The sequence below is a fragment of the Cetorhinus maximus genome, chromosome 10, assembly GCF_964194155.1.
Source record: "Cetorhinus maximus chromosome 10, sCetMax3.hap1.1, whole genome shotgun sequence".
NCBI lineage: Eukaryota > Metazoa > Chordata > Chondrichthyes > Lamniformes > Cetorhinidae > Cetorhinus > Cetorhinus maximus.
Genome location: NC_135888.1, coordinates 31,470,973 through 31,759,330, shown reverse-complemented (window position 1 = coordinate 31,759,330; position 288,358 = coordinate 31,470,973). Strand labels below are relative to the sequence as shown.

Here is a 288,358-nt window from a genome sequence, read left to right as displayed (position 1 = left end):
TGTCTCCCACAGTATGTTCCACTCTTAGGTGCCTCAATACAATTTTAATACCCTTGATATTTATAATGTACATTCTCTGAAGGCAAAAGCATTTCAAATTGAAAAGTTCCAGAAAGTTCAATAGAATTCAACTTTCCTTCATACAACATATTCCTCTCTTGAGGGGCCTCAATACATAAAATATCTGATAGCACTATTTCAGAGAACAGGGAAGTTAACCCCAGTGTCCTGCCTAATATTTATCCCTTAATCGCAAAAAACAGATTATCTGGTCATTGTCACGTTACTGTTTGTGGGAGCTTGCTGTGTGCAGATTTGCTGTCACGTTTCCCACATTACAACAGTGTGGCAATACAGAAGGTTAACTGTGAGGTGCTTTGGGACATGCAAGATTTTCTTTCTTTTCTCAGGGTAATCCACATCGTTAACCTGACAAAGATTTTCAATTTCCAGATACAAATATTCTTTATTTTAAGAGGAGTCTTCTCATATTTCTGTCTGGTTCCTGTTGAAAGGAAAAGCGTTGGTATGAAAATATCTAGGCTGATATTTTTGAATGATGACAATCTGCAACATTAGTTCTATTATTTCCAAAATAACGCATTTCAGGTCAAATGTATACCTCAAGTATAACGACTTGTTTTGGTGAGACACGGCTGAACAGGCGGTGGTAGTGAGAAGGTTCCCTGATTATTACTACACAAAGGGCTGTAATGTAATTGAAACACATTCATTTGAAAAGCAATTTGACACTGCTGTTTACACAGAGGTTGGTAACTTAAAGTAGTTTAAAATCACAGCCACTCCTACTGGGTAGCAATCCCATCCAGCTGAAAAAACAGGAACTCCAGTGGTTAACATAACAAATGCTGCGACTAACACACCATTAACAATTTCTGCTACTATTCAACACCTCTCATAACAAAATTCAAAAATCCCAATGCCTGCTTCAGTCTGAAAAATGTTCATGGGTTATTTTTCATGTGTGTTGATGATGAAAAGCAACATAATTGGATATGCTTAAGAAAAATCATTTTGTAAGAGAAACTTAAGTAAAGGCTGAGTTCCATATGACGGACTATATAGGTCTATTTGAAGTGTGGGATCCCTGTACTTCCTTCTCAATTGCTCCATCTTTTCCCCTTTTAAAATGCCTGAAGAATTTTTTAATCACTTTAATTACATTTTTACCCTCATTCAGTGAGACCAATGAAAAGTAATATTTACCCTAGAGTGCAGGGCAGAAATTAAACACTGCTATTATAAGCTGTATGGGGATTTTAAAGTGAGAACAGTGATAAATTAAATCTGGACTGAAAGGGCCACTGCTTCCATCTAAATTTATGAATTGTATGACAAATGATTGGCAGAAGGTATTCCTTTTAGTGTAGACATTCTAACAGTTTTAAAGTACAAATGATTGTATGTATATAACCTATTGTTTCAGATTCTAATCATGCTATCTAGCTAAAAAAGACAATTTTTTTTCAATGCTTTTCACTGTAAAAAGTAACCCTGCTCTAAGGACATGACTCAATCCTCCACTCAACACACCTCTGCTGCTCCCCTACACATCATACAAAAATGCAATTCAGTGCTTTCATTGCCAGCAGAAACTTGTCTTGGTGAACTTCTGCCAACAAGATCACCTGGTGCTGGAAAAGCCAAGCTGCTGTATCTCCTTGCTGAGAATATGATTTGGTCAGGTCAGGTCATGTCCCATTTTGGAGCAAGGTCAGACCTGATTCTAAAAGCAAAATATGGCGGATGCTGGAAATCTGAAATAAAAAACAGTAAGTCATGGAAAACCCAGCAGGTCCAGCAGCATCTGTGGAGAGAGAAAGAGAGTTAACGTTTTGAGCCTGTATGACTCCTCTTCAGTGCTGAAGAGAGGTAGAAATGTGATGGATTTTATACTGTTGAGGTTGGGGGTGGGGGTGGGCAGTGCATGTGGAGCAGGTGGAGCAACATAGAAGGTCAGGGATAGGTGGGAGCTCAGGAGAGATTTGACAAAGATGTCATGGACACAAGACAAAGGAGGTGTTAATGGTAATGTTAACGACTAAAAAAAGATGCTAATAGTGACATAAAGGTAAGATAGCAGAATGTGTTAATAGCAGAACAGGGGTCAACACTCTGTGAAAGTAAAATATAAAAACAAGTTGCAAATGGTCCTGTTGGGGGAGGGGGTTGGGAAAAAAATTAGACAAAGCTCAAAATAGATTTCATGGACTGAAGTTGTTGAACTCAATGTTAAGTCCAGAAGGCTGTAAAGTGCCTGATTGGAAGATGAGGTGCTGTTCTTCCATTTTGTGTTGGGCTTCACTGGAACATTGCAGCAGGCCAAGGACAGACATGTGGGCATGAGAGCAGGATAGTGTGTTGAAATGGCAAGCGACAGGAAGGTCTGGGTCATGCTTGCAGACTGAGCAAAGGTGTTCCGCAAAGCGGTCACCCAGTCTGTGTTTAGTCTCCCCAATATAGAGGGCACCACATTGTGAGCACAAATACAGTAGACTAAATTGAATGAGGTGCAAGTGAATCTCCGCTTCACCTGAAAGGAGTGTCTGGGGCCTTGGATGAAGAGGAGGGAGGAGGTAAAGGGACAGGTGTTACACCTTCTGCAATTGCATGGGAAGGTGCCTTGGGAAGGGGATGAGGTGTTGGGGGTGATGGAGGAGTGGACAAGAGTGTCCCAGAGGGAACGGTCCCTATGGAATGCTGACAGGGAAGGCAAAGGGAAGATGAGTTTGGTGGTGGCATCAGGCTGGAGTTGGCGGAAATGGCGGAGGATGATCGTTTGAATGCAGATGCTGGTGGGGTGAAATATGAGGACAAGGGAAACCCTGTCATGATTCTGGGAAGGGGGGAAGGGGTGAGGGCAGAGGTGAGGGAGATGGGTTGGACCCAGTTGAGAGCCTTGTCCACCACAGTGAGGAAGGGAAAACCTCGCCTCAGGAAAAAGAAGACACATCAGAAGCTTTTTAGCCCCTAGGTTACTGTATATTTCCAGTATGGAACTTTTGTCTTCTACCGTGAAGACAGACACAAAATATTTGTTCAATGCCTTCACCATTTCCTCATTCCCATGATAATTTTTACTGTCTCTTTTTCTAAGGGACTACTGTTTACTTTAGCTACTCTCTTTCTTTTTATATACTTATAAAAGCTGTTATAATCTATTGTATATTTCTGGCTAGTTTCTTCCCATTCTATTTTTTTTCCCTTTTTTATCGCTTTTTGATGGACTTGTGCTGGTTCCTAAAACACTGTCAATCCTCAGACTTGTTACAATGTTTTGCAACATTCTGAGCCTCTTCTTTTAATCTAATACTATCCTTAACTTCCTGAGTGAGCCACAGATGGGTCCCTTCTTGCTGAGCTTTTGTTCTTCAATTAAATATATTTTTGTTGAAAATTTGAATTGTTTCTTTAAATGTTTCCCACTGTTCATTTACCTCCATACCTTTTAGTCTATTTACCCAAATAACCTTAGCCAGTTCACCCCTCATACCTATGTAATTGGTTTTGTTTGAGTTTAAGATTTTTGTTTGAAATTGGCTTATGTCATTTTGAAACTTAACATGGGCCTGAATCTTCCGTTTGACGCGCGAGGGCGGGCCCCACACGCCAATGCGTAAAATGACGCGAGGTGACGTCGGGCGTGCCTCCTGACATCACCGCACATCATTCTAATATTCAGTTCGGCAGGTGCACACCAAAGTTGGCTGCGCAGCTGCCGAACTGTCAAAGGCCTATTAAAACCATTATTAAACTAATTGAGGTACTTGTCTGGGCTGCCTATCCAACCTTAAGGTTGGCGGGCAGGCAAAGAGCCCAGGCGGCCTTCGCATTTTTCATGGAACCTCTTCCATGGGTGGGATGAGGTTTCATAAAGTGTTTATTAATTTAATAAAATGTTTCATGAAAATTCATAAGCATGTCCCAGCTCATGTGACAATGCCACATGAGGGGACATGTCTGAATAATTTTTTTTTCACATTTTTATTACTTTTCTTAATGTTCCTGAGGCAGCTCCATGCTTTCGAAAGAGCGCAGGCCCTGACTCTCCCTCCTCCTCCCGTCCGCACAGGTAGCACTGAGCACTTCCAGGTGCGCATCACACTGGGCGGGCCTTAATTGGCCCACCCACACAAAATGGCGGCACGCAGCCGATCACGGGCGGTGATTGACCGAACGCCTGCCCACTCCCGCTCCCACCCAGCCCATGCGACAGGGAGAAATTCTCCCCATGGAATAGAATGGTATTATGATCGATATTTCCCAGTAGATCTTTTACTGTGGCACTACTAATTTACCCTGTTTCATTACACAATACTAGATCTAAGATAGCTTTATCCCTAATCAGTTCCACTAAGTACTACTCCAAGAAACTGTCACAAAAACATTCTACAAACTCATCTTCTAGATCATTCTTGCTAATTTGAGTGTTTGATTCTATATGAAGATTAAGTCCCCCACAATAATTACATTTGCTTTGTTACAGGCTCCGATTTCGTGTTTAATGCTCTGCCCAATGTTATAATTACTGTTACTCCCACCAATGTTTTCTGACTCTTGCTATTCCTAATTTCCATCCATACTGATTCTACTTCATGATCTTCGGAGGCCAGATCCTTTATGATTAATGTCCTTATGTCATTCTTTACTATCAGGGCTATCCCTGCTTCTTTGCCATTCTGCCTGTCTTTCTGAAATATTGTGTACCCTGGAATATTTATTTACCAATCTTGGTCACCTTGTAATCCTGTCTCCGTAATGGCAATTAGATCTAAATTATTAACCTCTATTTGTGTCATTAGTTCATCTATCTTCTTGCAGATGTTTCATGTATTCAGATAAAGAACCTTTAATTTCATTTTTTTTACTTCTATTCTCTGCAATGACTTTATTTGCTGATGGAGTACTGCACTGTCGGAGGTGCTGTCTTTCAGCCAAGATATTAAAATAAGGCCCCATCTGCCCTTTCAGGTGGATACAAACAATCCCATAACACTATATCAATGCAGCGCAGGGGAGTTATCCCTCAGTGTCCTGGCTAATATTGACACCTCAATCAGCCTCATAAAAACAGGTTATCTGGTTGTTATCATATTGCTGTTTGTGGGAGCTGGCTGTGTGTAAATTGGCTGCCATGTTTTCTACTTTACAACAAGGATGACACTTCAAAAGTACACCATTAGCTGTAAAGGACTTTGAAACATTATGTGGTTGTGAAAGGGGCTATATAAATGCTAGTCTTTCTTCTTAAATGCATCTATGTAATTCACATCAGCTAATCCTTGTGGTAGCGAGTTCCGCATTCTAATCACTGTCTGGGTAAATATGGTTTTCCTGAACACCCTGTAATATTTACAGAACCATAATATTGCTAACCATTGAGAACTGAATGAATCAAAAGCTTTTAAAGTAGTCTCCGGATGTTGGCACTAGGAACATAACATCATAGCTAATGACTTAGAAACCTGGGGGGTGGCTCGCTCAGAGCAGCATAGAAAAAGCAACTGTGTTGAGTTGCTGAGCGGTACACACTAGAAAGTCCTGGGATGGATCCCTGAGGGGGAAAATTTTCCAAATTAGTTTGCTGGCAGCACTTTTGAGAAGTCGCAGGTGCACATGCAGTTTTTCATCCATTGAATGAATTTACTTCAAAGCGCAATGATTATTGCAATATAGGCAACCATAGCAGCTATTTTGTGGGCTGCGAGATTTCAGTGCTGTTTGCTATCTGGTATCCTACGCTTGAATGTATGTTGGATCTTGGGAGAGAATGGGATTGATTTCGTTGTTAAATTGTCTCTGCCGAAGCAGCACCATGAGGCTTGGGAAAGGCGCAGGGAAGTAGTCATTGAGTTTGAACCATCCCCAGCATGAGTTGGAATATTTTCAGAACAGGAAGGAGGAAAATATCTTAGGATTTGCTAATAAAAGTGGAACATTTTTGAACCCAGTACAGAGCTGGTCTCTGAGCAGCAGCAATGCGTTGCCATTAGTTCTACAATATTTCCGAGGTGTATTGGTTGAGCACCAGTTATTTCTAAGATAACTCCCCTAGCAAATGGCCCAAAAGTAAAAGATTTTAAGAAAACCCATCACAAACAAACAATTCTCTCCACATTTTGTTTCATTTCCGTTTCACAAGAACCTATAATTTTCCAAAATGCACCAACAAAATAAGTCAAAAAAACATACATATAAAATCAATTAAACAGTGATTCTAGTGCCTTTGCATAGAACACGAATGATCAGCCTTTAAATTAAACATTTAACACTCAGCTGCACCCTTACAAGTTCTGCCAAATATAAGATACAACCCTGCGCTACAAGGTCACCAGACCAATCTTCCTTATCTTTGCCCTGAGTAAACGTCCATTCTCTCAGCACAAATGCCAGCACTATAATTGGGTAGAATTTTGTTGCTGCAGCAACGATCCTGCAGCCTAGGCCTCCTGCAGTACCAGCAGTGGCCACCGCTCCCAGTAACACTGCCAACACTGGAGAGCTGCTGGCCTCTGAGTGGCCAGCAGCTCTTGGAGGTGGGATATCAGCCCTGAAGACTGAGGGCCCCAACTCCAACCAGGTACATGCCTGCTTGGCACTAAATCAATTGTTGGAGACGCAGGATAGCTATGGCAATGTTGCCACTAGCTCTCTAGCTGGTGGATGGATCTACTGCTGCGAGCATTAAATTCCACCCATTGTGCCTGGGCTCTGACTCCTTTATATTGCCGTTGAACTTCTCTGCAGGATGCAATAGGTGTTGGACCAGTCTCGCTAGGATCTCAAAATCTGTGGAAAATACGAAACTTGAAGCATTGTGAATCATGAGAAGGATGGTGTAGAACATCAAAAGGACATGGTGGAATGGGCAGACAAGTAACAAATGAAATTCTGTGCAGGGAAATGTGAAGTGATTCATTTTGGTAGGAAAAATGCAGAGAGATGATATGAAGCAAAGGGTACAGGTTGGGGAGATGGTGGCGCAGTGGTATTGTCACTGGGCTAGTATTGCAGACACCCAACACTCTGGGGACCTTGGTTCGAATCCTACCTTGGCAGATGGTGGAATTTGAATTCAATTTAAAAAATCTGAAATGAAAAGCCTAACGATGTCCATGAAACCATTGTCGATTGTTACTTAAAAATAAACCCATCTGGTTCACTAAAGTCCCTCTAGGGAAGGAAATCTTCCACCTTACCTGGTCTGGCCTACATGAGACTCCAGACCTCCAGCAATGTGATTGACTCTTAAATACCCCTCTGAAATAGCCTAGCAAGCCACTCAGTCATTTCAAACTGCTAAAAAGCCTAAAAGGAATGGAATGGGACAGACCACCCGACACTGACCTAGGCACCGGAAATGACAACGGCATACTCAGCCCTGTTGACCCTGCAGAGTCATCCTTACTGACATCTGGCACTTGTGCAAAAATTGGGAGCGCTGCCTCACAGACTAGTCAAGCAAAAGCCTGACATGATCACCCTCACACGGACTGCAGCGGTTCAAGGAGGCAGCTCACTGCCACCTTCTCAAAGGCAATCAGGCAATAAATGTTGGCCTAGCCAGTGATGCCCACATCCCATGATTAAATATATTAAAAAGTTCTAAAGGGGGTACAAGAGCAAAGGGACTTGTTTAAAACATTGGTTCGGACTCACCTGGAAAATTGTGTCCCGTTCTCAGCTCTACTCTTTAGGAAGGATGTGAAGGCAGAAAGATTCATGAGAAAGGTTTTAGGATGAGGAAGTTCAATTACATAGAAAGATTGGAGAAGTTGGGTCTATTCACCTTGGAGAGGAGAAGGTTAAGAGGAGATTTGATAAAAGTATACAAAATCATAACGAGTCTGGACAGTATAAATAGTGAGAAACTATTCTCATTGGTGGAAGGATCAAGGACCAGAGGGCCCAGATTTAATGTAATTGAAAAAAGAAGAAACGGCAACATGAGGAAAAACTTTTTCATGCAGTGAGTGGTTAGGATCTGGAATGCATTGCCTGGGAATTTGGCGGAGGCAGAGTCAACTGAGGCATTCAAAAGGGAACTGGATCATTATCTGAAAATGAAAAATTTGCAGGGCTACGGGTAGAAGGCAAGGGAGTGGCACTAGGTGAATTGCTCCTTCAGAGGGCCAGCACAGGCACAATGAGCTGAATGGCCTCCTTCTGAGCTATGGCTATTCTGTGGCCAGGATTTCCTGCCCCGCCACAGCAATTTTCCCTGTGGTGGATGTGGCGAACTATTCAAATCTCCGTTGAATTCGGAGGAACCAGAAGATCCCACTGGTGGCACGGGCCAGAACATCCCACCCAATGGCTCTATCTCAGTCTCCCACCTCTATCTCCGACAGTAACATCTTGAGGTTGTCCAAAAACTTGGCGATGGGCATGTGACAAGACTCAACTCAAATCTGAAAATCCACCTCTTTCAGGTAGTTTTTCCTAATCCTAGCAAGCTGCAAATAAATTGACTCTGTTAAACTTGACCTGAGATAGCTTAACTCCAACACAAAACAAGGAAAAATATTTAATTCTCAGGAATTAACATTCATTATTTGAATCACTATAAAATGAACTCCAATTGACATATTCTTTTCTTAAAAAAAGCACAAGTTCCTGTTAGAATTTGATGAATGGTCTTTCACAGGATAAGTTTGGATGAAAAGGCCCTTGAGTCCATTAAGGCTCATCTTCTCTGCACACCAACTCTACCATATTCCCATGAAAGTAGCTAGCTGTTTCATAAATGAATCCAATACCCTGACCTCAACCTACAGAAACCTACTCCAGCTGTAGATGCTTCTCTCTGTGGGTCAGTCAGCAACAGAAAAACTGTCTAAGCAGCTTTGTCTAAAATTTGTTTGCTACAGTCTCTGAATAGGCAGCCTTACAAAAAGACTCAAACTTGACTTCATGGGAATCGTAAGTCCCTTTGCAAGCATAATCTAATCAGACAGAATGTATTTATCATTGGTCTCCGTCAAAACCAGACTTAATCTGGTTATAAATTTGAGCCTCCAAGTGTAAGAGTAGGTTGGGGTTAAGAATTATCATCCCTAAAGCCTTAGTGGTAAGTGGACTCAGGTCAGGCAAAGGAGGGCCGACGTTTAATTTTTGGTTTGGGTAGAGTTAACTAATCTCACTCGGGCCAAAATCAGAATTATCCCTAAACTAGGAGAACAAAACAATTGGCTACAATTCTGCAAGAACGATGTTGCATATTTACGGCCCTGGATTTCTTTGATTCTCCGCCACTGCAGCGGCTCCAGAATCACGAGGTAGAGTTTAATGCTCTCCCTCATGTTGAGCCTGGTAGTAGGCAGGCATTTAATCAGGCTAGGTGGGGTTGGAGGGTGGGACCCTGCCAACTTCCAGTCTCCACCCAGTTTAAGTTTGTGGTGGGAAGGCCCGTTTACAGGCTTCCCATCCCACTGTCAATTGAGGCCCTTAAGCGGGCAATTAATGCCACTTAAGAGCTTCATCCCATGGATTAGCAGGTGGGAGACTCGCCTTGCAGGGAGCACAACAAGCAAGTTTGTGCAGAGTTGCTTGCGGGCTCCCAGGGGCACTCAGAGGCATCAAGTACCTGATCAGAGGACCCAGCATTGGGAAGTGGGGAGGGGACACTGAGAGTCACATCCCTGCCCTTCCTGCAAATCCCATTCTCCCCTTGCCCGTGACCCCCCTCCTGCCATCACTCACCTATGGCCTGGGATCCAGTGATGATCCTAGACCTCGGGTGGATGTCATACCAGCAGCAGCCATTGCCTCCCCGGTAACGCTGCCATTCATTAGAGCTGCTGGCCTCTGATTGGCAGGCAGTTCTCAGCCGGCGGGACTTCTGCTACGAGTGTCCTTGGTCCCAGCAGAAGGGTTGTCACTGTCCATTTTAAGTGCCAGAGCGGTACTTTATTTGGCAGTCCTTCTCTAAAAGAGACGACATGGGGCTCTTGCCCGCTCTGCAGCAGAGGGGCGAGACCTCCATCACCTCCGTTAAACACTGGCCATTATTCCATTGCTATGATAACAACTTACATTTATATAATGTCTTTAAGCTAACTAAACTTCCTAAGGTGCTTCACAGGAGTGTCCGGAAACAAAATTTGACTCTTAAGTCACATAAGGATATATTAGGATAGATGATCGAAAACCTGATTAAAGAGGCAGGTTTTAAGGATTGTTCTAAAGGAGTAGAGAGAGGCAGAGAGGGTTAGGGTTGGAACTCCAGAGGATAGGGCCCATCCACATTGGGAAGCATAGCTGACAATGGTGGAGAGCTTAAATAAGAGGATGCACAAAAGGCCAGTGTTGGAGGAGCCAAAGAAACCTCAGAGGATTGCAGGTCTGGAGGAGGTCACAAAGATAAGAAGGAGTCAGGGCACAGAAGGTTTTATGTTTTAGGTTATCTGGCTCACTTTGTCCAGCGAACGCGAGCTGCACCCTTGATATTCACACATTAGTTGGTGTTTGAAACAATGTAGGCAGAGACACCGATTAACTGAACAAACATTTTGTGGTTTATTGGAACTAAGAACAAAATGCTAACACAAAGTGTGCTTCTTTAATCACCTCCAGCTCTAGACTTAAAGTTACCCAAGTAGCCCCTGCTATATAGTGATTGGTCAATATAGTCATGGTCAGTTAACTACATTCTCTTAAAGGTACATAGCACTCCACTTTACCACATGCCTCCCCCTTTACTTGAAAGTACAGTTGACAAGCTTCACAACATCCCAATTATTTAATGAATGACTATTTGCAAGTCAAGTCTCTCAGGAGGCTTCCTCGGATGTGTTGAGCATCGTAACTCAACAACCTTGGCTGTTTTTTTCCAAGACACCCTCCTCAGGGGTCAACTGTCCACCAGGCTCTTCAGTGGAAGTGGGCAAGTTTGTGTCTTCGACCCTCTCCGGTCCAACAGGCCCCACCGGTACTTCCAAATCGTGTGACATTTCTTCCACATGTGGTGCAGACTCAAACACAAGTGATGACTGCATTCCTTCTTGTCTCCAGAGATGATCCACATGTTATCGAATTATTCAGCCGTTTACCAACACATTATAGGAGAGAGGTCCTGTCATGGCACTCACTTCGCCTAATAACCAATTGGGCCCACTCCAAAGCTCTTTGCGAGAACTGTGTCTCCCACCATGAAATTTCTTTCATGATTATGGCCATCATGTCTGATCTTCTGGACCTCTTGGCTTCTCTCCACCCTCCCCGCTAAAGAGTTAGACAGGTACAGGGACGTCTCTTCATTAGTAATTCAGCGGGAGCAATACCGGTGGTCGTGTGTGGCGTCATCCGGTATGCGAACAGGAGCCGTGACAATCTGGTGCTGATGGAATCCCAGTCCAGCTTTTTCATCCTGGGCTTAAAGGTTTTGGCTGCCCACTCAGCCAAACCGTTAGAGGCGGAGTGGTAAGGCAAGGTTTTGATATGAGTTATTCTGTTGAGGGTTGTAAATCTCTGGACCTCCCCGCTGGCAAATACAGTCCCGTTATCTGACAAAAGCACCACCGGTAACCCGTGCACTGCAAAACTCTGTCACAAGCGGTCTATGGTGGCAGCAGACATGGGTGACCAGACTTCGTAGACGTCCATCCACTTGGAGTGGGTGTGTATTAGTAAAAGGAACATCGTGCGATCGGGCCCCACGTAGTCGACATGGAGGCGCACCCATAGCTACCCTGGCCTTTTCCAGGGGTGCAATGGAGCTAAGGGGGGGGGTAGCTTTTGTATCTGCTGGTATTGAAGACAACTCTTAACTAGGTTTTCAATGTCCGTGTCCATCCCTGACCACCACAAGTAGCTGCGTAAGAGCATCTTCATCCTTCTAATGCCAGGGTGAGCGCTATGTAATTCGGCAGGCAATGGCCTTCGCCCTCTCAAGGGCAACATAACTCTTGCTCCCCAGAGCAATATGCTGTACTGGCAGGAGGGCTTGTATCTGTGATTGAAATAAGGCTTCATGTTACAGGCTTTGGCTCTCCTTATCATCCATTCAAGACCTGTTCCCAGAGGTGAGATAAAAGTGGATCTTGGCTTGTCCACTCATGGATTTGTTTGGCCTGGACAGGGGAGGAATCCAAAAAATTTAGTACTAAGACAAGTTCCTGAGGAATTAGAACCTTCATGTTGTTATCTGGCAGGGAGAGGTAGCTCAGGCGTCAACATGAGCGATCTGCCTTCCCGATCAGTGAATAAAAGTGTACCCGTAAGCAGCCAATATCAGTGCCCACCTCTGGATGCGAGCAGATGCGATGGGGGGTATCGCTTTATCCTCCCCAAATAATCCCAGGAGAGGCTTGTGGTCGGATATAATGTGAAAATGGCGACCGTGGAGGTATTGATGGAATTTCTGAATACCAAACACAACAGACAAGCCCTCCCTGTCAATTTGAGAATATCATCACTTTGCAGCACTGAGCATGCGAGATGTATAACCAATGAGTCATTTGGAACCATCTACCATCCAGTGTCAAAGTACAGCCCCAACTCCATAAGGGAATGCGTCACAAGTTAAAATCAATTCTTTCTTTGGGTCAAAGTGGACCAGTAGGGCCAATGATCTTAACAAATGTTTTACCTTCAGAAACGCCTCCTGGTCCGGAGCTTGCCAAATCCATTTATGGTTTTCTTAAGCAATGCATATAACGGAGCCAGTACAGTTGATAGATTTGGGAGAAATCGCCCATAGTAGTTTACCATGCTTAAGAAAGCCTTTAGTTCTGTAGTGTTCTTTGGTGTAAGTGCCTCGCGAATAGCCTTAACCTTTGCTTCCACAAGATGCAAGCCCTGCGCATCGACATTATGGCATAAGTAAACTACCTCCTTGGCTTGGAAAATACATTTCTCTCGTTTCAAGCGCACCCCCTCTTGTGAGAAGCATTTCAGCACTTCCTCCAAATTATTTAAGTGTTCTTCGTCAGTTAGTCCAATGACTAAGACATCACCAGATAAACAATGACATGGGGCAGTCTCTGACGTAGGTTTTCCATGATACACTGGAAAATAGCACCCGCTGATGAGACTCCAAAGGGTAGTCGAGTATATCGATACAATCTGTATTGATGGTCACGAATTCCTTAGAGCCTTCTTCTAACTCTACCTGCTGGTAGGCGTGGCTCAAGTCGAGTTTTGAATATGTGCTTCCCCCTGCCAATTTCGAATATAATTCGTCATTCTTTGGTATTAGGTGTCTGTCAAATTTGGTCACTCTGTTTAGAGTTAACTTATAGTCACAGCATAAGCGAACACTTTGGTCTGGCTTCAGTATGGGTACTATGGGTGCCACCCACTCAGAAAATTGCACTGGTTGTAAGATACCCAACTTTTCCAGCCTGTTTAGCTTGGTCTCACCTTTGTCCCATAGAGCATAAGGGACTGGTCTAGCTCTGATAAATCTGGGGGTTGCGTTAGGGTCTACATGGATTTTGGCTTGTAGCCCACAAATCCTTCCTAGCTCATCTCTGAAAATGGAAGCGGACTTTTGTAAAAATTCCTGTAAGTTTCTCATTCTGTTTTGGAAAATCTCGGCCTATTGCAATTTAATCTTTTTGATCCAATTAAACTGGGGCCCACCTCAGTTACTACTATAAAGGGTAAATTTGCAGACTGATCACCACACTGAACCAGGACTTGACATATCCCTTTCACTCTTATTTCATCGCCCGTATATGTTTTTAATGCCCAATTCTTCCAAACTTAAAAGATGGGCTCCTTTATTCAAGTATCTGAACATATGTTCTCCTATGACAGACTTTGATGCCCTAGTACCGACCTCCATCTTGATGGGTTGTTCTTTGACTCTAATGACTACTTGGATTGGCTCAGTTCTACCCACTTTCAGGCTGTATAATGAATAGATGTCAGATTCTGCTTCCTCTGGTTCTTCAATGAGACAGATTTCGTGATTTCTACCTCTGTTTTTAAGATGCTGTCTCAGCTGATCTTTACAACACCGCGTTATGTGACCATTGTGGTGGCAGAAAAAGCATTCAATGTTTCTGAACTGTTGATCGCCTGCAGGCTGCCTCGATGCTCATTAATGTCAAGGGTTTTCACTGTAGTTCTGTTGTCCTTCAATGGCCTGTACATAGTGGGCGTTCCCCGTCTTTCTTTGGAGTCCGACGTTTTTGCACCTTTTGCTACCAGCCCTTCCCTCCCTACAAGATGGACAGCGCCATTTTGTTTATCTTTTATTGCCTCTGATTCTCTAACAACGCTTTCCATGGCTGTTGCCAATTCTTATGCCTTACTGAAGTCCAGATTAGTTTCAGATAGCAATCACTTCTGAATAGCATCGTCCCCGATTCTGCATATCAATCAGTCTCTCAACAGGTCATTAATTGAAGTTCCGAACTCTCAATATTCCAGTAATCCCTTTAAAGCAGCTACATAGCCAGCGATTGTGTCTCCTGGAAGCCGATTCCTCGACTTGAATTTAAAATGCTGCATAGCGACTGAGGGCTTTGGCTTCATGTGGTTTTTGACAATATTTACTAACTTGTCGAGAGTCTTTGTATCAGGGGTGTTTGGTGACTTGAGTCTGCGGATCAGCCCATACGTTTTGCTCCCACATGTGGCAAAAGAATCGCCCTCTTCTTGTCCTCCCCTGTGATGTCATTAGTGGTAAAGAAGAACGCTAGCCTTTCGACGTAATGAGACCAGTCATCAGAAATGGGGTTGAATGGTTCAAGATGCCCAAACTGCAGCATACACGATGACTAAGGAGACTGCGCTTTCAAACAGCTTTCAAGGCAGTGGCGAAGTAACATAGCTGACTTACCGCGGCTTTCTTGATTGCTGTCAATTGATCCAGTTTATCCTCGTCGCCAGTTTTATGTTTTTGGTTATCCAGTTCACTTTGTACGGCAAACACTAGCTGCACCCTTGATATTCACACATTAGTTGGTGCTTGAAACAATACAGGCAGAGAGACCGGTTAACTGAACAAACACTGGTAGTTCATTGGAACTAAGAATAGGACACTAACACATTGTGTGCTTCTTCAATCACCTTCAGCTCTAAACTTACAGTTACCCAAGTAGCCCCTGCCGTATAAGCGATTGGTCGATACAGTCATGTGGTCAGTTAACTACATTCTCTTAAAGGTACATAGCACTCCACTTTACTACAGAGCGATTTGAAAACAAGAATGAAAATTTTTAAAAATTAGATGTGTGGTGCAGGTTACACTGGTGCAGAGGCAATAAGTCAGAAGAAGTTCAGGGCCTATTTGTACTCCCATGAAACTGGACCAGACTATAATGCACCCTCTGCTCAGCCCCTTTAATAGTCTGTCAATGATGAGGTCCGAAGGAGAATTGAGATAGCCAAGGCCAAATTTGTCAGAATGAAGGGCATTTAACTTCCAAGAAACTGACCTGAACCTTAGATGACAAAATGTAGCACCTCAGCATTCTTTTCCTTTGTTATATGCCTTGGAGATATGGATAACAAACAAAGAGACTGTTGATAAGCGGAAGGCATTTGAGATGTGGACAGATAGGAAGATTTTCCACATATCTGACACAGACAGAAAGGCTAATGAGGAAGTGCCAGAAATAGTTGGAGGAAAGAGGAAATTAGTGCATAACATCAAAGAGAGAAAAATACAATTCTTCGGTCAGATCATCACAGTGGACATTAGAGACAGTAATTGGAGAGGAAGTTTGATGGAAAACATAGGAGAGGGAAGCAGGGGAGTAAATGGATGATGGATATGATGGACTGGATGCAGTTTACTTATACAGAATATTTAAGGGCAGCACAGCACAGAGACAGGTGGAGATCCATGGCAGTCAACCTTTTGGGAAGTAGTTGCATCACCAACAAATGAACAAAGACACCAACAAACAAACAATTGATTGTCAGTGTCAAAGATTACACATGAAGAACCACTACTCAAACAAAGTACCAGAAGACTGCTGTCACCTATGGAATTGAATCCCAACGCAAGGCAGAGTCTTCAGCAGAGAATGAAAGAAAAAGCAATGTTCAGGTGTATCTATGCTTCAACCCATTCATTTTCCAAAGATTAAAAGGAAAGCTTGGTCAAAACAATTTCAGTATCTTATATTATAATGTATTCCAGACCCTGGAAAATATTAATTAAAGCTATAATTATGCTTTGCTGATTTCACTTCACATGGATCCCAAGTTACAAAGATATTTTAAATCTTTAAAGTTTAATGTTGCTAGAACCTGAAGCTAACATCTGCTCCTTAAAACCTGCAATTAGTGGCGTTCAATCATGTTATATGATTATTCAACTCAACCTTTCAATAATACATTATACTTAAACATTGGACCTAAATAAATTTTTATTGCGTTTTTAGAATAGTTATTCAAATGTAAAATAGATATACATATTGGGGGAAGATTACCTCTGTGTACTCAGTATGGTGAGATTATAAACATTTAGATAAATTTAAGATTTCACTAGGGTAATCATGTCTCTCTGTGCCTTGAGGCATAAGCTTCAAACGCTATGGCCAGGATTTTATGACCCCGCTGCAGTGTGTCTCCCACCAGCAGATGCGGCGAGCCATTTAAATCTCCATTCAGTTCGGCAGGACCATAATATCCTGCGGGTGGGAGGGGCTGTAAAATCCTGGCCTATTATTTCACTGACTCTAACTGAGGAAATCTTTACCGTTGTTCGGAGTCTGAGGTATCACTGAACGTGAGATGGGGTTGCTAATGATGATTTCAACAACCAAAAGCAAAATACATTCCTCTGTCCAATATTTAAAAAGAATAAAATGCATTCCTTTGCTAATATAGCAGACAAAGGAATGTCACACAAGGGCATTATCCAGTAACATCGCCATCAGTAATTCTGAGACTAAGCCCAGGATTTTCCACCCCCGTTCGGGGCAGGTATGTTCAGTGGTGAGAAGGCCCTAGTCACTTTTCTTGACGATGTAAATTCAGGAAGTGACTGTTCCCCGCCCCTGTCAATGGCAGACCGCGTTTCCCACCGTGGAATGTCAGGAACTTAATTGTAATAAGTTTGCATTTAATTATTGTGGCCACATACCTGAATCACGCCCTCTCCCCCCTGCTCCCACGTCAAATTTAAATCCCACGTCAGCGTGATTTCACCAGGGTGTGTTTTACAGCTGCCTTTAAAAGGCGGAAACCTGGCGACCTCAACTTCGAGAGGGACTCGGAGGCGAGTGCACACAACTTTGCACTGCATTCACGATGATCCCAACGGCTCTGCAGATTCGGGGTGGGGGGTGGGGTGCACAGGCAAGTCTCCACAGCAGCTTCTTCATGGCTGGCTTGTGGTGCCAGGGCAAGGGCGACAGTGCAAAGGGGAAAGGGGGAGAAGGCAACTTCAGGGCATGAGCGGCAGTGCCAGGGAGTCATGACAGCACCACCTGGAGTTTGAGCACAAACACATGCGGGGGGGGGGTGGGGGTTGTGGTGGGGGTATAAAACGTCCAGGATCTCACAAGCCTCCACCCACAAATGTGTCCAGGAGGTCACGGACGCCCTTTTTGCCAAGGCACACTTTTTTGTCAGTTTTGACAGGAATCAGGCAAGCCAGGAAGCAAGACCGCTGGGATTTGCTCAGATTTCCAGATTCCCACATAGGGTGCCATTGACTACACGCATGTGGCTCTTAAATCTCCCTGGCAACAAGCAGTCCAGTATGTGAACCGCAAAGGCTTCCGCTCTCTCAATGTTCAGCTGGTCTGCGACCATAATAAACAGATCACGCAGGTGTGTGCAAGATACCCAGAAAGTGTCTATGATTTGTACGTCCTCAACAGGCCTCAGAACCCTGACATCTTCCAAGGACCACACAGGATGCAGGGTTGTCTCCTCAGGGACAAGGGCTACCCACAAAGGACGTGGCCGGTGATGCCCATGTAGCTGCCTTAGACTCCTGGTGAGTGAAGGTACAACGAAGCTCTTGCCGCAACCCAAGTTTGGTTGAGCACACCATTGGTATCCTGAAAATGAGGTTCCGGTGCCTGGACAGATCTGGCAGAGTACTGAAATACAGTACCCAGAGGGTGTCGCACATTATAGTGGCTTGCTGCGCACTACACAACCTGGCGATACAAAGTGGGGAGGACCTGGATGATGAGGAGGTGCAAGAGCTGCATGTTTGCTTTGATGAGGAGGACATAGAAGGGATGAGGGTGATGAGATCCTGGAAGGCAAAGGACAGGCGATGAGGCCACTGCACTGGCCAGATGAGGCAGGCATAGTCATGAGGCCCTCATTGCCACAAGATTCCAGCAGAATGCTGACGAGATGCAGTGAGGACACTCCTGAGATCTTCACATCACATCTGGGCATGTCTGACCTGTCTGGCTGAGGACAGCACACATACGCTCTGTGAAGAGGCTCATATCATCAAAACAGTGCTGAGAAACAGTGGCCACATGGACTTGAAGACAACTTGATCCTTTGGCAGGCTTTATCACCTGTTACCTTTAGCGCCACACCTTCACCTGTCAGGAATGGTGTCGAGATGGAGGGGCAGCCCCACCTCAAAGGTGCTGACAGCACACAGAAAACATCACGGAGACCATTGACGCTTGGGTACAAGATTTCTGCAGCAAACACAAGCCACATTGAGGTGCATGCATCACTCATCTGGAGAGTGGCTTTGAAGCTGGAGAATCACTGTGCTCAAGAGGTTACACTCTGCACAGGGGAGAGGCCCTGGACCACGACACTAGCCTTCATTTAGTGCAGGAGACAAGGTTTCACATTTGATTGACACAAACACTGCTCAATATAACAAAGAGCCATAGACAAGGAGACATTCTTGGAGTTGCATTTACAATGGTCAACATTAAGTACAAGTGATTAACACCCGTGCCGACATGTGTGCAACTAAATTTTCTTGACCTTTCTAACCCTGCCGCTACACCTTGGCGCTCCCCCAGCATCCACAGCAGAGGTGGAGGTGGCCTGCTGACTGCTGCACCCTGTTTGTGATGACCTTAACAGGCATCCTCTGGAGGGCCAAGACCTGGAGGGCCCAGCCTGCTTTCGGGGTCCTGCTGTGTGGCAGCCTGCGGAGCTGGAGCTGATGGGCCGGACACTCCCAGAGTCACCTGGGTGGATGGCACCAGGGTATGCACCTGTTGTCCTCCTTCCTATGGGTGCCTGAGGGCCCTTGGCTCACTCCTTGAGAGGAAGGAGCAACTGGAGTAAGCTCAAGATGTCCCACCCACCACCCCCCCACCCCTCCCCAACCCTCTTCACATTGACACTGATGGATACCTGCAAGTGCCTCAAGCGATGGAGTGCAGCTCCTGCAGCAGTGCAGGAACCATGTCCTGGACCAAGCTCTCCACGGCAGCCGCCATCCTACCAGTGTTGACCTCGGTGAGTTGACATGCCAACACTATCGTCTCAGACTGAAGGCGGACGGACTCCTCCATCGTGCCTTGCAATCTGAAGAATGCAGCAGACATCCCTTCCTGATGTTCCCGAGCTTGCCTTTGCAGCTCCAGCAAATGAGGCATGACGGAATCCAGAAGCTCGTCATCTAAATCAGATTCAGCAGATTTCTGGCCTCCAACAGTCCTCCGAGTGCCATAAACCTGGGAAGTCCCTGCCTCCGCCTGCTGTTGATCAGACAGTGCAATATGCTCACCAGATTGTGACCCCGAGGCTACTCTAAGAGAACTAGGTCCCACCGAGGTGTGGAACTCCGCGCTGGTGGAGGATGTGGGGGAGTGCTGTGATGGGCCTCCAATTAGGGTGACATTGGATTCCTCTTCCGAGGTGTATTCGGGGCTAGAGTTGAGGACCTGGGTCGTGGACTCCCTCGGCTGCTTCCTAGATGTGCCTGGGGAAGCAAGGGGAGATAATTAGTGCATGGCAATGGCCTGTGAAACAGGACACATCACTCACAGTAGGTTGTCTGATGGATGTTGCACTGCTGGATCCTCACTTAGTTGAGCACTGTCAAACTCACCGTCAGCACAGGAACAGTCCAGATTGTTACCGGCCAGCTGGATGACTCTATTTTCCAAGTCTGTGAGGATCTTGGTGTCGGGCATTCCTCCACCAGTCTGCAACCTCTCCCTCTTGCTGTGGGCCAGCTTGCCCTGCATGAATACTTATGGGATGGTGTAAGCAGAATGCCTGCCTGGCCGGATGAGAAGGATGCTTGGCATGTGGGGGTGCTGAGTAGTGCCATGGATGGGATAAGGATACAATCCGCAGGGCAGATGATGGTGTATGAGAGAGAGTGAATGGTAATGTTCCTTAAATTGGCAGTGAGTGAGATCCCTGTGGATGTGTGATGGGTTTGGGAGTGTGTGAGCTGAGATTGATGAGAAGAGTGACTTACCCTGGGGGAAAGGAGATCATTCACCTAGCTCTTTCGGCACTGGATGACTGTCCTCTTTTGCAAGGCATTGGCACTGACCACCACTGCCACCGCCTCCCATTCTGGATTGGTGACCTTGCTTGCTGGCCTTCACCCAGAGTGGGAGTCGAGGACTTCACGGCGGGCCTCCACTGCATCCAGTTGGCTTTTGATGCCTTAGAGAGAGCTAGCTCTGAGCAGGGGCACCCGTTAAATATGGCACTCAGATTACTGAAGGCCTGAGCTGATGGTGGGGCAGGCAAATTAGAGGCTGCTTTGCCAGCAATCTGACATGAAACCCATGTCTTGGCATTTTTTAAACAAAGTGCCACACGATACAGTGGGAAAAGCCGCCATTGCCGCCAGCAGGACGATTCCACCCTAAGGCCTTGACCATTTTTTGCGGGCAGGACAGATAAGACAAAAATACTTAACACCAGTAACTAGGCTTATGTAAAGGCTGGTTAAAAAGCTCTCTTCCAAGTCACTGTTGATAAAAAGGGAAAAATGCAACACAAAAATAATCAGCACAATCATCACGTTTTCCTTCATTGATCCCTTCCACAGAAAAGACTAACATTCCAAGCATTGTGCTACATAAATGAAATGTTGATACCAACTTCTAATTCATGATTCAAACCAGCTATTACCTAAATAACAGGTTGCATGATGGAACTGTTGAGAGACACCCAACATCATGAACAATTGTTACCTTTCCTTATGCGGGAGTAAGGCGTTGGATTGTTTGACTCCAACATCTATTTCTCTCACAAAAGCCCCTGCGTTGAACAGAAAACATTCACTTCGCAGCTTTATATACCTAACAAACTAATCCTGATGATTCCTGCAGTAAAAACTAGCCATAAAATTAATCATTCTGCTTCGATGGATGCATGTTCCTATCACATAAAAGCACAGTCAACCATAACTTATTAGTAAGCACACCTTATTTTTCCTAGTTTCTGTACACTTATTTTAATATGTTACAAGAATATATATTTTTTAAATTCACTCATGGGATGTGGGCTTTGCTGGCTGGGCCAGCATTTATTGCCCATCCCTAGTTGCCCTTGAATTTCACAATTGGAATGTCATAATGCATATGCAGTAATCAATTATCAATTAGATTCCAATAATGCCTCAGACAATAGATTCCAGACATATATCCTCCACTTAAGTAAGATACACCAATATCTATCCCTCACTTAACATCACTTCAAGCAGATTATCTGCTCATTATCACATGGCTGTTTGTGGGAGCTTTGCTGTGTGTAAATTGGAACAGTGAAGACACTTCAAGAAAAACTAAATTGGCTAAAATGAGCTTTGTGACATCCTGAGGTTGTGAAATTTGCAACATAAATGAAAGTCTTTCTTACACAATAAAATGTGGATTGGAATAACAGATGTAAGAATATTGGGTAGCTAGGATGGATCTCAATGATCAAGGCCTGATTGATTAAATCAAATTATAGCCCTTTTTCAACTCTGCAACATCTATGCCACAAAATTCAGTTCCATAATGCCACTGGACCTAGTGCTACGGGAACCCAAAGTTCTCAAAATGGTGCTTCTGGTGTGACCTGCAAGGTACCCAAGTTGGGAAGAGCATCAGCACAGGTGTGCTGCACATCCGCCAGAAGCTCTCGCAGTGAGCAGATCGCGATGTCAAAGAACCTCTCGGGCTGGTTTGATGCATTTAGACTGCGCAGGTTCAGTGAACACCCTGTGCTGGCCACTCACAGCTGAACATGTGCTCAGCTACATGAGGGCTCAACCACTAACACTGGTTAAGCCGATAGTCATTTAACTTGCAGGCTTTTGACTTACAGTTATTCTAAAGAAGTTTGTGGGAGTACTGTGGTGTGTTTATGGAAGACTTTTTGGACTTGCTGGATTTGGAAGTGAGTGTTGTTGCCTCCTGACAGCTGGAGGGCAGTGGAGTTTTGTGACCAGTCCAAAAATGGCTGATAAGGTTATGGGGCCTGTTGTTACTGTCCATTTGGGTCTGCAACAGAAAAAGGAAATGGAATGGAGGCTGAAGAGAAGGAAAGCTTTACACAGAGGGAGGAAGAGGAGGGCTATCCACAGGAAGCCCTACCTCAGCCAGCAGAGTGTGAAGTGCCTGAGATCCACCAAGGAGGTGGCCATTGAACTATGCCATCTCCTTCAACAGGAGCTGCAGCTTTACAGCAGGGTGTGGAAAGTGATACCAGCGGCCATCAAGGTCACCAAATTTCTACCTAACTCGATCACTCTGAGTAAGAGCAGGCAACATTGTAAACATACTTCAGTTCAACATACAATGCTACATCAGGGTGGTGACCGAGTTCTTGTATGCGAGGAGAGGAAGGACATCATTTTCTATATGTCCAGAGAGAAGCAGGGTGAGAGGGCATGTGGCTTTGCCAGGGGAGTTGCTTCCCAGGGCATAGGGAGCCATCGACTATAGGCTTGAGGCTCTGCGAGCATCGCATATCGATGGAAAGAGGTACAGGAAGCGCAAAGGGGTCCACTCCTTGACTGTGCCGTTGGTGTGCGACCATGTGTAAACCATCATGTCAGTGAATACCCATCATCCTGGGAGCAGCCACAATGCCATCATCCTGAGCCAATTTGCCATTCCCGAGATCTTTGGCCCACCATGAAGAGCCAACACCTGGCAGCTTGGAGACAAGGGATACCCCTATACCTGTAGCTGATGTCTCCCCTCTACCACCCAAACTTTCAAGGACAACAGGTTGACAAAGTCCTGTGGCACTGCTGCCGGGTCCTCAGGAAGAGACTCCAACAATTGACCTCCATCCTCCCATTAGCTTCAGAGTGTGTTCTTTGCCTCCATGACTCCTGCATAGTCTATCTCATCTTGTTAACCTCCTAAATTAAGGCCTCCAGCAGCACTTCCGATAACCTGGGTGCCCTTTCTCTTCCATTGCTGCTCCATTTGGGCTGCTTCTCCTCCTTACAACCAATTCCTGCAGAGGCAGAATCAGAAGCAGCTCCCTTAGAATCATTGCAGCTCCCCTTTAAAAGCAAGGGTTGCCTTTAAAAGATGCAGGCTAGCTGGGTCATGTGTGAAACATATGGGGCTGGGCTCCCTGTTAAGCACTCAGCAAGCCAGCAACTGGCTTAATGCCACAATCATGGAAATGATGAGATAGCATGAATTTTGTGGATTGCCTGCCACAACAGTACCAGCCATGGGCTAATTGTGAATTGTGATCCTTGAACCCAAAGACAGGAAAAAACAAAATTTTAACCCTTGGCCTTCTGGTTTTCTTTTGGTGTTACATTGTTTTCCCATTGAGTTTAGGTTCTGAAATTCTGAAATCTTCCATCATCTCACCATCATCAGTCACAAGGCATCCCGTCACTGGGCTGGCAGTCCAGAGACCCAGGGTAATGCTCTGGGGACCCAGGTTCGAATCCCACCACAGCAGATGGTGGAATTTGAATTCAATAAATATCTGGAATTAAAAGACTAATGATGACCATAAAATCATTGTCGATTGTCGTAAAAACCCATCTGATTCACTAATGTCCTTCAGAGAAGGAAATCTGCTGTCCTCACCTGCTCTGGCCTCCATGTGACTCCAGACACACAGAAATGTGCTTGACTCTTAAAAATGCCCTCTGAACAAGGGCAATTAGGGCTGGACAATAAATGCTGGCCTAGCCAGTGATGCCCACATCCCATGAATGAATTTAAAAAAATGCCTTTCCCTTAATTATCACACCTGTCATTATGGCTGCCAATTTTTAACAAAATTTTGCATTGTGTTTAAAACCTGCGATTTGTTGTGAGAGGTGATTTATTGCCGAATAGGATTTTTACTGCTTTCAGGAATTTCTATGCAAAATATTAGAATTGGGCACAGGTAAATATAGCAATATGTGAGATTAATTGTGGTGTGTCATGCATTGCGATACCACTTTCCACATCATGTGGCAAGAAGATTATACAGCATAGAAATTGACTGCTGTTAATAGTAGGGTATGAATACCTAACACACTTCTATGACATTCCTCTGTGGTTTCAAGTGACAATCATAAATCTAGTAAACTAAATGGATTAATACCTTCATTAAAATAGCAAATGGGGAAATTTTACATTGGCACATGTTCCTCCATTAATATTGGCAACAATGCTTCTAAGCTTTATTTTAGAGCAAAAAGGCGATATAATGAAACATCAAGGTTCCAACCACATCAGATGACAGGAAACATTCTACCAAAAAATAACAGCCGATATACATGCTTTGACAACCATGAACGAAGTTAAGTCAAATCAGCATGGTGAAATTTCATTTTTAGGTCTTTAATGTCTATTATTTTAAACAATAGCCTTAAATATGCAATAACTGGAAAGGGTGGAATGTGGATCAGCCTTAATGTGGGAGTGACCTTTCCTGCAGAACTGAAACATCAACAGATTTAGTCGACCTGGAGGTTTGGGCACCACAGCTACTTTCCTCAGTGGGCTTGTTTAGTGTTGGGTCACCCTAACTGAAATGGGATGTTTGGGAGATACACTGGAGAGATACACATCTGACAGAATAATATTTTACGAAAATATGTGGGTTCGTACCACTGACAATGACCAGCTGTTTCACAAACCTTATTTTTTTTCTATGTTAGAAGTTTGCGAAAATATTCCTTTTGAACTAAGGAAGCATTCACAAGCATTCCGTCTCCATCTGTTTGCCATTATATTTTAAAATATATATGTTCCTTTAGATTGCCTCAAAACCAGCAGCTTTAAAAATCATTCACTGGCTTCTTTGTTCTGCATGTTAAGGGTGGTTTGTGTTGGATGTGGTTGATGGAAAGTGAGGCAAGACCACCGCTAAATCCATTCTGTCCAGGAAGTGCACTCTGTCTATAACTGCAGACCATTCTGTTCAAGGGTATATTCTGGTGAATCATTCCTCACAGCTTTTGTTATTAAACTTGATTTACTATATGTTAATAACCGCTCCACATATTGTTGAAAAGAACACGAGGCTTGATTCAGTTTAACTTAATTAAACCGCAAAAATTTTGTGAGGCTTTTGTTATTTGAATAACCATTTCCAACACATTCTGTGTTTTGACAGGCACAGTGCTGTAGTGCTTTCTTAACAGTATTTTGCTTATTAATCAAGAATTAAGCTAGCATGGGAGTTATTTTTGTCTCGGCCATGGCTCACTTGGTAGCACTTTCACCTCTGAATCATAAGGTTCCAGGTTCAAGGCCCACCCAGGGCTTGAGCATAAATATCGAGGCTGACACTCCAGTGCAGCAATGAAGAAGTGTCACATTATCAGATGAGACATTAAACCAAGGCCTTGTCTGCCCTCTCAGGTGGCCATAGTGGATTCCATGATAATAATTTGATAAAAGGAGTGGTGCTATCCCTGGTTTTCTGGCCAATATTTATTACACAATCAATATCGCAAAAGCAGATTATCTGGTTATTATCACATTGCTAATGGTGCAAGTTTTCTGTGCACAAATTGTCTGCTGCGTTTCCTACATTACAACAAAAACTACACTTTAAAAGTACTCCATTGGCTAACACATTGAGATGTCCAGTGGCCGTGAAAAGTGCTACGTAAATGTAAGCCTTTTTTATTTGGAAGTATGTTACCAGAGGAAGATCAGACGGAAGTAGCCATCTTAAGTTAAAGCCTTAATTTAACCTGAACCACAGCCTTAAATTGCATTGACTTTCAATAATGAGGTTAAAAAATGACTAAGGGATCATCACCATTCATTACTAATGGGAGAGTGCAGAACTGGAACTCATGTGAAACCTCCTCAGGCTGTATATCAGGAAATGTTTAATGTAATAGAATATAATTGATCTGTGTTGCTATATGTAAATTGTGACATTTGAATTGTACAGTAAAATGTTTTTGCAAAATTTATGAACAGAGTCTATTTCTTGGAAAATAAATAGCTGGAGGGTACAGGGACAGAGAGTAGAAACAGATAACAATTGCAAACAAGAATTAGGAGATTGAAGTTATGCAGTGGTCATGGTGAGATTATGGCTGGAAGTTATGCTCCAAAGCCATGAAAGAACTAAACTACGGGTAATGAATTATGAATAAAAGGTAGCTGGGTCTCAGAATTGTCCAGTAAAGAAGGTTGTTGTTGGCAATACTTCGTATTTTCATTCGTGTTTTCACAGGTCACTATATGGGAGGTTCACGTCCATTAACTGAGCTTGTTTTCAGACCCATTCAGTAACTGAATATTAGCTGATTTATTCAACCTATACATTGTGCTTTTTCATAGAAATCAACCTAGCAGGATTCATGACCTCCTACTCTGCCTTAAACAAAAACACTCTACTGAATTCATCTCCTTTCAAGAAAAAATTTGAATCTGGACTTCTACAGCCTTAAGCATCAAAATACAAAGGCTCCCAGATTCAATTGCTGGTCTTTATTGAGTTAAGTCACCACAGCTGGGACAGCAGTTGGGCTATAACTGCCCTCAGTGTCATTGTTATGTATTAAATCCCACTGGAAAGTTGGAAAGTCACGTAAATGTGCATTGGCAGGAGGCCCTGCCCAGTTCAATAGGTTTTTTTTTTTTTTGTAAAAATATACTTTATTCATAAAAATCTTCAATCACATTCAAAACCATTTCAAAAACAACATTACAAGGGTACAATCCAGGTTAAACTTTTACAAAATGTATCACCAGGTGCATCAGTACAAACAATATTACACTCATTTACAGCCTTTCATTTTGATCTGTACAGCCCGAGGGGCTCTAAACAGTTCCCAGTCTCTCGGTGCGCTGTGGTAGAAAGGTCTTAGACAGCGACCCTTCCCCATTGCGCCTTTGCGGCAGCTGCCCCAAGCTTTAGTGCGTCCCTCAGCACGTAGTCCTGGACTTTGGATTGTGCCAGTCCGCAACAATCGGTCGGGGACAACTCTTTGTGCTGGAAGACCAACAAGTTTCGGGCAGACCAAAGCGCGTCTTTCACCGAGTTGATGATCCTCCAGCTGCAGTTGATGTTTGTCTCGGTGTGTGTCCCTGGGAACAGCCCGTAGAGCACAGAGTCCTGTGTCACAGAACTGCTCGGGATGAACCTCGACAGCAACCACTGCATCTCTCTCCAGACTTTCTTTGCAAAGGCACAATCCACAAGGAGGTGAACAACGGTCTCTTCCCCACCACAGCCACCTCGAGGGCATCGTGCAGAGGGGGTGAGACTCCTGGCGTGTAGGAAGGATCTGACGGGGAGGGCCTTTCTCACCACCAGCCAAGCTACGTCTTGGTGCTTGTTGGAAAGTTCTGGCGATGAGGCATTCTGCCAAATGACTTTGACAGTCTGCTCGGGGAACCATCCCACAGGGTCCACCCTCTCCTTATCCCTCAGGGCCTCTAGGACGTTACGTGCTGACCACTGCCTGATGGACTTGTGGTCAAAGGTGTTTTTCTGCATAAATTTTTCCACCAGGGACAGGTGGTACGGCACGGTCCAACTACTTGGAGCGTTCCGCGGCAGCGTGGCCAGACCCATCCTTCGCAACACCGGGGACAGGTAGAACCTCAGCACGTAGTGACACTTGGTGTTTGCGTACTGAGGGTCTACGCACCGCTTGATGCAGCCGCACACAAAGGTGGCCATCAGTATGAGGGCGATGTTGGGCACGTTTTTTCCCCCTTTATCTAGAGGCTTGTACATCGCGTCCCTGCAGACACGATCCATTTTCGACCTCCAGATAAAGCGGAAGATGGCTCGAGTGATCGCCATCGCGCAGGAGTGTGGAATGGGCCAGACCTGCGCCACGTACAGCAACAGCGAGAGTACCTCACACCTGATGACCAGGTTCTTACCCGCAATGGAGAGGGAGCGTCGCTCCCACATGCCCAGTTTCCTTTTCACCATAGCCACTCGCTCCTTCCAGTTTCTAACGCATGCCCCGGTCCCTCCGAACCATATCCCCAGCACCTTCAGGCCGTCAGCCCTGACAGTGAAGGGGACAAAGGATCGGTCAGCCCACTTCCCAAAGAACATGGCCTCGCTCTTCCCACGATTTACCTTGGCTCCCGAGGCCAGTTCGAACTGGTCGCAGACGTGCATCAGTCTGCGCACCGACAGCGGATCCGAGCAGAAGACGGCGACGTCGTCCATGTACAGGGAGGCTTTTACCTGAGTGCCTCCACTGCCTGGGATCGTCACTCCTCTTATGCCCGGATCCTTCCTGATGGACTCGGCAAAGGGTTCTATGCAGCACACAAAAAGGACAGGCGAGAGAGGGCAGCCCTGCCTGACTCCAGATTTAATCGGAAAGCTATCTGTTTCCCACCCATTGATTGAGACTGCGCTACTGATGTTAGTGTAGAGCAGTTGGATCCAATTTCGAATTCCCTCCCCAAAGCCCATTTTGGAGAGCACATCCCCCATGTAGGTGTGCGATATTCTGTCAAAGGCCTTCTCCTGATCCAAGCTGATGAGGCAGGTATCCACACCCCTGTCCTGTACATAGGCAATCGTATCCCTGAGCAGCGCCAGGCTGTCAGAGATCTTCCTGCCTGGCACAGAGCAGGTCTGGTCAGGGTGAATCACCAATTCCAGAGTGGATTTGACCCGGTTGGCGATGACCTTGGACAGAATCTTATAGTCCATATTCAACAGTGAAATGGGTCGGCAATTTCTAATTTCCTCCCTTTCCCCCTTGTGCTTGTAGATGAGGGTGATGATGCCTTTCCTCATGGATTCTGACATGCTGCCGGCCAGGAGCATACTCTCGTACACTTCTAGCAGGTCTGGGCCGATCAAGTCCCACAGAGCCGAATACAACTCCGCCGGCAGGCCGTCGCTTCCGGGGGTTTTACTCTTCTCGAAGGACTCGAGGGCCTTAGTCAGTTCGTCAGGAGTTAGCGGTTTGTCTAGGCTCTCCCGCGTACTGTGGTCTAGGACCTCCGTGATAGAGGACAGGAAGGACTGGGAGGCCGTGCTGTCCGTGGGCTTCACGTCATACAGTCCGGCATAAAAGGATTTGCTGATCCTCAGAATGTCGGACCGTGATGACTTTACTGAGCCGTCTTCTTCCTTCAGGCTGCTGATCACAGAGCGCTCTCTGTGTACCTTTTGGAAGAAGAAACGTGAGCACGTCTCATCCTGCTCCACGGAGCGGACTCTGGAACGGAAGATGATCTTGGAGGCCTCCGAGGCAAAGTGCGAGGCTTGCTGGCCCTTCACCTCTTGGAGCTCCTCCTTGACATCGACCCCCATCGACCGCAGCCGGAGCAGATTCTGCATCTTTTCCTGGAGTCGGGACATTTCCCTCTGTTCCTTTCTAGCTTTCTGGGTGCCTTTGAGGATGAAAAACCTCTTGATGCTTCCCTTGATCACTTCCCACCAGTGTGTCAGGGACTCAAAGAGGGGTTTCACGGTTCTCCAACCTTTGTAATCCCTCTTGAGCTCCTCAATGTTCTCTGGGGTCAGCAGTTGCACATTTAGCTTCCATGCCCCCCTGCCCACCCTCAGGTCTTCCTCCAAGTGGCAGTCCGCCAGTAGGAGGCAGTGGTCAGAGAAGAACACCGGCTTGACCTCGGTGGATCTGACTGTGAATGCACGGGGCACAAACAGGAAGTCTATCCTGGAACGAATGGACCCGTCTGGCCGCGACCAGGTGTATCTACGCTGCGCTCCGTCTGCAGGGTTGCTGAAGACGTCGTGCAGCTTGGCATCCTTAACTGTTTCCATCAGGGATCTGGACGTAGCGTCCAATCTGCTTCCGGCCCTGCCGGATCGTCCAGCCGCATCGATGATGCAGTTGAAGTCCCCGCCCAGAATGACAGTTCAATAGGTGGCGTTGTCTTGACTCACATAAGGGAAACTGAGCAGTTGGGAAAAGTACAGTGAGTTATTCACACCTAAGAAGCCTTATCCCAGCATGGTTCAAGTGAGAAGAATTGACAAAAGAGAAGTTTGCACCTTTATTGCCCACTGTGACTGGAAAATGAATACCAATCATTATTTCGTAAAGAAAAAAGGAGCTACCTACAGTTATAAAGCATTTTTCATGACCTCAGGGCATCCCAAAAGTGCTTTACAACCAATGAAGTACTTCTGAAGTGTGGTCACTGTTGTATTGGAAAAGAGACAGCCAATTTGCACACAGCAAGGTTTCAGAAACAGCAATTGATAATGACCAGGTAATCTATTTTAATCTTGTTGATTGAGGGGTAAACATTGGACTGGACTCCACGGAGCACTACTCTTCTTCAAAGTAATGCCTTGGGATCTTTTGTGTTCACCTGAGAGAGCAGAAAAGTCTTGGCTTAACATTTCTTCTGGGAGATGACACCTCTGACAGTGTAGCATTCCCTCAACACTGCTCTGGAGTGTCAGCCTAGATTATGTGTTCATGTTTCTGGAGTGGAACTTGAATTCACTCAGAGGTGAGAGTACCACCAACTGAGCCACGGTTGAGCAGCAAGTGTGGTACAAATAAAGAGAGGAACTAGACCTGGAAATGGGATCTGCGGTTCTTTTTTCTGTAGACACTGCCACTGAAGAAATTGGCACTTATGTCAGGTGATAGATAGGTAGTACCAGTGATAGGAAGCAATTGGGGCATGTTTCAAGAAATTTACAGTTGCTGAACATAGTTTTGGTCCAGAGAAGGCAGAGAGAAGGAAAAGAATTGTGTGTTTCAACAATTTAGACTGAAAACCAGAGCATTATGTCCTGATGCTTATTCTACATTGTTATGAATCTGTAACCACTTCCCAATAACCGCAAAACATGCAATAAATCTGCCAATTGAATGAAGAAAAAGAAAACATTGAATTATATATGTTTTAACCCCCAGTGAGTTTCAAGAGGGTGGGAAATGGGTCAAGTACAAATCACACTTGCAGATATGAAGGCCTCAGGCATTTTAATTCTCAAAGCCTCTGATATACATGCAACGGGCCAGTTGTCCTCACGAGAAACAGCAGCTGGCTGTTGAGTTGAAACAAAACTTCAAGAGGCTAGAGGCCAACGACAGAAGAAGGCTCATCCTCAAGTAGATAAGCCCTGAGGAGGGAGTTTGGGAAAGGCCGCATGGGGTTGGAAGTCCAGGGCAAAGGAGAACAGGACTTTCCTTGTGGGGTTCAGAGGAGCATGCCTGCTCCTCCTAATCTCACAATGGAAAGCTTTTAACTTACCTTTGAGGGTATTCTTCATCCTCCCAATAGCTGCTGTCAGTGGTGGTTGTTGGTCACAAGCTTCAGGGTTCAAATCCCACTCCAGGGCTGAAGCACAAAACTCAAGGCGGACACTCCAATGTCATACTAAGGGAGGTTGCACGGTTGGAGGTGCCATCTTTTGGATGGGACATTAAATCGAGGTCACATCTCCCTGCTCAGGTGAGTGTAAAAGGTCCCATGGCACTATTTCAAGGAAAATCAGGGGAGTTATAGTGTCCTGGCCAATGTTTATCCCTCAATCAACATCACAAAAAACAGACTATCTGGCCATTATAACATTGCTGTTTCTGGGAGTTTGCTGAGGGTAAATTAGTTACCGTGCTTCCTATATTATAACAGTGACTACACTTCAACAATGACCTTGTTGGCTATAAAGCACTTTGAAATGACTGTTGGTCATGAAAGTGCTATATAAATGCAAATGCAAGTCATTTTGTTGACCTGGTGTTACCTGGTAGATAAGCAATACTCGGGCCCAGGTTAAGATGCATTGAAATTGTGGGACCCCAATTTGGATGAATTCATAAGGCACCAGCCTAACTCTGTGCCAAACCAGCCACTTAAACACCCACAATCAGCATTAAATGGAGCCATTCCTTATTAACTGCTCACCCACTTCATTCCCATCAAGCAGAGAGAGTTAACGACGCCCTATAATCCCAATGAGGATAGGAAAAAAATAAACAGGGATGAGGAGCTGAAGATAAAAGATGATGGAAGGGGGAGCAGACTTTTGAAAATATGTGAAAGAGTACCCATAAAGCATTTCACAGAAGCAACAATAAAAATAAAAGGACAGAGAAAACTTTAACCAAAAAAGAAGGGAATGGTGAATGACTGAGACTGCAACGAGTTCAAAAAGATCCAGTCGAAACTGATTTTTTTCAAAAGTCAAACAATAGCGATAACGAGATCCCAATCAATAAAATAAGTAAAATATGGAAATGAGCACATGGAACATAGGGTTATTTGATTTAGGACTTGTGGGCTGGGCAAAATGATTTAAACTTTCAAACTCCTTTAACCTAAAGACATAACTGCTTTCAATCCTCATGGGATCCCTCACCAGCAAAGTGATAAATTCCATGTCACACTACTCGGAGTTGTATCTGTTCTTTTCATTAAGCCTTCATAACAAAGGTGCAAACTCAGTCTGCTCATTCCTGGAACTCCTGCAAGGCAGGCCGATTTGTGAAATTGTGCCAGTGTTTAGTTGGTATTAACAATAGCTTCTAACAAGTAGCTGGAGTGACTTTCCTTATCATTATATAATTTTTTTTTTAGCCTAAGAGTTTTCTTGCTGCTATTACCCAGAACAAAGTGAGAACGCTGCTCAGGGCGTGGTGGTGATCATGGAGGAATAAAATTACATTTTGGGTTTGGTAACAGGAGTGCGAGAGTCTAAAGGGAAGGGCAGAGATCTACGGAGATACAATTTATAATTTAGAAATGTTTCACTGCAACATGTCTTAGAAGATTTGCTGCTAATCCAAAAAGCTGCAGTCTTCCTCAAATCCACTACTGATGGAAATTAAAGGCAAAATACTGCGGATGCTGGAAATCTGAAACAAAAGCAAAAGTAGCTGGAAAAACTCAGCAGGCCTGACAGCATCTGTGGAGAGAAAGACAGAGTTAACGTTTCGAGAAGGTATGAGTCCATTTCTCTCCACAGGTGCTGTCAGGTCTGTTGAGTTTTTCCAGCATTGATGGATATTATCTGACCTCGACAGAAGGAAGATTACCAGGAGTTGTATCCCATTATTCTTTAATAATGGTAAACGTATCACTGGTAAATTTTACTTTGACAATCTAGCATCTATCATAAGTCTTACACCATCCTCCGGTGTAAACTGCTTCTTCTTTAGTATAAATTTTGGGAAAACATATTGGTCCCAAGTCAAGGGTGGAGAATGGACCAATCATCCAGCAGTGGAAATAATTTGGGGAGGAACCCAGTTCCACCCTGGTTTTGCCCCGTTGCTTTCAGCCTACTACTTTACATCAGCGCTGCACGGGTGAATCCCAAGGGGGAATTGTCCAGTGAATTTCCAGTGTAGCCCTGAAGAATCCTACCCATTCTTCAATCAGACCCTTTTTTAACAGAAATCTCACCAACAATGCATCCTCTATATTTTTTTTTGTACAGTGCATAGGCACTTTGTTTAAGTGCAACAGGCCATTTAATTTTTTTTGCACGGTTGCACATGGTTGGTGATTTAAGAGGGCTGACTTGTACAACGTCTGAATGGGTATTTTCAGGTTGCTGCACGATCGTGCGAATTAGGAGGAACATTGCTCACCAACTGGAACTGGCCTGAGTCTTGTTCAGGCCATTTGATAGGTGCCAAAACTTGTCCAGACAGAATTAATGGGCCCCACTCCTGCTCCACTGAGTATTAATTCCCACCTGCCTAGAGGCTCCTTTCACTGCCAAAAACCTAGGTGGAGTTAAAGCCACTGTTTATACATTGAGGAAAGGATGAATCTCAAGCCAGTCTTTTCCTTAATCCTGGTTTATTCCCAAAACTACAGACTCAAGGCACAAATTTCTCTTGTTTCTCCCTGCACCCAGGCCAGAATTTTCCCATTGGTGTGCGGGGGTAGGCCCCATATGCCGATGCGTAAAATGATGCGCAGTGACGTCGGGCATTAGTCATTCCGATTTTCAGTTCGGCTGGCATGCACCACAGTTGGCTGCGCACCCACCGAAATGTCAAAGGCCTATTAAGGGCATTTAAATATCAATTGAAATACTTAATGGAGCGTCCCGTCCAACCTTAAGGTTGGCGGGCAGGCGAAGAGCCCAGGCAGCCTTCGCATTTATCATGAAACCTCATCCACAGGTGGGATGAGGTTTCATGAAGTGTTTATAAATTGAATGAAAGTTTTTATTAAAGTTCATTGACATGTCCCAGCTTATGTGACAGTGTCACTTGAGGGAACATGTCTTAACATTTTTTTTTCTTTATTAAAATTTTAAAAGATCAAACTCAGCAGCCCTGTGCCTCAGGGAGATTTCTGCGCTCTTCCGCACGAATGCGCAAAAGAACGCAGGCCCCGACTCAGCCTACTCCCCCCCGCCCGCAAAGGGAGCGCTCAGCACTTCTGCGTGCGCGTCACGCTGGGTGGGCCTTAATTGGCCTGCCCACGTAAAATGGCGGCACACAGCTGATCGCAGACGGTGATTGGCTGCGCGCCCGCCTGTGCCCGCTCCCGCCCAACCCCCCTCCCTCCCGACAGGGAGAATATTCTCCTCCCAATGTGAATTGATTTTTATACACTTGCAATAATTCCCTAATCTTTCCCCAGTTGGTGGCAGCTGCTCTCAATTACAAACTTAAAGCATGCACTCCATTGCAGCTTGATTTTTTTTATTCGTTCATGGGGTTGGGCATTGCCCTTGAGAACTGAGTGGCTTACTAGGCCATTTCAGAGGGCATTTAAGAGTCAACCACATTGCTATGGAGTCACATGTAAGCCAGACCAGGTAAGGATGGCAAGTTTCCTTCCCTAAAGGACATTAGTGAACCAGGTGGGTTTTTATGACAATCGACAATGGCTTCATGGTCATCATTAGACTTTTAATTCCAGATTTTTTAAAATTAAATTCAAATTTCACCATCTGCCATGGTGAGACAGCTGTTGAGACAGGGTCAACAGTGGTGCTGGAATATTGCCCAGCAAAATGCCTTCAAAAGGATTAAACAACTTTCAATCACTTCTGAAATTATGGCACATTAGAACCCAGAATTATCGACCATAGTAGCAGCAGATGCATAATCTACAGATCTGAGGGTCGCTTTATTTGACGTGCAGAGAGGTGGCAAACATAACCCAGTCACTAAGAGAAAAAGAAAACAACAATACACCATGATAGAAAAAGAAGCTTTGGCAGCAATGTGGGCATGCAAAAAAATTCATACTATGTTATGGGATAGTGTTTCATAATCAAAGCAGACTATAAGCCACTATTCACCCTTTTTTACATGAAAGAAATTGTGAAGATGCCACCCAGAATCCAACCGTTCAGATTAAGATTGGTGAGATATGACTCCATCACAGAGTATGTGCAAGAGAAGTACCAAACAACGGCAGACACACTACCATGAATACCATCAGAAGGAACCAAACAAGAGGATTTACACTTCATCAAGGGAGTTGAAGCATGTACATCCTTCATCACTCAGCACTTACCAGCTACTGCATAAAAGTTACTAGAAATAAAATAAGCCCAGTAAAAAGATGAAGAACATCTCTAAATCTGGGAATATTGTCTGGAAGGATGGCTAGACCTTATCCACAATAATCCAATACTATAACAGTACTTTTAACAGCACAAGCACCTCACTGAAGTCAGCTATATGGATATGCTGGTAAGTTGCTCATTCAGATGGGCTGAATGACCTCCTTCTGAGCTGTAACAATTCTGTGATTCTATGGTGTTAGAGAAAATGGAGTTGTTCTCCTTGAAGAACAGACAATTGAGAAGGAATTTAAGAGAATTGTTCAAAATCATGAGGGGTCTAGATAGGTTAGATAAAGAGAAACTATTACAATTGGTGGAAGCTTCAAGAATTAGAGGATGCCAATTTAAGGTAATTGGCAAAAGAAACAAAAATTACAGGAGGAAAAGCTTTTTTAAGCAGCAAATTGTTAGGATCTGGGATGCACAGCCTGAAAGTGTGGTAGAGGCAGATTCAATCATAGCTTTCAAAGGGGAATTGGACAAGCACCTGAAGGAAACAATTTGCGTGGCAACAAGGGAAGGGGAGTGGAACTAGTTAAATTGCTTTTGCAGAGGGCCAGCATGGGCTGAATGGCCTATTGCTGCACTGTAGCCATCCTATGATACTCAAAAGTACTTAATTAGCTATAAAGTACTTTGAGTATTTCTGAGTTCATGAAAGGTGCTTTCTAAATGCACTTCTTTTGTACATTCCAATTGCCACTAGTGTTCCCATTCCTGATTATTATCCAGTGATTCCTATAGAAAAGCCCAAAAGTTCATACAATCAGGTCAAATTTTAGCTCTGCTGTGATGGCCCGTGTGTTTAAGTAGCCTGTCAACACTCAACTATTCAGAATGGTGCACAAAATGTGACTACTTTGACAAGCAATTGGAGGGTTCTTATTGTCCGTGTGTGTGGAACTGTACCCCATTCATGAGTCAGTGCTTTGAAGAGAGGAGGGGAGACAGCAGGAAAGATTTAGAAAAAAAGAATCAGAGTCTGTTTATCATTGCTGAATGCATTAGGACACATTTTGATGCCTTCAGCTATTCTTGGTATCAAGGCATAAACAACTTTAGATGTTAGATCTATTTCTTTTTTACAGCCATCTGTTTTAAATAACTGCGTTATGTCTTCAGTCATCTAGTTCAAACTTTACCCTCTTTTGTCTACTACCAAAAAAAACATAAAAATTTACAGGAGGTACATGGGAAAAACTGTAAAGTGGGAATGCTGCAACTGGTGGTGCCCATACGCACACACACAGTTGGAATAAGCATAGATGTTTTATCGTCTGCATTTTTATGTCTGTTACAATTATGATAGAATGCAAGCACAGGGTCGTGATGTGATTACTATACAACTGGAAAATAGAAAAACTTTCTCCTTTACGCTGTATTTTTTTCTTTGTTCTTTCAAGGCATGTGGGCATCACTGGTAAGGCTGTCCCTAATTACCCTTGAACTGAGTGGCAATTGCTAGGCCATTTCAGAGGGCAGATAAGAGACATCCATATTGCTGTGAGTCTGGAGTCATATGTAGGCCAGATTGGGTATGCTTGGCATATTTCCCTAGAGGACATTAGTGAACCAGATGGGTCCATGATCCCCATTACAGAGACTAACTTTCAATTCCAGATTTTTTAATTGAATTTAAATTCCATCAGCTGCTGTGGTTGGGGATGGGGGACTGTTGGGGTGTGGGGGGGGTGGGAGCATCCTCCTGGAAAGGAGGCCGCTGAAGGGGGCACCCTCCGACCCCTGAAATCCCCCATTCAACTACGGTGTGAGCAGGATGGCTTTCTGGGCTCCCTCTGCTCCTGATCTCCTCCTGACAGGTTGAAAATTGATACTAGACAGGAAACGGCCCTTACATGGCCATTAATTGTATTCATTGCCAGAATCCTGTGTCCTCCCTGATGGCAGGTTTGGTGACCGGGGTGGGGGTTGGTGGGGAGGGGGCATTTAATCAGGAGGGCGGAGGAGGACCCGATTAAGTCCATGACCTTCCCACCCATTGCCAATTGAAGCCCTTAAGGGGCCATTAATGCCCAACTGAAGGTCACATCATCCTACTGCCCAGGTAGTATTAACCCAGCAGCAGACGGGCCTGTCTACATCACCCCCACTCCCAGCCCCACCCCATGAAACTCCTCTTGCCATCACTCATCTCTGGGCTGGGATCCAGCATCGATCTTAGGCCTCGGTAGCTGTCATTGCCTCAGCCAGCCACACCACCTCCTCAGTGGTGCTGCTGTCAAGAACGCTCTTGGCTGGCAATTCTCAGCAGGTGTGACATCCCCCCCACCTCAACCCCCCAGCTCTCCAACTAGTGGCTGAGATCCCAATCATATCCAGAAGATTTCCCCAGTGACTCCTTCTTTGGATCAGTGTCAATTTTTGCCTGATAGCACTCCTGGGATATTTTACTACATAAAAGGCACTTTATAAATGCATGTTATTGCTCACAATGCAATATGTGTACTTTAATTAAAAAACAAAAATTAACATTGACGTGAGTTGTTAACTTTGTTAACTTTGAAGTGCATTGATATATATCAATGTGATTAATTTATAAATGTAGATGCAACTTAGAATGCCGGGGAATGTGGAAAGTTCACTTTAAAATGTCTGAATGCACTTCGAAGGTTGATTTGATTTTGAAGTGCAATATCTGTTTGTTTATGTTTGCAAATGTTGCACTAATTTTGTGCCAGCAAATTTTTATAAACCGCATGGGATGACTGTCCTTTTGATCTGCAATTTGGTGGTATTGGCTGAGAGAGAAATATTAGTCACAACAATGGGAGAATTCTGCCCTTTAAACAGTGCCATCAGGTCAATAATGTTGACCAGGACAGCTGGGCAACGCCTTGCTTTAATGTCTCACTCAAAGGATAGAACTGCCAATAATTCATTTGAGTGTTGACCTAAATTATGAATTTGAACCCTAGTGAAGGCCCCGAGCTTACTTTCTGGATCAGGACTCAGTGAATTTGTCCCATTAGGGAACATTGTTGAGGAAATGTTGGCTGTAATATGGAGAGAGGACACAGGGCAGAAAGGAGTTTGTCATTAGGTCCAAAGAGATGGGAATGTAGAGAAAAAGGGCAACAAAAAAAAGAACAAAAATGTTGAGGAAGGACAAGGAAAAGCAAAATCAATTATCAAGCTGGTAATTTGTTTCAAGGAGGTAGAGACCTGTTAAATCACAAAAGCAAAGGAAAGCAAGAGACCGATAGATACAAAAGCATAAATAGGAAAATACTGTGAAAGAGGAGAAAGAAAAATAATGTACAAACATGAATGAATGGACTCTCCAGTACTGGCATGCATTAAAGCACACAGCATAAACCTGTTTCAAACCACACCACGTCAAGTACAAATATATAAAACAATACAAACAGTTTCAAATAAATAAAGATTGCTGCAAGGCTTTTGGGAAAATAAGCATTTAGTTTTTTGTTCTGGTAGCTTCTTTTATTCTGCCTTCTCTGTTTCTGTGATGGAAAGCACACAAATATCATACAGATCACAATGGAAAAGTTATTAAATAATTTTGCAAAAACTGTCATGTTGCCTCATCTTAACTGGCTTAAGCCTTACTCATTTATAATGTCACTTTTTGTTTTAACTCACCTCGAGTTTATATTTAACTTGGCCATCTGTTGTCTGTGCTTGAAAGCTGTGACTTGTTTTCTACTTTCTGGTCTGCTTTCATAACTGAATTTCAATATTTCAAATAAACCATTGACTAATGGGTCTTCCGGACAAGATTTAAATACATGGCTATCTTGCTGACAAACCAGGAATGTAAAGAGCAGGAGAAGCAATGAAGGGAAATCTCAACTGTGAAGTGGGTTCGAAAAATGTTAGCTTCGTGAATGAGAAGGACCAAGGAGCGTTTGAAAGCATTAGCAAAAGACAGATTCACAGAAGGAAGCTAACTTGGCAGGATATTCCCAGACCCAACTTGAGACAGTTCAGAAGAAAGTAGAATGAAATTTTCTTTACGAATAAGTAATAATGATGCGTGGCTGTATCTTTGATCAAGTCGGAGGATGTGCCTCAACGAATAGACTGGAAAAGCTACCACCAAGCTATAGAGTAAAAGTGGATTTGAATTCAGTGTTATCTGGAAAGTGTCCAAAGGTCATACATTCCTATTCTGCTATGCCAATGTCCTAGGGCATATTGGCAAAGCTGGAAAAGCTATTCTTAAGAAAAAAGGAAAATTATGATGGAATCCCAAATTCGATGGATTGGCTCTCCAAATCCCAATTATAAACATTATTTGAAACAGTGTTGGTAACGTTATTGATTTTAGCAAGTTTAAGAATGGCCTGGAAAATACACCAGAGATGTAAAAAGTCTTGAAGGCTGTTTAGAGATAATCTACTGCAATACATTCTAAAGGCAACAGATCAGATGATCTTCATAAAACAAGAAAAGGGAGTCTTAATCCCAAGATTGAAAGATTATGATGTAAATGACATGAAGTTAATAGTATTTAGTAACTTTGGTTGACATGTTGGATAAAGAATGTAGCATGTGTTATCATTCAAAGGCAATGTTTCCATGTTTTGCTTGTGATTGTAAGTACGGTTTGTGTTATAAGAGTGAAAACCAGAAGTCTAGCAATGAAATCATTTTTCTTTCTGATTTCCTGATCTTTCACTGAGATTGTCCAAAGATTGTGTAGCATAGCTGTACTTAAAATCAGTTCTAGTAGATGATGGTAATGACGTATAGGTTCTTGTGTGTAGGTTGATGTTGTAATGGGAATGAAATTTTCTAATTACATCAGTTCAGCTGTATTATCTTACAATAAATTAGCATCAGTAATGGTGGAAAAAACCTATTGCAAGACCTCATCTGATTAAAATGGCTGCAGATAGTCAAGATACATTTGCCTACATTGCAGCAGTGACCATACTTCAAGAAGTACTTCACTGGCTGTAAGGTGCTTTGAGATAACTGATGGTCATAAAAGGTGCTATATAAATGCAAATCTTTTTTTTTATTAGACTAGCATATGAATCATGTATGCTTCACATGATTTAATCAATACACAAATGTCACTTTCACTCTCGGTTTTGCAGGCAATTCTGATATCTTTTAGGATGCCATCATACTGCTGGTGATGCATGTCTGTCAAACCAGAGTTATGTTGTTGGTTTTGTATTGCACGGTGCCCTGGGATGTGTGTCCTCAAAGCTGGTTAATGATTAGTATTAGCGGAGGCAAGATTGTTGGCTCTTTCTTAACATTAAAATGGCAGTATGCAAATGGTTGTCTGGATTCACACCTAGGCCACAGGTATTTTTCACCAAGTGTAAAGCCCAAGCATTGTGTGACTGCTGGAGGCACACTCAACGATCCTGGGTTTAGTGCAATCTGTAATCACAGCATCAAGCAGCGTTACTATGTTTGCATCAATGCTTGTCCAAAACAGCTTCACATTATTGCAAAAGCAAATTGTACATAGAATGTACAGCCAAGAAACCAGTCCACACCAGTGATAATGCTCTGTAAAAAACATCCTCACACTCTATTAACTTCATCTCACCCTGGCAACATATCCTTTAATTCACTTTTCCTTCGTGCTTATTTATCTAGCTTCCTCTTAAATGCATGTATGTTATTCACCTCAACCACTCCAGGTGAGAGTGAATTCCACATTCTTGCCACCCTGAGTAATGTTTTTGCTTTGTTCGTGGCTATGCTGTATCATTTTCTGCCTTTTAAATTATCCTTTCCTGCATGAAACCTTTTCTGGGATATGTTTCTAGTAGTTGAAGGCTAATTGAAATAGCTGTTTCCATTTTTAATTATTAATGAAGTTAGCCCTGCATTTAAAACATTCATGAGAAGTGACGATAGTTAGAGGCAGGTCACTGAAATCATGATCAAGGTACAGTATGCATCTATTTGTTTCAACTCTACTGCACACTGTGCTTTGTTCCTGAAGTGTAAATGATCTTTTCTGCTGAGGTGTGTGTACCAAGGCAGGCGGCTGTGCATTTGAATCCCAGCCTCAGTGGATATTTGAACTCCTGAACAGATCTTGAATGACCTGCAGAATGGAACACTGCTATCCAACAGATCAAAGATTGAAATGACTTACTGTTCAATCTGCTGCATTCAGGAAATGGAGGGTGTGGGGGGATTTTCCCCAGACCATTGAGGGCAGGATCGGAGGTGGGGGACTGGGAAAATTTGAAAAAAAAAGGCCGGCAGACAGGTACCCCGACTTGTTTCTGCTTCTTAAACAAAAACAAAAATTGCTGGAAAAACTCAGCAGGTCTGACAGCATCTGTGGCGAGAAAGGCAGAGTTTATGTTTCGAGTCCAGATGACTCTTCTTCAGATGACTCTTTCTGCTTCTTCTCACTTTTCCCAAGGGCAGGATGCTAGCACAGAAGACAGTCCATCCATCAGTGGCGGGAAGCCAAGTAAGGCAACCATTGAGGCAATTAGCAGGCATTTTTGGCAGGCGATGGATTTTTGTAGGTGGCGCATAGGACCTCCCTGTGTGTCTGCAGTTGTCAACTCACCATTGGCGAGAGCAAAGTTGGAGGTCAGGTGACATGAGATTCAGATGCAGTAGACACTTTACAGGACAGAATTGGCAATCCTCAGGGTATCTGCAAATGTTTGTAGATGGCTTCTCTGGATAGCATTGGCATGAAGAATTGGCTGCTGTTCCCATGAGCAGTATGGCCCCGTCCATATTGTGCCACCTTCTCCTTCTTCATTCAACTCAGCAGCACAATTTGGGCGCCCCGATTGACCCTCCCAGGTCCTCAGGCTGTCCACCGTCCCAAACTGGGGGGCATCATCTTAATTGATCTCTTCCAGGAAGATTGCATCCTATGCCCCGCTACGAGCATGTCCGTATTCAGGACCCAGGAATCAGTGTGACACTGATTTCCACTCACTACTCGAGGGGAAAATTTAGTCCAAAATGGTTCACTGAATCCACTACACAAACGTGTTCTTGATGACATAGTTAAAGTGACAAATAGCTTGGGAGACATTTTTGAATTGTTTCCATGTGTTTTATTGTTGGGCTAATTTAACTGGTTGCCCCACAATGATGCGGCGTGTTTTGGAAACCAGGGGGCAAGACTTTCCAATGACCTTCTGTACCCTTCTGCCAAGCTGAAATAGACCTCAGAGTTTGTGGGGAACATTCACTCAATTTCCCTATGGACTTTCCCTGGGGCGGTCAATTAATGGCCATAGGGTTGGCTTACCATTGAGTTAAAGATGGTGGACTTTCGAAGCTGGAGGGGCAATCAGAGGCTTTCCAGAATGAAAGGAACAGCAGCCTGCAATGGAGGGTAAGTAAGGGAGAGGGTGCTCCAAAACTGAGGTGCCCTCTCTCCAATGTTCTTAAACATAAACTAAAGAATTGGGTTTTGCAGCACCAGGCCACCACTGTGAGTGGGCAGGTGGTTGGAGGGGCAGCTAGGAAGCCCCTCTACAGATCAGTATGGGCTTGCTCTTGCACCAAGACATGTAGGGAAGGCCTCTAGGCCAGCGGGCAGGCTAGTGGCACCATTTTTAGTGCCCCACTACCTTCAGTCCCAGCCTATGCAGTATCTAAAAATCAATCCCCATAGTTTAGACTAAACATTAGTAATTACTCCAATGTGTGCAGTGCCATGAGCCAGTTTTATAATTAAGATCCCTCTACACAATAAACTGGTGCTTCTTTAAACAAGAATTACATATATCATCACTGTGCTGTAATGAATTGCACTTGATCACATTATATGCACCTCAGTGGGGTCAATAACACAGATCTGGGGAAAAAAAAATCTCCAAATTTCTTTGACAGAAAAGTACTTGCCTGGATTTCCAGGCAGCTCAATGTATGACTGCACCACTTGGTACAGCACTGAGCAAAGGTCAGGAGTTTCCCAGGCTCTATGGCTGTTCTACCTGGGGGACTGGAGGCAACACATGCACAAAAACTACAACTTACCCACGTTAAAGTTTCTTATGATACCTATTAAAGTGGCATAACTAAGCCAATACTCTATGTCAACTATTGATCTAAGGCATGAGCCAGGACATGGCAAGAATGACAAATACTGCAACACAAATTAGGTAGATCTATGGAATAATTGATTTTATTGTATACTGTTTTTAAACCAACGAACAAGATTTCTGCTAAAATGCAAGTTAGCTCCAGGATTCATGCCAAAAGCTCCCAAGAATTTGCAATGCAAATGTCCTTTTATAGTATCCTGCAGGATAGCTGTAAACAGCTACAACCCAAGCATCAGAAGTCCAGATACGATTATGAGGAAAACGGTGTACAGTGCGAATCACAGGGCTGTTCTTGCTCAGGTTAGCATCCAAGTTCAATTCCCACCATCGCTTAACATTTACTTAGATCTTGGCTGCATTGTTTGTTGGAGTTTTTGATCCTAATTGAGTTCTGTAAGTGAAGGTTTGCATGAGCCGACTCATTTGAAAAATATATCCCCTGTCAGCACAACCCTAAACCAGGAATGGAAGCAGCATTGTAAATTCAATTTGTCTTATCTCTCCATTATACCTATCCACCCACTTGCACATACGCCTCAACCATTCCCCTCTCCCACAACCGAGAGGCCAACAGGAAAAGGAAATGTCTTGAGATGATCAGAAAGTAAAAGGGATGCTGCCTTGTATCAAAGATTACAAAACACGCATGGGCTTCACATCAAATGGTACAAATTTTAATTGGGACAGATAAACTCTCAAGCTGTGACTTCTCATAAAGAAATATAAGATTAAACAGGTTACCTTAGTGAGTTTGAACATACCACACATTTGATTTTTCATGAAAAGCAGGGTAAATTTAGAAAATACTGTAATTGGGGTAACAATTTAATTTTAAACTGCTTTAACTCCAGTCTAGAGTTGTGAGAGATCTAATTAATCACTATTGGTGTGAATAGATGGAACTTGTGCTATACAGTAAAAGTTAGGGAGGAGCAGGAGACGGTCATTCAGCTCTTCAAGCCTGCAACGCCATTCGATAAGATCATGACTGATCTGATTGTGATCACATTCACTTTCCTGTCTGCCCCCACCATTATCCATGGCTCCCTTGTCTAGAATGTGGGAAAATGTGAACTTGCCCACTTTGGCAGGAAGAATAGAAAAGCAGTATCCTATTTAAATAAAGATTGCAGAACTCAGTGATGCAGAGGGATCTGGGTACCGTGGTAAATTAATCACAAAAAGATCGTACTGTATGCAGGTACAGCAAGTGATTAGGAAGGCAAATGGAATATTGGTGTTTATTGCAAGTGGGGTGGGGGTGGAATACAAAAGTTGGGAAGTTTTACTGCAGTTGTACAGGGCCTTGGTGAGACCACATCTGGAATACTGTGTACAGTAGAGTGTACACAATCAGATCAGTCATGATCTTATCTCCACTGCTTTCTGGGGAAGATAATACCACATACTAACAAGCCTCTGAGAGAAAATAAAACTCTCCTCATCTCCATCTTAAAAGGGGGACGTATTATTTTTAAACTGTATCACCTAGTTCTAATCTCCACACGAAAAGAAACATTCTCCTGGTATCCACCCTGTCAATTCCCTTCAGGGGCCAGAATTATTCCATTGGTGAGCTGGGGGCGGGGCCCACTCGCCGACGCAAAAATGACGTGGGATGACATCGAGAGGAACGCCCAACGTCATCCCGCCCCATTTAAATATTCAGGAAGGCGGGCGGACAGCCATTGACAGGATAATTAAGAAAATTAAAGGCCCTGCCCGCCCAACCTTAAGGTTGGCGGGCAGGCCAGGAGCCCCAGCGGGCTTCTGAAAAAAACATGAAACGTCATCCACCGGCGGGATGAGGTTTCATGTCTGTTTTAGTCATATTTATGAACATGTCCCATCTCGTGAGACATTGTCACATGAGGGGGACATGTTAATAATTTTTTTATTTTTCTATTTTTTATGTTTATCAAATTGTCAGCGCTCTCCCTGAGGCAACACTTAGTCTCAGGGAGCAGTGCACTCTTTTGCGTGCATGCGCGAAAGAGCGCACTTTGACAGTTGGGGAATCCCTCCCCCCCAGCACAGGAAGCATATAGCGCTTCCCATCTTGTGGCCCGCCCACTCAAAATGGCGGCAGGGCCTGTTTCGGCAGCAGAGTTCGGCTGCCCGCCTGCCGCCAAGCCGGTGGGGCCCGCATGCCCATCGAAGGCTAAATTCTGCCCAGGATCTCTGATGCTTCAATAACCTTCTTCTGTGCTTCACTTCTCATTCTTCTAAACTCCAATGGGTATAGGCCTAACCTGTTCAACCTTTCTTCATAGGATACATCCTTCATCCCAGGAATGAGCTGAATAAACTTTCTCTGAACTGTTTCTAATGCAATTATATCCTTTTTTCAAATAAGGGGGCCAAACCTGTACACAGCATTCCAGATGTGGTCTCACCAAGGCCCTGTACAGCTGTAGTAAAACTTCCCAACTTTTATATTCCATTCCCCTTGCAATAAACACCAATATTCCATTTGCCTTCCTAATCTCTTGCTGTACTTGCATACAGTACTATCTTTTTGAGATTAATTTACCGCAATACCCAGATCCCTCTATATCACTGAGTTCTGCAATCTCTATTTAAATAGGATACTGCTTTTCTATTCTTCCTGCCAAAGTGGACAAGTTCACATTTTCCCACATTCTACTCCATCTGCCAAATTTTTGCCCATTCACTTAATCTATCTAAATCCCTAAGTGGACCGTTTACCAACTCTTGAGTTGATGGAAGCAGTTTGGTTTTTCAAAGAGGTTTTGTACCCTTCTAATTGGTCAATATTGTGGAAATTCAACATTCCGCAATTGTACAGCAATATTGATGGACTGAATCCAGCCTTAAATGCTTCCGACTTGGTGGGAAGCATTTAGAAGTTAATTTTCTACAGTCTGTGAAAATAGTACAATAACATATCTGTGTTGCAATCAATGCAAGCTTTATTTCAAAGTTTGGGTTCACGGCTGCGGAGGAGGCCCTGGCATTGGTAGAGATCCTGAACTCTATTGCGTTGACGTGCATTTAGATGAGTCCTTGCTGAGATGCTGAAACAGCCATTAGAGGAGAAATCCCCTTGGAATTTTCTTCCTCTGTCGAGCTCGGTCTATCTTGGAGTCCACAGCCAGTCCTCTGCTTGTAAATACAGCGACATTTCCTCAATCCACTACACATCCTACCACATGACAACCCCTAACTGTGCCAGTGAAAAAGCCAGCACCAAGCGAGTGCACCCTGTAAATCAATAAACTCTTCGAATAATTAAGCTGCAGTGCATTCTATGGCCCAGACTTTCACCCACAGGTCGGGTGCGCAGAATCAGGTGAAATACTGGCTCGGCAAACCTGACCTTTAAAAATATCCTGAAACAGGAGTTGGGTGGGCAACCCCGGAATAGAAGCGGAAGCTGCCAGGTGTGGAGGCGGGATGGGTGTTTAAATAAATTTTTAAAACTGATTAACAAAAAACAGCCCTCCAATCCTCACCCTGCACACACTCCCTATGCCCCCTATGCCAACCTATGCCCCTCTACCCACCCCCATGGCCCCTCATACCCCCTATGCAAGCCCATGCCCTTCAACCCACCCTGCATAGCCCCTCAACCCCCCATGCCAACCAATGCCCTTCTATCCACACCCAATAGCCCCTCATACCCCATTGCCAACTTAGTTTCAACTCATGCCAACCCATGCACCGCACACACCACCATTTTCCCTACCTCCTCCATGCCAACTCACCTAGTATCCTTGGACACTTCCTGGACAACTTTGACAGTTCCTTGACAGCTTGCCAGTTCCCTAACAGATTGACAGTTCCTTGACAACTGCACAGTTCCACTGAATTTGTGCATAAAAAGTGCCCAAAGTTTCCCAAAGGGTGCCTTACCTCTCCCAAAGCGTGCCTTACCTCTTCCAAAGGATGCCTTACCTTTTCCATAGAGTGCCCTACCTCTTCCAAAGGGTACTTTACCCTTCTCATTGGTGTCTCGGGGCCCTATCCAAAGGAATACCCTGCCTCTCCAAAGGCTATCTGAGGGATCCACCAAGATCAGATTTCCTCTTACCTGGCCTTCTCTGCAGACTCCAGCTTTCACGCAGCTAGGGTTCAAAAATCAGATGTCAGTTGAGGTAACGTGACTTAAATGGTCAGCTGCTTCCAGGATTTAAGCATGTGTGAATCCCAGCCCAACTCCAGTCCCAACCACAGAAGATGGGAAATCTGGCCATTTCCTGGATTTTACCACGATGGAGAGCCTCTCTATCGTGTTCAAAGTCTGGGCCTATTTCAAATTGTCGAGTACAAGAAAATATTTGCTCTACACTTTTCTGATGACGAACTTCCTTGAGTGTCCACATGCCTTTCCACCAACTATTCTAGCATTCCTTTTAATTGCTATCTGAAGATCCAGATTTCAGAAGTTGATTGGCCCTCATGCAGTGCAGATTGGTCATAGAATTGAATTGGCCCTCACCCCATGGTAGTTGGCGCCTGGCTGCATATCTGGAGGGTGCTCCTGTGCAGCCTTTTCTTGCTCCCACCACTTACCATGGGCTAGGTGCCCTGAGGAGGAAGTCCAGAGACCTGACCCATGTTGCTGTCCTGAGTGATAGCAGTTCTAGGCAGGTTGATTCTAGCTTTTGCTATTCCACTGAACTCTGAAATGGCCCCAGTGGTCAGCAGCATGGCTGGTCCAATGGCAGCCACCTGATCCCTAAGACCACAGTCATGAAGCAGCAATTCATCACCCACCATATAAATGCCGGCAAGGCCAGCATTTTTTGCCCATCCCTAACTGACCTTGAGAAAATGGTGCTGAACTGCCACCTAGAACCGCAGTTCTTGTGGTGTAGGTGCACCCACAGTGCTGTTAGGTAGGGAGTTCCAAGATTTTGACCCAGCGTCGATGAAACAACACCAATTATTTCTAAGGATGTTGTGTTGCCTAAAGAGGAACTTGCAGCTAGTGGTATTCCCAGACAATGGCTGTTCTCTTAGGCAGTAGAGATTGTGTGTTTATAAGATGCTGTCAAAGAAGCCTTGGTGAGTTGAAGTGCATTTTGTAGATGGTACACACTGTAGCTACAGTATGCCAATGGTGGAGGCAGTGAATGCTTAAGATGGATGCAGATCAAGCAAGCTGATTTTTCTTGCACGGTGTTGAACCACTTATGTTTTGGTGGAGCTGCGCTTTTCCAGGTAAATACAGACAATTCCATCACACTTCTGAGTTGTGCCTTGTAGATGATGGACAAGCTTTGGACAGTCAGGAGGTGAGTTACTCACTGCAGAATACCCAGCTTCTGACCTGCTCTTGGAGCCACAGGTCTTATCTAGCTGGTCCCATTAAGTATCTGGTCAATGATGACTTTCACGAAGTGTATTTTTGGGGACTCAATGACAGGAATGCCATTGAATATCAAGGAGAGATGTTGAAAGTCTCTCTTGTTGGACAGGGTCTTTGTCTGGCATGACGGAAAAGTTACTTGTCATTTATCAGCCCAAGCCTGAATGTTGTCTAGGTCTCATTGCATGTAAACATGGACTATTTCAGTATCTGAGGAATGGAACTAAACACTATGCAATCTTCAGTGAACACCTCCATTTCCCTGGAGACAAGGTCATTGATGAAAAAGGTTAAGATGATTGGGCCTAGGACACTACCCCAAGAAACTCCTGCAGTGATGTCCTAGGGCTGAGATGATTGGCTTCCAGCAACGTGAACCATTTTCTTTTTGAAAGAAAGCTTCAACGGCAAGCCATATTTGTCAGTACACACACACACACACACACACACACACAATTATTGTCAGAGCTGGGACTTGAGCCTTCCTCATACAAATATCCTTCTTTTCTGGCAAGTAAATGTTCTGGGCTCTATAACTCTAAAGACAATGGGCGACCTTCGCCTCAGACTCTGATGGGAAAGCGTGATATCCTCATCCACTCCCATTCTGCTGTTTTTCCTCTGCTCTGCTGCGGAAGAGTCCTGGCTGAAACCCCTCTTTAAAGGCTGCACAAAGGTTTCCGTGCAGGTTGACAGCTTTACAGCCATTGCACACTGATGGCTGCACCAACAGGAATGCAAATGAGCAGACCTAGCAAATGCTTGTGTAAGCACCCCCACCCTCCACAGGCCACCAACAGGTGCAGATCTTTATTAATGGGCAACAGCAGGGCAATTTTAGGTTATACTCTACTTTTTTATTTTCATTTAAGGCTGCTATGAGAATGAAAGAGCAACTGAAGCCCCATAAAATCAAACTAGCTGGCTCAGAAGACCTCATGGACCCCATGGCCAATTGGAAAAATGATGGCGATGACATTTTCCTTGTATTCTTTGGCAAGGCCAAGAGGTTTCCATTTTGCTTAAAAGAAGGAGGTATTTGAGAGGGTGTGGATATGCGTTTTGCTAATGAACTGAAAACAGCATATGCTGTGAACCCTGCCAGCAAATGTTCCCACTTTATCCCAAAGCAGCAGAAACAGATCCAGAACAGATGGATTAAGGATGTAATCTGTATATTGTATGATTTTTTTCTAAAGAATTGTGGTCTTGGTATTATTCCCCCAAATCATCCTTCTCTAATTATAATTGTGCATAAGGATACACTAAAAGGTAAAATGGTATGATTAAGTGAAACATCCATGATGCATGCTACCACCTGCAGAACCATGACACTTAAACAAAAGTTTCCATGCAGTAATTATATTCCTGCAGGAGTTAGAATTATAGCATGCTTCAGAGTTGAAAGGGAGACTTATGGAAAATTGCCAGGAGGATTTCTTTGTTACTGTGGAGACCTGACAGCTATTTTATTATATTTTCTGAAGCTACACTTCCTTTTACTTTTTTATTTTTTAAAAAATCCTTTGTTCTGTTTGCCCAATTTTCTTTTCAGCACAAGCCAACAAATTTAGTTGCAGTGCCTTTGAGAATTTCCAGCGCAATGGGCATAAGATTATTAAACGATATGAGTTCAGAACTCCACTGTCCCCTCTCTCTCCCTACTGCAGAGGACTGCTTTGTGGTCGAGGAACTAGAATCATAATGAGGGTTTTTGTTTTTGGTCATAATCCAGTTTAAATTGAATCCTTGAATCTTTTCCAAATGATGACCCCCACATGTATCTCCATTTAAGTCATGCTTTAGGCTTCTGTGTTATGTCAGTTCTAAGTCTCATCCACTCTTAAGTCAGATGTTGGGAATTGCAGTGTTAACAAATGTTTGTTTTTACCATTAGCGACCTTTATTTCTCAGTGACAAGCATTATGTTCTGTTAACTAACATTCTTTATGTCCTGGAAGCATACATGTTGATATCCTTGAACGTGGATTGCTTCCTGCTGTCCATGAAAATGGGACGATTGACAGCTCTAGCACAACATGTAATTTGGTCAAAACAGATTTTAAGTAACTACCTCTTCCATTTATTTTTATCTAACCTAAGCAAACCAGAGCTGCATAAAATATGTTCTTCCAGTATCTCTAGTGATTTGTTAATGACATAGATTGGATAGATTTGAATGTATTTTTCTGTGACTGCAGCTGCTCCTTTTCACGATTCTTCCATTCCTTTGTTATATTCATGCTTTTTCGCACAAAGGATAATGGAAATCTGGAACTTTCTCTCTCCCCCAAAAGGCTGTGGATGCTGTGCTAATTGAAATTTTCAAGACAGAGATTGATTAAGTCTGTTAGGTAAAGGTGGCGAGTAAAATGAATCAAAGGCAGGTAATTGGAGCTGGGATAGAGAAAAACCATGATCTAATTGAACAGAGGAATAGCTCATGGGGGCTAATCCTATTCCTAAGTATGCTTTACTGTGATGTTTCCTTTCTTCAATTACATTCTCAACTTGATTTTTTTTTTAGTCTTCATGTTTTTTCCTTTTCCTTTGCTCCGTTTCCCACGTTACAACAGTGACAATGCTTTAAAAGTATTTCACTGGCTATAAAGTGCATTGGGACATCCTGAGGTCATGAAAGGTGTGCCTTTACTTCTCTCTTTCTTATTTTAGTCTATTATCTGTATACTTTTTCCCCATTCATATCCATCCAAGTCCTCACTTTTTGACAGCTTTCCATTATTCGAAGTCTCCAATTCTTTCTGCCCACAGCTTTCTGTTACCTCCCACTCTTCTTCCTTTCACACAGAGACCCTGGAGCTTTCCAGGCTGAGATCATTATTCCAAACTTTAGTGTTGCATGGACTCATTTTGGGGTTCATAATTCTGTTTTCTATGTTGTATGAGGAGAATGGGGTAAAACATTGAATAAGGAAATATTTATTCCATGAAGTGCTATCTGTCTGGTCACTGCTGGAGTCACAGTAGTGGCACAGACATGTCTAATATATTTGCAGAGAGAGAAGGAGAGTCATTGGCCAGAAGTCTAATTGTGTTGTGTGCAGCAGATAGTGATAATTTCAATATTTTTTCAGAGCTATGCTGCAGCATCCCACCAGTCTGATCCAGACAGTGGAAATTTTGTTTCATCAACCTTATTGAATAGCTGACATAACTCTTTGTAGAGGGAGGTTACCTGGTTAAACACTCTGTAAAGGGAGGTTATCCGTTATCTTTTTCTTTCTGTTGCACTCTTGGATTCTACAATGTGGCAATGTAAAAGGTGTCCACAGAGTATTACCAGTTGATCAGTAGCGAGAGGTTCAAGGCAGAATGTACCAGTCATGGACAATAATTGGAGATGTTTGACTTTTTAAAAGTTCATTCAGGGGAATGTTCATTGCTAATTGGGCCAACATATAGTGCCTATCCCTAGTTCTCCTTGAGAAGCTGGTGGGCAGGCATGCCCTTGAACTACTGCAGTCCATGTTGTGAAGGTGTGAACAGTGCTGTGAGGTAGAGAGCTCCAGGACTTTGATGAAGCAGTGATAAAGTAATGGCATTATATGCCCAAGTTGAGATGGGATACAAATTGGAGGCCATGGTGTTCCCATTCACCTTCTTCCTTTGTCCTTCTAGATGGTAGAGGGCACAGGTTATGGGAATCTACAGTTCAGGTAGAATGAAGGTGTGAATGGCAATGACACAGCTCCTCCAACATGTCCAAGTATCTGTTGGTAAGCTATTCATGTGGTTTTTTGGGTAAACACCATGTCCTCTGAGAACACCTCTCGTGCAGTTATGCCCAACTCTATGCAAGGCTGTAAAACTCCTCACCCTCCAGCTCCCTCAGGACAAGAGGAATTCCCAAAGGAATAACCATGAAACCCAGAGGAAGCTGTTGGCAAACTCAGTAAAACTCATCAAGTGGTAAAAAAATAAGGAAAAGGAAACAAAAAGTTGGTGGCCACTTCAGCTGGTTTCATTGAGAATTGCAAGGAATCCAAAATCTTAGATCTCCTCATCATTCAATTAGATAGTTTACAGCCTTCCAGGCTCAACAATTTCAGACCATAATCTCTGCTCCCATTTTGTTTCTTCTTTCTTTGGAGGTTTAGGTCTTACTGTCATGTTTTTCTCTTTCTTTGCTTTTTGGTGGCAATTGTTCATCATTCTGTCATTCACACCTTCTCTAGGCACATCAGTTGTTTCTTTACTTGTTCCATTACCACTCCCTTTAGCCTTGCACCATGAACCCTTTTGTCGTTTAATCTCTCCTGTCTTCCACCCTGTCACTTTTGTTCTTTTTTCAACTCTGCCCCACCTTTTGCTGAAACTCTATAACTTTTCTAACTTTTTCCAGTTTCCCTGAAAGGTTATTGACCTGAAGTGTTAATCCTGCTTCTCTCTCCACCTATGCTACCTGACCTGCTGAGCATTTCCAGCATTTTGTTTTTATTCCAGATTTCTCTCACACACACACACAAATGCACGTGCACGTAAGTGCATTCACACACAAAATTTTTACCTTGATCTATCTTTCCTTTGCTGGACTAGCTAAATGAAAGTTTATTTCAGAATGTATATATTTCCAATTTTCAAATTGGTAAGCAGTCATTTTGTTCCATGTATCAAATGCATTACACAGTGATTCTTTTCTTTTTTTTTATGTTTCACATTGAATGATTCAACGGCATTTATACACCAATTTAAAAGGTTGTTATTTTTAATATTTATTCAGGAATGTTTTGTTGGAATCCCAAATGCCTTCTGCTTTCTATCTTAAAGATTTATAGACCCCACGGCATCGGCCAAGCTGAGGTAAAAATACATGTGACCACACAAGCTCAAAGGTTCTCTGAGGATTTTTAATATTAGATTTTTAAAAGCTTTGATGCAGCTTAGCAGCTTAATTATCTCAAGTTTTACTTGACAAGTTGCGAAGCCTGCAAATAAAATTTGTGAACGTTGTGCTGTCTGCATTGGAGGGAGAAGCTTTTCATGATGTTTTATATATGCAATAGGCAAGACCTTGGTAGCACTGTCATTAAGATAGTAATAGTTTGACACTTTCACTCTTTTCTGCAGCAGCTTTCCCACAGTCTCTCAGTCACTGTGATCTGCTTTGACATTTGGAGGACTTCTTCCAGGCGAAGAGTGCTTGTTGGTCACCCATTCGTGCAGCGAGAAGGCCCCCATAGTTTTGAGGCTCTGGCCTCATGTACACTCACCAGGCAAGCTGCAGGGCACTGAAGAGGCACTTCCCCATATCTCAGGTGCTTTTATAGAGAAAAATGAGATGGAACTGCAGGATGCCCAGATCATTTCTATAGCCCTGGAGGTACACTCTAACCTCCTTTGAGGCCTACGTAAATTTGACTTACCTTTACTCAGCCCCTTTTTGTTGTATCAGCATCACAGGGTTGAAAGTGGCACTGCACAGGCTCACACCAATTCCAACTTAAAATGGCAAGCGGGTCCAATTTCTGCCATAAGGCCCCAATTTCCAAATTCACATGAGCCTACCACCTTAAAAAGGTTGGTGCTTTAAACACCCAGAGGTAGGCACCTTTTAAAATGGTAACAGTCACATTGCCGGTGTGAATCAGGTGTTAAGACCGCAGACCCTATTTTAAGGCAAAGGGGATAAAAATTCACCATTCTGTTTTTCTTCCCCTCCAATAGCCATTCCTACACGCCCATGCTATTCTCCCTGAAAAATGTCATGCTGTATATTCCGATGGACTGGGTCCTCCTTAAGTTATGTTCAATTCTCCATCTTGTGCCACTCCTCCTCTATGAGAATAACATACAGGTCATGCCCAGACCTGCTACTGAGAAACCTGATTACAGATGGAAGTGATGCCAAAAATATGCCAGCGGGGCTAAGTGTCAGAATCAAGTGCAGATATCTGGCAGCAGAAATCCATCAAAAACAAAAAATTGCTTTCCATGTTTCCCAGCAGTGGAAATTGGTGCTTAAATTTTCCAGACTTTTCCATCTCAAAAACTCCTCTTTTTCTTCATGATCAGCTTTTCTTGGTTCCTCATCTCGCTCAGTCAATTTCTTCCTAGGAAAAAGCCTGCAGCTGCTATGCGTCCACCCTGACACTTGTATGTGAAATTTGGGTCAGTGAGGACTGGGATGGACAGATTGTGGGAAGGCGCAAAAGGCATCAGGAAATTCAGCAAGTGTTTTAATGGTGCAAACTGAATGGAAAGACTTCCATACCCCATGCCCCTCCATGTATCCAGCATTGTTAATGGGGCTTAAACAGAGACCCACTGTCATTATATGCTGATTGCTAAAAATTGTTCATTTAAAAAACAAAAATGAGGTACAACTTGGCAGATGCTAACTTAATCAAAGAGAACAGGAAGGCACCAGCAACGGATTTGCGCAGTCTGAGGTAGTCATGTCTACTGGTGTTGAAATTTTATATATAATTCTACAAAGTGTTATATTTTCTTTCATTTGTTCCCTCTTCTCATTAATAGCATCTGTGGTAATAATACCCTCTTATGATAGCTCATTGTACTTCTGTGTATAAGATTACAAAGAAAAGGTATTTATTTTTCTTTCCTTATCCTAGCCTCTTTATAGTCTGCAGAAATACTGACTAGTGATCTTCCCAGCTGTTGTGTGTGGAAGTATTAGACTACAAAGGTGTATTTTTTTTTTCCTTCCTGTCATCTTTAAAGTCCATAGAATCATAGACTAGTTGAAGCACAGGAGGTCATCAGGCCCATCGTGTCCATGTCAGCTCTCCGAAAGAATATCTCAGCTGGTCCCACTCCCCCACCCTTTCCCTGTATCACTCAGATTTTTTTCTCTTCTGATAATTATTCAATTCCCTTTTGAAAGCTATAATTAAATCTGCCTATACCAACCTTACAGGCAAAGCAATACAGATCCTAACCTTTCACTATTTAAAAAAGTTTCTCCTAGTGTTGCCTTTGGTTCTTTTGCCATTTACCTTGAATAGGTTTCCTCTGATTCTTGGCCCTTCTGCCAGTGGGAACAGTTCCTCCCTATCTACTCTGTCCAGGTCCCTCATGAATTTGAACACCACTATCAAATCTCCTCTTGCCCTTCTCTTCTCCAAGGAGAAATTTAGAGCTTGTTTGAGGAAGTAGCTAGTAGGGTACATAAAGTGTAACCTGAAGATGTAGCATACTTGGATTTTCAAAAGGCATTTGATAAGGTGCCGCACAAAATGTTAATACACTAGATAAGGGCTCATGGATAGAGGATTGGTTGACAGACAGGAAACAGAGAATAGGGTAAATGGGGAATTGTCAAATTGGCAGGCTGTGACTAGTGGAGTGCCACAAGGATTGGTGCTCGCAGGGCCTCAGCTATTCAGAATCTATATTAATGACTTAGATGAAGAGACAGAGAGAAATGTATCTAAGTTTGCTGATGATACAAGGCTAGGTCGCTTTCAAGCTGTGAGCAGGACATGAGACTGCAAAGAGAAATAGACAGGATAAATGAGGTTTTTTTTTTACAAAGTGCTAGAGGGAGTATAACGTGGGGAAGTGTGAAGTTATTCACTTTAGTCATATGAATAGAAAAGCAGAATATTTTTTAAAAGGTGTGAAACTTGTGGATGTTGATGTTCAGAGACCTGGCTGTACTCGTAGAAGGAACACGCAATGTTAGCTTGCTGGTAAAGCAAGCAATTAGGAAAGCAAAATGCATGTTGGCCTATATCACAAGGGGATTGGAGTACAAGAATAAAGAAGTCTTGTTACAATTGGACGAGGTGTTGGTGAGACCACATCCGGAATACTGTGTAGAATTTTGGTCTCCATATTTAAGGAAGGATATACTTGTATTGGACGCAGTACAGCAAAGGTTCACTAGATTGGTCCCTGGGATGAGGCGTTGCCCTATGATGAGAGGCTGAGTAAATTGGGTCTATATAGTCTGGGGCAGAATTTTTACCTCGGCGGGCGGGCACACGCCAGACCCGGTCAAGCATAAAATGACACGTGTTGACGACGGGTGAGCATCCTGAAGTCAACGCGCAGTCACGTGATATTTCAGTTGGTGGGTGCGCGCCGGAGTCGGCAGCTCATCCGCCGACAATTAAAAGGCTATTAAGGCCATTAACAAGGTCATTGAAACAAATTTTTCACTGTCCATCCAACCTTACAGTTGGCAGGCAGGCGAAAAGGCCAAGCGGCCTTTGCATTTTTTTGGAAACCTCATCCACGGGCAGGATGAGGTTTCCAACATCAAATAAAAATAAAATTAAAATTTTAAAATTTCATTTATAACATGTCCTTGCTCACGTGAGCTGGAAGCTACTGCCTTCTGACTGCTATCGTTGGGCCAAAGCTGACAGTTTTGCCTCAAAAACAATGGCCTGAATTTTCAGGATGACGGGGACTCAGAACACATCCTTGCCAACTCCAGCAGTCCCAATTACACTCTAACGACTGTTACTTGGCATAAAGCTGGACTTCCGCCCCTCACTCGGGAGGAAGTCCCACCTTGGAGAGCAGCTGGCCAATCAGATAGGCCAGCAACTCTCCAGTCCCTGCAGGCACAGCACTGCAGTGGCTGTAAAAAGCACTGCAGGGTGTTGCCTGGCACTAAGTCCTGGGAACCAGAGGACAGGTAAGTGCCAGTGGTCTCAGGACAGGGAGGGTAGGGAAGGCCTGGGGGATCATGAGGGGGGGCAATCGGGGTCTTGAGGGATAAGTCAGGGGGGAAGGAGGGGAAGGGAGGAGACGGACATCCGGAGTGACTGGGCCTTCAGGGGAGGGCGCCCCCAGTCAGAAGGCTTCTGATGGACGTCCAACCACCACACCCCCGCCATCTTCCTGTCATAGATCGAACTTACTATTTTTTTTCCCCCCAATTATCTGTCAACCACCCACCAGCCTAAAAATTGAGGCTGGATGTGGGGGAGGGGAAAGACCCTTAAGTCACCATTTAAGGGCCTTAATTTGGACAAGCGCAGGCTTCCGATCCAAAGCCCTGCCCACCCCAATGTAAAATCACTACCAGATTGGGGCGGGCAGGAACTTGGAGGGAATCCCATCCATTCTATTTCACGCACCCCCACCCCACCTCAGAACCCATCGGGGGTGGGGGGGAGCTTAAAATTCTGGCCAATGATTTACATTTGTATATTGCCTTGAACATCGTAAAATGTTCCAAGGAGATTAACAGTAGCGTTATCAAATAGAATTTGGTGCCAAGCCACTTTAGGAGATATAATGACAGGTGACCAAAATCTTGGTCAAACAGATGGGTTTTATGGAGCATCTTAAAGGAGGAGAGAAAGGGAAAGAGTCAGAGAGGTTTAGGGTGGAAATTTCAGAGTTCTGGTTCACTAATGGCCTTTAGGGAAGGAAATCTGCTGTCCTTACTTGCTCTGGCCTGCATGTGACTCCAGACCCACAGCAATGTGGTTGACTCATTGGTGCCCTCTGAACAAGGGCAATTAGGGATGGGCAATAAATGCTGGCCTAGCCAGTGATGCCCACATCCCATGAACGAACGAAAAAAGGTAACTGAAGGCACTGTTACCATTGCTGGAGTGATTAAGATCGTAGATGTGCAAGAGGCTAAAATTGAAGGAATTCAGAGATCTCAAAGAACTGTAGGACTGGAGAATGTTACAGAGATAGGGAGGGGTGAGACCATGCACTAATTTGAAAACAATGCTGAGAATTCTAAATTTGAAGTATTGCTCATCTGGGGACCAAAGTTGGCCAGAAAGCAGAGGGTAAGAAGGACTTGGCACAAGTTAGAATGCAAGCAGCAGAATTTTAATGAGCCCAAAGTTATGATGGGTGGAAGATGGGAGGCAAGCCAGGAGAGCAGTGGAATAGATGAGTCTAGATATAACACTGGCATTCATGGGGGTTTCAGCAGCAGAGAAGCTGAGGCAATTCTGCTATACATTCGTGAGCACTCTTGCCTGTGAGTTGAGAGGTTGTGGATTGAAAGCCTCATTCCAGGATAAGGGCAGAGAATCTAAGCTAACATTCCAGTGCAGCGCTATCAGGAGTGCTTTCCTCTGAATGAGACATTAAGCAGTAACCCCTTCTTTCCTTCACCCCCACCTAATCCAGTATTTCAGGTGAATGTTAAAATTGCCATGGCACCATTTGTAAACGAGCAAGAATTTCACCCATTTTCCAAGCCAACATCACTCCGTGCTGGGTGAGAAATGGTTGCTGTGTTTGTTTACAAAATAGTAGTGTCTGAACTTCAAAGTAATGAATTGCTCCTGGACAGTCTGGGGAACTGTGACAAGTTATATAAATGCAGCCTCTTCACTGTCCAGCCCTTGTATCCTCTATATTTATTTTGAAATAATTATTCTCAAAACTGTTTCACATCCCTTGATGATGTAGTTCGGATTGAATTGTCATTTATCATTTGATATAAAGTTAACTAGTGAAATATAATATCATTCCTTTCCAAACTTGCGTTACTGGTGAGGAACCCCATCCACTTAAAGCACATATCCATGTTGGAATGGGGCAGGGGAATTTCCTGAAATCTTCTGTCCATTAATTTTAATGGACGGGACATCATAAGGAGTAGGTGCTTCCGTTTTTAGTCCAAGACTCTCATTGATCTCTCCCCACTCCTCCCAGAGAGAAAAAAAAAACAACCAGAGCTTCTTTGCAGCGAGTACTGTTGAAAAACACTGAGGATTGGATTGTGAATTTGTTACCCTAGCCTCAATCTCTACCGCTGTTTTCCTAAGAGCTTGTTAATATAATGCAACTGCTTAGATCTCGAAAGCAAACCACAATATCTATCTTCCCAGAATTTGAAATTATATTATTTGCAGATGGTATAATGACTCTGATAGGTGACTTCCCGCAACTGGTTTCAAAAGCATTAAGCTTCTTATTTTGCATTTTAAAAGCAAAATTAAGAAGTACACAGTATTGTTCATATCAAAAAATATACAAGTTACTTAAAGGAATTTCATTGTCGAGTTTTTTTTAACAAATCTAAATCATTCAGATCCAAATGATTAAGGGTTCTGGAAGCTTTGCTGACAAAAGGTTTTGTTCAAGGTGCTAACAGTATATAGAGGCACTTAGTATCAGATCTGTATGACAAACAATACAAGCAGCAGGCGGTCTTGGCTTGTTTCTGTACATATGTCACTTCAAGCAGATTCGAGATGACGTGGGTAAGCTCCAAATGCTGCAATGTAGTTCCATGTTGCAAACAACTAAGAAATATGGTTCACATCACATCAAAACTGCTTTCCACTCGCTGCCCATTAAACTGGTTCCAAGGAAGAATTGCTGATACAAATAAGCCTTTCATGATCACCGGGTTCTAGATGCCCAAAATGCATCCATCTTTTCTGAATATCTTATTCCATTTTTTAAAAAAAAAACGTCTTTCCGTTCCAGGAAAATACATTTATCTGTAACTTTTTAAAATTAGTTCATCTATCTACTGTTGCATTACTCACACATGGTGGATAATTTTGACTTTGGACAATATTGTAACATGAGATTTTTTTAAACCATCCAGGAGACGTGGACTTCGTTGGCTGGGCCAGCATTTATTGCCCATCCCTAGTTGCCCTTGAGAAGGTGGTGGTGAGCTGCCTTCTTGAACTGCTACACCCTATGTGGTGTAGGTACACCCACAGTGCTGTTAGGGAGGAAGTTATTGGATTTTGATCCAGCGACACTGAAGGAATGGCGATATATTTCCAAGTCAGGATGTTGAGTGACTTGCAGAGGAAGTTCCAGGTGGTGGTGTCCCATCTATCTGCTGCCCTTGTCCTTCTAGATGGTAGTGGTCATGGGTTTGGAAGGTGCTGTCTAAGGAGTCTTGGTGAATTCCTGCAGTGCATCTTGTAAATGGTACACACTGCTGCTACTGTGTGTCAGTGGTGGAGGGAGTGAATGTTTGTGGATGTGGTGCCAATCAAGCAGGCTGCTTTGTCCTGGATGGTGTCAAGCTCCTTGAGTGTTGTGGGAGCTGCACTCATCCAGGCAAGTGGGGAGAATTCCATTACACTCCTGATTTGTGCTTTGTAGATGGTGGACAGGCTTCGGGGAGTTAGGAGCCGAGTTACTCGCTGCAGGATTCCTAGCCTCCGACCTGCTCTTGTAGCCACAATATTTATATGGCTAGTCCAGTTCAGTTTCTGGTCAATGGTAACCTCCAGGATGCTGATGGTGGGGGATTCAGCGAAGGTAATGCCATTGAATGTCAAGGAGCAATGGTTAGATTGCCTCTTATTGTAGATGGCCATTGCCTGGCACTTGTGTGGCGTGAATGTTATTTGCTACTTTTCAGCCCAAGCCTGGGTATTGTCCAGGTCTTGCTGCATTTGGACACGGACTGTTTCAGTATCTGAGGAGTCATGAATAGTGCTGAACATTGTGCAATCATCAGCTAACATCCCCACTTCTGACTTTATGATGGAAGGAAGGTCATTGATGAAGCAGCTGAAGATGGTTGGGCCCAGGACACTACCCTGAGGAACTCCTGCAGTGATGTCCTGGAGCTGAGATAATTGACCCCCAACAACCACAACCATCTTCCTTTGTGCTAGGTATGGCTCCAACCAGTGGCGTGTTTTTCTCCTGATTCCCATTGACTCCAGTTTTGCTAGGACCCTTGATGTTACACTCAGTCAAATGTGGCCTTGATGTCAAGGGCAGTCACTCACACCTCACCTCAGGAGTTCAGCTCTTTTGTCCATGTTTGAATCAAGCCTGTAATGAGGTCAGGAGCTTAGTGACCCTGGCGGAACCCATACTGGCATCAGTGAAGCAAGTGCCACTTGATACCACTGTTCCAATACTTTACTGATGATCGAAAGTCGACTGATGGGCAGTAATTGGCTGGGTTGGATTTGTCCTGCTTTCTGTGTACAGGGCATACCTGGGCAATTTTCCACATTGCCAGGTAGATGCCAGTGTTGTAGCTGTACTGGAACATCTTGGCTAGGGGCGCGGCAAGTTCTGGACCACAAGTCTTCAGTACTATTGCTGGAATATTGTCAGGCCCATAGGTTTTGCACTATCCAGTGCCCTCAGCCATTTTTTTTATATCATGTGGAGTGAATCGAATTGGCTGAAGGCTGGCATCTGTGATGCTGGCGACCTCCACACAAGGCCGAGATGGATCATCCACTTGGCACTTCTAGCTGAAGATTATGCAAATGCTTCAGCCTTATCTTTTGCACTGATGTGCTGGGCTCCCCCATCATTGAGGATGGGGATACTTGTGGAGCCTCCTCCTCCAGTGAATTGTTTAATTGTCCACCATCATTCACAGCTGAATATGGCAGGACTGCAGAGCTTAGACCTGATACATTGGTTGTGGGATTGCTTAGATCTGTCTATCACTTGCTGCTTATGCTGCTTTGCATGCAAGTAGTCCTGTGTGTTAGCTTCACCAGGTTGACACCTTATTTTTTGGTATGCCTGGTGCTGCTCCTGGCATGCCCTCCTGCACTCTTCATTGAACCAGGGTTGATCCCCTGGCTTGATGGTAATGGTAGAGTGGGGGACATGCCAGGCATGAGGTTACAGATTGTATTTGAGTACAATTCTGCAGTGGCTTATGGCCCACAGTTGCCAGGAATGGAGAATTTAAGTTATGAGGAAAGATTGGATAGACTCGGGTTGTTTTCTTTGGAACAACAGAGCTGAGATTTAATTCAGGTGTATAAAATTTAGTAGGGTTTAGATCACGTGGATTGGAAGGACCTATTTCCATTGGCAGAGAGGTCAATAACCAGGGAGCATAGATTTAAAATAACTGGTAGAAATATTAGAGAGGAGTTGATGAGAAAAATTTTCGCCCAGAAGATATTAGAGGTCTGGAACTCACTGCCTGAAAGGGTGATAGAAGCAGAAACTCTCATTGCATTTAACTGGATGTGCACTCGAAGTGCTCTGGACATAAGGCTATGGACCAAGAGCTGGAAGATATAAGGCTGGACAACTCTTTACAGCTGGCACAAATGCAACAGGCTGAATGGCCTCTGTCTATGCCATAAATTTTCTTGTTTCCAAGTTTAACTTTTTAACTGAAACGATTAAAAGCAGAATTTAACCTCTGTTACTCATGTTCTGTCACCCTAATTCCTTTCCAGCAGAAATGGAGCTTTCAAAGAGAAGAATTTTGGAAAGACAATAGTTTAGATATTCACTTTGGACAGTAGCATCATTTCCAGACCCAGCGCGTCCGTCCACGGTGGGCCATTCAAACTTCCCTTCACTTCGGGGGCACTGGAGTGGGTGGGGGTGATTATAGCTGGGTGGCTGATTCAATACTGTCCATTTTGCATCAACTCTCAAGATGTATTTCAGCCTCCAAGTACATCTGGGTTTTCTTAATTAACCCCCTTCCTTCCTTTCTGAGGGTTATAGTCTTTGCCTCACAAATCATTGTTTTATACATTTGCAGTTTTTCACTTTTGTAAGCCTCAGTTTAGATGGAGTTTTATTGTCCAACTTACTGAAAGTAGACCCTGATTGAATTTTATTACCAAATTGAGATGTAGTGCTGGAGAGTGTGGAGAAAATGAGAGCAGTTTATCAGTTAGTACAGATAGCTTAGCTTGCTGGAATCAACCACAGCATCTATCCCACTCTTTTGGAAGAGGACATTCAGTAATCAGAGTTAAATCATTTGAAAGGTATGATGTGGGTTATAGTCTGACGACAGAATTATTCTTGCATGACTAATTCTTCTTTAGCAGCACAAATTTGACATTTAGTGCCTTTGATTTATTGCCAGATAAGCACATATTTACCTTGTAAATGGATTTTTTTATCACTGTCAAATAAGGCTGGAACTGATGTTCAAAAAAAGAAACTTCCTGGAAAACATGTTAAATTTTGAGCTCATATATTTTTTCTGAATAATAATATACCTTCTCACTTCTGGTTGAATCACCAACTCATTTCTGAGTCTGGCTGAAGTCCCTGGTCTCCTGGGCAATAGAAAAGCATAGCATCAATTGTTAAAATATTAGTATTTTAGTGCTCAGTCTCTCCAAAGAACAGCCAAATAAGTACATCACCCTCAGGCTAATATCCTATGATCTCTATGTAAAAATGCTCCTTCTCACACATCTGATCCTGAAAAGCTTTATTGTGGCAACGCAGCAGTTAATGTAACTGAGACACAAACTTGATGATGTAGACTTCCGTCTTTACCATCTGCGCATGAAGCATCGCCTGGGCACAGCGAGAACAGGAAAATAGGGCAGAGAGGATCACATGTCCATGATGGAGCTTTGCCTGATTTCCATTTTATTTAAGTTAGTGGGAGAAAAATTGAATGGGTTGTGTTTTACGGGTGTGCGATTCACCCTCTCTGGCCTCCCTACGTAATGCTTTAAAATGGGGTAGCAAAAATGAAGGTCGACCCTTATTACTCAATGGAGGCATTCGTCTGCCATTAAGACACAGTTCTTCCCTTTTCCTGCAGTTGGATGAAGGGGATGTTTTTTTCTTGAGAGTGCAAACATGAAACGAGCTAGATTTTGAATTGCATATTTGATTTTTTTTTAATTGATGTTGCTCATCCAGCTTCTCTCTTAAAATGGTTCATTCAGGATATATTCACACTGCAAGCTTAGCATCAGTGCAAAGGCAAATTTAGTTTTCAGCTGATGCCAGCCTGAATGACTGACTCCACTGTAAAGCAGAGTGAGATTCCCGGGAGGGACAGTGTATCCAGTGCTGCAATAGAGTTAGTTGACACTACCCTTAGTAGGTCCGGTACTTTATAACTACATTGAATGAGAGTGAAGATTCGCACACCTGTGTACAAACAGTAAGGAAAATATTGCAGCTCTAATTGGAATGCTACCTGCTGGAACATGAACTGTAGCCCAGTAGCTACAGTCTAATCGCAGTTACCATAAACTTCTAATCAGGCAATCTCCCATTTGTGGTTAGGTAGACAGCTCACCGCCACCTTCTCAAGGGCAATTAGGGATGGGCAATCAATGTTGTCCTAGCCAGCGATGCCCACATCCTGTGAAAAGAATAAAAAGAAAATCATTGATGATGCCTATTAAAAATGGTCACTAAAGTTACAGTTAAAATATTTTGTTCTAATTGCACAGTTAAAATGTCTGACAAAACGTAGCTTAGCTGAAGTAATTTTAGCCATTTTGTTTTAACATTCTTTTGGAGAAAGCTCCACTCGGAAGTGGAGTGCCTTCCAAATTTCAGAAGTGGATTTTTTGCTGATCAGCAGAAATACAAAAGAGCTTCAGCAATTCATTAAATCTCACATTTGTCTGTTGATGCAACAATAGATCTGATAGTGACTTTTATGCAACTATTTGGGAACCTTTGATGTGTTATTTGATACACCAATTTGATACAGACATGCCACACTTGTTCTTGAATGCCCCACATTTCCTGAAATCTAGGTATTAAATTGGACAGTTGCTAGGTGACTTTCACTTTAGTTAAATTGATAATAACCAGCTTCACCAAAGCATCCTGTCTAAACAAAGTATTCCTCTGGGCACTGGCATTTCAAAACACTTTTTTCTGATTTAGTTTGAGACTAAACGGACGGTAATTACAAGGATAACCACTCTGTGGGTTCTTTGGTAAATCATGTAATTTTCTCAATTTAAGGAACTATGCTGTTGCGGCTTTGGCCAACAAGCATAACCCTGTGAATGAATGCAAAGTTTGTACTTAAGCTGAGAATACATTGACATAATCTGTCTCAGTTCTGCTTGTGATCCTGATTTTCTCCCTCTCTGTGTCTCTTGATTCTATGGTGAGAAAAGAAAGTCTGTCCCTCGAATTCTGAATTATTTCCTATTCACAGCATCTCTTGACATCCTGTATGTAATCTGCAGCTGAACTCAGCAGTCCATTTGTGTCTTCTTCTACACCATATTAGTTCATGTTTGCACTTTGTGATATGACAGTGGTCTGTGGAACGTCATCCCAGACTTTGCAGGCAACTGAAATGGAAAAAGCAAAGCAAATGGCATCTGCAAAATCTGCAAAAATCCAACAGCATTTTGAGGGCAAAATATTATTTGTAGTAGTGTGTAGAACACATTCAACACTGGGTTACTCGTTTAACCACTTAATTACCACTCTCTCAACCTTCGGTTTTTACAAAGTGCTCAAAATGTATTAAGCCTAAAGTTCTGAATGTGTAACACTTTGTTCCTTTTTTAAACAAACTCATCTGTTTAAATTTAGCAAATTTATCTACAAAATATTTAGCAATTTTAGAGAACAAATTTAGGAATTTGAAATCATTAGCACCAGGTGGACAACAGGAACCCAAGTGTGTTAATTTAAATCAGGTATTCAAAGACAGATGCAGCAATAGCTTCTAGAGCAGATTTTTCCAGTTAGTAATGCATGATCACTTGGTGGCATAAAATTAGCAAATGTGGAAATTTTCATCTGTTTCTCACCATGTTCAATTTAATTTGCTTCTGAGTCATCACATTCCAGGTCCAAGTCCCACTCCTGAACCTGAGCACAAAAGTCAAGGCTGACACTCCAGTACAGCACTGAGGGGGTACTGCACTGTCGGAAGCACCATCTTTTGAATGAGACCTTAAACTCAAGCCCCACCTGCCTGCTCAGGTGGATGTAAGAGATTCCATGACTCAAAGAGCAGGAGAGTATTCCCCAATATCTTGGCCAATCTTAATCCCTCAATAGACATCACACAAAAAAAAATCTGATCATTATTACATTGTTGTTTGTGGGAGTTTGCTATGGGCAACTTGGCTGCTGCCTTTCCTACATTACAATAGTGACTACACTAAAAAATACTTCATTGGCTGTAAAGTGCTTTGGGAAGATCAATGGTCATGATTAATACTATATAAATGCAAGTCCTTTTTATTACCACGTCATACAGTGCATTTAACCTCTAGATCTATAGAAAGAAAGACTTGCATTTATGTAGCACCATTCATGACCACAAGACTCAAAGCACTTTACAGCCAATGAAGTACTTTGGAAGTATCATCATGATGGCAGCCAAAATGCGCACAGCAAATTCCCACAAACATCAATGTGACAATGACCAAATAAACTATTTTCTATGATGTTGATTGAGGGATCAATATTGGCCTGGACACCGGGGATAACTCCCCTGTTCTTCTTCAAAATAGTGCCATGAAATCTTTTACACACAACTGAGCAGGGAGATAGGGCCTCTGTTTAATAATTTATCCAAAAGACAGCATCTACGACAGTGCAAATGCTCCCTCAGAACTGCACTGGAATGTCAGCCTTGATTTTTGTCCTGAAGCGTTGGAGTGGCACTTGAATCCAGAACCTGGTGATCCAGAGGTGAGAGTGCTATCTATGAGCAGAGTCCTGATTAAAATCAATGGTAAATCCAATGCCTGTGAGGTATTCAATGATGTAAGATGCATGTGAACATTTGCTGTGAATTGTTTTAAGCTACATTGTGAACATGCAATTTGCGTTTTCCTTGACTTGATATATAGGCTACAGATAGAATGATCTTCAGCATGTTGTTAAACTCACAGTTTGATCACTTGGGGTATATCAGAACTTAGTTTTGTGGCTAACTCTGAGATTTGTTTTCTAGGAGAGTTTAAAACTTGGTACAAAACCCCTTCAGTAAAATGATAAGCATCTAGTATATTAATTATTTTCAGTAATTGGCTTTTCAGGAGGTTTAGCTGTTGGATTAGTAATTGGACATAATAGGGTATTATTTTTCTCTAATTGTGCTTGAGTGCAAAGGATCACCATGACACAATGCATCAAGGAAGAGGAGGCAGAGTGAACCACATGCCTATAATAGAGTTGGCTCCGCTCTTTTATCCATAAATGTAACTTAGGGAAGAATTTTCCCCCCGTCGGGGGGGAAGTGCAGGAGTGGGTGCAGGCAGGCATGCCTCCGATTGGCATCCCCGACCATGGGTGCGCCGCCATTTTACGTGGGCGGGTCAATTAAGGACACCCAGCATGATGTCCGCCAGGAAGCGTTATGCGCTCCCTGTGCAGGCGGGGGGGAGGGGGTGGTTTCCCTCAGCAGGGAGTGCGCTGTTCCACGCATGCGCGTGAAAGAGCGCACTCATCTCCCTGAGGCTAAGTGCTGCCTCAGGGAGATCGGCACCAAATTTAAAAATGGTAAAGATGCAAAAACAAAATTTCCCTGACATGTCCCCTCATGTGACACTGTCACATGAGTTGGGAGATGTCCACCACTTTAAATCATACAGTTATTACATTTTTTAAAACCATCATGAAACCTCATCCTGCCCGCCAGGGCTCCTGGCCTGCCCGCCAACCCTAAGGTTGGACGGACAGGTCCATTAATGAGATTAATTACTTTGTCAGTGGCCTCAATTGGCCATTGACAGGTCGGCGGGCGCACAGCTGATTCGGCTGCACCCCCGCCAACCTGAAAATTGAAATGACACGGGGTGGCGTTGGAAGTTCCGCCCGATGTCATCCCATGTCATTTTACGTGCTCGCTGACCTAAAGATCCTGCCCTTGGGATAACCGCCCACTCCGCACCCCCATGTTGACTACCAGTCCAACTTTCCTCTACGCAGATGGCCCTTTAGTCCAATAAAAGAAAACCTGCACTCACTTGTTTCTGTTTCAAAGGTATTATATAAAATTATTTGACAATTATTTCTCCTTTGAGAAGTTAATGTGTTTTAAAACAATTTATTTTCACTAAGTTCATTGAAAGTAAATGCAACATCCATTGTTGTTCCATCGCTCTCCTGTCAGATATTAAGGGCTGGATACGCATCTCAGTCAGTGCTGCAAAATGTGCGGTGTCCAATTGGTTGACTACTCAACATGACATCTGATATTAAATTGCATTGACTACAATAGAACTGAAGGTCAGGCACCGTGTATAACAGGCAGCTGATCTGATACCGCCTATGTTTTGCCACCACACAAGATGAATTTCTAGCCCTAAATATTTCTTTAACATTTCCCCAATTATGATCCTTAATCGCAACCTCTGTATGACACATTGTACTGCAGCAAAAACTTCCATTTCCCACATCATCCATCATTGTTCCTTCTGAATGAAAATGACAATTTAATTTAGTGCCAAATTATGGGTCATTTTATTGCTGCAGAACCAGATTTAAAGAACAGCTTTCAGACTATTCAAACTTCTTTCACTTTCTACAGATCTAGGAGGACCGATCATTCATTGCCCGCTGCTGGAATCAATCTAAAGCCCTGCATGTGACAGGATAGATTTCTGACCTATAGCACCATCAAGTTTCATGTGAGTACAGTTTAATTTGTCTCCTCTCAGTTTATTAACTGAGAAATTTGTGGCTATCTTGGTTTGACACCTGTTATGTATTATAGAGACCCTCTGTGCCTTTGGCCTTAATGTTAACCCCACACAATGGGTGGAAGAGCAGCGGGAGAGAGTGCAGGTGAGGCGTTAAAAAGTAAAATATGAGGGAATTTTTTTTTAAATGTATTTGTCCATGGGATGTGGGCATCACTGGCTAGGCCAGCATTAATTGCCCATCCCTAAGTGCCCTTGAGATGACGGTGAGTCGCCTTCTTGAGCTGCTGCAGTCCATGTGTTGTTGACATGCCCACAGTGCTGTTAGGAAGGGATTGCCAGGATTTTGACCCAGTGACAGTGAAGGAACAGCGATGTGGTTCAAAGTCAGGATGGTGTGTGAATGCAACCCTCAAGATGCCTTGCACATGGCCGGTTTACTATTTTTTACAGGAGCAGATGGCTGGACATTCTGGTGTCCCATGGAATGGCAGGGCCTTTATTTAACATTTAAACCAGGCTCCTGAAGTGTATTTGGGAGTATGTTTGTTTGTCAGCTTTATGTAATTTTGAGAGTTCCTTTGTTCTGGTCAAACTTCAAAGGCTCAAAGGAGTTGCGTCACAGGAGAATAACCCAAGTGCATCATTTCTTCTGGAAGTTGGATCTGATGAAAGCCCATGATTATTTATGTTACAGGGTTGAATATCAGTTGAGTTAGTGAATTTTTGAAGAATTTATTATTTTGTACCTGAGGATGGAGTAAAACAATGCAAATCACTCCATTCATCTATTACTATGCTCATGTTATCTTTAATAAGATATATTGTGTAATTCATATCTTAAGCCGCAATATGATAAACATGTTTATTTTCCTGCTTTCAGAAGTCTAGCCAGCCCTGGGGGTATGCTTTGACAGAACTTCTGAATTAAATATAACAATGAGGGTTTCTGTTTGATCTTGGCTCATTTCATTACCAGATTTTGGATGTATAAGGTTATGTAAGGTAGAGTTTCTGCTATCGGGAACATTGGTGATTCTGGTGCGAATTGCACCCAAAATTGCATCAACTTTAAAAAGTGCTTTTTTTTCAGGTTTCCGCTCAAATTCATTGGCATACCAACAAACACAATACATGCCATGAACCAGCATAACTGGGCAGCATTTTTAAATGTAATTTGTCTTTTTTGTAAAAATGCTTTAAAAATATCTCTCGATTTATCTAAGAGCGATAACTTGGTCCAGTTTAATTAATAAAGCTGAAAATGGTTTTGTCACGTAAAGACAAGCATTTTAATCACAGTGTCCTTCCACAACTGACGAGTAACCCCATTTTAAATAATTGAAAATGAATTTTTATAAATACACAGAACTAGTTATATTAGGCTGTAGTAGTCAGTGTCTTCAGCCGTGATTTTCTGCCCTCGTTCACATCCTGGAGGGTGGGAGCGGTAAATATGGCAAGAGGGCCAAAAACTGGTTTTATGTCATCGTGAAATTAGTTTGCAATCATCTGTTCCACCCGTCAACGGCAGCACAGGCCACACTTCAGGAATGTCATTTTATTGCATTTGCATCTCATTATAAGCCCTGCTCGCTGGATCATCAGGCCACGTTTGGTGTGCAATTAGAACGACGTGTTTCACAACAGGATATAAGCAACGTGCTACTGGCGACCTGCACTTCACTCGTCACTTCGAGGTTAGTTTGCCCACCTCGCATCACGCAGCGCTCACAGGAATCAGCTCCAGGCTTCGCAAGCAGCACCACATCACTTTCAGGGGGGTGTCACAGGCAAGTCTCGACCCACCAGACCAACGGTAAGGCCGGGGCAGCCTTAAATAAGCTGCAGGGTTAGGGCTGCACTGGGAAAAGGGGGAACTAGCCTGAGGCATGGGAAGGGACTACAAGGCTAGGTCTGTACTGGGGAAGGGGGGGGAACTGGCCTCAGACAGGAGAAGGGGCTGCAGGGCTGGGCCTGTACAGGGGGTTATGAGTGGGGAAGGTTGCACACAGACACGTGAGTGGGGGGGGCGCGGTGGGGGTTGCTATATGTTGAACAGTGTAAGTGGCCTCAAGATGGGGATGGGTGAGGTTCACATGGGCTGTAGGCAATATTCACTTCAAAATGGCTAACAAATGGACGTGCAGCAGAAGCGCGACAGGATTGAAGAATCCAGCGGGTGGATGGAGAGGTCTGTGAGGAAGGGAAACCTGAACATGGCTCTCCTCCAGGATGATGGGAGGGGATTCCATACTCTCACAGGGAGAGCCCAAGCTGGTCTGGCAGTGAGAGTTCTGCACCACCATCTTCCAACCTGCAGATGGCACAGCGCAAAGTGACAATGAGGAGCAGCTCTGCTGCTGAGGGTGCTGTGGGTGGATTGGAGGGCAGGGGCATGCACTGGGGCGGGGCTGATTATATTCAAGTGCAACTGAATTGTGCATTCCTAAATAAAGAAAGAGGCACAACTGAGACATGTTAGGAACCTTTCAATGACAGTGCAGGGAATCAGGAAATTGAAGCAATGATGTGCATTCATGTGAGATTAATCCCACAAAGTGACACTAGTTGATCTCCTTGTTTTAACCCCTTGTTTACAATGTGGAAATTTCTCAGAGTAATATTGAGATCCAGAGCAATTGGGCAAATGGACAAGCTCCAGAAGCCTGTTAGAACCTTGACACTGGACAGTTCACAGAGGAGTAGCCTCAGGCCCTCCCTCAAACAATCTTATTTCCTGAATGAACATTAACTCTCATGTTATTTCCCAAGAATACAGTAATGGGATGCAGTGAATGAGGCTCCCAGCATCTGGGCTGAAAGCAGCACATCAAAGTGCCTGGCCAAAGCAATCCCATAGCAGTTGGTCACATGGTGGGGGAGGAGGATACCTTGATACGCACACCGCACTGGCCATCATTTCAGGGGCAAGTACACTCGACATGCGAACAAAGCCCTTGAACCCACATTCACTGACAAGTCATTGACAGGAAGAAGGACCTTTGGTGATTAATGTCGACGCTTGTCTCTTTCTCACTGAGACTGCAGAGAGGAGACCATCAGAAAGTTGGAGCCTAGATTTATTGCTGCCTACATTGTTCACTTACAGGCAGGAGAGAAGAAAGAGAAGATTGCGATGGAAGCGCCTGGATCGTCAAAGGGAGGAGAAAAACCCTCAAGAGAAAAAGCCAGCAGGGCCTCCTCCAGACACAGGGGTTGAACCTCACAGAGATGTCATGTGTCGGCAACTCGTAAAACCCAGATGTACAAAAACTCTCATGTTTTATCTACGGATGAGCGAGAACCAGTGTCGCTGACAGCTCCGCATGTCCAGGCATCTGGTGACTTACATCTGCCACATTCTCCAGGATCTGGTGCCACGGGGGCAGTGAGGGCATCCATTGCCACTGGCTGTGAAAGTAACAGCTACTCTGAACTTCTACACCAGTGGCTTCTTCCAGGGCTTCCAGGGGCCTCTGCAGGATCTCTCAAGCATCCACCACAAATGCATTCATGAGGTCACAGATGCCCATTTTCCAAGGCCCACAATTACATCAACTTCAACAGAGATCAAACAAGCCAGGACACCAGAGCACTGAGCTTTGCTGAGATTTTCGGATTCCCAGAGGTGCAGGGTGCCATCGACTGTGCTCACGTGGCTGTAAAAGCTCCCTGGCAACAGGTACTACAATACATAAACAGGAAAGGCTACCAATCACTCAAAGTATAGGTGGTCTGCGACCACAAGAAATGTACCATACAGGTTTGCACCAGATATCCAGGAAGCGTTCACGACTCATAAATCTTGCACAGATTGCAGATCCAGGACATCTTCAAGGGACCAAACAGGATCAGGGCTGGCCCCTCGGTGACAAAGGGTATCTGCAAAGGACATGGATGATGACACCCATGTGGCAGCTTCAGACTCCTGCAGAGAGAAGGTACAAGGCACTAGTGAGACCACATTTGGAGTACTGTGTACAGAATTGGTCACCTTATTTAAGGAGGAATGTAAATGCGTTGAAAGCAGTTCAGAGAAGGTTTACCAGACTAAAGCCTGGGATGGGTGGGTTGTCTTATAAGGAAAGATTGGACAGGCTAGGCTAGTAGCCATTGGAGTTTAGAAGAGTAAGAGGTGACTTGATTGAAACATATAAGATCCTGAAGGGTCTTGACAGGGTGGATGTGGAGAGGATGTTCCCTCTTGTGGGAGAATCTAGAACTAGGGGTCATTGTTTAAAAATAAGGGGTCGCCCATTTAAAACAGAGATGAGGCGAATTTTTTTCACTCAGAGGGTCATGAGTCTTTGGAACTCTCTTCCTGAAAAGGGGTGGAAGCAGTGTCTTTGAATATTTTTAAGGCAGAGGTGGATAGATTCTTGGTAAGTAAGGGGGTGATAGGTTATCGGGGGTAGGTGGGATACAGATTTCAGGTTACTATCAGATCAGCCATGATCTTATTAAATGGCGGAGCAGGCTCGAGGGGCTGAATGGCCTACTCCTGCCCCTTGTTCATATGCTTGTATGTAGGTACAACAAAGCTCATGGCGCTAGCCGAGCATTGAGTACACCATAGGGATCTTAAAGATGCGATTCTGATGCCTGGACAGATCTGGCAGAGCCCTCCAGTACACTCCCCAGAGGGTCTCGCAGATCACTGCAACTAGCTGCATGCTGCACAACCTGGTGCTTCAAAGGAGGGGTACTTGCCAGATGACGAGATGGAGGAGCTGCATGTTTCCTCCGATAAGGAGGACTTCAAAGGGGATAAGGGTGATGAAATTGATGAAGATGAGGCTGCAGGGAAAAAAGCCATCGCACAGGCCAGGCGAGGCAGGTGTGCATGTGGGGCCCTGAAAGCCACCAGATTCCACCAGGAGGATGACGAGTTGAGTGGATACCCTCCATCATGGGCCAGAATTGCAATTCCTCTCATTTTGCCCATGCACTTCAATATGAGAGTGCATAGTTACCATCAAGCTCACATTATCCTGATCCTTTGAAGGATAATGAACCCTTGGCTGAGATGAGTTGCTAACTGGAGGAGGGTGTCCCAGCATTGGACATCAGAAGGTTCTGCCTCTTCAAGTGTCTCTCCAGCATCCAGTCACAATGGCACTCGACAAAAGCCAGGAGCTGTCAGTCAATCCTCAGTGATCTCATACCCGTAGGCCTTCAACATGACAAGGCTCCTCAAGGAGATCCATCTGAATCAATGGAACTACGTTGTTCCATTGTGTAACATTGATTGTGACTCAGATAATTCGCACTTGGGCAAGGCAGCCGATGACATTCTGCTGCTGTGAATCCATTTAAAGGCTATTCAGACATCTGTGGTGCATTCTTCCAAATCACACTGGCATCCAGCACTCTCAGTTAGGAATCCTGGGCTGCATTTATCCTCAGCTTGATATGGATGATGTGGACCACCTGAGCATGATGACATTATTGCCTGCCAGACATTAAAATGTCTCCTCTTTAAGACAGACATTGTGCCCACATGGCCAACCCTGGTCCTTGCCAAGTCCAAAATGCACATACACCATGAAATCCTCAAGGGCACGTGTCACTGCAAATAAAGAGCATACTTCAACTTCAGTACATCCTCGCTCCTATCCCATTGCTCCCCTACACATTGTCTAAAGCAAACACGTGTGCTTCCAGATCCTGCTCAAAGCCTCTATTGCCTGTCAGAGATGACGATTTAGAATTATATGGGGGAGGCAGTGGTGTATGGTATTGTCACTGGATGAGTAATGCAGACACCCAGGGTGGTGAGAGTCAAAGCCAGGTTTGGGGACTGAGGTTCGAATCTCACCACGGCAGGTGGTGAAATCTGAATTCAATAAAAATCTGGAATTAAAAGTCTAATGATGACCATGAAACCACTGCCGTAAAAACCTGTCTGATTCCCTAATGTCTCTTAGAGAAGGAAATCTGCTGTCCTTATCTGGTCTGGTCTACATGACCCATAGAAATGTGGTTCACACTTATCACACTGAAATGGCCTAGCAAGCGTCTCAGTTGTATCAAACCATTAAAAAGTCTCAAAGGAATAAAACTGGTTGGACCACGTGACATTGACATAGGCACTGGAAATGTCATCGGCAAACTCAGCCCTGTCAACCCTGCGAAGTCTTCCTTACTGGGGGACTTGTGCCAACATTGGGGGAGCTGTCTCACAGACTAGTCAAGCAACAGCCTGACATTGTCATACTCACGGAACCATACCTTATGGACAATGTCCCAGGCACTACCATCACCATCCCTGGGTATGCCCTGCCCCACTGGCAGTACAGACCCAGCAGAGGTGGCGGTACAGTGGTATACAGCCGGGAGTGAGTTGACTTAGGAGTCCTCAACATTGACTCTGGCCCCCATGAAGTCTCATGGCATCAGGACAAACATGGGCAAGGAAACTTCCTGCTGATCACCACATACCCACCCCACAGCTGATGAATCAGTGCTCCTCCAAGTTGAACACTACTTGCATGAAGCACTGAGGGTGGAAAGGATGCAGAACGTACTCTGGGTGGAGACTTCAATGACCACCACCAAGAGTAGCTCAGTAGCACCACTACTGACCAAGCTGGCTGAGAACTAAAGGACATAGCTGCTAGACTGGGTCTGCAGCAGGTGGTGAGGGAACCAACAAGAGGGAAAAACATACTCGACCTCATCCTCATCAACCATCCGTCCATGACAGTACCGGTAGGAGTGACCACCGGTGGAAACGAAGTCCCGCCTTCACATTGAGGATACCCTCAATCGCGTTGTGTAACATCACCATCATGCTAAATGGGATAGATTTCAAACAGATCTAGCAACTCAAGACTGGGGATCCATGAGGCACTGCTGGTCATCAGCAACAGCGGAACTGTACTCAACCACAATCTGTAATCTCATGGCCCAGCATATCCCACACTCTACAATTACCATCAAGCCAGGGGATCAAGCCAGGAGCAGCACCAGGCATTCCTAAAATTGAGGTGTCAACCTGGTGATGCTACGACAATACAGGACTACTTGCATGCCAAGCAACATAAGCAGCAAGTGATAAACAGAGCTAAACAACCCCACAACCAACAGATTATATTTAAGATCTGCAGTCCTCCCACATCCAGCCGTGAATGACAGTGGACAGTTAAACAACTCACTGGAGGAAGAGACTCCACAAATATCCCCATGCTCAATGATGGGGGAGCCCAGCACATCAATGCAAAAGATAAGGCTGAAGCATTTGCTACAATCTTTAGCCATAAAAGCCGAGTGGCTGATCCATCTCGGCCTCCTCCAGAGGTCCCTGGCCTCATGGATGCCAGTTTTCAGCCAATTCGATTCACTCCAACTGATATGAAGAAACAGCTGAAGGCACTGGGTACTGCAAAGGTTATGGGCCCTGACAATATTCCGACAAAAGGACTGAAGACCTGTGCTCCAGAACCTGCCGCGCCCTTAGCCAAGCTGTTCCAGTACAGCTACAACACTGGCATCCACCCGGCTATGTGGAAAATTGGCCAGGTATGCCTTGTACACAAAAAGCAGGACAAATCCAACGTAGCCAATTACCACCCCATCAGTCCACTCTCGATAATCAGTAAAGTGATGGACGGGGTCATCAACAGTGCTATCAAGCGGCACTTGCTTAGAATAACCTGCTCACTGATGCTCAGTTTGGGTTTCGCCAGGGCCACTCAGCTCCTGACCTCATTACAGCCTGGGTTCAAGCATGGACAAAAGAGCTGAACTCCAGAGGTGAGAGTGACTGCCCTTGACATAAAGGCAGTATTTGACTGAATGTGGCATCGAGGTGCCCTAGCAAAACTGGAGTCAAAGGAATAAGGGGAAAAACACACCATTGGTTGGAGTCATACCTCGCTGAAAGGTCAGTTATTTCAGCTCCAAGACATCACAGCAGAAGTTCCTCAGGCCAACCATCTTCAGCTGCTTTACCAATAGCCTTCTTTCCATCATAAGGTCAGAAGTGGGGATGTTCGCTGATGACTGCACAATGTTCATCACCATTCGCACTCCTCACATACTGAAGCAGTCCCTGTCCAAATGCAGCAAGACCAGGACAATATCCAGGCTTGGGCTGACAAGTGGCAAGTAACATTTGTGCCACACAAGTAACCATCTCCAATAAGGGAGAATCTAACCATCGCCCCTTGACATTCAATAGCATTACCATCGCTGAATCCCCCAGCATCAACTTCCTGGGGTTACCATTGATCAGAAATGGAACTGGACTAGCCATATAGGTACTGTGGCTACAAGAGCAGGTCAGAGGCTAGAAATCCTGAGAAATCTAGGAGGGAAACTCACCTCCTGACTCCCCAAAGCCTGTCCACCATCTACAAGGCACAAGTCAGGAGTGTGATGGAATACTCCCCACTTGCCTGGGTGAGCGCAGCTCCAACAACACTCAAGAAGCTTGACACCACCCAGGACAAAGCAGCTCGCTTGATTGGCACCCCTACCACAAATATTCACTCCCTCCACCACTGACGCACAGTGGCAGCAGTGTGTACCATCTACAAGATGTACTGCAGGAACTCACCAAGGCTCTTCAGACAGCACCTTCCAAACCCACAACTGTTACCATCTAGAAGTATAAGGGCAGCAGATAGATGGGAGCACCATCTCCTGGAAGTTCCCCTCCAAGCCACTCACCATCCTGAGTTGGAAATATATCAGAGTTCCCTCAGTGTCACTTGGTCAAAAACAAAATAACTCCCTCCCTGACAGCACTCTGGGTGTACCTACAGCACATGAACTGCAGCAGTTCAAGAAGGCAGCTCACCACCACCTTCTCAAGGGCAATTAGGGATGGGAAATAAATGCTGGCCTAGCCAGTGAAGCCCACATCCCTTGAATGAATAAAAAGCAAAAAAAACTTAGCATCAATGGCCCCGATGAGTGGTCAGGTGAGGGGATGCACATCTCTGTATCCCTAGTTTGTGACGAGACACTGCGAGGCACACAGCTACAGGGTGAGAGAGGCACAAGGTTGCACGTTTGAGTGTCAGGACAATAATGTAGCTGAGAGGGGCCACGTTTCATCACCTTGACGTGGCAAGGTGCCCCACTCATTGGTGAGCTTAGCAGATGTACACTCTGAAAGGCAAAAATATAGGTTGGCTGACAGCAGCGCACATAAGCTCTGAGTGTGGTCTCATAGCATGAAAACCCTGCCAAGAGACAGAAAGCACATGGAGTTGCACGATATATGACCCTTCTCCATGCCTGAACTCCCCGTACACTGTAGCTTCACCTTAACGTAGACGAGATAGGAGGACACCTCTGTCTGAATCTTACACAGCCAAGACTAAACATGACATGACCCTGCAAAGCATGTGAACGAGTTTCATTCCACATTTAGGTTGAGACATCACTAATGTCAAGAATGATGTGCAAAAGGGGCATACACTGGTTATATGGAAGCACACTACTTTGATGAGAAGCCTATGATAGCGACAATGGGGATGAGGGACAATGGTGTGTCACCTGAGTGATTGCAACACAGCTCATCATAACAAGGAGGCATAGAGTTGTGAACATTATATACATGTTATGAACACCCATACCACCTTTGTGCTCCTATTATTTTCTTGATTCTCTAGTCCTACTGCTACCTCTGGGTGCATCCCCAACATCCACAGTGGAGATAGAGGCAGCCTGCTGACTGCCATGCCTGTCATTCGTGATCACATCCTCTGGAGGGCAAAGACCTGGAGGGCCCCGACCTGCTTTGGGTCTCCTGCTACGGGGCAGGTACACCCTCCTCGGCCTGTGGAATTGGAGGTGATGGAGTCACAGGAAGAGGGGATTGGGATTGGCCAGACTCTCCTGCAGTCACCTGAGAGGCTGGCCCTGGGGTGTCCAGCTGCTGGTCCTCCTTCCTATGGCTGCCCAAGGGCTCCTGGCTGACTCCTCAAGGGGAAGGGGCAGCTGGAGTGAGATCTAGGTGCCCTGCACCTCTTTCGCATTTACACTGATGGATGGCACCAATGAAGTGTGTCTCCTGCAGCAGTGCAGGACCAATGTCCATGGTGGCCACCATCCTACCAGTGTTGACCTCGGTGCATTGACATGACGGCGCGATCACCTCAGACTGAAAGCAGACAGACTCCTCCATCATCCGTTGCAAACTGAGGAATACAGCTGACACCCCTTCCAGATATTCCTGAGCTTGCCTTTGCAGTTTCAGCAATTAATTTAGGGCCAAGTCCAAAAGCTAGTCAGCTGACTCAGACTCAGCTGAATCATGGCCTCCAAAAGTCCTCCGAGTGCCGTTGACCTTAGATGTCCCTGTCTGTGCCTGCTGTGGACCAGATTGTGCGCTGTGCTCACGAGATCATGACCCTGAGCCTGCTGTAGATCTAGGACCCAATGAGGTGTGAGTCTGCGTGCTGGTAGACGGTGAGGGTGAACACTGTGATGGGTCTTCTAGGCTGCTGTGTTCTGATTCCTCATCCAAGGTGTCCTCAGGGCTGGAGTTGAGGGCCTGGCTGGCTGAGGGCATCGGAGGTGCTTGCAGAGCTGCCTATGAAAGAAAGTAGAGATAATTAGTGCACGGCAGCCAATTATAAAACAGAAGATTGCACTCACAGTAGCGTTGATTGATGAATGATCTGGAGCAGGATCCTCACGTGGGTGTTTGCCGCCAACGTCCCATCACCACAGTCCCATCACCATGTTCTCTCCAACCAGCTTGATATCTCTGTTCTTGAACTCCATTAGGACCTTGAGATCCAACACTCCACCCCCGGTCTGGGACCGCTCCCTGCAATTGCGCACAATCTTGTCCTGCACAAAGACAGATGGAGAGTGTGGAGCAAGACACCTGCCAGGGCAGATGAGAAGGATGCCTGGCATGTGTGGGTGGTGAGTGGTGCCATGGACGGGATGAAGACACGATCTGCAGAGGAGATGAAGATGTGTGTGAGAGAGTGAGTGGTGATGTCCATTGAGATGACAGTGGGTGAGATCCCTGCGAATATCTGATGGGCTTGTGTGTGAGAGCTGAGAGTGATGAGATGGTTGATTTACCCTGGTAGCACAGATGAGGTCATTCATCCTATTTCTACACAGGGTGGCTGACCTCTTCTGCCCTGCATTGGCACTGACCACCGCTGCCACCACCTCCCAAGACTTTGTGGTGAGGTTGATGGACCTCCTGTGTCCACAGCTGGGGTAGAGGACATCACAGCTGGCCTCCACGGCATCCAGAAGGCATTCCAGTGAGGTGTCACTCAACTTTAGTGCTGCCATCTTCTTGGCTTTTGGGGCCATGTCTTGAGTAATGCAGTCCTGGGCTGCAGCCATTGAGAACTGTGCGCGCAGCTGCAGTTTAAATATGATGCCCAGAGTGAGGAAGAAGAGAGGTCATGGCGTGGCAGGCGAATCAGACCTGTCTGCCAGCGATACAGCGTGTTTCCCTTGCCTGCATAATTAATGAGGCAGAAAGCAGACAATACAGCGTGAAAACCTGCCATTGCGGCCAGTGGGGTAAACACTGATTTTTTATGCCCACTACCGTACATAGTGCAATTCAGGGAAAATCCCACTCTTAGTAAATTATGAAAAAATTCTATCCAAAAGCTTTGAAAATGTTCCTGTTCGTGCCTACGCATGCAAAAAATATTAGCTTAATTTTTAAGGCTTCATCAAAGGCCTGCAAACAACTAATTAATGCACCCTGGTGGCATGACCAATATTGTAGATGGAGCCTGATTCTAGTGTGATATGTTTTACATTAGTGCAAAAAAGTGTTGAAATCGAACACAGTTTGCACTTAAAATTCCTAGATCTTTTGTGCCAACTTTGGGTGAATTCAATTGCGAAAATCAGTGCAAATAGAAACTCCAAGTTTTTGTGTGAATTTTAGGGAATGAGCTCACTGAGAGGAACTGTCTTTCAGGTTTATTAGGAGAAAAATATCTCACTAAAAACCATAACATAAAAGTGAATGCACTTTCATTATCTTTATTTATTAGATAAAAATATTTGGTACATCCATTCAATAAAGCTATAAAAGAATTGCTTACATTAATATTAATCAGCATATTGTCACTAGCATATTGTCTTCTCTTTGACAATAAGTCTAAAAGGATTATGTATCTTTTGCTTATTCCTCATACAAATGCCTGATTGTGGTGTGCAGAAATGTTCAAAATCAAATAGAAAATGTAGACACTTAAATGTCTGACTGGTTCACTGCAGTTGCATGCAAATACATATTTTTTTGCTCCATGAGAGAGAAAATGCAGATGTCATTATGGTTAAATGGTTCTTCATTTCGGGTGTAGAAGGAGACTATGTGCATTCTGATGTTATTAAATCTCACAGATGTGTTTCACAAAATTACCCTTTCTGGCGCTTCCTGACGTGTATGTCTGGGGACTGTGGTGAGATATTTGGTTGCATTTAAAAGGACTGTACCAGAATATAAATTATATCCCCAGCAACAGACTCCATGTGAATGTACCATCTGCCTGATAACTGGGCAGCTCTTCAAGACCACAACCTTCAAGTGTGATTTCAATTGTTCAGTTCTTTCATTCAAAGCAGTCTGTTGGAGATAAATAATAGCTCCTTAACTAATATTTAGTTCTTATTTTTAGTAGCGTTGTAACATGATTGAATGAAATGCTTTAAATTTATTGTCTTGAACCTTTTGTTAGACACAGGAAATGTACACGTAGCCAAGCCAGGGGATATTCTATTCTTCTTACTGAAGTAATACATCAAATTCAAGCCAATAGCATAATAGAGAACACCCAACAAGTGTATAAATATGCTCTGATAACATATATCAAAAGTAAAATATGGCTTAGGCAAGAGAACTTATGCAGAAAACTGAGACATATAATATTAAACTAGCCATCAATAGAAATCAGATTAGCATAACAGAACAAGGATCCAGCAAAAACCTTTGCCTGTTCATTTAATTAAGCATTGTAAGCTTATTTTTCATTTGATTATTCTTAGACCAGATGAAGGCCCAAGATAGCAATATGAAACATCATGAACTAATTACACTTAATAATGTTGAAGTCAAGAAAACTCATAGAAAGAGGGGTGATCGAGAGAGTAAAATATTGAGAAAATGTTGAAGAGTAAGCTGACCTAGTAGCTTGATTGTTGCTCAGTTAACCAAGAAAGTAAATTTCATTTTTAACTCTTAATGCATAGTAACAAATGATTGTCATATGTTCTAAAAATATTTGATCCCTGGCAGTGGTGCCACAATGGTTGGACTGTCTAGGACCTTAGTTTGAAATGGCAGTCAATAGTCATGACAGGTTGTGCGAATTATGTTACATTTGAAACATTTGATAATACAACATGTTGATTAACTAAACACTGTATATTCAAATTCTAATAGACCAGTCAGAGCCAAATGAGGACACTTTCAGAAAATGCATGACATGGAACAGCAAGCCATCCATGTGATCATCATAATATCTTATTTACTGTTGCTCATTTAAGAACACATTCATCAGCTTACTCCAGATAGCATGCCTTTAGTGTTCCCAATCTTCATTCCTCACACTGTGACCTTAAACCACTAAATCTTGATGTCCCCTGTGCATTTCAAAAGTCTAGTTGCAAATGTTATTTCAATTCTCCAAAGCCATAATTTCTTCAAATACCTCAATTCCAAGCAGCAAATTTAACCTCTTATCTCTGATGTTTCCAATGTTAATGGACTTTTTACATCAGAGGCTAGGTCCTGGAGAGCATTTAAAGTGCCCCACTCTCCTGAATTTACTCTTAAATGGTTCTGCTGGATCTCTAGTGTGGTATTTTCCCGTCCCTCCTCTGGCGGGCAGGGCAGGGACAATGCAGCGGGAGCTCAAAAATTGTTTCCTGCCGGCATAAAATGATAGCGGGATCATCCACTTCCACTTCCAGCCCCAGGGCAGGTTGAAATTCCTGCCAGAGACTGGCGTGAAACCAATTTGCATCCCGCTAATAGAATGCAAATGAAGGCCTGACTGGAATTATCTCCCCCATCCCCACGCCCGATTGTCCATGTCGCCAGTGGGAAATCGCGTTGGTCCAGAACAAGTTTGGACCAATGTGGCGTTTAAATGTCGACACTTACCTTAAGAAGGCCTGGGCAGCTCACGGAGATGAGAGAAAGATAGGTCTCCAGCGACCGGACCCTGGAACACCATGTGCAACACTGGGTGGGTGGAGCATCAACCACGTGGATCTTCTCTGTGCAGCAGCCACTGGAGGTGGTTGTTCTCGACACAGCAGCTTCTCCCGTGGTTCGGATCTTCATGCAGCAGTGGATGGCTGCAGGAGGTGCTGCTGGGCAGCGATGGTCTATGCTGGGGCAAGGAGGAAAAACAGGGTGGAGAGGAATGAAGAGTGTGTGCAGACCTAGAGGGGGGCAGAGGAGTTTGGGGATGGAAGGGGAAAGGCAGAGAATCAGCAGGGGTCTTGCAATGGGTGAACTGGTACCGAGCGGGAGGGTGGAAGGTCTGTGTCGGGCTGCGGGCGGAGGGGTGCTTGTGCAGGTGTGAAGGGGCATGGGGGCTTGTGCAAAACTGTGGATGGGCATGGGGGTGCTACCGAGGGGAAAGGGGTTCAGAGGGAGGAGTCAATGGAGCCACTGGAGGATTCGGGGCATACTGAGGGCACCGGTGGTAGGAGGGGTCGGTGATGGTTAAAGGGGGCAGTGGGGGCCGGTAGGCTGGGGGGATGAGGGTGCAACGATGTTGTGTGAAGGGGTGCTGAGGGTTGTTTGTGGGAAAACAGAAAGTGACTCGGATTTGCGGGGTTGGAAGGATGAGGGTGGTCATGACAATTGTTACAGGGGTAGGATTTTCGGGAAGGAAGGGGGCTTCTACATTTACCTCGATGGGACAGAAGGTGATGGGGGAGGCTTGAAGGGTGACCATGAGAAGGTGGCAAGTCATTCCTGGGGGGTCAATGGTTATGGAGGGGAGGGTGTAGGTGACAGGGTGAGAGGAAAATATGTACCTCAAGCGCTACTAGCACCATGTCCGGTCCAACTATGCGGAGCTTCGTGGTGGAGATCTCGAGATGCTACATGAGAGTTAGGTCATCTGAGGTCAGGGAGATGCAAGATGCAGGTCATCTCAATTGGACAACTGAAGGGCAACCTCAGCATGTTGTATTTACGATGCTCGGGTCCTGGGGCAGATGAGAGTGTGAAGGGCAAAGGCTCAGCGTGCGCAGGAGACTTCATGCATATGGCTCTCAGGGGCCCTGGTAAACAGCTTTGCCTTCCTGCAGATGCCTGATTTCAGGGGACATGGGGTGTCCATCAGAAGATGAGGGGTGGGGGTGGAGGGGTGTGGGCACACAAAGGACTATTGCAAATAAACCTCATCAAACATGATTAAAGTGCAAGTGAACTATATTTACCAAAAGTTTGATATGTGTAACAATCATAGTGCACCCATGCAACCACTTGTGAATTCAGAACTTCTTAACTTTTCTTTCCCCATAACTTCTAAGCGCTCTCCCGACATCCGCAGCAGGGGTGGAGGCAGCCTGCGACCAGTTTGTCCTGTTGCCTTGGATGACCCGGGCACCCGTCGCCTGGAAACCAGAGGCCTGTAGGGCCCTGGCTTACTTTGGCTGTCCAGCTGTGGGACAGCTGCTCCCTCTGCGGTGATAGAGGTCGAGGCTGAAGGGGTCACAGGCAAAGGGGATTTGAAAGGACCTGACACTTCAGAGGGTCCTGAGGGGAGGTCCCGCTGTTCCTCCTCCCTTTGGATGCCGAAGGCCCTTGTCTGAAGCCTTGAGGGGAAGGGGCACCTGAAGGGAGGGAGTGGTGCCCGTCCCGCTCTCACGTAGCCACTGCAGAAGCTCACCCATGGCTACCGCGATAGAGTGCAGGTCTGCGTGCAACTCCGGCAGAATCTGCTGGGCCAGGTTCTCCATGGAGTCTGCCACCCTCCCCATGGGGACCGCTATGCGTGCCCAGGTTGGCACCACTTCATCCGCTAGCAGGCAGATGAACTGCTCCGCCTCACGCGCCACCCTGTTGAGGACCTCCGGCATCTCTGTCTGATATTCCCCCGTTCGTGCTGGACAGAACTTCCTCACCTTTGGGCCTTGTATTTTTCCTGGTGACACCTGTAAGTGAGAAAGGAGAGAGCGAGTGACTGCATGAGCTGCCTTCAACATGGAGACACCCTTGATCCTGAGGTTTATATGACATGCATGGATCCTTACTGGATGGAGGCTGTAAGCAGATCTCTTCATCTCCAATGGCCCTGTCCCACTCCACCCCTGCCAGCTGGGCTGCCCGCTCCTTGAAGTCAGTTAGTGCCTATAAATGTGGACAATCCCCTCCTGCCTTTTCCCTCACTCTTCTATTTGGCTGAACTTTTCCTGCACAAAGGGGGAAGATGGGGTTGAAAGCAATTGGGTTTCACGTATCTTTCTCATGCTCCCAGTCTTACAAATAACCCACTGGATTGTGCGCCATCTGATTGATGCACTGCAGGTTGGCCAGAAGGGTTCTGGGGCAGCTCCTTCCAGAGCGGTGAGCCCATGCAGATATAAGGATAGTGCTCAAAGAGGCATGTCATTTGTGGTGCTTGCTGGTGCCCGCAACACCTGAGCCCCTTTGCTCCCCAACTTCCCACCCCATAGACAACATGTAAGCTCTCTGTGTGGAAAGGTCAGGGACCCACAGTGGCCTCTCCACCCGAAGAGTAGATGAACTGCAGCGGAGCTATGAGGCATGACCTTATCACATTGCCACTGAGGTCCATGTCCCCTGTACCGTTCATTGAGGTGTGTGTGAGCAGTTGAAGGGTTACTTGCCCTGGTGGCATGGATGAGGTTATTCATCCTTATTTAGCATTGCAGGGCAGTCCTCTGCTAGAGGCCCTGGGCATTGACTGCGCTGGAGACTTTCTCCCATGCAGGATTCATCTCCCTGCTCAGCCTCCTCCTCCCATCCGACGCAAAGGGGATGTGCCTCCTGGCCTCCACTTGGTCTAGGAGGATGCCCTGGGAGGCTTGGTGAACTTGGGAGCCGGAGCTGAATGTCCTCTTCTGCCATCTCCCTCAATCAGTGTGGTGGGGAAGTGGCAGTCTGGGCACCTTTTAAATATGGCACCTGGATATGACGGCAGGGCATGTGCCATCCAGCCTGCCCCGCTGTGAGAAACGCCGGGAAACCCCCATTGCATAATTAATGAGGCTGGGGTCGCGCAATATGGCGCCAATTCCCAGTGGCCTCCGCAATGGGAAACACTCCCTGTCTCGGCCCCCGCCACGGGACTTAGTCCCAGAAGGGAAAATTCTGCCTCTATTAACTGGATGCAAAGCTGAAGCATATACACAAGCCATTTTAGTCAGTACAAACATGTAGTGTTTCGTCATAATATCATTACGAAGGTGATGAATACATTAATGTGTGATAGCATCAAGGGCAACTATGTGTTATTTTATCCACTAATTTAATCATTTCAGTGTATAATTATGTTTCATTGTAAATGCAACTTGTAGTTTTAACTTGAACAGTGTGAGCTGTCATTGTGGTATTTTGTCACCTATTGAAAAAGCCGGAGTGACCATAAGGCCATAAGTGCACAATGGGTAATCCTTCATTCTTTACAGTATTTATCCCAATGGTTTAAGGGTAAGCTGTTGATGCTGAAATATGTTATTCCAAATTACTTCATACATAAGAATGAGTCTGATTCCTCTGGGAATTACTTTTATTGGTGAGCACAAAAATAGTGTTGGAAGAGAGCCTGAAGTGGATTAAACAGATTGCCAATTCTCTCTCCTGCAGACCCCAATTTCTCTTTTCAACTAGCCGTCCATCAATCATACTACTGTCATTGCTGCTTTGAACATTTGCCTCTTGTTACTTTTAATCTCCAAATACACAATTTTACATGCAGAGTTAGTTTAAGATATTAGGTAAAATATTGAAAAACAGAACAGCAAGAGAAGTTATCCATAGACTTTTTTCTGTGCACAGGAGCAGGCTGAGGAACAGACAATAACAGGTCAAAATGTGACTGCAGCACCATTGGATTGCACTCTGAAACAAGGGAAGGCTATTTCAAAAGGATAGCTTTTATCTGAATCAAAATGGCACTAATATCTTTCTAGAGAGGGTAAATGAAACAGTGGGGGAGAATTTTAAACTGATGTGGCCTAAGGTAGACAAAGTCTAGGCTTAGGGATAGCGAAGAAAAGCAAGATTAATAAAGCTGGTGAAATGGAACCAGAAGGATTAGCTGAAATAAATGTAGGTGATGGACTTTGAAGTCCCCCACCCAAATTACATTCTGCCCCCTTGCCACCCTCAGTGCTTCCTCCAAGTGGTGCTCAACTTGGAGGAGCACTGATTCATCAGCTGAGGGGGGTGGGGGATTGATGTTCGCCTATGTTTGACCTGATGCCATGAGACATCATGGGTCCATAGTCCATGTTATGGGCTCCCAGGGCAACTGCTCACTGACTTTATACCACTGTGCCACCACCTCTGCTGGGTCTGTCCTGCCAGTGGGAGAGGACATACCCAGGTATGGTGATGGTGGTTTCTGGGACATCATCTGTAAGGCATGATTCTCTGAGTATGACTATGTCAGGCTGTTGCTTGACTAGTCTGTGAGACATACTCCCAATTTTGGCGCAAGCCCTGAGATGTTAGTAAGGAGGACTTTGCAAGGTCGACAGGGCTGGTTTTACCATTGTCATTTCCAGTGCCTAGGTCAATGCCAGGTGATCCGTCCAGTTTCATTCCTTATTGACTTTCTAGCGGTTTGAAACAACTAGGTGGCTTGCTAGGGTCAACCATGTTGCTGTGGATCTGGAGCTACATGTAGGCAAGACCAGGTAGGGATGGCAGATTTCCTTTCCTAAAGGACACCAATGAACCAGATGGGTTTTACAACAATTGACAATGGTTTCATGGTCATCATTAGACTTTAATTCCAGATTTTTATTAATTAACTTCAAAATCCACCATCTGCCATGGTAGGATTTGAACCCAGGTCCCCAGAACATTACCTTGGGTCTCTGGATTACTAGTCCAGTGACAATACCACTATGTCACCACCTCCTCAATTCAAAGGTGAGTAACTCACCTCCTGACTCCCCAAGCCTATCCACCACCTACAAGGCACAAGTCAGGAGTGTGATGGAACAGTCTCCACTTGCTTGAATCAGTGTAGCTCCAACAATACTTAAGAAGCTCAACACAATCAGTACAAAGCAGCCCGCTTGATTAGCACCCCATCCACCACCTTAAACATTTATTTCCTCCACCATCAATGCACTGTGGTAGCAGTGTGCACAATATGCAAGGTGCACTGGAGTAACTCACCAAGGCTCTTTCAACAGCATCTGCCAAACCTGCGACCTCTACCAGCTGGAAGGACACGGGCAGAAGACACATGGGAACACCACCACCTGCAAGTTCCCCTCCAAGCCACACACCATCCTGACTTGGAACGATACTGCCGTTCCTTCAATGTTGCAGGGTCAAAATCCTGGAACTCCCTCCCCAGCAACACTGTTGGTTTACCTACAACAGATGGATTGTGACAGTTCAAGAAGACAGCTCACCACCACCGTCTAATAACAATTAAAGATGGGTCTTACCAATGATGCCCACTTCCTTTGAAAGAATAAAAAAGCACCCTGGCAGATGAACTTTGTTAATAATTGTACAACCGGCTGGCTGTTTCAATATGTGCCACTCCCTTTCATTCACTGTTATACCTGTATAACAACTTTCTTGCTGACACCTGTTTCTGTTGTCCTTTATTCCTTATGTCACATTAATCCTCTCTCATTATTATCACATTCATACTCAAGTCAGGACATGTTGCCACAGTAGCTTTATCAGAGTGAGTCCCAAAACCAAAGGCTATTTCATAGAAACGGGAAGAAGATGAAATGTACCTTCCTAAACATAGGCCATTTGCTTGTTTATATTACTGTTTTAATCTTTTTTACTCAGTTACAGAATATAACAACATCAACAACTCTTATTAATATAGTACCTTTAACATAGTAAACCGCTTCAAGGCACTTCCTCTGTTATCATTTCTATGGATCTTAGATGAGGTTGTCTTTGGTCAGGATTAATAGAGAATGCTGGAGGCAAGGCTGTTGGTTAACTTTACCTTCTATTGAACATTCTACTAGCTATGTACTGCACAAGGATTAACACAAGGCTTCAAATAGAACTATCTCTCAGTATACTCTGCTGTTATGAGACTTTACATCACTGATGATGTAGACTGCCTACTTATATATTTAAAATTAACCCTTTATACTATATCTCCCCCTAAGTATTTGACTTTATCAAATACATCATTAACATTACCCTACATCTACCCCCAAAGTCCCTGCTTTCATCCTTGGTTCACAGAAGTAAGCATTGTGGTGGTTTCATCCATCATCCAGGGCTTATTTTCAGCTCTCTCAGAGGTTGTATAGGATCCAAGTTCTCCATGTTGCTCTCGAACTCAGTAGAGCAGTATGTGAATCTTTAGAGACTATTGGTTCCTTGTTCAGGTTGTCTCTTTGTTCATCTGGACAGTTGGGCCATTCCATTGAAGGGCTTCTTGTAGATATGAGTGCGCTTCTGTTTCTTCTCACTATTCCATTTTCAGTTTCTACAAGGTAAGATCGCGGATGCAGTATTTTTTTCCAAAATTTGGGCTTTGCAATTCTAGTCATGAATCCATACTGATTCACCTGGTTGGACTTCTGTTAAATCCTGCACTCTATGGTGTTAATTGCAGTTTCTGGTTTGATTTGCACGATTCTCATCCTCCTTCTCCCTTGCTCTCTCTATATCTGCTGTTTTGACACATGGCATAAGCACATGCAGAAGAGCAGGGAATTGAGTCTGTAGTCATCTTCCCATTAGAAGTTCAGATGGAGCCAAAATGTTCTGGGGTGGTGTGGAACGGTAGCTCAACAGTACCAAGTTGATATTGTCATTTTTCTTCACCAAAGTCTTTACCGTGCTTATTCCTCTTTCAGCTTGTCCATTAGCTTGTGGATGAGCTAGTCATATGGACAAATCTAAAACATTTGTTTGCAAACTGTGGGCCATCATCTGAAAAGACTAAATCTGGAATGACATGTGAGGCAAAAAATTCATTTAGTAATTTAATGACTGCTTCTGAGGTTGTACCATGAAGACATTTAATCTCAATCCATCTGGAGTAACAGTCAACAACTATGAGGAATGTCTTCCCCTTTAATTTAAAAATATCCATTCTGAGACATTCCCACAGTCTGGATGGAAATGAGGATACCATCAGTGGTTCCCTTTGCTCCTGGCAATGGATTGTACAGGTGATGCAATTCAAAATCATTTCCTCTAATGATTTTGAGTTCCCTGGCCAGCAAACAGAATTTTGCACTCTAGCAGGACACTTTGTAATGCCCAGGTGTTGCTGGTATGTTTTCTGAAGGATCACAAGTCTAAGCATTTTAGGTATGACCAATCTCTGGTCATAAACCAGCAGATCATCCATGACACTGAAATGTCTTCATTGATCAAAGTACTGCTTTAGGTTTAGATTATTTGGAACATATCTTTTTAATCAGTATTCCCTAATTTTAGCACATTCTTCATCTGCTTTTTGTGCCTTTCAAATTTCATTCGGCCTGCGTTGTTGCTAGTGGAAATTTTTTGGTCAATTTTGGTCAGTTTTTTGGTATAGGGCTCTACATCTTCGAAGAGGAAATTTATGTCCTCTTGTTCAGGCTTTTCAACAGGAATGCTTGACAATGCACCTGCTGTTGCTTGCTGCTTTCCTTGGATATGCTAGGTTGTGGCATCAAATCTCATGAGTTTCAACCGGAATCTCTGGACTCTTGGTGACATATTTACTAACTCGTTAGAATTTAAGAAAGTGGCCAATGGCTTGTCATTTGTCTCAATGTTAAGGATGTAGTCAGTAAACTCCTCACAGACCCATGTAGTTGCCAATGCCTCTTTTGCAATTACAGAGTATCTTTGTTCAGTTCCAGCCAAGGATTGAGATGCATAGCATACTGGTCTGCATTTACCATCTCCCTGAATTTGGAACAGTACTGCTCCTAGCCCAGTTGCCGATGCATCTCCAGCACTATCGTGGGCAGCCCTGGACCATAGTGAGCTAATATGTCTGGTGAAATGAGTATCTCTTTTATCTTTTGGAATGAAATTTATTGATTTTCTTCCCAACAGCACGCTCAGTCTTGCCTGAGCAATTGTCACAGTGGTTCATTTACTTCTGCATGATTAGGCAACTACATGGGTCTGTGAGGAGTTTACTGACTACTTGCTATTTGATTGACCATCCCCATGAAGCGCTGAATCTCTGTAATGTTGCAAGGTGGTGGAAAATCTTTAATTGCCTTGATCTTTTGGGGATCAGCTCTAATGCCTGATGCATGAACAATGTGTCCCAGAAATTTAATGGTTGGTTCTGAGAACTCACATTTATTATTGAGAGTCAGGCCTGATCCTTGCAAGCGTTGCAATACTACTCTCACTCCGGCATAATGCTGCAATGCAGTGGACCCATGGATCAGGATGTCATCCATGTGGCAGATGACCCCTTCTAATACTTCTAAAATGCCCAACACCATCTTCTGAAAAATCTCTCGTGCTGATGTAATACCAAAGGGTAGTCGGCTCAAGCAATATCTCCCAAACAGTGTGATGAATGTAATCAGTAGTTTGGATTCCTCATCTAAAGGTAATTGCCGTAAACCACTGTTTGCATCCAGTTTTATAAAAATTGTGCTTTTTAACTAGCTTTGCCAGACTCTCATTCATGAACGCCAAAGGGTAGATCTCCCTTTCCACTGCTTTGTTTAATTGTGTATGGTCAACATAGATTTGTATTGAGCCATTTGGTTTTGGTATTGGAACCATAGCTGAACACCGCCTTGGTGAGATGGCTCCCTGTCACAACACTGACTCAACTTCTTGCTTCACTTTGTGTAAAAGTGGGTGTGGGACTTTCCTTGGGATGAACAAACACACTGGTTTGGCATTTGGTCTCAGTGTGATGTGATAGGCTGTTTTCAGCTTCCCAAGATCTCTAAATAAATTCGGAAATTCTGTCCTGAATTTTTTCGGTTTTTCTTGGCTTCCCAATTCATCTACTTTATAGATGAGTTGTAGATCTGTGCAAGCTTTTTGGCTTAACAGTGAAAACTCTTGGTTTTGGATCATATAAAAAGCTTCTGTGATTTTTCTTCCTTCGTACTGAAGATTAGCCATCAACTGTCCTTTGACCTTCAGTTGAATGCCTCCTGGAATGTGGAGTTGTATGGTCAATGGCTGGAGGAAGTCTTACTTTAGCCACTGGTCTGTGTTTGAAAGAACTGAAACTCCTGCTTCAGTGTCTAACTTAATGTTCGTTTTAAGTCCATTGACCATAATATCTGCATTCGAATAGTTCCCATTTGATCCTGTAATTTCTCCCAAGAATAGCATTTCATTGGCCAGGATTTTGCCCTCATCAGGCGGGCTCAGCAGGGGCGAGTGGGAGCAGTCAGGAAGCTGACCGCCACCCGCGATCTGGGCCTGGCCGCGATTTCATACTGGCAGGCCAGTTAAGGCCCACCCAGTGTGAAACGCGTGCTGCAGCACTCAGCACTGCCTGTGTGGGGGAGGGTGAGGTGGGTAAGCAGGCAAATTCGCGCATGCGCGCAGGTGCGCATTGGAAAAGCACCCTGAGGTACAGAGCTGCCTCAGGAAGATGAAGATATAAAAAATAAAACAGAAAGAATTTTAAAATATTAAAAACATGTCCCCTCATGTGACTCTGTCACATGAGCAGGGACATATTGGAAATTAGTTGGAAAGATGATTAATTTTTTTTAATGACGGATCGAAAACTCATCCCGCCCGTGGATGAGGTTTCGCAAAAAATCCAAAGGCTGCTTGGCCTTTTCGCCTGCACGCCAACCATAAGGTTGGTCAGACAGCGAAAAGTTTCATTCAATTAGATTTTTAATGGCCTTAATAGGCCTGTTAATTGTCGGCAGGCACGCTGCTGACTCTCGCGCACGCCCGCTGAGCGAAATATAGCACGAGTGCGCAATGACGTTGGAACATCCACCCAGCGGCATCACGTGTCATTTTACACTCATTCGGGTCAGGCACACGCCTGCCCGACGAGAAGGAAATTCTGCCCATTGCCTTTTCTCATCTCAATTTCTTGAATGCTACATGTTTTAATTGGGTTCTCCTTAAATTTCTGTTAGGAACTTGTTGCTGCAGCATACATGTTTAAAATATCTTCTCCTCTTACAGGAATGGCACTCCGCGTTTTTGGTGGGACATTCTTCACGCTGGTGTAGCCTTTACCTGCCACAGCGAGAACACTGAATAATGGCGGCTATCACGCTGACTTCGCTCTTTTCTGGTTTTTGAGTAGATGTGCTGCTACTTCTGTGTCCTACAAACTGCGTTGTCAGTCATTTTTCTCCACAAGATCTCCCTGTCACCTTGAATAAATACATGATTTTGTTGTCTCACTTGTGCCTGCCTTGTTAGTGGCACAGCCTTTAATAGTGTCAAATCTTCCCTCGACTGCAGAAAATCTGATGAAGTTTCCTCTAAGACTCCTACAACAATGCAATCCCAAATTAATTTATCTTTCAGGGCTCCATATTCGTAATTTTCAGCTAGTCAATATAAATCATTAACGAAGGAATCGATGCTCTCTCCCAGTTTTTGGGTACATCTATTGAACTTCACCCTTTCTATAATGGGGATCCTTCTAAGGCTGAAATATGTGTCAAAGGCTTTTATAACCTCTTTATATGTCATTGTCTCTTTGTTTATGTCCTGTCTGACCATTACGTTGTCTGCTCTACTGCCTATGGTGTAGAGAAGTGTACTGATCTGTTACTTGCTAGGTTTCTCCGCTAGTCCAAAAGTGATTATATACCTGATGAACCTACGATGCCAGTTCTGCCAATTCTTGGCTTGATCAGGTCTGAGCATGTGGTCAAAGCACTCTGATAGAGGTAAGGTTTTCTCCATGGCTCTTATTCACTCTAGCCTTTCTTCAAGTTCTGTTGGCATTTTCCTGCACTGTCCTTGGCCCACAGTCATTTCTCTTGCTGCTTCATCCAGTCACTGAGTGCTCTGATTGGTGCTTTTTCTATTGCGTATTCCACCGTCACCCTCTGTTATCATCATTGTGGGTCTTAGATGAGGTTGTCCTTGGTCAGGATTGATAGAGAATGCTGGAGGCTAGGCTGTTGGTTAACTTTACCTACTATTGAACATTCTACTAACTATGTACTGTATAAGGCTTCGCACGAGGCTTCACATGGAACTATCTCTCAGCATACGTTGTTGGCAAGAGACGTTACATCACTGATGATGTAGACTTTCTATTTACATATTTAACATTAACCCTTTACACAACATTCCCCCAGGACTGCAAACTAACAAAAATTAACACCGATCCATAGCTGGATACATTGCAAATGGTGACCAAACACTTCATCAGAAAGGTTTAAAAAAGCATCTGTAAGGAGGAGAGAGAAAGACAAATAGGCAGAGGCTTTTCAGGAGGGAATTATGGAATTTCAGACCTAGGCAGCTGAAGGCACTGCTCATAATGGTGGAGCAATGAATTGGAGGGGCGCAGAGATCTGAGTGTTGTAAGGCTACTAGAAGTTACACACATAGTGAGGGGTGAAGCCATGGAGAGATTTGAAAGCAAGAATAAGAATTTAAAATTCAGTAACTCAGTTTTCTAACAATTTTCATCATTGTTTCTTGGACAAACTTCCATTGGAATTTGGTCACCTTCTCCAGAAGACAAAATTCCATCAAATTGGCATCAGTTGCCATAAAGATAACAATGACTATTCTTTTTTCCAATTGCATCATCATTCTTTGCTCATTGTTCACAGTTTACCAGCTTTTATTTTATATTTTTCCTCAAGCTGGCTGCTTATTGTTCAGTCTGACCAGCATGATTTTGCACCTGGTGTTGCACAGTACAATTAAAGAGAGTTTTGCCGATACGGAAGGTCTAATCTCCAGCACACTGCTGCAAGCGATCTGGGAGAAAAATCGTAGGAGCATTAGAAGAAAACTGTGTGTAATTCTCATTGCTGTTCATTGGGTATAAAACTGTTGGAGAAGTATTAAAAGCGACTGTTTAATTGGGCTGGGTGATTGGAAGCAGGGGATCATGCAATAAAACATCCACTAACACATCCAGCCAAAGTTGGTATCTCTACACACAGGTACAAGGTAGCAAGGGACTCCAGCAAATGTTAGAATGTGTAACTTGCTACCACATTGAGTGGTTGAGATGATGCACAGGTTCCTTTAAGCAGATGCTAGACAAATACATGAGGAACAGAAAGACAATCAGATAGGGTTACATGAAGTCGGGTGGGAGGAGGCTTGTGTGGAGCACAAACACTAGCACAGACCAGTTGGTTGAGTGACTGTAAATTTTATGTAAAGATTTTAAACATTACAGTTCTCCTTAAATCAGCAGATTTAAAACAGATGGACTAATGATGTATAAAAACTAGAGAGTTGCCAAACTGCCTTGTTTAAAAGTGATAAATATTTTAGATGTTAGATCACCTTCTGACCCATTTTAATGTAATTTGGGTTTTTTTGATGACATGTACCTAAGGAATAAGTTCAATTCCTGGAGGCCTAATCTCCAACCATGGTAAGGAGGTGGTGGGAGGAGGTGGGAGGGAGGAGAATGTGCCAATTTATTATTGCAATTTTCCAAACAATTGCTTCCATACAGAAAAAGCTGGGTAAGATTGTAATTCACTTAGAACCACCATTCCTAATCATCTGTATGATGGGAGAAGTTGTGAAATGGAGCCAAGTGATTTTTCTGCATTCAGTTGATCAGAATAAGGGTAATATTTTAATTCTCTTTTACAGTTTCAAAGATATAATTTTTTCCCCCTAATTTTCTAACTTTTCTGCCCTGCCTCTTTTCTCCTGGAACCCAATCTTGAGTCTCAGTCAGGAACTCAATCTTGCAGAGGTCTGGTTACAATCGCCAACCCTCCAGCATCATCCTGGAGTCTCAGAGAATTAAAGCTTAATTCGCTGGACATGTCTGCAAGCGACCAAGGTGAAAAACCGTAACAACATTAAAATAAACATGCCTCTTCTTCCAGTTTTGTTGAACACTTTTGTTTATGAGATATAAAGATACTGGAAACTGAGAAAAATGTCTGTTGGAGTTGGGAGGCCATGTGAGTGATGAAACTTCCAGGAGTAGGTCCAAACAGAGCTGGCAACTCTAAGTGCAGTCCCACATGTGTCAATGGCCATTCAGTACACTATATAGTCCAGTAATGCTTTATAAGCCCAGAGAATGAGCAGGTTAGACACCCATGGACAGCATCACAACAGAGGCTCTTCCTTTCATCACATAATGTAGAATTTTCAGCAGCGGCTACTGGATAAGGATCCACAGTAAGAACCTTGGCTGACATTGCGTCCCTTGACAAGTCCAGGGCACCATGGCTAATTAGAATGCTTTAAACGCAAAGAGATGAGGAGTAAATGGGGAGATGGTGGCATAGTAATAATGTCACTGGACTAGTAATCCAGAGACCTCGCTAATTCTCTGGGGACATGGGTTCAAATCCCACCACAGGAGCTGGTGAAATTTAAATTCAGTGAATAGATCTGGAATAAAGCTAGTCTCAGTAATGGTGACCATGACAACTATCACCAATTGTTGTAGAAACCCATCAAGATTACTAATGTCCTTTAGGGAAAGAAATCTGCCATCCTTACCTGGTCTGGCCTACAGGCAATTCCAGACCCACAGCAATGTGGCTGACGCTTAACCCCTTAGTCCAAGCGCAATCAGGGATGGGCAACAACTGCTGGCTTTGCCAGCGATGCCTATATCTCATGAAAGAATAAATAAACATTCAAACAAACAAACAAACAAACCTGGGAATTCTCACGTATGCATGGCTCACCTAGTGCCCTTGCCAACTGAATGAGGTCCCCACTCCTGATCAATAGCTGGTTGGTCCACCATTGGCAGCCTTGCCTTCAGCTGCCTGGGCCCTAAACTCTGGAATTTCTTTCATAAGCCTTGCTTTCTTTAAGACGCTCCTTAAAACCTATCTCTTTGTGTGGCTTAGTGTTAAATTTTGTTTGCCCTTGGATCATTTTACCACGTTAATGATGCTTTATAAATGCAAGAACCAATAACTCTTAAAGATTCTTGAAGTGTGGAGAGTTGATTTTAGCTATCAATCAACACAAGCTTAGAAAGATGACACTGGTTCACACCTATTGGAATAGGCAAGTCTATAATTATAGATATGCAAGCGGGCTTTTTTTTTAGATAGATCTTTAGGGATGGGCAATAAATGTGGGCTTAGCCAGTGATGCCCACATCCCGTAAATGAGTGAAAAAAAAGATAGCACACCAGTGGAAAATGTACATCGAAGCAAATCTGAACTTTTGCACAAAACAGCCATAATCTGTTTGCCTTTCCCAGGGCATTCAATGTGAGCCCAGAACCATTTTCAAGTTTAGAGAATACAGTTGGTGAGCCAAATCAAAAACAAAAAATGCTGGAAGAACTCAGCAGGCCTAAAAGCATCTGTGGAGAGAAAGACAGAGTTAACATTTCGGGTCCGTATGACTCTTCTTCAGAGCTCTTCGGAGTCATACTGAGCTGCCTGGTGCTTGATGGATGCGAACAGGCAACATACCAAACCAGGGGCTAAAATGGGGAACATAAATACACCCTGCCCTGCCCAGATTATAAATGTTCCAGATTGATCTTGGAATGGCCTGCAATAATCCCTACTGGTTAAGCTACCAGATAGGCCACTCACCACCTGGTACAAATGGGCAAAATTTATAACACACACGGTCTAACAATTTGAGAGTTGCAAATGGGGCACTACAGTTGGCATGCAGCCTTCATTTATATATGCAAGCTGAAATATTGGGCACCCATTTTCAGACAGACCCGAAAATCGCATCAGGCAGACCTCAAGCATCTAAGGGGAAGCTAATGTTTCCTTGCCATTTCCAAGTGTTGGACACCTCATGAATGAAGTAGCCAACAGTTGAAAATGATCCCTAGTGCGTTATATGAAAAATGATTGCTTCTTTAACTCTGGACCAGCTCCAGTGTCTCCAGGGCAACTTGGGGATGTGTAAACATTTTGAAGTTAATTGTGGCTGATTCCATTATTAAAGTAAATCTAACAATGAACTCACTGTGTGATATCATTTGCAATGCATACACTATGACTTCTGAGAGACTACTGTGGTTTTTGATGTGCTCTGTAAATGTGTCTGGAAAATGCCCAGTATTTGATTACACAATGACCAAGACACTTCCTGTGCTGAAGAGACCTCTATCTGATTCAAATTGGATAGAATCTGAAATAGATTCATATAAATCAGGAGGAAGAAACCCAAGAATAGAAATAACTGTTAAATGTTAGGCAATAGTTCAGCATGGAGTTGAAAGGTTTGTTATCATTAATTGAGTCATTCTTCACTCCATGCAGTAATGCCATTTCTGAAGATTTAAAAACGTGACATTATATATTTTAGTTGGAATAACAAACCATTTTTGCAACATATTTGTTTCTCTGTCCTTTGGTTCTTTAAGGTGTTCATTAAGTCAGGATAATTATACTGGAGATTAAAATAGTAATTAAACGTGCATTGAATGACCCTGCAGAGGACCCTCTTTACTAATTTTAGGCTGTCAAATTCTGTTAGCATATATTTCTACCCCATTCAGAGAACACCCACTGTTTTATACCACAGCACAATGCTTCCATAATCTAAAACAAAAACCGAATTACCTGGAAAAACTCAGCAGGTCTGGCAGCATCGGCGGAGAAGAATAAAGTTGGCGTTTCGAGTCCCCATGACTCAACAGAACTGAGTAAAATTAGGAGAGGGGTGAAATATAAGCTGGTTTAAGGTGGGTGGGGGGGGGTGGGAAGAGAAGTGGGGGGTGGGGGGGATGGTTGTAGGGACAAGCAAGCAGTGATAGGAGCAGATAATCAAAAGATGTCACAGACAAAGGAACAAAAAGGTGTTGAAGGTTATTATTATCTAAGAGAATGTGCTAATTAAGAATGGATGGCAGGACACACAAGGTACAGCTCTAGTGGGGGTGGGGTGAAATAAGACTAACAGGGCATAAAAGGTATAAATTTTAAAACAATGGAAATAGGTGGGAAAAGAAAAATCTATATAAATTATTGGAAAAAACAAAAGGGAGGGGGAAGAAACGGAAAGGGGGTGGGGATGGAGAAGGGAGTTCAAGATCTAAAGTTGTTGAATTCAATATTCAGTCCGGAAGGCTGTAAAGTGCCTAGTCGGAAGATGAGGTGCTGTTCCTCCAGTTTGCGTTGAGCTTCACTGGAACAATGCAGCAAGCCAAGGACAGACATGTGGGCAAGAGAGCAAGGTGGAGTGTTAAAATGGCAAGCGACAGGGAGGTTTGGATCATTCTTGCGGACAGACCACAGGTGTTCTGCAAAGCGGTCGCCCAGTTTGCGTTTGGTCTCTCCAATGTAGAGGAGACCGCATTGGGAGCAACAAATGCAGTAGACTAAGTTGGGGGAAATGCAAGTGAAATGCTGCTTCACTTGAAAGGAGTGTTTGGGCCCTTGGATGGTGAGGAGAGAGGAAGTGAAGGGGCAGGTGTTGCATCTTTTGCGTATGCATGGGGAGGTGCCGTAGGTGGGGATTGAGGAGTAGGGGGTGATGGAGGAGTGGACCAGGGTGTCCCGGAGGGAACGATCCCTACGGAATGCCGCCAGGGGGGGTGAAGGGAAGATGTGTTTGGTGGTGGCATCATGCTGGAGTTGGCAGAAATGGCGGAGGATGATCCTTTGAATGCGGAGGCTGGTGGGGTGATAAGTGAGGACAAGGGGGACCCTATCATGTTTCTGGGAAGGAGGAGAAGGCGTGAGGGCAGATGCGTGGGAGATGGGCCGGACACGGTTGAGAGCCCTGTCAACGACCGTGGGTGGAAAACCTCGGTTAAGGAAGAAGGAGGACATGTCAGAGGAACTGTTTTTGAAGGTAGCATCATCAGAACAGATGCAACGGAGGTGAAGGAACTGAGAGAATGGGATGGAGTCCTTACAGGAAGCGGGGTGTGAGGAGCTGTAGTCGAGGTAGCTGTGGGAGTCGGTAGGCTTGTAATGGATATTGGTGGACACTCTATCACCAGAAATTGAGACAGAGAGGTCAAGGAAGGGAAGGGAAGTGTCAGAGATGGACCATGTGAAAATGATGGAGGGGTGGAGATTGGAAGCAAAATTAATAAATTTTTCCAGGTCCCAACGAGAGCATGAAGCAGCACCGAAGTAATCATCGATGTACCGGAGAAAGAGTTGTGGGAGGGGGCCGGAGTAGGACTGGAACAAGGAATGTTCCACATACCCCATAAAGAGACAGGCATAGCTGGGGCCCATGCGGGTACCCATAGCCACACCTTTTATTTCGAGGAAGTGGGAGGAGTTAAAGGAGAAATTGTTCAGTGTGAGAACAAGTTCAGCCAGACGGAGGAGAGTAGTGGTGGATGGGGATTGTTCGGGCCTCTGTTCAAGGAAGAAGCTAAGGGCCCTCAGACCATCCTGGTGGGGGATGGAGGTGTAGAGGGATTGGACGTCCATGGTGAAGAGGAGGCGGTTGGGGCCAGGAAACTGGAAATTGTTGATGTGACGTAAGGTGTCAGAGGAATCACGGATGTAGGTGGGAAGGGACTGGACAAGGGGAGAGAGAAGGGAGTCAAGATAACGAGAAATGAGTTTCGTGGGGCAGGAACAGGCTGACACGATCGGTCTGCCAGGACAGTCCTGTTTGTGGATTTTGGGTAGGAGGTAGAAGCGGGCCGTCCGAGGTTGGGCGACTATCAGGTTGGAGGCTGTGGGAGGAAGATCTCCAGAGGAGATGAGGTCAGTGACAGTCCTGGAAACAATGGCTTGATGTTTAGTGGTGGGGTCATGGTCCAGGGAGAGGTAGGAGGAAGTGTCTGCGAGTTGACGCTCAGCCTCCGCAAGGTAGAGGTCAGTGCGCCAGACAACAATAGCACCACCCTTGTCAGCGGGTTTGATGACAATGTTAGGGTTGGACCTGAGAGAACGGAGTGCAGTAATCTTCCATAATCTACCTGTTCAGTCATTGATCCATCAAAGGTGGATTGACAGAGCAAAGGAAAATCTTTAGCTCCCTTCACTTTCCACAGTATGCATTGAATCCTAGCACACTGACCATCAATGTCAGTGGTAAGATATTACCTTGTCATTCCTACTACCTGTTATCACTCAAGGTTCAACCTTACATATAAGGCAGAAAAAAATATCCCTTACATGTCCCCTCACATGACACTGTGACATGAGCTGGGACATGTCAATTTCTTTCATTTAAAAATTTTATACAAATTTTAATATCCTCATGAAACCTCATCCCGCCCGTGGATGAGGTTTCATGTTTTTTCTGAAGGCTGCCTGGGCTCTTTGCCTGCCCGCCAACTTTAAGGTTGGAAGGGCAGGTCCCTTAATCATTTAAATTACTTTTTGAATGGCCTTAATAGGCCTTTGAAAGTTCGGCGGGCCTGCAGCCGATGCGGGCTGAAAATCTAAATGATGAGGGGTGACGTCGGGACGCACGCCCGAAATCACCTTGCGTCACTTTTCGTGTCGGCCAGCGGGCCCCACCCTCCGGCTCGCCTACCGGAAGATGCAGCCCGTCAGCTCTTGTTTCTCGATCCACAGATGCTGTTGGGCTTTCTGGGTATTTCTAGCACTTTCTGTTTAACTTTCAGATCCCCAGCATCCACAGTATTTTGCTTTTATTCTTCTAAAACGCCTAGTTTGTTAACAGACTCCATTTCTTGCAAGGCCTCATATTGTCACTTTGTCTGATGTTGGACCCAATCATTTTGTCTGTTTCCAGATTTGACTGACTCCCCAATCTCGTAATTCTTTTGTCTGATGGTGTCAAAACTTGTTAAGGAGCTCCTGGTGGCAGTTTTGAATTGAATGTAGTCTTTAAGCATGTCCCTGATTCAACTGCAATATCTGGCTTTGAGATGTTTGTTCCTTTGTTCAACCTTGTTCCTAACAATTAGTCTGTGTGTAAGCAAATGGTATTTTAGTTTTTATGATAAGGGAATGGAATATAAGATTAAAGAAGTCTTACTGCAATTATTTAGTTCTGAAGACCTATTGGACTTGAAACATTAATTCTGTTTTTCTCTCTCTACTGATGGTGGCAGACCTGCTGAGTTCTTCCAGTACTTTCTGTTTTTATTGCAATTGTAGTACCTTGGTGAGACCACAACTGTGTACAGTTTTGGTCTCTTTAATAAGGACGGATATAATTGCCCTAGAGGGAGTGCAGGACTGATTCCTGGAGTGAAGGGGCTGTCCTATGATCAAAGACTGAATAGACTAGGGCTATATTCCCTAGATTTTAGGAGAATCTAGGTGGTCTCATTGAAACATTAAAAATTCTTTAAAACTTAGCAGGTTAGAAGCTGGGAGGTGAGCTTAGAACAAGGGATCACAGCCTCATAATAAAGTGTCTGACATTTAGGACTGAGCTGAGGAGAAATGTCTTTATTCAAAATGTTGCAAACCATTCCTCTACCACAACGAGCTATGTTTACCCAATTGTTCAAGTCCCAGATGAACAGATTTTATGGATACTAAAGAGATCAAAGAATGTCGCGATAGTGCAAGAAGGTGTAACTGAGGTAGAGGATCAGCCATAATCTTAGTGAATGGCGGAGCAGGCTCAAGGGGCCGAATGACCTACTCCTGCTCCTAAAAAATAGAAAAAACTCCATTGTCTCCTGTGATGGATTGCATCTTAATTATCTATACGTTTTGGTAGTTTATACCTTGGGTTGATGTAATAATTTCAGTTTTTTTTGCAATGGTGTCCACAAGTTTACAAATCTCGCAGTTCAGTGGTTCTCAGCTTCAAAACAGATCACATTTCTTTACAGACCTTCTCCAGCATTGCTTGCAAAGTAGCTTTATTAAGTGTTGCTGTTCTTCCATGTCCTCTTGCTATCACCGTTACTCCCTCCCCTCAAGAATAGAAACAGTTGAAGGGTGACCAGCAATCTTTTAATAGAGCTATATTTGGATAGCCTGCCCTGCCAGTGAGTTCCCAGCACATTATGTGTTGTGCACAAGTAGCTCGACAATTTTGTGCAAATGCAGCAGACTAAGCATAATGTACAAGATCAGCTCCCTGGATAATAGGCAGCACTTGCAAAGTGGTAATTTGAGTATTCCTGGCTAGGACAGCTTTGCAACCTGGCGAGGCACAAGCTTTCCCAAATGCAAACATGGTAACCCTTAAACAGTTCTTATTATTTTATATTTTATTTCAGATTTCCAGCAGCCACAGCATTTTGCCTTTTTGCTTAGATAAAAAAACTCTTCTCACACTTGAGCCAGTTTGAACACTCAGCAGCGTGATTGGAAATGCTCAAAGTGTAATTGTAGCGTAGGCTCTTTGACCTTTTACGTAATTATATTGATTAAAACAAGACAGTGCGAAAGGGGGCCGCAAAACTTATTGCTTAAAAAAATTGGCATTGATACGACACTTTATCTGGAGGTGATTTTTTTTTTAAACTTGGGCTACCTGGTGTAAGCAGGCTGGATTTGGTGTTAAAATAACCATAGAACACTTATCACCCTTTTTGAGTGAGCAAACCCCACCACTACCAGCCTGAAAGGGGCCTACTGCTGGGTGGCCAGAGCACCTGTCTGCTTCAGGGGGGTGGGCTGATTGCAATATGCAAATTGTGATCATATGACATATATAACTACTTAAGACACTATTTCCATTGGCTGGGGTGTCTAGATTAGGGGACAAAAACCTACAAATTAGAGGCAGATTTTCAGGAGTGAAGTTAGGAAACAATTTTACACGCAAAGAGTTGTAGAGGTTTGGAACTCTTCAGCAAATAGCCAATGATGCTGGGTTAATTGTTAATTTTAAATCTGAGATTGATAGATTTTTGTTCACTGAAGATATTAAGGGACACAGGGCAAAGATGGAATATGTTGTGATGTGTTGTGCGTGTATCTTTATGGAGGCATATCTTAAACTGCTGTCCATCACTGTCCACCTCGAGACAGGGATGTGGTGTACAATCCTGTGATAATTATGGTTTTATTTCGTGTGTAATATACCTTTAAGGATGATGCTTGTCAAGGGAGGTCACATAATCTTCAGCATTCAATAGCAGAGTAGCGCGGACTACCTCAGTGGTCAGTAGTCAGTAGTTAGTAGTTAGAGTTGGTTGTGTAGAGATAGAGTTTGAGTTGGAAGCACACATGTAGTTGCCGCTGAGTACCTTTGTAAATAAACTAAAAGTTTCCACCTAAGAAGTGTCTGCTGATCAACTTTATCAATGGTACCAACTCGGTCACCACTCACAACTAGCTGGCAATGAAGATAAAACCAAGTTTAACAGTAGAAATCAAGTAAAATGAAATTGGCACCATACCTCAACCAGTAATTGTCCGTAGAAGTTCCATTCAAATCGGCAAAGTAATTCCCTGTTGAAATGCCACAATTCAGAAGAATTGATCCTTTTGATCCAGCAATGGACAATTGGCCTCATTACATTGAATGTCTCATGTTCTTTTTCCAAGCAAACGAGATTATGGGGGAAGAGAAGAGCCGAGTGATCCTCTTAAGTACATATGGGAAGAAAACCTACTGCTTGATTCGAAGTTTGACAGCACCCAGTGCCTCAGATTTGAAAAGTTTTGATGAATTAGTGGACTTCGTGAAGGATCATTATCAGCCAAAGCTCTCAGTAAAGATTTGTTAACAAACTAAAAGTTTCCACCTAAGAAGTGTCTGATCAGATCGATCAATAGTACCAACTCAGCCACCATTCACAACAGATCCCATGACTCTGTAGACAGAACAAAGCAACAATCGTACTGGTCAGACATGTTTACATAGCCTTCCGTTACCATTATATGTATGAAGCCTTATCTTCAAATAAAGAACCCACTTATTGCTTTACCAATTCTTATTCTATGATTGGTACATTTTTGATAAACAGAAGAACACAACAGGGGGCAGGATTTTCCCCTCGTTGGGCGGGTGCAGTGGGCGGGCCCAGGAATGATCGTGAGACCGACCCGCCACCCGCGATCAGGCTCCAACCACGATTTCACGCCGGCTGGCCAATTCACGGCCAGCCAGGGTGAAAGGCGCGCCAAGAGTCTCAGCGCTGCTGGGCTGGGGGTGGGAGGACTGTGAGCGCTAAAGTGTGCGCATACGCAGGGGAGGGTGCACTGACAGCTCCCTCAAGGCACAGAGCTGCCTCAGGGAACTGAAGATTTTTAACCTGAAAAATAAAGATTTTACATATGAGATAAACATGTGCCACATGTGAGTCAGTCACATGAAGAGGGACATGTACAAAAGGATGCTGAAAATTTTTTATGGTTTTTCCTTACTGAGGGTTGGAAACCACATCCCGCCCATGGATGAGGTTTTGTTAAAAATGTGAAGACCACCTGGCCTATTCGCCCACCCACCAACTAAATGGTTTAGCGAAAAATCCAACTTTATTAGTTCCTTAAGGGCTCTAATTGTCGGTGGGTGCGCTGCCACCTCTTGCACGCGCCTGCTGATCGAAGGATCGCAAGCGTGCACAGTGACGTCGGGACACTCGCCCAACATCACCTTGCACAGTTTCAGTCCCGCTCGGGTTGGCATGCGCCCACCCACAGGATGAAAAATTCTGCCCAGAGTTTATGGATTTAGGGCACCCAACGCCCATGATATAATGGAATCGTGAAACACGCTTGAGGTGATAAATGGCCCACTCCTGTTCCTATGCCACTTAGGAAGATAATTGGGTCAAGAGTGTGCATCCACCAAGTTTTCCAGACAAAACTTACTGAGGGCTGCTGCCGCCCCCTCTTTTTTTCCCCTGACCCCAAAATCACAAGTCATTCTCCCCTTCCCCCACATCCTCCTGCCCTGGGAGTTACCATGCTGTCAGCTGCACAGCCTCTGGGAAACCCAGTATCATGTGGCCTGAATCCATCAAGCTTCATCAGGACGCTCATTTGTAACCTGTGGCTTGCTGAAGCCCGGTCCTTGAAATGGCTCTTTCTTTGCTCCTTCATCTTTCAGGAATATCCTAAAGTGCTTCACAGGCAATTGTTTTGAACTATCTTGACTATGATGTAAGCGAACTATGCTTTTACCTTTCAAATTGTCAGTGAAAGTTTAAAACATCATCTGATCCTGCTTGTGTTGGCCTCATGTCCCCCTTTCTTTCCATGGGAAGGAACACAATCTTTGCCATTTTCTCCTTTTTTTTTTACCCTTCTGTTTTAGCCATTAGTCTCTGTCTATTAATGATCTCCAAAATCCCCGAAACCACATTTTTACAATTGCTGCACATACTTTGCCATAAGTGTTGAGTAATATTTTCCAGCTTAATATTTAATGCCCGGTTCGGTCACAGCAATTCCCACTTGCACGATTTGATGCTCTTGGAATAATTCAAGATAAAAAGATTATTGAAGGAATACAACTAAACAGTACATTTTTATGAGCATATTTCATACTTGCAAGAGCCAGTCATAAGGATAAAAGGTTTTTTAAATAAATTCTTTGGATTGATTCACAGCGACGTATATTTATGATTCCAAGCTTTCCATTTGTGGGCTTCCCAACAAGCTGAGATAAACATTTGTTTTCATTAGGAGCCAGTAGTAGTCGAAAGAGCTTTTTTTTTAACAATAAATATGGAACTTGATTTTATGATGTTGATGCAGTGTCTGCTTTTTTTGGCTGCTCACCATTTCAGAAAGTGAATTGGTTGACTTTTTTTACACTTCTTGAAAGAAAAGAGCACTCATTTATTGTGTGTCTGAGCACAGGACTTGCATTACAAGAATTTGCCTACCAGGCCTGATCGGGTTGTGGCTGTTAAATCCCTTAGAATGGAAGTAGATGCTTAGATGTAAAGTAGTAGTACTGAAAACCAATTAAGGACGAATGTTTTACATTTCCTACATAAGTTTAATATCAATATATAATTAAAGAGGAGGCAATGCATTTACACAGCAGGAGATGATGTAATTAAAAGAAATTCCCCAAATTGTTTACATGTAAATTTTGTCCAAAATGTCAGCTCAAATGTCATAATAGATGACCACCTATGATAAATGGGACGCCCAAGCAGAGGCATGTTGAGTGACTAGTTTACTATTAATATTCAATTGCAGTTGCAGTCACTGCTTTGGTTGGAATCTTTCCATTCTATAACTTTTAAAAGCCATGGTCATGATTCAGAGGTTATCCAGATAACCAACAATGTGAAACACTCCTTGCCACTGATGACAAACTGAAGGGGGTTTGATTTGCATCTTACCACATTTCAGAAGGTAATTTTAATCTGAACATCCTAACCGGGATTTGAAAGCCAATCAAGTCATTGCATTCAAATAAGTAAAATCTTTTACTTTGCAAAACCTGTGATGTGTGATGCAATCTTTATGCAGTATCTCCTACATATGATCCAACATTTCTGTCCAAATTCAGCCTGCTAGCCGACTGCTGACCTGACTCGTGTTCTATTTCTAAAGGGACGGAGTTAAATACTCTACCAAGAGCAAGTCCCTGTCTACAAATTGGACCTGACTGGGACAAGAATAGATGGACCTTAGGTGATGTCCTAAATCAAAAAACTCTAACTCAATAGAAAGGGCCTAATCGAATTTTAATGTTTTGAGGCTTCAGAGTTCTCGAGATTTGTTTTGGTGTCACGTTTAATCCTGTTGAAAGTGAAGTGTAACTTTTCCAAGATGATGTCACCTTGGGTAGACGTTAAGAAATGGCAACTTCACAAAGAATTGTCAGATTTGAGTGATCCAAAAAGTTTTGAAATACCGTATGAGTGGCCTGGTATTCTGGCACCATTCCAGTAACACCAATTAAGATGTGCAACTCCTTTAGTTACCATTCCAAAAATAATTCAGTTCAAAGCGAAAGTGACAGATATAATGGAACTGATTTCAGATCAACAGCGTTGAAATGTGGATTCATGAAGTTAATATCAGATATCTCTGATGTTATGATAAATTCCCATTTGACGGAGCACAATTTTTACCTCTTTTTGTTTTAAGAGCTCAGGGTCTGTTAGAATTCACAATGATGCAGTCTTAAAACACCAAGCCTTTTTTTTATTTTTCTGAATTTTATATCCAGCACATTGGTGACTTTTTTTTTGGAAATATAGATCTCCCCTGACATTATTCTGAAGGATTAGTTAATGTACTTGCACAGAGTGAGCAATGAAGAGCTGATAGTTTCAAGTTACACAATCAGTTCCTGCATCACTCTGTCTGCAGCAACAGTGGAGATGTGCACATTTTTGAAAATGTGGAGGCCCAGAGAGCTATATCAGTGCAAAATGTTCACTTTTCTGACTGACTAGTTTCCAAATGTAAGTTATTTTTAATGTGAGAAGAGTGTTGATGGATCTATCAGCTCTTTTTACCAACAAAAACACTAAGAATGAAGTTAAAATGAGAATAAAGGGGACCAGTGTGAAATCCAAGTCATAAGAGAAAACCCCCTTGTTGGATCCAGTGCCCTTTGAATTGTTGGAGCTAAAGGATCCAGGTTGCACACTTATTTCAGGGTGACTGAGTCAATACAGAGACAGAGAACATCAGGAAATTGTTGTTAGAATAAACACATGCTGTTTATTTACAAACTAAATTCAGCAGTTACACTTGTGTGCTCACAACTCAAAACTCTGTCCTCACACTTCAGTGTCTAACTCAAGACTCTCCCACAGAGGTAGCCCATGCTACTCTTCCATTGGGTATTAAGATCATTGATCTTACATTACAACACTTGTCTTAAAAGTGTAGTACACATCAGGTTACCACATCCTTCCTCCTTTACTGAAAAATACATTTTACAATTTTTTCAATATATCAAGTTATTTACACAGATCAATAATTTACAAAGTCAGTCTCTCTGGGGGTTTCCTTATGCCTGTAGAACATCTTAACTCTACAGCTTCTGAAGTTTTATTTGGAACCTCCTTTACTGGAGTTGTCTGAGCATCTGTTTTTTCAGTAGGTACCTGTAAATCTGTTTCTTCAACTCTTTCAGGTATAGTCAGCCCTTCAAACACATTTGTATTCAATTGAGTTCTTTCAACAGGAGATGTCAATTCAGTCTCGAACACTGGTGGAATAATTTCTGGGTATTTGATTTCTCCTCTTCTTGTATGATCCACATGTCTCCTAATTATTCAATCTTCGACTTTCACGTGGTAGGAAAGAGGTCCTGTTACTGTACTCATCTGACTGAACAACCATGCTGATTCTTCTCTGAAATTTTTCACAAATACTTTCTCTCCTCCTTTAAATGTTCTGTCCCGACTGTGAAAATCGTGTCCCATTTTCTGATTCTGCTGCCTTCCTTCTACCTTCCCCCTAAGTTTGGCATGATTAGGCTCAGTCTCAATCGGAGACAGCACTTCATTAACAATTCCGCAGGTGTGACACCTGTTGTCAAATGAGGGATGGTTCTATAATGGAAAAGAAATCATGCTAATTTAGTTGCTATCGAGTCTCCAGACAATTTCTTCATACCAGATTTGAATGTCTGAACTGCTATCTAGGTGAGCCCATTTGAAGAAGGGTGGTATGGAGTATTTTCACATAAACAATACTGTTGAGGCTTGTAAATCAGTTAAATTCAGCACTTGTGAATACTGCTCCATTATCTGATGCCAGCACTTCAGGCAATCCATTAATTGCGAAACTTTGTCGTAGCTTGTCTATTGTTACTGAAGGGTGGCCTCACTTTGTATACGCCCATCCATTTTGAATGGGCGTCTATGATAAGCAGAAACATTGTTCCCATAAAAGGTCCCAAATAATCGATGTGTACCCCTCCTCATGGTCTTCCTGGTTACTCCCAGGAGTGTAATGGGGCTGTTGCAGCAAATTTTTGTACTTGTTGACACTGTATACAGCTTCTCACTAGGTTTTCTATTTCTCCATCCATTCCCGGCCACCACATATAGCTACGTGCTATTGCCTTCATTTTGGAAATTCCGGGATATGCACTGTGAAGTTCGGATAACAATGGTTTTTGACCTTCTGGAGGAAAAATCACCTGAGCTCCCCACAATAAAATAGCTTCTTGGCTGGTTAACTCATATCTTCTCTGGAAATACGGTTTCATTTCTTAAGATTCTTGTTTTTGTGACCAACCATGAAGAACTTGATTTCTCACTTTGGATAAGACTGGGCCTCGATTTGTCCAATCTTTAATTTGTCTTGCACATATTGGTGATGAGTCCAGGAAGTTCAATAACAAATTGAATTCCTGAGGAATTGGAACATCCTCATCTTTTACTTGCAAGGATAAATGACTGAGTGCATCTGCATTTTCAATTTGACTTCCAGCTCTATGAATAAAAGTATGCTCATACGCTGCCAAGATTAGCGCCCATCTTTGTTCTCTTGCTGAGGGTATAGGGGGTACAGCCTTCTCTTCCCCGAATGACAGTAAAATGACAATCTTGTACATATTGATGAAACTTCTTAACACCGAAAATGATCGCCAGGCCTTCTTTTTCAACTTGAGAATACTTTTTCTCTGCAGTACTGAGTGTTCTCAACACATACGGTATAGGTCATTATGATCCATTATCCAATCATTAGGAAAGCACTGCTGCCACTCCATAGGGTGATGCGTCACACGTTCATATCAACTCTTTTTTTGGCTAAAAATGTTCTAGAAGTGTGGATGATTGTAACAACTGTTTCACTTTTGTGAAAGCTTCTTCTTCTGGTGTTTGTCAAGACCATTGCTGGTTTTTGTTGAGCAAACAATACAACGGTGCTGGTTCTGTCAACAAATTAGTTAAGAAACATCCATAGTAATTAATCATCCCCAAGAATGATTTCAGTTCAGATGTATTCTTTGGCACTGGGGCTTCTTTAATGGCTTTCACTTTTTCTTCAACTGGATGTAGGCCTTGTGAATCTACCTTGTGACCTAGGTAAGTTACCTCTTTTGCCTGGAATGTGCACTTTTCCTTTTTCAATCTCACTTCCACCTGCGAAAAACATTTCAGAACTTCTTCCAAGTTCATCAAGTGTTCCTTTTCAGTGAGTCCAGACACGAGAACGTCATCCAAATAAACTACAACATGGGGCAGTCCCTGTAGTAAACTTCCCATGGTTCTTTGGAATATGGCGCAAGCAGAAGATACACCAAAAGGTAAATGGGTGTATTGTACAATCCCTTGTGTGTATTTATGGTGACAAACTTCTGGGATGCCTTCTCTAATTCTAATTGCTGGTAGGCGTGATTCAAATCTAACTTCAAGTAAGCCATTCCACACCTGCCAATTTAGCATCTAAATCTTCAATTTTAGGTATGGGGCATCTATCCGATTTTGACACTTTATTAACCATTAATTTATAGTCCCCACATATTCTAATACTTTGGTCAGGTTTGAGAGCAGGTACAATTGGTGCTGCCCATTCTGAAAATTGCACTGGTTTTATCACTCCCAGTTTTTCTAATCTGTCCAGTTTAACCCACAGTGCATAAGGCACTGGCCTTGCCATCATGAATCTTGGTGTTGCCTCTGGATCTACAGGAATTTGTGCTTGTAGTCCCTCAATTTTTCCAAGTTGTTCCTTGAAAACTGAGGCATATTTTTGTAGTAGCTGTGATAGCCTATTAGTTCTCAGTTGGAAGATTTCAGTCCATTTCAATGTAATTTCTTTCAGCCTGTTTCATGCAAGGAGACTAGGTCGCTAGCCTGCTCCTAATATCAAGGGTAATCTCACTGTTTGAGCTCCATAGTATACTGTGATTTTACATACGCCCTTGACTTGTATGTTTTCTCCCGTGTGTGTTCTTAATTTATCATCAGTTTCTTCTAAATTCAGCTTATGTTCTCCCTGATTCAGGTATTTGAAGGTATGCTCACCGATCACCGTAGTAGTACACCAGTATCCACCTCCATTCTGATAGGCTTCTCATTCACTCTCATGGTTACATAGATAGGCTCCATTCTTCCTACCTTTGAATTATATGACACATATATATCTGCATCTATTACTTCAGGCTTTCAACGTTGTTTATCTCATTGGGTTTTTGCCTTTTGTCTGACAGTCCGCCTGATTCTATCTTTACAATGTCTCATGAGGTGTCCTTATCGATGGCAGAAGAAACATTCAATCTTTTTAAACTGTGGTTCATTACAAAGTTGTCTGCTTCCACCTCTATTTCTATTATGCCATGATCTTGCTGCTAAGTTATCCCTTTTACTTTGTCTGCTGGCGGTGGCTGCTTCCTGCTTCTGAGTAAAGCTCTGCATTTTCGCACTCTTTTTGGTTGAGGCTTCCCGCCCAACATGGAGGACGGCAACATTTTGCGTTCCTCGTATGGCGTCTGCGTCCAGCACTGCACCTTCCATTGCCAGAGCGATTTCCAATGCCTTCTGAAAATCTAAATTTGTTTCAGCCAATAATCTCTTCTGAATCGCATTTTCATTTATACCGTACACCAAACGATCTCTAAGCATATCATTGAAGTACCAAACTTGCAATATTCAGTTAATTGCTTCAGACTTGCCACATAACAAGCAACTGTCTCCCCCGCAGCTCTAATTCTTGAGTTGAATTGAAACCGTTGTATGGTCACCGACGGTTCGGGCTGGTAAAGATTCTTTACCAGGCTCACTAAGTCATCAAAACTTTTCGAGTCTGGGGCACTGAGCAGCAACAGATTTTGAATTAGTCCGTATGTCTTACTCCTACACATGGACAGAAGGATGCATGTCTCTTCTCCTCCCCCACAATGTCATTCGCCATGAAGAAGAATGCATAGTTCAACATAGTGAGACCAATCATCCGAGGTTGGGCACAAAGGCTCCACTCTTCCAAGTTGCATCATGCTCTGAGGGACGATCGAGAAGGAAATTTTATTTTACTTACAACTACCATGCAAAATTTCAGTTCTTCAGGCTTCCTTTGCTCTTCCTCGTTTTTTACCTTGTTTTTTTCCATGGCTTTTTGTGCTTTTACTCTCATCACTAGTTTGTTGGATCCAGTGCCCTTTGGTTTGTTGGGGCTAAAGGATCCAGGTTGCATGCTTAAATTGAGGTGACTCAGTAGATATAGAGACAGAGAACATCAGGAGATCTTTGTTAGAATAAACACATGTTGTTTATTTACAAAGTAAACTCAGCAGCTACACTTGTGTGCTCACAACATAAAACTCTGTCTTCACTCTTCAGTATCTAACTCAAGACTCTCCCACATTGGTAGCCCGCGCTACTCTGCTATTGGGTATTAAGATCATGTGACATTACATTACAACACTTGTCTGAAAGGTGTATTACATATCAGGTTATTACACCCCTAGAGATGTTTGAACATTTTCTTACACAATGCAACCCACAGTCCAATTACTGAACTGACTCTTGTGTTTTATTTTTGGGTTTTATTTATGGATTTGTGTCATTGTACAAGCAAAAGAAATTCAAATGAGTGTAAAATTGGTACATAACTAAAGTCTAACTGGATTCTGTCTTTTTCAAATTAAGTTCTTCACTTTCTGACACATCTGACCTGATAAGTTACTTTTCAATTTATGTGCAGTATAGTCCCTTTGACCCCCAAACTACAAATTAATTGCTCCTATTACTCCTGTCATAATGAAACAGCCTTTTATTTTCAAATGCTATCACCTCACTGCCATATTTTTACCTCAGCCTTCGGTTATACCATATCCAATATGGATATAGCCAAGGATCCAGGTTGCACACTTATTTTGGGGTGACTGAGTCAATACAGAGACAGAAAACATCAGAAGATCATTGTCAGATCATATTGTTTATTTACAAAATAAACTCAGCAGCTACACTTGTGTGCTCACAACATAAAACTCTGTCTTCACTCTTCAGTGTCTAACTCAAGACTGTCCCACAGCAGTAGCCTGCACTACTCTACTAGTAGCGGAGAGGAATTTAGAGAGGAATTTGGACTTTACTTTTTTGGATTTTGTAAGAGATTACATCCTCCTCTCTGTTCCAATCAGGCCCAGTTCCTCAATTTTGAAATGTTCTTGGTGTAATTCACAGCACACAGTTATGGTTCAAAAGTAATATCTCCTTTGGTTAATACAGAAATTGGTGGAATCCTACGCATTCATGTGGCAAAGAATAAATTTGCACCTCCTTAATATTGCTTTAAAAAATCCTCGAGCAAAATCTACTTCTATCTGGTCCTGCAGAAAAAGGTAAGCTATTGTGCTGATGTTCATGGGGATAAATTAAACATTTAAATCATTTTGGAGTTTTATTTTTTCCGTTCTTCATTTCTTTCTCACTTCATGTCTGCAACTTATCTGAAACTGAGAGGAAAAGTATCATAAGCAACCTCCTCAAAGGGCTCTGCTCTGTAACCATCTGTGTGAGGGACGCACAATGACTTTCCAAAACAAGTTTGTCTTTCCAAACAGGGAAGTAGCTACCACCTGCTGAATTCTGGTCCTAATATCTTAATCACAATTCAGATTCCAGCATGTGGCAATCACCCATGCAGACCATGATCCATGCACTCCAAGGCATAGTGCATTATGACAGTTGTTATTGTTCCCTGAACTTTTTAGCTTTTGGGAAGCCGTCATTCCATGCAGTTATTCACTGGCTGTGCTATTTGTTTATATTGACTGGGGATATACGAATGCAGGCAAGTAAATGCCCATTGGTTCATCCAGACTAGTGCCTCACAAAACAATCCCCACCCGAGAGTCACGTGATCTCCTGGCGAAGCACAAATCTAGATAAATGCCCAAGCCAATTAGAAGGGAAGAAATCCATAAACATCCTCTCAACGCCACCAAGTAAGTCAATTTTTACTTTTAATTATGTGGCATTCTGAGCTTCTAAGTAGAGTTTGGGGACTGCATTTCTGCACTCTATCCTTTTTCTGTAAAACCATTGAATCGAGGCTTTGTTCATCAGTATTGATTTCTAATATGGCACATTTATGAAATAGATTTGCAAACAGATTTTATCACCAGGTACTGTGAATATACTTGCTGGGTTTTTTTTGAGCTTTTCATTCTTCATGAAGTGCCACAATCTATTTAATAAATCGTCTCTGCTCTTAACAGAGTTATGGATAAAAGCTTTGATTGTTGGGATAAAACAATGACTCACTTTTTGATACACCATCTGTTCAAAGCTTCAATCTGTGTGTGTGGTCTGTGTCATAAATCATTGAATACTGTAACTATATAGCTAATGTATTCAGAAGAGGTTAAGCCCATCTTTAAGGATCTTTTACTCGTACCCTTGCCAATTTAAAGTCACATTGTTGTAAACAGGAGAATTTGTAAAACGTGCCTATCTCAGTGGTTTTGGATTAAGATCTCTCAATCCAAATTATTGAATTACAATTTTCACTTCAGAATGTACCAACATATCATCATCTTGCACTTAATAATATTAAGAAAACTGTTGTGAATGATGCATTAGCAACACCGTCTACAGTCAGGAAAGAGGCTTCATTGTCGAGAGGTGAAAGAACAACATTGTTAATTTGATTTATTCTTTCCAATCCCATATAGAATTGTTTAATACATTTTCACTGAAGGAACTTAAAAGCTGTAATGTGTATTTCCACAGCCTCAAAGCTTCCTCCTGCAGGTGGGAGAGGAGGTTCTGTGGCTCCATAAATATGTTACTTAAAGTGTATCTTTTAAGTTGGCCCAAAAAATAAGAATTGTATACTTTGACATTAGACCTCCTAAGATGTGTCTGCTCTTTTGGGGTCTTTTTTTAAAGTGGAAAATACTTGTTAAGGCCAGAAGATTGTTTTTTAAAAAATTGGATCTACAGTTTTGTTTGTTAGACAGTAAGGGAAAGCAGAGCACTGTAACCAACTGTGGAAAAGGTTACATTCCCAGGAATAACTCATACATACCAAAATACCTCGCACTCTGTGCATCATATGCTGCTACAGATAATGGCAGCCATCTGTCAGATCTTCGTGTTTTTTAAAAAATTTGTTGTGTGGTCATTCTTGTTTCGTAGTCTGTGGTTATACTCGCAATTGATTAAAGCTGCTGTCTGAGAACTATGGATTTGTTCTTTAACCCTCTGAACTCTGCAAGAACATTGCTGCACCAACATCAAATCCCTGAATTCTGATTTTTATAGTTATTCACTCAGGAAATGTTCGGTAGCAAAGTCCACCCAACAAAATTGGCCCAACATGCAGCCACACAGCACAAGTTACACAAGAGGAAAATTCAGAGTAAATTAGAAGCAGAAAAGGTTATTTTGGTCCCCATAATGGTTAAGGAAACAGGTACCATGAATGTCAGGTTTGGCTCAGTAGCAACACACTCTCCTCTGATTCAGAAAGTCCTAAGATAGAGCCTCACTATACAGGCTTGATTTCATCATTCAGGCTGAAGAGATGCGGCACTGTCTTCAAGATGAGAATTAAACTGACAATCCATCTGCCCTTGTAGGAGCACATAAAAGATCCCACAGCGCTGTTCCAAGAAGAGCAGGGAAGATCTCCTGGTATCCTGGGCCAACATTTATCTCTTACCTACTCATCTGCCAACATGGGTCTTCATTTCCAAGGTGCTAAGTCTATCCTAAATGCAAAATAGAGGAAAATTGTCCCAGAGGATCAGTTGTGGTATCAATCCATAGTGTAATCTCTGTCAGATCTGGACTTCAGTAAATCAGTTTGCGATTTACTGATCTCATTCATGCCTTCATTACCTCTGGACTCAACTATTCCAAACCACTCCTGGCTGGTCTCCCACATTCCATCCTCAATAAACTTGAGGTCATTAATAACTCTGCTGCCGTATCTTAATTCACACCAAGTCCCATTCCTCTACCACCCCTGTGTTCGTTGATCTACACTTGCTGCCAGTCAATGTCTGGATTTTAAAACTCTCATCCTCTTTTTCAACTCCTCCGTGGCCTCGCCTTTCCCTACCTCTGTGATCTGCTCCAACTCCACAACCTGCCCAGATATCTGCACTCATCTAATTCTGGTCACTATGCATTCCGGATTTTAATCACTCCAACATGAAGTTCCTCAGGGTAGTGTCCTAGGCCCAACTATTCTCAGCTTCTTTATGAATGACCTTCCTTCCATCATAAGGTCAGAAATGGGCATGTTTGCTGATGATCACACAATGCTCAGCACCATTCTTGACTCCTCAGATACTGAAGCAGTCCAAGTCCAAATGCAGCAAGACCTGAACAATATCCAGGCTTGGGCTGATAATTGGCAAGTAACATTTGTGCCACCCAAGTACCAGGCAATGACCATCTCCAACAAGAGAGAATCTAACCATTGCCCCTTGACATTCAATGGCATTACTATCGTTGATTCCCCCACTATCAACATCCTGGGGGTTACCATTGCCCAGAAACTGAACTGGACTAACTATATAAATACTGTGGCTACAAGAGCAAGTCAGAGGTTAGGAATCCTGTGGCAAGTAACTCACTTCCTGGCTCCCCAAAGCCTGTCTACCATCTACAAGGCACAGGTCAGGAGTGTAATGGAATACTCTCCACTTGCCTGGGTGTGTGCAGTTCCAACAACACTCAAGAAGCTTGACGCTGTCCAGGGCAAAACAGCCCATTTGATTGGCATCCCATTCACAAACATTCACGCCCTCCACTACCGGCGCACAGTGGCAGCTGTGTGTACCATCGACAAGATGCACTGTAGGAATTCACCAAGGCTCTTTCGACAACACCTCCCAAACCCACGACCACTAGCATCTAGAAGGGCAAGGGCAGCAGACACATGGGAACACCACCACAAGTTCCCCTCCAAGCCACTCACCATCCTAACTTGGAAATATATTGCCGTTCCTTCACTGTCGCTGGGTCAAAATCCTGAAACTCCTTCCCTAACAGCTCTGTGGGTGTACTACACCACGTGGATACAGTGGTTCAAGAAGGCAGTTCACGACCACCTTCTCAAGGGCAATGAGGGATAGGCAACGATGCCCACATCCCATGAATGAATTTAAAAAATACCTCTCCATCTCTCTACCTCGCTTTTCTCCTTTAAGGCACTCCTTAAAAAAACTTCCTCCTTGACCAAGCTTCATACCTCCTTATGTGTTTCAGTGTCATACTTTATTTTTTAATGTTCCTGTGAAGCGCCTTGGGACATTTATTTTTGTGTTGGAGGCACTATATAAATATATAAGTTGTTGCTGTTTTTGTTTAGTGAAGAAAATATATTGCCAAGGCTGGCATGAACAATCTCTGACTTACCTCTGATGCTGTAAAGATCAGCGCACCTGCTTTGATGCAGACTTACCTCGATTCCCTGGTGACAGGTAGTGCTGTAGACCACTGCCTATGTTACCCACGTGGCATTCTTCAATGGTATCAATGACTGACGTCACACAGGTTGTGGCACCCTGGGGTACAAGGGAAGTCTGCATGGTGCAGCTAAAAGCAGGGCTACATGAAAAAATGTCTCCCCCTCTCCCCCCAACTGTTATAGGTGCCGAAGGGTATCCTGGAATGACGGCTTTTCACTGACTACAACCCCTCCCCCACCTTTCTGAGATTCATTTATTGCCTCTCCACAGCAGGGCAATGGAATCAGATTTTATTCAATGACAGTAATGGTGCATTATGGCTTAGCGGTTCAAGCTGGATCCCCCGGAGCCTAGGCCCAGAAGAGATCTTAGATGTCCCTTGAGGTCAGGAGGTTTCTCTCAGCCTGTAATTAGATTTACAAATATTTCTGCATGTATGAATGAGGAAAGAATATTAAAGGGAGTTTAAAATCAAAAAATAAATTAAAATTACATTGGAACTGCACAGGGAACCAGGTACGTGAAAAAAAAAGGGCTGGATTTTCACCGAGTCAGGATCCAGGAAGAAAAAAACAGCTCGGACCAGTCCTCTTATTTCCCAGTTTTATTGGTGTTCCATTTTAGGGTGTACAAGACCAGTTCGGGCCAGTATTCTTATTTCCCAGTTTTTACTGTTTCTTTCTCTTCCGGGATGAATCGAGAGGCATAACTTGGCATAGAAGGCATGAGGGGCCATGGGGTGAAGGGTAGGGGATAGGAAGTGGCATGGATGGGGCATGGGGAGTGTGTGGGGCGGGGTGATGGGGTGTGAGAGGTAAGGGCTGGAGAGCCTTTCTATTTTTATTTTATCTGGGACGAAGTCTCACAGCACCGAGGTGGGCCTTTTAAACAGCCTGCCTCTGCAACTGGCAGCCCCTGGGTCTGCCTCTGACCTCTTTCGCAGTTCGGCTGTCCCAAGCCAGCCTGAAATCACCCCCTGGCAATGAAGATCCCGCCTATGCAGCTACTTTCTCCCCAGGTGACCGGACAAAGCCGGGAATTTTCCCGACTACCTCAGTGATGAAAATTCATCTTCTCTGCAAAACCATTCAACTATTGTATGATACCTGAGGAATGTTGTTTCCTGCTATTTGTGGTTACATTTTTAGTTTGTTTGATTTGATTATCTGGTCATTTTCACACTGCTGTATGTGGGATCTTGCTGTGCACAAACTGGCTGCCGCATTTCCAACATTACAAGTGACTAACCTTCAAAGGGACATAATTGGCTGTAAAGCACATTGGGGATGTCATGAAGTTGTGAAAGGTGCTTTATAATGCAAGTCTTTTTAAAATTTTATTGGTGTCAAGTTTAAACCCACAATAAAGTATTGATTATCTTTATGCTATTAATGACTTCAAATGGGTGATTTTCCACTTGCTTGACTAAGCCAAGCAAATAGAAACATAGGGCTGGATTTTTACCTTAGAGGCAGGTAACTGGAGTTGGGAAATCTCCCGGCTCAGGGTATCTTCCTTGGAAAAAAGAGGCCCATACAGCATCATTTTCCCTCTGGGTGGTGGTGGGGATGGTGGTGGGGGCATTGCGGGATAGTGTCAGGTCTGTCACTCCTGGATCAGAAGCGGCCAGCCACAGGGGCTGCCGAGTACTAAGGTGCACTGGTTAAAATGCCCACCTCGGTTCTCTGGGACTTTGTCCCAGTTGTGTTGCTAAATATTAGGCCTTCTAGCCCTCACTCCTCACACCCCCTCACCCCACCCACTCCCCACACCCCATCCATACCAACTCATGCCAACCCATGCACCCCACCCATTCCTTGACCCTCATAACTCCATGCCAACCCTAGTCCCTCTACCCAGAACCAATGGCCCCTCTTACCTCCCATGCCCCTCCACCCATCCCCATGACCCCTTATAGCCCCTATGCCAACTTAGTGCCAACTCATGTCTCCCTACCCACAACCCTTTTCTCTTACACCATCCATGCCAACTCACATAGTATCCACCATGGGAAGACCTCAGGAGTCATGCTGAGAGGAAATAAAGTTTAAAGTATCCATTACAAACTTCACTATATTAAAAAAACTATTCCTATTCAAAACATTTAAATCTCCACATCAAAGACTAATCCTTTAATAACCTCTTAGAGCTGTCAATCAAACTGCAAACTTACAGCCATCACTGTGATAATGACAGGTTGTGCAAGCATTCATGCAGTAATAATGTTATAATGATAACCCTTAGGAATGTGTCAACAAACAACTATTGAAACTGCTAGAATGGATTTTTTTTCACTCTCTCAGATATAGGCCAGTAGTTTGTTTTTCAAAATTTAAAGGGCAGAGGATTTACATATCATGACAACTTGACAGTTCTATATTACTTATCTGCCCTTCACGCGCATTTAAGTCTCCATCACAAAGTCACGGAGACACAGTGCAGGCTGAGACTGTTCCTGTCCTGTGCACTGAGTTGAAATGGCCCAGCCAATTCTTAATCATGCCTGTGCGCTTCACGCCCCCAGCCCCATTCCCCTACTGGTGAAAATGGGAACTGCCAAAAATGGGGGCAAGACTTCTGATCCTGGTCCCGGGCACTATTTTTAAAGGCCCCCTGAGTCTCCCCATCTCCACAACAATCCAGCCCACTGTTGAGATCGACATAGGTCGAATCACTGGGAACAAAGGATTATAGCAATGTTTGTATTAATACGATGGATATAAAATGAGTCATTTTGATTCTATCCAGAAACCTGGCTTCCTCAGCCGCCAATGGGATGGGCCACCTGCATCATACCCTCACGGGAGTCTCAGAAGGCCCCACCATTTTATTATTATGGGACTCTGGGACTACTCAGTTATCTCACTGGAAAAATACACCGACTCAGTTTGGTTGCTCTCTGCTCAACAACCAAACGTATTCCAAAACTGTAATGCTTTTGTTAAAGAAAAATATTGAGAAAAAAACAGGTCAGGAGAAGAGATAAATCAAAAAATAATGGGTAGATGATGCCAGGTTTTGAAATTTCAAAGCCTGTAGGGGAGGAATGTTTGTGACATACTTTAGCACTAACCAAAAAGGATAAATCTTGCTTTATACACATGTCAGCATTTCCCTTTCTGAGTCAGAAGAAGCTTTGAGTTCAGATCCACATGAGGATTTGAGCACATGATCCAGACTGACGCTCCAGTTCATTTTGAAGAAGTGCTACAGTGTTCAACATGCCATCTTTCAGATACGACATTGAACCGAGGTTCTGTGCACCTGGTTCTTGAACATTAAAAATCTCATGGCGCTTTTTGAAAAAGAGCAGGGCGTTCTGTTATTTTCTGGCCATTGTTTGTCAGCCTCTCCTTATTTTCTTGGATCTTTCAATGCACAGGATAGCTACAAAATTTTCCGACAACAGTCACTGGCCCAGAAGCGTGGTCATGCTTGAAAATGAGCCTGCGGGTAGGTGCATGCTGCTGCCCCTTGTTTACATGGTCCCAGACATCATGCTAACTTTGTGTTAGGAGCTTAGACCGGAATTTTCCGGGCCTGTTGGCCTCGGGCGTTATGGCGGGCGCCGTTGTTGGGGGGGGGGGGGGGGCGGGGGTTGGGGTGGGGAAGTGGGAGGGCAATATGGCGGGAAGGCCAAAAATCAGCTTCACACCGTCGTGAAACCAGTTTGTGATCATCTGCTCCGCCTGCCAATGGTGGGCCACTTTTCCCACCCCCGCACATCAGGAACCTAATTTCAATACTTCAGCAACTCATTGTAAGCCCTGCTGGCCGGAACCATCCTCCCACACTGGATCACTCAGGCACCCCAGTGTGATTGCACGCCGACTTGTTTCACAATGATACATCTGGCGAGCTACACTTTGCTCGAGGCTTCGAGGTTTGTTTGCCTACCTTGCTTCGGGCAGCACTCGCGGTCACTAGTGCCAGGTTTCGCAGGCAGCACCATGCCACTTTTAGGGGGGCTCACGGGCAGGTCTCTGTCTACCAGGCCAGCCATAAGGCAGGGGTGGCTTTTCAATGGCTGCGGGGCTAGGGCTTGGTTTGGGAAGTGGGATAAGTGGCCTCAGGCAAAGGAAGAAGCTGCAAGGCGAGGTCTGTACTGGGGCAGGGGGGATATCCCAGCGTGTGTGTGGGGGCACATGTTGATCTGTGCAAGTGACCTCAAGATGGTGAGGGCTGAGGAGGCAGTCTCCAGAGGAGATGAGACCAAATGGACATGTGAGGGTGTGCGTGAGAGAGTGAGTGATGTCCCTTGAGCTGGCAGTGAGTGGGATGCCAGTGAATGTGTAATGGGCTTGTGAGTGTGTGAGTTTAGAGCGACGAGATGGTTGCCTTACCCTGGCAGCATGGATGAGATCATTTATCAGTTTTCTGCACAGGATGGCCGACCTCTTGTGTGCAGCATTGGCACCGACCACCTCTGCCACCGCTTCCCAAGCCGGAGTGGTGAGATTGTTGGGCGTCCTGCTGCCTGAGCGGGCCTCCACAATGTCCAGAAGGCGTCCCAGGGATACGTCACTGAATCGGGGAGGGGGCTCCTCTCTTCTTGGCTTTTGAGGCCATGTCTTCACTGGAACAGTCCTGGGCTGCAAGCATTGAGAAGTGTGTGCGCGGCTACAGTTTAAATATGGCGCCCTGCGTGAAGAAGTGGTGAGGTAACAGCGTGGCAGGTAAACTGGAGGCCGATCGCCAGCGAGATGACATGTTCCTTGTGGCTGCATAATTAATGAAGCGGTAATGGGACGATACAGCGTGAAAATCCGCCATTGCAGCCAGCGGTTAAAATGACTTTTTCCCGCCCCCTACCGCATTTTGTGCAAATCTGGGATGATTCCGCCCTTAGTAAAAGGACTCAAGCATGCAGCCTGAATGATACCATGCTTGCCTGGGGAGGCAGAAGATCACTTAAAGGCCCTCTTAAATAGGAGGTGCGTTCTGGCTACAAACAACAGGCAAGCTTTCCAGATTGAAGAAGATGACTGGAAGAGGACTGTACAGGGCGCCCAGGTTCTCTGATGCCACGTTCGAAACGCCAGTCCAGGTGGCGGTCAGGAGGAGGTGGGTGGGCGCAGGGGGCAACATTCCCTCTAATGAACAGCTCCGTGTGAGCCGATTGCTGCAGAAGTCATGCCCAAAGCTTATTTTTCAGGACGAGGCCACAATGGGCAATAATTAAAGATCTGTGGGAGAAAATAGAGGCCTTTAAAATGCGGGTGCTAAGACGTAGGCTAAAAATCCCACGTACAGACCATGACCAATGAAGAGGTGCTTGAAATAGCAAGAACAGAAAGAACTCTAAAAAGTGACATCCAGAAAAGAAAATGTCAGTATTTTGGGAATTTGATCAGAGCTGAAAAGCTACAGAGATCTCTTCTAGATGGCAGCACAAAGAGGGATCGACTGAGATGTAGTTGGATGATGGATGTCACAAAGCCGTTACAGGCAAGCTACAGTGGATGTGTGAGGAAGGCGTAAGACAGATGCTTGTGACATACCATGACAACAGATCTCCTGGTGGGAGTATAGCTACAAGCAGCAGCAGCACACTGCAATGCCCAAAGTAGTCAGTGACCTCACCAGACTTATCTAGGTAAGAATGTTGCTCACTCTCACCTCTGTTCGCATCTCTACCATGTCCAGCCCAGCTACTCACAGGAGTACTCTCCCCCATTTCCTTCACACTGCACCTCCTCTCCCACTCATATTCACACACTCACCACTATTGCGACCTTTACTTCCCTACATCTCCCAGAATACTCCCTGTGGGCTGATGATTTGACCACGATGAGCACCTTCTCTAATCCACCTCACAAGGATGTCACAAACACACTCCCTTCTTCCTTGCAGAAGAAGGTCGTACACAATCTGCGCCTGAAACCTGCCACTAGAAAAACTAAGCCCACCTTTCCTTGTGAAGGAAAATGTGCTGGCCATTACAGACAGGGGAAAATCATGGCGTTGGTGAGTGATGAGTGCATCACCTATCATTTTGGACACTTAGCCGTCATTTAATACATGGAAAATTGATACAATGCCAACAAATTTCTACATCACTGGGTTCAAGAGGTTCAACAATCAATAATTGTATGTGGAGCTTTGAGCTTTGCAAATGATGTGAAAAACTATATAAAAATGCAAGTTCCTTGTATAATTACAGGAAACAAAAAACAAAACAAAATTCAGTGTATTCAACTCTATGCTGTGCTTATTTTTAATACTCTGTTCAAAACATGTATCAACTCAATCCACATGCCCTAATTAACCAAGTCAGAGCTATGACATTAGAGATAGGTAAAACCAGAATAGTTGGTATGTTGGGCGATTTCTAAAAGTAATTATTGCAAAGCAAAGTAATAACAAAGTTCAAAGATATGTTTTAATTTGCCTGTGGTGTTCAATTATGTACTGAGTACACACCTAAACATCATATCCCTGTAGTTTTTGCATTAAGAAGAATTTTCTAGACCAAGAGGCAACATGTTTCTGTGCCAAGAGGCAACATGTTTTTTTTAATCTAAAACACTTACTTTGTCACATGATAAGCCTTAAATGCTTAACATGAAATACATTTTGCAAATATAAAGAGAAATATAGAAGTACCTAAGAGTGGAACATGATGTATGGGGGAGTTGAAATTTATGCCACTTTTTGTCATTTTTAAGTTGAAATATTTTGTAATGTACTACAAATTTTAAGAATAAACTATATTTTGATGAAAAAAAATCACTTCTTCATGGATGATTGAAACAGTTTGAATCACTTAGGTTTAAATATTCTCATACAGTATCAACATAAATGGCCAATGACAACAAAGGATAACAGGCTATTACTTCACAGTTATATTTAATATGCAACTTATTCCACAAATGTGAAATAATAACCCCAATATTCTATACATGAGCACTTGCTGTAGTAACCATAGCAATTTAGGGCCTAATTAACTTACCTACTTTGTAGTATTCCACTCTGCTCTAGAAGAAAGATTGCCATTAGAATGTAAATGTTTCCAAAAGTCTCTTTTTCTTCTGTTCTAACCTGAAGGTGTTGACTAATGCCAGGTTACAGTTCAATGGATATCTGTAGACTCTCAATTCACACTTGAGTGACCTGTGTTACATTTAGACTTAGTGGGTTGTTTAACAATGGATCCGTTTTAGACTAGCCCTTCACAGTCCTTGCCCAACATTCTAACAGCCACACTTTCTATCATGGCTAACAATGAGCCAAACAGGAATCCTAGACCATTCACTGTGAAACCGTTTCCTCATGCAGCTGGGTTGCTAACCAAATAATGCTGATTTACGATAATTGATGGAAGGAGAGGAAAGATGAGGAGATTTTGTGCACAACAAGTTCTTAATGATCTAGAATGAAAGAATTGTGGAAGCAGATTCAATGGTACCTTTCAAGAGGGAATTGGATATATACTTGAAATGAAAATAAAGATTTGCAGGGCTATGGGAAAAGAATAGAACTAATTGGGTGGCTCTTTCAAAATGCCAGCAAAGGCAAGATGGGCTGAATGGCCTTCTCTATGCTATTTGACTCTAGTGCAAAGATACTCAGGCCAATTATAGTTCAGTCTTTTTAATATTCTTAACACATGATATGAAACTAGAACATAATGCCCTGGATTTTGCAGTCAATTATGAACAAAGAGTGACTGCCATTCATGATGCTTACATTTGTTCACATCCTCTCTCTATGATGTTTTGTATTAGAACTTGTGGTGCTTAGAAATTAATCTCAGTTTGGCACCCTCTACAGGGAATCTGAGACCTTGGTCAGTATTTAACATAGATGAAGGGATTCTTGCCTGTTGTCTGGAGAACCGTTCAGAGCTCACATTGCCTCCTACTGTATTAAGTGTCCATCAGGCACATAAGTGGAAAGAGGAGGGGCCTGCCTGGGATCAAGAACTCCAAGGTGAAAATCCCACCCCGAAGAGCTGCTGGCCAATCAGGGACCGACAGCTATGCATTGCAGGCAGCGCCAGCGGGAACAGTGGCATCTGCCAGCAATACACCCACGAGTGGCCCAGGATCACTGAGGGATCCCAAGCCAAAGGTGAGTGTGGGCGGGATGGGTTCAATGGGGAGAGGGGTTGCAGCAAGTGCAGGGTTTGCTCTTAACAAACCCAGCCCTGAGACCTTCAAATAGGCCCTGAGTGCCTTTGAATGAGGGACCATTCTCCCTGGGAGCCTGCAAACAAACCCAACAAGGTTTGCTTTTTGGGCTTCTTGCATGGCAGCTCCCCTGTCTGCCAATAGGTGAACACAAGCGGCAGTGGGCGAACAATCTTAAGTGGGCATTAATTGCACCCCTGCCTCCATACTTGGCTCAAGAGAAGGCATTAAATTTCATCCCTTGTGTGAATAAGGCAAGTCTCTTTAACTAAGTTAAAGAATCCATACTGAGAGCCTGAACCAGGGAGAGTAAGTTCAGAAGTTAACTTAATAGCAGATCATGTACAGAAAGCAAAATTAAAGGGAGGGAAAGAAAGACAGGTTTAAAAGAAAGATTAAACAGAAAGAAAGATTGAACAGGAAGAAAAAGTTAAAATTGCGTTTTAAAAACTTTTTAAGTCTTCAACAATTATTAAAATCTGAAGGAATGAGTCTCCATGCTTGTAAAAATTACTTTTATGAGCCAGTGAGAGGTAGTTTGGCAATATTTAAGACTTATCACATTGTTAAAAATGTACTTACCTTGGAATGAACATGTTATAACATTTTCTTGCATGTTCAGTTGGTTTCTACTGGGTAAGTACAGCAACCTCAAGCCATTCCATGTACTTCAGGGCTGAGTCTTTCTGTAAGGTATCGGTACAGTAAAGGAGCAAGACAGCTCGGACAGCAACTTCCTATTTCCACATTTAACTGTGCATGTACAGACACGAAAAGTTGCTCTACAATTTGCTCTTTAATTACAGTGAGTGCTGATAGCCTTACTGTTACTTTTACCACAAAACCTGATCCATTAACTTTACAACTTGAAAACTGCAAAAATTTGAATATGACATCAAGAATGGTAGTTGGGGAGGATTTATTTTTGGCATTTTGTCTAGTGAAACTCATTCGCAAATCAAGTTTTGTTACACTTGGTATCCATAATGGAGAAATGTCCTCTGTTCATTATCTCTAATGAAATCAGAAAGCATTTTGAAAGGTTTTCTAGAAACAAGGATAGGATATTCTTTCCATGTTTCCAATACCAACAGCACAAATTAGCAGGAATTTTTTTTTTCCCAATATGTGTTTATGATGTGACAACACACACTGACCAGAGGAAATCCCCCTTCTTACTGACATTGATTTTCCTGATGTTGATAACATTCAGTAACCAGAGGAAATCCCCCTGCAGTATTTGTGTTACTAGCTTGCAGTGACTGGAAGAAATTGCTATGTTATGATGTTGATAATAAAAAAACTAAAGGAAATGACTATCTTCTCATAATTGCTGAGCTTCTCATTTGAGTTTTGCTATCTCCATCACAAATGGAATAAGTATGATATTCAGCAGCTTTCTCGCAACATCTTGAATATCTCATTGTTTCTGAATGGTAAACAATGTAGATGCTAACACTTTTCACAGTGAAGAAACAATGTAAAAAATGCAATTTGTGAGAAGGAAGCAGTATCAGAACCTGATTATTGGAAGTGATTCCATTTGTCAAGACCCAGCTTATTATTCGCAACTTTGGAATCAGTGGGTTAACATTGCAATGGCGATGCCTCTCATTGTAACTTGCACCAGAGGTGGCCCTGTGTCCTTTATAAAAAAGTGGCCAGACTTTCTGTTACTCTTATTTGAGGTAGAGATGGCACTGTAGCTTCATTCAACCTGTTATAACAAATGCAACTAAAAGACGTTCCATTTCTTCTGATTAACTATGTATGAAACAATGGGCGCTTCACTAATATTTTTAAAAAGATTAAGAAAGACTTGCATTTATATAACATCTTTCATAACCTCAGAACATCGCAAAGCACTTTACAGCCAATTAAATGTGTTTGAAGTATAATCCCTATTGTTAGTGTGGGAAAGGCAGCAGCCAATTTTCACACAGCAAGTGCCCACAAACAACAATGTAATAATAAACAGATAATCTGTTTTTGGTGATATTGTTTCAGGGACAAATATTGACCAGGACACCAGGGAAAACGCTCCTGCTATTCTTCAAACTAGTATGATTGGATCTTATACACACCTGAGAGAGCAGACCGGGCCTCAGTTTATGATCTCACCTGAAAGACGGCACCTCTGGCAGTGCAGCATTCCTCAGTGCTGTGCTAGAGTGTCAGTCTAGAATTTTGTGCTCAAGTCCGGAATGGGACTTGAACCCACAAGCCATCTGACTCAGAAGTGAGAATGCTACACATCGAACTATGGCTGAAATGGCACTTTGGTAAATATCAATAATTAAACACTATTTATTCAAGCTGTCACTATTTTTGCTGATATATTCCATCCTCTAACCTCAAATTTTTGCAAGTGATTGTCTTTGATACAAATTACGTTAGAAAGTTCACCGTGTGATTTGTGTTAACATCTGAAACAAGCTGCGTTGACAGTAGTCAAGGAGGTAACCCAATGATTTGCCTGAAACCTCTGATGATGGAGCCAGAGAGCAGTAATTGGAGCTTTCACAAAAGAAACCTGAAGTCTGTCTTTGCTGCAGCAGCCAGCAGCAGGCAGCTCATTTTAAAACCTCTCCTGAGTTTATACTCCCTTTTGCAATTAGATACCAGACTACCTAGTAAATGATTGGCCTTGTAACTTTTACGTGGATTGAGAAATCTCCCTATGAGCTGAGTCACTGAGTGTGGGGGGGGGAGGGAGGAGGGGGGGGGAGCGGATGGAACCCTTAAAGTGACTTCATCCCTCACCATAAATGGTATGTTAAAACAATTTTCCAAAAAAGCAAGCACCACGGAGTGGCTGCAGCTTTAATTCATCACTTTTAGAGTCAGCCTAAAGGCATCTCGTTACAGGGATGATGCCAAAGTTCACTGCTTCCAGAGATGCTATATAAACGGAGAGCATGCTTGCTTGGCTGACTAACCACAGTCTGCTGTTTAAAAAAAGGTGTGTGAGGGGGGTGAATTAGCTTTGTTCCTGAGCACCTACCTAGGGCTTCATGCAGGCTGTTTCTTCAATGTGAAGACAGGCTGCAACAAAAAGCTTGAAGGGCAAGTTTTACTGAGGTAAAGGCGCTGAATTCTCAAGTCTGGTCACAGTAGGAACTACATGGTTTGCAGTCAGCACAATTTAAGGTAAGAAAGCTGTTTTATAGAATCTGCTATGAACTGGTCATATTTTTGCAATATATTTAATTGAGATTTCAAATACATGATCTTAATCAGAGGTTATATTATTGACATTTTGTTTTAAATTCATACAGTCTTTGTGTGTGAGTTAGAGTAATGCTGACGGTGCAGTAGTTTTCAGAAAATAAATGCACTAATTCTCTTCTCTCTGTATTGAATTGCAAATATTTTCTATGTGGGAGCCTCATGTTGTCATTATATCAAGGATACCCACAGAGTTTGAGAGGGAAAATAACAGAAGCTGTGAAAAGAAATCTTTCATATAATATTAAACAAAGTGGGAGATAGTTAAAGCACCTTTGTGCTCACTCAGAGCAGCTCTCAGCAAATGGCAATAGGCAGACTTCATGGCTAAAACCATTTTTAAAAGGTTGGTATTCAACTGTCTTTTCAAAGGAATGAATAGATTTATTGTCAGCTTAAAAACGACAACGCTAAAATAGTTGCAATTGCCAGACGGCTTACATAGGCAGTTTGCTTCAAAACGAGTCTTGCATGATTCACTGCCCCAGTGAAAGACAGATTTATTGTCTAGAAGTAAGTCCATGTGTGGCAAAGCTGATATGGAATCCCCCTTTGATTTTATTGCAGTAGCAGCAGCACACCAGTAAATTAAAGGTCTAAACTCACTGCTCAGATTATAATGGTGGTTGTGATCACCAGTGATTTTTTTTTTTTGTCTGGCAAAACAGGAATACTGGAATATTGCTGATATTTTCTGAATATTAATAGAGCTTCTCAACTCTGATCTCTCGCATTGGTTGCTTCATTAAAGCCCGAACTATTTAATATAACAGTTAAAGGAGTTTTGCGTGCGGATTCTTTTCTCTTTCTTCTCATCTTCCCCGATCTTACAATTTTCTCTCTCCCTTGAATGAGGGCGCTGACTGCGCTGAGCTCTAGTTCCGTGGGCACTGCCTGTTTGTACCTTGCTCAAATGGCCATTCCCGAACGTGGACGTTGGGCGTTGGCAGGCCATCCAACCCGTGAGCAAAAAATAAATGTCTTGAGTGTGCCTCTATCATCACATGTGTGCTTTTCGGCGGGCCTTATAGAATAACAGTAGTAGACATCCCAGCTGATTTTTTCCCCCCTCTTCTCAGCTTGAAGGCACTAAGGTCAATGGTAGCACACCTGCTTGCCATTCTGGATGACATCAGCTCAATGAATCCAGGCGGACATCAAATCTGGGATTTTCCTGGTCTTTTGTGAATTTTCCCTTTTCATTTACCTTTGTATTTCTTCCACCTTGCAATCATTCATTTTATTTTACCCATAAATAAAAACAGCTGTTCTTGAGCTTTCTTTTAACGGTCCTGTTTCACATTAAAAAAAAATAACGTTGCTGAGGTTTGGTTGCTACCACTGCATCGGCAACAAACTACCCCTGTAGAGCTGGGAGACGCTGACTGAATTGTGCCCATGATTCCAAACAAAGCGAGTCTCGATGTCAGTCAGGAAATTCGAGGAAAGGAGCAAATAAAAGGGACGCTGGTGCCCGGACTGAAACAAGGACTGTTTGAAAGGAAACTCATTGGTGGATGCCACTACACACCTCCTGGTGGTCAGTTTTAGAGAAACACCACCCATGGCCAGCTCACCTGCCTGCCTTCATGGTTGAATGTTCGTGGGGTGAGGAAACCTAATAAAAATAATGGAATAAGGAAAAGAAGCATTTTGTGTTTTCTGTTATGCAACGATGCCGCTACCTAATGTTATATATCAGCTGTGCGACAGTTTATTTTAAATTATTGGGCCTCACTTCAACACTCCCTCCAAATATAGGCAAGCAGCACCTTTGGTAACACTAAAACATTATGGCTAATGTGTTAGGACAGAATGACAATATTAGGTCTGCCCTTGTAACTTGGGTGATTTTAAGAGGTCCTTTTTGCTTGCTTAAGATGGAAATGTCAAGACATTGTCCTCTACACAAGTACTGCATTTGTCTAAAGTGTAAAGTACATTTTGCTTCATTTAAAATTGTTTGCCTTGAAATTGTGATGTGCAATGTTAGTCATGAATGTGTTAACGTGTTTATATGAAATATCGTTGTCTACTTTTTTAACAAATGTTTTAACCCCTTTTTTAATAAAAGATTTCAGTATTTCAAGTTATTTTAAATGCCAAAGGCATAAAATAGTGGTCAAAGGAATTTAATATAAATGCGTTTACACATTTGTTGCTAACATCTCGTAGAGCAATTTGAAGCATTCATCCTTTAAATTCTGGTCAGACCACATTTAGAATATTGTGAGCAATTTTGGGCCCCGTATCTCAGGAAGGATGTGCTGGCCCTGGAGAGGGTCCAGAGGAGGTTCACAAGAATGATCCCAGGAATGAAAGACTTAACATATGAGGAACGTTTGAGGACTCTGGGTCTATACTCGATGGAGCTTAGAAGGGTGAGGGGGGATCTGATTGAAATTTACAGAATACTGAAAGGCCTGGATAGAGTGGACGTGGGGAAGATGTTTCCATTAGTAGGAGAGACTAGGACCCGAGGGCACAGCCTCAGAGTAAAGGGAAGACCTTTTAGAATAGAGATGAGGAGAAACTTCTTTAGCCAGAGAGTGGTGAATCTATGGAATTCATTGCTACAGAAGGCTGTGGAGGCCAGGTCATTGAGTGTATTTAAGACCGAGAGAGATAGGTTCTTGATTGGTAAGGGGATCAAAGGTTACGGGGAGAAGGCGGGAGAATGGGGTTGAGAAACTTATCAGCCATGATTGAATGGCGGAGCAGACTCGATGGGCTGATTGGCCTAATTTCTGCTCCTATGTCTTATGATCTTATGGTCTTTAAACTGAGTTTGACCTGAGAAAAATGTCCTGATATTAGTGTTTACATGCAATTACTTCACTGAGGTACAATATTCCTGAAATTTTCAGGATGGTCAGCTCAACTGGAAAAGCTTTAATTGGATTGTGTTGATTTCCTCCGCAGCATAAAGGTAATTGGTTTCATTGAATTCCTAGGGAACAGTTGAAACCTAAATAAAGCAACTGTTGTGTGAAAGGAGCTCAGATTATAAATTGTCACACAGTGATATTAATAAAGCACATTCATGTGTACCCTATCAATCTGGAAGGAAGGACATTTGTAGCTAACAATTTGAAATTAGTACCTATCATTAGCAATAAATGTATAGATTGTATAGATGCATTTGTATTAATTTTTTTGGTCGCTATTTTATGTATATATTCCATTGGCTAAATGCCTTTATTAAAATAGCTTAATATACCTTCTCTTTCTTCCTGCATTCTTTGCCCAAAGCCAGGTCCAACCCACAATGACACGACCACCACCACAGGTAGGGCAAGGAAGCAGGTTCTGAAACCACCCCAGCCAGAATGGATATTGAACCCTATGCTGTTGGCACCAATTTGGTGCACATTGGCCATCCAGCCAACTGAACCAACTGGGCCCCCTGGAGGACCCTGAGTTGGCGTGGCAACATATGCTTTTACGTGCATGTTGTAGCTTGGGCTATGGATAGTGATGGTAGAGGCTCCAATTTCTTTCCATCACATGGTTAACCAGGATTCTCTCCCACTCTTACCACCTGCCATTGGCATATGTTGGAAGGATTTACAAGTTAATGCTCAACCTGTCTGGCCGCATTATGAACACACCTTCCTTGGCCATCAAGTCCTGGAGTGGAACTTGAACCCGATGCTTCTGGTTCATAAGCAAGGACGCTTACCCTTAAAATAACAAAAAATATCTTATTTTAAAAAGGGTTAAAGCATTTGTTAAAATTCTCCAAAATGCTTCACAGGAGCATTGTCAAACAGAATTAGACACTGAATTGCATAATGAGATATGAGGACAGGTAACCAAAACCTTGGTCAATAAGACAGCTTTATGGATCATCTTAAGAGGGGGGAAACAGGTAGCAGGCAGGGCAGAGAGGCGTAGGATGGGAATTCCAGAGCGTGGGGCCTAGGTAGCTAAAGGTACCAGCACCAGTGGTGGAACAATTAAGAATGGGGATGCACAAGTGTCCGGAGGAACACAGAGATCATGGAGGGCTGTTGTGCTGGAGGAGGTTACATAGATAGAAAGGGGTGAGGGCTGAGAATATATACAACAAGACAGTCCCAATGGAAACATATAGACAATTATCTCAACCGGGATCAACCCTTGCTGCTTCTATAGACTGAATTTTCACTTCAAGAGTGGGAAACAGGAACCAGGACTATTTCGGGACCCTGAACCCGGTCCCAGGGGATTGGCGGGGAGGGGGGGGTGGGAGGACTTGTTGGAATTTTGACTGGGGCTCCCCCATTATTAGCATGGAGAGAGATTCTAACTTAAAGCTACCCTCTCAGCAATTTTTTTTTAAATAATTAAAAAATAGAAAAAGCAGCCTGGCCACCACTATGGGGAGGAGCAGGGGGAGTCCCCCTACAGGTTGGTCTTTGCCTGCACCTACACCCAGGCAGCAGAGAGGGCCTCCAGGCCTTCCTGGAGTGCTGGCACTCTGGCCTGCAATCGGGTGCCCACCTCCAGGCAGTTGAGCTGCTCCCAAGTCGCATCTGGAACCTGGAGGCCGACTGGAAAATCCCAGTTTGCTTCCATTAATTACCATTAACAAGGCTCTGAACAAGCCTAATTGGTTCATGGGAGCTGGCAGTCTTGCCGTCCACGAACCCGCCAATGCCAAAATAGCTGACACCGGGAACAGTGTTGGGAAACTGGCACACCAGCTGGTGCCAGTATTTTTGAACTCCATTCACCTCCCTTCCTGACCTCAGTGTGGCCCAAAAATCCTGCTCCATTTTCCTGTCAGTGAATCCTGCCAAGAAAGACAATGCTGTAAATAGGGAAAACATGACATTGGTGTAGCTAGGTTGGTGGTGTTCAGTTGTTCTGTGTTTGATTATGTGAATCTGTTTACTGTTGATGTACACTGTGCTCGATCTGTGAAGCCTGGGTATGGAGCCTGGGAAAAGTAAACAAACTGTAGAAAGAGCTGGAATGGAAGCCAGAGTTGAAGCATGGAACAGACATTTTGAAGCATTGTGTAAAGCACTGTAAATAAAGTTCCTTCACACATAGAAACTAGTGAATCTCTGCATAACTCTGAGATATAAAATATACAATAGGGTTCAAACTGAAGCACGCTAGGGGCAGAGCAGAGGGAACTCTGCACTGAATCTAACCAGCTTGCACTTGACCTTAAGGAGAACGAAAAGAAGAGTAAAAATAAAATGGCAGTGGACGCACCTCGGTCCCAACACTGACATTGAAGCTTTGATTGCATTGTTTGCTGATGCCTGTCGTGTGACTTTGCAGAAGTTTAATCACAGACTCTCAACAGAGGCTGGGCCAGGATTTATGGAAATGATTGGTAAGGCCATCCCAGGTAATTTTTTTTGCCATGCACAAAGAGAGTAGGAATAATTTCCAGCATCATCTCTAATATTGTGCTTCTGGCAGTTTCAGAATTCTAGAGTTCCTTGATGCAATTTGAAATCGTCCCGTGACAAATAATGAATTGGGAGATCTGAAGTTTGTTTTTGTTACAATCCTCATTAACATGACAGCATAAAAAATATATAAATTGGGAAAAGAAATCAACGGGCTTGATTAAAACTATGAAGAAAGGGGCAATCTTAAATAAAGCATTACAAAGGAAATGTGTGCATTCATGAGTACAGCTGCACATTTAGTACCAAGGACAGAGAGATTGCTTGTTTCAGTTGTAGGAAAGTGTGAATTCAAGCCAGAATCCTGAGTCAATCCTCATTTGGCATCTTTCCCTGGGAGCTTGTCTTAATTCAAGTTCAGATGCATGTGTTTACTTCCGTTTCAAAATGGTAGAATTCCTCCTTTTTGTTTGTCTGCAAACTTCCTGTGTGCATCAAAAGAGGAGAGGGGAGGGTGTGTGTGTGAAAAGATGCTGTGTAGATTTGATTCTTCAAATGATTTTCATTTGTCTGGGTGTCTGCAAGCATCTTTTGTGAGGCTTCCCCATCAAAAAAGCACAGTCCACCTATATTGTTCTGGAATTGGAGGCTGATTTTTCTGGGGGCTCATTAAAAATAATCAAACCAAAGCGATCTCCCAAACTAGGAACCTAATGGGTTTCTGACAAGTCACAAGCCCTCAATTTTGCCACAGGCTTGCAATTTTTGTTGGAGTGTATGGTTGATATTAGTTTGACTATGGAACAGAGATGTTAATGCTTGAAAGTCAGGGAGTGAAGTGGTATTTTATGACATTAACCATCACTGTTCCAAGCACTGGTCCAACAGAGATGCATTGTTTGGGGGAGATAAAATGCTAAAGAAACGTTTTGTTGATCTGAAATAGAATACAGTCCCCACTGTTTACATGAGTGTTTTGGCTGCTTCTTCTAAAGTTACATTTGCAAAACTCACCAAGGCTCCTCAGACAGTACCTTCCAAACCCACAACCACCACCATCTAGAAGGACAAGTGCAGCAGATAGATGGGAACAGCACCGCCTACAAGTTCCCCTCCAAGCCACTCACCATCCTGAATTGGAAATATATCGCCATTCCTTCACTATCACTGGGTCAAAATCCTGCAACTCCCTCCCTAACAGCACTGTGGGTGTATGGTAGGACCCTGGGAGCACCGAGGATCAGGGGGACCTTGGTGTACATGTCCATCTGTCCCTTAAGGTAGCACGACAGGTAGATAAGGTGGTTAAGAAGGCATATGGGATACTTGCCTTTATTAGCCGAGGCATAGAATATAAGAGCAGGGAGGTTATGCTGGAACTGTATAAAACCCTGGTTAGGCCACAGCTAGAGTATTGCGTGCAGTTCTGGAATCCGCATTTTAGGAAGGATGTGATTGCACAAGAGAGAGAGTGCAGAGGAGATTTACCAGGATGTTGCCTGGGCTGGAGAGTTTTAGTTATGAGGAGAGATTGGATAGACTGGGGTTATTTTCCCTGGAGCAGAGGAGATTGAGGGGGGACATGATTGAGGTGTACAAAATTATGAGGGGCATAGATAGGGTAGACAGGAAGGAACTTTTCCCCTTGGTGGAGGGATCAATAACCAGCGGGCATAGATTTAAGGTAAGGGGCAGGAGGTTTAGAGGGGATGTGAGGAAGAATCTTTTCACCCAGAGGATGGTGGGAATCTGGAACTCACTGCCTGAAAGGGTATTAGAGGCAGAAACCCTCATAACATTTAAGAAGTATTTGGATGTGCACTTGTGATGCCATGGCATACAAGGCTATGGGCCTAATGCTGGAAAATGGGACTAGAATAGTTAAGTACTTGTTTGTCCAGCACAGATTCAATGGGCCGAAGGGTCTTTTTATGTGCTATAGACCTCTATGACTCTATGTATCTACACCACATGGACTGCAGCGCTTCAAGAAGACAGCTCACCACCACCTTCTCAAGGGCAAATAGGGATGGGCAATAAATGTTGGCCCAGCCAGCGAAGCCCACATCCCTCGAACGAATAAAGAAAATTTTAATTTACATTTCTTGAGCTATTATTCCTGTCCCTTTCACATATATCTGCTCCTGCTATTTTGCTCAATACTCCTATTCGTCCTAACTACCCTGAGATTTCTCCTCCTACTGTCCATTCTGTGTCCTCTTCTAAACTTGCTTAGAAGTTTGCAATTGTTGTTGTCTAGCCCCCACCGCTCTCTCTCTTATGTGGTCACCTCTGATGAAAGTAACCCACAAAGAAGGAAACCCACAATCCATAATAGTCCAGCTGCCTTGGCTCTTGCTGCCACCGCGTATTCCAGGAGTGTCACAAAACCCACCCACACCACTCCTGAGGCAGCTGAAACCACCGTTGTGTTCTCAAGCATCAGCCACTTCCTGGCCTTCATTGTAGAATACCTCATTTCATATAACAGTGCAACTTTCACATTGACAGTCAGTCCATTGAAGTCAGTGTCCAGCTGCTCATGTTTAGAGCTGAAACTTAATATCCCTGCCAGTTCAGTTAGAACTCAGATTGCCAAGCACTGTAGATAAGAACTGAAGCCTAGTCTTTATATACTTAAAAGCTTTTATTTACAGAGACACATTTCACATGGCGTGCACCTCCAATCCACAAACCAGCTGATCTATATATATTCTTTGGGCTGTGGGCATCACTGGCAAGGCCAGTATTTGTTGCCCATTTCTAATTGCCCTTGAACTGAGTGGCTTGCTAGGCCATTTCAGAGGGCAGTTAAAAATCAACCACATTGAGGGCCTGGAGTCACATGTAGGTCAGACCAGGCAGTGATAGCAGATTTCCTTCCCTAATTGGAATTAGATGGGATTTTACAACAATCAATGATAGTTTAAGTTACCATCACTGAGACTAGCTTTCAATTCCAGATTTTATTAATTTAATAAGTAGCAATGGGTGGGATTTGAATCTGTAGCCCCAAATCATCAGCCTAGACCTCTGGCTTACTAGTCTAATGACATTACCACCACACCACCATTCCCCTACATAAGCACTGATGAGCTTCCTCAATTAACCCTCACCAACTGAATACAATTTAACATCCAATTAACAAGTTAGTGCTGCTCCTGATTCCTACCTCCTACCTCATGCTGCTGCAGAGGATGGAACTATGCTATGGGCAGGAATTCTGATGCTAGCTGAGGAGCGGCAGATAGAAAGGGGATAAAGGGTTGCCAACACAAACATGGAGGGGGATGACAGTTGCAGTATATACTGAGTGACGAAGGTGAAAGGTGCCAGCATGAACATGATTGGGGTGAGTATGCCTGCAGGACTCTGCCAGCATATATTTGAGGGAGGGACGGACGGAGTTGTTGTGATGTGGTGTACATGTACCTTTACATGGGCCCTTTGGTGCTTGTTTCTCACCTGGAAAGCACGCAATGTGCCATCAAATTTCCAGACTTTTAGAATCTTTGGAAAATGGGAATAGCAATGAATCACAGAATAATAGAGTGTAGAAAGAGACCACTCGGCCTATCGAGACTGCCTGTGCTGGATCTTTTGAAGAGCACTCCAGTTAGTCCTCATGTCCCTGCATTTTTTTCTTCAAATATTTATCCACTTCTCTTTTGAAGTTTGCTATTGACTCTGTATGCATTGCCCTATCAGGTAGTGCATTCCAAATCCTCAAAACTCTCATTGCATAGAAATGATTTTCCTCATGTTGTCTCCAGTCCTTTAGTCAATCACTTTAAATCTGTACTGTCTGCTTATCGACCCTTCAGCCAATGGAAACAGTTTCTCCTTATTTACTCTATCTAAACCCTTTAGGATTTTAAACACCTCTATCAAATCTCCTCATAGCTTTCAATATGCTTAGGGGAGCAACTGCAGCTTCCCCAGTCTATCTATGAAATTATAATACTTCATCCCTGGACCCATTCTCATGCACATTTTCTGTAACCTCTCCAAAGCGTTAACATCCTTCCTAAACTGCAGTGCCCAATGTTGAACACCATAGTCCAACTGAGGTTGAATGCACAACAAATACAAAAATGACTGATTTAATAACACCACTAATGGAACCTTAGATTGTATTTGTAACGCTTGGCATGACTATAAATTCAGATGAAGAGATAGGCAAGATGGTGGAGAAGTGATAACTTCACTGACCTAGTAACATGGGTTCAAATCTCACTATGGCAGTTGGTGGAAAGTGAATTCATTTTTTAAAAAATCTGCATTATAAAGCTAATCTCAGTAATGGTGACCATGAAATTATCATTGATTGCCTTAAAAACCCATCTGGTTCACTAATGTCCTGTAAGGAAGGAAATCTGCCGTCCTTACCTGGTCTGGCCTACATGTGACTCCAGACCCACAACAATGTGGTTGACTCGTAACTGCCCTCTAAAATGGCCTAGCAAGCCACTCGGTTCAAGGGCAATTAGGGATGGGTAATAAATGCTGGCCTTGAGAGCGACAACCACATCCCATAAAAGAATAAAGGAAAAAAGTACATAGAAATGTTACAACGTGAAGCAGGGTGGAGCTCTGCTTCTGTCAAACTAGTTATACATTCTGGTCAGATTTTGCTAGCTTTCCAGGGTATCACACATGCATTCTGATGAACTGAAAGCAGAATGATTTATAAAAATAACAACGGGAGCAGAGTGACAATTAAATGGAAAAGGTCTGTTTAAGGGCTCCTGGCTGTCACAGCTGCACAGCAATGAACTGGTGTAACAATGGCAGGTACATTGTTGCAGTTGAAGGAACGAAGAACCTGCAGATAATTGTGATGACAATCCAACCCACGGCTATTGCTTTCGTGGCTTTGGAATGGAATAGTAATTCTGAGTGTATTGTGAGAAATTGTCCAGCTGCATTTCCACAAAATGCCACCTTTTATTTTATCCTCTTCAAAGTCAACGGACACCTCTTTGAAGAGTCACATTGCTGCCGTCATGGTGACAAAGTTAATTAATGAAAATGTTCTTAAAGTTAGTAGTAAAGGAAATTTGATTCTGGGCACCAATTAATTATTTAAAATCTAGCCATGCCACAATCTGCTTTAGCCATCTGGTTAGATTTAGTATCTGCAATATTGAATCTAATTAATAACAGTTGGCATGGAAATGGAGATATCCAGTTTTCTTTCCATTCATGTTGGATTAACATTAGAGCAATGTTCCGGTTAAAGTGTTTCTCTAGTGGCTCAGCAGATTTGTCCAGTGAATAGCTAAGCTATATCATTGCACATCTCTTAACTCCGGCCCTTGGTCTCTGCTGCGTTAGCTGATCTCAACCAGGGCAGCAATGGAGGCGCAACTAAAACAGGAAGAGAAGCGGCTAGAAGCAGATCAGTCAGTATCTGCAGAAGGAAGGGACAAGTTTAGTTTCATGTGGCGATGTTCCTTCAAAACCAATATAATGAAGCTGACAAGCACGTTAATACAATCCATGAAAAGAGGTGGTGCAAACCTACATTTAAGAAAAACAAATCCAGAACCATGAGAGGATTTTATTTTAAACTTCATTCTCAGGATGTGGGCATCATTGGCAAGGCCAGCATTTATTGCCCATTCCTATTCGCCCTTGAAAAGTTGCTTTCTTCTCAAACCGCTGCCATCCATGTAGTGAAGATACTTCCACAGGGCCGGCAGATAGGAAACTCGAGCATTTTGTGGGAGGTGATGATGCAAACAGATCAGCTCAGTCGAGTAATGAAAACAAAGTGCTAAGGAAGCAGGAGCTACTGCTATCAACCTCAGCTCCCCTGGGTCAGGGAAGGTAAAATGAGCCAGCATGACTGCTCCTGATTACTACCTTCCAAAGCCTGCTGGAAATGCATACGCGTGGCCGTCACACGGGGACATGAAGAAACTTGGCTGTACACTCCCTCTTACACCCACACCACAAATGGAAAAGAGCCTTCCGAAACAAAAACAGAATTACCTGGAAAAACTCAGCTGGTCTGGCAGCATCGGTGGAGAAGAAAACAGTTGACGTTTCGAGTCCTCATGACCCTTCGGCAAAACTGAAGAGTTTTTAGCTTTTTGTTTTTAAGAGCCTTCTGAAGTTCACTATCAAAGTTCACACATGATGAGGTGCCAGAGTTCATCTTTTGCCTACAAATCTGCACCTACGTAAGGAGGGATTGGGGGTGCAGGGTGGAGGAAGTTGTGGGGGGTGGGGGGACGCAATGCTTTCAAGGGAGGAAGGGGGACAGAGCAAAGGGAATGGCAGAGAATGCTGGAGATGGGAAAAATGGTGGCAAATTTAGTTTCTGCCATTATTTAGTTTGATTGTCGGTTATGTATATCAACTATGTACATAAAACTACAAATGGGACTTTATAAAACAGCGTTGTGGGAGTTGGGGTGATGGGTGCAGTGCGGTGGGGGTGGAGTGGTAAATGAAATCAAAATGGCCTGATACCTCCATTAAGGTGTGCCTTGCAGAAATCATGTCATACGAACATACAAACATGTGAATTAGGAGCAGAAGTAGGCCATTTGGCCCCTCAAGTATGCTCTGCCATTTGCTAATATCATGGCTGATCTGTTTGTCTCTTCAACTCTACTTTCCTGTCGATCTCCTATACCCTTTGACTCCCTTGTCAATCAAGAATCTAACTCAGCCTTAAAAATATTCAACGACCCTGCCTCCATTGCTCTCTAGGGAAGAAAATCCCACGTACTAATGACATTATGAGAGAAAAAAAATTCTCCTTATGTCTGTCTTAAATGGGAGACCCCTTAGAAGGAATTTTCCACTCAAGAGAATAAATCCTGTGGCGGAAGTGAAAGACAGAATGCCTTCTGCTGGAGAACAGGGTGGTTGAACATGCGAGATCTTGTGCTGTTCCGCTCATTAATCATTCAGCTATGAGTAGCACGTCGAATCTCGTGGTGGGTGGGCAGGATGTGGCTCGCCACCTCATAGGCTCCAATGTCCGGTCACCACATTTGAATGGCACCCAGACTGCCATTCACTCTTCCGCTCTGCTCCTTAACTCCTCTCCCCCGAGTCCTGGCTCGGTCTCACCCCTCTCCTGTGCCCAGTGTGTATGACAGGCAGCTGATATCTCTCAGTGACGGTGTGAAAGGAAGGGGAAAGCAGTGTCTACTGATCTAAAAGCTCAGGAAGAAGTCTACCTCGCCAGGTGCATGCCACTTATGTACAGACGTGAAACAGAACATTCTAAATTCCCGCTGGCAAGGCGCTAAATTTGAAGGGACGAGATTCTGGTGTGTTGGGCTTTTAATGAGCATTCATGAGATGCAAATGAGGTTCCTGACATAGATCAGTGGTACACTCGAACAATCTTTAACCCGCCATGAAAGTCAGGAGAACAAGATTCCAAACTAAATTTGAATTAAATGGATACAGGTCCAACCTTTCCTCACAAGACAGCCCCTTCATCCCAGGAATCAGTCGAGTGAGCCTTCTCTGAACTGCTTCTAATTGATTTCTTTTTAGATTCATTCGCGGGATGTGGGCTTCGCTGGCTGGGCCAGCATTTATTGCCCATCCTTAATTGCCCTTGAGAAGGTGGTGGTGAGCTGCCTTCTTGAACAGCTGCAGTCCATATGGTGTAGGTACATCCACAGTGCTGTTAGGAAGGGAGTTCCATGATTTTGACCAGCGACAGTGAAGAAATGGTGATATATTTCCAAGTTAGGATGGTGAGTGACTTGAAGGGGAACTTCCAGGTGGTGGTGTTCCCATTTATCTTCTGCCCTTGTCCTTCTAGATGGTAGTGGTCATGGGTTTGGAAGGTGCTATTTAAGGATCCTTGGTGAACTATATCCTTTCTTAAGGAGACTAAAACTGTATACAGTACTCCAGATGTGGTCTCACCAATGCCTTGTACAGCTGTAACAAAACTTTCCTATTTTATGTTCCATTCCCCTTGCAATAAATGACAACATTCCATTTGCCTTCCTAATTACTTACTGTACCTGCATACTAACCTTTTGCAATTCATGTACCAGGACACCCACATCCCTCTGTGCTGCAAAGGTATTTGGTGCACTTGGATTTTCAAAAGGCATTTGATAAGGTGCTACATTGAGAGTTACTGCACAAAATAAGGGCTCATAGTGTAGGGGGTAACATAGGGTTGGTTCACTAATGGGAAGCAGAGGGTAGGGATAAATGGTCATTTTCGGGTTGGCAAGCTGTAACCAGTGGAGTGCTACAGGGATCGGTGTTGAGGTTTCAACTATTTAAATAATTTAAATTATAATATTTAAATAATACTGCTTTTAAATAATACTGCTTTTAAATAATAACTGCTTTTCTATTCTCCCTTCCAAAGGGGACAAATTCACATTTTCTCACATTTTCCCACATTATACTCCATCTGCAAATTTTTGTCCACTCACTTAACCTGTCTAAATCCCTTTGTAGATTATTTGTGTCCTCCTCACATTTACTTTCCTATCTATCTATGTGTCATCAGCAAATTTAGAAACATACCTTCGGTCCCGTCATCCAAGTCATTGATATAGATTGTAGACCAAATTCCACTTTTGCACTCCTAACACACACTAAAAGTGCAAAATCTCTAAATTGCTCAGTTCAGCCCATGATTTCCCAGCCATTAACACTAGTAGATTGAAGATCATGAGCATGGTTTCACAATGTCCAGCAGAACTGTTATCCCCAGGTCCATTGTCACTGCCTAGGGAGAATGGCCACTCATATACTTGCTCTCCTTTAACTCTTCTGTCAGACGCTAAGCTCCACCCTGATATGCAGAGATGCAACTGGTTAACAGAGTATAAAGGTGGAAATCAGCTCTCCGTTTACTTTACTCCAAGCAGCTTTCTGAAAGGCACATCCATAATCGTGTGGGTTTGCAATACGATTGGTTTCCCAAACACTGGACCACTTATCTTATAGAACACAGCTGACTAAGGGAGACCTGTTTGTCCATTGTTAGCTTCACTTCTTAAATATGAGAGCTGTCAAATAGCTTTAGTGCATTGCAGTTCAAAAAGCTGTGGTAAACTCAATTAGCACATACAGAGTTTGGCAGTTTTTAGTGTTAAAGCATTTAGGTTTACAACTGGCAAATGCAACCATACTCTTTGCTACTAATAGGACCAAATGCAAGAGGGCAGTTGGCAAGAAGTTAGATAAATTAAAACTAGCTTCAGTGCAACTGGTGAAAAAAACTGTCAGACAAAATTTAGAACAGGAAACTATTACGTCTGTACAAAAGCTGCAATATGTATTGTATTACAGTTAAGGCATAGTAAGAATTTAGTAAACCATTAACAAGTTTCTCTATTAAAATAAGAAGTATATGGTTTGTTTCACTGGTTCATTTTAAGTTACTCGAATGACAGTATAATTTGTTGCGCTGAACTTTAATAAGTGCACTTAAATGCCTAAAGCTATGTGATTCACATGCCCTATTTCTGGCTAATGGCATCACACCACAATATGTATTATGACCTCCATCTTTTATAGACATTGCAGCCAAGAAAACTGGCTCCTAAGCAATGTTGGAGCTGGAGATATTGGAAGTGGGAGGCCCTCTGCATGGGGAGTACAATGCTTCTAGCCTCATCCAGCACAGCTCATGCTGCAGCCCATGCTGGGAAGGGCAGTCATGTGGGCGTGCAATGGGTGTGCCATAGGCTTCCCAACTGGTCAGATCGTGACCTCAAGCAGCTGATTTGACACAGAATTTATAAGCTTGGACCACACAGGTCCACTCATTTGAATGTCACTCACTAAAGAACAGACCTATAGTTGCCAAAGGGACCCACCATTAGTGTTATTTAAAGGGCGAGCCACACCCATTCTGCAGGTAAGGTGAATTAGACTAAGTTATGCTATTGCCAGGTTTCTGGAAGCACGCTGAAGCATTTGGGAGGCGTTGTGGTGATTTGTTACGTTTTGCAGAGAGTGTTGCTGCATCCTGATAGAGAGGGCAGAGGATTTGGTGATATGTCCACACAAAGTCTCAAAAAGGTATGAGGGCCACAGTGACAGTGCCTCTGGGTCTGTAACGCAACAGAAAAATGGAGCAGAGGCTGCAGAGATGGGGAGCACTGCGTGATGCTCTGCGCCAAGTTGAAGCTGGGCTCCTCCATGTTCCTTGACAGTAACAGGCGACTGTCTGGCTGACCAGTCAATGCATCCAGTATCTCGGTGTGCATCCTCTTCAGCCTTCAACTGTATTCCACCCCCACCTAAGTCCTGCTCTAAGTCCCCTGTAGCAGATCTCATCTGCAGCCTTGCCCTCCGATGAGCAAGCACACAAACTATCCTTTTCTCTTGTTCTGGCTACAGCCCATTTGTGCCCTGTGCCTCACCATGTGTGGATTCCAATTCTATACTTGCAGTGCCAGTTTCTGAGCTGGTGACTGCAAGTATTGGATCAAGTGACAGGGCTTCTTCATCAATGCCGTGGTGTTGCTCTGCCTCCTCTTCCTGGCTGTGCTGTGGCTGTAGCTGGGCATATGGCAGAGAATAACGAGATTAGCATTTTATTCCAGATTTATTAATTGATTTTAAATTCCCCCAGCTGCCACGAGGGAGGAATAAGCTCGATCTCCCATTCTCATAAACCCCTCCCCCCCATTTCAATAATCCCTTCAGGTGAGGAAATCTGCCATCCTTAGCCAATCCACTGCAGTGTGCTTGACTCTTAACTGCCCTCTGATGTGGCCTGGCAAGCCCCTCAGTTCTTTGAAACCGGTACAGCAAAATGCACTGTGAGTGCACCTACACCACATGGATTCCAGTGATTCAAGAAATGGCTCACCGCCACCTTCTCAGGGGCAATTAGGGATGGGCAATAACTGCTGGCCTTGCTTCCAATGCCCACATCACAAGAATGAATTTTAAAAAGCTTCCTTCTACTGAGTGCTCTTCTCCTTTAAGAGAGGCAGGCTGTCTTGAAGAGGTGCAGGCTAACTGGAACATGTACTGGAGATGCATACAGATATGCAAGTCCCAACACCAACCCTCCTCCCTGCCCCCTACCTTTTGGGCCTTCAACCAGACAGCAGCATCAGTCACACTTAGTTCAAAACTACAACTTGGCAAATGAAGAGGCAGCACGAAGTTTCTGTGCGAATCCAGATCACGAATTATGACTCCTGAACCCAAAATAGGGGGAAACTAATTTTTAGATCAAATTTTGAGTAAGTTTTGAAGTTACATAACAAATCCTCAGGACATCACCTGATGTTTCCCAGCCAGTTAACTACTTTTGACACATAGTTCTTGTTGTTATTGAGGCAAACAGCAAATGAGGTAATTCACCAGTTAATCTTTTTGGTGTTCACGGAGAGATAAAGATTATCGGACATCATGGAGAATTCTCCTGCTCTCCTTCGAATCATGTAAAGGGAACATTTACATGTGTTTCAAGAAGCAGACAAACTTAACACCTCAACTGAAAAATGGCACCTTCAATACTGTAGTACTCCCCCATACCACACTGATGTGTCAGGCTAGATCAAATGTTAAAGTTCATGGCTGGATTTGAACCCATAACCATCCAACCCAGTGGCAAGAATAGTACCAGGAAGCTAAACTGACAGTCACAATGACATGGGGCTAGATTTTCGTTGACTTCAGAGCCCTATAAAAATGGTGGGCAAGTCCCAATTTCGGGATTGCCAACCCCATTCCCAGGGTTTCCAATTTTCAACAGTGCCTTTAAAGGATACAGGCTGGTTTGTTTCATGAGCCTACATCCTGCACTCCTGACCTGGCCAGCACAATTGCACAGATAGGCATGTCCTCGTCCTCATCAATTTTCATGGAGACAGGCCAGGTTTTCAATGGGTTGTGGTTCACGGCACTTCAGAAGTATTGTGAACCATAATCTGCATGAGGGAACCTTTTGAAAGGTAAGTTCAAAAGTTCCTAATCATACCACCCATGCCAAGGTATTCCCCCAAAACATCCCCTATCACCCCTCATGTTCCCCATGCAAGGTATTCCCCCAAAACATCCCCTATCACCCCTCATGTATGCCCCCACTGGCCTCCTATGGACCCTCATGAACTCCATGCCAAGGTATACGCCTACAAAACAGCCCCTGTGGCTCTTCATATCCTGTATCCTCAGCTATGCACTTCCATGCCCATTCACCCACTATACACTCTATAGAAACAATGAATCCTGTGTGTAAAGAAAAAGCTTCAGAAAATTAGTAATTCATTAATAGCTTTCCACTTTCTTTAAAAAAACTCCTTTTTACTACAGCCCAATAAAAGTGTCAAACATCCAGACACTTTAAAGTATCAATAGCTGAAACTGCAAGCACTTGTGCACACGTGTATAGTGAGTGAATGAGCATGGAAGTGCCATAGCTTGGTATGGGGATATGAGGGGTCATAGGGTTGTTTGGGGGGGGCATATTTTGGCATGGAGGCATGGATTATAGGGGTTATTGGGGGGAGTACCTTGACATGGGGACATGAGAGGCTATAGGCATTGTGTGGGGGGTACAATTAGGCATAGGGGCCATGAGAGGCCATGGGGTTGAATGGGAATCATGAGGTGGCATGGATGGGGCATGGAGAGTGTGTGGGGGTGAAGGGGTGTGAGGGGGTGAGAGCTGGAGTGCCTATCTGTTTTTATTATAACTGGGATGTAGTCCCACAGCACCTAGCAGCCTTTAAACAGTCCGCCTCGGCACACAGCAACCCCCATGGCTCTCTCCAAACCTTTTTTCCAGGTCAGCTGGCCTGACTGCAGTCCTCACCTTCAGCCTGCCCACCTTCCCTCACCACCTCCCCCACAATGAAAATCCCATGCTTTTGGGCCCTCTCTCCTGGGGCAGGCAGGCCGAGCCGGGAATTTTCTCAACTCCTGCTGCCCGTCTCGAGGGTGAAAATCCAGCCCACGATAATAGAAAATGGCGTAAATGCTCAACAATCAGGCCGCCTCTGTGGAGAGAAACAGAATTCAGGTCGATGGCCTTTGACCAGAACTGGAAGAAGTTAGAGATGTTAACAGGTTTTAAGCAAGGGCAAAGGCAGGGAATGGAAGAATGAATGAGAAAAGTAATGGTAGTGCTAGGCCTGCCGAGTATTTCCGGCATTTTCAGCTTTTAGTTTAGATTTCCAACATCTTCAGTATTTTGTTTTTGTATTAGTCGGAGTGATTGATTGATCTCTGTCTCTGATAAGAAATACATTGACTACCTAATGCAAGGCAGGTTCCTTCAACCTCTGAGGGAGATGATGCAAGAAGAAATTTCCATAGATACACTCAGTGTGAAGCGGTAGCTACAATCCCTTCAAAAAGCCAGACAGCCAACTCAGAGTCCATGTTCAGCTCTGAGGAAAGACAACAGTTTAACCGGTCTACAATGCTTTTAGATTTCCAAAAACAGATGCAGATGATGGCTTATTAGAGGTATAAGGGAGGAGGAAAAATTTGACATCTACCTTTAAAAATGATTCTCTTTGTGGTTATGAAGATTGGAAGTTGGCAATAAGGGCAGTATCCCATAGTTATATTGATCTTTTATGCTTTTTGATCTCAAAAAATAGCATTTTAAGCCTGTAGATTTACAGCAAATCATTTGCATCACTTAGTTGATGAACCAGACCATGTCGCATGAGGCGTTAATCCTTACAGGTAAGTTATTATTTACACTAACCCTTTACTTAAGGTCTCTTTGGTATACATAATTTGTCCATACAAGAATTAGTGTACATCTGTTTCAGAGGATGTTTTGAGCTCTGTGGGGCAATGATTAAACTGAGCTATTTGCTGGAAGCAAAGGTGACATTTTAAATACTGCAATTATCTTTAATTATATCACATACATGTGTAAGAGTTTTTCTATGTAATAGCTTGAAAATTATTGTTAATCTTTGGCAAGTTTTAACTAGGATCTGTATAATATTTTAGTGAGTGATACCTTGTGTTTTGATAGTTACTTAGCAATAGTGGAATATTTTACTGTTGCTGATTTTTCTCTGCAGCTTTCTTGTTACAAAGATGCGTTGCTGCTGAAATATAAGATTTTGTACTAATTTGGCACAATGTTAAAAAGAATAAATAAATTTTGCAAATTGGATGAACTGTATCCCTGAAACCCACCTACGAAGAACGTAATCTCATACCTTTGCATGTGTACATATTTATATTTCATGACCCAAAGACATTGAAATAAAGCAGGTTTAAATTTCCAAGCGTATGTTGAAAACTGAAAGAAAATCCATGTCCCTGCAGTTAGTTTAATGTCTAAAAATTGCAAACGTGGGCAGAATTCTACGCCTCACGGGCAGGCGCGCGGCTGACCCGATCGAGTGTGAAATCGTGCGAGATGACGTTGGGCAAGGGTCTCAGTGTCATGCCACACGCGAGCAATCTTCAGGTCGACAGGTGTGCGCAGGTGTCGGAGTCGCGCCCACCATCAATTATAAGGCCACTTGAGGCCATTATAAAGGCTGTTGTTCGTGATTTTACGTTGCCCATGCAATTTCACGCTCATCGCACAGGCAGAAGGGGCAAGCCACTTCTTGCAAAACCTCATCCAAGTGCGGGATATAAAAAGGATCAGCAGCATTGCCATTGTAAGTAGTGAGGGGCTTAGGAGATAGTTTGCTGCTGGCTGCTTATTTGAACTTGACAGCTTCATCTCCATCCTGAGCTTCAGCCTTAGCATTTCTAGGCTTCATTTCAGGACTCGTTGGTGTCTCCAAGGCCCCCGGAGAATTGTGACCATGTGGACTCTTCCAAGTATCAGACAGCCTTCTGTTACCCTGGTAATGGGGATTGTGGTATCCACTGGTGGCACCACCTCTGAGGAGGAAGAGAGGAGCAGAAGGGAGAGGAGGCCAGGTGTCCCAGTGCAGCTTCCAGGGGCGTAACCTGTGGCAGGAGAGGCGCAGGCACAAGGGGCGCAGGACCGGCAGGAAGTCCAAGATGGAAGGGGCCACAGAAGATGCCACTATCCTGCTGCCAGGATTTACAGGCAGCGATGTAGCTACCTCACTATGTCCGTGGTAATGCCGAAGGAGGCTCAGTCTCTCCAGGAAGACAGTGACCTCCATTTGTCATGTGATTGGGCCTGAGATGACCTCCAACTGTGTGGGTGGACACCCCATGCCAGTAGCTCTGAAGGTCACAGTGGGCCTCAAATTCTATGTCTCCAGGTCTTTCCAGGGGTCAGTGGGGAATCTGTGTGCACTCTCCCAATCAGCTGTCCGCAGTTGCGTCAAGCTGGTGACATCTGTTCAGGCAGGTAATGACATTTATTCATTTACCTATGGACGAGGCCAGCCAGGCTGAGCGAGCCAGAGGGTTTGCAGTGATTGCTGGGTTCCCCCATGTGCAGGGTGCAATCGACTGCACACGAGGTCATCAAGGTGCAAGAAGGGCTTCTACTCCATGAACGTCCAGATAGTGTGTGACCACAGGATGCAGATTCTGCAAGTCTGTGCAAGGTGCCCTGTCAGCTCCCATGACGTTTATATCCTCAGATACTCCCAGGTGTCGAGGCTCTTCAGTGCTCCAGCCCGACTGGATGGATGGCTACTGGGTGACAAGAGCTATCTGTTGAAAATGTGGCTTCTGACGCCTCTCCGCCACCCAAGAACAGAGGCAGAGTAGCGTTATAGTAGGAGTCATGCGTCCACAAGGGCAGTGAGAGAGAGGGCCATAGGTCTTCTGAAGATGCGCTTCCGATGCCTGATCCGTTCAGGGGGAGCACTACCATACCCCCCAGAGTGGGTGTCACTGATAGTGGATGCATGCTCAATCTCCACAATCTGGCATTGGCAAGGGGGCACCCACTGGAGGAAGAGGATCTTGAGGCAGCTCCAGAGATCACAGAGGATGAATCCAGTAGTGAATCAGAAGAGGAGCACGGTGAGGAGAATGCTGAGGACGTGGAGGCAGACCTGTATCCTTCAGGGAGGCAGGGACATCAGGGACACCTTGATCCAATGATCCTTCCGCTAGGCTGCCAAAGATCTGCTCCCACCTCAAGCCAGGGCTGCCACCTCCATCCCGGATGTCTGAACTGACCCTTTCATTTGAACCCAAAATCCATTCAGTGCCCGGGCAATAAAGTTTAGAGTCACTCATGTCCAGCATTACATACTCGCGTACCCTGCACCAAAAAAGGTGAAGCATACTCAGACCATTAAGAAAAAAGCAAAATTTATATAATTTTGACACTCAAAACAAATGAACATTACCATATCTGGTGTTAATGCTCACACCAGTAAACATATAAACAAAACACGGCAGAACAGAAGATCACCCGTGAACAGTCCCTCTTGTGCTCATGGTGTCTTAAACTTACGTTTATGATTGCTGCATCTTGATGCCCCACCCTTGCTGGCAGCGCCATTGGAGACAGCCTGCTGACTCTGGAGTCTTGTTGGCTTTGATGACCTTGGCGGTCGTCCTCTGGCCATTGGAGCCTGTGCTGGCCCCGCCTGGGAGGGAGCAGCCAGTGCCATGGCTGGCATCTCCACAGTCATTGCAGCCTCATCAGATGCCATGGTCATTGGCAGAGGGGCAGAGGAGCTGCTGCTGTCATCCAGAGCGCCCTGAGAGGAAGGAGCCCGCAGAGATGACAAGCAATTCGTGCCAACGTGAGGTTGCTCTGGACTTCTCTGCTCACCATTGATGGACAGGCACCTAGTTGGGATACTGGGTGCCTCATCCATCTCTGGCACTGTCCACCTGAGGTCAGTGCCTGTGTGAGGGCTTGCACGTCCAAGTGCAACCCCAGGAACCTCTGATTCTGTCCCTGGAGCTGCCTGTCCATGAGAGTCACCACTCTCTCAATGGAGGAGGCAGTGCCCTCGACCATGAGGGTCAACGCAGTGCTCACGCTCTGCATGGACTCCTCCACAACAGAGAACATAGCACGCAAATCCCCATGGATCTCCGCCAGATCCTCCAGCGCATCTCGCTGGGCATCCATCATCTACTGCCTAATGGACAACTCCAGAGGATCATCATCAGCCTTTGGCTCAGCATTGTCCTGGTCTCCAGCAGTCCTCCGACTGCCGGCACCCTAGGCACTCTCTGCCTCCGCCTGTTCCTCAAGCGAGTGTAAAGTGCCCTCACTGCTGTGCACCGACCTTCTAGCCACCGATTTAACGCCCACCTAGGTGCTGGTATCTGCGCTGGTGCCTGGTTCAGGGAGTGGGTGTGACATAGGTGCATCTGAAGCCCGGCGGTCCTTTGGTGTCAGGAGTGGATTTTCGGGGTCCTGTGATTGAGTGCGTGCTGGCGAATCTAAGGGAGAACAACAACATGTCAGTAGTTTAAGTCATCACACTGTCACTGTGCATGCCGGGCACCCTGGTGAGACCATGGAGATCTGCAACATGACGCTATCGTCTTTCAATGATTAATGGTGATTCCAGTTTTAAGTCTCCCATTAATAATGAGACTATACAAGAATGTTTGCACAATCCAACACTCTCACGTCTGTGCACTGCACTCTTATCTTCATCACAGACCCTGCCTCTCCATGACCGGCTGACCGAGGTGGGTGGCGGCTCTCCATCTCCAAAGCATCCATTTCAAACCTCATCATGATTAGGAGGTTTGGCGGCCTCCACCTGTCCTTGACCTCTTTATGTTGTTATGGCTCCTCTTCTCCTGAAAGGGCAGATTAGACCACACTCTATCTGCTGTGGCATTGCAGCCTAGTCAGCCCCACCTGAGGAACATCTCGCAGGGCACTCAGGCCAAGCAGCCAGGGCTCAGCCCCTTGGCCAGCTTCTGTGTCGTTGACAGTTGGCACTCAGACTCTAACACCCCTGAGCTCCATTGGGGGGGCAGCCAGCCCCTAACACTTCTCCACACTGATCCATGCCAACACAGTACTTACCCTTGCCGAGCACAGCAGGTCATTGAACTTTTTGCAGCACTGAACTCATGTGCACCTCATGATGCTGTGGCTGCTGACCTCAGCTGACACCTCCCCCCAAGGTTTTTTGGTCTGATGCGGCGGCCTCCTCCTCCATCCCTGGGAACAAGGGTGTCCTACCTGACACCCATTTCTTCCACAAGGACCGCGAGGCACTCATCCAAAAAACAGGGTGGGGGGGCGGGCCGAGTAACCCCCCGACCTACCCTCCTGCCTGACGTCTCCGGGTGCCACAGCTCCAGTCTCCAGACCGCAGAATGATTCACCCCTGGCAGCCTTCAGGGAGCTGCCTCTGCCAATTTTAAACTGCCCGCCTTGTCGCCATTGGACCCAGTGTCCAACAGGCCCCCACCCCCCACCCATCCATTGGGAAGACCCATTTCACGCTGGGCGGGCCTTAATTGGCCAGCCAGTGTGAAGTTGCAGTCGTGGGCCGGTCGCAGTCAGGACCTGTTTCCCAACCGCTCCCTGCCCCACCAATCATGCGCGCCCGCCAACGGGAAAATTCAGGCCTAGAAATCAAGAGCTTTTACAAGTGTTTTCAAAGCAAATATGTCGTGTTTATCGATAAAGACTTCCCATAGTTTTATGTATTTAATTGTTTATGGAATCAGATGGATGTGATTATGTTTTTAGATGACAGAGTCTGTTAGTAATATGTTCAAATTGGAATTTTTTAGGCATTTTACTAAGAAGACAATCCTCATCAAAATGGTAAAAGATATACCCATTGCAGTGTAGAATAAATTACCTAACATCATATAAATTATGTAAGAGTGGCACAGATAAGTTCTGTTCATTAAAATAAAGTCAAAATCACATGGAAAATTACTGTGTAAAAATATAAGATTTGTCAGGTTTCCAACTTATCAAAAGTTTACTTGACAAATTTCAAGCCTTTATTAAATATATTCACTGACATCATTCATGCCCAACAGTAGATCACGCATCACTGAAACTCCTTGCAAAATGAACTAAATATCGTGATCTAACACGTTTCTGTATGTGCTTCTCCAAAGACAGCCACTGTAGTAAAATGATGGCTAATTTAGTTTATAAGCTATAAGTGAATAAGCAGAGTAACATTTTGTGATAAATGTCACTTTACATCAATTTATTTTCATAACATTTCACACAATACAAAATAACGAGAATGCCACACTGTCCCTCTTCACAGAATCAATGCAATCTTCTGACTAACAGATTCTATGCAACACATCTAACTTGAATCTAAGGAAACACTTCTCTCTTTAGGTCTGATTTCTTTATCAGATCTTGCAGACTGGCCTTGCCTACATGCTTCATTGTTTCCTTAAGTCTTAGATGGATGAGAAACTAAGCTGTTAATCTTTAACCCTCTCCCAGCTCAGTATGCCAAGGGATTGTCCAGTTGATCCAAAAATCAATCTGACTGTTGTTCTCCTGGATGAGGGGTCTCTAGGAATTAACCCTTGCCGAGTGCAAACAAATAGACCCATTCCAACATCCTGCGTGTCGATTTTACTGAGATGTTTTTAACAAGGACAAGGGCAGCAGATAGATGGGAACACCATCCCCTGGGAATTCCCCTTCAAGTCACTCACCATCCTGACTTGGAAATATATCGCCATTTCTTCACTGTCGCTGGTCAAAATCATGGAACTCCCTTCCTAACAGCACTGTGGATGTACCTACACCATATGGACTGCAGCGGTTCAAGAAGGCAGCTCACCGTCACCTTCTCAAGGGCAACTAAGGATGGGCAATAAAAGCTGGCCCAGCTAGCGAAGCCCACATCCTGTGAATGAATCTAAAAAATACAAATCTCCACTCTCAAGAAATCTGGATTGATGCTGTATCAGAATTCTAATTCATTTCCCAGCTCTGGACTTAAGCCCATGTGAGCTAAATTTAATTTAACAATAACACTTTAATAAAAATTATACCAACTTCCTTCCAGGACAAAATAGTCAAAAGTCCTCAAATATAGTCAAAATGCTCACATGCTGCTGGTTAATTCTACCTGTCTAATTATATCAAACATCGCTGTATTTTTTTCTCTGTCAAGGCTCTGTAAGATATTTCTTACCCACCTCAGTGACTTCATGATGTTGTTTGCATTTGGTTGTAACCTGATGCTGTCAAGTGCAATTTTGCTTGGTTTTGAATTGGAGCTTTGCCTGGCAAGAGTATGCACCTTGGTTTCATTGGCACTCAAAGGCTCCTCATGATCTCCTTCCCATCAAAATGACTGAGCCATGGGAAGGACACCTGCAGTTTCTTGACATATATTCTTGGCAGACAAGGGCCCCGATGCTGGAATTGTACATTGGTGAAGAGCCCCACTCATGTTCAGCTTTAAATATAGGCTTACTAAATAAATGAAACATCTTGAAGGCTCAATTATTTTTTCCCCTCTATCCAGGTCAAAATCCTGGAACTCCCTTCCTAACAGCACTGTGGCTGTACCTACACCACATGGACTGCAGCAGTTCAAGAAGGCAGCTCAGCACCATCTTCTCAAGGGCAACTAGGGATGGGCAATAAATGCTGGCCCAGCCAGTGAAGCCCACATCCCGTGAATGAATAATTAAAAAAAATTAACATAAATATGAAGAATTTGCTCTATGTATTGAAGAACTGATGAACAGTGTCATGGGATGGGGCACCATAGGTCCACAATTCTACTCTGAGTTCCTGACGTGGCCATATAGTGGTAGGGAGCAAAGCCTGGTGGAAGCGGGGTGAATTTTCAGACCCAACCAAGGGAGGGAAAGGGATGCAGCCCAAAAATACGGGAACCACCAGCGTGCCAGTTTCCCACCCTGCTCCTGGCACTGGTTATTTTTGTCAAAGTGGGTTCGAGGCCAGCAAGACTAACCATCCCCATGAGGCAGACAACCAATTAGACTCATTAAGAGCCTTGTTAAGCACACTCAAGGGATGCTGAATGGGACTTTCCAGTCAGCCTCCAGTTTATAGACCCATTTGGGGGTGGGGGTTAGAGGGGCAGTTTAACAGCCAGGAAGTGAGCACCCAGTAGCAGTCTGGGGGTGCCAGCACACCAGGCAGACCTACAGATCCTCCTACCCTGCTTGGGTGGAGGTGCAGCTAAAGATTACCCTGTAGAGGGACTTTCCCTCCCTATCCAGCCACATTGGTGGCCTGGTTTCGGTTTTCTTTTATTTAGAAATTTAAAATGTTGGTGAGATGGCAACTCCATGATGAAGCACCCTCTCAGTTACTTACCCTCTCTTGCAGGCTGCTACTGCTTCCCTCAAGCTGGAAGGCCTGTGATTGGCCTTGCAGCTTCGAGTGCTCACCTACCGCCTTTAATTGGGCGGGGAACCTGGTGCCTTTGTGAAAATCCCAAACAGTGACCGTTTTCCCCAGGGATGGGTTCGGGTCCCAGCAACAGCACTGGGGGAAAGTACAGCCCAGAATCATGACCTTTCACATACCTCCCTGTGATCTGTACCTGCAAAACAGAAATCGACTAACAATCCAGATGAGAGCCTTCATCAATATCTTAATGAAAATAAATTGCATGAAATCATTTGGCAAATATAAAGACTGACAAATGTGCCATATTAGCTTTAATCCTTTTCTGATCACTTATTTCTTTTTAACTGACATGAACAGGCAAACGGTTTAGGTGTGTGCTGCTATGTGCTGAGGGATGAGAAATGTACAATCTAATGCAATAGAGAAATTCTGGGTTGAACTTCTAATTCTCATCTCTGAAATATTGAGAAGGAAAATTTCATACTGAGATCTTGTTGAGCTACTCTCACCCACCTCCAAGTAATTAACCAGCCAGAAAATTGCCAATAGTCGAGCTCAAGGATGAGATTGCCTGCCTGTTCTCATGACTAGAAGTGGGTCTGTGCCCCAAGGAAAACATAATTAAAGGAACGAGCAAATAAAAATATGAAAAAACATACTAGAGAAACAATCCTATTTACTGTGGACAATAGAACACTTATTCAGCACAACAAAGGTTACTGTGAGAATAAACACCACATGGCACATCACATTCTGTGTCTGGGATTTTATGGCTAAGTATTTCCGCTGGCTAATTTGTACATATAGCTTGCTCGGAAGCATTGGAAGAGTCTAGTAACATCTGGTTTCCAATGTAAAAATTACAGTCAGCAGAGTCACAGTACTTAGAGACCGCCACACAGTAAGACTTGCTTAGAAGACGCATTGTTCAGGACCTTTTTATTAGTTTTGAATGCTTTAGCCTTCTTTTTAGTTCACCCCTCTTCATGCAGCCACCTGCATAACATCCGATTACATGTCCAGCTCATGGTTCATTTGTCAGGTGTAGCCAATGATACTTTCCAGGGAATGAATCAAAGAGTCAAATTCTTCATGGAGGTCTGTGTGATAATTTTTTCCCCCATTGTCAGGTGGTCATGTTTACTTTGGTTCATTATGAGTTGAACTTTCCTCGACTGAGATCTGCACCTTTATGACTTCTATCCAGGTGCAACAGGTCAGATAATAATGTGGCTGGAGCTTCACAAGGTACAAAACGTTATGGTATTTTCATCTCTTTTTATAATGTATATTTAACGGATGCCGTAGTGGAACAGAACAATAAAGTGGCACAGAATGTGAGATCATAAGATCATCTCTTTGGTTCCTTGTGTATTACTGACCTTAGTCATGCCAATGCCAACAGAGGGCAGAATTTTGCCATTGGCATGCAGGATCGGCGGGGGCGGGCCTGATCGACAGTGCACCGTGATTTCATGCTGGCGGGGCAATTAAGGCTTAAAGCTTTGTGCATTATTTATCATTTGAAACCATGGCTGAATTTTCAGGTGCCTCCCCAAAGGTAGGAACATAGGCGAGTGGGGCCCTGAAAATACCAGCACCAGGCGCCTGAGAGTTACCGGATATATCCCAGTGCCAGACATTCTGAAGGGACAGGTTCGGGGCCTGGGAAGGCTCCTGAGGCAAGCAGGCAATTAGGCTCACTAAGAGCCTTGTTAAAGATGTCTTTAGGAAGCTAGCTATGATTTTTCAGGTGGCCTCCAGTTTCTTTTATTTATTCTTTCATGGGATGTGGGCATCACTGGCTAGACCAGCATTTATTTCCCAGCCCTAATTGCCCTTGAGAAGGTGATGGTTAGCCACAGTCCGTGTGCTGTAGGTAGACCCACAATGCTGTTAGGGAGGGAGTTCCAGGATTTTGACTGAGGGACAGCGAAGGAACAGCGATATGGTCCCAAGTTAGGATGGTCTGTGGCTTAAAGCGGAACTTGCAGGTGGTGATGTTCCCATGCATCTGCTGCCCTTGACCTTCTAGGTGATAGAGATCGCAGGCTTGGAAGGTGCTGCTGAAGGAGCCTTGGTGAGCTGCTGCAATGTATCTTGTAGATGGTGGTGGAGGGAGTGAATGTTGAAGGTGGCAGATGGGGTGCCAATGAAGTAGGCTGCTTTGTCCTGGATAATATTGAGCTTTTTGACTGCACTTATCCAAGCATTTCATCACACTACTAATTTGTGCCTTGTAGATGGTGGACAGGCATTGGCGAGTCAGGAGGTGAATTACTTGTTGCAGAATTCCAAGCATCTGACCTACTTTTGAAGCCATAGTTTTTATATGGCTGGTCCAGTTCTGTGTCTGGTCAAAGGAAACCCCCAGTATGTTGATAGTGGGGGATTCAGTGATGGTTAGATTCTCTCTTGTTGAAGATGCCCATAGTTTTGCGCTTGTGTGGTGTGAATGTTACTTGCCACTTACCAGCCCAAGCCTGAATGTTGTCCAGGTCTTGTTTCATATGGGCACGAACTGCTTCAGTATCTGAGGAGTCGCAAATGGTGCTGAACATTGTGTAATCATCAGGGAACATCCCCACTTCTGACCTTATGATGGAGGGAAGGTCATTGATGAAGCAGTTGAAGATGGATGGGCCGAGGACACTACCCTGAGGGACTCCTGCAGTGATGTCCTGGGACTGAGATGATTGACCTCCAACAACCACAACCATCTTCCTTTGTGCTAGGTATGACTCCAGCCAGTGGGGAGTTTTCCCCCGATTCCAATTGACTCCAGGTTTGCCAGGGCTCCTGGATGCCACACTCGGTCAAATGCTGTCCTGATGTCGAGGGCAGCCACTCTCACCTGCTGCTTCTGCTGTTTGGCATGCAAGTAGCCCTGTGCTTTAGCTTTGGCAGTTAAGAGTCAACCTCATTGCTGTGGTTCTGGAATCACATGTAGGCCAAACCAGGTTAGGACGGCAGATTTCCTTCCCTAAAGGGCATTAGTGAACTAGATGGGTTTTTATGACAATTGACAATGGTGTCATAGTCATTATTACTGAGACTAGCTTTTTTTTAAATTCCAAATTTATTAATTGAATTTAAATTCCATCAGCTGCCTTGGTGGGATTCGAACCATTATGGATTGCTAGTCCAGTGACATTACCACCACCACTTCTCACTTTCCTGATGCAATGAGGGGCAGCTCACTACCAGCTTCTCAAGGCAATTAAGGATGGGCAATAAATGCTGGGCTCACCAGTGACGCCCACATCCCATGAATAATTTTTTTTTTTATAACTTCTGGCAGCAGGCACCCAGCAGCAGGCCCTGAGGGCCTCCCTGCCTGCCTGGGTGGGCGTACTGCCATAGACTACCCTATAGAGGGGTATCACATCCCACCAAGTGTTGCCCTGGCTTCTTTTCACGCTATTCTTTTTTTAAAACTGGTTGAGAGGGATACTCCTTGTGGAGGCATCCTCCCAGTTACCTGTCTTTTACTTGCAGCCAGGTGCTCCGCTGAAACTGGAAGGTTTCTGTTTGCCCTACAGCTTTGTACGCCTTCCCACTGCCCTTAATTGCCAGGAAAGTCATCCCATAGAATCACAGAATCTTTACAGTGCAGAAGGAGGCCATTCGGCCCATCGAGCCTGCACTGGATCTCTGCAAGAGCATTCCACCTAGTCCCACTCCCCTGCCTTATCTTGCACATTATTTCTTTTCAGGTGGCAATCCAATTCCCTTTTGAATACCTCGATCGAACCCTTTCCACCACCACCACCACCACCCTTTCAGGAAATTTGTTCCAGATTCCAACCAGCCTCTGGGTGAAAAAACTTTTCCTCACATCACATTTACTCCTTTTGCCAATTATTTTGAATCTGTGCCCTCTAGTTCTTGATGCTCTCTTGAGTGGGAACAGTTTCTCACTATTTACCCTATCCATATCCCTCAGGATCTTGAATACCTCTATCAAGTTTCCTCTCAGCTTTCTTTTCTCCAAGGAAAAGAGTCCCAATCTCTCCAATCTATCCTCATAGCTACAGTTCTTTATCCCTGGAATCCTCATGCCAATGAAGGGCTCATCCATGTGAAAATATTAACTTTAATCTGCTTCCCCCCCTGGAGTCGAGTTTCTGAATCCAAAAACAAACCCGGGTCCTGCTTCTCCCGCTCCCTGACCAAAATGCAGCCCCATATTAAATTCAAAGTGCATCACAAAACTAGGTTTTAATAGCTATCTCATTTGTAGAAATAAAATGATAGAACACAATCCTCCAGTGAACCATATTTTATCTTTATAAAGCACTTGAGATACATAGGCAGTTTTTCGTTCCAGTTCTTGAACTTAAATTATACATTTTCCTGCTCTGGGTTCAAAATCTATGCTTTAATAAGCTTTAGTTAATCAGATTGAAGTTCAACCTTATGGGAATTGGTAGAATGCTGATCATATTCCCTGATGGAATGTACACACAAAGTAGCCTGCTATCAACCTAATGGCTAACTTAATTAGTGATGGATTGAGACAAATAACTTTGGCCATTTTGGTCACCTTGACCAGCACAGAGATCCCACTGCCTACCATTTCTCACCTCAGGCAAGAATTCTTTTCAGTAATAACTCAGAGGCTGATATGCTAAATGGGTCTCTGTAGGGGAGAAAAATAAATGTCCTCCCTGGAAGTGAAAATTCTTTTTACAATTAATGAGTATTTTTCAAAGTAAGATGGAACAAAATGAGAAACTGCTGATTATATAAGTACCATAGGTAACTAATGCATCCTGTTAGACAACAGATGGTATAATTTATGCATAGAAGAAATGCAATGCTAAACAGTAACCAAGTGCCCTAGTTTAATCTTTCTCAATAATTCTTGTACCCATTAAAAACATTTGTATTTGACATTTACAATTCTATTAATTTATAAATCAAGGTGTGTTATTCCTGTGGTCAAATCTTATTTTCTTTCGTCACAAGTTTTGTTCATACAATTGTGTCAACATTTATCATTGTAAATTGCTATGTTAAATTCTGCTGTCAACTGTCACAATGTAATAGCAGACTTGAAGCACTAGGTGGCACTCTGAAGCCAGTTTCTAAAGCCTAATTCTGACACAAGCTTCAACATAAAGAAAATTACATTTGTGGATTAACTGTGGGCAATATCACAAGACAAGTTGCTAGTTTTAAATAAGAATCAAAGCATATTCGCAAGACTGAGGATCAAAGCTCAGGTGACATCATAAGCAACTAGAACAAAGTTCGACAAGTTTTCTAAATTAAGTGTATCCAATTTTTTGAATCATGATGCTGTCTACATTTTTTGATTTTTTTGATTATGATGCTGTCTATAGTGATTTACCTTTAGTCAGCTTTGCTATTTGACTTTGACCATTTCTGCTTTGCGATTTTTATCTGTGATCCTAATTGTGGCAAAAGGTCCAGCAGGGAAAAGAAGAAGATTTTTTTTGTTTGTTTTTATGAGCTGGAATGCATTACCTGGAAGGATAGTGGAAGCAGATTCAATGTAATTTTCAAAAGAGAATTGGACCTACATTTGAAGAGGAGAAATTTGCAGGGCTACAGGGGAAAACAGTGGTTTGGATAAAAACTAATTGGATAGTTCCATCAAAGAGATGGTATCAACAAGATGGGCTGAAGGGCCTTTGTGCAAAATAATTCTAGGATCATTTTCCTCTCTATGTAGCATTGCCTCATGGAACAGAAAGACGGGCTTTATCAAAAGGTTACTATGGTAGACCAGGATTATGACACGAAGACAATTTCTTTTTAGACAGGGTTACAACATTTTAAGATTATTTTAATGTTTGTAATACATTCTGTTGGCCTAATTTTCTACAAGACCCTTTCTACAGTTAAACATACTAATGAGAATTGCTCTTGACTTTAATGTAATCTATAATTTGCTCAGGTATTGTTTAGAAGTGGAGTGAATTTGAAGCATTGGGCTTTATTTCGAACCATGCTGCTTGGTGGTAAGGTGGTAGGGCATATAACATGTCAGCATTGGAATCCACCCGGTTTCTGTTTCATTACAATAATATGATTGACAGTCAGGCGATTTCCACCAAGGTCAAGTGATCTGCACAGGCAAGTTACTGGCCTGGTGGCGAACTTGAAAATTCTCTTCATTACCCAAGTAACTTTGTAACACCCATGATTTGCTTTTGTGCAATAATGGGAACAACATAGGAACATAGGATCTAGGAGCAAGAGTAGGCCACTTGGCCCTTTGAGCCTGCTCCGGCATTCAATAAGATCATGGCTGATCTGGTTGTAGTCTCAACTCCACTTTCCTGTCTCCCTTGACTCCCCTGTTTATCAAACATCTGTTTAACTCAACCTTGAATAAATTCAATGACTCAGCCTCCACTGCTCTCTGAGAATTCCACACATTAATGACCCTCTGAGAGATAAAAAAATCCCTCATCTCTGTCTTAAAAAGGAAACCTCTTATTCTTAAACTGTGTCCCTTAGATCTAATCTCCCCCACAAGTAGAATTATCCTCCTGGTGTCTACCTTATCAAGTTCCCTCAGGAATATGTTTCAATAAGATCAGCTCTCATTCTTCTAAACTCCAATGGGTATAGGTCCAACCTGTTCAACCTTTCTTCATAAGAGACATCCTTCATCCCAGGAATGAGACAAGTAAACCTTTTCTGAACTGCTTCTAACATCTAATATCTTATTCAAATGAGACCGAAACTGTACAGCAAGGCCCTGTACAGCTGCAGTAAAACTTCCCTACTTTTATATTCCATTCCCCTTGGAATAAATGCCAATATTACATTTGCCTTCCTAATCACTTGCTGTACCTGTATACTAACTTTTTGTGATTCATGCACCAGGACACCCAGATCCCTCTGTACCACTGAATTTTGCTATCTCTCTCCATTTAAATGCTTTGCTATTCTACCTGCCATTGTGGACAAGTTCACATTTTCCCACATTCTACTCCATCTGCCAATTTTTTGTCCACTCAACCTATCTACATCTCTTTGCAGACTCTACTTCCTCTTGACAACTTACTTTCCTACCTATCTTGTTATCATTGGCAAATTTAGTTTCCAAACATTCGGTCCCTTCGATTATTGTATGTCATTACCATATGAACTCATTAGCACATTCGGATGAAACCCTTTTGTCTGCTATTTTAACAAAGGCATTAACCCTGTTATTTTAGCAATTTGATGCCTTTTCTAAAATGCCAGACAAAGGAATGTCATAAAATCATGTTGATGAGCTGGGTGCTAATATGGTTAATGTCCAATTTTACCTCATGAATCTCATGACTTTCTTCAATGGCTTAACAATAAATTAAAGAGATCATCATGAAGGAAAGACACCTGGTCAATAATACAGTAGAAGTTGGCAAAGACTTCTCCATCACATATTTGAGTGCCTCCTGGTGCCTGGCTAAAGACCAGCATTGGCAGCCACAGTAAAGGTTTCCTGAAATAACTGTATGATTTCTCTGTTGGAGTTCAGGGTGTGAGGTCTGGCAGATTGCTAAGAAAACCAAAATGGAGAAAGTCCCTTTAGCCTCAAGTCAGCAGTTAGAAATCTATGAAATTTTGAAAGTTGCACATTGTAACTTGCACATACGATTAAATTAAAATGTGAGGTAGACGGGGGATTTGCCCTAGATATTCTAGGCACTGAAAAGCCTCCGAGATGGCCAAACTGGAGCCTTAGGCTGAAACACTGATTTAGCCTGCGTTTAATGCAAGGAGTTGAAGCTTACACTAAGCACGGCAGCTTGGAGGATCTTTAAGCAACTGATTATCACTTAAAATGCTTGCTAGCAATCATTAATGATGTTGAATGGCACTTTGATGGCTAGCACCTAATCTAACAGTTTCTCCTAACAGCGACCAGCTGCGTGGGAGTAAATTGTTTTTTGCAGAGGGTTTTAAAAGGTACTTTGAGGTAAATTACTTTTTACTGTTAGGTTCCTGCTGGAGGTTTTAAGGGGACTTTTGAAGCACATTGGGAAATTTTCTGGAACAGTTTGTCAAGTCTGCACCAACATTCTTATCAACATTTATTCTGGAAATCCTCTGAGGACCTCTGAGTAAGTGCTGTGCCATTCTATCATTGGACACCTTTTAGGAGTCACCAGGAGAAAGGCAGTGCTTGGTCCTTGGCATTTTGCTAAGGGCTCCCCTTGATCTGCAGGAGGAAGATGTGAGGCCAGGCAGAGCAGCTGCTGCTTCACACAAGAGGTGCAGGAGGTCAAGGTCTTTCCTCCTACGGGTACAGAACATCCCTCCTCCTTTGAATCTCTTCCACCAGGACCTTCAGTGTCATTCACCTTCTCATTCGAATCCTGAGCCATCCTGTAATGTACCACTGTGTGTCAGTCAGCATGCTCCACACCTTCAACAGAAGTGAGTACATGAATTCCACATATACCACTCCATGAATATTGTGTCCAATCAGCCTTTGAGTGCTAAACCTGCAGGCATCTGTTTTGGTACACCCAAGCAGGTTCAAATTGTGGTAACCAGCAATTAAAACCAAAATTGTACTTTCAAACAGGTATGCCTTCTTAGCACAGCACCTATTCAGCATCTGTTTTCATCCTTTCACTAAAATAACCCAGAGTAGATATAAATAAAGTAACATATAAAAGCTTGAGAATGAGAAATGTTATATATTAGAAAACAGCTGCAATGGTAAAAATATGTAAACCCAATATATTTATCAGGCAGTGGTACTTTCATCATACCTACATAATCAACAATTGCACCGTGTAATTCATTCTGTGTTCTCAAAATGAATGACACTGACAGGGCTGCATGTACGGTCCAACCCTATTTGCCTGAGAGGGTGATGGGTCACCATATCCTTGATTTGTTTCAATGCCTTAGACGATGGTTGTTCCAGAACTTTCCCTTTGAATTCCAGGACATTAGCCCATCATTAGTCCAGGTGTAGATGGTATGTGACTTAGAAGATAAATTGTTTCTAAGTTATAATTGAGGTAAAAGAAGACAGAGGGTGGAGAAAGATGGGCATCACACACAATATAGGTAGGGTTGTAAGGAACACAGTGGTATAGAGGTGGGGTTAGGAATTTGTCAGTTGCTAAAGGAGATATTTGGTCTCAAGTCTTCATGCTAAATAATGACAAGTGTCAGAATTAACACAATTGTGATATAAATCCCTGAGATAAATCATTTTACTCAGAGATTCCTTAATCTCTTATATATTTGGCAACTTTCACATTTGATCTACCTAAATACAACAAAGATAGCTGTCAATGCCTTTGAAATCACTGCTGGTATTATCTGAAGCCCCATGGATGGAAAATAATATGCTGTAAAAGGTGGCACTGTCATTTTTGGCTTTCAGTTTCTATCTATATTATAGAAAATACTGGCTTCTGTTTTCCTCTTCCACTAAGATGGTTGATGCGCAGTTGATTTGAAGGGATTCAGATCTATTTTGCCCATTAACTGGCAATCCAGATCACAAAAATCGGCAATTTCTTTTCATGTCAAACATGTTATATGTCCAAAATGGGTTATTATTACTCAATCCTACTCTCCAGCACTGTTAAATGAAAAAAAGGTTTATTTTTCCTCTATAATAAAGTCAAGATCAAGATCCTAATTAAAAATCATCAAAAACCATCATGCACGGCAATTTAGTTTGTTAGTATTGTGCACCACTTTCTTGTTATGTTCTGAAAGGGCACATTCTTTGTATTAAAAGGCTACTTGTTAATTATTTAGTGTGAGTTCTCTTGACCATCTTGTCACTTAATCTTGCCCAGCTGTGAAATTCTGCAGTGGATTAATTTGCCAATTCTGCAACAATCTATTTTACTACTATTATCAGCATGTTTTAACATTTGGCATTTAGACTGTACTGTTGATGGGAGGAATGCATAGAGCTTTGCCATGAGTTGAGATCTGAGGTTAAAAATTAATCTTGATGATAACATACGTTAATTCAGTATTTAGAATTAGCTTGAATATTATGTAAATGAAAAGAGGAGTTTTAAGCTTCGTGTGTATTTGATTTAGTTTAGCTTTGATTAATCCTCTGACTGTGATGAAATTCCAATTTACTACTTCCATTTCTAGAATACCTCTAAATATTTTGAACTTATGCTATTTTACAACCTAAGATCTGCCAATGGTAATCAATGTACAGATAAATAGATGTATACAGTAACACAGAATTGTTATGCAATTAATAAAGTTATTCGCTGTTCCTACATTTTATGACAGCAGTATCTGTACAGCGTATCAATACTGTGAGTCTCTTGTAAGATCATTTTTTTAAATTATTATAGTTATGTTTGCCCTTTATTGTAACTTTAGTACTTGTGCTCATGGAGACAATCTGGTGATCTAGTTTCTTAGGCGTGTCTACTATTCATCTTGTATTTTGGCAACTGGTAAATCTACATGAGGGCTCAGTGCATTTTCTGAATTTCTAAATGGCTTCAAAAGTTAGAAGTTTCTACCTAGAGAAGTGTCATGAGAGTTTTAATTGACTCTACTTATCACACGGTCTGCACACCCTGTCATTAACCTGGCCATGGTAAATTCCAAATTGAAGAATATTATCAGGACGTGGTGCCAAGTGAGATTGAAACATTACAGAAAGAAAAGAAAGGTCTTCCATTATTGCAGCACCTTCCACAGCCTCAGGACTTCTCAAAGTGCTTTACAGCCAGTGCAGTACTTTTGAAGTGTAGCCACTGTTGTAACATGTGAAACACTTGCACATCAAGGTCCTGCAAATGGCAACGAGGTAATAAGGGATAAATATTGGCCAGGACATCAGGGAGATCTCATCTGCTCTTTGAAATAGAGTCATGGGATCTTTTACATCCACTTGTGAGGGCAGGTGGTGTCACTTTTTAACATTTCATCTGAAAGGTGGAACTTCAATGCAGCACTCAAGTACTACCCTGAAGTATCAGGCTGTAAGGTGTTCATACCTTTCGAAGTGGACTAGAGCCCATAAACCTCTGACTTGAATGTCAGAGTGCTACCACTGAATTAAGGCTGAGACAATGAAGGAAGAAAACCTAAGCCTGACTTAACCCAAGGATGTGCCCCTTCTTGTTCCCCTCATTTTAGCCTATTGAAAATTCATAGATTTGGTGCATGAGCCAACAAGCATAACATAGTGAGTCGGGGGAGGATAAAAATATGAAGTAATTGCAAAAGAATGAACCTGCAGCAATAGTAGTATAATGGAAAAAAAAGTATATATTATTGTGCTGTAAAATGGAACTCTTTTAGTTATGCTACATATTTAAGTCATAATCTATATTTTAAATGTCATTTTCGGTATTGTGGTGTTTTATATATTGGTCCAAATAACCCATTTATCATAAAGCAAAACAGTGAGTTCCATGCAATAACAATTTTAAATTATAATGATATTTTTCCTCACCTGACCATCAAACTTACCAGGCTGAGTAATAGATATGAGCTGTTTGACTGAAGCCTTCTCCTTTGCGCAGAAGACACTTTGTTGTCTAATTTATTTTTCAACAGGAGAACGATTTTTTAACAAATTGCATTAGTTATATTTGTCCTTCGTTGTAACTTTTTCGTACTTGTGCTCATGGAGACAATCGAGCCACCTAGCTTCTTATACTTGTCTACTATTCATCTTATACCTTGGCAAATCTACATGACAAACAAATCTACATGAGGAGAACAAACCTGCCATAAGTGGACTGCATCTCTCCTCTGAGAAATTCAGAAAGTTAACAATATTATTTTTAAAAATGTAAACCAACAAATGTGTTAACTTTTAACAACAACATGATTGTCTGTTTACCCCAGGTTGAACTAATGCAGCCATCCCTCCCACATGCTGCTGGCAAAAGGTTAGGGACAGTGCATGTATTTGGATCATTTGAAATATCCATTTTCTGGCCTCTGTGGGAAAGTGGACAGTGGCCATTTAACTCCTGAAGTAGAGTTTGAGCCTGACTTTGTATCATTAGCTGTCACTGTAGCTGAGGAGAATGAAATTTGGGGAAGCCTTCAGATAACCCATTTCATTCCTGTAGATAGGCTTCAGGTTAGAATCCGCAATGGGTCACTGTAATTCAAGTCAAGCACAAAGCATTCGTGCAATTGAAACAATTCTTTGTATTTAAATTCAAGCATTTTTCAGTACATGCAATTAGCTTTATGGCTTAAGGAATTGCTTAAGGAATTGATTTTCCTTCGCTCTTGCATCACCTAAACTACAATATTAGACATTGAGTAATATTGGGAAGCAATTCTGTTTTGAATTAAAATTCTTTTGTCCATTGCCCGTATGTAAAACTCAGCCAACTGCTGCCAAGTTTGCAGACAGTGAGACATTCCCAGACTCATTTACTGTACATTAATAGTTATACCGTGTGAAAATGAAACATGCTGCAGTTTGGAACTTTTTCAAAGTTCAAATGTTTTTAGAATAAAATTGTTCATCTTGACTTGTATCAAGTTGTATCAAGGCGATCTAATCACTGTATTTGCAGTTAGGATTTCCCTGCTAAATTCTCCCCACTGAAACCTTCAAAGTGGGACAGATCACTGTTGCTCATAGTTTCAGACAATTGTTGTATTAAGCGCCTGCTAACTAGGCAGTGAGGATAAAAAGGCTTTGCATATCCTCAATGAACTAAAACTTACAAGATGCCTTGCAGATCAGGAAAACCAGCTGTCAGTTTAAAGTGGCCATGGCAATGAAACAGATCAATAACTTGGGCACAATGGGGTAGAGTTTCCACTTCAGGCAGATCAGCGATTCCAGTGTCACTTGCACCCAAAATCGTGCCAGTTTTGTAAAGTGTTTTATTCCCCCTGTGTTTCCACCCAGAATCATTTGCATTTTGCCAAACACAAAATCTGTCATGGTCCAACACAATTGGACAGCCTTTTAAATGCAAGGTTTTCTTTAAAAATTGAATTAAAAATATTCCTTGATATATTCAGGAGTGATAACTTGGTAAAGTTAGATTAATCCAGCCAAAAATGGGTTTATCAGAAAAGCATAAGCATTTTAAATCACAGTGAAAATCCAGGACCTATGAAAACCTAATTTCAAATTAATGTAAAAGACTTTTCAAAAAAATATATAAAACTATTTTCTGGTTAAATTGGGCTACAGAGGTCAGTACCTTAGTAAATTAAAGAAGTAATTCAAAACCTTCAAAAATGTACCTATTAGTGTCCTTGCACCATAAAGATCCAGCTTAAATTTTGAAGCCTCCATGAAAGCCCATAAATAAACACAATTACTGGAACTTGAGTGGACTGGGCCCGCCTCAATGCAATGCTTTTAAAACCACTGTATAAGATCACAACAAACTCAGGTTGAACTGTATGCAATAGGCACCTAAGATTCTATGGTGTTATATGCCAGTTACACCAATACTGATTGAACTGCACCAGAAAAAAAAAATCAGTGGATTCACATGGAAACTCCAGGCCAACGTTTTGTAAAGCGCCCTGATGAACATTCCAAGACCTTTTCTATATTGCAGGGAGCAATCTGATATTGGTATCTACTTTACAGCCTCTTCCATTCATACGGGAATGAGGCCAATCAGAAACCAAAGCCGTTCAGGTTCTAAGGCAGGACCCTTTCTGCATCTGATGGCGCCTGTATGTGTTGAACTCTAAGGGTTGGATTTTTACTGGTTGGGTGGTGATCCCGATGTTGGCCTCAAATCTGGGTTGGTGACCCGGAAGTGGCTGTGGTGGGGTATTGCTCTCAATCCTCCCAGAGAAGGCCACTTAAGAAGCCACCTCCAATAGCCCTGTCCGATTAAGGATGGAGTGTAGATCAATCATGTTGGAGGCCTAATGGGAGGGCTCACAGCGATCTCTGGCCATCAACCCCACTGGGAGAGATGGAGACCATGAGGGTAGCTCAAAATGGAGGCACTCTCTTCAGGATTGTCAAGTTTAAAAGTTTTTTAAAAACCCCATGGCCACAACTATCAGGTCATCAGCCTAAAGGGGAAACCCCTCCATTAGATGACCTGCTGTCATCGCTATGGTTATCACATTCCAGTGGATCCATACTCAGTTGATGGAAAGGAGGCATTGATGGTCCCCTGCCCACCACCAGGAGGCCTCCTCAAGTTAAGTGATCGGCTCTGGCCTCAGCCGGCTCCCGTCTCTGTCAGGAAGATCCCGGCAGTGTCGACATCTCTCCCCCCGGTTTGGTTCAATTATGGGCCTAATTGGCTACCCAATGCTGCCAGGCAGTTAACCTCTGCCTCTGGAAAGATTGCTTGGAAGTGGGAACACATTGGGTAGCCGCCATGACACACACTTTTCCACTTTTCCTCCCAGTCCCACCTCCTAACCAGCCTCCATGGGACTGGCAAAATATATCCCTAAATTTTCTCTTCGGGATGGAACTCTCCACTTTTCTGATTACTAATCTATGTAGAGTTATAATCTCCCAAAAAACTTCAGCTCCAATTGATCAGAGAATAGGGTCAGAGAAATCTCTACATCTCTCTTTCTAAACATTAAAATTCACATCTGTAAAGCACCCAGCTGTCCAAGAGATTTGCTTAGCATTTTGTAGTATGCAGTGTGAAACTCGAGGTGTGAGACTACCACTTCACAGCAGCATCACTCCACAAACAGGTGAAACCCTAACTCTGAACTCATATTTCTGTTAGCGTCAAATGGAAAGGACTTCCCACCAATGCTCAATACCCCTTAACTGTTAGTGAAGAGCTAATAAGATTACTCCCTCCCTAACACTTGCTGCTTCAGAACAGAAGCTCGAAAGGTTCCCCGCAATAATATGGTCACAGTTATATGTCAGCTGATGTGAAGCCACAATGATATGAGGCTGTCTTCAAGCTGGTACACACACTTGCTTTAACTCAATGTGCACTCAATTTGGTTCCTAGCTACACTGCACTTTTATAACTGGCATCAAATAAAATTTGTACATATCATTGTGATACATTGATGCTCTTGTTATGCGAAAAACATAGAAATTTTTCATATAAATAATAATCTGTTATTGATTGATTTGCAAAGATGGTTGAAAAAAGAAATATTTTTTATTTCAGATTTTCACCGTTGCTGATCTTAGCCTGTGACAAGTGCTGCACCAATTTCCTTTTCCCCATCCTGAGAAATTGGCCATGATCAGTGTCAGTGACAGTGCTGTGGCACTGAAGATCCATTGCTTGTGTGTTGAAGAGGAACATACACCCTCTCTAATTTAAAATTCCCATCTGCTCGATGCCAACCTGACTATTTTAGATAAGCCTTTGCTCTTCGTCTGAACTGATAAATGTTTGGTAGCCAATTAAGTAGCAAAAGCTAAGTCAAACATTACACAATTTATAACCCATCCATCACACAAACCAGATCAGGGGCTGACTGGAAAGAGCAATTTCTCAGTGGTTGTCACATTACTTACCTTAGCTGTACCTTGCTGTGACATGTTAATGCATTTCAATCACACCTGTGGCTTCAGTATTTGCAATGTATTTAAGACTTTAAAACCGCAAGCTTGAGATTAGAGTGGTATAATCATCAGTAATGAATGAATAGCCATTGCATAACAAAGTCAGCATTTTAGATCAATTATCCTGCCATCTAACATATATAGATGGCAATATTTTTGATTTATTTGCTTAATTTAGTTGCTTTAACATGTTTGCAAATGCAATCGTTAATTTTTGCTCCAAATGCAAGAAGGTTTATGAAATGTCATGTCAGTTTGTGAAGAGAAATGGGGCCCTTTCACATTTTTCTTCTTGATTTCTTACAGATAAATTAAGCTGAAAAGGAACCCAAGGCTTTCACGTTTTATTGCTCTGTCGAGCATCAGTAAACAAAATTGACTGCACTAAATAGGAAGATCAAAAACCACCAAAATGGGGCTTAAGTGGCACATTTTAGTTTGTTTTGTGACAGCTATTCTGGTGGAACAAACCCACGAGGGACTTATCAAGAAAGTTATTAGGCAGAAGAGAGACATTTTGCAGCCAAAAGAAGAAAATATCACTTTACCAGTTGGAACACAACCTATCAACTTCAACCATGTCTACAACATCAATGTTCCTCTTGGCTCTCTCTGTTCAGTGGACTTGGAGTCTCCTGATGGCATTGTGAGACCCAAAGCTGACTCCAGTGACCAACACATAGAGCACACTGTTGATGGTGAAAATCAAATTGTCTTCACTCATCGAATCAATATCCCACGTCAGGCCTGCGGCTGTGCGGCAGGTCCAGATATCCGTGACTTGCTCAACAGGTTGGAGGTGTTGGAAGGTCACGTATCATTATTACGCGATCAGTGCGCTACTGGAGTTTGCTGTGGAAATGGTGCACAGCAAGGAATAGGTATGGAAGTAGCAGCTATATGCAATAGTTAAATAATTGTGGGTGCATACATCACCAATGTAAACTGAGAACTGTCATATCTATATATATATATAATTTATACACAACTTGTGTTACCAGAAGGTATATACTTAACTTCATGTTGTTGAGTAAATTATTACAATATCTTTGGCATATGAGAGCAGATATAATTGTGATGTCCAAGCAATTAATGTCTTTAAAGCCCTTCAGTCTTAGTTGCCTACTCTGTACAAATCATGTCTTATTGTACACTAACTAACATTTTTTGCATAGGTCGTGTTGACGTAAAACCTTTCTGTGGTGCACATGGAAACTACAGCACAGATACCTGTGGCTGTTTATGTAACCCAGGCTGGAAAGGAGCAAATTGCACAGAACCTGACTGCCCAGAAAACTGCAATGAAAGAGGTACCTGCGTTAATGGCAAGTGCTTGTGTGAAGAAGGTTTCACCGGTGAAGACTGTAGCATTGAAGTATCCTGCCCTAACGACTGCAGTGATCAAGGCAGGTGTATAAATGGAGTCTGTCATTGCTTTAGTGGTTACACAGGAGAAGACTGTGGTCAGGAGTTGTGTCAATTTGACTGTGGTGAATATGGAACCTGTGCCAATGGAGTTTGTGTCTGTGATGAAAGTCATACAGGTGAAGACTGCAGGATAAAGCTCTGTCCCAACAACTGCAGTGGCCAAGGTATTTGTGTTAATGGACTTTGTGTCTGTGATGAAGGTTTAACTGGAGAAGACTGTACGGATCTGGCCTGTCTTAACAACTGTTATAATCGTGGCCGTTGCGTGGATGGAGAGTGTATCTGTGATGAAGGTTTCACAGATCAGGACTGTTCAGAAATTATTTGCCCCAATGACTGTTATGACCGTGGGCGTTGTGTTGAAGGGGTATGTTACTGCGATGAAGGTTTCACTGGTGAAGATTGCGGAGAACTTGTCTGTGTGAACAAATGCAGTAACAATGGCCTCTGTGTCAATGGGAAGTGTGTCTGCAATGAAGGCTACACGGGTGAAGACTGCAGTGAATGGGCTTGCCTGGATAACTGCAACAATCGTGGAGCCTGTATCGACGGAGTGTGCATCTGTAATGAAGGCTTCACTGGAGAAGGTTGTGGTGAATTGGCCTGTCCAAACAATTGTAATAATCATGGGCACTGTGATGATGGACGTTGTATCTGTGATGAAGGCTTCACAGGGGAAGACTGCAGTGAGCTCCTCTGTCCGAGCAATTGCAATAATGTGGGTAGCTGCGTCAATGGACGGTGCATCTGTGCCTTTGGCTTCACTGGAGATGACTGTGGTGAATTAGCTTGCCCAAACAACTGCAACAACCGAGGCCGCTGTGTCAGTGGTCAGTGTATCTGTGAGGAGAGCTATTCAGGAGAAGACTGCAGTCAGCTGATTTGCCCTAATGACTGCTCTGACCGTGGACAATGTGTCAATGGCCAATGCATCTGTGAAGAAGGTTTCACAGGGGAAGACTGTGGTCAGCTGGCCTGCCCAAATAACTGTAATAACAATGGCCGCTGTGTCAATGGTCAATGTGTCTGTGATGATGATTTTATTGGCGAGGACTGCAGTGAACTGGCCTGTCCTAACAACTGCAATAACCGTGGCCGCTGTGTCAATGGTCAATGTGTCTGTGACCCAAATTACAGAGGCCTAGATTGTGCAGATTTGGCCTGTCCCAATAACTGCAACGATCGTGGGCATTGCGTTGATGGTCGATGTGTTTGTGATGAAGGCTACATAAAAGAAGACTGCTCTGAGGGTAAGTGATACCAGTTTTTGTTTCCACTTGGTTTGCCATAGACAAGTATCTATTTCATTCAAGATCTATCTTCTTTATTAGCTTTTATTGCATTACAGAAATTCATAATAGTATCTCCTAACAGGAATGTTGGGCAGTAACTCAATGCATTCAACTGTACCTAGCTGTCTATTATTTACAATACAAAAGGGATATGAATTATATTTTACATGTTTTTCTAACAATTTGATTAGCTATGGTTTCATAATATAGTTTTTAAAATCTGAAATTAAACTGTAAGATCTCTATTCATTCCCAATCTATTTTGTTATATCTTGCTTTTAGATATTTTAGTGCTTAAAAGGAAGTATGTAGGAAGTACTGGTGTATATATCTTTAAATAAATGATCCTATGCTGAAAAACACTTAGGTAAGCAATTGAGTTGCTCACTGTCTGGTTTTGAAATGTGAAAAAAACACTTCCATGTGAATCCAAGAGATTTTTTCCATATGCTTGATAGACCATGCCAAAAACTCTGTAGTTCATAACTACAAGTTATACACAATGGAATGAGACATGACCTTAATCGTTCTTTGCCCACCCCAATTAATTTGCTGAGATAGTCAACAACTGACAAAGTAGTAGCAATGTTTATTCTCTGCAGTCTCCTTGTCTGGTATGTCCAGAGCTTCCTGATTTTAAATAAGTAAATAAATAGGATAATTATCACTTCTTCCATTCCTCCAACATGACGCATTGATTCTCCATTCTTTTTGGTCAAAACTATTTATCATAACAAAAGCAAAATTCTGCGGATGCTGGAAATCTGAAATAAAAACAGAAAATGCTGGAAAAACTCAGCAGGTCTGGCAGCATCTGTAGAGAGAGAGAGAAACAGAGTCAGCGTTTCCAGTCCAAATGACTCTTCTTCGGAACTGGAAAGAGGTAGAAATGTGATGAGCTTTATGCTGTTGAGAAAGGAGGGTGGAGGCAGGTGGAGCAAAATAGAAGGTCAGGGATAGGGAGAAGGCAGGGGAGATTAAATAACAAAGATGACATGGAACACAAGACAAAGGGAGTGGTAATGATAGTATTAAAGGCTAAAGTATTGGTTCAAAGTAGGTGTTAATAGCAGAAGAAAGGTCAGCACTGTCTGAAAGTAAAATAGCAGAATGTGTTAATAACAGAAAAAGGATCAGCGCTGTCTGAAAGCAAAGCATGAGAACAAGATACAGACTGGCACTTGCAGGGAAAAAAAAACAATTCAAAATGGAGGGCAAAGTTCATGGTCTGAAGTTGTTTTTAAACTATGTATTCCCTTTTGTACCTTTTTCTCCTTTTGTAGCCTTATTCCTCTTTACCCATGCTGTCCTCTATCAGTTGAGTAAGTACGCTTTATAGAGGGGATATCTCCACATGTCAATTGTTTTTTTTCTCCACATTCTTCCCTAAGATGGAATGTTCTATGACTAGTTCTAATGAGTTTCCTCAGAGCTCAAGGGCTGGATTTTCATCCTCGAAGTAAGTAGCGGGAGCCAGGAAAATACCTGGCTCGACCCTCCGCCACCCCACACCCCCCCACCCCCACCCCTTGGGATAAAGTGCCAGCAAGAATCTGATTTTCATTGTGGGGGAGTTGCCTTGAACCATGATTCTTTGAAAAGCTGGCCCAACTCCATGAAAACCAGCACATGCCTAGCTCCACAATGGAGTCAGCAGATCAGAAGCGCAGGATCCCGCACCCTTAAAAGGCACACCAGAAAATCAGAGACCCCAGGAATGGGGTCAGGAATCTCAGAATCGGGTCCTGACCGCCATTTTTAAAAGGCTTCCAAGTCATCCCGACTCAGTGAAAATCCAGCCTCTAATGCCAACCAAAACTATGAAATAAACCCCTGGCTTAAGAAAAATGAAGTATTATGGCCTGCCTTTGAAACAATCTGGTGAATCTTAGATACGTCTTTTTCGAATTGGCAAAGCAATCTAAAGGCAAGCGTTGTATTCTCTGGAATGTTATCGATCATATTTGAAATAATACTCTCAGAATGCGGGGAATTAAAACTTGGAATCTGGCCACCAGCCTGACAGATCAGTTACAATCTACTGTACCATGAACCAAACCCTAAGTGTTTCACCTCTTGAGGGAAATTAAACACTCCCTAATCTCAAAGTCGTTCAGCAAAGTTCAAGAACATGCTCCCAACCTCTTATTTCAATTTCCGATTTTAATCAACTGATTTCCAAAGCACGTCATAGTCTTTATTGCTATAACCCTCAATCCTTGTCTTAACCAGATTTCTATTTGATTATTTTCAAAGGAATTAATCTACATAGATTTTGCCTGGAATCTTTTCTGCATATTCGCCACTGTGTGAACATTGAATTCCTTATTGGTCCTCATGCTACTTTTGTATCTTTGCAAACACCCTCATCTCCACCATCCCCCCGCTCCCACTCCCTCCAGCCAGTTCTACATTCACACGGAGTTAAAACAAAAATTTGCTCAAAGCGATAATGTCCACACCTTTATGGATTATGTCACCGGCTTCTCCAGTCTTGTTCATTCTCATTTTCTGAGAGCCACTTCATAATCAGGGGCAGAAAATGTGACCTTTGTCATTCTTCTTTGAACCTTTTCCATACATCAGCATCAAAACTATACGGAATGGGTTGCTATGATCTGGAATGCACTGCATGAAAGGATGGTGGAAGCAGATTTAATTGTGGCATTCAAAACAGAATTGGACATATACTTGAAAGGAAAAATTTGCAGAGCCATAGGAGAAAGAGCAGGGACGTGAGACTAATTGGATAGCACCGAAAATATCCTGTACAGCCAAGATGGGTTGAAAAGCTGTGTCTGTGTTGTGATTCCATGATTTTATAACAATACGCTGAAGGCCTCACTGATAATCAACACAAAGTTACAATATTTGTTTTAATGTATATGTTAAGAGCATGTCGTCCTCAGAAAACAGGGAGCTAATTTCATTTTAGTGGAGAGACCCTATTTGTAAACAACTTAAGTAACATACCCTTAAATAACATATTTAACCCATTTGAAATCCATGCTTATTTTAAAATTATCTTCAATCAATTAAAATAAAAATGTGTCCAGTATATGGCACTGTAACATTTGAATATACTATGCAGTGAAACCTGCTCACAGAGGATCCAGATAGTTATGAAAAAAGACAAGTGTAATTTTATTGATCAAAAAATAAACGTGGGAAAGGCCTATCAAAAATCCTCCTGAAAATAAGCAGGAAGTAATATATCAGCAATGTCAAAAGAAAGTCAGCAACGAACATTGTGGTGATAGTGTAATATTTTAAATTTGTTGCTGACCACATCTTTACAAGAAAATGCTATTCAATGACTTTGTTGATAGTCACCTTACTCTGACTTGACACTTCTGGATCCACACTCTATCTAAGGCACTTCTACCAGCAGTTTGCAGAAGTATAAGCTGGTATATTAAATCACAGAATATGGGTTTCTTCCTGGATGGAAGTAAATGATCTGACAAAAATAACTGGAAAGAAAGCAAAAATTGATAAGACTGTCCTCCTTGCCTCTCATGTATTAGTTAACTGTGATGGTAAGGATTTCCCAGAGACTCACCCATTCATCCTTGAGTGGCCATACTTCTCATGACTCAGAACTGTATTCTTAAATTATTTAGCCTGGATTAACACTGCACACTGGAATTTCCATAGGATTCCCACTCCATCTTCTGGGGCAATTACATTTCAAAGAGTACTTCATTGACAGTAAAACACTTTGGGGGCGACCTAAGTTTGTGGAAGGAGCTATATAAATACAAGTCTGTCTTTCTTTCTTGTTAATCTGGAATGTGGACAATATCACATGCTGGGCCTGACTTGACTATTCCAACACACTTCTGACCAGTCTCCTACATTCTATCCTCTTTAAACCTGAGATCACCCAAAACTCTGCTGCCCGTGTCTGACCTTGCACCAAATCATCTTCAACCATCATCTTGGTGCTCACTGATCGACACAAACTCCCAGTTAAGCAATACCTCAATTATAAAATTTGTATCCCTGTTGTCAAATCCATCCGAGGCCTCACCCTTCTATATTTTCCTCCAATTCCATAACCCTTGAAGATATCTGTGCTCCTCTAATTCTGGCCACTTAAACACCCCTAATTTTAATGACTCCACCATTGTTCACCATGCCTTCAGCTGTCTGGGCCCTGAGCTCCAAAATTCCTTCCCAAACCTCTCTGCCTCTTTACCTTGCTTCCTTCCTTTAAGTTATTCCTTAAGACCTGTGCCTGTGAACAAGCTTTTGGTCATTTGTCCTAATATTTTCTTATGTGGCTTGATACCATATTTTGTTTTATAATGCTTCTGTGAAGTACCTATAGAAGTGCTATATAAATACAAGTTGTAGTTACTTGTAGATAAATAATCAAATGTATTTAAACTTGGACATATTTACTAAAACAAACATATAGCAAGATACTATACAGCTCAATAGAGGGTTACAATACACTATGCTATGTTGATTTTTACCACTCATTTCATATTATACGGTTGGCTCTTTCTTTACTCCCTCCCTCTTCCTTTATGTACCCTTGCTTCATTCTTATAATGTCTAATTTCTACTCTTTTCAATAGTGGTAATGCATTCCATTATGGGCACTGGGCCTTTGCCCAAATTTCTCAGTTTAGAAATTTTGCTTGAAGACAGGATTGTAACCAGTGTTATACTTTATTTACTTCAGTACTTCTTGTGTTCAAAACTTTACCACGTAGTTTGTTTCTTCCTGCAGTTTCACCCCCTAAAAACCTAAAGGTGACTGAGGTGAATCCTAAAACTGTGGACCTAGAGTGGTCTAATGAAGTCCGAGTAAGTGAATACCTTATCACCTATGCCCCAACTACTCCTGGTGGTCTACAATTGGAAATAAGAGTACCCGGAGACCAAATGTCATCCACTATCAAAGGACTAGAGCCAGGGGTTGAATATTTCATCAACGTTTATGCTATCCTTAACAACCAGAAAAGCATTCCTGTCAGTGCCAGGATAGCAACACGTGAGTATCGCCAGTCTCTGTAAGAATGTTAATTTGCATATTTGAGCCTGTGAACAGCAAACTTATCCATCTGTGATTTGTTAATAATGTTGGTGCAAAAGGCACTTTAATAAGCTTCTATTAACATGAGAACAGTGCTGGTTGTTAATTGGGAGAAAGCAAATTTACATCCCAGGGTCAAAAGTAATGAGGCAATAAAAGTCCCTGAAAAAACAATATATTTGGCAAGCACAATTATTTTCAATTAAAAAATGGCTTCAGCATTTGAGCTTCAGAAGGAACACGGCCTGATATTGGGAATATGCATATTTAAAACTATAGTATAATATTTATCTGTTATAAAGAAGCATAAATCAATCCACGCTTAGCTATCCACCTGTCAAAAATCAAGCTTTTAGGTGTTTTTGTTTGGAGACTTGAAGCAAAATTATAGACAGTTGAAGTATAGATAAAGAAGTTACTGTTGTCAATAGCAACAAGAAGACTTACCCCCGACACCTGGAAAAATGAGTCAGAAAACTATCATTGGTGATGAAGGCACCAATCTGCTTGTGTCAAATTTCTATCTTTTCCACTTTAATGGAAGTATTAACCCATTCATTTTAGGTTAAAATTGCTAACACTGCCATTAAAGTAGAAGGAAGAAAAGTTTGGTAAGAGTCCATTAGCTGTTTGCCCATTGCTGACAATTTCTATTCTGTAATACCTCCAATTGTGATCAGCTTGTTTGATGCAACAAGTTAACATTTTGATGAATTACTGGATATTAACTTGTCAACAAATGTTAATGGATGAAGCAATATGCTACAGGTGGAACTTCCAGGGAAAAGAAATCGACAAACTGTCACACCTGAAATGTGTTGTATTGATTCCAATTCAATGACAAACAAGAAATAGGAATTACTTCACTGGTCTAGTTGCAAAGAACTAAATTGAAAAGTTGTGCACTAATGTATCTAAACTACATAATCTAGATGACATCACAATTACTTTTTTATTGCCACTTCCAATTTAGCATCTGAAACAGTGACAGTAGACATGGAGCATCAATAATGCAGCTTCACTCACAGTGATGTTTGCTCAGAATGAAAAATAGTCAAGCATAGTCTTTTTGCAGCCATTCACTATCAAAGAACTGTGTTATTTTGTAAAATAACAAGTCATTTTTGAAAGGTTTTAAGTTGCATTAGTAATCAAATAGCAATTATACATTTGCCTCAGAGAACTCACTGGGAGTTCAGATCTCATAAACATTTATTCTGACCTTTCCGGTGTATGGTTTTCATCTTCTGTGCTTTTAAATGTATTGCCCAATTAGTAGTGTTTCATTTTGTTGCGTGTGAATGAGCCTGACCCGAAATTCCAATTAGAGTGGTAATAGATCGAAAGAAAGCTCACTAAGGTGATTGTAAAAGCATCTTCTTTCAACTACAGGTCAATCAGCACTTTCTGTCATAAAAAAATTAATTGCCGGAAAACTGAACAGAAATGCAGAAACCATAAAGATTACATATTTTCCAATTAGTTCTGTTTTATTATGACCCATCATTCATCAGAAGGTAGTGTTGACCCTTAATCGGGGACATTGATAGTGAATGCGGCTCACTGATGTCATGAAGCACAGGTTCAAGAGAATGAAATATTTCTCATTTTTAAAGTTAAATTAGCTGAAGGATATAGGAGATTCTCGTTTGGAAGACTGGTGAAAAGCTGCACAAAAGGTTGCACATGCGACCTTGAGAATTTGAGAATGGCTTCAACTTTTCCACTTCAGGCATTCTAAGTTCTTTCTGTAACCTTGGGTCTACATTTTACTGTTGCTGCCACCAGCTGCAGGCTGTATTTGTACATCATGGTATTAATCTTTTTGCATTGATCTCTTGTGATGGATATATCCTGTGAATTTTTTTTTTTAATGTGATCTCAGCAAGAATAAAAATGAATCAAAACTGTAATATAGAAACAATTCATACTGGAATTATTCATTAGATTGATGTCAAAATCAATGTAAAATGATAGCAATCAGCAGCAAATATTTCAAGTGAATGATTTTCAAGTCTGGTTGTTTGAGTAAAGCCACTCTCAGATTAAATATTTAAGGGTTACATTTTAACATGTGCCTTACCTTTCAGGCAAATTCCTTAACATTGTGTATACTAATAACTTACATGAAAGAGAAATAAAAATCATGTCCTTATTCTTAGCCTTTAAAGTAAATTGAACATGTATTCCTGCAATGCTTCCTGAAATGTTGATTTTTGCTGAATGCAAAGCTTGTTCCAAATTGGTAGTCTTATCAATTTTGCTCCAATGAGCCACTTTACCAACCTCAAAACAGGCCATTTTGCAACATCTATGCCTACTTAAACCACATTAAAGTTAAAGACTGTTTGTTGCTTGAAGCTAGTTCTGCTCTCAACCTATAATTGTTCTAATAGAAATGATCTATTATATGTGAAGTTCCAGCTTTCTAAAATTAATCCCTGCCGCCCTGCAGATCTACCCACGCCAACTGGTTTAAAATTCAAGTCTATTCGTGAGACCACCGTGAATGTGGAGTGGGAACCTTTGGAGATTGAGTTTGATGGTTGGGAGCTCATTTTCAAAGCCCCAGTAAGTCAAATGTCTATGGCTGCCATGGCGTTATTGATTTCTTTTAACATGGGCCAAATTTATTGATCAATTCTGGTGCCAATATTTTCAATCCGTTGATAATTGTATACTTTAATTTTCCAATTTTCTTTTTTTTTAAATTTCATGTGAAACAAGATCCTGGATCATTTCTTGTGATCTACAGTAACTGTGAATCATATGTTTCTTCCTTGGTATGGAATTAAAATCGAAGAAGCGTCTACCGTTGTTACATTGACTTCAGAAGCAAGTCATATTATGTGGGATCATCTATTCCTGTGTGTCTTTTATATGTGATGTTATCTTTGTAGCTGTTCCCCCTAAAAGTCTTTCTAAAGGTTACCTTCATCTCAATAAAGTCAGTGGGCTGGATTTTCGGCCTCCAATGGGGCTGGGAGTAGAGGCAGACAAGAGTTAAAAATAGCCACACCGGCCAGCCCCATTCCACCTCCAGGCGGAAGTGAATTCAGGGGGAAGCAGAGCTACCCACCCGCATGAGGCAGGTGGAGCCATCACAGCTCATCTGGAGATATTTAAGGCCAATCAAAGGGGGCTGAGCGGAATTTTCCAGTCAACATCCAGGCTCCCGCAGGCAGCAGGGGTTGTTCTCTCAGTGGCAGGCTGGGGTGCCAGCACTCCAGGCAGTGGGCCCATCACTTGAAATCTTCAAGACCCATCTTGAGAATATTTCCATTTATAAGTTTTAATTTTCAGGTCCACCATTTCAGCAGGTCATGGTTAGTTTAACTAGCGCTACCCCTATAAACATTACCAGATATGGATATTAATCCTTGATGCTTACGCAACTAAAGCAGATGCAGAAGAGGCTCTCCTTTTTTTTTTTCTTTCATGAGATGTGGATGTTTATTGCCCATCACTAATTGCCCTTGAGAAAGTGGTGATGAGCCGCCTTCTTAAACTGTTGCAGTCCATGTGGTGTAGGTACACCCACAGTGCTGTTAGGAAGGGAGTTCCAGGATTTTGACCCAGCGACAGCGAAGGAACAGTGGCGATATAGTTCCAAGTCAAGTTGGTGTGTGACTTGGAGGAGAACTTGCTGATGATGGCGTTTTCATGCATCTGCTGCCCTCGTCCTTCTAGGTGGTGGAGTTTGCAGGTTTAGAAGGTGATGTTGAAACAGCCTCGGGGAGTTGCTGCAGTACATCTTGTATATAGTACACACTGCTACCACTGTGTGTCCGTGGTGGAGGGAGTGAATGTTTAGGTTGGTCAATGGGGTGCCAGTCAAGCAGGCTGATTTGTTCTGAATGATGTCAAGCTTCTTGTGTGTTGTTGGAGATGCACTCATTCAGGCAAGTGGAGGGTATTCCATCACACCCCTGACTTCTGCTTTGTAGCTGGTGAACAGGCTTTGGGCAGTCAGAAGGTGAGTTACTAACTGCAAAATTCCCAGATTCTGACTTGCCTTTGTAGCCACAGTATTCATAAGATCATAAGAAATATAGGAATGGAGTAAACCATTCAGTCAATCAAGTCTGCTCCATCATTCGATGCGATCATGGCTGATCTGATTCTGGCCTTAACTCGACTTGCCTGCCTGCCCCCTATAAGCTTTGACTCCACAGTAGCTCAAAGATTTTCCCAACTCAACCTTGCATATATTTAATGACCCAGCCTCCATTGATTTCTAGGGTAGAGAATTCCAAAGATTAACGACCCTCTTAGAGAAGAAATTCCTCATCTCCAACTAAAATGGGAGAACCCTTATTTTTTAACCATGCCTCTCATCCTAGATTCCACCACAAGGGGAAACATCCTTTCAGCATCTACCCTGTCAAGAATCCCCTCAGAATCTTATCTGTTTCAATAAGAACGCCTCTCATTCTTCTGAATTCCAATGAGTGTAGACCCAACTTGCTAAACCTTTCCTCATAAGACAACCCCTTCATTCCAGGAATCAAACTAGGAACCTTCTCTGAACTGTTTCCAATCCAAGTATATCCCTGCTTAAGGAAGGAGACCAGAATTGCACACAGCATTCCAGGTGCGCTCTCACAATGCCCTGCAGAGGAGTAGCAAGACTTCCCTCTTTCACACTTCATCCCCCTTGTAATAAAGGCAAACATTCCATTTGCCTCCCTAATCACTTGCTGTACCTGCATGTTAACTTTTTGTGATTCATATATAAGGGCACGCAGATCCCTTTGTACTGCAGCATTCTTCAGCCTCTCTCCTTTTAAATAACATTCTGCTTTTCTATTCTTCCTGCTAAAGTGGACAACCTCACAATTTCCCACATTATGGCCAGCCAGCGTGAAGCACACACTGAAAAGCTCAGTGCTGCTGGGGTGGGGGGCGGGCGATGACGTCAACGCGGATGGGGGCAAGCGCTAAGAGAAAGCTCCTTGAAGACAGAGAGCGGCCTCAGGGAGCTGCAGACCCGAAAACCAGGAAATAAAGTTTTGAAAATCAGAAAAAAAATGTCGACAGATCGCAATCAGGCACCTGAACATATAAATGATAAAAGTATTGTCCACTGATTTTTATTTTTATTTTATTCAATAACAGAAATCTCATCCACCTTGGATGAGGTTTGATGAAAAATGCTAAGTCCGCCTGGCTGATTCGCCCGTCCGCCACTCGTAAGGTTGGATGGGCCTCAAAAATCGGAGACAATTATGCCATTAATGGGCTTAATTGCCCTCTTAATTGTCAGCGGGCCTGCTTCCGACTTTTGCAGGTGCCCACTGAGCGAAATATCACATGAGCACGGGATGACGTTGGGACGCTCACCCGACATCTTCTCACGCTATTTTACGCCCGATCAGGTCGGGCACGTGCCCGCCTGCGAGGCGTAAAATTCTGCCCCTGGTGAATTAAGGGAGCATTCCCTTTAAAGTCACAATGATGGACATTTTTCCCCCAGGAGTGGGTACAGAACCTAGAAACAGTCCTGACCTCTGTTTTCCACTCAGAAGGGAAAATCCAATCCAGTGAGGCAGCCCGGGCTATGTTGCCTCCACTGACCCTGATATTATCGATGGGAATTATTTTTTTGATTTACCAGCAAGTATGCCTGAACAATGTGTAAGAGCAAACCAGCCCCCGCCCCCATTCCTCAGCTCTTTTCCTCCTTCATCCAAAATAGATGCCTTGGTATCATTAAGGTGCGGAATTTTCTTTCATGTCAATCCTCTCATATCACTGTCATGTTTATTTATTCATTTGTCGTGCAGACAGCTGTAAAATCTTTGTACATCTGTTCCTGAAATATGCATGACTAACACTTACATTTTCGGCTGTTACATGTCGTAACAAATGATTGTTACAAGAGATTTTCTTTCATCAAATCCAGTAAGCCACAGCTAACATGATGATACACCAGAAAATGGTGTCAGATAGTTGGATTGAGTAAATAAAGAGAAATTGTTTCCAATAGCTGGAAGGTTGATAACCAGAGGGCACCGATTTAAGGTGATTGGCAATGAATCAGAACTAAAACATATAAGATCCTGAGGGGACTTGACAGGGTGGATGCTGAAAGGATGTTTCCCCTAGTGCAAAAGACTAGAACGGGGGCACAATTTAAAAATAAGGGGTCTCCCAATTAAGACAGAGATGAGGAGAATTTTTTTTGCTCTGAGAGTCCAGAGTCGGTAAAACACTCTTCCCCAGAGGCGGTGGAGGCAGGGTCATTGAATATTTTTAAGGCTGAATTACATATATTCTTGATTGACAAGGAAGTTTCAGGATATGGGTGGGGGGGAAGGTAAGAAAATGGAGTCGAGGTCACAATCAGGTCAGCCATGATCTTGTTGAATAGCCAAGCAGGCTCAAATGGCTGAATGGCCTTCTCTTGCTCCTAATTGATATGTATGTTCATATTGAGGAAAAGCTTTATTAAGCAACAATTGGATTTGGAATTCACTGTCTGATAGGGTGGTGAAAACGATTCAGTAGTAGTCTTCAAAAAGGAATTGGATAAATACTTGAAAGAAAAAAGATTGAAGGGATATGGGAAGAAGCAGTATATGCTAACTGTCTTGGTCTTTAAAAAAGGCAGCGTAGATGAGACAAATGGCCTCCTTTTTCTGTGCTGCACTACGCTATGACTGGGATTTGGGAAGATAAAAAGCAAAAGGGGGCAAATGTCTGAGATTCAGAAATATAAATAAACGAAAGATGCTGAAAACATGCAGAAGTAGCTCCAATAGTGTCTGAAATGTGAAAAGCCAGTTTGAGGTAAAGACCCTACAACAGACTTGGGCTTAATTTGACTCATTTATATAATTTTAATCAATTTTAAAACGTCTTTCTCATTGTTTCCTTAAACTGAGAATGGTATGCGCAAAGAAATAAAGTTTAATTCGAAATGCATGTCCGTCGGTCTGCTCGTTTTAAGACCATGTTTTATTTTGACCTTTGGATTTTATTAAGATTAAAGTAATGGGCCAGAAAAGACTGAGGTATTAACGACTCTTAACTCTAAGGCTCCCAACTGTTCCACATAGCAACAATGTTGTATTGACATCCATAACCAAGCTCTATAAAAAAAAAGGAATGTTCAGTCCAGTAATGGAATAAGATTGATAGGAGTGGTAACCCATATGGAGTTAAAAGAAATAAAACAGAACATGCTGGAAACATTCAGCAGGCCAGACAGCTTCTGTGGTGAGGAACAGAGTTAGGTTTCAGGTTGATACTTCTCATCAAAACTGGAAGAAGTTAGAGATTCAACAGTTTATAAGCAAGTACAGAGCCAGGGAGAAAAGGAACAGGGATGGTCGGATTGCGGAGGTGTGGGGACAGGAGAAAGGAACAAAAAGGAGGTCTGTGATAGAGCTAAGGGTAGTTCTGAGGGATGATGGTGCAAGGCAAAAAAAAGCAGACATTCAGATCTACAAAGAATGAAAGGCTGGATCCGGAGGAAGTGTAAATGGGTAGAGCAGAACCATTACCAGCATCATCTGACTGAGAAAATGCTTCTGAGTGCACTGTTGCACTGAGTGTGAAGGCTGGAAGATGTAAAGTGCCTAACCAAAAGATGAGACGCTATTCCTAGGGCTTGCACTGAGCTTCATTGAAACAGTGCAGGAAGCGGGGGAGAGAAATGTCGGAGTGCAAATAGAATAGAGAATTAAGTAGAGAATTAGAGGGTCACGCTTGCAGCTAAATTCAGATTTAAAAATGAAAATGAAAAGGAAACAAATGAAAAGGTCCGATAGGGTCGTGTTTTTCAAAATCTCTCATGGCATTGGCACTGCAATTTGGACTCTAACTTGCCATTTGTCTCCTTTGGGCTATGAAGATGATAGTCATATTACTAAATACTCCATGCCAAACAGTGGCTGGTGGTAATGCCAGATTATTGTTTGGTATTCTTAATAATGCTGCCTAAATTATAATCTGGACTCGATGACAAATCCCTTTCTTAACAATAACATATCTCTAAAGTATGGTAAATCAGCCCATCAGCTTCACATAAATATTCTTGTTGCCCACTCATTACAAGGCAGCCTTACCAAACACAATTAGTTGACATCGTTGCACTGGATGGCATCAGAAAATGCCATGCGTCTACCCACGTGTCTGGGGCAAAATCTGAAATAATGAACCAAAGAAATGTGCCTCTCACACATCGCTTTTATGTCTCTTTGCACTTTCTTACCAAATTTGAAATATTCTTTCGGTTGCAGAAAGAAGAAAACGGAGAGATTTCCAACAGCCTGAAGAAACCAGACGTATCATTTGTGCAGACTGGCCTGGCTCCGGGACAGGAGTATGAAGTCAGCCTTCGTGCTGTGAAAAATAATACCCATGGCCCACAAATTAAGAAAATACTGACAACAAGTGAGTAAATCCAAATGTGTTACTTTACCCCTCTGCTTGATTGTATTCCAGCTTGTACAACCATCAATTTGAGTCAGTGCAAGAATTAAGTTCATATCACATACTGAGCTGATTAAAGTCGACTTTAAGTGAATTATCTCTAAAAGGTCCCTTTCCTTGACTAATGATGTCACATGATAAGATCATGGCTAATCTTCTACCACAACTCCACTTTCACACCTTATCCTCATCTCCCTTGATTTCCTTAGTGTTCAAAAATCTATCAATCTCAGGCTCAGATATACAAGGGGAAGATGGTGGCATAGTGGTAATGTCACTGGACTAATAATCCAGAGTCCCAGGTTAATGCCCAGGGGACATGGGTTCAAATCTCACCGTGGCAGCTGGTCGAATTTAAATTCAATTTAAAAAATCTGGATTTGAATGCTAGTCTCAGTCATGATGACCATGAAACTATCATTGATTGTCATGAAAACCCATCTGGTACACTAATGGCCCTTTAGGGAAGGAAACCTGCCATCCTCGCCTGCTCTGGCCTACATGTGACTCCAGATGTGGTTGACTCTTTAAATATCCTCTGAAATGGCCTAGCAAGCCACTCAGTTCAAGGGCAATTAGGGATAGTCAACAAATGCTGGCCTTGCCAGCAACACCCACATCTCATGACAGAATAAAGAAAAAGAAACTCCATGACTGAGCATCCACAGCTCTCTGGAGTAGAGGATTCCAAAGATACACAAGCCTCTGAGTGAAGAAATTTCTCCTCATCCCAGCCCTAATTGGTAGACCCCTTATTTTGAGATCAAGACCCCCCAGTTCTAGACTCTCCAGCCAGGGAAACCCTGTCAAGCCCTCTAGGAATGTTATTTGCTTCAATTACATCACCTCTCATTTTTCTAAACTCCAGAGAATATAGCTCCATTTTACTCAATCCCTCCTCAGAGGACAATCCTCTCATTTCAGGAATTAATCTTGAGAACCTTTGTTGCACTCCCTCTAAGGCAAATATATTCTTCCTTAGACAGCAGGACCAAAATAGTACACAGTACTGCAGGTGTGGTGTCACTGAAGCCCTATAAAATTGCATTCAAATACATATGCAAGAGTTTTTAAGCTATTTTCAACAGGTTACAATTATTTGATATTCTTAATAAAATCTCTTTGTTAAAAATAACTTAATAAAAAAGGATTTTGACCACTCAATGCAATGCATTGATACTCTTAACACAGCCCAGGAAACCATACTTTACCTAGAGTTCTGGTGCTCAGCAGAGGTGCTGCTTTATGTGTTTCAGAGTCTCCATTTATAAGCCAATCGCGGGATATTGCTAAATCTGGGATTCAACATCTGACACTTTCCTTTACTTTCGTGAGTTGAAACAAGGAATGCTATCTTAGCATCTGTAGAAGAAATGAAAATAAATTTTTTAAAAATTAAAGCTCTCCTATCCTCCGCCTCCATTTGGTAGATGTAGGGCCGAATATTCCATGGAATGACAATCACCATCAGATTGCCACTCCGCTCCTTTTAAATTGCCTTGGTCTGGAGCTGCACATTTCCTGACCAGAATTCCAACTGGGGCCTGCTGAGTGCGGTGTGGTTGCTCCTGGAGCAGCCTCCTTTTTATGGCATTAGGTGCCATAAAATAGTAAGCTTAAAGGTCCCAGCCATTTTGACAGGACAGAAAGTAAATGTGTAAGGTAAGTGGCTAAAGTGGCTACATTGGGTCGAGAGGGGTGGTCCAGGTATGTTCTGGGGGGTTCAGGAGGGTAGTCGGCAGGCTGGGGGGGGGGGGGGGGGGGGGGGGGTTGTTGGGGGATGGGGAGTGGGGGTGGTTGGGGGTTGTTGTTGGGAGGTTGAGGAGGCTAGCCGGGGAGCACAGGCAGGTGTTTGAGGGTCACTCATATAGTTACTCAGGAGTTTCAACTGGTTTTAATCCTTCTAACTTCTCCTGGTTAACTATTCTGTTAAGAAAGTCGGAGCCATCCGAAGTCCCCAACTTTAAATCAAAGTTTTGGAGAGTTCTAGACACAGGGTAATTGCCCAACAGATGTTGAAACTTCCCAGGCAATTCCTGTGCACTCCTAGTGTGGAGTCTTCCGAAGGGTCCCCCAGTACATCTTCCAGGGTATGTAGGTACCTCTGAGGTACAGCCCTCGGGGAATGGAAGATCAGGGCCATAGATCACGTAACTCACCTTCCTCAATTTTCTCTAATTCTTGCTGGCCTCTGCTTCAACTTTACTCATGGTTTTCTTGACACTCTTCTTGGCTGGTTTCAGCTCCTCAGTCAGCATCACATTCATTAAGGTGAGTTACTCGATGTAAATCTGCAAAATGCTGAAGTGGGTTCACCCTAACACATCTCTCCCACAGCTGTGTGCATCATGAACTCCTTTGTGAACAATATTTTCAAGCACATTGCAGGTGCAGCTTTACACTGGCTCTTTATAATCATCACCTGCAGAGAGGTCCGGACCGCCACACGCCTGCTGCTGCTGTCCTGGAGATCTGGCCAGGCACGTCCTTTTACAAGGGCCTTGGAATGCACTGCCTGGAAGTGTGGTGGAGGCAGGTTCAATTGAGGCAATCAAGAGGGAACTGGATTATTATTTAAATAGAAACAATGTGCAGGGTTACAGGGAAAAGGGAGTAGATTGGTACAAAGTTAAAATGCTCAGAGAGCTGGTGCAGGCACAATGGGTCGAATGGCCTCCTTCTACACCGTAACAATTCTGTGAGTCCGTGACTCTAAGCTGTGACCAAGTTCACCAGTTCCGAGTAAAAGTCCACTTTGTATTGAAAAAAAAAGATACCCTAGCCTCTTATATCAGGGAAGTATTTAGCCTTGACTTAGCAACTGCCCAGGACGATATGATCGAAATCGAAAAATCATATGTGAATTTACAGGGACAGAATTCAGTCCTGTCATTCCATAGTGCAGCTTGGTGGAGGCTGGTCCCTGTGCAAGATTATGGCCTGAACAAAAAAATGATCAAGAAACGTCTGGTGGGGGAAATGGGGGTGGGATATCAGGGTAAGGGGCCACGTTCTAGCCCAAATGGCTGCTGTCTGTGCATGGTTTAAAAAAACGAAAGCATCTGAATCTTCAAATTGGCCAGGGCAGCTGGAGAACTGGAACCCAGGATAAGGTTGGGAAGTGTTTGTGTTGTTAAAATTTCTTCGCTGTGGAATAGATTTTCTTCAAGACTTCTATATATATTTTTCAATCAAGCAAAACATTTTCCATGCTGCCGACCCTGTTCCCAATAGGCTGGAGAGTTTTCAGCTTTACACAGCTCCCAAAACCACACATCCCTGTGAAAGTTTCCAGATCTTGGAAGGCGAGGCTCTTGAGGAGCTGCTTATGTCTCTAAATGCGCCCAATTAAAGGTGTGGGAAACTTCACCTTCCTGCCTTCCCACCACTCTCCTTCCACCCTCACAAAAATCGGCAGGGTCAGGAACGGAGGCAGGGTGGCCATGACGCACACGTCGGTGCCATTTATTTTCCGTCACACACCTCCATTCCGACCCAATCCCAGCAGTGGAAATCCGGCCTCATCAGGTTTCACCAGGGGCAGAGTTTTGCCCTTGTCGGGCGGGCTCGGCAGGGGGGTGGGCGGGGCTGATCAGGAAGCTGACCGCTGGCTGCGATCGGGGCTGGACCGTGATTTCACGCTGGCCGGACAATTAAGCCCCACCCAGCGTGAACCACAAGCATCAGTGCTCAGCGCTGCCTGTGTAGGGGGGTGGGGGGCGGGGAGGGGTGGTGAGGGGGGTGAGGAGCGCGAACGGGGCGAACACGAACTTCGTGTATGCTTGAAAATCTCCCTGAGCCACACAGCTGCCTCAGAGAGATGAACAGTTTTCAAAAAAAATAATAAAGGTTTGAAAAACGTTATAAAACATATCCCCTCGTGTGATTCCACCACATGAGTAAGGACATGTTACAAATTAAATTTTAAAAAATTTATTTCACTTTTATTTGATGTTGGAAACCTCATCCCGCCTGTGGATGATGTTTCCAAAAAAAGTGCATAGGCTGCTTGGCCTTTTCGCTTGCCCGTCAACCGTTAGGTTAGACGGGCAGTGAAAAATTTGTTTCAAGTACCGTGTCAGTGGCCTTAACAGATCTTTTAATTGTCAGCGGGCACACTGCCGATTCTCGCGCTCACCCGCCGACCGGAACATCACGCGACTGTGCATTGACGTCGGGACGCTCACCCAACGTCAACGCATGTCATTTTACGCTCGAGCAGGTCGGGCGCGTGCCCGCCCACTGAGGTAAAAATTCTGCCCCAGGTAACGATGACGAATTCTGACAGCTTCACCATCATTACAACTGCAAAATCCAGGCAAGCAAAAGGTCCTGGATACCTAATGTCACCACATCTGGCCATAAATGAAATTCTAAACAATGCAGTAATCACCCTTAAATGTAGCAGCAAGCACCCATTTGATAGTTACAAATTTATAATTTCATACCTCATAAAAGTGCACCACCAGGAATAGTAGATTCTGATAATTCAAGTAATCTGCCAATATATTTATTTTATTTGCTGTGAAAATTGAACAACTGGCACAGCTGACACAATGGATATGGAAATTGTCCAATCATTGATTTTCAATTCCGTTCTGGGAATGTTACAATATTTTAGTGCAAATTCTGCTTCAACTGGAACGGTTTCCCAACGTGGCTGTTTTCACAGGGCCTGTGGAGTGTAATCATTTTACAGGACTGTAAATCATGTGCGCACACACAACCACACCAAATGAATCTTCCCAGTGCTGGATAGTAAAACTGGCAGACTGATAGATTTAATTAGGAAAGAATGAGCTAATGGCCACCTGTCAGTTGCAATAAAGTGGTGATGTGGAAGAATGTTGGAGCATTCAAAAATCTGTACAGTATATGCCTGGCCTTGTTCTACAACTCAGTTTGTACCTGACCAGCATAATATTCAGCATAATACTATGGAGGCTTTACACTAAGAGATCACCAAAGTGCACACTCCCAGATGTTTTGCTTTAATCTTTTAGGTTCAAGGTATACGTAACTTTACAGCAACTGTAAACCATTAATGCTATCCTTTTCTATGCATTAAATTCAAGATTTGATCACCGTTATTACTGTGAATTTCAACTTTTGTGAGCATGCACATCATGCTACATATGATACAGTTTTATATATGAGAGGACGAGGGGGACATTATACTTATCATTGTAAGCTTTTAAGTTCAAGCATGCAGGGTTAATTTCAAAAGGTTGCTTCAAATCGTGCACCACCTTTTAGGAACCATGGGGCTTGGTTTGAAAGCAAATTACTGACCTAAATGGCGAATGACAATTCTTCACAAAAGTAATTGCCGGGCCTTTTATTAAAAAGTATAATGTCTGAAAGGTAAAATCTGCCAAAAATTTGTCTTTCTTTCTTTGTCAAATGTGTGTTGTTCCCCCTATTTTCAAAGAGGTTGAAGTCAGTGAGGCAAGACCGCAGGCCGGGCTTAGCCTTTTCTGACTGAAAAGGAGGAGGCATCTAGGACGTGATCTTAGAGAGATATGTGAGACTGTTGTGAGGAGGAGAAAGTAAATCTGTCTTTCAATTATATTAAGAGCATACGACAAGGAGACACGGTAAAAAGGCACATTTATGACTCACCTCGTGAAATTCTTCTTCATGTACAGAGCAATCAACTTGTGGAAGAGATTCCCAAATTGAGTGGTGGAAACCTAAAACTCTAAATGGAAGAATTAATCAGGGCTGAATGGCCTCCCTCACTGTAATTACCTTGTGACCTTGTAAATTGGAATGATTCGGAAAGGAGCTAGCAATATATATCTGGCAATGGAAGTTACAGTGTAAATCCATTCAGGATTTTCAACCTTTAAGCTTCAGCTCATGAAGCATCTTTTGTGGATTGGTATGCTTACCAGGTGATAATTAAACTGAAGCAGTCCTTGTAAATATTTAAAAGTATATTTGCCTTTTCTGTCATAATCTTGTTTTAATGAAGTGGAAATTATCAAAAACGTATTTTAAAACTCACAAACTTTTAACTAAATGCAATAATGGTAAACTGTAGATGTGAAGGCTTTGGGCTTTACAAAAATATGCACACAGGCACATGCACAGATGCAAAAGCACACACTTACAGGCACACAGCATGTATGCACAGGATCACAAACAAAGATACACATACACACTTACAGACACGCACACACAGAAACAGACACTCACAGACACACACAGAGGCACAAATCCAGGGCATAAAATAATGAGACTGAAAGATAAGTGCCATTAAACAGCTGAACTCCTGTCATCATCTAGCTGGTAGAGATACTGTAGCCTTAAAGGAAATGCTGATAATGACATTCGAAAACTTTGGCATTTATTTGAGTGGTAAAAGCAAAATACTGCGGATGCTGGAAATCTGAAATAAGAACAGAAAATGCTGGAAATACTCAGCAGGTCTATGGAGATGCATCTGTGAAGAGATAACATAGTTAATATTTCAAGTCCATATGACTCTTTTTCAGAGCTGGACTCCTCTTCAGAGCAGTGATGTCAGCTCTGAACAAGAGTCATACGGACACGAAACATTAACTCTGTTTCACTCTCCAAAGCTGCATTGCCACAGACTTGCTGAGTTTTTCCAGCATTTTCTGTTTTTATTTATTTGTGTGACCCTGGAAATGTTATTTATGAGATATTGCGTGGAGGGGAGAATTGTAAATTCTAGTGAATCAGCATTGAATCACCTTGGACCAAAACCTGCTGGAATGGGGCATCCCACAACATACGCCGTTAACTGTTAAGTTAGACTTTACCCTGCACAATTCAACTTAACAACTTTTGCACCCTTGATAATGGCAGAGGCAACAGGGCATCTGGGGCCTTAGTGAATGGCGGGACCGATGGTTTAGCTTCTTTATCAATAAGATTAAAGGATTGGGAAATAAACAGAAGGACTGACAAGGGAGATGCATTAGAGTGGGTAAATTCAGTATCAAATGAGACATAGAAAGAGAAATAAGGAGAGTGAAAGAAAGATTAGATTGAGAGAGAGAGAAAAAAAAAGAGAGAATAGAGACAGAAAGGAAAAGAATGAAAAAAATTAAAATTCAACGTTTTTGAAGTCTGAACAACAATTCACTACCTGAAGGAATAAGACTCAACAGTTTGAATTGCCCACTTTCCGGGCCAGAGAAGATGACTGGCAGTAATTAACAATTATCACATGGGCAAATTGATATTTAAGCTATTAATCACTAAACATAAGTTTCAGTGGCAATTTTAATGGTCAATTGATATGAAAATCCAGCAAATTCTGAAAAATAATGCTAAGGGTGAGGTGCATATGTGTGAATCAAACAGTGGAACAACATAAATCAAACAACATGTTATGGAGATTTCAACTCAGTGTCTCTTTTAATGTCCTAAATATGATGTCTGATTTGCATGTCATCCACATGCTGTTATTTTTCAGCATGTTGCAACCTGTTGTGTTGCTACCATAAGACGTAGGAGCAGAGGTAGGTCATTCGGCCCATCAAGTCTGCTCTGCCATTCAATGAGATCATGGCTGATCTGATAATCCTCAACTCCACTTTCCTGTCTTTTCCCCATAACCCTTGATTCCCTTACTGATTAAAAGTCTGTCTATCTCGGCCTTGAATATACTTAATGACCCAGCCTCTACAGCCCTTTGGGTAAAGAATTCCACAGATTGACTACCCTCTGAGAGAAGAAATTCCTCCTCATCTCCATTTTTAAATGGGCGCCCCCTTACTCTGAGATTATGCCCTCTGGTCCTGGACACTCCCACAAGGGGAAACAACCTCTCAGCATCTACCCTGTCAAGCCCCCTAAGAATCTTATATGTTTCAATAAGGTTGCCTCTCATTCTTCTAAACTCCAATGAGTACAGGCCCAACCTACTCAACCTCTCCTCATAAGAAAATCCTTCCATACCCAGGATCAACCTAGTGAACCTTCTCTGGACTGCCTCCAATGCCAGTATATCTTTCCTTAGGTACAGGGACCAAAATTGTTCACAGTATTCTAGTTGTGGTCTAACTGGTGCCTTGTATAGTTTTATCAAGACTTCCCTATTTTTATACTCCATTCCCTTTGAAATAAAGACCAACATTCCATTTGCCTTCCCTATTACCAGTTGAACTTGTATGTTAGCTTTTTGGGATTCATGCACAAGGACTCCCAAATCCTTCTGTGCTGCAGCTTGCCGCAGTCTTTCTCCATTTAAATAATATTCAGCTCCTCTATTCTTCTTGCCAAAGTGCATAATCTCACATTTTCCCACATTATATTCCATCTGCCAAATTTTTGCCCACTCGCTTAACCTGTCTATATCCCACTGTAGACTCCTTGTGTCATCCTCACCACTTGCATTCCCACCTATTTTTGTGTCATCCACAAACCTGGTGATAGTACATTCACTTCCCTCATCTAAGTCATTAATATATATTGTAAATAATTGAGGACCCAACACTGATCCCTGTGGCACTCCACTAGTTACAGGTTGTCATCCTGAAAATGCTCCCCTTATCCCAACTCTCTGCCTTCTATTAGTTAGCCAATCTTCTATCCATGCTAATCCATCCCCAACACCATGGGCTCTTATTAAGCAGTCTTATGTTCGGTACCTTATTGAACGCCTTTTGGAAATCCAAATATATTATACCTAGCGGGTCCCCTTTATCCCGCTTGTTACCTCCTCAAGGAATTCTAATAAATTTGTTAGGCATGATTTCCCCTTCATGAAGCCATGCTGACTCTGCTTGATTATATTATGTATTTCTAAATGCTCTGCTAGTACATCCTTTATAACAGATTCCAACATTTTCCCAATGTTAAGCTAGCTGGCCTGTTTTTTGTCTCCCTCCCTTTTTGAATAAGGGTGTTACATTGGCCGTTCTCCAATCCTCCAGGACTTTTCCAGAATCTAAGGATTCTTGGAAGATTACCAGCCGTGCTACTATCTCTGTAGCTACTTCCTTTAATATCCTAGGATGCAACCCATCAGGTCCAGGGAACTCATCGAGCTTTAGCCCCATTAGTTTCCCTAGTACTTTTTCTCTATTGATAGTTATTTCCTCCCCCTCTTTTGCCCCTTGATTACTTAGGCCAGGATTTTTCAGTCATTGTGCGGGGGTGGGCCTGACATGCTGACGCATAAACTGACTTACGATGATGCTGGGCATGCATCCTGACATCATTGCGCTGTCTCGCGATGTTTCGTTTGGCGGGCGTATGCCGGAGTCGCCTGCGCGCCCGCCGATGATTGACAGGCCTATTAAGGCCATTAACAAATTAATTAATGTCAAATTAACACTGCCCGTCCCACCTTATGGTTGGCGGGCAGGCGAAAAGGCCAAGCGGCCTTTACGTTTTTTAGGAAACCTCATTCACGAACGTGAGGAGGTTTCCTAAAACTTTTATGAATTAAATAAAAAGCTTTCCTGAAAAGTAAAAACATATCGCATTTCATGTGACACAGTCACATGAGGGGACATGTTTCATTAAATTTATTGGCCCACCCGCGTAAAATAACGGCACGGAGCCAAACGCGGCCAGCGTCGGCTCCGCGAACGCCTCCACCCACTCCTGCCGAGCCCACCCAATGTGGGAAAAATTCTGGCCTTAGTATTTTTGGAATGCTCCTTGCATCTTCTACCGTGAAGACTGATGCAAAGTATTTATTCAACTCCTCTGTCATTTCCTGGTTCCCCATTATTATTTCCCCAGTCTCATTCTCTAAGGGGCCTATGTTTACTTTGGCCTCTCTTCCTTTTTATATGTTTAAAGAAACTCTTCTTGTCCGTTTTTATATTACTTGCTAGTTTACCCTCAAAGTTTATTTTCTTCCTTGTTGGTTTTTAAAACTTTCAAAATCCTCTGGTTTACCACTAATCTTTGCCACATTGTAGGTATTTTTCTTTCGGTTTGATACTATCCTTAACTTCCTTGGTTAACCATGGTTGGTTTATCCTTCCTTGAAGCCTTCCTCTTCACTGGGATATATCTTTGTTGAGAGTCATGAACTATTTTCTTAAACATCTACCATTGTTCATCAACCGTCTTTTCTGCTAAACTCTTTTCCCAGTCCACTGCAGCCAGCTCTGCCCTCATTCCATTATAATTACCCTTATTTAAGTTTAGCACAGTTGTTTCTGACCCAAGTTTCTCACTCTCAAACTGAATGTTAAATTCTACCATATTATGGTCACTGTTTCCTAGGAGATCCTTTACTCTGAGATCATTTACTAAACCTGACCCATTACACATTACCAAATCCAAAATAGCCTTATCCCTAGTTGGATTCACAACATATTGTTCTAGGAAACTTTCCTGAATACACTCTATGAATTCTCGCTCATGTCTACTTCTGCCAATTTGATTTTCCCAATCTACATAAAGATTAAAGTCACCCATGATTAATGTACTGCCTTTTTTACATGCCCTCATTATCTCCTGATTTATTCTCTGTCCTACAGTATAGCTACTGTCAGGGGGCCTATAGACTACTCCCACCAGTGTCTTCTTTCCTTTGTTATTCCTTACTTCCACCCATATGGATTCTACATCTTTCGATCCAAGATCCTTTCTTGCTATCATACTTATTCCATCTCATTACTCACAAAGCTACCCCACCACCCCTTCCTTCCTGCCTGTCCTTTCGAAAAGTCACATACCCCTGAATACTTAGTTCCCAGCTTTGATCTCCTTGAAACCACGTCTCAGTAATGGCTATAAGACCATACCCATAAACCTCTATTTGTGCCGCACTGACCTGTTACTAGTGATAATTTTTATGAAATAATGCAGGAAGGTATAGATCCTGTGCTTTATAAATGCATGTGTTTTACTAGAATTGCTTAAGCTATAATTGACACAGAATATTTGCTGCATTTCGATAGCACAGAGACATCTTCTACCATTTGTCACGAGTCTAAAAAAATGGGTTCCATGATAATCAGATATGACATTTTTGAAAAGAAGTATCTTCTAGTGGATAAGGGTTAAAATCAGCCATTGGTTAAATAAAGCTTTGAACTGGAATATTAGTCCCTAACTGATCCCTGACAATTTGTATTTTTATATAATCTGCACAATTCTGCTTGCTTGAAATTGGACTTTAAATGTCTAACTTGGTCTGTTCAGATGAAATTCCTTTGCTCATTATTTGAAGAGATGATAGCTAGTTTCAAATAACAAAACAGAAGAATTCCAAAAAAAAATTGTTAACAGCTTATATGTTAGTATTCAAAGTGCCTAATTTCAAGGCATTTATTCTTAAATTTCTCTGTGGGAATTGACTGGAAATGCTCCAAGCTGAAAATCAATGTTCAGCTTATTTTAATTAGGAAAACAGGGCATAAATTCCTTAACATCCCAAACTTGCTGTCTGGATTGGAGAAGCAAGGGGACTGAAGTAAATTTGTCCCCAGGCCTACAAAAATAAATCAAGAGTGTTCTTGGCATCAATTAGGCACCTTGACACAACTTACTTGTTGGGGCTTTATGTATTTCAGTATACAACAAGGCCCAGGGTTAAGTGCAGTACAGTTAAGCCAACCAAAAGTTGGGTGCAAGGCAGCCTTGTAGCAGCCCACTGTATTCCTGCTCCTTGGGACTCCATAAAATATGAACATTTTTCCAAGTTTATGGGTCTCCAGCAATGCCTTTAAGGAGTGCTGGTCACAATGCTCAAAGTCAGGAATGCTGATCGGATTTTGCTCATTGCAAGGTCCAACCAGGTCAAATAAATTTTGGAATCTGCACCTGAAATGAGTGCAGGAGCCTTATTCCAACGCTGCCGCCCAAAATAAAAGTCCCCAACCAATTTAGTGACGGCCTGAACTCTCCTATGTATGGAGCGACACCTGCACTGTGTTGTTATCATTGCATCAGGTGTCGACGCGTAGGGCAGGATTTTTCCGGCCCTGCCTGTGCCAGGTTTGTCTGGTCCCACTGAAAGTCAATGGGCTTTTGGCTGGGACACTGCATCTCCCACGGCGGGTCCGGAAAATCCCGGCCGTAAAACAGGAACAACAATGCTAAATTTACACCCCAATGTGAGGCGGAAGACTCCATTTTCAGAAATTGATTTATTATCTTGATCATTTGGTTAGCTCTTCTGGAAATGCACTGAGGCTCGCATGTCTTTAAAATGATGAATGATGCAATTTTCTCTCTAACCCCACAGAGATTGATGCGCCAAGCCAAGTGGAAGTAAATAAAGTCACAGACACCACCGCTCACATTACCTGGTTCAATCCATCTGCCCAAATTGAGGGAATCAGCCTGTCCTATGGGACTCCAGGCAGTGAGATGGCAACTGTTGACCTTCCTAATACCGAGACAGCCTATTCCATAGCTAAGCTTCAACCAGACACTAAATATGAAGTTTCTCTGGTTTCTAAACGTGGGAACACTAAAAGTAAACCAGCTGTCAATACTTTCAAAACAGGTAAATCAATATTTTTAAACGAATGAAATAATTTATAACAATTCTGGATTGTGCTGGTTTGTCACAATTGCAAAAAAATCAGCTGTGCATAATATCTCCTTACATGGCTACGTCAAATATTATTTTACTACATTATAAAGGCGCTATATAAATGCAAGATGTTGTACTATCATAGCATGTCACTTCTATTGCTGGTGAGATCCAGTGTCATGGGCTGCGCTGTCTATTCGTGATTCAGTTTCTTCTTTGCAGAAAAATATCCAATAATTTGAATTAATCAATGAAAACCCACAGAAATGTGAGACTTCAGTGTCAATAATGAATCAAATTATTTTAATTGGTTACTTTTCCCCATCAAATGCCCTAAATAACATGCATTGTAAAACATCAGCGTCCTAGAATCTTCCAGTTTTTCGTTGACCTGTGGCCTTAAGCTCGTAGGTCATTTCAGTTAGGCCTCTTGCTTTTGTCTTTGCACTGTACAGCTGGCCTGTGGCATTCTCTTCACCTGAGATAATGTCAGTGCATCTCCTTGCCAATCTCAGGTAAAGAAAGTAAAATCACCTGGCCATTTCTCCTTTCTGAGCCGTGGAAATCTACTTTGAAATGTTTTACACATGTTCATACCTTGGTATTGGAATTTTGTACAGACAGTTGAAATCCTGCTGCAACTCTGAAATAGTTCCCAGTCCTTCGTACAGCTCGTGCCTTATATGATGACTACAAAAATAGACAGCCATTCACTGGCAAAAGATCATGTTAAGTTGCATTCGTGTGAGGTCTTCACTCTAAGCTTCTTAGTAACATAAACAGCTTAACTCTACGATAGGGCAATCTTGGTTGTTTAGATAATCAATTAATTAATATCAAATTAATATAAATTCAATATATATAATACAGCTTTAACTTTTGATAGTCAATAAATATTTCTGAATGTTGCTATATCACTTTATAATTAAAGGTTTTTAAGAATCAACAATAAATGCCACATAATTGTGAGAGCGTTAAATGATTTTCTCTAACATTCCTCAAATAAGTCATTATTTTGTTAGAGTAAGTTAAAGCTTGACAATATGATTCTGATACTTCAGACTACTTTGAAAGTAAGTGTCCATTAGACAGCAATGTACAGCATCCTGGTATGTGATTAAAGACTCTTATAATTCTGTGCTCTTGGTATATACTTCAAAATCCCCTTGCTTGTTCTTTCAACCCTGCTCAATGCTATTTTTTACAACTAGACCTTGATGCTCCCAAAAACCTCAGAAATGAGTCTCAAACAGAAGACAGCATCACCTTGGAGTGGAAGAACACCAGAGCTGCTGCTGACAGTTACAAGGTTAAATATTCACCACTGGCAGGAGGAGAACACAAGGAAATTACTGTCAAAAGAAGCCGTCAAACAACCACCAAAATTAAGATTCCTGGTAATATTTACTATGAGCTCATGGTATTCTACAAAATATGAAAAATTCACATAAAATCCAACATTGCGTTGGTGTGTTTTAACATTAATTAGCTAGTATTAAACTGAAAATGACTGGTTGGAATGCGATATCTGAGTGGAACACACTTGGGTTTTTAATGATACGTTAAAAATAAAGGAGTCCAAACTGTGACCTCTTCACTACATGATCCTCAGATCTTGGCAGTCCAGCCCATGAAGTCCATACAACTATAATTTGCACTTGGATTTCTTATTTGCTAATTTGCCCTGTTTGATTTTTGTAGACATTGAGGTTTGGGAAGGGCTGTTCCACTCTCCTTGAGGGGTGAAACTGGCTTTGCCCTGTAGTGTAAAATAGGCTCATGGAGAATCCAAAGCACCATTTAATGCTATTCCTGACTTTCCTCTCCATTGTAGTAGAGAAATGTTGCCACCAAAGCCCGTTTGGTGAATAAATCCTAAATTAGCACACCAAGGCCTATTAGTATCAATCATTTGAATGATATGCAAAAAAATTAGAAATTTAGGTGTGACCTCAGAGGCTTCATTCACACCTACACAACCCACAAAAGACAAAGAGATGGGACATCCATGTGATGATGCATATGAGCATGCCCAAATCCAGGGACTGTCTCAAAACCCCCTCAACTACACTCCCATCTGCTCTTATGTTGTATAATAATGGCAATTCTTTATCATTTCCATGTTTGTATTTCCCATTTCGGGTTATCGGTTGGAAGCAGTATTGAATTGTCACCACAAATATGGGGAAAACTGTAAATTAATCCATCAATTATCAAAACAATAACAGCCACAAACCAGAATCATTCATTTAGAGGCACCAAATCTTCAAAACAATGATTGTTTTTTTCTTTAAATAAAGTCCAGAGTTTACTCACATCACCAGTTCATACCCGCATAGGTTTTTTTAAGAATGCTTTGTTGAAGCTACATTTTTGATAAAGTTACAAAATGTGCACTTATAAAGCTCTTTATTGCATACTGAAATGCCTCAAAGCACAGAATGGGGTTTTTTGGATCGACTATTATTATTGGAGCAAATGATTGGAGCCAAGACGCTTTTCATAATTTCCTGCTTTTGTGTTTCATCTATCAGGATCATGTGGAGAACACCTTACCTCAGTATTTTTTTCCTCTTATTATCTTTAACCACGGGAACCCAAGCTTGGCATTCCTGAGAACCACAGCCTTTTGTTTCTTACTCTTTTCAGCCTTGATTTTCGGCCCCAGTCTATCATTAAGATCCCTCGTGTGTTTTTAAAAAAAGAACTGCTAGTTAATTCCTATTCACTCCCTGGCTTTTTGCTTCACATAATGGACAGCTCAATCAACCTCATCACTTACTGAACTGTCATTGAGTGAGCACATTGAACAATTTACGGCTAACTGAACAAAAACATATCGCCAAACAAGTCAATGAGTCTTTTAATTGACCCTTTTTGACAAGTAGATTAAAGTTTTAGAGCTGTAAAATATTAAAGTAACAAAGCATGTTATATTAAGTAATAGGGGCCTTTTAATTCCTATGATAGGTTCACTTTGGAGAATCAATTTTCCTTGGTCTACACAGTTGCACAGGATTGCTTCAGGCAGCGAATATTTGTAAATCTGGGTCAGAATGCACACCTGCTTGATTGTTCTTCTATTTAAATAAATAAAGGAAAATTGGACAGCTTCTATTACAAGTATGTGCTTCAGCCTGCCCAAATTCTCAATGCTCAGCCAATGTTATCAAGCATAGACCCAGGATGATCTCTCCTCATTATTTCTGAAGGATAACAACCTTATCATGGATATTCTGCACCATAAACAGTATACTATCATCAATCCTTAAGTGAACTTATCTGAGTTTGTACATCGCAGGATGTTTCCACAAGCCATAAATAATGTGTTATATTAAAAGAATGGCAGCCTAGAGAGCAATCCTCTGCAACTTTATAGCTGCAATAAATATTTTAAATTAAATATGAACTACTTTGCATTATTCAGATCTGCAGCCTGGTACCGAATATGGTTTTGGCGTTAGTGCCATTAAAGGCAACAGAGAGAGTGCTCCTGCTACCATCAACGTAGCCACAGGTAAGACTTGGGCATCAGATAATAAACTGAGTTGATTGATTACCGTATAGAAAAGGGGAACATAAAGGGGTAACAATTATTCTGGGTGTCACATCTGAGCTGCCGATACAAGAACGCAAGAACAGATAGGAGCAGGAGTAGACCATATGGCCTGTCGAGCCTGCTCCATCATTCGATACAATCATGGCTGATCTTGGGCTTCAACTCCACTTTCCTGCCCACTCCCCATATCCCTTGATCCCCTGCAGGGTGTACTGCCAAATTTTGGGGTGCCGGAGCTCTAAGAAAATGTGTTGGCCATATCATTCCTAAATCTACTATTACATTGTTTTCTTATGTACTAATCATTCTGGTCCCCAAATGTCAGTGAAACTATACTTTTTAAGTGAAAAATATTGTTGTCCCCACTGCCATTTTACCCCTCCTTCCAACAACCTCCCCCAACCCTGACCCCCTCCACCCTCCCAGGACCCTCATCTACCCCCCCCCCCCGCCAATCGCTCTCTCCACCCCAAACCCCTCCAACCTCCTCCCCATGCCTCCCCAACACCGCCCAAACCCCCTCCCCAGCCCACAACACTCAAATCCCCTCCCCACTCCCCAAACTCCCATCCTCCCCAGCAGCAACGCAGCAATCAGTGAGATTGGCCTGACAAACCAGCTTCAAAAAATTGGAACATTCAGCCTGAAAGTTCTGATGTTTTTTAAGCTGGTCTGTCAGATCCTAAGCTCTGGTTATTCAGTGTGGATGATGAGAACTCTGTTTAAAACATTGGGCAGAATCTTCTGGCTGGCATGCGGGTGGCAGAGCCCGCACACCAGCGCTTAAAATGTCGCGACATCAGCGCACGGCATTGCGATATTTCAGTCGGCGGGCGCGCTATGCAGCGGGATGCGCGCCCGCCATTAATTAAAGGCCTCGTTAAGGCCCTTAACTTGCCAATTGTAGATGATTTTGAGGAGACCGTGCGAACTTCGGCTCGGCGCACGGGCCCAATGTGCAGGTGATTTTTTTACAAACCTAACCAGTGGGGGGGGATGATGTTTGATAATGGTTTTAAAAAAGTTTAATAAAACTCTTGTTTATTTCATTAACATGTCCCATCTCGTGTGACATTTTCACATGAGGGGGACATGTTAATGAATTTTTTATTGTTCTATTTGTTATATTTGGCAGCCTTTCGGCGACCTCCCTGAGGCAGCACTTTGCCTCAGGGAGATGTGCGCTCTTTCGTGCGCATGCGTGAAAGAGCGCACTCTGACAGTTGGGGAATCCCGCCCCCACACAGGAAGCACATAGCGCTTCCCGTCGGGTGGTCTTTAACTGGCCCGCCCACTTAAAATGGCAGCGGGGCCCGTATTGCCGGCAGCGATCGGCTGCCCGCCCACCCACCCATCAAGGGCAAAATTCTGCCCATTGAATCCAGGCTTCTCGAGCCCTCTGGGCCCCAGTTTTTGGAACCGTCCTCACCCCCACTCTCTTGGGCCCTGGCTGGAGGTGCCCAAGAAATGCGCTGGTGTGCTCCAGCAGCAATACACCCCCAATCCCCTGAGAGACCAAATACCTGTGTAACTCAGCTTTACATATAATCAATGATGGAGCATGAGAATTCCAAAGAATCACAACCCTTTGAGCAATGAAATTTCTCCTCATCTCAGTCCTAAATGATCTTCCCCTTATCCTAAGTGCGGACGACCACGGACCCGATCGCCATTTTACACGGGCAGGCCAATTAAGGCCCGCCCAGCGTGAATTGCGGCTCCCAAGGACAGCTCAGTCAGTGCCTGATGATGTGCCTCTGGAGTCGTCCGTGACCCAGCAAACGCAGGAAATGTGGCCGGGTGTGTGGGAGCACCTGGTGGAGATACATGAGGCTATGCTTGGCTTGCTCTCCATGGTGGAGGAGTGTACACGGACTATCAATGCAATGAGCCTCATGTCCGAGCGCTATGCTTCCTCCATGGAGAGAGTGGCGACTCTCGTGGAGAGACTCCTCCAGGAGACCAATCCGGGCTTCCCGGGGATGCGCTCGGACCAGCAAGCCCTCAGAGCAGCATTGACCTCAGCTGCTCAGTGCCAGTGTGGGAGATGGTCTCCAAGTTTCCCAGCTCAGTACCCATCTATCCATGGTGAGCAGGGAGGTCCGAAGCGACCTCACGTCAACGCAGCAGCTGCCTGTCATCTCTGTGGGCTCCTCTCAGGGCGCTCCGGATGAGGGCGGCAGCTCCTCCACCCCTCTCCCAGTGACCATTGCATTCGGTGAGGCTGTGACAAATGGGGAGATGCCAGTTGTGGAACTGGCAGCTTCCTCCCAGGTGGGGCCAGCACAGGCTCCACGGGCCAGAGGACGACCACCAAGGTCATCGAGGCCAACAGGACAGCAGGGTGAGCAGGCTGTCTCAGATGTCACTCCCAGCGAGGGGCAGCACCAAGACGTAGCACCCGGAAACGTAAACATAAGGCACCTTAGGCACGCCACGGGTTTATCACTGGTGCTTTTGTGTTGGCCCACAATGAGGTCTTTATGAGTTGGTGTGATTTTTAACACCTTTGTCATTTTGTTTTCTTAAGTTCCTTTGGTTATAATATTAAATTCAGACATGTCACCTTGTCTGAGGGTTCCTCTTTTCTTCTGCCGGTGGATGGTTACCAATAAAGTTATGAGTGATTTGTGGGACATTCAGCTTTATTGACAAGGCCCTTAGTTAATGTTCCTATCCAGGCAGATTTTGCATTCAGGTATCAAGTATGGAGCCTGCAGCCCAGGCTTGTCCTGGAGGTCCATCTGTGGTGTGCTAGCTGAAGGTTCATTGGATTAAAGCCTCCCAGGTGTCCCTGCCTCCCTGGAGTATGCCCGGGTCAGCGTCTACCCCCTCAGCATTTCCCTGTGCGTGCCCATCCTCGGACTCACTGCTGGACTCATCGTGTGCAGCCGCAGCCACTGCGTCAACATCTTCATCATCCACAGTGTCCACCCTTTCCAGCACAAGATTGTGGAGAGTGCAGCATGCAACCACGATCACACATGGCACACGACACACGATCTGGGGGGTACTGGAGTGTGCCCCCTCAGTGGTCCAGGCATCGGAAACGCATCTTGGGAAGACCGATGGCTCTCTCCACCACAGCCCTTGTGGAGGCGTGGCTCCTATTGTACTTCTGTTCTTGGATGGCGGAGAGGCAGCATGAGCCGCCTACTGAGGGGATAGCCCTTGTCACCCAGCAGCCATCCACCCAGCCGGGCCGGAGCACTGAAGAGCCCTGGCACCTGGGAGTGTCTGAGGATGTAGGTGTCGTGGGAGCTGCCTGGGTACCTTGCACAGACTTGTAGAATCTGCATCCTGTGATCACACACTGTCTGCACGTTCATGGAGTGGAAGCCCTTCCTGTTGATGAAGGCACCGGGCTCACCTGCTGGTGCCTTGATGGCCACATGTGTGCAGTCTATTGCACCCTGGACGCGGGGGAACCCAGCAATGGCTGCGAAGCCTCTGGTTCGCTGTGTCTGGCTTGCCTGGTCGCAGCGGAAGTAGATGAAGGTCAATGGATGCCTGAACAGAGTGTCTGTAACCTGCTAGACACAAGTGTGGACAGCTGATTGGGAGACACCGCAAAGATCACCCACCAACCCCTGGAAGGAGCCAGAGGCATAGAAGTTGAGGGCAGCTGTGACCTTTAGAGCCACTGGCATGGGGTGTCCACCCACATAGCTCGAGATCATCCCAGGCCCAATCATCTGATAGATATAGTTGACTGTCTCCCTTGAGAGACGGAGCCTCCTTTGGCACTGCACTGCACCTCAGGCATATTGAAGTAACTGCTTCGCCGCCTGTATACCCTGGCAGCAGGATAGTGGTGTCTTCTGTGGCCCCTTCTGCCTTGAACTACCTCTTGGCCCTTCACCCATTGTCCACCTCCCAAAGGTGGCTCCCCTGGAGACTGAATGTGCACTCCTGGTCTCCTCCTGCTTCTAGCCCTCCCTCCCTCCTCAGAGTGGAGAGTTCAGCTCCCATTCCCAGGCTAAGGGAAGGCTTCCTGAAACCTGCAGGCCAAAAAAAGATTCCTCACTGCAGAGTGCTGACCTGAAGGTTGTGAGTCCAGTCCAAGCAGCTGGTATGCGTTTTGAAGTATTGCAGATCACACAGGCAAGTGTCAGTTACTTTGAAAAATCAATATTTGACAGAGCACACTCGTGACCCCATTGAGCCCTCTTATCCTGCCCGTGGATGAGACTTATACAAACATGTCCTACCCGCCTGCCCATTGTGCCCATGCGCCGACCCAAAGATCACACAGGCTGCGAAAAATCACCGTCGATTGGTGCCTCAAGGGCCTTATGTGGCCCGTTAATTAATGACAAGCGCGCATCGGATATTATCGTGCGCCTGCCCAACGAAATATCGCAATGGTGTACAGTGACATCGGGACGCTCGCCCGACGTCACTGCGCATAATTTTACACGTCAGCGTGCGGGTCCCGCCTCCTCATGCCAACGGGAAAATTCTAGCCCATATATATGTCATGTTTTGCATACTCACTTAACCGGCCTATATCTTTTTGCAGCCTCACTGCATCCCCCCTCAAAGCTTACAATTCCACCTAGCTTTGTATTATCAGCAAACTTAGATACATTACTCTCTGTCTCTTCTTCTAACTCATTAATATAGCTTGTAAATAGCTGAGGCCCCAGCACTGATCTTTGCAGCCCTCCACTAGTCACAGCCTCGCAACCTGAAAATAATTTACCTCCACACTCTGCTTCCTGCCATCAACCAATCCTCCACCTATGCTAATACATTACTCTTCTATCTATGCTCTTTTGTGGAATTTAAATTCAATTAATGAATCTGGAATATAAAGCTAGCCTCAGTAATGGTGACCATGAAACTATCATCAATTGTCGTAAAGCCCCACCTGATTCACTAATGTCTGTTAGGGAAGGAAACCAGCCATTCTTACCTGGTCTGGCCTACATGTGGCTCCAGACCCACAGCAATGTGGTTGACTCTTAACTGCCCTCTGACATTTTCAGTTCAAGGCCAATTAGGGATGGGAAACAAATGCAGACTTTGCCAACAACACCCATATTCCACAAAAGAATAAAGAAACTCCCAACTCAATGCACCCTTATTTTGAATTAGCCTTTTGTGTACCACTTTATCAAATGCCTTCTGGGAATCTGAGCATATCACATATTTTGTTTCCCATGTATCTATCCCTCTTGTAGGGGAAGAGGGTCCTACAACAGATGTTAAATACCTAAAATGTATCCAGAAATTTATCAGTGGGATCACTGCCTATGCAGATTGGACATGGGCGGTCCCATTGCTAACCTGATGTGCTCTGTGCTCATTTTACACCCTAAAACAGGCACAACACATAACCAATTTCTACCATAGAAAGTTCTTAAAGACAGGGAAAGACCATTAGACCCAACATATCTATCTCTTTTTGATTGTTCTCACTCCCTCACCTGCCATCTTATCACACTACTCAAAATGTTGCCTTTTGATACCATTTAGGCTATTTTCCTTCCCTTCCTCAAAAAGAACAAACCAAACTTCTTAGTCTCCCCTCACAACATTGACTCTTGAAGCCCAGAATCACTTGGAGGTGAACTTTATGGGGAGATGTATTCCTCGTCCCCACCCACACCCCACCATACCCCCGCCCCAGTCAAAAAGTCAGTTGGCACCACACCGACACTGGCCTGCAGCCATAGCACACTGGAGGCTACCTTAATGAGTTAAGAGCAGGAGTTCCATCCCTGGGGCACAGGAAGTCCCCACCCTCAATCAGATTGACCAGTAGCTCTGTGGTACCAGCAGCGCCAGAAGCAAGTAGTGGCTGCTGCTGGGACCACATGCAGTCCCCAGAACAGAAGAACATGGACACCACACTTTAAGGTAAGTCCGGGCATTTTGGTTAGCAAGAGAGGGAATTGGGTGGTCGATTTCTAGAGGCATGATGAGGTTAGACACAAGATTGGCGGGTAGCCCCTGATGGGTAGAGGGCAGCCCCCACTAAGGAGGTACCTCCCCCTTCCTGTCCACCTTTACACATTCAGTGAAACCTGCCAGGCTGACCGCCTCCCTTCCACCTTTCCCTGCCACACGTGTTACTAGGGTGGAGTTGGAATGAGGTCCTTATGTGGCCATTAATTGGCCCCTTTAGAGGTTTCAATAGGCCTAAGAGTGGGCGGGTAGGCTGACACTTTACCCACCCACCTTAATATGGGAGACCGGCTGGGGGCAGGTGGGAAGATGGTGGGCTGGCTGCCCGCTTTATTTCACGAGCACCACCCCACATCTCCACCTTCATATATGCAGGAAGGGGTGCCATAATATTCAACCCTTGGTTTCTTGTCTCTGTATCTTCTTAGGGACAACAACAGCAACAACAACAAAAAATATATTAACAGTCACTTGGTAGTACAGAACTTGAATATTGCTGAAAAGAGAGACATGTTGCTGAAGCTTGGGCAGAATTTTACTGGTGGGGGTGGGGCCATAAAATGCGGCAAGACATTCTAAAGTCCATTGACTTCAGTGGGACCATAAAATCTTGCCGACGTAAAATTTCGCCCCTTTATGTCTTGCATTCATTAGGATGAATGCAAGAATGGCAAATTCCAAATGACCACAATAACTTATACAACAGGAGAAAGGAATGCTGATTGCTCGGCAAGTTGACTCTAACTTACCCAGAAGCATTGGAAGCCTACGGTTCCCTGTTGCTTTCTCCATGGCAACGTCTCAGCCAGTCGGAGCCAACTTATCATCAAATCCATACCCTTTACTCCTGTAGTATAAATTGTTGTGATTCTTTGAAATTTGGCATTCTTGCATTTGTCCATGTGAATGCAAGATGAAAAGCTTCAGCAACATCTCTCTTTTCAGAATTTTCAACAAATGTATTGTGTTTAGATTCATTTAACAACGTATGTCTATATGGCACCTTTAACATAACGAGATGTTCTAAGGCGCTTCACTGGAGCATTATGAAACAAATTATGACACGGGGTCACATAAGGAGATACTAGGCCAGATGACCAAAAGCTTAGTCAAAGAGTTATGTTTTAAGGAGATGTCTTAAAGGCAGAAAGGGAGGTAGAGAGGCTTAGGAAGGGCATTCCAGAGCTTGAAGCCTTGGGTCAATTGATGGCATGGCCATTAATGGTGGAGCAACTATAATTTGGAATGCACAAGAGGCCAGAATTAGAGGAGTGCAAGTATCTCAGAGGGTTGTGGGGCTGGAGATTACAGAGATAGGGACGTGCAAGGCCATGGAGGGATTTGAAAACAAGGATGAGCCAATGTAGGTCAGCGAGCGCAGAGGTGATAGGGGAACCGGACTTGCTGTGAGTTAGTACACAGGCAGCAAAGTTTTGGATGACCTTAAGTTTATGGAGGGTAAAATGTGGGCGACCAGCCAGGATTGCATTGGAATAGTCAAGTCTAGAAGTAATGAAGACATGGATGAGAGTTTCAGGAGCAGATGAACGGGACAAAGTCAGACGATGTTACTGAGACAGAAGTAGGTGGTTTTAGTGATGGCACAAATTTGTGGTCGGGAATTCACCTCTGAATTAAATGTGACACCAAGATTACGAAAAGACTGGCTTAATCTCAGGCTGTTGCCAGGGAGTGGGATGGAGTGGGTAGCTAGGAAACAGAGTTTGGAGAAGAAACTAAAAACAATGACTTCAGTCTTCCCAGTTTTAACTGGAGGAAAGTCCTGCTCATCCAGTACAGAATGTTGGATAAGCAGTCTGACAATTTAGCAACAATGGAGGAGATGAGAGAGGCGGTGTAGCTTTGTCACACTATATATTTTACAATTAAACACAAGTCTCATTAAACATTAATCACCCTATACAAAGCAGGACACCAGTCAGAGGACAAGTGCTCATCACATCAACACCGTAACTCCTACAAACTTGCACCAGAAATGGCTGTCTTTGATAAAAGCAAAATACTGTGAATGCTGGAGATCTGAAATAAAAACAGAAAGCTCTGGAAAAACCCAGCAGGTCTAGCAACATTTGTGGAGAGAGAAACAGCATTAATGTGTAAAGTCCAATATGACTTCTGAAGAGGAGTCATATTGGACTTGAAATGTTAACTCTGTTTCTCTCTCCTCAGATGCAGCCAAACCTGCTGAATGTTTCCAGCACTTTCTGTTTTTATGACTGACTTTGAGTCTGGTTTCTCAAAATTACTTCAACGGACATAAATGGAAAGTGTCAATGCATCTCTCACACTTCCAATAATATAAATACTTAGAAATTGTTTAAATGGTTTTTTAAAAAAAACAGATGTTTAGTACATTTACGGGTACAACATATTGTATAGGAACTTTGGAATAAAGCTATTTCCACTTGGGAGGAAAATCTTCATCATGCCTCATGATATTGTCTCTCATGATTTATAGAAAGTTCTGGAGTAAGTTGAATATTACAAAGTTTCCCACTGTGAACTTTGTTTAATATATTAAATACTTTACAATAAACCCTAGTAACCAGACAACAAAGGCGTTCATGTCATGATAACAAGATATCACGTCCAGGGCCAAAATTGTCTGTCATCCTACTACAGCAGAAAAGCCAGTTACTTGGAAGCTTTATTGCAAAAGATATATAGCTATTCATTAAAAACAACATGAACCAATCTGGCAAATTCCTTCTGAGGTCACTAAGTTACAGATCAGTATTGTTAGTGTTATGGACCGGAGGGGGGTTAATTTAAACAACCCTGATTTCTCCTCTTGTCACCCGTCCGTAAACAGAAAGGTGTTTTTGATTTGTTTCCCACTTTGTAAGCGGTGGTGTATTTCCCAACCCTTCAATTTTGGTGTGATCCAATTTCTATCAATAACTCCACAGCAAACTCGATAGGATGAAGTCAAAGGGTTTGTTTATTTGCACACACTCAAAACACGGGAGGGGGGATTGCCACATAAACCCCTGTGCACTCATAAAAGAGGGATAGAGAAAATAAAGATTTACAGGGCAAAGACCACAGAGTAAAGAATTATTGTTTCATGTGAGTCCAGAATCCAGAATCAAAATCCAATGATGTAACCTTTCACAGAAGTCCACACTGAAACCCGATGCTGTATAATTCACTTTTCCAGTAGAGTTGGCTTCACACACGGAGATAGACACAAAGAAATGAATCAGTTTGTAGACGATGGGACAGAAGTTCCAGCAGAAGCAGTGTAGATGGGGTCAGGTATTCAATCTGGACAGAGCCCCTTTTCTGTGCTGCTACAGCTATGTAGATGGAAAAATGGCAGACCGAGGTTTTATCCAGTACAGCAAGTCAATAATACTGGTTACACAAGCTAGAGGGATTCCATGTCAGATGACTCCCACCTCTTCACAGTGTCTTTGACAAAGAGTGTGTATCTCACAGCTGCGCTTCTGAGATGGTTAAATGTTCCACCTATTAAGACTTGAAAGCAAGGTTGCGGGGTCCTTTGTCCTAACAGATGGATAGGCTCTGGTTGGTCAGGCCTGGCTTATGAAATACAGATGGCCTTTGTATAGTTCTCTTTGAATTTGGTCTCTGCAGCCAACAGGGGTCATTAGTATCTCTTCAGAGATAACGAAGTGCAGGTTTCTGTGATATTGCCACGGTAGCTCCTTTTGTTCACAGACAGACATAGCTGCAGCCATTTTTAAAGGGTCTTTGTCCAGTTTTTAAAGTTTTAGGAATTAACTTTGAGGATATCTACATATATTTTATAAAAATATATAATGTGAGGTCTTAGTCCCCTGACATTAGTTACACACCATTTTCTCTCCAATTTCTCCCTTCATCTACTGACCCTTACTACGAATGGTTAACAGCCACTGGTTGCTTTTTAGCATCTGACCTATGTATGAATTCCCAATGTATCAGTCAAGATGGTGAGAATCACAGATCATAAAGGTCAACACAGCCAAGGCCAGTGGTGGATAGAAATCTGGGACAAAGACCTTGGGTGATTTCTTTCCTCCTTTACTGGTCAGCTGTCCAGAAGCCAACTGCTGTATCCCTCCTATCGCCCTACAGTAAAATCAGCTAACTTGGTTAAGAAAGAGGATCAAACTTGAGATCCTGGCCTACATGGTGAAGTTTCATATTGGGTAGTATACTTGAGCCCAAGCATAAAGAAAGAACTGCACTTAAACTTTCTAATTATTTACTACTGCAGACTTGGACAGTCCAAGAGACTTGAAAGTGACTGAGACATCAGAGAACACAATTACACTGACATGGAAACGCCCACTGGCAGTAATAGATCATTACTACATCATCTATATCTCAAAGGCTGGTAAGAAGCATGAGGAGATGGTGACCGCCGATGCTATCTCATACGTCCTGACTGGGCTTGACCCTGCAGCTGAGTACACCATTATCCTAATAGCACAGCGAGGTAAACAGAAGAGCAGGGCTTCCACCACCAGTGCTTCTACAGGTAAGGAAGAACTTTTGAATCCATTTTGATCTCTTCATTATTTGTTTTGTTTTTTTAAATGCTGCTAAATGTTTAATCTCTGTTGCTTGTGTTGAGACAAACATTTCAAGAAAGTTTTATCCTTACAGAGATTCTGTCACCAGTGCTGCTTCTTTCCAAAACACAAAGGTGGGCTTTCAAGGGGTGACATTACCTTCATCTGCCCATCACGTAAACTGACATGATTGGGTGCAACACTGGTTTGCCGGTCCACCTGGTTTTACTCTCTATTGAAGGCAATGGGGAGTAAGATTAGGTGGAGTATTAACATCTCCTTTCCTTCAACCTGATCCTGTCAGTTTTCTGATGAATTGGGGAGGTTAAAATGGCCCTCTACATGTTTTATTTAGAAGCTGGCAATGTTAAAAGTGAAGGTACACTAGTCCAAACATTTTTTTGTAATGGATATTCCTTTTTCAACCAAAAACGTGATTTGACAGAGTTACATGGCTAGTCTGTATAACCTGGCACATATTGGGAATAAATAATACATTCATGTGATAATATAGAAATATAGTGGTTGAACTACATCCAGAGCCTCAAAAACCAGTAGTACTTATTGGGTGATTGCAGGTTTCCCAATAAAAGTGGCCTGTAGGTGAGGCCCCTTGCTAAAAGCACAGCTTTTTAGTGTCAGTTCCATCATGTACATGAATATGCAAATGTAAATCATATAGATTGTTGAACTTATTCAGTTTGACTTTTAATAATGCAATGTTTGGACAATGCTAAATTTAACTTGTGCAATGACTTTATTATATAGAATATATAATGAACAATGTATATGAATATTGGAATAGGGAGCTGGGTTATAGCCCTTATGAGGCTATAGAGTAAGAATGTTAGTACAAACACAATTCGGTTATTATCCATCATTACAGTTTATACAAGCTTGCTGGGAATTCACATACAGGAGATTTTATTTAACACTCATGTAAAATTGTGAAAAAGATCCATAGGTAGGTCAGCATTACTTTTAAATGAAAGGAAAAAAATAAATTGGATTACTATTGTACTAGCTCATGACTACTACATAAAACTGCACAACACAGAAGATTTATAAGCTGTGTGTGCGCCAAATTCACCACATGGTGTAGGAGTCAAACTTACCAGCCAAACAAAACAGTAGATTTTTATATATTTTTCTCTTCTGTATATTAAACAAATTCACTGTTTTATAAGGATAAGAGCAGCTCCCTTATTCCACTCAACTTTAACTTTTAAGACTTGTCAAATGTGACAGAAAGTGGAAGATGGAATTTATTTAATGTAATAACATTATTATTTCTAGTTCAGGCTGCCAGACGTACAGTCTGCAAGTGTTTCCCTTTAGAGACGCTCCAGAGAAAGCTTTCTCTGGTGCAGAATTAATACACTGTCATTTTTTGTGTTGGAAGCAGTGCTTTCTTGACCTTTGGGTATATTTATACACTTTATTGTAAGATCTAGCTAATGGAAAGCTCAGCAGTTTATACAGGGGCAGGTAATGCACCTGCAATTTTCTGATTATATATTCAAGGGGTTGGACTTCCACACCACCAGCGTCTATTTAGAAAATTGCCTCCCTTCCTCTCAATGTAGTTGAACTAGTGCAGGCAAGGAAGGCAGAGGTCAAATATGATCTCCAATTTGTGCAGAGTTGCTGATCTCAAGCCAAAAACTTAGGATTGAAACAACTGACTTGAGTCTTCTCAGGATATTGGGGGAGAAATTAACCAGGGAATTTGTGATCACAGTGGAAGTGCTCATGTTTGGTTGTCAGGTGACAGCATTATTGGCCTCTCCTGACTAACACATATTGCTGATATTGGGAACCACAGACAGATGGGGGCTACTTTGATGTGGTACCACAGATCAGGTGTCCATGGAACTGAACTGGAGGAAGTAGCCAGTGAAGAGGAGATGAAAGATTATCAGGGAAAAGAAAAATCAAAAATACATAACTGTAAAATATTCCTTCAGATCACAAACCCATATTATTTCATCATTTGAAAACAACAAAATTCTCATTTAAAAGCAATGTTGATGCACCCATGGATCTCCTCCCTGAATCTTATATAATTAGGTAGGTAGGCAGCTAGCTAGCCATAGTCCATGAGAGACTGTAGGCATCTTTCTGTTAGAGGGAGACAATTGATTCACAGGTACCACTCCGCATCAGACAGGGAGGCAGGTCCCAAGTCTACCTCAGTTGGAGCAGGAATTGAACCTGTACTCTGTGTTATTCTGAATCACATACTAGCCATCTAACCAAATGAGCTAACCAACTTGTTTGTGTTAAAAAAAGACAAAAACCTAATGGGTAAATTAATATCTGCTACATACCAATAAAAAGCAGTGGCTGCCAAAACAACTAATTAAACTTTCTAAAGAATAAGAACCTGAAGGCTTCAACAGCCAACTAAATAAATGAATATATTTATTATTTTACTTTATTTTTTGTTATTTTCCCTCTCAGTTATTAGTACTTTCAAACTAATATAAAATGTACTGATTGCTTTTCTCATGTTCATTGTAATCTAAGAGTTCTCATGAAGGTAATAATCAGGAAGAAAGAAAATCTCTGAACTATCATTGTACACTTAAGTGCAACACAAGCTCCTAACTCTTTTAATACTGCATCCTCCACCAACCAGTTCCCTTCAACTTATCAAAGCTATGTTAAGTTCTCAGCTTTTACCAACCCTTTTGTACCTATTTTCAAAGTTCCTTGAAAAGCAAATAGGGATATTAACTTAGTAGATAAACAATGAGGATGTTTCATTATTGAATTATTTGGTATGGTTTAAAGGGTTGATTTGGGTTTGGTAGGCTACTTACCCATTTGGAGTTCGACCCTCTCCAGGAATCTCCAGTATTAATCCATGAGGTTCTGCAGGCTGGTGAGGCACCCACCTAAACCAAGCAGGAAGCTTGTGAATTTAGGTCCTATATCGTCAGTCGGACCTCAATGTAGTTTTAATCAGATTACAAGTGGGGAAGCTGGCTCCGCTTTGCTCCCAGGTTGAAGCATGCTGACAGTTGGTAGGAAGGACAAAAAGGCTCCCAGGTGTTTTATGGGGCCTCAATGAGCAGAATTGTTTCTCAGGACCCCACAAGCAAAGTTGTGAGCTCACCTGTCCCCAGTACCACCCCACGCCCCCACCCTCAAGGGGGACTCTCTCAAAACCCCTTTTCATTATTTCTCTAGGCGCCAGCGGGCAGCCCTTGACCACCCAATCTTCCTCTGCCAGTAAGCACTCTGTACCCTCCACACACCCGTTTAAGGCATTTAAATGATGCTTGGTGATTAAAATCACCATGGCACCTGAGGCATACCAGCTTGCTGAAACTTAATTCACCAGAACAGGATCCCCATGGAAACTAGCCCTGAGTTTAAATCCACAATTAAGTATATTTTTCATATGGTACAAGGGAATAAAAACTGAGAATATATTAATAAAATAAAATGTTCTTATAATATAGACTAAACTAAAGGGGGAAAAAATCTGAATCTCCAAAGAAAGGGAAAATGCTGGAAACACACAAATCTATTTGTATCTAGAAAAGGCTAAGTTGGATTGATGTTTCAAAAGGTGGTCCTTTATATTAAACAAAGATATGATGAAAGGTTTTGACAGAAACTATTTGTCTGTCATTTCTGTTTTTAGATGCTGATGGACTTGCTGTTTATTTCCAGCAGTTTCTGTTACATTTCTATATTATAAACAAGATTTTGTGAAAGGTAACCGTGCCTAAGTCTTTGGAAAAGCAGTGCCATTTTACAAAACACATTAAAATAATGTATCTAATCATGCGGGATACTTTTTTCTAACAGATAGTTTTTTAATTTGTATTTTTTTAACCTAGTCAATTCATGATATAAATTACATCAAACAATTATTTTAAAGTTAAGAAATAATTATTGACTGCAATTTTTAGGCTGAATTATTTGACATGGTTTCACTATCCCTAGTACACACTCGTTATTTTGAGAGTTATTTGTTATTGTCACACAATATGTGATTGGCTTTTTTTGGTTGAGGTTTTTTGTTGTTTGATCTATCATATGTTCTTTACAAAGCTATTTTATAGAATGTCATTGCAAACTGACATATATAAAATATCCTTCAACTTAGATACTACTGCACCATATTTCAGTTCTAATGCAATTATTAAGGTGTCCAGATAGCAATTTACAATGCCTACTTCTAAGAGCAATAGTATTTGCAATAAGTATAACAGACAGTCATTGGAAATAAGAAAGGCGGACAATTCTCAAAGAGCATGGAGGGTAAATTGAACAGCTTTGTCGTAATGTCTTTTCTTAGTTCACGTTTGTCACAGTTCAGAGGAATATATGACATGGAAGTGTTACCAGATGGATTCATGTGCAATTCTCTACTCTTTAAAAAAATTTCACAGGCCTTGAAGCACTGCGAGGTCTTAAATTTTCTGAGGTAACCCCCACAAGTACCTCAGTGGCTTGGGAAGCTCCTTTAGCTCCCGTTGACATGTTTGTTGTGAATTATAATCCTAAAACCCATGGAGAAACGCAGCAGGTTATTGTGAAGGGAGACCAGACTACAGTCGCTCTCACTGATCTGAAGCCTGCCACTGAGTATGTGGTGACGCTTATGGCTCTTCGAGGCACAGCAAGAACAGAGCCCCTGGTCGGATCTGTCACTACAGGTACTTTACCAGATTCTGTAGCTCCATCTTAGCATTGTTTACTGATGGTTCAGGTCATGTGCTTGCCGCTGTACATGAAACCTCTTTGAAAGGGCAAGCTATGTGCTGCAGCATATTCCATGAATCCTATAAAAGAATAGGATCTACTGGAAATATGTGAGCTTTCCCACAGTTGGCTCCCTTCACCTGCTCCCTGCTAGATGTAGTCAGTAGAGTACTAACTTTTCCTACTCATCCTTCGGTCCTGAATGATAATGGTGTCAACTAAGCATTTCAACTGGAACCTGCCTAACTAAGCATAAAATACAATTGCTCTTAACCAAATGACATCCATTTTAATCTTCTTACAGGCCCATGAATAGTTTGGTGACTGCTTATTGCAGATACCCCATGTTAAGCTTTTAGATCCCCAAAGCTGTTTACAATACAATAGAATGTGCAAACCAACTAATATACTTCAATATGAGAATTAGATTTAAATGTTGGATGGAACTGATATAGACTTACAGGATTGTTGCTTTGTCCAGCATGAAGGCCTTGTAGGAATATTGAAATAAAAAAAAAACTCCCCTATTGTGGAGAATTACTTCAGTCTTTTATTTCAATAATTAATTCATTACTACTAACTACCTAATAAGATATGGCTATGTCTGTGTGTATGCATACATGCATGTAAGTAATAGCAAACAATACTATGTATTGAAAAATGTTTATGAAATCTTATTTAATAGCTTATTTGATATCAGGAAAAAGAATTCTTAATGCTCCTGCAATTTTGACAAGAGTAAGCGAAGAGTCTGTGATTTTGCAAGTTTAGTCAAACTGGATGCCTAAAGCTTTCAGGTGAAAATTCCGTGTGACACAAAAATAAAATGAACTCCATTTTGAGCTGGCATACTTACAAGCAATCTGATTGGAAATATACTCATTAGGCAGTTTTAATATTTAAACCTCAGCAATATAATTTTCCTAAATACCACAGTATATTAAATGTATTCTACAAGCAGTCCTCCCTGCTGTGTCCGCTGCAACAGGAAAATATTTTCAGTCAAAAACAAAGCATGAGAGATAAATTCCAAAATAACATTCTCCTTGTTATTAATTTGATCATCTTGCAGTTATTTCTATTCTGATCCCTAGCTGAGGACATCTTGCTTAGCAGTGTTTTACTCCTTTAAGAAACTGTTCCAAGTAACACAAGGAGCTATTGCTCAACTTTAAAGAGATGTTGCTAAAGAGTCCATATATCAGGAGGTGCTTTTCTTAAAAGTATTTAACTTAAGGCAGTCTTTCAAATCTATCTTTTTTGAAGTATACTTGCTCTGTGAGCACTGAGAACAAAATACTCAGAATTCATTTTTCCGACAATTTTTGAGTAAATAGTGTACTCCTCATTATCCCTGATGATGCTATTCCTGAGGTAGTCCACACTCCAACATAATCTCACTCTATCCAAAAGAGTGCTGTATCCAGTCAAAATACAGTCCCACCTTCTCTAACCTCGTCCTGGACAACAGCTTCCCACCTAATATGCATTGGATCTTTCCAGGACTTAGAGCACCTGAATTTCCTATCCAAAGCTATTTATATGGTTTAGGGGCAACCATGTAACTGACCCATCCGTTGAAAGGGTCTCATACTGATAGAAAGGGAAGTGAGGCCCACAGTTAGTCCTGCAAACTGTCACACAGCTACCAGGATGTCCCATTTCAACTTAAACATCTGGAGACGGTGGAGAAACTTTTACAGAAAATCCTACTTACAGTTTTCAGCCTGCACCTGACACCCTCCCCTCACCCTCACATCCCAGACACTCTATTCAGTATGGTTTGGGGTGAGGCCAAACCACTGTGTCCTGTGTTTAGGGAATGCCAGCGTTAGAGTGCCTAGTGAATGGTCAAACTGAAAAATGAGGCAGGATGACAGTTCCCTATCTCATTAAACTGGCTCCAATGCACCCACGCCTACATCAGGCCCAGGCACAAATCTGTACACCTACTTCAGGCCCAGGCACAGATCTGTACCACCACCCCACACCTCCCCAACACTGATAATCAAATAATTCCATACTGTTGTAATAGAAAAACAAATTGATTGCTTCTAATGTTGTGCTTTTTTTATTTCCATTTAATTAGGTCGCTTGCAGGAACCAACATGAAAGCTAATTCAATCAATTGCATCTTTTTCAGGCTATTAACTTTTTTTTAAGGACTTAAGTGTAATAACTGTGATATTGCAGATGCAGCAGCTGACTTTTGATTAAGCAATGCACAATTGTAACAGTTTTTCCTCCTTCAATACTACTGAACAGATTTGCACTAAAATGTTTGAACTACCTTTTGTAGCGATGCCGGAGCCAGCATTCACTGATATTCAGGAGGAGGCCAGCCAGCCTCTTCCAAATGGAAGAAAATCAGTGCCACTTGTTCCCTTGATAGTAGAAGCTTCTGTGCCTGAGTTTTCCGGGACTGGTGATGTTGAACTCAGTAACCTAACTGCTTCCGATGTAACCTCCGATACTATCAAACTTTCCTGGATGGCAGAAATAGGAAACTTTGACTATTTTATCATAAAGTATAGCAGTGAGCTTGGAGCCGATGATGAGACAGAGATCTCCGTGACTGATGATGATTTAGCTGCTGAAATAAGAGGCCTAATACCCTCCACTCCTTATAAGATAACTCTTTATGGAATTGCTGGTGGTCAACGCTCAGAGCCGCTGAACATTAGAGTTACCACAGGTATTTAGCTTTACCATTTTGTTTCCAGACTACCTTTCAGTTATAGTGATGTTAAGATCTACTAAAACTGGTGTTGCATAGAGAATCCTGGCTATTATGAAACAGCTAGTTGGGCTGTTGCCTGCATGGCCGAGCATTCATGTTCTCATCAGCACGTTGTCCCAGATTTGCTGGAATATGTGCCCCCCCCCCTACCCCTATCCCATATATTTCGGCTCCAGCTTGAGAATTAAAAAAAGCATGCGCACTTGTGTGTAAAGTTGACGCCAGTCCGCATGGCTTATTAATTGTTTCGAGAGTTGTTGAATGGGTTTTGTCTCTTGTCCCAGTCCTTTGTAATTTGTTGAATGGTAGAAAGTATGTTCAGCCCTTATATCTTGTGCAGAGGAGCGGTGTAAAAAGCGCGTGGAATGGAGAAAAGGCTAGCATAAAATTGGAGGGCGATTGTCCTCTTGTCACTTGCTTGTGCTTGTTGCAGGAACTTGTGACCGTTTTGTGTCTGTGTGACTTGCATTGTTTAGAAAGAAGGCTTTAATTGTAGCTGAGGCTAGAATGCTGCTACCATATAGACAGAAGCATGACGTTTGAAACTTTATCCATGTGTATTAATATTGTATTAGTGTTTTAAAGCAATCTACTCCTCAATTCTGAATATTTTGAACTTGCTTCATTCATTTCCTTCAGTATACTAATTTCTCCCAATATCATGTCGTCCTTAATAGCTGGGTGCTGAAGTTTGTAACAGGCGCCTGTCTGAGAAACCAAGTGCTGCCGCTTGACATTTATGTAGTGCAATTACCAGTTTTATCTTTATATGGATGCCAAAGTGTTTCCAGTTACTGCTAAAACAATAGTCATTTAAAATCCCAACATTTGCCATCGTTCGCACAATTGGCCATGCACATCAAGTCCAGTTGCTACAACTGATCGTGGGGTAAACCATTTATTTTAACGTGACGAGAAATGAGATAAAATACCGCCCATCCCAATTCATGACATTGTGTAACTGGAAACATAACTCTTTTAACAATGTTGTTTTATTATTGTTCTGCTGATGGCATAGCATTTTGAAACACTATTCCTTCAAAATTATTTTTAGCTGTCTTTAACAACCCCGTTGGCGAGCTGATAGATCAGACAACATCCCTCACTTCTCGGCTGCACAAAGACGGAAGTTTTAACCATGGGCCCTCATTTGATTCAGAGAAAGGGGTGTTGCATAGTAAACTAGGAAGCCTTACTGTGGTAAACTCTACTTCCAAAAGTATTAAACTCTCTTGGACTTTGCAAAATGGATCTTTTGACAGCTTTCTTATAGTGGTCACAGATTCCACTGGGCTTTATGGACCACTGGAAATGTCCCTAAATGGTGACTTTCGTGACACGGAGGTAACTGGTCTCTTGGATAGTACACATTATAAGGTATATTTATACGGATTTGTGGGAAAGTGGCGTTCAGATCCTCTGAATGCAGAAGCCACAACAGGTATTTTTTTTTATTCACAATCTTTTCCTATATACCCCTCTTCCCCTTCCTCTCCTCATTTTAAAAATGTACAGAACTTCCCCCACCCTTTTTACAATGCTATTGATCACAGCATGCCTTTAGGTAGTTCCTGTATAAGATAAACGGAAACATATGTTTAGACCTGGGGGTTACTGATAACTGGGTGTTAAGGGACAGTCCAAATGGAAATATAGTTCTAGCAAAGCATAAAATCATTGACAACCATGAATGAAGATAGGGAATGCAAATACAGCAGTGTCATAAAATGTAGTCATTGCTGCTGACTTTAAGGCCAGGATGTTGGATGAGGTTTTATTCATGGCCTACTAGGTGAAAATGCATAGAAATTAAGGATCCAACCTGTTCCAAAATTTGGGATTCAGTATAATCCCAATCTGCACATTTGGATTTGGATGCCCTTGACTTTTAAATAAAGAAGTAGTTTGCTGCTCCGATACTTTCACTTTTTATCCCATATCCCGACATGTAGTTGAACACTTTTTTTTCTCTAACAATGAGTAAGTTTCCAGGTTTGATCCCCAATCTGTACTGATTTAGTTACCATTATTTGGGAGCCATTGGCAGAGTTACTAATTGGTGTGTGGGTTGGGGGTGTGGAGAGGGGGCAGAGCATGGTGTTGGGGAGGGTGTTTGTACCTTTTCCCAAACCATCTTAGTGCAACAACGCATGATAAATTCTTGGAGGCAAGACAGATTGGGATCTACCCAGGTGTGTTCTGGTTGGTATGACTCAGCTGTTCATTGTGGGAATCTCTGCGCCAGTGGGAGAGCCCTGGTACTGTACTTTTAGACTTAGCCTAACATTGAAAAATTTCAACCCCTCAAAACCCCCATGACAAAAATATTCTGTCAACATTCAAAAATGTGCCATTTCCTTATCTTAAAAGTGAAGCCACATTCTTTTACTTGCAATACTTATATGTAATCAAATATTTCAATGTAGTAATACTTGCATTTATTCAGCAAAACATTTCAAGGTACTCTACAGGACAAATTACTTTCTGAGGTGCAGTGACTTTGTTATGTGTGGTAAAGATACAGCCGTCTGAGCCATCAATTACTCTCAAATTGCTATGAGGCAAAAAACCAGACATTCTCTTAATAGGTGATACTGATTAAGGGAGGAAAGCTGTCTGAACACAGCGGGGTGGGGGGAGGGGTCTTTCTGCTCTTTGTTGAATATCACCATGAGAGTTTTGACCTGAATCACTAGAACAGCCAGACTGGATGGAGCATGAAAGGAATTCTCCCTAACACCACATCGCCACCACTGCTCATGTTTGCTTGCTATTTGAGTTCACATACGTATGCAGAATGTTACTTCATCCATCAACCTAAGAAACTGTTAAAGGGGAGGGTGGAAACAAAACAATAATTTCATAGGTGCTAGAATTGAAAGAACCCTAGTTGAGCTAACAGACTTAAAAATGCTAAATTTCTATTCTCACAAAGCATAATTGGTTGCCAATCAACTAAATTTCAGAGATCCAAATGAGGTGGGATAACCTAATTTAATTCACCGAAAGCAACCTTAATTTCTTGTCATGCAATATGTTTCCAATCCAGTACCTCCATAGTCAGATAATGTTCTTAATGCTGATTCATAACACACTACCCTTATGGCAATTCTATTGAGGGGGTTTACTGTACACTCCTGATTTCCATGCTAGCATTTCTGCCATTATTAAGTGCCTGTTCATACATTTTGCTACATGTACAAGATGAAAATAACATTTACATTGGCGGAAATTTTGTTGTTTTGGAAGTGTTCAGTGTCTGAATGGACTGTGTTGGCAAAGGTATCAGAAGTTCTTTGGTTAACTGGTTTCTTGACCCATTGAAGGAATATTGCATCGCATATTGGATTGTAATCTTATCATGGTGCTTTAACAGCCTGTACCCAATGTGTAGTTTAGTACTAAGCAAGATTCCTATGGTATAACTCATGCTAGTAAAATATGATGTGCATGAGGGCCAGTTAGCCTTCCTACTACATTGTGGGAGTGAATCAGCTCAGGTTTTTGCACTGTAATTGTTATGACACAGCATTATTAAAGGCTGAATTGTTTGAATCCCAGAAGGAAACTTGAACAACTGTCATAACCTATATTTTCAATTGGTATGTTTGAGATGTAGCCCTGAATTCAGGAATAAAACCACCGAGCCTCGAGGTTTTTTATATAAAACTAAATTAAACATTTATTATTTTAACAACAAATTAAACACAACACATGTCTGCAAATTACTACCATAATAACTTTTAAACAAATCTCCAAGTTAATCACTACCAGGTAAATCTTCACCAAGGCGACAATAACCCATAGGCTTTAAACAAACACCGGGCAAAGCATATTTGACCTTATAAATTCAAAATGAGGTTCCTTGCAATTTGGTTCCTTTGCAGAAACAGTTGTAGGTTTACAGGCTGGTTAGACCATAAATACCTCTGCCTTACACACACAAACTCCTTTCTGTTTATACCTAGCTTTCCTTTGAATGTAAATTTTCCATTGTATCACCAGGCTTTTAACGTTACATCTTCTAACAATAATATCCTTTCATTCCACCAATTTTATTAGTAAGCTGAAAAAAATAAACACATTGCTTGGTGTCTCCTAGCTAGGTGCAAGATTTTACTCCCACTCTTGAATGTTTTATTCAACAAATGCAAATTCACACTTTACCTTCTATCCTCCTTGCATTTATCCAATTAACATCTCAAAACTAGTATACATTAGAGCACCCAGACTAGTTGGCTTTAATCCAGTTAAGACACACAGACATACACACAGACTCCACTACAATTCCATTTTAAAAATAATTTCCAATAACATTATAGACAATATCTCTTCATGACAGTGATGGAATATTGAATTGAAAATAAATTACCTCAGGATTCATATATGAGGTTGAACATAGGCTGGTACGTATCCAATAATAGTTAAAAATGACCTTGCTCACTTATCTTTAATGAAAGTTTAGTGGTTTGAAACTAACATTTCGACAAATAGTAACTCTGGAGGTATAGCTTTAATAACCTTTTATGTTGCTTAGTCAAATCTGTTAAGCCTCAAAATTTGAACCCTAATGATGGCATTAATCTTATGTATTAACCTCAGGTATAACATGGATTTCTTATTTATTTCAGTCACTAATGGTGAATCACGTAAAGAGCAAATTTAATTTCCTCCCTTTCCATTCCACTGCTGTCCCTGCAGTACTCAAGAGACCTGATCAAGTAGAGGCTCTGATTCTCTTGCCACCGGCTCTCTATATCCAGCCCCTAGGATGAGTGTAAGAGTTCTCTGGTGTGGCTCATTGCAAATTCTCTTTCTGCTTGATGAAAAGGCTTTGCTTCTGATCATCTCCCAATAGTGAGATTAATAATTGAAATCAAGGAATCACAGGTCAAACCTACACTTGTGTCACACTCAACACAATCCATTCCAACTCCAGTGAGCTACTATGCAAATAAACGATCCTCTTCCCTTTATAATTCAAATCCCTTTCCAGAATGCTTCTGCGTAGTTGTTAGAGGCATGTCATTTACATTCTATTTTTAACAGGACAGCATGATCTGGTCTAGATTATTTTACCATCATTGTCAGGATGTTAACAGTTACCATGAAAATGGTATTGCTTCATCTCTTTGCTATTATAAAAGCATTTTGCATAATACACAAAATACATGGACATCTTACGTCATACCAGTCCAAACTTTCATGTGTTATGACTTGTCAGGATCTGCAAAACAATTTTCAAATTGCTAGACTTCTACAGTCACAAAAGCCTATCGTCAACTTATTTCTGTTGTGGAGAGCCAGCATCAACCTTAGAATAACACCTTCATAAAACAATTATGAGAGTGAGTTAAATATATGTAAGAGCCCCCTCATTAATCCACAATTCGGAAATCAGTAATACCAGAAATACCATTAATATTGTTGACCTATTTCAAAGTCCTAACAATGAAAAGGAATCAGGAGCAAGGACTAAAGGGTTATTAGAACTTTTTCTTTCTTTCCGCCTTATTTTGTTTGACCTTTTTGGTCAGGCACATTAAATAACTTTTTTAAATTAATGATTTTTGATATCAATGTTTTTGTGCTGCTAAATCAAGTTTCAATAGATCAGTGGCAAACTGGTAGGTCCAATCTTTTCTCTTCAGTGCTGTAGGGGTAGGTTGTGGTTATGAAAACACCAAATGCTGTTTTTTCGATTTTATACTTTTACAATTGGCTTACTACTGCATTTGTTTGAGCACCAGCAAGCCCAAATATGAAAAAAACATAGCTTTACAATGGTAGGAAAAGCAGTTTTTAATTAACAATTCAGAATCTGGCATTTATTACAAGCAATGTTTACCAGACAGTGAATTTAGGGTGGCGGTGAATTTCAGGCAGCAGTCGATCCTAGGGTTCAGGCTATCGGTACCACTTTAAAATACATTACATTTGACAAGATCCTAGGCAAAAGGTTATTAGCAAAAGTGAAAGTGCACATAATTGGAGGTAACCTTGTGAACTGGATGAGTAATTGGTTGGGAGGTAGGAGACAAAGAATAGGGATAATTGAAGAGTTCTCTGATTGTGGGATGTGATAGCTGGTGTTCTCCAGGGAGCCATAACGGAGTCTCAGCTTTTCATCATGCATTTTAATGACTTAGATGAAGGAATTGAGAGTTGTATATGCAAATTTGCAAATGACACTATGTTAAGAGGCACAGTAAGTTGTGCAAATGGGAGAATATAATTAGAGAGAGTTGGACAGACTAAAGGAATGAGTACAACTTTGGCAGATGGATTTCAATGTGAGGAAGAGTGCAATCATGATATTCAGATTCAAGAAAGACAAGCCTGAATATTTTCTTTATGCTAAGAGTCCAGGGACTTGAAGAAGCAAAGGTGTCCATATATACAAATCACCAAAAGCTGGTCCACAAGTTTTTAAAAAGTATTTAAAAAGGCAAATGGAATGATGATCCTTACCTCTAGGGGTGTTGGTATATCAAAATGAAGAAGTTATGCTGCAATTATGCTACAGAGCCTTAGTTAGACCCCATCTTGAGTATTGCATTCTGTATTGGGCTCTTGGAGGGGGTGCAGTGTTGCTTCACCAGAATGACGAAGGTTTAAATTATGAAAAAGGGGTGCATAAAGTTGGCTTATGTTCCTTTGAGCAAATAAAATTGAGGGATGATATTTTCAACTTGTCTTAAATGATACCTAATAGGGTTTCTAAAGAGAAATGAATTTGTTTAGTGGGGAATCCAGAAAACTGGACATAATGATAAAATTAGAGATAGACCATTTGGAATTGAAATAAGCAGCATAGAAAAGGAAGATAAAATCTGGAATTCTCTCAACAGCAACAAAAACAATAACAACTTACATTTATAAATAGCCTTTGATGTAGTAAGATGCCCCAAGGTGCTTTACTGGAGCATTAACAAAGAAACTTTGACACCGTGATGTATCCTACGGGTGACCAAAAGTTCGATCAAACAGTTGTGTTTTAAGGAACATTTTGAAGGATGTAGGGAAGATGAGTGGTTTAGGGAGTGAATGTCAGAGCTTAAGGCCTGGACAACTGAAAGCATGGCACTCTCCAAAAGGCTGTGGATGCTGGGTCAATTGAAATTTTCAAGAATGAGATTGGTAGATTTTTGTTAGTTAATATTATCATGGGACATGGAGAAAAGGCATGTAAAAGGAATTGAGATACAGATCAGCCATGATCTGATGGAATGGCAGAATAGGCTCAAGGGATTGATTGGCCAACTCCTGTTTCAACTTAATCTATGCATATAACTCCCTTGTAGATCAATTTGCTATTGACCAGTAGTTATGGTTCAAAGGTTATTGGCAACTCCACGATGGCCTGTTTAATACCAAGGCTTCCAGTCCAGAAAGGAACCTAGTTCAATCCCTAGTGTATTCAGTGAGCTGAATTCATTCTGGGCATGAGTCACATGCCCCAATTGGCTTCAGTACTATTGGCCTCAGGGGAGGAAAACTCGGCCAGGCTTCCCACTTCTAATTCCTATTCTGTGAATTCAGCTGGGAAGCCTGTGTGGGTGAATGCCCCAGGTGATGGCAGGATCAACCATGATGCTGACACCTTCCCTGCAGTCAAATTGCCTGTCAACACACCGGCCAGAATTTTCTCTAGAGTGGGGAGAATTCTTGGCTCTGCAAACCCGACTCCTGAGAAACTGCCCCGGACATTCCGATTTGCATTCCGGTGGAGTTGGGCTGTAATGGGAGTCGGGCTTGCCGACTTCAGAAACAATTCGGAGGTGGCACAGGGGCTGCTGGGTGTTAAGGTGGGCTGGGCAAAAGGCCAGCCTCAGTTATCCAGCAAAAGAAACAATACAACAAAATCTAGCCCCCCCCCCCCCCCCCCCCCCCACCCCCCCCAGCTCGCCTCACACCCCTTCACCCCCACCCACCTAACACACACACATTTCCCATGCCACCTCATGGGCCCCCACCTACCCACCATGGCCCCTCATACCCTTCATGCCAATCTATGCCCCTCCTAAAAACTCCCGATGGCCCCTCAAACCCTCTATGCTAATCTAAATCCTCGCTTCCGACCACCCGTAGTCCATTATAGCCCCTATGCCAACTTAATGTCAATTTAGTGCCAACCCATGCCCCCCAACCACCCCCTCTGCACTTATACCCTCCATGCTGCTCACCCAATATCCACCATGGACAAACCTTAGGACCCATGCTGAAAGGAAGTAAAATAAAGTTCTAAGTGTCTATTGATGAATTCACTATTTTAAAAAAACACTCGATAAAAAAACATTGACTACATTTAAATTCCTTCAACCACTTAGTCCATTATACCAGCAAGCATTTGTATTTATAGTCCCACCTCAAAGACTTTATGGGCTGGATTTTACCACGGGCCCGCTCGCCGATGCGTAAAATGACACACGGTGAAGTCAGGCGAAACTCCCGATGTTACCGCGCCCCATTTAAATTTTCAGGAAGGCGGGGGCGCAGCAAAATCAGCTGCGCGCCCGCCGACCTGTCAATGGCCAATTGAGGCCATTGACAGAGCAATTAAAGTAATTAGTGGACCTGCCTGTCCAACCTTAAGGTTGTCGGGCAGGCCATGACCCCAGCGGGAAGTAGAAAAAACATGAATCCTCATCCACAGGCGGGATGAGGTTTCATGTAGGGTTTCAAAAATTTTAATGGAGTTTTTTTAGAAATTATGAACATGTCCCAACTCATGTAACATTGTCACATGAGGGGACATGTAAGGGAAATTTTTTTTTCTATTAATATTTTTGAAAGTAGAGGCGACCTCCTTGGGTCAGCACTTAGACGCAGGGAGATGAGTGTGCTCTTTCATGCACATGTGCGAAAGAGCGCACTCTCAATTTTAGGCATTCCCCCCCCCCCACCCGCACAGGAAGCGCATAGCGCTTTCATGCGGACGTCACACTGGGCGGGCCTTAATTGGCCCGCCCACATAAAATGGCGCCACGCATCCGATCGGGGGCGCCGATCAGAAGCACGCCTGCCCATCAACTCCCCCCACCCCTATAAGCATTTGGAGCTGTCAATCAAACTGTGAAATGACAGGCATCCACTGTGACAATGATAGTTTGTGAAATCAGTTATGCAGCACTAATCCTATAATGATAGTCCCCAGGTTTATGTTATCAGAAAGAATGAAATAGCATGCACTTTTTTTAACACTGTAGAAAACTTTTTCAATTTTTTAAAGGGCACGAGATTTAAATATCTTGACAGCTTGACAGTTCCCTTGACTGCTCCCCTGACAGTTCTCTTAGCAGTTCCAATCAATTTGACAGTAGTTCAAATGAGTTTATCTACTTGTTATGCACATTCGTGTCTAATTTTAACCACCCCAAAGGGCACCCCACCTCTCCAAAGGTGTCCCAGGACCTTCTCCAAAATGGTACCCAACCTCTCCAAAGATCTCTGCTAACTTTAGACCTTCTCTTGATAGATCCAAAGTCCAAGTCGTGTTTTGGACATCCCAATAACATAAATTGGACCTGGCTGAAGGCAGCTGTACTTTAACATATGCAGTTGTCTCCGTGAATCACTGATGTGCAAAGTGCAACCTGCCCCATTCCGCCCCCCCTGCGAAAATGCTGGGGACAGGTTTGGGGGCGGGACTTCTGGATTCAGGCCACACTGTCTCAGCTCAGAGCTGAAGGATGGCCATGCAGGCAAGATACTGAAGGGTTGCTGATGCTCATGAAGCTGCACCAAGGAAGTGTGAGATGAACAGTGGCAGTGGGCAAATAACTGAACAAATCAAATATAAAATAAATCCTTCTGCCACAAAATGGAATCCCAAATGCAGGCAAACACAAGCTTCTGTAAGTAGAAATACCTCTACTATTGCCGAAACATGGATTAGATTAATACATTAAATGGTAAGTCTGACTCTTTACAAATGTCAAAGTTAAACTACTATGCAAGGAAAAAAATCAATAGATGCTGTTGGCGTTGGGTGGGGGGTGCTGTTTAACCAAACCTTCTTTCCTAAGGCCTCAAAATATGAGATGACAAAGCACAGATCTTTTTTTTTTATTTTTCAGAACTCAACAAGGGATTGCTCTATATAACTAAGCTTTTAGGGGGAGAATGTAACTTCTGATGTACGTTTTTCATACTTACAGTAACCTCAGGTGGACAGAGTCATTGAGAATGCAAGGCTTCTCCCACCTGACCAGTCTATGAAAAAAGCTATCCCATGGATCGTTCAGTTAATTCTAATCCAAAAACATCTGTTGCAGAATCCTATCGCGATACACACTATCGAAGCCTAGAAGTCGCCATGCCAGAGAATCTTGCGGTAAAAAATGTAACTTCCACCAGCCTTGGACTATCCTGGACAGCACAAAAGGGAGCTTTTGATAGTTTTCTTTTATCAGTAAAGGATCTTAATGGATTGAATGTCCCTTTGAAGATTTCCCTACCAGGTGATCAGCATACAACTGATGTAACAGGGTTGGTAGCTGGCACTGATTACGAGATTGAGCTTTATGGAGTAGTCCAAGGCCAGCTTTCACAACCAGTGAAAGATGTTGCAAAAACAGGTATTCCTCAACATCAAACAGTGCTTCTCTCATCAACATACCGCTTTTCACTCTTTTCCATTATTCAGGAAATCATCAGTCTTCTGTGCCAACCTTTTATTTGCATTCCAAATGCTTGTCATTCATTGGCAGTACCTTTCTCTGTGTTGAGCTGCAACCTGTTCTGTTTAGGAAGCAGGAGCATTTGTTACCTTCTGCATGTGACAAACGTACATTTCTAACTCTCCCATAGCTTCAGCCAGTAATCACTGTATGTTTTCTGTCCCATTTGTTCAAATGTTACAGCATGGCATTTTATGGAAGCTTTGTTTTGAACAGGTTCGCAATGAATCTTGATGTAGTTACTTGAGGCCATCCAATGGTATAACCACTGCACTAGACTTAGTACCACTGCATGGAATTTAGTTCCAAAATGGAGCACATTATTTTTAGTGCATATCCAGGGTCTGTTTTTGAATCGCAACTTAAAAGACAACTGTAAAGATTATCACATACAGCAACTAGCTTTCTGAACTCAGAAGTACTTATTCGAAGCACAGTCATGAATGCCTACAGGGTAAATTTGAAAAGCTCCATTCCAGGAATACAGGTTCATTAAATGGGAATCTATGTCAGTAGCAGGTCATAAATAAAGCTGATTTTGTGACCTTACTTCTATCTAATGAGGTTTTATGTCTCAAGACAAGAGCCTCACGATGTCCCCTTTTGGGTCTTAATATCAATCTCAAGTACGGAAAATACTCAGGATGCTTTATGTATTACAGCTGAAAATGACACGTGAAGAAATATATTGCTTAAGCAATATCTATTTGTTGTCTTTTAAAATTTCCTCCCCAGTTTTTTCCTTCACTCTTGAAGGTGCTGACTCATACTGGGGTCTGGTTGCATGGACAGCAACGCCCTCCAGTGGCAATTCTTCATGTGTGATCCTGAGACAGTGAGGGCTCGTTGGTTATTTGACTGAAGGGGATTATTGCAGTTAGGCCTGACTGCCTGCTCCTAAATCCAAGCAACTGCATTCCCAATTAGAGATAATTTGATAGGATTTCAAAACAAGACCTCAGGCCAATTTCCCTCTTTCCTCAACCCAGGAGTGCTGAGGGCAATTATACTGATCAACCATCTCAGCGTGATAACACTCACATGCATAGACTACCAGCAGGGAAACCGAACAGCAATCTGGAGTGGAAATTCTAGCCAATCATTCCTCTCCCTAGTCCATTCATGTTAGGAGTGTTTTACTGTCAACCGGGTAGAGATCAATTAACATACATTCCTAGACTATATTGCTCAGTGCAGTGCTATTAGAAGCTGATCCACCAGGATAACTTTTTCATCCCACTTGTTTTGTAGATTAGAGCCGCCATGACTTATTCTTTGACTAAATTCATTTCAGTATTTCAAATGGATTTCCAGGATATGATAAAAAATGATCCATTTAATGTTTTAGAGTTGCAGTGCAATATAGCACCACCATTTCTAATAAAGTCTCCCTGTGCAGAGCAATGAATGATGCAGATAGCATTAAGCTCTCTATCACTCAGTGACAAACTAGCATCTCATCATTGCTTGTTTGGCTGTGACATTTTTAAGTAATACTGGGTGGCTAATAAAAACAAATTTCAATCTTCCAAGATGAAGGGATAAACTCATCTTGAATGTACAAGAGTAGCCTTAGTTATATTGTGCACGTACTCTCAATTAATATATTCTTTTACAGGTGACCATTTTTTTTTTCTAATCACAGTGGTACTGAATGGAATTATGCTGCCTTCTCACCATTGCTGCATTCTCACCATCACTACATACTATACTAATGCTGCCTCATTATCTGGATCACTTTTACATTCTCGCTTACCATCCATTGCATATATGTTCCATGTGCTTTAAACATATTTATGTCCAGTTTTATAAATTTTGTGATCTGCTTTAAGCCCATTCTTGTCACCTTCAAATTCATCATTATATTCCAGACTGCACAATGGCATGTTAGTGATTGTAGAGCTTTACCTTGTGTAGTTTTGCGGTTCATAATTTAATATTTTATAACATTTATTACCTCACCAGAATCTGAACTTGAAAATTTAATGGTCTCGGAAGTTACCTCCGGCAGCTTCAAACTCTCTTGGACAGCTGATGAGCCCTATGACAGCTTTGTTATAGATATTAAAGACTCTGATGGGTTGTATGACCAATTAACATACACAGTACCAGGTGATCAGTATCTCATAGACATCCCACATCTGCATTCTGCTACTGCCTATGAGGTTTCTGTCTATGGTATAATTCACGGTCAGCAAACAAAGCCACTATACACTGAAGCTCAAACAGGTATTTCGATTTATTTATTTTCCGCCTTCTTATTTTTCACACAGAAAAGAACAGCCTGTCCATCAGTGGCACCATTTATATTTTAATTCCACAATGTACCTCCAGTTGTCACCTTTCTTCTATTACAGGTCCCACATTGAAAAGAAGAACGACATTATCATCTCACTCAAATCATTCACTGATTCTTTCATTTGAATTTACAGGAAATGGTCTCACTGGCTGCAGCAATGTTGGAATGTTTCTAGACAGACCTAAAAATGCATGAATTTTAATGGCATTTTGCTTTTTCATTGCAACAATTAAACATCTCTCTGCGCAACTGTTAAGGAAATGCATCAGATTCTGCATCAGCAGAGAGGTCTTTACTAATGAGATTGACCTTTTTTTCCTGAAGATTTGTTGCCTGAAGAGATTGTCTGTGTGAAAATGACAAACCACCTTTTTGTGTTGTTACAAATGGTTTGGCATTGTCCCTGCCTTTCTTCCTGTGGACTCTGATAACCGATCTCACTTGTAGGGCTGCTACCTTTTGCTAAAGACAGGAAGGTGGGGTTATGATTTGAGTTCAGATTCCTCTGTTGCATTGGAAAATTGTTGAAAATCTAAGTGTTCATTGACGTAGCAGAATACAAAAGTGGGACATGAGATTTATTTTAAAATTTACAAATTTGACCTGGTTTTTCAGGTCAAAATTTCTAAAGAGGCCATTCAAAATCTGCTAGGTGGCACCCCTACTCATGAGGTCAAAATAACTATTTAACTATTAATGTTGTATTTATAATACTTAGAATTATTATAATACTTATCAGACCTACTGTTCAAAGTACTAAGGTCATGACATGCAATGTCTCAAATACCTACTAACTATTTATTATTGAATGACAACTTTGACATTTTCATAAATCTTAATCCTTCTTTCTAGCTTCCTTTAATCATGGAGTCAAATAGATATTAATGTCAAACCACTAAGTGGAACAGTTTGCAAGCCTGTTATTGCAAACTGTAGAAATGCATGGCTGCAGAAACATTGTTGTCACTGTGATATAAGATTGTAATATCTGCTTGCAAATGTTTGTGTTATAAATTAACATAGAAAGTCCTCCTTTAAGCTAAATCCAAACCTACTTTTAATCCTTATTCATACACATCAATATACAACCAATAAGAGTTACCTTCGTTAAGAAATGTTAATAGCTCTATGGTTCAAAGACGGATCCATTAAATAGAATACACTTAGAAATGATGCTTTAATAACATGGAGTTACATCACATTACTGTGAAAGCTGTTATTTTTGTAACCAGAGCCCCATAATTTGAATGAATAATGGTAGCAGTAATGATGTATATGTACAATGCTAAGCTTCACTCCTATTTGATTCCTCACATAAATCATGTTATTTTGCACTGAACCTTAGTGCAATTGAATTATTATTTTGTCTTTTTCCAGTCCTTTAACAAATATATCGGCAGCCAGCCATGTGCTGCAGATGACAACTACTGCTTTTTCCCTCCCTCCGCACCAATTTCCTTAGCTAAAGTATTGACCATCAATGGGACTTAATTCCATTTATTTCAGTCACCCTGTGGTGTCCAACCAAGTGGCAGGCTAAAATGGGCACAAAGCTATTTTACCATTAAGACATCACAGTCAAGCAGATTCTAGCCTCCCCGGATGTCAACACAATTCCGGAGGAGTCATTGGATAGCAATCAAGAGCAGGAATGGCAGGCCATCTTTCCTTTGAGTCTCAGGGTATCAGGGCCATTTGTAAAGCCCGTTACATGGCTCTCAGTGAGATCAGCTAACTCTTTACACACTGATCAGGGTTGAACTGCAGGCTTTCTCTGGTCTGTTTAACTCAGCTGCTCAATACCTTAACCAACAGAGCCAGGAGAAAGCCTTTGTTTTAACTTGGTATTACCAACATATGAACAGCCCAAACTGCTTTCCAATGGATATCTCTAAGTTGGAAGAAATGTAGCAATTAAAAGAATATAAAGAATAAAAATCTAGCCTATCTGTGTTAATTCATAGGTGAGACTCAACATGCATTATTTCAGGGATGCGTGAATATCTGGATTTTCCATTGCCTCACATGATTCTTGCCCAGCTTTGTCAGTTAATGTAAAATTAGAAAAAAAATAAATGTCTTCTTTACCGGCACAATCGAGGGAGGAAAAAATTGAACTCGAGTCACGAATTTGTCCCATGGTATTAAAATTGAAAACTGATTATTTAGATCTAGCCAGCAGATGTAGGGATAGAATTTGGATAAGCTTTCCTAATCATCCACTGTAACTTTAGATAATCTGTAGAAATCCTGGAATAATGGCATAGACTACTATTTCTCTAGGGTATCTCTGTCTTATACTGAAGTAACGGTGGGTGATGAGGAGCACCCTTGTGCAAATTAAATCCAATAACCTCCCTCCACCCCTCCCCACCCCCACCCCCGCCACACCGCAATAATCCACAAAATGTTAAATAATCACCAGAATCCACACACTTGAGCAATTTCGTGAGCTACCAACTCATGCCAAGTAATAAAATCTTAAACCAGCTCACAATGACAAAAAACATATTGATTTGCTCCATATTCTACAGTGCTAATTTTTGGAAAGACAGTATTTCACATTTGGTGACAGCATTTCACATCTGACACTGACATCCAACCAACTCCCGCTCATTAGGGATGGCAGCCTCGATATTTCTGTTGGAGACATCAACAGATGAATCCTTAACATGTTCATATGACAAGCATTTGTCCATTGTTTTAACATAAGCCTTAACAAAGAGCTCTGCTAAAATAGTGAACAACAGAATCTCCTATGAATATACATTCGTGTCTATCCAGTGATTTCTCAGTTTATATCTGATCTTAACAGTAAAAATATTGAAACTTTTACTAGTATGAACTGATATGTTTTTGTTAACTATTTACATTTAAAAGATATAAATAGTTTGTCCATATTTTCAAGGCTCTCAAATGCTAAAGTTTGAAATTATTATGTTGATTCTGATTACAGTATTAGCCTGTCTCAAAAAGCCATGATATTGTCCTCAACACTGAGAAAATATATAATTCTGAATGAATTGATAGTAAATTGCTTCCTTTTTTTAAAGCATTTTACATTTGTGTGCCATGATTTACTTTCACAAAATGAGAAAACAGGATTGTAATGTTAGTGTTTTTCTTGCTGTTATTTATCTTCCATTGAACTTTAGCCCACCCAGGAATCATATCTATACTCTGCTACTATTCATTGGTCGCAATGTTACAGCTTTCAAAGAGCTCAAGTCTCTTCTGTTTATCTTTAACAGTTAGGTTTTATTGAGTACAGAAACTTGTAACGTTTTAAGATTTTTTATTTTGAGCACAAGAGATTTGATCAGTAGCTCGAAATATTGGTGATTTAATATTGGGTGTGTTAAGCTATACAATCCAGTTAATTGCTGAAACTTGTAGGTTGCATGTTGGGAAGAGTTATTGATTTCTGGTGTACTGAATATTTTCTTTCATCCAATTATTTCCTTTCCTCAGTGACTGAACCCAAACTTAGCAACCTAATGATTTCCAATGTTACCTCAGATGGTTTCACTGTCTCTTGGACAGCAAATGGCACCTTTGAAAGCTTTGTAGTAGATGTTACAGATCCTAACAGGATCTTCGAAACTTCGGAGCACATTGTGTCAGGCAACCGTCGCTCTATTGGCATCTCAAAGCTCATAGCCAGCACTGATTATGTCATTTATCTCTCTGGCCTTTATCAAGGACAGCACGTGCAAACGCTTAGTGCAGTTGCTACAACAGGTATTTGTGTTGCAGCTGGAGTTTTCGAGCTGTCATTTGATTCTACGTTTTTTTTTACAACCAGTTTTTATAACACACCTGCTTATTGATCTGTAATGAAATGTAATACGTATTTTAATTGTAATCTGGATGTGCTCTTACTAATCTTAAATGATGGTTCAGAATTACCAATTGCTCTTACTCGTGCTCCAAATATGATGGATGAGCAAACTACTCAATAATTTCAATAACTAACGAAAAACGCCAATACAAAGACTTTATCATTCTGATTTAACACAGAGAGCAGTGTGCTATAATAACTTCTGCAAAAACCTATTCCATATACTAGTTATTATGTGAATGTATACCGTTTCTTTATTGTTTGCCAAAAGTTAATGTGCATATTTTTTGCAAAGATTATTATTTATAACTCTGAATGTCCTTTATAATTAGAGAAAAACATTATGCTTCTGCTCAAGCTTTCATTTAACAACCAATAAGTATATTGAAATATGTGTTTGTTGGCAATAAAATCATCAGTGCAACTATAAGGTCATATATTCCTTGTTAAGGAGAAGTCATAGGCAAAATGTTGTGCAGTTATTTAATTTTCAGAAATTAAGCAAAACTCTAATTATCCAGCTGAGCAGTGCAAGCACATAGTACTGTGTCTTCCAATTCTGTATGCCAAGTGAAACCAGGTATATCCTTGAAAGTTATCATTAAAACAACATATTAAAGATATTTTCTGAACCACAAAGTTAATCCCTAATGGTTTTGAACAATATGACAATAGGGTTATGTCAAAAAGTTTGAGTAGAGGATGGAGATTTATCAAATTGCATAGTTACTTCTTAAATTGAGGTTTCATATCACAGCCTAAATAACACTGCTCCACCAGACAATAGCAGGACAGTGTAGCGACATCTGATTTTGTTAGTAGGTGTGTGACAAGCATCATCTGAGTTTTAGACTGTGTCACTTGATTCTGAGCTAATCTGTACTCTTTTGTTGTGTTGCTTTAAAAGTGCTGAAGTTTTATTTCCAAAACAATCCCTATAGAGGCAGAACCTGAAGTGGGCAACCTAGTGGTTTCAGACATTACCTCAAACAGTTTCAGCCTCTCTTGGACGGGAAAGGACGAGGCATTTGAAAGCTTTGTTATAGAACTTATAGATTCTGACAGGTTCACAGAGCCACAGGAGTACACGGCACTGGGCAACACGCAAACCACCCAACTCTCCAATCTCATAGCTGGCACTAATTATGTGATTTATTTCTATGGTATTGTCAATGGCCGACGCACAAATCCTGCATCTACGGTTGTATTGACAGGTATTGGCATTTTATCATAAAACCCTTTTTCTCTGAATTTTTATACAACAATGTCACGCGAAAATTTGTCAGAATTTGGCACTTTTTGTCTCATTTTAATTACAGTATTTCTTTCAGACAGGAGCCTGTCCATGCATAACGCCTTTTCCAACTAAACAAAAGCTTGGGGGACAGTCATTCCTTGGTTCATTCCCCATGGCAATGCCTTGACCAGAGTCGACCGGCCTGGTTTGAATTTGAAACAAAAGCTTGGCAGTTGACAGTTAACTGTTCTCAGCTGCATTCTCCTTGGCAAAGCCTCTACCAATCAGAGTCCACTTGCCAACCAGCCAGCACCCGTCTCTTGCAGTATAAATTGTTGTTCCCCTTTACTTGCATAGCTGTCCTGATGAGTGCAAGACAAAAAAGCTTCAATAGCGTGTCTCTCTTTTCGGCAATGCTCTATTTCTTTCCGATTTACTAACAGGTTCTTTTTATGCTATTAGTGCAACAAGTAAGAAAAAAACAAACCTCTACTGATTGTTCTAATACATAACAATGTTCTCACCATCATTTATAGTTTGCATCTTTGGATGTTTTTGATGATTTGTGGCTTGCTATAACGGCTCAGAATTTGCTGGACTGGGGCTTCTCGAAGCCTACCCCATTAGTTAGGCTTTTTCCTTCCCGTTTCAGCTCAAATAAACTGTTGTGCCCCAAATTGCTGGTGGCGCGAGCTGGTAATGTTGCAACCATTGCAACCAAAAGTCTGTCCCTTGTATCAATGAGATTTAATGGATTGAGAAAGAAACAAGAAAGATAGAGAAGGAACTCTGGTGAATTGAAGTCAAATCAGGTACAGAAGGAGAAATAAAGAGAGGGGAATATAGATTAAATTAAGAGAAGACAGAAAGGAAAAGTTTTTTTTTTAAAAATTATACTCCACAGTTTCAATTATTCCCTTTCTGGGCCAGGTAGTTTGAGGGTTATCACGGGAACATAAATTTTGTTGTTTAAAGTGGTCTTGCACAGTTGAGTACCAGCCCTGACTTTCTCTTCTGGATGTTATTTCATAATGGGTGCACAAATGGTGCAATTTCTCAAAACTCACAGGGAGATTAAGTACAAGATGCTGTTTTCACAAGGTTAACGGCAAAGCAGCACAAGTCGTCCAGCAATTTATGGCGATTCGCAACTCTCAAAGTATCAGTTCCTCACCACAAATTGTTGGACAACTTTCACGTGAATAATGGCAGCCCATTGAACCCGTTATTTTCCCAGCAAATTCTATCCCATAATCTTCAGTTTTGCACAAAACATCCGAAATGCTTTCATTATGTTTAAGGGGTTTCTTGCACTAATGCCGCCATAGCATGTTCTGCATAACATGTACAATTTGCGATGAGTCTGTAGTTTTTTGTGGGGCACATACCAATAATAGTGTGTCTGTATAATTGTTTCAAGGCCTGCTCAGTAATCAGGCATGCTTTGTCTAAATTAAAATATGGTAGAGCTTTTGTATAATACTAACTAAGGAATCACACAAAATACCGTTTCCAATGACTTTGCTGATAGATCCTTTGTCCGCATTAGTGTCATCAGGAAAGGCCACTGTGCTTGATATGGAAACCATTTCAGCTTCAATTTTTGCACTTGACCTTCAAAAGGCCTCTAATGTAAATGTATGCTATCGGCTCAGTTTTTAAATCTTCTGGCTGAAGATCTGCTGAGCAAAGGAATTTTTAATTTATTGAATTTTTGCTTCCAGCTTGGAATAATAACTGTAAGCAGATGAAATGCTGGGGTTTTCCACATGTGAGGCTAACACTGCCCAGCTGCTTTGATAAGTGCCAAGATCATATCGGAACTCCAGTATAAATCTCAGAGAATGATGGCTGAAGTTACCCAGGAAGTGTGAAAACAAATTACTGCAGACTAAAAGTAACAATGCTTGGCATTTAAAAAAAGATTTCATTCAAAATTGAAGTGCATCACCTGCATTTATTAAGAAATCCAATCCCAATTATTGTTATTTATTATTTTGTCTTTAGAAAGTGTTACAATTGAACATTTTCCTTTTAAACACATTTCAGTCAAATCTGCAACGGTATTTGATGAAATCAACTGCTGAAATGGCACTAGCATTGTACAGTCAAAAAATCAGAACCCCAGATTTGTTCAATTGATGCACCCATTTGCTATCTAACTGGAAGAAGTGGTGATCACAACTTTAAACAATAATGCGAGTTCAAAATGTAGCTCCATTTGAATTTTGTCTTCTTACAGTTATTTGCAGTATTAATGATCTTGTTTAATTGGCAGACCTTTATTGAGACTTGCTTGTACAAACTCAGCTCGATATTGCAATTATTGCGTTTCAATTTCTAGCTACAGAAATATGTTTGTTTTAAAGTGCTCACAGTAGTGATATGTATCATGGCTGATTTTTTTTTGTGTGTGTGGTGCATATTGCTGAAGGCAATAAAAGGTTATCAGCTTAACATGAATTACTGTCATGAGAAGTGATGAGGGAGCCCTATAATTTTTTATTAATGCCACACAAACAGAACACATTTTTTGAATTGAGTTTTACAACCCTTTCTCGACACAGCAAATTCAAATCTAATGGGCACATAACCGGGGGGAAAAAATTGCAAATGCCAGAAATCAGAAAAACAGTGCACATCAGTGGGCCAGTATTTGAAAGAGAAAGATGGGGCTTAGCATTTTGAGTGTAGCTCTGCATCAGAATGTGTTGTTGCTTCTGAAGTAAATGTCAAGCAGCATTTTAAAAGCACCTACACTTTGCTTGAAACAATGCCTATAATTTGCTGCTCAGATTGCAATAAGGACTAGTGAGCACATTTACACCACAGTAGCAAATAAAGCAAAGCATTCTCAGGCTGGTCCTTAGTGAGGTCAGCATGGTGTCAAACCCAAGTCACAATAAGTAGCCCAATCTATGTTTTAAGATAATTATTCTCTAATGGTAAAGTTAATGCAGCGTTAAAGCACAATTTCTTTGAAGGTGTATTCAACCTCTTTGAATAGTGGGGAACTTGTACTGTATTTTATGTTGATGATAAAACATTTTTTTAATCTCCCCCAGTAACGTAGAAGAAGCTAAAACTCTGTTTAAAAAAAAATAAATCATTAAACACTTCAAAAAAAAAAATCAATTCTCCGGAGACTTTGAACTCTGGTAACTAGGAATGTATTTGAGAGTCCTGGATTTCAGGCTAGATTTGGGAGTCCATGAAGTGGAGTAAAAGACTGGCAGCAACAGAGCACTTGGGATCAAGTTCTAGAGTCAAACTCTTGTTTCAGAATTTCCTGGCCTATTTTAGCTACTGAATAGTACTTCACTGTTGCTTAGCTACTAGTTGTGTATTATTTAGAAACACAGAGCAGATAAATTATGCTTCACTGAAAATAACAAGGCATCAGTTAAAAACAGATTCTTGAGCTTCTGTTAAGCAGCTAACTCAGTTTTATTGCCTTAGCAATCCAGACATCTTTTATATATTATGTGGCTCAGGCAGCTGGCAAACAAATGAACACCACTCACCCAGTACATATCTGTATTTATAGTTTTCTTTTCAGTTTAACCATTTCCTTCTGTTTGTTGCAAAAGAGATTGAGATGCTTTGCCTTTTTGTCAGTCATTCTGTTTAGCATCTATTAAGATTAAAACTTTTCACCATTAATTGTTAACAAATATAACAACGTTGTTTATTTTGTCCACTTGACTATTGGTAATTAAGTTGTTCCTTTTCTGGGAGGGGACAGTAACTTTACTATAGTGTATCACTGTTGCTGATTAGTTTGTGTGCATGTATTTTGTGTTAATTATTACAAACTCCATGTTGGAGATATACTTCAGATTTTACCAAGTAGGAACATTTGCTCTGAAATGGTATTTTGACACAACAAGTGTGACTAAAATAAGTATTTCCATGAACCTTCCTTCCCTTAGAAGAAGAAGCTGAACTTGGCAACCTAGTTGTTTCAGGTATTACCTCAGAAGGCTTCACGCTATCTTGGACAGCAGAAGATGAGGCATTTGATTATTTTATCATAGACGTTAGAGATTTTGACAGCTCGCTTGATCCAATACAACAAGTTCTTTCAGGCAAAACACGAACTACTGACATCTCAGGTCTAGTAGAAGGCACTGGATACCAAATTAATGTTACTGGCGTAATTCAAGGCTGGCGCACACAACCTCTTACTGCTGCCACTGCTACAGGTATTACCGCTTGCAGAAAGCATAAAAATACACCCGCTTTCATGGTTTATTTATAGTACTGCTTGGATAATTTTCCTTTTTAAAATAAAATACAACTGTCTCTAGTTGTAATAATGTGGCTAACTACCATACTAATATCTCCGAATGCAGTTGGAAAGAGGCCCTACTCTCTTTGTAGCATGTTTTTTTATTAATGTTCATATTTCTTTCCTTTCATTCCCTCAAGTCTACCTTATCGACTTAGAAACTTCTTCAACCCAATGGTGTAGGATAGGTTGGGTTAGATGCATCTTTACTTTGAAAGCAGTAGTAGAGCACAGATAGACAACAGCGTTGACAGTGACAGGATGCAAAGAGAAAACACCACCAAATCAATCAAACTTGGCAGGGTCAGTCATAGTCCAAGTACCGGACCATTACATGCTATGCCATTCCAGTAGCCCCAAATTCCATTGCCATCTTCAGGTCACTCTGTGCACAATAACTAATGAGCTCTGTATTATGCCTTCCAAATATTCAGCTTTACCACATCTACTTAAATGAAATACAGATATATATACATATATATATATATATATATATATTTATTTTTAAATAAAAATCCAGTTGGCCCATTTTTATGTGACTTTATATCAGACTGCAATTTGAAACCCAAGTGCTATCTGACTCCTGTTTTCTGACTTTAACATGTTCCACAATCAGGTTGAGTTGACACTTGAGTTATAAGGGGAGATTTTTGTGGGTTTGTGCTCAAGTGCACTGGAATACCTAAGCACAGCCCGTATCATAGAATCAGATGGGTAGGAGCACATGCTTCTCATCACAATTCAGAGCAAACACTCAGGAAATCTTCTGCTCTACTAAATTAATTATCTAATAGGTTAATTTACACTACTTTGCATTGATGCAAAATCCTTTCAAGTGCACAGGGGCACCAAAGTTATAGTATCATTGGCCCATTGCACAATTAAAACTCGTTGATTTTTTTAAGCAAATATCAGCCATCTGACCATGTAAAACTATTTCCAAGGATAACTAAAAATTTTCCAGGAAAATAAATTAAAATTCAGTGCTGTTTGGTTAAAAAAATGTTACATTAAGATTAAATAATTCTAAAAAAGTGGTGAAAGTGAATCATTTTACTTTTTGGAACGGTAACTGTACTGCCTACATATATTTATGTAGTCATTGTAGTGCCATTGACTTTCTGCAGTTACCATAGTGTGTGTTCCTGTGGTAGATGAACAACTTTGTTAATTGCCCACTTATATAATAGACCCATCCAGCTGCTGAAACTCTGCGGTTATTAACATGGCCAAATAGTCAGCAGTTCCCGCACTTAGAATGTGCATGCTTTGCCTTCTTGAAAAATGGGTATGCCCCAAATTTCTGCAGGATTCTCCCAATCTCCTGCTAAAACTGTGTGGCCGTAAATCAAAAGAATACCAGGAAATCAGTGCAAGTGGTCAGTTTTAGCCATTTCACTGGGAATTCCACAAATCACAGGAGAACCTCGGAGGTTACTCCAGGAGGTGTTGTCAACTCTCCAGGATTGGCCTGGAGTCTCCAAGAATTGAAGATCAATCTCCAGGGCACTGCTGTGTGCAACCCTGGAAAAAAATCATCAGGACATTAAAAATATACTTTTTAGTCATTTTCCTTGAACATTTCTTGTTACCAGATAAAAATATTGAAAATGAGGGGGGAAGAGGTTATTCAGCTGATGGCCAAGCGTCATCTAATTGGGTAATGTATCTTTTTTGCTTTCTAATTGGCGTAGGAAGGCAGTGCTTCACAAGGAGGATGTGTTGGCCAACTAATGGCCGGACCATGGGGTCAAGTCATGTGATGAAACCTCCTGGAATACATTTAATCACAGTTGGCAACCCCAACTCCAGCTGCTCATTTCTACCTGAGTAGGTCTAAAGCAAAAGTGCCCAGAGATGAACCACTTTGCAAATGGTGGATCTGTTGTTTTTGATGTAGTTCCAAAGTTTAAAAAGTTTTATGGAAAGATCAATGAAAAAAATTGTGGTGCCAGTGTTTTTATTATATAGTGCTGTTACTTCAAATGAATTGAAAACTCGACATTTAACCAAAATTGCTCTTAAGAAGACAAGCCGAAGTAAGTCTATTAAAGATAATGGGGGTGAAACCAGTCTACGCCAATAATGTGAAACATGCTTGTACCAAATCAAAAGCCTGGTATAAGCTGTGCCAGTTTTTATTTTCCATTGACTTGGAAAATATTGTCAAGATTTTTAATTTCAAACCAAGTACAAGCAACAGTGAGACTGGGGAAGATCCTCCAAAAGGTGTTCAAACTAGTGTTCTGTAAGGACATGATGAAAAATCACCAGCCAGTTTGCTATGAGCCTGTCTCGCACACCTAGCTTAGACCAGTTTCACCCACAATAAAGATAAAATCATATCATGGAAGAATCCAGAACAGTTTTACAACGATCAGACTATGGTGTAGATTTTGATTTGTGTAATAATGTGAAGCGTAACACAAGCTCGTACAAAAATCGAGGGAGATATAAGATGGACTGCCAACTCACTACTACCTGCTTTATACCATCAACACAAAAATTAAAATCTATCCCTATGCTTTTCTTAATTGCCTTTCAAGTTTCACATTTGCAGCCTTTCAAGTTGAGACTTGGTAACACCAAATTATTGCATTTAATTTTGAATATGGAAGCTGATTTTTAGTTCATTAAATAAGTACACAAATGGACATTGCTAGGGATTCCAAAGCATTTTATTCTAGTATCCTTCTGGAATAAACTTACATTCTAACTCATTTGTCATTGGAATGAGTGGGGGAAAAGGGTCTGAAGTTGGGATCTTTTGAAAACTTACATCTAAATAGATATTGCTTACATTAAACTGGCAATTGGATCTCACTGCATGTGAGAAGTAGAGAAGCTGCCCTGTGGGATAATTCATGGGCGCTCTCTTCATGCGCCTCTAGCTATGCAGTGACATTCTGATGAAAGATGATAGTTCAAATTGTTTACTATGATGTGAAATGATCTCCATCAGCACTTGATTAAGATACTAAGCAGAATATTCCATGTATGGCAAAAATAGATGTTTTAAACTCTCTTAACTCCATTGACCAGATGGGCCATTCAACATTGGAAAATTTGGGTTAATCAAGGCATGCCACTCAAGGGAGATAATGAGCAGTTAGATCATTGAATCCTACAGCACAGAAGAAGGCATTTGGCTCACTGTGCCTGTACTATCTCTGAAAGAACTGTAAGAAGACATGTAGGGGAAGAGGAAATAATTAGGCTAATGAAAATGAACTTTCTTCAGCTTCCTTGTTAGACACTTATGACAGATGAAAAGAAATAGCATGCAACACTTACTGTCATGACTTTAATGTCATACCTTTGCATGTGTTATGGAATACTCTGTGGAAATACTTTAAGTTGCACAAATTGCTGTGTACCCTTTATCTTCCATAAGCCTGCCAATAACTTAGTAATCACCTTCTGCATGCAACATTTAATGATAACCGTTTATGGTAGTTATAATAGAATGGAATTGCTTAGGGTATGACAAATTTCCTATTAGTACTTTGTGATTAAGTAGCAGAACAGAATTGTATTTCACTCTTGAGAATATTCCACTGGCCTCCAGCTGAAATCAGCTTGCAATTTTTAAATGAGGACTTGTCACAGCTCCATACCAGAATCTTGTTGATGTAATTATCCTGATACAAAGCTCAAGTTGAATCTGTCGCTGCGAATTCATGCACCTTTTAGTTTCAGTGCAATATTTTCCTATTCGCTTATATATCAGGTCATGCATGATCATGAGCCATTTGAGTTATTTTTGTTTCTCACCCTTGCCTCTCCTAAATAAAGTGCCTCATGTTGACATATGATCCCATGAGCTTTGACGGGCCCTTAACATGACCATTTGTCATGTGTGTACTGAAGTGGTGTTGGCTGGCTGACTTTGGGAGACACCATATGCAAGTCCAATCCTATCCTCTGATGTCCACACAAGGCCACTTCCACTAGATAGAAATAGAGTGGGAGCTGTTGCTGATTATTTTGTTTATCTCCTCCTAGTCTAGGAACACTTAAGACCAATTGTACTACCCATTTGTGGGCCTGGCTGAAATCAGCTAACTCAGGGCATTGAGGGTACGTATATCTCAGTGATACAGCATCTGTGGAGAGCCCAAGTATCTTGTTCAAAACGTTCCCTTTTCATTGAGCCGAAAAGGAGCTGCTTCAGTAATGACCTCACTGATATCATAAAACATTTTTTAGAATCCTTACATTTAATGTTAATTAGTTTCTTTTTGTTTTAGACATTTAGTACATGGCCAATGGCCATGTCTGTGAACCAGTGAAGTGTGAGTGCTAAATAAGTTCATAAATTTAAGTCAATAGTTGTGAAGTCATAGCCAGGCACTGTTTGATAAGAACTTTAGACAAAGCATGAATATGACAGCTGTCTTTCATTTATAATGTTCTTCCTAAAATAATTCCCTGTTTCTCCAGAGGAAAAGCCCAAAATGGAAAACCTAGTGGTTTCACACATAAACTCCTACGGATTCAAAATCTCATGGAACGCAACGGATGGGGCCTATGAAAGTTTTGTTATAGTGGTTAGAGATTCTGGCAGGTTGTTGGAGCCAATGGAACACAGAGTGTCAGGAGATCGTCATTCCATTAACATCACAGGCCTGATCACTGGGATTGGTTATGATATTAATGTCTATGGTGTAGCCAATGACAAGCGCTCTAAGCCCCTATATACTAAGACGGCAACAGGTATTTTTAATCAATTGAGGTCTCCGTTGCTTGTTTGTGTATGTCTTTATTGACAAGAAATTTTGTTTCTCTTTCAAAGTAACACATTAACTCACTGTAAACTTTATTCAGACTCAGAGCATTCTAGAACATCTTCACATTAATGGTTGTTTGTACTGTGTTTTTTTCAGAATTAAACAATTTAAATAAGTCTTTAGGAAAAGGGCTCATGGATGAAACACTCATTTTGGAGAATGTCAATTGCAAAGTAAAATGACATTAAAATTTGATTTTTAAAAAATTAACATTGTGAAATATCTTCAAAGTTGTTGGGGGTGAGGAATTGTTCTACACCAGCAGTGCAAAATGGACTTGTGGCGAATCAGCAGATGACTTTTCACTGGCCCAGTTTTTATTTTCCATTGATTTGAAAATATTAGCAAGATGTTTAATTTCAAACCAAGTAAAAGCAGCAGGGAGACTCGGGAGCAAGTCTTTGCAAAGAGTTTGAACTATCGTTCTGTGAACATCAGTGGAAAGAAGATCAGGGGCAGTGAAAACTCAGCAATTCGCTCCGAGCCTGTTTCAAATTGCTGACATAGATTGAATTTACCCACTTGTGTTTAATCTCTTCACTTCCCACACTGCACTTGATGTGGAACAAGCCTAGATTTCAGTTCAAATGGCTATTATCAATTTATATACAAATAATGGAATACCACACCATTATGCAGCTTTTTATGAGTGAAACTAATGCAATTCAAAAATAAATGAAACAGTTTTAATAAGACATTAATGTGTGAATTGACTTTTGGGAATCTGAATCCAGTTGCTAATGGACATGAGCTCACACCATCTATCCTTAATTTAGTGCAAATGAAGCCTAGGTGGTCTGAAAATGGAAAGTGACACATTGGCACTGTACAAATATTCTGAGGCTGCGGTTAATGGCAAAATAGGGGAAGCTGCACTCTGCCTTTGAGTGTCATTCCTCCCTGAATGTGCTTGAAGCTGACACGCCTAAAGTGGAAAAAAATGTTCAATTTCCCATGATTCCTCATCTTGATGAGAATAACAAAAAAAAAATGTCTCCTATTAGTCAATAAACCAAACGAACATTCATAGATAACTTTGCAATTACGACTTGTGTCATGATGAAGGGAACGATCTGAACTATATTGAAGGCCTCCTGAAAATGCAACCTTTATGTTTATGCATGGCCTTTTCGAATTGCTCAATCACTGTTACAGTCTTCTCCTGAAACATTGCTTTCAATCAGAATCGTGGCTTTTAACTGTTGTCAGACTGTGTCTAACCTTTTTACCTGTCTCCTTAGAATGTACTGGACTTAATCCGTGAAACAAGGGTTTCATATGGAAAATGCTGACTGACAGTGTGTCCAACGTGCTGTGTTTATTTTCTTGTGAATACTGAAACCTATTACCTAGTTGTGGACAAACTAATCACTGTGTTCTTCCAGCATTCATGTTTTTTTTACTGGAACAATATAATTGCTTATGATTATACTTAAATATTCCTTTGTGATCCCTCTTGTTTCCAATAACCAAATTATTTATTTTGTATGTCTGAAGCACTGCTTGATGCTTTCTTTAGAATTGATACTTCGTGCATACAACATTCTTATGATGAAGTTCAATCAATGCTTGTACAAAATCTAATGAATATCCTTGCCTTTTTGTCATTGTTAATTTCCCATTGCTCGTATGTGTCTCATCTTCCCTTTACCCTGTCGCTTGGGTTGATTACCATTTTCAATAAGCCCTACACTCTTTCTGAAACAAAGTGGACTGAGATCCTTAGTGCTGGAAAGAATCAGGGTTGGCTGGAACCAGGACAGAACTGTCAGCAACCCAGATTCATCCACAGCAGAGAGATGGCATTAGCAGCCATTAAGGAGTGTTTCTTCCTTTAGAAATGCCACATAATCAACTAATAACTGACTTAACTTTTAGGTTTATGGCTTTTTTTTTCATGATTCCAGATTGTTAACAGAACCAATAGATATTCCAATAAAATTGTTCTACAAATTTTGGAAAATACACTGATATGTGATTAAGTCATTCAAGTTGGAAAACTGTTTGCTTTCATTATCCATCGTCCTTACTGTCCTGTGAGAGCAACTTTTGTTTCTCGAGAAATTAACGTTAACAAGAAAAGTTATTACTTATAATTGAAAGGCGCAAAGGGAAGCAGAAACTTATATAACTTGTTTCTCCCTCAGAGGCCGAACCTGAAGTGGACAACTTAGCAGTTTCCAATGCTACCTCAGCTGGCTTCACACTTTCTTGGACAACAGACGAGAATGACTTTGATAACTTTAATATTAGAATTAGGGATTCCAGAAAGGAATTTGCTCCTCTGGACTATACAGTATCGGGTGACCTACGAACAACTAGCATCACGGACCTCCCCGATGATACTGAGTATGATATTTCCTTGGTTGGCATTGCAGAGGGACGACATTCGCAGCCAATAAATACCGTAGCAGTCACAGGTATTACTGTATTTTTTTTAACAGATTCTGCACTTATTTCCTTTTTACATCTAATTGACTAGTGATTTTTCTCCAGGTTCAACTTTTTTTGTTTTCAGACGACTTTTCAAGCACAGAGACTGCACTTTGTTTTCTTAAACCTCACTTATAAATATTTCCACTTCTATTTTTGCCCCTTTTAGGACTCTCTTCTGCCACCTTTCTTGCTTCATCAAATAGATTTCTCCAGCGCGTCATCAACCAGCAGTAGGCAATTCTCTGCAGACCAGAAGGGTGGGGCAATTGTGTCAAGCAGGAGACACAACTGCACAGAACAGAAGGCATAGTTGTTAAGAGTAAAAGTCCCAGTTCTGTCTAATGATCCTGCATGTTAATAGAATCCAAGCCAGTTGGTGAAGTCAAAACCAAGACACAAAGCTTTCCTTTACTGAGAGAGTTTATTGACTTTGTTCAGTCTCATAACTCTCCTCAACCTCAGTGTCCCAGCTGTGCCCTATTTATATATGCTCAAAGTACTTAACTAAACAATGCCCTGCACCTGTATATCCTGACAATGCAATTAACAAACCAATAACACTGCTGTGAAGAAGATTTGATTCTGCAGTGCTGGTGATGTGACATTATTTGAAATGTATAGTTCAGCAGCTTAGCCATGCCCTTGGCCTGTAGCCTGTACCTAGATGCATTCTGCCACTGGAAAGGCCTTTATCCAGACTACACAGTTGATTCAGTTTGAGTGGCCATTCAGGTATATAGAAATATTGGAGTAGGCTTTCAAAAAGGTCCTGCGTTAACGTTTAACTCTTTCTCTTTAACGAAAGATTGAATTCAACGGCATAACATGGCAGTTTGGAATGAGACATGCTCATTTGTTTGGTGGGGGAGGGTTGTGATTGATGGTAGTGGCGGAGAGCAGGTTAGAGTTGAATAGAAGAGATGTTGAGGATAAACAAATATTCTGGAGTTTTTACTCTGTAACTAGCTTTAAGAGTCAAGGTATTATCTCACCAAATCTTTCTATAATGACACAGCCAATGGTAAAGGCTGAATTATTCAAATCCCAGAGGGAAACTTGAAACAACCCACTTTTGTAATTTATATGTTTCTAGATGCAGGTTTTGAATTCAGTAGTAATAAGACCACTGTGTCTCAAGATGCTTTTTATAAAACTAAATTAAACATTTATTAATTCAATAAAGATTGTAAACACATATGTCTACAAAATTACTACTATAATAACTGCAAAAATCCCCTAATTAACCTGACTCAATTACACCCCCGTTAAGGCAACAGTAAAACTCATATGTAAATTTTCCATTGTATCACCAAGCTTTTAACTTCACTTCTCCTAACAATAACATCCTGTCATCCCACAATTTTATTAGTAAGCTGAAAAAAAAATACATTGCTTGGCGTCTTCTAGCTAGGTGTAAGATTTTACCCGCAGTCTTGAATGGTTTCTTTTAACAGATGCAAATTTACACTTTACCTTCTACCCTCTTTGTATTTATCTAAATAACATCTCAACACTACTATACATCAAAGCACCCCGACTAGCTGGTTTTAATCCAATTAAGACATGCACAGACACACATAGAGACACAGACCCCACTAGAACTCTATTTTAAGATAATTTCCAATAACATTATTATATCATCCATCAACACAATGCTTAATTGAGTAAATTGTACAAATATCTATGGGCTTTAAATTAAACAGTCTTTTTTTTACAAAAACAGAATTACCTGGAAAAGCTCAGCAGGTCTGGCAGCATCGGCGGAGAAGAAAAGAGTTGACGTTTCGAGTCCTCATGACCCTTCATGAGGACTCAAAACGTCAACTCTTTTCTTCTCCGCCAATGCTGCCAGACCTGCTGAGTTTTTCCAGGTAATTCTGTTTTTGTTTTGGATTTCCAGCATCCGCAGTAGTTTTTTTGTTTTAGTCTTTTTTTTATTTTGTTTTCTCCTGTCATTTGTCAGTAATTCATTGAAGCCTTCCTATCAAGAATTCCTGCATTCTACTTACTAAAAGACAGTTTTTTTTAATGATTTGATATCAGAATGTTTGAAGACTATCACATTTGGTGCTGTTGCATTGATTCTTACTTTGTACAGATGCTTTGAACAATTTTGCTCTACGGCTGTGATGTTTTAGTTGATTTGCCGTTTTTTTTTCTTGTTTGATGCTGTAGCAATGTTTTGGCTTTCAGTGTATGTGCAGAGCTGTCAGTGAAGTATAACAGAACCATCAATGCTCTCCACCTCCCTGGATTCTTCACTTAGCCTGGATGAAATTGCTTCTACTTTTCTTTCATAATCATGAACACATTTTCCATCTTGTTTCATTTACAAGAACTATTTATGCAGCTGCTGTGTACACAGCTTTGATTGTGCGTCTAACATCCTCTTCCTTGTGCTGTGAAACACTGCAATTGGGTCTTAAATGCATGCATTGATTGATTTTGTGAAACAAAGGATCTGAAAACCATATATGAACCAAAAAGACATTCTAAAGATAATTAGTTAAAAGGACGCTGTCTCATGAAATGTGTTCAGCAAACATTTTTGTTTGGTGAGGAGACCTGTAGTGTTCTACATTGACATCATGAACAGTGTTGCATTTTAACATTTCATGTTTGCAGACAAATGAACATAAAATGCCAATCACATTTTCATAGAGATGATTGGCCTGTTTAAGGATTAGGTAAACTAGTTCACAAAGTTCTAAGCCTGTGATGCAAATGCACGGCTTTTGCTGTGTATTATGTTAGTTAGTGCGGGATCTTTTTATTTTATTTTTATTTACTGTTCTAAAGTTTGCTTTGTCTTATTCTTGTTCTGTACTTTTGTGTTTGATCGTATTTTGTTACAATCTTAAAATAATGGTATCTATGCTTTCAGATAAGATCCTATATTGTATGTCTGCTAAAGTAAGACATTCAATTTGTAACATTAGAAATCAGTCCTCCTCTTAACCTGTGTTTCTTCGAGTCTTGTCATGGTTTTCCACAGATTTGCTAAAATGTCCATTTAGAATGCAATTAGACTATGTTTGGCTTTCTTTTCCAACTCTCTCTAACAGAGTTAGGATCTCCTAAAGGCCTGCAGTTTGCAGATGTCACCGACACCACAGTGGCAGTCTGGTGGAACCGTCCCAGAACCTACATCACCAATTTCAAGATCATTTATGTGCCAGCTGATGGAGGTAAGATGTCGCATTGGCTTGGCAGAATGTCTATTTATCCGGTGTTGAATATAAAGCGAATCTGCATCCAATCATTGACTTTACAATGTAATGTAGAGGACCTTTTCAATACAGTCACCATCAGCCAAATGGGCCCAAATTTCTTGATCAACCTGAACATGGCATTTGCACCAATTCCTCATTGATTCTGAGATTTGTCAGTTGATTTTGCAAGGGTCACAACCTTCACTTGCCCCTTATACTGCCTGAAATGATGGTAGAAGCACATTCAACAGTAACTTTCAAAAGGGAGTTGGATAAATATTTGAAAGGGAGAAAGTTACAGGGCTATGGGGAAAGGGTAGCTGGAAGGGGGGTGGGGTGGGGCGGGGGAGAGGGGGGGTGGGGGGTCGCTCTTTCAAATAACCGGCATAGGGCATGATGGACCAAATGGCCTCCTTCAGTGCTGTAAGATTTGTAAGATCCTACAATTCTGTACCTATTTTCACAGGTCCAAGTAATACAGTGACAGTTGATGGCAGCAAGACTCGAACTACACTGCGGAAGCTGACCCCAGCCACTGAATATGTAATCAAGGTCATCTCTGTTAAAGGGTTTGAGGAGAGTGAACCAATTTCGGGCACAGTGCATACAGGTAAACTAACGGACAAAGCAATTACAGAGTATACGTTCCATATTGTCAAAATATCGTATTGTGCATGGATAAGTGACCATCTGCCCAAAGTTTAAAATGTTTGTTGTGCAAGTGCAGCACTTTCCATTGGATGTTTGTGCGCATTTGTGGAAGTAACAGGAACTAAAACCTTAAGTAAACGTTGATATTTAATGGTTTGAATGACTGACAATAAAGCAATTTAATGCAGCTTAAACTTAACTGACAAAGCGTAAGAAGTCTGTGGTCCAGCGAACAGGGAATCTCCGACAACATGAACTGAGCCAAAGCCTCACTTGCACTTCTATTTTCAGATTGGGTTATGCCAGGAACTGTCCAAAAACATTTCAAGACCACAGTAATCCAATTAATTGCAGAAGCACTGATCTCTTCCTGTTGGCTGTATTCCATAGTGTAAATCAGGCCAGCTTCCAAGATTCAGCCCATCACAAGCCATGAAAGTATAACTCTAAGATTCCGCTGTCAGGATAAAGAAATCAAATTTCGCTATCTAAATCCAGGGAGCCAGGCCATTTTCATGCTGTGGGTCTCTAGAAGAATAGACTATGGAGACTTAACCACAACTGAGCGTAAAAGTGAGAGCCATATGCAGAACTTGCTCCGTGTAAAACAGAATTCAGTGATAACTGAAGTATGAAAGGGCCTTCACTGCAGTCACAGCACCTTAATAATAGTTTGCAGATTCAAATAAGGTGGTGGCTAAGACTCCCATCTTGTTATGAGAATGTGCAATGAGCTTTATCAAAATGGTTTGAGGAGATGGAGAGCACGGCTCTGACAATTCAAAATTCTAAGGCAATGCATAAGGGACCTAAGAACACGACATTAAGTGGCAAAAGATGTTGCTGATTTTCCCTCTGGGGACTAATAGTCCATCACTATTGTTCTCCTAGTTCACAACTCCGGATCAGAGCATGGATTGAAGTTCTGGATGGGAATAGAGTATCATTGTTTTATTCTGAGACTATAGAATGTTGAAATACACTTTAAAATTATACTTTACAATTGTACATACAAACAGCACATATGTCTACAGTTCCTGCTCTCAAATAAAATGGTTAAAATGAAAACAAATTTTAAGAATTGTGTTCTTAGAGTTAGTGGAACAATATTCTAATTTTATTTTTTGGGAATCTAGATTGCACAGATTTGAAAGTAATCTATTGTGAATTATTTTCGTTGATTGACAGCCTTGGACAGTCCATCGGATTTAGGAGTTGTGAAGGTCACAGATTCTGAAGCCCTGTTGGTATGGAAGCCCACTATTGCTGCAGCAGATGAATATCTCATCACCTACAGTGTTGAGGGCGGTAAGGGCAAATCAGTCAATCGTGTTAAAGAATCAATTTAATATTAAGCATCAATCATATCCTGGAGAGATTTATAAGGAAAAGGTCTTACACTGGTGGAAAATTGATTTATGATTTTTCATAAAAATATCTAGGGTTGATTTTATTAGTGCTTTTAATACAAAGCCTAATGGTTGTTAAATTGTGGGTGAAACGCAGATGATCTGTCTGAATTCACACTGGCTCATAAAATGATCCACCTACCCTGGGACAATACCATAAATGTCTTCCTGAAGTTTGCCTCTGATAGGCAATAAAATATTTATGACTTCAACAGAAGCACCAACCAAAGGAAATCTTCAGGAAGACATTTACAATGTTGCTATGCATGACCCATAATGATTCTCCGTCCCATTTAGATTCTTGGTCCATTAATTAATATACGGGCAGTTTAGCAATTCCCGTTGACTTTACAGAGTACTTGCATTTTTTTTAAAATGCACAACTGCCTGTCAGCCTCTGTAAGAAGAAAAGATAAGCTCCAACATTGTAAGTAAGTGCCCCTTATCAGAACTGAAGATTAAAATTGAAAGGCATTTTAATAGGGCTGGAAGAAAGAAAGAGGGGAGGAGGGAGAGAATCATGGAGAAGGAGGCCTGCAAACTACTTCGTTTAAAATATAAAAATAATATAGAAAATGTGCAGTGAGGTATGGGAGTATGTAAGGACAGAAGGATATCCAAATAATTAGGAAGGTGAAAAGACCTGGGAGAGGTACATGCAAACAAAATAACAAGATAATGGGAGAACAGAAATAGAGGAAAAACTGGCGTTGCCATTAAATCATTTAACCCTATTCATCTTCAATAACACCAGTTTTTGCATCTTATATAAAATCAGACTTTTGTACATCACTTATCTGTGGCACTGAATGAATATCAAGAAAAAAAATCTTGCATTTGTATAAAACAAAGAACTTTATAATTAACCGATTTGTTTTTGAAGTAATGTCACTGTTATATAATTGCTCATTTTCACACACAACAGCCCAACAGTGAGCAAATGACCAAATGAGCTGTTCAGGTCGTGGTGGCTGGGGAAGGAATAGTAGCCAGGACATTGGGAGAACTCTCTGTTCTTCTTAAAATAGTGCCATGGAACTTATTACACCCATTACACTTCTCATCTGTAAAATGGCACTTCCAATAGTGCAGCTTCCTCTCAGTATTGCACCGAAGTGTCAATCTAGATTATGTGCTTACATCGATAATAGAATTTGAATCCAGAACATTCCAATAGTATTAAAAAGAAAGTCTTGGCATTTATACAGCCCCTTTCATGATCTCATGAAGTGCTTTGCAGCCAATAACTTTTGAAGTGTAGTCACTGTTGTGATCTATGAAACATAGCAGCCAATTTATACACACAAAGCTCCCACAACCAAGTGTGTTAATAGCTAGATAACCTGTTTTAGTGGTGTCAGTTGAGGGATAAATGTTGGCCAGGACACCAGGGAGAACTCCCCTGCTCTTCATTAAAATTGTGTTTGTTCACACCCACCTGACAGAGCAGGCAGTACCTCAGTTTAATGTTGCATCCAAAAGACAGTGCCTTCAACAGTGCAGCAGTCCCTCAATACTGCACCAGTGTGTCAACCTGGATTTTTGTGCTAATGTCTCTGGAGTCTCTTGAACCCACAACCTTCTGACTCAGAGGCAAGAGTGCTACCAACTAACAACTGAACCAAATTGACACAAGAGTTGAATTCTATTTCTTGTTACGTAAATAAAAGAGCAGTCTTTAATTATGGCTTTGAAATGAAAATGTGTAGCTGCATATCAAATAAATGAATAACCCTTAAACAAGATAATCATCCTCCTTTTTCAACCTCAGAGACTGCAATAACAAAGCGAGTTTCGGGATCCCTGGTACAGACGGAACTCAGCGGTCTTTTACCTGGCACCCTGTATACTGTGTGGATCCGTGCCGTGAAAGACTCCCTCGAAAGTTCTGCCTCATCCACTACCTTTACTACTGGTGAGTTCTACTCCGCCCTTTACGGATTTCCACAGGCTGCACACATTGGTGTAACGTTGTTTTCTATAAATGTGTACTGCACAGTTACGCCCTTTTCGTTTCTGTGCAATTCCGTGGACAGAAAGAAAAAGTAAAAGAATTTTTTTTATTCATTCACGGGGTGTGAGCATCGCTGGCTGGGCCAGCATTCATTGCCCATCCCTAATTGCCCTTGAGAAGATGGGGGTGAGCTGCCATCTCGAACCGCTGCAGTCCAAGTGGTGTAGGTACACCCACAGTGCTGTTAGGAAGGGAGTTCCAGGATTTTGACCCAGCAACAGTGAAGGAACAGCGATATATTTCCAAGTCAAGATGGTGAGTGGCTTGGAGGGGAACTTCACTGACGCAGGTGAACAAAAGTTATTCACCTTCATCATTCCATTTGGTGTTTTCATTTCTTCCTGAGGTATGGGATGCATGGTCTAGACAGTATTTACCGTCCAGCCCTAGTTTTCCTGAGTACATTGAGAGTCGACCACATAGTGCGAGTGGTCACAGATAGACCAGACTAGATAGGAGGTAGCAGCTTCCTTTCCTGGCAGGATATTTGTGAACCAGTTGGGTATTTACAGCAAAAAGGGTAGCTGTCATTGTCATTTTCCTGCTGCACTCACTTATGCTGTCCATGCTTATCAGGCAGACAGATCAGCTATCTGTCTGATATAGGCTATGTCAGGCAGATAGCACTAGCCATTTACCAGTACCTTTAAAGTCAATCACAAAGATGTCGCTTTGAGCATGTTAAGCATGCCAGCTATTTCAGACAGTCCATTGACCTCGCGACAAAGCCCTGAGCAGTATTTACTGATGTTCTTATCGCCGACAAGAACTGCAGAGAGTCTGCGTGCTGCCGTGGGTGTTCGCACAATCTTTTCTCAGCTGGTTGGTTCGCATTTTCAGCTGGCGTTTCTCTAGCTCAGCACAGGAACTGACTGGAAGATCCACCTATTACAAATCGGCGTTTTAATAAGTAAATTCCACTGGGATTACAGTGGGTGGAAATTGGTTTTACCGCCCACTGCTTATAATGGATAAAATCATATTAACACTAATATGCTTGCTATAAACCTCCAAGTTACCAGATTTATTTAAATCAATTTCACAATTGACTATGGTGGAATATGAATTTATGACATTTGAGGTTGATCATTTCATACAGTAACTGGCTGCTGTACCTCCGATTCAAATCTATATACACAAATATTTCTGAAAAGCTAGTGCAAGTAGACTCAGCGGTAGTTTCATTCAAGGGAGTTGGATCTCGAGTTAAAAAGAAACATGCAGAGCTGTTGAGATAGAGCAGGAGGGTGTGATTAATGGGTAGCTGTTTCAGAGAGTGGAATCTTGTGCCCTCCCCTATGGCAGGTTTGGTGGTGGGGGGCATTTAATCGGGTGGGAGGGTGGCAGGTGAGAATCCTGCCACCCCAATTAAGTCTGTGGAGTAAGGCCAATTGAGGCCTTTAAGTGGCCATTAATTTGCTTGCAAACTCCCAGGGGGTCCCTCGTTCAAAGGCACTCAGTGCCTGATCGTGAGACCCAGCATCAGCAAGTGTGGGAGCCCATTGAGAGGCACCCCTCTGCCCTTGCTGCTGACCCCACCCCCCTCTCACTCATGACCCCACCCTGTGACCCCCCCACCTTCTCCTGCCATCGCTCATCTCTAGCCTGGGATCCAGCAACGAACCTAGGCCTTGGGTAGGTGTTGTACCAGCAGCAGCCACTGCCACCCTGGTGGGGCTGCTGTTCAATACCGCCACCCACCTCTGATTGGCCGACAGCCCTTGACAAGCAGTATTTCCACCCTGGAGTTCTTGATCCTGGGGGGCAGCCTGCCGTTGGCCTTTCGAGTGTCTGGCTGGCACATGATGTGGCGGCCTTCCTGAAAGGAGGTGAATTGGGGATCTTGACGGCCCAGTTACCAGTTGTCACCACAAGATTTCACCCAGAGTCAGAGAGTGAGAGAAAGGGCAATGAATAACAGGCAGAGGGAGAGAGAGGGAGGGAGAAGGCAATGAACAACAAGCAGAGGGAGCGAGGGGGCAATGAACAACAAGCAGAGGGAGGGGGCAATGAAACACAAGCAGAGGGAGGGAGGGGGCAATGAACAACAGGCAGAGAGAGAGAGAGGGAGGGAGAGGGCAATGAACAACAGGAAAAGGGAGAGACAGAACAATGAAAAACAGACAGAGAGGGAGAGAGAACAACAGGCAGAGAGAGAAAGGGTATGGACAAAAGGCAGAGGAGAAGTGAGAGAGCACTGAATAACATGCGGAAAGAGAGAAATGAACAACAGGTGAAAAGGGAGAGGGCAATAAACAACAGGGAGAGAGGGCAATGAAGAACAGATAGAGAGGGAGAGAGAGTAATGAACAACAGGCGGAGAGGGACAGGGCAATGAGCAAAAGGAAGAGAGAGCGCACGAGAGGGTAATGAACAGCAGGCAGAGAGTTAGAGAGTGGGGGAGTAATGAACAACAGGAAAACTGGGAGAGAGGGCAATAAACAACAGGCAGATAGGGAGAGGGAATACAATGAACAACAGTCAGGGAGAGAGAGAGAAGGGGCAATGAAAAACAGGCAAAGAGAGAAAAGGAGGGCAATAAAAAACAGGCAGACAGAGCGAGAAATGAACAACAGGCAGAGAGGGACAGAGAGCACAGTGAACAATAGGCAGAGAGAGAGCACATTGAACAATAGGCAGCGAGAGAGCACAATGAACAACAGGCAGCGAGAGAGCACAATGAACAACAGGCAGCGAGAGAGCACAATGAACAACAGGCAGAGAGAGAGAGCACAATGAACAACAGGCAGAGAGAGAGCGCAGTGAACAATAGGCAGAGAGAGAGCACAATGAACAATAGGCAGAGAGAGAGCACAATGAACAACAGGCAGAGAGAGAGCACAATGAACAACAGGCAGAGAGAGAGCACAATGAACAACAGGCAGAGAGAGAGCACAATGAACAACAGGCAGAGAGAGAGCACAATGAACAACAGGCAGAGAGAGAGCACAATGAACAACAGGCAGAGAGAGAGCACAATGAACAACAGGCAGAGAGAGAGCACAATGAACAATAGGCAGAGAGAGAGCACAATGAACAACAGGCAGAGAGAGAGAGCGCAGTGGACAACAGGCAGAGAGTGGGAGAGAGAGGAGGCAGAGAGTGGAAGAGAGAGAGCAATGAACAACAGGCAGAGAGAGGGAGACGGGGTGATAAACAACAAGCAAAGGAGGAGAGAAGGAGCGGGCAATGAACGAAGGGCAGAGAGAGAGAGGGCAGGCTGGGCTGAATGGCCTCCTGTGTTGTAATTTTATTTTAACTGGTTCAATGGTCCTATCAAAGCAGTGTTTACCAAACAGAAAGTTTAATAATAAATTCCATGAAAGATCCCCAAGTACCTATTTTTTTTTAATGGCCAGGGATTTCAAGTCTTCATCTACAGACAGCAGCACTTTAATCACACTGATGTATGCCAAGCATGTTTACAGTTTCCCAGCATCTTTGCTTAGGTTGAAATGCAACTGGATGAGAAAATGAGTCACATTTAATGATCTGTAAAAACAAATATTTTTTTTTATTATTTATTCATGGGATGTGGGCATCATTGGCTAGGCCAACATTTATTGCTTATCCCTAATTGCCCTTGTTCAGAGGGCATTTAAGAGTCAACCACAATACTGTGGGTCTGGAGTCACATGTAGGCCAGACCAGCAGATTTCCTTCCCTAAAGGGCATTAGTGAGCCAGATGGGTTTTTACAACAATCAGCAATGGTTTTATGGTCATCTTTTAATTCCACATTTTTATTGAATTGGAATTTGACCATTTGCTATGGTGGGATTTGAACCCAAGCCCCTGAGCATTCGACAGGGTCTCTGGATTGCTAGTCTAGTGACAACACCACTACTCCACCTATGCAGAACTTAAATAAATTTGAATCTGGTCCATGGTGACTGAGGAATGTAGACAGCGAGCTTGCAGAAGGGGATGATCCTTCGGGTGGTGAAGGGCCTTTAACTGTTCTAATACATCTAGCTAATGAGTGACAGAGGCTTTGTGGATAGATTTCTAAGCAGTTCTCAGCTGGGAACAAGTGATCTGTGGAGATTCAGCTTGTCTTTTACCAACAAGGCAGCCCTCCTGGGATTGGCGTTAAATTGAGCCAAAATTGGTCCCTGGTGCTGGATTCTGGCCATTACAGATGGCAGCTGGGAAATTTCATGGGTGTGCAACTGAAGCCAAGACATTTTTTATGCCTTTTGCAATGGCTGTAAAAGTTTGAAGTGTATTTTAATCTTCTCAAAGGTTATTTGAGGTACAAGAAATGGATTGCAAATAAATATCGAGGCAGGGAACAGAATCTCTGAGCAATTGATAGAATGTGCTGCAGCACAATCTCGTACTTAATGATTAAGCAAATCAGAGGTGCTACCAAATGAAATAGGTGTGAGGAGGGTTACCCTATCTGGCACTCTGTGTCACCCTTCCTGAGATCAGCATGCTCAACAGAGATGGCAACAAACATGTTGAATAAGGAGGTGATGTTGACTTTCATTGGCAGTGCCATCTCTGTGGTGCTGCTTAGCTGTAGGAGTTCTTGCCACAGATGGCACAGATTTGCTCCAGGCTGCAAGGAAGTCCAGCGATGCAGTTGTCTTCGGGTATCGCAAATTGGAGATGCCCGGATCTTCAGATAAACTCATTGGCATAATTATGGGGATGGACATTGTGACTCTGACACATTTTCTTTTGATCAACAGTAGCTGTGGTTACTTGACTGAATTTAAACCTAAAAAAAAAATCAGGCATGTTTGAGTTGGATGTGGGGGAGGAGAGGGGTCAAAGAGGGGGAGGTTAAGGTCTGAAAAATCTGTTTCCGCCTCCAGCCCTCCCATTTCCGGCTTTAACTGAGATCAGATGGTGGGTGAGCGGCCAAACCCCTCCAAGGAAGGGGAATGGGTTGGTATGATAATGAGGCCACGAGCCACACAGTCTTTCAGTTTTTCAACTTTAACTGCTATTGGCCAAGTTTCTACAGGAAACCTTCACTGAGGCAAGGACTTAGTAGATTCAAGGCTTGAGAGCCTTTACACCTAACTCCCCTGCCTGCCTCAGGGTTTCTGTGATCGGGGACACCCCACTGACCTTCTCCTCTAAGGACTCAGATCCCACCACAAAGCCCATGATTTGCCCTTCCCAAACCCCACCTGGCTTTCGATCCCCCCCAAATCACACCAGGTCTCCGATTTCCCCTGCCATGGAGTTAAAGCTCACCTGATCGGCCACCCCTTTCCCCCGCTCCCCTCCACCACACTCAGAATCCAAACCCCTCCCCCCGTTTGATTTCCCCTTCCCATCGATTGAACCTTCCCCTGCATCAACCTGCCTCTGAGATCACCCACACTCCACTACAGATATAACCTGGTCCTCCAGCATTCTCCGGCTGGGTCAGTGCGCGACTGGAAGCATGGCCTGTCATAAAGGCTTGGCTTCTGGCTGAGGAACCAATCAGTGACGTTGCACGCACGCTGTCGATTTAAGCGTGTAGGGGAATCCAGGCTTCTGGGTTTCCTGCGCTATTCAGATTCACTCATCCCCCACACACCCATCAGGCAGGTAAAAATTCTGATTGCCCAGAAGGAAAAAGCAGTTCGGACCAATATTCTTGCTCCCCAGTTTTTACAGGTGTTCCATCTTAAAGTATACAAGACCAATTCAGACCAGTATTCTTATTTCCCAGTTTTTACTGTTTTTTCATTCTGGGTGATGCCTTCTCCCATCGATGGTGCGTGTGGGCACTCTAACTCCAAGCATGAAGTGTGATCGTTTCACAGCTTTATTACTCATGGAGCTTCCCCATCCAAAAGTAATGAAGAGAGCACCAACCTTAGCACCAGGCAGAGCAGATGGAAAACCCCACTAAGCACCATCGGACTATATTATAAAATTGAAATGAAACTATGGCTGATTTTTTTCTTTAGCAAGCCTGGTTTAAAGCTCCAGCTCAATATGCAAGTGACACTAACTGTCTAGTTCCCAGGCGCCTGTCCTGCTGCTTTGCCTTATGGACAAAGAAACCCATCTGACCACTTCCTGACAAATGGGTTGTGTATTTACAAAAACTACTTCTGCATTGCCCTGGTGCCGTGTCAAAAAATTGGTTTTCCTAACACCCACAACAACAAATTGCATTTTATATAGCACCTTTATTGTAGTAAAACATCCCAAGGCACTTCACAGAAGCGTTATCAGAGAAAATTTGACACCGTGCCACTTAAGGAGATATCAGGACACATGACCAAAAACTTGGTCAAGGAGGTAGATTTTAAATTGCGACTTAAAGGAGGTTAGAGAGGAAGAAAGATTCAGGGAAGGAATTCAGGAGCTTAACGCAGCTGAAGATCAGGCAGCCGGTGATAGAGTGAAGGAAATTGAGGATGCGCAAGAGGCCTGGGTTGGAGTAATACAGAAATCTTGGAGTGTCCCTCCCAGGTACTGGCCTCAGTATATCTAGTTTGTTTGGGTATTGTTGCTCAGTGCATGAAGCCCGCACTTTGGGAGCCAACAGCACTGGTACAATACAGTAACAGCTAAAGATTCGACTGTATATAGACTGCAGCAGAGTGTAAAGGAATTACGTCTGAGAACATGGAAAAGGGAGTGCAAATGGAGCCAGGAATCTTTGATAAATGTAACTGAAGAGTACAGAGCCATGGATCAAATCCCTCAACCCTCATTTTAAAAAAAAGCTAACTTCAAGTGGCAGTTGTTTAAACAATGTTAAACAACGAACTAAAAGCTTTCTTGGCTGTAATACAGTCAGTTGCACAGAAAACATGTCAGTGCTTATTTCAAAAACATCATTTTCGGATCCACAGATCTAAGTGCAATCAGTTTTCATTATTTTAATGGTTGTATATTTTTATTCCCTTCAAGCCATTGATCCGCCCAGAGACTTGAGAGTCGGAGAAATTACAACGAGTGATGCACTTGTTTCTTGGAAACCTCCACAAGCTAGGATTGATGGGTACATTCTGACAGTTGAATCTGAAGATGGAAGACCACAGGTAAGTCCTGTGGAGTAGAAGCTTTGCTCTTGAGCATTTGGAATGACATTCCTGTCATTCGCCACTCTTGTGCTCACATTGACTTTATTCACTGAAATTGGAGAAGACAAGAAATTCAACCCACAGCTGGTCAGAATCAAAAAGAACGAGGCAAAATATTCAACCCTAAAATAAAATGAGAAGGTGATGAATCATCATCACAGTTTTTGTACTTCAGGCCTGGATGTTTAGCATCTCGGACCTCCGGCGTATATAAGAATTATAACACAGAAACAGGACATTCTACGCAGCAAGTCTGTGTTATCCTTCACTTAAACAGTAGTCCTGATTCCAAGTGGCTGCCACATATCTCTTCCTTTTCCTCGAATCACTTATCTAATGACTTCTTAAATGTTGATATGGGTATTGCTTCCATCTCCAACTATGCTAATGCTTTCAATAGCCTCACAATCCTCTATATAGAAAAAAATCCTCCTCCTCTGTCCTATATCTCTCACATTTAGGAACATCGAACATAGGAAATAGGAGCAGGAGTGAGCCATTCGGATCATGGCTGATCTCTACCTCAATGCCATTTTTCCGCGCTAACCCCAGATCCCTTGATACCTTTAGTATCTAGAAACCTATTGATCTTTGTCTTAAACATCCTCAATGAAAGAGCCTCCACAGCCCTATTGGATATAGAATTCCAAAGATCCACCACCCTCTGAGTGAAGAAATTCCTCCTAAATGGCTTGCCCCTTATTCTGAGACTGTGTCCCATAGTTCTAGACTCCCCAGCCAGGGGAAACATCCTGCATCTACCCTGTTGAGCCCTGTAAAAATATTGTATGCTTCAAAGAAATCGCCCCTCGTTCTTCTTAACTCTAGAGAATATAGGCCCAGTATCCCCTCATAGGATAATCCCGTCATCCCAGGAATCAATCTGGTGAACCTCCGTTGCACTCCCTCTATGGCAAGTTTATCCTTCCTTAGCTAAGGAGACCAAAACTGCACACAATACTCCAGGTGCAGTCTCATCAAGCCCTACATAATTGCAGCAAGACTTTTTTACTCCTTTACTCAAATCCTCTTGAAATAAAAGCCAGCATACTATTTGCAGCCTTAAATGCTTGCAGTACCTGCATGTTAGTTTTCAGTGACTAATAAACAAGGACACCCAGGTCCCTTTGGACATCAACACTTCCCAATCTCTCACCATTTAAGAAATACTCTGCATTTTCGCTTTCTCTGCCAAGGTGGATAACCTCACATTATATTCCATATGTCATGTTCTTGCCCACTCACTTAGCCTGTCTAAATCCTCTTGAAGCTTCTCTGCACCTTCCTCACAACTCACATTCCTACCTGGTTTTGTGTCATCAGAAAACTTGGAAATATTACAATTGATCCCACATCCAAATCATTGGCTTAGATTGTGAAGAGCTGGGGCCCAAGCGGTCATTCTTGCGGTACCCTGCAAATCACAGCCTGCCAACCTGAGAATGACCCATTTATTCCTACTCTCTGTTTTCTGTCCCTTAACCAATTCTCAATCCATGCCAGTACTTTATCCCATGTAAATAATTTTGCACGCTAACCTCTTGTGTGGAACCTTATCGAAAGGCCTCTGAAAATCCAAATACACCACATCCACTGATTTTCCCCCTCATCTATTCTGCTAGTTTCATCCTCCAAAAACTCCAACAGGTTTGTCAAACATGATTTCCCTTTCATAAATCCATGTTGACTCTGCCCAGTCCTGCCATATTTTCTAAGTCTCCAGTTATCACATCCTTTATAATAGATGCTAACACTTTCCCTACTACTGATATCAAGCTAACAGGCCTGTAGTTCCCCATTTTCTCTCTCCATCCTTTCTTAAAAAATGGAGTTACATTTGCCACCTTCCAATCTGCAAGAACCATTCCAGAATCAATGGAATTTTGGAAGGTGATCATCAACTCATCCACTATTTCTACAGCCACCTCTTTCAACACTCTGGGATGTAGATCATCAGGTCCTGGGGACTTATCAACTTTCAGTCCCATTAATTTCTCCAAGGCTACTTTTTTTTTACTAATTTCTTTCAGTTCCTCATTCTCACTAGTCCCTTGGTTCTCTACTATGCCTGGGAGGCTTTTTGTATCTTCCTCCGTGAAGACAGACACAAAGTGTTCGTTTAGTTTCTCTGCTATTTCCCATTATAAATTCTCCTGTCTCTGCCTGCAGGGGGCCCACGTTTGTCTTTGCTCATCTTTTTCTTTTTGCATACCTATAGAAACTGTTACAGTACATTTTTATATTTCTCACTAATTTACTTACATATTCTATTTTCCCTTTCTTTATCAGTTTCTTGGTCTGCCTTTATTGAATTCTAAAATGTTTCCAATCCTTAGCCTTACTACTCTTTTTGGCAACTTTATAAGCCTCTTTCTTTGATCTAGTACAACTCTTAATTTGTCTTGTTAGCCACAGTCAGATCACCTTTCCTGCTGGGTTTTTGTCCCTCAAAGGAATGTAAATTTGTTGTAAACCATTTATTAATTCTGTAAATGTTAGCCATTGCCTGACTGCTATCATACCTTTTAACATAGTTTCCCTATCTACCACAGCCAATTTACCCCTCATACCTTTGTAGTTTCCTTTGTGTAGATTTAAGATCATCCTTTTGAGTTGTACCACATCACTTTCAACTTAATGTAAAATTTCATCATATTGTGGCCACTCTTCCATAAAGGCTCCTTTACGAGATTATTAATTAGCCCTTTCTCATTGCACAATACTAGATCTAAAATAGAATAAATTTAATGTTATGTCATTGTCCCCTGGTTCTAGTTCACTCAATTACTGGCAACAATCTGTTTTGAACTACTTTGACCCATTCCTTTGGTAACTTCAAACACCTCTGTCCATTCATTTTCTAATCTCATCTATTCTTACAAAAACATCCCAAATTGTCAACAGCATTTTTTGTGTTACTTTTTGCCTATACTAGCATTTTACCAATCCCACAAACTCCAGCAGAATGAGCACTAGAGGTCACCAGCAGATATGATCTTAGTGTAACCATGGAGATGATGTGTTGAGGAATTTTAAGGCCCATGAGTTGTTCCTCGGTGGTTAAATATGCTGAGCCACGTGAGCAGTCAGGTATCTTTCTCGTGATACATATCAGATTAGTGTTTTTGGCTGCATTGTTATTTTGCCTCAGCTAATTTATGTCTTTTACTGTTCACGTGTATATTTACATCAAAGTAAACAAGCTGAGTATTCTTTTTACAAAGTGGCTTTTTATTTTAAATGGTGCAACAGAAAGTTGAATACTTTGGAGCTACAGATTACTCATACAGCATGGGCCAACTGGCTGCATCAATGAAATACAATGTGAGACTCCAGGCCTACACAGGATCAGAGAGAAGCAATGTAATAGAGACCATCTTCACAACAGGTATGGGCAGTATATCATTGAGTATGCCAAATTATATTGTTACTTGCATGCTTAATCAGAACACAGGGGTATAGACATGGCAACTCTCTCTCATCACTCCCAATTCTCTAACCTTTCTCCATATCCCTTAATACCTTCACTTCCCAAGTAAATGTCTATCTCCCTTTTAAATAACAATTGATTTTGTACCTATTGCACTGTGGATCAGTGCATCCCTTGCCAATAAGGAATTACTCTATGTGTAAATACTAACACTATTTTTAAACTTTAAAAAATGTATGTACAATTAGGTAATTAAAAGTACTTTATTGAACAGTGCCTGTGTATAATTCAGTTGAAACATCCACAAATCTAACCATGGCTTGATAAGGTTATTAGTATTTTTTTATTAAAATCCAGTTAAGCAACACCATTTTAAAATTCTCATCCTTGTTTGCAACTCTCTCCATGGGGTTACCCCTCCCTATCTCTGTAACCTTCTAGAGGTCCATAACCTGGTGAGTAACTCTGCTACTTCTGACCACTTGAGCATCCCTAATTTTAATTGTTCGACCATTGGTGACCATGCCTTCAGCTGCCACACCCCTCTGATCAGCAGTTCCTTCCCTAAGCTTCTCCCTCTCTCTCTCTCCACCTTGCTTCCCTCCCTCTAAAATGTTCCTTAAAGCCTACCTCTAAGGTTTTGGTCACATGCCCCAGTATTTATTTATGCTGCTCAGTGTCAAATGAAGCTTTATAATGCCCCTATGAAGCATCTTGGAATGGTTGGTATGTTAAAAGTGCTACAAGTTGTTGTTGTAAAACATTTCTCAGAAAACATAGAAAAAAAAATTACATCACAGGAGGCCATTTGGCCCATCGCTAAATTGAAAGATTCACACTCGTGTTACCGGAATTATGTACTGCTTCCCTTTTTCTGCAGTTGGTTCCTTGTATCCATTCCCCAAGGATTGCTCTCAGACGTTGTTGAATGGTGAAGCCAATTCTGGACTTTATACCATTTTCTTGAATGGAAATCGCTCTCAGCCACTTCAGGTGTACTGCGACATGACCACTGATGGAGGTGGCTGGATGGTAAAATAACATTTTTATTTATGGGAAACCCATGGAGGTGAAACTCTTCCGGTTGATAGCTTTAGTGCAGAAGTTGGTATGTGTACAAAGCAGAAGGCTCACTTCAAGCCAAACACCTTGCCTAAAAAATCAGCAGGAAGAATTTCATCCTCTTTTTTCATGTACATGCAACGACTGTCAAATGCTACAAATGCCAATAAAGTCATTAGTATAAAAGCTAGAAAAAGAGAGATTACTAATGAATTAATTTAATGGAATATAATGATGGACTGCTTGCTTACTAACAGACTCCTTGTGGATGAACTGTGATTCTGAGGATATGCAGTTCGATTATAGTGGAAGGGTTATCAGCAAGGCGTGAATGGAGATTGTGACACCTATGGAGAGTGTCTGCCTGTCAGTGTGCTGCAAGTAGCTAGCAGCCACAGTAGCACTGCACTTTTACGAGCTATAATGCCGCAGAGAAAAATAAGAAAAAGAAATGGAAAACCTGGGGAAAAAACTAAGTCATGAAAATATTGATTCTGAACAGAAGAAATTTACTAAATGTTTTGAAACATTTAAAGACTTTTTTTTAAAACAATTGTTTTTGAAACTAAGCGAACTTAGAGCAAAAGAACGAACATGGTGCCACCTAGTGTAGGAGGACTGCATGGTAGCTATAGTAGACAAGGTGGGACAGTGTTACCTATTTAAGAACGACAAATAGGTAATACTTTTATGTGTTACTAACTGTCACAGCTTGTTACAAGTTTGCAACACAGGAAGTGGGAACAGTTGCAAGTCATTTAGTACTCTATAGATAACCAGCTGGATGTAAATCAATAAGAATGCTTATTATTCATCTTCAAGAACTTAGAAAATGTTCAACTAAGAATGCCTAATTTTTCAATATAATGAAATCTAGATGAGTAGCAAGGCCCATTATGCCACTATGTTTGAATAAAGTAGGAGACATGATGAAATAAATCAAGAATTAGTACTTAAGTGACATCATAGTAGAAAAACCCTAAATTTTAACATCTTGTGAGAGAATTAATTTGACTAGGAGAATGCAATTACTCTGATTCCTACATATGTGTAGAAGAGCATTTAGGATGGTCTATTTGGAGCTTAGCAGGAACAATAGAGTGCTTCAGAGGAGCACCAACCACGTCATTATCAACAAATAGCGCCAAAAAATATGGAAGGATCCACCTTGTGGAATTGCATTCCAAGTGCGGAGCCATGTTCCCCTCCCCAGCCCCACAGGCCTGTTCACCTCACACTCCTGCTGTTCGTTCCAGGGAGAGGAAGCTCTCCACCATGAGATCCATTCCAACAAATCAATCCTAGAAATAGAGCTGTTGAATCATGTTCTTTGCAATCCTATGTCATTTATGCCCACATGCTGATATTAGCAGACAAAAACTTAACATGTTCGTATGACATTCCTTCATTCACTATTTTAATGCAGGTGTTAACCCACTTATATAAATCCACTGAAGTAATGGTCCAAGAAGTGCCATACAAACACCATAAGCATTCATTCCCTAGTATTCCAAGCTGTAACTTCCAGACTTTGACCTGCAGCTTAGCTGGTTGGCAGGTTACAAAGTCTAACTTAGTACCATACTGTGCACTACAGTGGAAGAACGGTTTCAACCTAATCCCTTCCTCACTTGTAACAATTCCAGAAAGCAATGTTTGTGAGACATTTGGGAACTGTCAAAAATCTTACTGACCTGCTGAAAAAATAAATTCTAGGTCTTCCAGAGGCGCGAGAACGGCAAGGTGGATTTCTTCAGAAACTGGAAGAATTATACCAGTGGATTTGGCAACCCTTCTGATGAGTTTTGGTTAGGTAAGAGTGGCAGCCCGAACACTGAATAAATGATTGGATATTTTACTGTGCTATATCAAAAGGGAGACTTAACTTTTCCTGATTTTTTTTCTTCCTCTCTGGCATCTTCATCGGCGATGGATTGCCTAAATATTTTGACATCAAAATGGCAGAATGATTTCTGTTTCTTTAAACATTTTTCAGATCCAATAGATTTTTTAAAAAATATATTTGGCAGGCTTATATCCATCTTTCATGTCAATGCAAAGTTAGCATTAAAATAAAAGCAAAATACTGCAGATGCTGGAATTCTGAAATAAAAACAGGAAATGCTGGGAAAAGTCAGCAGGTCTGGCAGCATCTATGGAGAAAGAAACAAGAGTTAATGTTTGGAGTCCGTATCGGATTCCAAACGTTAACTCTGTTTCTCTCTCCGCAGATGCTGCCAGACCTGCTGACTTTTCCCAGCATTTCCTGTTTTTATTTGGATATGCATTGTTGTGAATGTGACAGCACAACTCAGGAGACAAGTTAGCTGCCTGACTCCAATACACTGGAATACAGCGTGCACTCCTCACCAGACGCAGTATAATTCCAACCTGTTAAGAAGCCACATTCTAAAAATGTACAAGTGGCTTCCTCTGGTCTTTGGAAACTTATTTTGCAATGCTTTTAATCTGAAGAGAAAGTGGGTACTCCTAACATCAGAAATTAGTCTGATTTTTTTTTTGTATATGTATGTCAGGTCCTCATGATATAAATTCCAAACTCGTTATCAAAGCTATTCTTAAAACCAGTTGCTAAGAGACAGGTGAGAGAAGCAATGACGTTGTCACTCCAATATGCCACCCAGGCAGGTAGCAGGGTGTTTGTCGCACATGCTCCTGTCACTCAACACTGGGTCAAGTACGTTTTTTTTAAAAAAAAACAAGAATCAACAGTGCACAGAGTAACCCTCTAGACTCACGCTGCCACACATCAATATTAAAAAAGTACATCTTCTACTTTTTAAATGTAAAGGAGAAGGCAGCTCTACAACTCAATATGTGCAACTCTATTGGATACGACCATTTTAACCAACAGCTAAGAGGGAGCAAGATGGAGTTTTATAGAATAAGGCAATTGCAATGCATCCATTCATTGTCATTGGTGGAGGTTTAGACAGGGATGTCAGACAAATGATGTCAACTTACCTATCACCAGTACAACTCATCTATTCTCAAGTGCCAACTCCTCTGTTGTGTTGAGTATCCAAAGTGCCTAGTTTACACCCTACAATTACGAGGGTTCAATTTTAGCCTTTTTATCAGTGGGTTTGTGTTCTAACCAGTGTGTACTATACATCTGCTCATACAATGAGGATCTACCTTTCGTGGCACCGATAACCAATAAATGGTGCAACGTAAAGAAACTGAATAACTGCCTAAATTTGTCAAGTGTTGTATTTCCTATTAATAGCAGAATTCAATTGTTCTGTTGGGTTGAATGGGGGATTAGAATGATCCTTGATAAATCTAACATGTTTGCAATGTATGTTTTTCAGGGCTTGAAAACCTTCACAAGATTACATCACAGAGTCAATACCAACTGCGTGTGGATTTCCGAGATGAAGGAGACTCTGCTTATGCAGTTTACGACAAGTTCCTTGTCTCTGACTCCAAAAGTCGATACAAACTGCATGTTGGAGGGTACAGCGGAAATGCGGGTAAACTTTAAATTTCATCTAAAAATGATGAGACAAAAATAAATGTGAATAATTCTCAAAAAAAACCTCCCTGTCCAATTTTGGATCTCTGTTCACTCGGGCCAAGCTATAAGTGATCCATGTCAGAGAGCAGTGCTATGTTGGATCACAATTTTTTTGCTGCTTTGATGTTTGGTACATGTTTAAAATTCTATTTTTCTGCTCAGGTGACTCTCTGACTTACCACAATGGCCGTCCATTCTCCACAAAGGACAGAGACAATGATGTGGCCGTGACAAACTGTGCTCTGTCTTACAAGGGAGCCTGGTGGTACAAGAACTGCCACAGAGTAAATCTGAATGGAAAATATGGAACTCCAAGCCATAGCCAGGTATGTGAAAACTAGAAATGGAGACAAGAATCTGTCACGATTCACCGAAGGAAGGGAAACTGGCATGGGGCTGTGTCAATAAAGCATTCTTACAGACAAATCAACTGCATGGTATCATTGATTATGAACATTTATGTATCTAGTTCCTTTTCCAATAAGAGAGGACAATGCAAATATGAGAACCGGAGTAACTCCAGCATACTGTGCTACTCAGCCTTCTCTCTGTTTTCCCCAACTGTGTTCCACCAGTGACCTGGAGGTTCCTCCATGGGCACAACCTAGAGGTTCAACCTGGAAATGCACCCATTCTTATGCCTATTTTACCAATGTCAAGCTATGCCCCAAGTATCCTTCCAATCTCATTAGAATACACCCAAACTTAAAATAAACATAAATGATCATAAATCAGCACATGTCGCTGTAAAAATAGAAAAGGTTCCCTGCTTGCAGGTTCTTAAGCATTTTAGGTTCCAGCAAATTCTAACGAGATTCACACTGACGAATACGCATACTTTGAAGATGTATAAATGCAAACATAAATTAGATAGATTTTGGGTGAATAGATTTATTTCAGGAAATAACATTCTGGGACGCTTGCCTGGATGGGTGCAGCTCCAGCAACACTCAAGTAGCTCAACACCATCCAAGACAAAGCAGCCTGCTTGATTGGCACCCCATCCAACCCCTTAAATATTGCCTCCCTCCAACACTGGTGCACCATGGCAGCAGTGTGTACCAACTACAAGACGCACTGCAACAACTTGCCAAGGCTCCTTCAACAGCACCTTCCAAACCCATGGCTTATAGTGCCTAAAAAACAAGGACAGCAGGCCAATGGGAACGCCACCACCTCCAAGTTCCCCTCAAAGTTATACACCATCCTGACCCAGAAGTACATCACTAGTCCTTCATTGTCAGTGGGTCAAAAGCCTATCTATGAGCAATGTTGTTTTACTTACACCTCAGGTACTGCAGTGTTTCAAGAAGGTGGCTCACCGCCATCTTGTCCAGGACAATTACGGATGGACAACAAATGCTAGTCTTGCCAGAGACACCCACAAACCCATGAACTGATTTTAAAAATTCTGGGATACCTTATATGGATAATTTGACATGTATTATGTGGCTTGTGTAGCATGCTTTGGGGAATAGGTGACTTAGGACTTATGGTAGCCAAAGACCTTCACCATGAGGGCTAGGGTTTTCTATCATGTCATATTTGTGTCTTTTGTAGACTAATTGATAGAGATTGATTGCTATGATCAGTTATTAACTCTATTATCATTGTAAGATGTGACTATGAGGCTGGTAGAAGATGAGCTAGATGGATCTTGGTCTTTTCTCATCTGCCAGTTCCTATGTTTCTATGTTCCTAATTATAACACCCCTGCATACCTATTACATTTATTACTCTAATGTATTATAAGCCATCTTGCTCTAGGATTAAATTTCATTTCATGTTTTGAACAGGGTGTGAACTGGTATCATTGGAAGGGTCATGAGCATTCGATTGAATTTGCCGAAATGAAATTGAGACCACACAACGTCAGAGACCCACAACAGAGAAAGAAGAGAGCACAACAGCAACATTAAATAACCAAATCAGCCGTCAACAATAAAGATTCATAATGTACAGAAGCATCACTAATTTAGCTCACAATCGAGTTACTGTGTAATATGAGCCTTGCTAGCAAAGTGCTCTCATCTTACATGGGTTTAGCTCCACTCAGTTTAAACACCAAAGATAATTTTGACAATAATTAACATAGGTTGTTATTGCTTTTAGGGTCATAGCTTTATGTATGTTGCTCGGAGGGTGGGGGTGGCTTTATATGTACATCATTACGCCTGCACAGACATCAGAGTGTATTGTTTGTCTTTGTTCATCGTGTTGGGGATATATTGCCATGGCAACAAACTGACCAGTTGTTATTAAAAGGTTAATGTACAGAAGCTTCATGTTTAACCATCAAGTATATAAGCTGACTGTTTAAATGTGGGTGCGGAGTTTTTTTTTTACATGGAGCTCCATATTTGTGGTTCTTTACTGAAAGGGAGGTATTGTTTGGAAAAAGCACAAGTTGTTTCTTGCCATTGGTTAGCAATTTCAGGTACCTTGTTTTAAACAATAAAAAAATCAACCAAATGTTGATTCTGTTTAAGGGTAGAAGAACAGTAATGTATATACACACAACTAGGAGCCCTTACTAAGGCCACTTTTTCACAAAGTTTCATTTGCTCCCTGGAATAGGACAGTTTTTTTTCTCAGTAAATTACGAGTCTCACACACAAAAAAATACATTATTAAATGTAATTTTGTGAGTTATTTTTCCTCGTGGGAAGTTATGTCTGCATTGTTTAAAATAATCACAACGCTTCCGTTTATTTAAATGGCATGGATACTGTGCTGAAATAAAAGGGAAAAATAATGAATTGCTTTTAAGGAATTCTATTTTCAACGTAAATGTAAAAAGTAATATTTTTGTCTTTCAAATGTCCACAACCAAAAAAAAAGTTTTTTTTTTTCCCCGATTTATATAATATCCTTATCGTGGAAAGGTATGATCACTAGAACCCAATTATACAGTACCACTAAAATCGTGATATACATTTGTAAAATAATGAGTGTTTCTCACATGAATAATTTCAATGTACGTTTCTGTGTACTCCTAATTAAAATAAAGTAATGGTGTTTTAACAAATTTTGCTAAGAGCTGGTTTTTTTTGGGACTTATCGGGGGAGGGGAGGGAATTGTCCTTTGATGCATTGTGGGTGTATATAGTCTCCTGGAGCTTTCCTGACTGCCTGAGGGAATACAGCAACTTTCCTGGAGTTTGTTCTCAAATAGGTCACATGTTTCCTTTTTGCCTTGTCCTAGGAGTTAGTAATTGAGGTGGACTCTGCACAAGGATGAGACGATGGTTATTTTTTAGCACCATGTTTCAAATATTCCTGAATTCTCTAGTGGGCTTTTGATCAAGCATCCCCTCCTTCCCCCCCGCCCCCCACCCCCCCACCCACCCCAGCGATCAATGGCTTCTTTGATAAATGGCGTAGGAAAGACACGTACTAATCAGTAAGATCTCAGGTTCAATCTCTGCTCTATAATGGGTTAGCAATACACCTCAGACAAGAAATACACATCAGAAACAAGTGAATGAATTCTCTTTGGGGTACAATGAGTTTCTGCCCATCTGAGTGTGTAGGGCAGGCATCTGTGGAAAGTGGCCAGCCAACATTAAATGTTATGGGTTATAGGATGAATTAATATCCTGGAGATTCTCTTTGTTATTGTCAGAATCACGTGAGATGTTTACTTGTGGTTAACCTAGTAGAAGAATCTGGCACATGTTGGGTTAACATGGGACTGAGTACAGTACCGCCCACACAGCGATGTAAGAGAACACATGACCTGCACATGCGGGTCAGTTTAGTGTTGGACAGAGCCATGTGCACAAGCAAGCATGGAGTCAACTCCTAGCTTGAACCCTTTACTGTATATATATATATATATATATATATATGTACATAGTTCTTGTGGTTAATAAATACATACAGTTAACCCATTTAAGACTACGAAGACTCCATTAAGACCTACTGAATGGTATCCAGCACCCTTCAACAGTTAGTTCCGTTTGGGGTTGAGTAATAGCTGTAGTCATACTGATCCGTGAAGTGGAACAAGTTTGATCAATCTGTTGTATTCCTCCTGCTGTACGTGGGGGAAAAAATAGCACTAAGAGTGGATGCAAGCACACAACAACTGTGGCAGTGATGTAAAGGATTTTCACATCAGATTGAAGTTACAAGGGCCTATTTTCTTCTACTTCGTGCTCTCTGTTGAGTTTTTTTGTGAGAGGGCTGTATTTCTGTTTGGGTTCTCCTGATTCACGGTTGTTCCTTTCAGTAGTTCCACTAAAATCCATAAACCCCTCAGAACGTATTAAAGACTTGACTATTCCAATGATCCCCTGGTCTGCCTCCTTAAAGGTCATCCAAAATTCTGCTGCCCCATATCCCATCTCACACCAAGTCCCATCCACCCATCATCCGTGTTCCCTAACCTAAGCTGGCTTCTGGTTAAACGACACCCCGATCATAAAATTCTCATCCTTCAAATCCCTGCATAGCCTCACCACTCCCTCTCTCTGCAATTCACTCCAACCCCACAACCCTCCGAGATATCTGTACTTTGTTACTTCTAGCCTTTTGAGCATCCCCAATTTGGATCACTTCACTATTGCCAGTCATACCCACAACAGCCAAGGCCGTAAATCCTCGAATTCCCTCCCTAAACTTCGCTATCTCTCTTCTCTCATTTAAGTTGCTCTTTAAAACTCACCTCTTTGACCAAGCTATTGTTTGTCTGCCCTAATATCTACTTATGTGGCTTGGTATCAAATTTTGGGATGTTTTACTATGTTATAAATACAAACAGCTGTTGTTATTACAAACTCCAGACAATCCAATTTAAAAAGAATGTGGAATTGGTATAAATATGACAAGCTTCCAATGTTCCAAGTGTATCCTAAGGTTAACAATAGATGGGATTACAAGAAATCCAGAACTTATTCTATCTGTCCAACATCTGTGGATTCCAAAACCTGGAGGAAGGGGGTTCAGAGATGCCTACACAAAACAAAGACAGGTTTACCACCATCAATGCTGATTGAGATTGAAGGACTGAACATACTGAATATACATTTGCCTTCTGTAACCAGTTAACACCACAGCAAATAGATGGACATTTGTAATATTATCATACACTTGTATAATGTCGCTTTGGTGAATTGGGACTTTGCTACTTCATTTTAAGCATCTTTCACTTTAATTGAATGCATGGTTCCCTTCAAAAGGGACATTTGTAGTGTTGTTTCTGTCAGGTGACACTGGGGGCAATTCAATACTACTCCTTTGGTGCACTCAAAAGTTGACCCAGATATATTTCCAACAATGTCATGGCTGTGAGACTTTACTAGGCGGAAGGCTTTGGGGATATCCAGTCAGAGAGAATTCTGTTGCAGGAGTCAGTTGAGCCACTGGTGCTGAAAGCCATGCATCTACTTGAATAGACTGTTAGTAATTACAGGTCACCTGATAGAAAACAATATGAATAGAATAATAAACTGTGGTAATGTGAGGCACAGAGAATGGAAGTGTACTGATCATGTGACAGCACTGACGAATCACTGTACAGCACAGGCAACTGGGAACTGTAAGTCTAGTTCTGGAGATTTCTGAGTGAGCACGCATGATCTGGTGCTCTGCTCTATATCTAAAGAAACCATCACTGTTTATTCTTACATCAGTCTCCCCATTACTGATTGTAATCAGCAATTGATGAGAACATAGGAAGGTATGCAGTTAGAGTTCGGTTGGCCAACAAAATCATTTACCCAAGACATAAAAGTGGCGACGAGGGAAAAACATTGCAAGGCCCCTAAGTGTGAGTCCACAAGATGGATGAGAAAAGCATTGGAAAGAGCATCTGTACTTACCTTGAAGTACAGGCAACAGCCGGCAATCAGAGCAGAAAGCAGTGCTGCAGTTTTTAAAAATTTTTAAACCCTGCAGAATCTTGGAGATGATACTATCCAAAGGCGTTTGCCAGCCAACCCTAGTCTAGACTTCAATAAGGCATTAGAATTAGCTACCACAATGGACGGTGCTGTTAGAAATTCCAAAGTTATAAAAGGTACACAAAATGGTGCCATCCATCTGGTCAAGCAGGACAATCTGGCAACAAAATGTGCAAAAACTTCGGGCTCCTTGGAAAGACAGGAAATGCTCTCTAGCTCCAGACCATTGAAAAACAACAATACTGCAGTGAAAACCCATAAAATGAATAAGAAATACATACAGTGAACGAATGACAACTCTAACAAGTTGAGTGCTTTGTCTGCCACCGCTATGGCCACATAAGGCGGCACTACAGAGAAAGGCTAAAACAATACAATAAAGGCAGAGGGAAGAGCCAGAAAAAATAGAATCAGACATCCAGTCGTTGTATAACCTCAAAGTTGGTAGAGCCAAGCCAATCCAAGTAGTCATTACAGTTACCGGACAACCCATTAAGATGGAGCTGATACGGGAGCGTCAATGTCCATCACTGGAGAGCATACATTTAGATATCTGAGTTAAGAACTTTGAAGTTAGAAGTTTCGGACACAAAGCTGAGGACATTCACGGGCAAAGAAATAATTGTGAAAGGGGTATGTCAAGTCAAGGTGCAGTATGAGGAACGGGGTCTGCAAAATTACCCATATTTGTAATGTCAGACAGGGGACTGAGTCTCCTCGGGAGCAACTAGCTGGGAGAGATAAATCTTGAGGGCCCGCTAAGTTCCCAATTCGAAACCAGAAGTGTTGCTGCAAGAAAAAATGCGTACACAACGACCCAACAGGAGAAGCCGATAGAAGTGTTGCACCAGGACAGAGTTAAAGCTGAAGTCAGCATCCTTCAAAAGGAAATGGAAAATCAATTAAAGGACTTCCATGTGCTACAAAATTCAATCAGCTCCCCATTTGTGCCATGAGAAAGGTATGAAGAAGAAAAGGAAAAGTTGAGCCTGTCTCTGGCCAAGTTAAGGAATGAATTAACTGAGAAGGGGCAACGATATGCAATTCTCGAGGAAACAATTAATGAGAATAGGGAAGAATTGGAAGAGCTGAAGCAGCAGCGCCGTAAAAGCCCTGAAGTTTTAATGCTAGAAGGCCCTGAATTCTCAGAAGAACTGTCCAAAAACCCAATTACTGAGCTCATTCATATTCCGCTCGCCCCAGTCTAGTCCAGCCAACAGTGAAATTAAAGAGAAGACAAGATACAGGTCAGTGTTACCAAGAAAAGGACACGCAGGAAAAAAAAATAAATTAGTGACAATCCTCAGAAAGAAAAACAAAAAGTTTTTTTTTCCTTTTCCTCTTTCTCCTCACACATCATGTAGCTCATCGCTGTATTGCTTTGTGCTTGTTGCCCTTCATCTGTTTCAGCCTGGAGAGGAGGGGCAGCAGGAGTGAATATGGCTGCACCCAGTAGATGGCGAAATCATCCACTGAGGGACATAGTGGGCAACTGCCCCTGAAAAGGAGGTCTCAGAAACACAAGCCGAGGTTGTTCGACTACGACGCCCAAGCCGTCAAACAAGGCCTCCTGAGAAACTTGACCTGCAAATAGTTATTGTGTAAATGGGTAACGTGTTTTAAGCTTGTCAGCTGTACTTTTAAGTAAAGGGGGAGGGATGTGGTAAAGTGAGGTACCTTGTCCCTTTACGAGAATGCATGAGTACTGATCACGTGACAGCACTGACAACTCACTATACAGCGCAGACAACTGAGAACTGTAAGTCTAGTTCTGGAGGTTTCTGTGTGAGTACCTATGATCTGGTGCTCTACCCTATGTCTCAATAAACCATCACTGTTTATTCTTACATCTCCCCGTTATTGATTGCAAGCAGCAATTGATGAGAACATAGGAAGGCATGCAGTTAGAGTTCAGTTGGCCAACAAACTCATTTACCCAAGACATAAAATAAACCCTGGATCATTATTAGCAAATTCTGAATGTTAATAAGGCAGCCTCAGGTCAAGATTAAGCACCTATCAGCCTAATGGTACTGAAATCCGTACACCTGTTTGAATTGACTGTTATAGATTCTTAACAATTTGAAATAAATACAGTATGAATAAGGTAGGTTGGGATAAGCTTTGGTCATCCTGAGTAAGTTTCTCATGTGAGTACCACTGGCACTAAAAACCACGCACCTGTTTGAACAAACTGGCACAGGTTCCAAATTATTTGATGCAAAAATGATGTAAAAGGGTAGCAATGCATGGATCAGATGAATCAGAAATCTACTTGTGACCTCAATAATAGTTCCTGTCTTGGCAGCACTGACTGCAGGCAGGACAAGTAGCAGCCTCGTGGTGCTACCTGCATATGCAATGTGTCTTCATTGCTGTCGGCACATTTATTAATTGTATTCTATTTGTTCCTCCACCCTCACCTCCAGCAGCAGTGTGAAGAGCTCATGAGCTTCTTTGTCACTACTCAAAGAGAATTCAAACATTTACCCAAGGTCTCTTTTCTAATGGCTATTTGTAATGGGTGCTGAACAGCCAGTTCAACAGCTACATTAAGCCTTAACAAGCCTCATTTCCATTTCAAATGGAGCCTTGTTAAGGTTCATACGCTGTTATTACTCCAGATATCTTACTGCCGACGCATTTCCTGGATGCAATTCCCTATACAAGAAACAGAATAGGCCTCCATGCCCAATGATGAAGGTCTAGCGTCTAAAACTAAGTTCTGCTGTCATAGGTCACATTGTCACCCCTGTAAATTTCTAATTTATCAATGTTCTTTGGGCTCTGGCTATCTCCATTCTGACTCAGGTTGCCAACCCACTTGGATTATTTTGGAGTCTCCAGGACACTGCAGGGAGCAGCCTAAGAGAAAAATCATCGGGGCATTTCAAAAAAATCTGCACTTTGTTTACTAGTTAGTCAAGTGGGTTTGGGAAAGAAAGGGCTGATTGGATGGTTCTTGACTGTCAGGTAATAAAGAGGTTGTTTACTATCCAATTGACATAGGAGAGTGTTGCATCATGAAATGGGCATTTTGGGTGACTGTTGGCGGGAGGAACGCATGGGATGAAACCTCCAGGAACACTCCCAGTCAGAGTTGGCAACCCTAATACAAAAGCAAAATACTGTGCAGGTGCATTCCATTGGCTGTTTTCATACAGAGGTGAGATTTCTTCTGTTCTCTCTCAGTCGTAAAGGGCTTTGGGATGTCCTGTGGTCATAAACGGTGCTAAATAGGTGCAAGTCTTTCGAGATCATCTGCTGTCATGATACATGGTCTTAGCTTGTCACTCTTGTGCAGAATAGTTGCTGATCTTTTGTTTGTTTTAATCAGGTATATACACTCATTCAATCTCCTGGGTTCAGTGATTTTTAAAGGATGAAATCCTTAACCATAGTACATCTTTTGCATTTAATTTTTGTACTTGAGCTGTTGTGAAACTTTTTGATTTTTTTGTTTAAGGAGTCTTTTCCCATCAACAAATTGTCCTGGTAAAACGTATCCCTTGTCTAAGTTGTGGTTTGAATTGATGCTTCACTAAATTTTCAGAGCTCTTTTAAACTGCTGGGGAAACTCTGTCCAGTAAACTGCTTCTGGTAATATGCAGTCACATTTGCTATTGGTTAGCTTACTGAACTTAACAAAATGTAATAAGTTGTCCATGATTATTAAATAATGAAATTGTTTCTGGAAAATTTTTCATGTAACCATGGAAAACTTTGCCATATGTGATTACTTTGGAACATTCATTATTTGATACATTTTTGCATTTTTAATATGCGTGTCAATCAAATTATTGTGGAAAAATTGTTTTAAATTCATCTATACAAGATGTTTAATTTAGATTTGAAATTTAACTTCTTAATTTTCCAATTCTCTTTGTGGTTTCATTGGTTTGATCTTGTGCCTTGAAGTGAACAATAGGTAAAACCACTAGATGGAGCTGTAATCCTTTTTAAAAAAAGCCCCATTTGAGGCCATGTAGTGACTGAACAGTGAGATCCTTTCATTATATACCTAACTCTTCTTAATAAGCATACTTGAAAGAGAGACAATAGGGCTGGGTGAATGTTAAAGTCAGTAATCCTCATTAGAATGTTCCAATAATTTAAGGAGAAGAATAATCTGACATACGGTGACATGGAGCCAAGGGCAGACATTAAGACAGGTGATTAAAAAGCTCGGTCAAAAAGGTGAGTTTAAAAGAGGAGGGAGAATGACTAAGAGGTTTAGGGAGTGTATTCCAAAGCTTGGGGCCTAGACAACTGAAGGCATTGCTGCCAAGGGTGAAGATAATGGAATGCACAAGTGGCTAGAGTTTGTTTTTATTCGTTCATGGAATGTGGATGTCACTGGCTAGGCCAGCATTTATTGCCCATCCCTAATTGCCCTTGAGAAGGTGGCAGTGAGCCACCTTCTTGAACCATCTTCTTGAACTGCTGCAGTCCATGTGGTGTAGGAATCCCCTTAGGAAGGGAGTTCCAGGATTTGGAAGAATTCAGAGTTCTCAAGAGGGTTGTAGAGATGGGATGAGGCCATGGAAGGACTCGAACACGTGGATGCAAAGTTTTAATTCAAAGATTAAATTGGGGGACGAGCAGCAAATGTAGATCAGTGAGCACAGGGATAATGGGTGAGCAGAACTTATGCAAGTTTGAATAGGGGTTTTGAATGGGTTCAGGATTATAGAGCGTGGAGGATGGGAAGTAAGCCAGGAGAGCATTGGAACAGTCAAATCTGACAGGACAAAGGACATGAATGAGAGTATCAACAGCAGATGGGTGGAACTGACACTGTTACAGTGATCTTAGTGATAGAAGTCGAAAGCTGAGATTGGGGTCAAACAAGACGCCAAAGCAAATGAACTTAGGGGTCCTATTGAGGTGTCCTTTGGAAAAACAGGGTTATTGCTCTGAACTCAGCAGATGCCTGGTCAATTCTGTTCAGGAAAACCAGGTCTATGTGTGGCCTAAGCAGCAGCACTTAAAGGGACCTCTGTAGGCCATCACCAAAAAGGTAAGTTTTTAAAAAAAATACCTATCTGAATGGAACAAAGAAGTGCAAGAGTGCTTCTCTCGACTCTACATTAAAACCATGGGTGCTGTCAGCTACTGCTAGCTCCCCTTCCTACCCCTATCATTCGCTTCCACTAACCATTCTTCCACCACGCCCCTCCCCCCACTTTCCAGGACATACCTACCACCACCAGCCCATAATATGAACCATCTTGGCTATCGGGCTGCTGGAAGAGCATCCGACAGGTGCCTGCAGTTTGCCAGTCTGACTTAAATGAGGCCTGAGTCCCAATATCAGGTGGGCTTTGGGTCTATCAGCCCAAAGTGCATAAGGGTTGTTCCCTGTTGCCCAGCTCATGCTGCCAGTTTGGTACAAAACATTTCTCTGCATCAGCATGTCATGTTCCTCAAGCAGAGATTAAAACTATGAGCATTTCATTCTTAAACTTATTTTTTTAGCGGAAATCTCAATCCTACTTTGAACTTTAGTTTATCCTGAGACATGCAGATACTCTCAATATCACCTCATTCATGTATGAGGTGGAGGATGGTAAATGGATATCACAATGAAGCATATTCCAGATAGATATCATTTTTCATGTCTGCATTAATCATACACAATGCAGTGAGGAAATTCTTTCACACAAAGCAAAAAAGCGATTAATTGAATCAAGGAGGAAAACCTCTTTGCTGGCCAAAGTAAAGGAAGAAAAGTTTGTATTTCAACAATACGTTGTCTTCTTCCGTTTCTGGAAATAACTTCCAAAAATGTGTTTTTTTCTCTCTAGAAGTTTATACAAAAATTTGGAGTGGTCTAATTCTGTTCGTCTCAAATTGTTTACCTTTAAGTTTAATTATTTCTTATGCCACTTTGGTTGTCTCTTCTGTTATTGACATTACTTTTTAAAATATACAAGTGGTCATTGGCATCACCTAGTCTCCAGCCTAATCTGCGCTAATGAATCAAATCCTTTCTCACTATTTCTGTAAGGATATTTGTAAATAAGTTTGTCCATGCTTTGGCCTCCCAGAAGCCCTTGAGCTAAAGGACCACTAGTCCTTTTCAATCATGAACTAACTCCTGATCAATCACTGGGGAGAGGCAGCATAGTGGTAATGTCACTGGGCTAGTAATCCAGAGCCCAGGCCAATTCTCTGGGGACATAAATTCAAATCCTACAATAGCAGCTGATGAGATTGAAACTCAATTAATTAATAAATCTAGAATTAATGTCAGTGACAATGAAACTATCATCAAAGGAAAACATCTATTTTACTAATGTCCTTTAGGGAAGGAAATCTGCTGTACTTACCCAGTCTGGCTAACATGTGACACCAGACACACAATGGGAGGGCTTCTTCCATTGTATCTTCAATGTCTTAACTGCCCTCAGATTAAGGATGTAAAACAGACGTCCACACCCTTTGAAAGTGAAAAAGATAAATCTATCACCCTTCCCACCTTAAAGTTATTGATCACAGAGACGGAATTAATTTTTTCATGAGCTGTTCATTACTTTCAGCATAGTTCAGGGTCATCGCTGACGTGGTTTGGTTCCCTATTGGTAGCAATTTGATCTGCCTTAAGTAAATGCTGACTGCGCAGGATGATACTAGTAATAAATCAGGCCAAAACTTAATTGCAGAACACAAACCTAATCTTGATGGTTCAATGCTTCAAGCTTTTTAAATGATCGATAGAGGTGAATCACCAAATCACTTACAATGTCTCTTTCTTCCCATTATTAATGTTTCTTTACCCTACAGAACAAGTTAGGTGTCATGTGCTTCAGAGGTTCAGATGATGGTTTAATTTCAGCTGGAGATTGAGCAGTTTACACAACTTCCTGAATCCTGAAAATGTGTTGTGACCTCAAACACCTTTCAAAGGTTACATCAAAATCCTGATTCATCCTCAAGCAAAGGCTGGAGTGTTAGATCCTAGTCACCAGTTTGTTGGAACCTGTTTGCATGCTTTGTTGTAAGGGGTGGCCGAGTTGGCACTAATGATAGAGTTGAGTAGAAGACACTTCACAGGTAGACGGTCTGTGTTTATTTACAAAGATACTCAGCAGCAACTAAACATGTGTTTACACTTCAAACGCTATCTCTATACTCCGCTGCTACTGACTACTAACTACAGAGGTAGCCCATACTACTCTGCTATTGGATACTAAGATCATGTGATCTTCCATTATAACATTTTTCTTAAAAGGTATATTGCACATCAGATAACCACATGTAGTATACTGCTTCTGGTCACCATTATTCACATAACTATACACAGATTGGGAGCACTTACTGCTATTTTTCAAACACTGTGTTTACTGTGAAATGTTATAAACCAACTCGGAACTGGTGACCAGCTTAAAACCTCAGCCAGGAGATGACACCTATAATGATGCAGCTCTCTCTCTCTCTTGGAGCAATTGTTTATATAGTCAAGTCTGATTCCATCACCTGATCTGGAGGCAAGGGTGCTTTAACTGAACTAACCTTTAAGGCTGCCACAGTTTTTCATCACAAAAGGTATTTTCTAACAAAATATTCGACAACGATTACAACAGGATTGAAAGACCAGGGTGTAGAAAACTCTGTGTTAAAGGTATCGGTGGTGATTTTCTACAGGTCCTGATTGTCCACTATAACTTTAGCAAATAGAGCTGTGCCAATCTGATTTACACCATTTTCCAGCTCTTCCTGACAATTACAGTGGACAATTGGAAGAACCACACAAATTCATCCCCATAGTATTCTTATGTAGAAGTAGAAGCCTTGAATGAGACCATTTTTGTGACATATCCTCAAAGTTGTTATCTTGTACATTCAATGTAATTTTTTTTAAATCACATGGATTCAAATGTAGTGGTGTAGTTTTTATGGTTGTCATACATTACTTTGAGAAGGTAATAACTTTCACTTTTACAGAGTTTTATTCAGAGCTGAAGTAAAGACATCTGTTGATGTCATGAGTATTGCC

The 288,358-nt window shown here is 42.3% G+C and overlaps 1 protein-coding gene across 3 annotated transcripts; it reads left to right on the top strand.

Moving 5' to 3' along the window:
- The first annotated feature begins 129,793 nt into the window (after positions 1 to 129,793).
- tncb (tenascin Cb) lies at positions 129,794 to 277,481 on the top strand. Of its 3 annotated transcripts, XM_078550324.1 has the most exons (25): positions 129,794 to 130,224; positions 172,649 to 173,223; positions 173,518 to 175,020; positions 179,804 to 180,067; positions 182,565 to 182,680; positions 188,356 to 188,509; positions 200,739 to 201,002; positions 202,244 to 202,429; positions 204,460 to 204,549; positions 214,751 to 215,014; positions 222,070 to 222,465; positions 232,788 to 233,090; positions 235,158 to 235,421; positions 251,798 to 252,070; positions 255,152 to 255,274; positions 255,765 to 255,908; positions 257,138 to 257,257; positions 259,130 to 259,273; positions 266,248 to 266,378; positions 269,673 to 269,808; positions 270,731 to 270,882; positions 272,629 to 272,725; positions 274,248 to 274,409; positions 274,616 to 274,779; positions 276,250 to 277,481. In XM_078550324.1, exons 2-25 carry the CDS (start codon positions 172,755 to 172,757, stop codon positions 276,370 to 276,372), a joined length of 6,042 nt encoding a protein of 2,013 aa, XP_078406450.1. In that variant the 5' UTR covers positions 129,794 to 130,224; positions 172,649 to 172,754; the 3' UTR covers positions 276,373 to 277,481. The 3 variants fall into 3 exon arrangements, with proteins under 3 accessions (XP_078406450.1, XP_078406451.1, XP_078406452.1); XM_078550325.1 differs by lacking the exons at positions 222,070 to 222,465; positions 232,788 to 233,090; XM_078550326.1 differs by lacking the exons at positions 222,070 to 222,465; positions 232,788 to 233,090; positions 235,158 to 235,421.
- The last annotated feature ends 10,877 nt before the right edge of the window (positions 277,482 to 288,358 follow it).

Bases quoted from the DNA above. Each gene is read 5' to 3' on its own strand.
- tncb (XM_078550324.1), top strand. From the start codon at position 172,755: ATGGGGCTTAAGTGGCACATTTTAGTTTGTTTTGTGACAGCTATTCTG. The intron at 173,224-173,517 runs GTATGGAAGTAG...TTTTTTGCATAG, and splicing joins TGGTGCACAGCAAGGAATAG to GTCGTGTTGACGTAAAACCT. The intron at 233,091-235,157 runs GTATTCCTCAAC...TTACCTCACCAG, and splicing joins GAAAGATGTTGCAAAAACAG to AATCTGAACTTGAAAATTTA.